The following is a 288,358-nucleotide window of genomic DNA, read 5'->3' as shown; positions in this document are numbered from 1 at the left end:
TCATTTATTCAGGGTGACCTCAAAAGACTGCCTACTGTTTGGTGTGACAGATTATTGTGCAAAAGATTAGAATAAGAGTGTGGTGGAGAGACCGTAATTGATGAATGTTCATAATGTGTCATGTATATTAATAGTATTTGAATACTATGCCCAAGTGAATTTGCTTTAATTGACACCCACCTGTGTATTGCAGTAGGACCAACAGTAGTCGAGTTTTCACCTCTGAGAGAACATAAAAAGCAAAGTCAATCATCAAATAAGTTCATTTAATAAAAGTCAGACTCATTTGCTTAAGATTTGAGATGGTCCTCACTGCAGAACATGAAATCCACGGGGAGGAATCGGATCCAGATCCAACTCCTCCCACCTTGCATATACCTAAACCTACCCAGCTCCACCCCCTGATCCCTAAACCCACCTCAAAACCTACCCAGATCCAACCCCTGATCCATAAACCCACCCCTAAACCTACCCAACTCCACCCCCTGACCCCTAAACCTACTCAACTCCACCCCCTGATCCCTAAACCCACCCCTAAACCTACCCAGCTCCACCCCCTGATCCCTAAACCCACCCCTAAACCTTCTCAACTCCACTCCCTAATCCCTAAACCCACCCCTAAACCTACAAAGCTCCACCCCTGATTCCTAAACCTACCCAGATCAACCCCCTGATCCCTAAACACACACCCAAACCTACCCAACTCCACTCCTGATCCCTAAACCCACACCCAAACCTTCCCAACTCCACCCCCTGATCCCTAAACCCACCCCTAAACCTACCCAGCTCCACCCCCTGATCCCTAAACCTACTCAACTCCACCCCCTGATCCCTAAACCCACCCCTAAACCTACCCAGCTCCACCCCCTGATCCCTAAACCCACCCCTAAACCTACCCAACTCCACTCCCTGATCCCTAAACCCACCCCTAAACCTTCCCAACTCCACCACCTGATCCCTAAACCCACCCCAAAACCTACCCAACTCCACCCCCTGATGCCTAAACCCACCCCTAAACCTACCCAGCTCCACCCCCTGATCCCTAAACCCACCCCTAAACCTACCCAACTCCACTCCCTGATCCCTAAACCCACCCCTAAACCTTCCCAACTCCACCACCTGATCCCTAAACCCACCCCAAAACCTACCCAAACCCACCCCTGATGCCTAAACCCACCCCTAAACCTACCCAACTCCACCCCTGATCCCTAAACTCACACCTAAACCTTCCCAACTCCACCCCGATCCCAAAACTCACCCCTAAACCTACAAAGCTCCACCCCTTGATCCCTAAACCCACCCCTAAACCTACCCAGCTCCACCCCTTGATCCCTAAACCCACCCCTAAACCTACCCAACTCCACCCCCTGATCCCTAAACCCACACCTAAACCGACCCAGCTCCACCCCCGATCCCTAAACCCACCCCTAAACCTTCCCAACTCCACCACCTGATCCTTAAACCCACCCCTAAACCTTCCCAACTCCACCCCCTGATCCCTAAACCCACCGCTAAACCTATGAAGCTCCACCCCCTGATCCCTAAACCCACCCCTGAACCTACCCAACCCCACCCCTCAGATCTGGATCCGACTCCGCCCCCTGGATCTCGTGTACTGCAATGAGGTGCTACTGTCAGATTTAGCACATTTGAGTGAAGTGAAATGAAATAATGATAAAAAAAATAAAATAAAACAATAAAATAAAGTTATGCAAATTAATTGTAGCAATTCTGATTATTTCTAATAAGGAAAATATTTCATTTTCCGCTGTGTATAGTGAAGTGAATAAGAAGGTTTTGCACTGAAATTCAGCACAAAGAATTGGCACAACTCAACTGATAAAATAAATTAAATTAAATTAATGAAATAAAAATAATTACAACAAAATTACCCAATGCTAGTAACATTTCAATTATTACTATTATTAATAAATGAAAGATTTAATTTCCTGCTGTTATAGTCTTAAGCACACCAGATTGGACTGCACACTATAATGTTTATGTGTTGTTTATCCTGCAAATTCATCACATTTAGCACTTCCACACAGACACATACAGCAGCGTAAGGCAGTTAAATTGCAGGAGATTGCTTTTTCAGCCATTGCTGACAACTGACCTATGGGAGTTTATGCCAAATATTCACTCTCACCCCTCAATAAACTCACATTTAGCAGTGTGTGCTTGAAAAATTCCCTTCAACTTCTCCCGCGACTGCATCTGGCCCTATCAAGAGCTGCTTGAGTGGTTGTTTTTGGCCAGGATTTTACGTATATGGTGTGTGTCTGTTTTGAAACCACTGACCTTCCGCAAACTTGGCTATGGTGTGTGTGAGAGCCTGAACACTGCTGGGCAGGTTCCACGGATCTTGCTTGACGTGAAGCCGCAGTTTCTTGGTGCAGTTGAGCTTGGGCTCCATGTCCTGGTGGAACTCTGTCCAAAAACAATCACAGGTTCATTGCAGTCAAATGTGCATGATACACTGACAGACTACTACTGAGGATTACACATTTACGCAACACACAAGACTCTGTGGAGTGGGATCAGCAGAGTCTAGTGCTTTGAAAATCAATGTTACAGTATATAGCTCCAATGACCTTAAAGTAGTTGGCCCTGGTCGTAAAAGGTGTCGACGCTTGTTACCATGCTGATGATAAAAAGCTATGGAGCAGTGACACACTTATACCATTTCACACAAACACACACACACACACCTATCCGCTTCCTGCTCTGTTCGAGGAATAGGAGGTAGGGTGAAATGGTCTTACATCATACAAATAATTTCAGTGATTATATAATAATTTCCTTTGAGATCTCTGTGGTGATGTAAAAATTTCCAAGAATTGGTCTACCACACAAGATCCACAACTGAGACAGTTGTCAGGGCCAGTGTAAAATCATGATAACTTTGAAATAAAACAGAATGATATATGGCAGTGTTTTTTGTGCAAACATTTTTTTTCTGTAGAATTTATGGAAGTAAAATAATGACAAATGTTTTTAAAAACAAAAAAAGCTTATTAAAAGTTATTGAATGAAACATAAACACAGCTTTTGTGTCTATCATCTTTTCAGGATATATATATATTGACCCAGATAATCATCACAAAAACTTAATGTATGCTCATTTGCTGTAAATGTGTTTTTATGAATGAATGGCTTGCTCTAACTGTTGCTCTGGTCTTCATCAGCAACGCGCGTTTTGCACTTCCTGCTGGTGATGTCGACTAACAGCAGATGGAGAATACGCTCGGTAATCTACTCCTTTTCCTCCAGTTCGTGGATGTTGAATTTACTGTCGAATTTGAACCACTGAATTTGTGGAAGCGAATTCGCAAAGCGAAATAAAATGGACCAAAAACTGCCTGTGGAATATTATAGGTTGCATTTTTAAACAGTTTAAATATTTTGGAAGTGAAATATAAAAGGTGAATATGGATTATTGGATTTTTAATAATGAAAAGTGTTTGAAATGTTTTGAATTTAAATATTCACTGCTTAAATATTACAGCCCCCCCAAAAATGCAAGCCCTAAAAATACAATGTATTGATTAATGCAATACCTTTTTTTTTTTCAAGTAGTGCAATTCAACAGGCTTTGTTGTTTCAAAAATATTTGGCATTATATTACTTCCATAAGAATGAATGTTCAATATTATTATAGCACATAATAATATTGAACATATAACCAAAAGTATATAGGTACTGTTATTTAATAATAGTAATTAGTATGGACACAAATGTATTGCATTTAAATAATAATACTTATTATTATTATTATTATTATTATTAATCAAAATAAAATATAAATATGTAGATACAGCAATTTACTGTATTTAAACATCAGGTCTCAAATTTTTATATATATATATATATATATATATTTTTTTTTTTACACACAGAATAATAACTTAGGGGATTTAAAAATGGTTGTCACGTCTTTGGAGTGTTTATGTGGCCATGGTCTAGTCACCAGCCCCATAATAAACAGCTCAATTTCTAACTCGAATCCCATTTCCTCACTTGCATGCATGTGCGAGCTTAAATAAACAAATCACATGCACAGGCACACAAGTTATAATCTACCATTAAACTGTAAGGATTACATAGCAATCTGCTCATCTCCTTATAACAGCAAAGCAGCAACATTTTGTGGAGGTATAAAACTAGATTCAGACCACACACACACACACACACACGCACACACACACACGGATAGTACTCACATTCGCTGACTCATCACTTTGTTTAAGATGTATTTCCCAGCCAAGAGTTCCCTGCTTTCAAATATCACTAAAACAATGCCTTCTCTGTTTATTAACCTACACAATGACCTTGAGCCACATCCTGTGTGAAACTGTGCCTTTGGGAATAAACTTTATTATCACATAAACCAGTGACTCAGGAGTTACTGCAGGCTGCATGAAAGTTAGTTTCTACTGACAACACACTGAACGGTTCATACCTGGAGCTGTTTATCTCCTGTTCAGCTTCAGGCTCCTTAAATTAAACATTTTATTTTAAGAGATTAAATTTAAGAGATTAAAATAAGAGATTAAATCATATGGGTGAAACCCATGGGTGAAGCATCACTACACACACTTCTACTGGAGTGCACTTAAAGTGAGAACTTAGGCAAATAAAACTTAGCGTCAGATATTACTCTGTTTTATGTTGCATATCTTTCCATGTGCTGTCTGTAAAATAAAACAAAACAAAATAAAAAAAGACCCTAAGAGCAGTGTTCCTTTCAAGCGAGCAAAAACGTCACAAAATCTAGAATGAGACAGAGGAAGTGACCCAGACAATCTCTATGAGTCCAATGTCCTAGTGTCCTCGTATCGAGGAAATGTCCTCCACTATCTCTAGCAGTCTGGTGTTCTTTATCTGTCCCAGATAAAATGAATTGTACAGATTTGATTAGGATGATTTGTGGTTAAGGACAAAGCTGAGGTTGTAGCAGTCAATCACTGAGACTCTACTCGAAGGAAACTCCCAACTTTAGCCATACTTCCTTTTGTCAACCACACAGATTTATCACTCCTTTTCCCCCTCTTCCTACTCTCACATAACTGACTTCACAAGGAGAAGTTTAAGGGTGGCAGTTCAAGAAAAAGTTTGAAAATCCATTATTGGAGATCCCAGGAGATCATTTTGAGGACATAATCTCATAAACATGCATAGTTTATGAGTTTTCAGCACAGTCTTTGAGTGAAGTGCTCATAAGTCTGACTTAAGTTATGCGAACCATAACAAAAAGTGCACTGAGCCATGAAAGTCACTTTAATGAATATTGTCTGTGTTGAATAACCCTGTGCCAACAGGAATAAAACACAATTAACATGAGGATCTCTTGATACCTTGAAGTCCTCGTCCCGGAGTGAAACACTTTGTCTGTTCAAAGGCTCGTGTCACGGTTGCCCCTTTCAACAAACTGGTGATGGACTCCACCTGAAAATGAGATCAGTACATCATAGGAAATTCATTTTTAAATATGAACAAACTCGCCATGAGTACTTTGGAGTTTTAAAACTCAGTCCCATTGGTGTTATTAAACATAAAGAGCCCAAGGAGGCAGTTTGCACAAACAAAAGCCCCTTGAACTCCCACCCCGTCGGCCGGAAAACATTTGTGCTGCGTGTGAACTGGGAGTGTTGCTCTCCCGGAAACCTGCGTGCTATAAAGCAAACAGCAGGCAAGAAGGACGTAGTGAGCCGCACATTCTACATTTTACTGGTGATTGAGACATCCTCATTAAAAAGTGTGGAGAGTGAGACAGAACAGATTGATCTCTGGGGGAAAATGACTACATCCGTGGGGCATTATGTGAGGGGCTTTAGCTTGTTTTTAGGTGTCAAAGAGGTCAAAGGTGAAGCTAAGTCTTCATAAGAGCAGATGGGATAAAGCAAAACAGCTCTGTGCATTATTCAATAAAACTACATATTTTTAAAGAATAATTAAACTTTAGTTATTTTTACTTTATTTAGAATAAAGTAAAATTTAGGAGTAGTTCACTTTTATGTCATCCAAGATATCCATGTCATTCTTTCTTCAGTCGAAAAGAAATTAAACATTCCAGGATTTTTCTCCATATAATGGACTTCAATGGGAACCAAACAGTTCAAGGTCCAAAAGACAGTTTCAGTGCAAACGATTCCAAACGATGAATAAGGGTCTTATCAAGCGAAACGATCGCTCATTTAAAAAAAAAAAAAAAAAGTTTAAGTTTTATAAACGCTTTAACCGGGTTATTTTTTCTGTCATCCTTTGATGTTAGGTGTGATTAATTGCAGAAAAATATACAAAACAGAATTACAGAATTCGTTCGTCTTTAATTGATTTAAAACACTAATTTATATACACAAAACTAACACTGTTATTAATAATATAACTATAATAGCTATCATTATTAGTATTATTATTGTTATTTGTAATATATATATACTCATTTTTACATGTACAGTTCACATGAACAAAAGTTCAAATTACATACATACATGAATGTATAAACTTGTTAGACCAGACAGCAAACACACACCTGACTGAAGAGATGCTCCAGGAATCCATGTAGCTTCTTTTGTTTGTCGTGAGATATCCACACACTGGTCGGCATCTCATCACCTGTATGTGATTGATTATGTGTGTGTGTGTGGAGAGAGGGTGAAGCGGTAATCATTAGAGGAAATACACATTTAACATAGAGCCCTTAACACAGTGGTTTCATTAGTGAGCTATTGCCATAACAATGCAAACTCGTCTCTCGACTCTTCAGTCTTTCCTGTCCCTCTCTTCCTCCATCTGTTCAGCAGTTAGCATCAAATGGCCATCAATTTGGCAGACACTGTGTTTTGGCGGGTTCTGTTTGACTAAGTGGAAAATGTGTGCTTGATGTGCAGAGCAAAGAGATAAGAATCAGTCTGAAAGGCATATCAAGGCTCTTGCCAAATGTGAATCATCGAGGAGTAAACTAACAATGGTGTTGTGTTGTCAGATGTGTGCAGGGGGATATCTGGTTGCGTTACCTGAGTCCATCTCATCACTGTGCACGTAAGAGCTGCAGTGACTGCTGCAGATGCTGTTGAAGGACGCGATGGAGTTCCTGTTACTGTTACAATCACTGCAAGCAATCAGATGAACATTCATGTGTTACCAACAAATTCTGACTGATGGTGCTGCCGCCACAAACAACCCACATTAAACAACATTCCTAAATACTTCTGTAGAGTTTTTAATCACAAAGCAAAGTCCTCCTATTAAGCTTTTTTGAATATTACCTTTCATGTAGTGTGAAATATATATAGCTGTTTGTGAAAGTAAAAGTTCTGCCAATTTTCAAAGATCAAAGTGCACAACAAATGGATTTGTTGTCTCACAAAAGAAAGAACCGAACAGATCTGAACTGCCTGAAATGAGTCATCCGTAATTCCAGACCTACGTGGTCTTAATTGAGACTTCATGTCCAGAAGCTCCATTTTGCATACACTTCCAAAAGGATTAGAGCTCGGGCTGGAATTGATGGAATTGATGCATTGAACCAAGAAAATCATTACTGTTCATTTCACTGTGTATCAAGTGCTGAGGAAGCTTCCGAAGCTGAAATTCAGATATGGTAATGTACGTTTTGTTTCTGACAAGCGCTGTAAGCGGTAGACCAATCAGAGCAGAGTAGGCTCTCGGAAAAAAAAACATTTCAGACACAGAGAAAAGAGGTGATGCTGCAAAGAATTTTATGAAAACATTGACGTGTTTTTTGACCTTGGATGCATGTAAACATTGTAGGAGACTTTCAAATTATAGAAACCTTCAAAATAGCATAATAATTAAGATCACCGTAAATTCTTAATTTACTAATTTGTGAGCTCAGTTGAGCCAGAAACATCAGCCTAAAACAACATACTGTGGCAAAAGCAAACAAACATCTTTCTTCATTGACGGCCACTCAAATGGAGCCGTGTAAAAAAAAAAAAAAAAAAAAAAAATTTATTTGCGAAAAAAAAGTATCTGCAGTAATATTATGCAATATTTTTACTAATTAAAATGATTGTTTTCGGTTTATGGTTGATGGTTTTCAAATGTCATTTATTCCTGTGATGTCAAAGCTGAATTTTCAGCATCATTACTCTTTGAAAACATTATTATCAATGTTGAAAACACTTAATATGTTTATGGAAACTGTGATTTTTTTTTTAGCAACCTTTCATAACCATGGAAAAATCTTTAGTCACTTTTAATAAACCCGTTGCATCATAGACCTTATGTAGCCCCGCCCCTTTTCAGTGATGCGCTCGTTGTCTTTTGACTTCCGGTCTGTATTTTCACAGTGATCTTGCATAGGTATGAATGAACTGCTCGTAAAAAAAATTCCTGGTCGACGTTTGCTTTAAAATGCTTATGATTAACATTACAATGCTCATAACTTTTGTTAACTCTACAATAAGCAAATCCACTTCACCGGCTAATTACTCCTCGACAGTGATGCCATAGAGCGACCGCAAAAGCGGAAGTTCAAAGACAATATTCTAAAGATGACGGCGCCCACATGTCTTTAATGCATAAGGTCTATATAAAAGCATTAATTTCTGTAGAAATTGCTGACCCCAACCCTTTGAAAGTTGTGCCTAACAAAAGTTCCTTCTGTTACGACTGTATTCACAATACAGCATTACCTCTTGTACCTCATTGCGTACATAAATTAATCACAATACATAAAGCAATTTATAAATGCAATATTCTATTCTGTATATTGTATGACACCACACCTGTAGGAGTCCCTGTTGCTGATAGTGTCGTGGCCCGAGTCCTCCTGCTCGTCTCCGGTCACATTAAAACACACTTTCTTCCCGTTGCGTTCACTTTTTTCACTCTCGCTCTCAGCTGAAATGTAGCTTTCAGTAGGCTTCCCTTCAGACCCGGTGGGATGTGTGATAGAGGAAAGCAAACTGTGGGAAATACAGAGAGAGAGAGAACCAGAAAGATAAATCACACTGCAATCTATGTGCAGTAAAAGACTCAGAATCTACACCTCCAGAAACATGTTCACGACTCACATAAACACAGGGAAAGACACAATCATCACTTTAAGACAACTCAATAAAAGAGATCATTGAAATAAGATCAAATTATTGAAAATAATAATAATAATTAGATTAAAATAAATAAATACATTTTGATGGACTTGTCCTGCCGTATTGAAATAAAATAAAATAAAATAAAATAAAATAAAATAAAATAAAATAAAATAAAATAAAATAAAATAAAATAAAATAAAAATATAGCTGCGAGCAGCGATGGCGGGCCCAAGCCGGTGGCACCGCAACCCCGGTTCCAATAGTTACCTAAAGGCACCCGGGTAGCGGTGCCGAAGGCTTTGGCCCTTTTATGATTAAATGTTAAAACGGCTTGCCATACTCTGTCATTTCGACTAGTCACAATTATGTTACAGATGTCTTAAATGATAATACAAACTATCCAAAATGTAATTACGAATAGACAGAAAGACGTTGTTGATATCTACAATGTTAATTCCGGACAGGCAAACTTAGCTTTTAAATGTTAAAAGGGCTTGTCATACAGGGACGTAGGCTCAGAGAGAGGCTCACCATATTCAAACCAAAATATCTGACTTCCTCTTGGTCCGAGCTAATGACTATGTATTAGAAAGTTGTCCGGCTTGAGGAGTACAATGTATATACCGATTTTTGTAACTGTAGATAAAACTAACAACCCCACTTTTGTCAAAAGGTGGCGCTATTTAGTCCTTGCACATTGCCCGTTTCTGAAACTTTGCACGTCTACTGGCTAATAAATGTGATGTATCTGTTGAGTTTCAAGCAATTTCAATTTCAATTTGACTGTTGAAAAGAAGTGCGCCGATTAGATACTCAGGATCGGTATCGGCTCTGACACTGCCATCTTTGACGAGGCTGATTCAAATTCTATATTGTGCATATACTATTCTGTTAGGCACAAAGGCACAAAAACTTTCTAAAGTACCATAAAGTTTTTGTGTACTGTATTATTAGTGTTCTGAAGCTATTATGTGATATAGAAATTAATATTTAAGTCATTAAATTCAAGAACACAAACTTTTCCCTCTCTGCGCCTGTCAGTCATTCTCCATTCAGCATTCAAACAGCACGTCACATTCGGTTACAGTCAATGATGAAACGATCTTCAATGATTCAATGTTAATCCTATTATACTGGATCTTTAAGATAAAGGTCTAAAGGTCTATATTTTCGAATGAAGAAACTTTTTCTTGCTGGACTTTATTGCTGTAACTTAATCGTGTTACTTTCTACCGGGTGTCGGACGGGTGCTGTCGGTTAGATCACAACACTAGAGTCAGAGCACTATAATTGTTCTTCACGCACACAGTAACTGAAATTTAAAACCTTTAAAAGAAAAGGCTCAATAAACTATTGCATAGATAGATAATGTATAATACACTGTTCATAAATATGTATTTCCTTTGTGCTTTGAACTTTTCAATACGGACTCAATGCGCTGTAACTTCATGTGGCTTCAAGCACATCATTCTCCGCTCGGGATGCACATAAGTGCTTTGTGCTGCACCGTATTGGAGCCGTAATATCATAATGCAGTGACGTAATGACAGATTATTAATTGCCTTTCAATTATATGTTGCTTTATAGCAGCCATGGCTATATTTTTTTTAATGATTTTTGTTATCTTGTTTTTCATGAATGTATTTTTCAAAAATAAGAGCAATGTGTATTATCTATTATTAATATGGTTTATAATAGCATTTTTGTCATAGATTATGACAAAGTAATCTTATGATCCACCAGCGAGGAACCAGCAGAACAGAGTGAACATTCTTTCTGTTTAGTTCAATCCTACTTAATAGGAATTTATTTAAAATGCTCGCTCTACTCCACACCATTAATGTCTTGTGCGGACATCCGTATTTTGACTTTCGGTTTTAAGTAAGCGATTTAAAAGCTCCCAAGTCCCAGCGGAGTCACACGTTGATTAACCGGTGGGAATATACACAATAGGCCTACCTGATATTGAACACAAGAGGGCAGTATAGCACTACGTATGACTCAGATTATTATTTTTTTATGAATTTTACAACAATTCTGGCTGTTTTTGAACGTAAACACAATTCTTAAATGAAAAAAAGGAAAAATTGGGGAAGTTATAATATTTGTATAATTTAATTTAGAAACAAATGATGTATAATTACATTTTTAGAAGATATGAGGCTTTTAGTGTTTACTTTTTTGACATTACTTTAATCTTTTGCCATAGTTGCACATGTCTATTGGCTAATAAATGTGATGTATCTGTTGAGTTTCAAGCAATTTCAAGCAAGCTAAGAGTCCCAAAAGCATCAAAAAATAATGTTAAAGTTTGTTTCGTTGCCACGGCATTTTGAAAGTGACACACTTCCTGCTGCCAGTTGGTGGCGCTATAACTTTGACTCACAATAGTCACATCCATGTGATCGGTCTCTTACAGCGAAAACACTGCTGAAGTTTCATCAAGATCAGTTAATGTATGCTGAAGTTATAACACACATCCTGTTCCATGTTTCTCGCCATAATTTCGTTTCCTCGCCACGGCCAAACCGTTCGAGATATCAAAAATCCCGTGGCACTTTTTCATCCTTAATGTCTTGACTTCACGCTGATCGAGTTTCGTCGAATTTGGTTCAGTGCTCTAGGAGCAATAATTTAAATTACATTGCATGTGTTTTAAACACAACCCTAAATAGCCAACTTCCTGTTGGGCTGGGGTAAAAAGTAAGAGTGTGAAGTATATATGAAACGATGAGATCTATATGTGTACCAAGTTTCATATTATTACATGCAAGTGTGTTTGATTTATGGACCAAATTTTCAGACCAAGTTTATTGACCAAGTTAATCTGATTAATAAACTAATTATATAAAACTATTGTCAATTCACTACAATTAAACTAGTTATATGCCTTTACTTATAAAAAATAAAAATAAAAACTTATTTAAAAAATACCAGGCTTGAGAAATGTATTTTCTTTATGCAGGTCATACACACAGCAGTGAAATGGTTAAGCCCCCTCCCCCTGCACACACACACACACACACACACACACACACAGACAGCCAGCCAGCCAGCCAAAGGCTCAGAGTGGCCATATTCAAACAAAAATATCTGACTTTCTGTGGGTCCTAGCTAATAAGTGTCAATTAGAAAGTTGTCCGGCTCGAGGAGTACAATATACATACCAATTTTTTTAACTGTAGTTAAAACTAACCACCCCACTTTTGTCAAAAGGTGGCGCTACTGAGCCCTCACCACGCCCGTTTCTGCAACTTTGCACATGTCTACTGGCTAATAAATGTGATGTGTCTGTCGAGTTTCATGCAATTTGAAGCATGCTAAGGGTCTCAAAAGCATCCTAAAAGCATCCTAAAAGAAGGGTAAAGTTTGATGCGTCGCCACGGCAACAGTTTCAAAGATATCAAGAATCCATTCACAGGTCTACATCTGCCGTATGTTTACATTATACATATGAAGTTTGAAGCAAATCGGGTAAAAATAAAAGGGTGATATCTAAGCATTTTGAAAGTGACACACTTCCTGCTGCCAGTTGGTGGCGCTATAACTTTGACTCACAATAGTCACATCCATGTGATCGTCCTCTTACAGCGAACACACTGCTGAAGTTTCATCAAGATCAGTTAATGTATGCTGAAGTTATAACACACTTCCTGTTTCACGTTTCTCGCCATGATTTCGTTTCCTCGCCACGGACAAACCGTTCGAGATATAAAAAATCCCCTCGCAAACTTTCATCCTCAATGTCTTGACTTCACGCTGACCGAGTTTCGTCGAATGTGGATCAAAGCTCTAGGAGGAGTATTTGACATTCCATTGCGAGCGTTTTACAAACAAACCTCAATAGCCAAATTCCTGTTGGGCTGGGGTAAAAAGTAAGAGCGCGAGGTATAGATGAAACGAGGAGATCAACATGTGTACCGAGTTTCATATTATTACATACAAGCGTGTTTGAGTTATGGACCAAGTGTTCGGACCCCGTTCCAGGGGGCGCTGACGAGCTGCCCTGCCACGCCCGGGTACCATCTTCAGCCCGGCTCTGATGGCCGCGGGTTCTGACCCTTGTGCAAAGTTTCAAGAGTTTTCGAGCACGTTAAGGGCCCCAAAAGTGCCCAAAAGGTAGCAAAATAATAATAATACTAAAGAATAAATATAGCTGCGAGCAGCGATGGCGGGCCCAAGCCGGTGGCACCGCAACCCCGGTTCCTTTAGTTACCTAAATGCACCCGGGTGGCGGTGCCGAAGGCTTTGGCCCTTTTATGATTAAATGTTAAAACGGCTTGCCATACTCTGTCATTTCGACTAGTCACAATTATGTTACAGATATCTTAAATGATAATACAAACTATCCAAAATGTAATTACGAATAGACAGAAAGACGTTGTTGATATCTACAATGTTAATTCCGGACAGGCAAACTTAGCTTTTAAAATGTTAAAAGGGCTTGCCATACAGGGACGTAGGCTCAGAGAGAGGCTCACCATATTCAAACCAAAATATCTGACTTCCTCTTGGTCCGAGCTAATGACTATGTATTAGAAAGTTGTCCGGCTTGAGGAGTACAATGTATATAGCGATTTTTGTAACTGTAGATAAAACTAACAACCCCACTTCTGTCAAAAGGTGGCGCTATTTAGTCCTTGCACTATGCCCGTTTCTGAAACTTTGCACATGTCTACTGGCTAATAAATGTGATGTATCTGTTGAGTTTCAAGCAATTTCAATTTCAATTTCAATTTGACTGTTGAAAAGAAGTGCGCCGATTAGATACTCAGGATCGGTATCGGCTCTGACACTGCCATCTTTGACGAGGCTGATTCAAATTCTATATTGTGCATATATACTATTCTATGTTAGGCACAAAGGCACAAAAACTTTCTAAAGTACCATAAAGTTTTTGTGTACTGTATTATTAGTGTTCTGAAGCTATTATGTGATATAGAAATTAATATTTAAGTCATTAAATTCAAGAACACAAACTTTTCCCTCTCTGCGCCTGTCAGTCATTCACCATTCAGCATTTAAACAGCACGTCACATTCGGTTACAGTCAATGATGAAACGATCTTCAAGATGATTCAATGTTAATCCTATTATACTGGATCTTTAAGATAAAGGTCTAAAGGTCTATATTTTCGAATGAAGAAACTTTTTCTTGCTGGACTTTATTGCTGTAACTTAATCGTGTTACTTTCTACCGGGTGTCGGACGGGTGCTGTCGGTTAGATCACAACACTAGAGTCAGAGCACTATAATTGTTCTTCACGCACACAGTAACTGAAATTTAAAACCTTTTAAAGAAAAGGCTCAATAAACTATTGCATAGATAGATAATGTATAATACACTGTTCATAAATATGTATTTCCTTTGTGCTTTGAACTTTTCAATACGGACTCAACGCGCTGTAACTTCATGTGGCTTCAAGCACATCATTCTCCGCTCGGGATGCACATAAGTGCTTTGTGCTGCACCGTATTGGAGCAGTAATATCATAATGAAGTGACGTAATGACAGATTATTAATTGCCTTTCAATTATATGTTGCTGCGTCATTAAACATCTGTCCTATGCATTTCAAACATTTATAGCAGCCATGGCTATATCTTTTTATGATTTTTGTTATCTTGTTTTTCATGAATGTATTTTTCAAAAATAAGAGCAATGTGTATTATCTATTATTAATATAGTTTATAATAGCATTTTTGTCATAGATTATGACAAAGTAATCATATGATCCACCAGCGAGGAACCAGCAGAACAGAGTGAACATTCTTTCTGTTTAGTTCAATCCTACTTAATAGGAATTTATTTAAAATGCTCGCTCTACTCCACACCATTAATGTCTTGTGCGGACATCCATATTTTGACTTTCGGTTTTAAGTTAGCGATTTAAAAGCTCCCAAGTCCCAGCGGAGTCACACGTTGATTAACCGGTGGGAATATACACAATAGGCCTACCTGATATTGAACAGAAGAGGGCAGTATAGCACTACGTATGACTCGGATTATTATTTTTTTTCTGAATTTTACAACAATTCTGGCTGTTTTTGAACGTAAACATAATTCTTAAATGAAAAAAGGGAAAAATTGGGGAAGTTATAATATTTGTATAATTTAATTTAGAAACAAATGATGTATAATTACATTTTTAGAAGATATGAGGCTTTTAGTGTTTACTTTTTTCACATTACTTTAATCTTTTGCCATAGTTGCACATGTCTACTGGCTAATAAATGTGATGTATCTGTTGAGTTTCAAGCAATTTCAAGCATGCTAAGAGTCCCAAAAGCATCAAAAAAGAATATTAAAGTTTGTTTCGTTGCCACGGCAACAGTATCAAAGATATCAAAAATTCATTCACAGGTCTACATCTGCCGTGTATTTACATTATACAGATGAAGTTTGAAGCAAATCGGTTAAAAATAAGAGAGTGATTTCAAAGCATTTTGAAAGTGACACACTTCCTGCTGCCAGTTGGTGGCGCTATAACTTTGACTCACAATAGTCACATCCATGTGATCGGTCTCTTACAGCGAAAACACTGCTGAAGTTTCATCAAGATCAGTTAATGTATGCTGAAGTTATAACACACATCCTGTTTCATGTTTCTCGCCATAATTTTGTTTCCTCGCCACGGCCAAACCGTTCGAGGTATCAAAAATCCCGTGGCACTTTTTCATCCTTAATGTCTTGACTTCACGCTGATCGAGTTTCGTCGAATTTGGTTCAGTGCTCTAGGAGCAATAATTTAAATTCCATTGCATGTGTTTTAAACACAACCCTAAATAGCCGACTTCCTGTTGGGCTGGGGTAAAAAGTAAGAGTGTGAAGTATATATGAAACGATGAGATCTATATGTGTACCAAGTTTCATATTATTACATGCAAGTGTGTTTGATTTATGGACCAAATTTTCAGACCAAGTTTATTGACCAAGTTAATCTGATTAATAAACTAATTATATAAAACTATTGTCAATTCACTACAATTAAACTACACTCTAAAAAATGCTGGGTTGTTTTAACCCAATTTTGGGTCAAATATGGACAAACCCTAAATGTTGGGTTAAAAATGTAATGTAAAAAATTAACCCAACGGCTGGGTTAGTCCATATTTGACCCAAAGTTGGGTTAAAATAACCCAGCATTTTTTAGAGTGTAGTTATATGCCTTTACTTATAAAAAATAAAATAAAAACTTATTTAAAAAATACCAGGCTTGAGAAATGTATTTTCTTTATGCAGGTCATACACACAGCAGTGAAATGGTTAAGCCCCCTCCCCCTGCACACACACACACACACACACAGACAGCCAGCCAGTCAGCCAGCCAGCCAAAGACACAGAGACACAGAGACATGTAGGCTCAGAGTGGCCATATTCAAACAAAAATATCTGACTTTCTGTGGGTCCTAGCTAATAAGTGTCAATTAGAAAGTTGTCCGGCTCGAGGAGTACAATATACATACCAATTTTTGTAACTCTAGTTAAAACTAACAACCCCACTTTTGTCAAAAGGTGGCGCTACTGAGCCCTCACCACGCCCGTTTTTGAAACTTTGCACATGTCTACTGGCTAATAAATGTGATGTGTCTGTCGAGTTTCATGCAATTTGAAGCATGCTAAGGGTCTCAAAAGCATCCAAAAAGCATCCTAAAAGAAGGGTAAAGTTTGATGCGTCGCCACGGCAACAGTTTCAAAGATATCAAGAATCCATTCACAGGTCTACATCTGCCGTATGTTTACATTATACATATGAAGTTTGAAGCAAATCGGGTAAAAATAAAAGGGTGATATCAAAGCATTTTGAAAGTGACACACTTCCTGCTGCCAGTTGGTGGCGCTATAACTTTGACTCACAATAGTCACATCCATGTGATCGTCCTCTTACAGCGAACACACTGCTGAAGTTTCATCAAGATCAGTTAATGTATGCTGAAGTTATAACACAATTCCTGTTTCACGTTTCTCGCCATGATTTCGTTTCCTCGCCACGGACAAACCGTTCGAGATATAAAAAATCCCCTCGCAAACTTTCATCCTCAATGTCTTGACTTCACGCTGACCGAGTTTCGTCGAATTTGGATCAAAGCTCTAGGAGGAGTATATGACATTCCATTGCGAGCGTTTTACAAACAAACCTCAATAGCCGACTTCCTGTTGGGCTGGGGTAAAAAGTAAGAGCGCGAGGTATAGATGAAACGATGAGATCAACATGTGTACCGAGTTTCATATTATTACATACAAGCGTGTTTGATTTATGGACCAAGTGTTCGGACCCCGTTCCAGGGGGCGCTGACGAGCCGCCCTACCACGCCCGGGTACCAGCTTCAGCCCGGCTCTGATGGCCGCGGGTTCTGACCCGTGTGCAAAGTTTCAAGAGTTTTCGAGCACGTTAAGGGCCCCAAAAGTGCCCAAAAGGTAGTAAAATAATAATTATTATAATAATAGTGAAGAAAAATAATCCCAAGGAAAACAATAGGGCCTTCGCCCTTTCAGGGCTTGGGCCCTAATAATCCCAAGGAAAACAATAGGGCCTTCGCCCTTTCAGGGCTTGGGCCCTAATAAAATGCTTCATTCAAGCTCCTGATCGCAGAAATGGACATTACATTAACCACGCAACATCTTGGTTTTATTGACTAGATCTGCTAAAGACACTGTGTGTGATAAATATAGCAACAGAGATTAACAAAGTTTTATTATAACAGGAGTCTTCTATCAAATGAACAAATCTTTTTGCATAACATACAAATTGATGTTAGACAACATAAATTCTGTACAGGCAAAATATATAAACTTTGTTGTATCTTCTGTAAAAATGCAGTGTTCTTAATTTGTTTTATTTTCTGTTAAAGGTGATGCATGTCATTTCTTTTTCTTTTTAACTGAATAAAGCATAATAATATCATATTGCGTTTGCAGATAGGAAACGTGCTAAGTTTGCATACTTGTTTCTCCGAAAAAACAATGCAACAGCCAATTATTCTTCTCTGAAATGTGTGCTCCATGTCGGAATGTCTGTTGTTGTTTTGGACTGTGTGATCCAGTTGGCCGAAACCAGTTTTCCAGTTGGCCTAAAACTCTTTCCAATATTTTGAATTTGGACAAAACCCATTTCAACCACTATCTGTCAATATTATACAACACCTTTCATTATTCTTTGTCTCATTTATTGTCTTATTCCTGTTGTTTGTGGAATAATTCCTATTGTTTGCAGCTTGTTTTATGGTTTATTTCCAATATTTTGTGGGTTTCTCTGTTGCGTTCTATTGCATTTTTGACTTTTATTCACATTTATTGTGATATATATCCCAGGGTCTCGAACTACTGTCACTTCCCAAATGAAAGTGACTTTAAGTTATATTCCAAACATGTTTTGGCACAGTATATCAGAGAGTTGAATGTGTGAGGATGACCAGAGCCAAACAAAATCACAACCTGTTTGTGCTTGGTTTCCGGACAACAACTCAAGGAAGTTAGAGGTCTTCCAAATATGAATAACATCAAAACACGCATATACAGCTGTGATAACAGTCATAACTCCTCTAAGTTAGGATAATGGCGAAGAAAATTTAGACGATGCTGGCAAACTTTATGCTTCTCACACATGGGGACGTTTAAGTTATATTTTCAGTTTGGTTTTGAGGCCCAGGCTCTCCACACATGAACACACTAACATGTCAAGCGTTATTTGAGTTTCAGACAACCACCTCAGGGTTCTTTTAATGAGAAGGGACACATAAACATACATGTTACTTGTGGAATATGTTCCCTTATGAGAGCAAACCATAACTCTAATTCTCCTCCTAACAATAAACAAAACCTCAATGAAATCATTTCCAACCCAAACCAATTCTCCAAGTGAGAAACGCAGGAAACTTTCCAGTGATGCCTCACTCGTGAGAAAGCCTGAAGGCCTCTCAAGCTGCCCTAGTTTTTATGCTTGAATGTAAAAAAAAAAAACATTATTTTTCACATATTTTTACACATATTTTACAGAAAGAATTGATTAATGAATAACTCTATAGAACTGAAATGCTGAGGAGTCTGTTCCATTTGATGAAATCAATTCCAACCTTCAGAATCAATTCTCAATTACCAACACCTCAGAATAAAGGAATCGATTATTTTTGGAATCGACTCCCAGCCCTAACAATGTTCCCTCTTGGTAAAGCAGACTGGTCGCCACTATAGACTACCATTTTGTGGACATAAAAAAAAAGACAACCCACTGCCGTTTTTGTGCTGGGGCTTAATAAGGAAGTGAGCGCAGCATGGGGCCTTGAGGGGCACGGAGCATCAAAGTGTGAAGAAATGGAGGAGGGGAATAATGATGAGACTCTGCAGGGGAGATCTTGGTTCGGGTCCACGTGTCTCTCTGCCTATGGTCCTTTATACATGAGTGCTTTCATGTGACATATGAGGCTCTTTACATTCAGCTAATGTCGTGCAGCTGATTCAGCACTTTCAACTATAATCAGAATGGGACTTCTGGTCAAATCAGACATTCAAACACTAAAGAGATCACTATCTGAAACATCTGACAAGATGGATTGGAAACATCTGCATTGCACTAGATGAACAGTATAGAAATAGAGCAAAGCTAGAGCGAAACAAATTGTGATATTGGATTTATGGTATATGAATATATATATATATATATATATATATATATATATATATATATATATATTCTCTGGCTAAACTGTCCTTTGATTCTTCAGAGAAAAAATTAAGCTGTCTAAAAAAAACCTTAAAGACTTAAAGTCAAGAGTAAAACCCATTTGCAAACCATTTGGAAGAACGTTAACTGATTCATGATTTTTAATAACGCTAGGAACATCTATTTGTAATGGGTGGGAGCAGGAGAAAACAGGCAGACACGTGGATCTAAATGCAGGGTTATTTAATGGAAATATTAAAAACAAATAACAAAAACCACGCAACAAAGGAACAAAACGGCAAGGAAAAAAACAACCATTACATTCAACAACTGACAAAGCAACGAGATACATACAAGTACTATATATATATATATATATATATACAGAGGTAAACAAGCTTAACAAGATAACAAGTTAACAAGACACACCTGGGAAGACAATCAAGGGAAAAATCTACAAAGGACTAAAATATGGCACTCAGGACAGGAAGTAAAATAAAAGTCCAGGGTCAAACAAATAGCTCAAATGACAGATTCCCCCACAACAGAGACCACCATGGTGGAGCTGGAGAACACCACAGTGGAGCCAGTGGAGGTGGAGACCACCATGCTGGAGCTGGACGCCACAGAGGAACCGAATGCCACGGGGAGTCAGGGGTCCATGGCCGTGACAGGGAAAACAAAAAGTTTAAAGTTGGTCTCTGCTGCCGTTACAGTTTAGAAACAAGGAGAGTTAATCAGCCTCCTCTGCTGTAAAAGTTGCCGCCATGGGAGAAACTGTAGCAGACGCCGCCACCTTGGGAGGAGCTGTAGCGGACGTTGTCGCCATGGGAGAAACTGTAGCAGACGTCGCCACCTTGGGAGGAACTGTAGCTGACGTTGACGCCATGGGAGAAACTGTAGCAGACGTTACCACCATGTGAGGAGCTGTAGCGGACGTTGCTGCCATGGGAGAAACTGTAGCGGACGTTGCTGCCTGTAGCGGACGTTGCTGCCATGGGACAAACTGTAGCAGACGTTGCTGCCTTGGGAGGAACTGTAGTGGACGTTGCCACCTTGGGAGGAGCTGTAGCAGACGTCACCGCCTTGAGAGGAGATGTAGCAGACTTTGCCGCCTTGGGAGGAGCTGTAGCTCCAAGATGGATCCAGTAGGCATGATGCTACTGGCCAGTCGTGAACTTGATGGGGCAAGCTCCATGGCTGCCAGAGTTTGAGGAGCTTGAGGAGCCTGAGGAGCCACAACACCACCCAACCAACGAAAAGAAGATTAGTGGGACCTTGAGCGGTCAGAGTGGGCTCCTCCTCAACCACCACTACAAAAAAGGGGGATCAGTTCAACAGAAGAGCATAGTCCAAAAATTCTGTAAGAGACCCTCAAGGACCACTATTGAAGAGTTGTGTTTTTAGTGGTTCATTAAGTCCAGAGCAAAAAAAAGGAAATCAAATTATGGAATGGGGTGTGGTAAGCAAATTCACGAATATGGTGCTCAAGGAAACGCTGGCCTTGGGGGAGAAGGATGAGCCGAACCCCAGCTACATCCATGTGATTTCAGTTGTTCTGTAATAAGCAGGACCAGGAGACAATCAAGGGAAAAAACTACAAAGGAATACAAAATGGCACTCAAGGCAGGAAGTAACATAAAAGTCCAGGGACAAACTCAGAGCACATATGACACTATTAAGAAAGCAAATAGGATACATTTTGAATTTATGTTGAGTTTTAGAGTGACTTTAAGTCAGTGGTTCTCAAGCCACTGTCCACAATTATATTCAAATGCCCACTAGCCCTAGTTTTGTTTTTTAAAACTTTTTTTTAAATTATGGGAAATCCTAGTGTCTGTAAAAAACGTAAAAAAAAAGTGATTAAAATCCTTTCTGATTAAAAGGATTTTGATTTCAGGATTTTTAGGAGCTTTATTTCCTGTTAGTTTCTGTTTCTTTCCCCCCATTCTTTTTAACCAATGAATTAACATGACTCTTCCAGTCATTTGTGATTGAATGGACAAGGATAAAATGTTTTGTCATTCAAATAAATTATTTTAGAGCTTGTAACTAGTAAAATATATATTAATTACAAATATGCCTATTACGTTTTAAGATTTTATTAATTTACATGACCTTTCCAGCTACAGAAATCACATTTCCAGGTACATCACATTCTAATCTAGAGTGTGCCAATCCACTTTCCCGAAATATCTTGATATTTACTTTTAAATTTTAAAGGCCCAATTCACACCAGGGAAAATAGCTGTAAGGAAAAAATCATTCTAAATATAAAAATAGCATTTCAGTCCATTAGAATTGTTAGAATCACTCAAGCATTTAAAGCAGTAGACGACTGTTATAATGAGCACACATTTGCAATGTACACTTAAGAGTAAATAGAACAATATAGTCCGCTGGTGTGGATAATAATATGGTTATTGTTATAGTTATTATCCTTAGTATGAAAGGGCCTTAAATCATTTTGAGGCCCCCTAGTGGGTCCTACCTCAGTTCATCAAATGAAAATTGTCATTTTTTCCTCATCTCCTTGCTGGTCCAAACCTGTATATTTGTATATATACACCAACTGTCCATTTAATGAAAGTCAGTGAGGTCCAAAAAACACAGCTTGCACCCCATTAACTTTCATTTTATGAACAAAAGACCAGAGATAATTTACCAAATTGTTCAAAATTTCTTCTTTTGTGTTTCACAAAAAAAAATAAAGTCATATTAAGGTGGTAAAAAAGATAACAGAATTTTCATGTTTGGGTCAAGATGGTCGTTTAAGATGGTTATATAGTACCAACAAACACCAGGCACCATCCAAAACCATCCACTTTTGACCTCTTCATGTTTTGCGTTTCTAAGCTTTTTCTTCATCCCCTGCAACTGTAGAGATCAATGCACTTCTAAATCAACAGTAGAGTCAGGGGCTTCCAGAAGTGGCTCCATGCTATTTGCCCCATTATTCCTGCATGATAGGGATGACTGTCTGACAACCACCTCCAGGCAGTCATTACTGGACTCTCTCTTGCCCAGGGCTGTGAGGAATGTAATTATCTCCCCACCAGATCAAGGATGGCCTTGCCAATAAGCACACTCACAGACCTTCAGCCAACAATCGGCACAGACAAGCATGACAGCAGCAGAGAAAGGCGACGCCACCCTCCATAGACCAAAATGGCCATCATGTCCACAGAGGATATATGACCATGTGATTTCAACGAAATGATGAAAACTCAAAGGCTGATAGAGATAATAATGGATTTTTTTTTTAATTTATAGGTATGACAAGAATTTGAAAGGAAGGAGGGACCGAGAAAGAAGAGTTTCGTAATGCAGTCTTGTTAGGCACTTGTGCCACTTTACAGATTACTCAGCAAGAGTGACATTTACAGTGTACAGCCTGAATACAATGCTTAGGCATGTTTTTTTTTTTTTTTTTTTTTGCACATTTCCATTTTGAAATATGGCCGACCTCACAGTGTCCCATTTCCTTCAAGGTGTTAATATGCTTACAGAAAATGAAACCATCAACAGCTCAGCTCAGACAGGAAGTATCCCACCCACCCCCTTTCTGCTTAAGTGTATCCAACACTTACACACACACACACACACACACACACACAAAACATGTAGTTGTTAAAGAAAAAAAAAACATAATGCAAACTCCAGATGTTGGGTCATGTGAAATGCACAAAGATTAAATTGTTGCTGGTACAGTAACATCCCATAGAGACTCTAGTCTGTCACATCAGGGAACAATATGCGTAATTTCTGACGTCATTTGATTTTGAATCTCAATAAATCTTGCTAAAATCTTATAATAATTAAAACGATGACATAAGTTTAGTCATATTAAACCCATAGATTGTCATGATTATATCGGTATTGTGCTCGTTAAGTGCTATTCACTTTCATACAGTTGCTAAAATATATTACCTTGCACACTCTTCATATCACAGTCCTGCAAAGATGACAGAAAATTCACTCGCATTTGCAGTCCTGCGGCAAAACATGAGAGCAGTTGCAGACTGACTGCAATCGGCGAATGGGGAGATATTTTGCTAAATAAAATAATCCTGCCAGAAGAACTGCTTGATAACTTGACTATGCCTTGTTCTGTCTATATCATCTTAGTGAGCTTTTGTAAGGGTTTACGTATGCGCTGAGAGATGAATTTAACGTTTTCCAACGTTTCAGTGTGAATGAGAAACTTTTGGAAAACGCTAATGTGGACAGTAAATCTACACGGATTAATGTAGACGTAGCCTTAGGTTTTGATTCACTTAAAAAAAAAGAGTTTATGACAGGTTAAAGGGATAGTTCACCCAAAAATATGTGTGACGTACAATACAGAAGGCCACAGAGAAGGCCCACAGAGAAGGAAATTAATAGTTGAATAAAATTCGTTATTTTTGTTTGTTTTCAGCACACAAAAAGTATTCTCGTCACTTGATAAACATAAGATTGAGCCACTGTAGTCACTTGGTCTATTTTAACAATGTCTTTTAACACATTTTCTGGGCAGGCAAATTTAAATCCCTTAGAGGCCTATGCAGGAGTGATGCAGCTCTGAGATTTAATCAAACATATCTTAATTTATTTCAAATAAAAAAAAACAATCACAAAAAAAATATCTTAATTTGTGTTTCGAAGATGAACGAAAGTCTTACAGGGTTGGGACAACATGAGGGTGAGTAATTACTGACAGAATTTTCATTTTTAGGTGAACTATGGCTATTAATATTGTTTTGTTTTGTTTTATTGTTTGCTTGTTTTTTTTTACAAATGTTGTACAAGGCTAAACCAACACCCCTGATGACGATATATCAGATAGGTCATATATTAAACATGTTCATATGACAAAACAGATATTACCAAATAAAAACGTCATACTCATGAATCTGGGCGGCGTAGCACTCCATCTCTTTGATGACAGTGGTGAGTTTGGTCAGAAGCTTGTGGTAGGCATCCAGAATGAGCAGGTCATCCTCTCGTAGCAGAAATCGCAGACCGTGACCTTCAGCTCTGCTCAGACTGTGTCCGGATGGAGCAGCCATGCTAGTGATGCTATGCTGGACGTAAACCATGGGGTTCAGCTTACCTGAAACCACAAACCAAATCTAATAAACATGAACTCATTGCACCCTAGCAGTCTCTAGTCGTACATTCAATTTAGGAATATATTTTCACTCACCCTGCTCTGAATTCCGCCCTCCTTTCTCCAGAGTATTTTTCCTGTTGTCCAGCTGGACTCCGAAGGCACTTCCAAGGGAAGTAGTGGTCTTGGGATAAGACACCTCCATTACGTTGATGTGACAGTTGGTGGGGCAGAAGTCACTGCTGTGTAGAGGGGAAACCTTAGACTTCGCCTGCTTGAATGTGGGCCAGGCCCGGTTCTTCAAAACCCGTGAAAACTGAGAGCAGAGACGGATTAGTGTAAGATTCAGTTTATGAACAAGAGCTTATTGGTTTTACTCTAAATCATCTAAACCAGTACTGAAGTACTAAAAAAAAATAATAATAATAATAATTCCAACCAGCCAGGCTTCAATTAGGGATATCATTGGATTGAGTCTGGTATACTAAAAAGCAAAGTACAGTATGGCTCAGCACTTTCCCATCATGCCCTGGTCCAGTTTAATCTTCAAATCTATAAAGTGTCTATAAATACACCAGCCCACCAATCACCTACTCATCCTGGCAATGGATGTTCCTGTTTGACAGATAGTATATTAAACTGTGCTGGGAGAAAAAAAACTTAAACCAGTCTAAGGTGGTTCAAGTCAACAGGCAGGTTCTGTAATCATGAACAAAATAAAATAAAAAAATAAAACACAGGCACAGGAGTATGTAATTACATCATCTGACAAGACCTCAATGTTCCCCTTGAGTAGGGTTCTGAACATCGCCTTTTTCCAACAATGACATAACAATTGTATGGCTGTGGTCGGGTAATGGCTGCACTCACGGACTACACTGGATGGGTTACAGCTGCACTGGACACTTAGCCTCCCTTCAGACCTGACTTCCCATCCCACATTCCTGAATAGCTTTGACAAACAGGGAGCTTCCGTGTCCGGGGTCCGTACCCTTCCAGACCTCTCACAGGGCCCTACTGAGAATCCAGCAGAAGGGAAATTATGCAACGGGACGGGATGTTCAGAGCTATTTATAGCCGGTGAAGCAACGGCTAATTAATCCAGTGCTGAGTGGGATGTTGAATCAGATCACAGGGAAAAACAAGGGGAAACAGTCAGATACTTGCAGACATATTTTCCTTTTCTTGCTCCAAATAAAAGCAGCTGATGGAAATTAAAAACGACATTTTGCACAATCCCGTTTCCCTCGGTACTGGTGGACTCGCATATTTCATCAATCAAGGCCAGCTGGTGTTAAAAAGGACAGGGTGGGACGGTTTCCTGTTCTGTAACCTAAATAGAAGTGCTACAAGTCAAATGAAGTTTTCTTAGCTGCAGCCTTTTACAGGCCACCGACCAAAGAAACGGATCAAGACATTCAAAATAAGTTAGATCAAGTCTGCTTAATACGTTTTAGATGTGGGTGTGCAGGTGTCACAACTAGGTTTTTGTATCTGGCAGTTAAAATCGTATTTTTTATTAATATTCAGTTTTAGATTTCATGTATTATTTAGCTTTTTTTCCCTTCATTATTTTATGGTCCATTAAATGTTCATTGGATGGAAAAGAGCACCATAAAGCACAAACCGGTTCAGACCCATTTTAAGAAGTGTTTCAAACAATTGGTGCTGACCTTCCTGTAATTGGTGATTCTTCGATTGATATGCTCCAGTCTCTCTCCGCACATGGCACTGAATCTGGTCTGCAGGTCCTCTGGGATGAGCTCAGTGCTGGAGCTCAGTCGACTGCAGGTCTGCACTAACTGCTCATCGTTCCTGGCCAAGGCCTCTAAAATCTGACAAAGCACACAAAGAAAGACATAGAGCGTGGTTTCGGACAGAAAAAAAAGTGCTTTGGTCATATAACAGATTTGCTTTCCACCATTCATGTGTTAGTAATGAAGATGAAGTAAGCAAATCTGCTGTAGGTCAAGTGAGTTAGAAACACTGCATGCTTTTCCCAAAACAGATACACAAAATTTAGTTGTTCCCATATGGTTATTGCAGAGACATGCTGCATCTAACCCTTATTTCATTAATACTTGTATGACTGTAAAAACTTCACACTAAAACAAGAGTGGATGTCCTGCTGTGACACATTAGTGTTTTTTAAAGGTTAAGACCATTTAACATGGTATGAGAACCCAGTTCATTTTCAAGGAGAAGGAAACAGCTTTTGAGTATATTTATTTCTTTTTTTCAATATTTTTTGTCATGTATCATCGAAAAATCAGGTGTGATTTTATTCACAATCAATCAATTAATCACATCTAATACACAATACAAACTATAAACAAACTCGATTTGACTGCACTAATTATATTATATTATAAATTCTAAAAGTATGTAATTTAATTGGTTTAATTATGAATTAACACTTTTATTATATTGATTAAATAAATAATATATATATACAGTATATATATATATATATATATATATAAATGCAATAAATTATATATATATATATATATATATATATATATATAAAAATGCAATAAATTATATATACACATATATATATATATATATATATATATATATATCCCTCGATACTCCATTACCACTTCTACCGCTGTCTATGCAACTAAGTGTAATAGCATAAAGAGCAATAAAAAATAAAACCAAAGTACAGCACCAATTAGAGTGAACATTTACACATACATCCAGTTCTAGAAGTATTTTCTCACAAGAGAGAGAAGACTCTGCCTGCAAAACTATGGAGGAGACAAGAAATTTAAGAGCAGGCTGAGACCATAACAATTGCATGTAATCTGCCGAACAGCACTGAAATATTAAAATACATCTGAAGAAAGTTTTCCCAGAGGAAGTGCAGGCCTACTCAAGCAGATGTTTGTAATAAGGCAAAAATTGCTGGCAGTTAAGGGGATTAAAAACAAAAAGAGTCTATAATATGTAGAACATGTCAATACATCAGAGTCCCATTAGGTGCGTTTCTGAGACGTCACTGTCAAGCTGTGATGCCCCCACCGCTGAACGTCTTGCCTGACAGCTGTTAGTTCATTAATGCAGATTGGAAATCTCAGAAATCAATTTTTAGGGAAAGGAAATATGACGTTCATTCGTAAACAAGAATGATATTCAGAACAGCTGAGATCACACAGGATGCTGCATGCAATGCTAAACAGCAGATATCACACTTCACATTACAGGATCTCTTTCTCTCGTTCTCCCTTGCTGATGCAAAAACAGAGATGTGCGCATTGCACATGAAACTCTTTCAAACTTGGAGAACAACTGAATACATAAACACCTGACAGTAACAATCAAGATTTCTGCAATAATAAACTGCACAATACTTGTTTGCCAATAGATAAAGAAAAAGATTGGCAAATGTGTATATATAACAGCACAACATCACATATATCGTTCAAAAGTTTAGAATCCTGAAAAATGTATGTATGTATTTGGTTTCCACAAAAATAATTGAATATATGATGCTTCTGAATCGATTCAACATATTAAAATCATTTTTGAAGGATCGTGCGACACTGAAGACTGGAGTAATAGCTTCGCCATCACACACAGAAAGATTGTATGCCGTTATTTTAAATTGTAATAATATGAATATGTATTTTTGGGCTGCATTTATTTGATCAAAAATACATATTCATATTATTCCTACTTTGGGTCAGTAAGATTTTATAATGTTTTTGAAAGTGAATGTATTGTTACAATTAAAAAGAGCTATATTGTGATGTAACATTGGACATTGCATCATTGTTTTCGAGTAAACGTGTTAATGAATTTCTAGATTTCAGAGTTACATTGCAGCTTTTTTTAAGGAAATTTAATTTAATAAAAAAATATATTTTTATTAATAGTTCTGACAATCATAAACATTGCTGAATGAAAATGCCAAAGAAAATGCTGGCAGAGTGAGTAAAAAAATATCAGAAATATCGTTTTGTAAGAACAATAGTTCCATGCGACTCCCTTCCTTAGTTTCCACACAGCGTTAAGCTCTGTGATTTAAAGTGTTTATCCTTTTATTCCGCAGCAGGGGGTCGTAAAGACCGTTTTTTATTTGTCACACACACTTGGTTTAATATACTCTGCTGTCAGCTTCTATCAGTGACTGTGTGTTATGTGTGAACTGTGAAGAGGCCATCACAAATGTACAAGACAATCCCTGTCGTCTCCTCTGATTCTGTATGAATAAATTCACTGGTGCTCTACAGCAGAGATAATGGCTGGTGTGTGTCTGAGGGAACTCTACCTTGGCTGTGAGGCTGAAAAAGCCTTTCGGTTCCACCATTTTCTCCAAGACGTGACACTTCATCCCGGCCGTACTGTCATACTCGTACATGACGCCGTACTCCAGATACACGTTATCCACCGTCAGGCTAACGTGATCTTTTTTTCCATCTATTATGGCGATGGTGTTGAACTTGTCCATGACTTCTGTTGAACACACACACACCAGTTGTTTCAACGTTAGCAGTCTGAGCTATGGAAGCCTGTTAAAAAATTAAAAATGTAAGTGCGACTATCTATCTCACAATTCAGTGTTTTTATTTTTTCGCAATTGCGTGTTATAAGGACAGAATTGATTGATATAAAGTCAGAATATAAACTTTTCTCAGAATTGCATGTTTATATCTCGCAATTCTGACTTCTCAATGGGGAGATATAAAGTCAGAATTGCATGAAAAGTCACAAAAAAAATCTTAATTTTTAGAGAAAGTTAATTTCTCGCAATCTATTTCCTGTTAGGTAACAAAATACAAAATCACAAATACAAATGAGTTGTTTCCATGTCCTGTGAATTCTGCATGAGGCTACTGAAATGAGACTTTTAAAGTTAGTGTCTAAGGCCCCGTCCACACTACTGCGTTTTCGTTTAAAAACGGAGACCTTTTGCTACGTTTGCACCTCCCGTCCACACTAAAACGGGAAAAACGAAGACCTAAAACGGGGAAGTTTAGAAACGCTGCAGCTGCGTTTTGCGTTTTGAATCTCCGGAGTGCGTTGTAGTGTGGACGAGACAAAACCATACAAAACGGAGAACTTTAGAAACGCTGACGCAGAGGCTGACGTTTGGCTCCATGATTGGGTGTTATCAGTCATGACGCATCCTTCCCTGATTCGTCATTCACTGTTTACACCGGCACGCGCATGCCCAGTGTTGGTGAATGGTCACGTAATCTGCGTTTTCAGTCGTTTTAATGTGGACGGAGATCGTTTCTAATACGCAGATAAAACGCTGGTGTGGACGGAGATCGTATTCGTTTTAATTCTCCGTTTTTAAACGAAAACGCAGTAGTGTGGACGGGGCCTAAGAGGACAAAGAAATATACTAATTATCACAGATAGTGTGGGAGGATGAAAGAGTGTGTGTTTATGTGTACAGTAAGTGTTTGCACTGGTGTGTGTAACAGCACCTTCAACTTTACACTCAAACACATCTCCGTTCTCCCCTGCGGCGGGCTTCTGATTGGTTCTCTGGTGGTCTTCTTGTGCGCTCTCGCTGTTGTTATACACCCATTTGATGGAGTCTTGCTGCAATAAGGAACAAAACAACCTTTTCAGACTAGCTTTCAGAACAAGGATTGCAAGTTGATTACACACTCCCATGGGACACAAAAACCCCAAAGCTAAAACTTCTTTTTGTTTTCTCCTAGATATCAATGAGGGTGGATGTAAAACAAATGGAGAAGATTCCTCTAAGAAAAAAACCAAGGTAATCTACCATGTTTCTCTTGGGTTTCACTAAAAATTTTAACAATGTCTCAAACATTTGATACCAATATAATACCAAAGTCTGCAATCGAATATCAGAGATTTAAACATTATTTAGCAAACAAATTATTTTAATAATGTTTTCTAGATTTTATAGTTCTATACACTTACTTTGTCAAAAAACAAATTGCCTACTTATGTCTATTTTTATTTCTCTACACTGTAAAAAAATATTTTCAAGATTTGTTATCACAACATATTTTCTTTTGTCAAATCAACTTTATAATAATTTATTTAGTTGAGATAACTTATTATTTTGAGTTTCTGATGGTTAAATTAATCTACTTCATTGTATTAACTCACTTTTTTCCAGTTCAATCAACTTAAAATTTCAAGGCAACCCAGGTTACTTAGTTTTTTAAGTTAAACCAACAATATTTTTTTACAGTGTAGTAATCACATTTTTTCTTTTGTCAAATCAACTTAAATAATTTATTTAGTTCAGATAACATATAATTTTGAGTTTCTGATGGTTAAATTAATCTCATTCATTGTATTAACTCACTTTTTCCAGTTCAATCAACTTAAAATTTCAAGGCAACCCAGGTTACTTAGTTTTTTAAGTTAAACCAACAATATTTTTTTACAGTGTTGTAATCACATTTTTTCTTTTGTCAAATCAACTTAAATAATTTATTTAGTTCAGATAACATATAATTTTGAGTTTCTGATGGTTAAATTAATCTCATTCATTGTATTAACTCACTTTTTCCAGTTCAATCAACTTAAAATTTCAAGGCAACCCAGGTTACTTAGTTTTTTAAGTTAAACCAACAATATTTTTTTACAGTGTTGTAATCACATTTTTTCTTTTGTCAAATCAACTTAAATAACTTATTTAGTTCAGATAACATATAATTTTGAGTTTCTGATGGTTAAATTAATCTCATTCATTGTATTAACTCACTTTTTCCAGTTCAATCAACTTAAAATTTCAAGGCAACCCAGGTTACTTAGTTTAAGTTAAACCATCAATATTTTTTTTACAGTGTAAAGGAATTTAGGAAAAAAATAATACTTAAATGAAATATAACTGAGAACTGTATTAAGTTATGAAAAAAATTCAGACAAAATCAGGCCAAAATGAAACACGTTTGAAACAAGTTCAAAACAGCCTGCCGAAGCAAACTTTCAAGTTCACTGCTACTGAAAGCACCTTTGAACTACCATTCAATCTAACCTCGAACTACTCAACATTCATTAAAATGTAAATCTTCTCCGTTGTCCGGTTCATTTCTTTCACTGAGGTCAGACATGAGCAAATACATGAACACACTGGAGAGCTGCTTTAGTGGAAACTGAAGTTGTAATTCTAATTTCTAAGTTGAAAGCAACACTGACACTGTTTTTCATGTTTAATACTGAAAAGCTATTTTCTTTAAAGCAATCTATTGTACAAAGTGCTGTATGAATAAATGTGACTTTACTTTACTGGAGTTCTGAATTGCAGAGCTGGTGCAAATATATCCATGTCGCTGTGATCAGATGCATTGTCAACTGCTGTTTTCTCATGGCTGTGACTTTTATTGTGTGGTTACTTTGTTATTGAGAAGAAAGCGAGCAGTGCATTTAGCTTTGTTCTGCAAATATTCGCAGCCGAAATCCAGCCATTTCAATGGGAAAAAGAACTTTGCTGTGAGCATATCACAGCCTTTATACATTTAACAGTCTAAAGCACATCCACCCCACATCCTCTTCTGTCAATGTCTCTCCCCAAAATTTCCCTCTGCTGTTTTAACCAAATGAGACGCAAGACTCCTCTTGATGGTGGGCCACAAATCCCTGCTTAGTAGGAGGGTGGGAAACCCCCCGCTTTCTTCTTCAATGCCTGATGAAAACCAGAGTCCAGCCAGCGTGCCAACCACACCGTTCTACTTGTGCCTGTGCCAAGCCTGTCCTTCAACACAGGCCTGCCCTGCCTGGTCCATTCCTTAACCCATATCCCATACACCCCCATACAGTTTCCTAGCATCCTTCTAGCGCAAAAGGAGCATTACTGCTATTATTGCTGGACAATGACTAGACCGGACCACAAAATTCAACAATTTTGCTATGCACTTTGTTTTGCTTCATAGATATTTACCATTCACAAAGGGTTAGGAATAGTGCACTTAATGAGGGGCTGAGGGATGCTTGAACTCTCACCTGTGTGGGTCGTCGGAACTTCCTGCAGGCAGTGACGTGGGCGATGACACTGGCATGGCTCTCTTTGCTCACATTGATACCATTCACTTTAATGATGCACTGGCCTGGGTGAAGGCCAGCAACTGCCGCAACAGTGCCTTTTGAGAAAGAGGAAGAGAGGTAACAGCTGTTTGAAAAACGTGGACAACTTAATTGTGTTGTTTACTAAAGTCGGGTGCACGCTGTGCGATTTATAATAGTCCTTTACGCGTAAAGGACTTGTTGCTTGTCAGACTGTACGAACATGATCATCGCTGAAAGCCATGTCAAACTGTAGGATCTCAGTTGTCATTAAATGTCAGACTGTACAACATTCAAGATGCGTTAAAAACGGACACACACAAGAACACCTGTCCGAAATTTTACATCTTCAATCAATAACACTTTCGGTGATGTTAGCTGCATTATACGTGGGATTGAAATGGTGTCTACAAAGAAATCCCTCATGACAAGGTCATGGCTTGTCTTAAAAAACAAAGACAATTTGACGGCTGTTGTAGAAGAAGAACCGCATAAGTCAGAAGAAGTCAGGTCTGAGAGTAAAATCTTCTAACAGGAAAAAATCTGATCACAACGGTCATTAATTGGCTGTCGGTGAACATGTCAAACCAAGATCGCACAGTGTGCACCCAGCTAAAGATATCTAATTTGTTCAAATTCTAAAGATACAGTAGAATAGCATAATGCCAGAAGTACTAGGCTATTCTGTTAACGAGAATAGTGTCATTAGCTTAGCAACATGCTAACTACTGATTATCCCCTGCTATTTGTTTACTATTTTACTTAGTGTGTGTGCTATGTATTGTTAACATAGACTATAAAAATTATGGACAAAACGTCTGTGACATCACCCATAGACTCTCTGGAGAACGGGTTTGAAGCTGTTTATGGGGGGTATGGGCGGCGCCATACTGGAAAATATTGGAAAATATTGATTGTTAACTACAGTTTCATGACATTAGTTTAACAACATGCTAACTTAACTGGCAACATGTAGACTAAACCATATTGAGTGTTCAATTTGTTATTTGTGTGTCATTATTTACTTCAAGTACTTCAAGAGCATCAAGCCATTAGCTTAGCAAAATGCTAACTTAGCAACATGCAAACACTATTGACTCCTGTGCGGCGTGTTATTTGTGTGACATTGAGTGGTTGCCTATGTAAAGCATCTCAAATTGATCACTTAATGATAAGGTTGTATGTTTTGGATGGGAAGGGGAAGCAAATCTGATTTTTACAAACAGTCCCATATAGCCACTTAAGCTATGCATACGCAGAGCATAAAAAATGGACAAGATTTTCTCTGTGGTTACTCTTCTTTTAAAGTTCACATCCAAATGCAAGTCAAGCACATCACATTAACAGTTTGACCCCAAGGTTAAGATCCTCAGCCAGAACCACTTGGCAAGGGCGCCACTTTCTGCATTACAGCAGGTGGTACTGTAAACTGAAATGAATGTGACTAGTTAGTTTTCAGAAAAGCAAAACACATCCTTAAAATCAGGGACTGTTTGTCTGTAGATGATGTGTGGTTCCTATTAAAGTCGTCTGAAGGTCAGGCCGACATTTAAAGTTTAACTGGAGAGACTAAATATTCATAGATTGTTTGCATAATCTCCTAAACAAACACAGAGCTTATACTGATATATATCTGTCTATATTAAAAGTGTATACCTCTGTAAAAGGCCCCTGTTTCTCTAATCACATTTCATGGTCTGAAGTCTTTACGCTGCATATTTTTTTTTTTTCTGAGTAAATGCTCTCTCACTCCTGCAGCCAGTGAAACTCGGGAAAAGGCAATTTTGAAGAACAAGCAAGCACATTAGGCAGGGTAATAATTATCATAACTCCCCGCTGAGCTTATGAACAGCAATCACTTGAAGGAGCAGCTGACCTTCTAAATGTGGGAGAACAAACACAAACCCTTGTGGTACTACCCTGCTAAAAAAAAAATAGCTTAGGCTAGCATAAATGTCTACACCTTCTACGATTTATGCTAGTCAGTACTGTTGCCTTTCACAGGAAATCGCACTGCATCTGAGAATTCAATGCTGTGGGAACAACTCTGTATAATTGCGTTGTGAAGCACGTATGAAGTAGTCCAATAGTGTGACGGATGGTCATAGTTTCCTGGTCATGCCAGTGGAGCATATCCAAACTAAACAGTGCTAGCTTCAGTCTTTAACAACATGAACTCTCTGTGAAATCTTGTGTCTTATTTGGTGTTGTCTGTCTCTTTCATATATATATCTACGTTTGTTTGGGAGAGGAGCGGATTGTGTGCATTGTGAACAGCTTCCGTTACAGCTTTCTTTGTGGAGGAAGCCCAGATTCGTGTTCCTCACGGCTCTGGTCCTGCTGCAGCTAAGCCAGAGAGACGATTCAGGTCATTTTGTCCGCAAATGGATGTAGCAGAGGGGTTAGAGACGGGCACTGCCTTTTCACTACCCTCACCTGCTGGATTCAATGCATTATCTCAGGGTCTAGAAGCACAGTTTGCAGTTTCTTCCACCCCGAGTAAGGCATATGGTTGTGACTCTCGCTGTGGCCAGTTTATAGACTGCCAGGAAGCAGGACGTTCATCCCAAAAGCAAGCTGGATGAACGTTTCCTGCTCTCATGATCGCAACCTCCTCGTTCAAGATTGTGAAGGAACCAGTATTTCATTGCGTCTTCAGCTCTCAGACTTCCAACTATTACTCCATCCTGGGACTGAAAGAACATGGTGTAGGGCGATGCCTAAGATGGAAGAGACACTAGCAAGCTATCTCTCCCCTGAGTCAGCGCCATCCCTGAAGGCCCCGACGTTACCAACCAAGTCAATCAGAACAACTTCGGTTTTGGTGGGTTAAGCTTATTCGCACACTATATGTCAATCTTATAGACCATTTTGCAAGATGTAAACATCACTGGTCCAGAAGCACTTCCTGTTTCAGTTTTTTAACACTACATAAAAGCTGGGATAAAATACAACCAACAGAACATATAAAACTGAATCAAAAAGTTAAACAAACATCTTTAAGATGTTTTATTTACATGTGAATTAAAGAAAACAGTTACAAACTGAAACAGGACGTGTTTCTGAACCAGTGTTGTTTACATCTTGCAAAATGGTCTATAGGCATACCAGGCTGACCTTCAAGGAAGGCGGTTAAAAAGGGGAAGTTAACAAGACTTCAAACACATGGCATTTCTCTAAAATCTCACTCTCCGAAGATGTCAGCCATCAAAATAGAATTTCTGGCTAAGCTGGTTTACTAATGACGTCTTGCAGATTAAGCTAGCTAAAACTTGTGGTCAACTGATAGGGGTTGTTTTGATGCTTGATGCTGGTATATATGAGATATAACAAATGCATAATTTCTGTTATTATATGCATATTTAGATAATATTTAGTCTAATTAGGAATCATTTGAAAATGATTCAATTTTAAAAAGTTATTTGAACTTGATTAAAAAATCTTTAGATAGGAACTCTCAAACCAACCATCCAATTAATAATCTGGTAAGTTTGTGCACACTGGGAATCATGTACTTTTTTTGTTTTTTGTTTTTCGAATAAAGAACAAGTTCTCAGCAGCACCGTCAAAGAAACGCCCTGCATACGAGCAGCCAATGCTGATTACATTGACACATTCTGGATGCAAGCAGTTTCGGTTTGCTGTGAAGCGCGGAGTGTTCTTCAATCTCTTGTTCTCTTCAGGAGTGACGGTGTAAGCTGGATTGGCTTTCCTTTTTCATTCATCTCTCACCATGTTTGATAAAAGAGCACCTCAGACACAGTAGGACGTGAGAGTTGAACGGGTCTATCTATTTATATATAGATGTGTGTGTGCGTGAAATGCAGTTTCCAGTCTGGCTCAAGTCCAGTCCTGTACCTACAGCTCCAGCTGTGATCCAGCTGAGGTTCAAAAACACAGAGGGATAAAGGGCATAAGTAACTTCCTGTAGCCCAGCCCAGTTTTCCTTTCTCTCTTTTCACTCTTACCTCTGCCAACCGCATGCACCACAGATGGGCCGAATCCCCGGATCTGAAAGCCCAATCCGTCTGCAGAGTCTAGGATCTTCACTGTTCTGAGGAGCAGATAGACACACAGACATCACTTGGCAGCTAAAACGTCCTATTTTCCAGCCACCGCTCCACTTGTATTGTGTAATCGGAGTTGCAGATAAATATCAAGCTGATATTAATTAATAAAGGATGTTTATCTGTCAGGGTTCTGTCAGACTTTGTAGCCTGTATGGCAACTTAGTTCAGATGTTAAGAAGTCTTTAGATCACAGGTGTCGAGACGTTTTCCACTCACTCTCTGGGTTTGGTGCTGACCAGTACTCTGAGTGGACCTTTGTTGTGGAAGCACTGCTTTAGAAAGTTTTCAACCTCGTGGAAAGGTCTCAAGAAGACCAGGTCCCCATTAATGGCAAATATCTTTTTTCCCACTTCCAGACCAGCCATCTGCAAAAGAGACACACAGGAACATCAAATTATCTCTTAACCTAGATGATTTCACATCTTAGACCTAGATTTCACTTCTTATCACATTGGATGAAGTTGATGCCATGAACAGTATAGCTGTGCTAATCAATGTCATATCAAATACAATAATCCAGACACCAGTTGCTTAACAGAACAAAAAAAAAGTTAAAAAGTAGACTTCTGAGAAATCTGAAAAATACTGTTTCTGAGCATTGTGTCTTTCTTTCATATCTAATTAAATAATCATAATAATTTTTTTAGGTTTCAGGGTTAATCTATATATATCTTCTGTGTGAATGGATGGATGAATACATCGATTTTAATTTCATTTCACAGGTGCGCGGTTCAATCCTTTCATCCATATGTGCAATTTCCTACTCTGAGCTCTCAAGTGGATGTAATCCATTCACTATGTGCTTCACTGAATGAATTGGACACGTCTCTTGACTGCTATAAATATAACCATTCTCTTCCAACAATAAAATGCACAGTCCTCTGTTTCCGGCTCATGTTTTTCCTCTCCATTGAGAAAAAAATGGTTGGGCAGCTTTTCTTTTTTTTTTCGTTGCTTTCTCCTTGCTTTTTTCATTCACTTTTCCTCAATTATACCTCTTCCCCCTCTCTCTTTCTCTCTCTCTGCCACTGTCTCTTAATCAGTTGCAAACCTTTTTTTGCTATTTTTACGAGACAGCTCTTCATCTATGTAAGTAAGTGCACAGCTGGATTTTATTTTATTTTTTTTATTTTTTCACTATGCACTTCATTGGAAAAATACAGAGCAGATCCACATGCAATGTAGCATGGATCCCGTACTATGACGCACAAGTTACTTCAGGTCTGGGTAGTATTACTCTCTCTCTCTGTCAAAACTGAGCTTTTCACTTTCCCACATTTACCAGAGTTTGATCTAACAGATCAAACACACTAAAGCACTAAAAGGGAACCTCAAGAATGGCACGATTTGATGTCTATTTCTGCTTTAAGCCTACAAAGGCACACATCAAAATGCTAATTACCACAAATTAAGTTCAAATAAAGAGTGTTAATTGTGAAGATTTAGGGATTCAATTGATGTTTAAATGCCTAATTGGTCAGATCGAACAATACACTGTTAAAAATAAAGATTCTGTATTGGCAATGATGGTTCAATTGAGAGCCTTTAACATCAATGGAATCTTTCCATTGTACAAAAGGTGCTTTATAGTGGAAAATGATTCTTTAGATTATTCAAATGTTCTTTAAACTAAACAAATTGTTCTTGTAAGAACACTGAAAGGTTTATTAGTGAAGCAAACCTTGTTCTTCAATGGCATCAAAATCATCTTTTGGAACTTTTATTTTTAAGAGTGTAAGATGAGACAACAGGGGTGTACATTTTCCCATTAAAACCCCTCCTCAATATTTTTATGTTTTATTTATTTATTTAATTTTACTCTGCTTAGACTTGATGTGAATATAAAGGCTCGGCTTCTGAAATGTATTTCTGAGTTGAAATGCTGAAGGCAAAACTGGTGAGTCGTGACCTATGGCCCGCAGGTCTTTTGTGATAAGGTTACGGACAGCACAGAAAACCTAATATAAAAAATATGTATAATATAACAAAATGCAAAATAGTAAAAAAAAAAAAATGGTAACACTTTATTTGAAGGGGTGTGCATAAGACTGACATGACACTGTCATAAACATGACATAACACCTGTCATGAACATGAAGGAGTCTTTATGAATGTTTACGACTGTTGTCATTAAGTGTCATTCGGTAAATTATGACACTTTTAATGCAAAGTTGACATTGTTTAAAATGTCTTTGTTATGACAACTTGACATTAACAAAGACAAAAAAATGTCTTTGTTATGACAATTTGAAATTAACCAAGAAAAAAATGTCTTGATTATGACAACTTGACATTTACCAAGACAAAAATGTCTTGATTATGACAACCTGACATTAACAAAGACAGTAACGTCTTTGTTATGACAACTTGACATTAACCAAGAAATCATAACTAGTCCAACGTGTTCCACTTTACTTAAGGTAAGGGAAAATATTAATGACACTGTTGTTAAAGAATTTTACAGTGTAATAATCCTTAATGACATGTTTATAACGAGTGCAATGTGTTCCACTTTACTTGAGGACAAGTCAAATATTCATGACACAGTTATAATGGTGTCATTACGGCCAAAGTCAAAACCAACCACATATGACAGGGCATTGTAATGTTAACACAAAGCTAAATAACTTCTTTAAGTTTGATAATTAAACCTGTTATGACATATTTGTGACAGGTTATGATTTCTTGGTTAATGTCAAGTTGTCATAACAAAGACATTTTAAACAATGTCAACTTTGCATTAAAAGTGTCATAATTTACCGAATGACGCCTAATGTCAACAGTCATAAACATTCATAAAGACTCCTTCATATTCATGACAGGTGTTATGTCATGTTTATGACAGTGTCATGTCAGTCTTATGCACACCCCTTCAAATAAAATGTTACCAAAAAAATGAAATGGTCTCTTTTACCATTCAGCCAGTAGCATATTAAGCATTAACTAAGCATTATGATTAAATAAGCATTCAATTAAATCAATATTGAAATAATGAATTACAAAATGGATTGGTCTGGACCTGAATTAATTGGCATTACTGAATAACTATATTTCTTTGCAAAAATAATAATTATTTGTTATCCAAAAGTTATTAACTGTATAAACAGATATGTTTTGAATGAATGCAGCTGTGGATTACAATGATTTTAGAAAAGCTAACCATGGCTTATTTGGGCTTCATGCATTATTGCATAATTTTCAGAACATTTTCTTTTTATACTTTTGTATGATAAAAAATATTGGGTCACCTCTTATTATCCAAAGTAAAATCTGTCTCTTGAAGAAAACCAATTATGCTTAACAAGTAGACAATGCATGTGACCAGTTTTAGATAATAAACGGCTTAAGAATTAACCAATTGACACAACTAGATTTTTGGCCCGAACCCTGATTTCACCTGGCACGTATAACCTGTGTTCTGTTGTCTTATTGAAGTGTGCATGTGTGATAGCCACACTTACATTGCATATTTAAGTGCTACCATATCGTGGTAGGGGAGGAGGAATTATATTGCCAAATCCAAATCTTTCTTGACCCAAGAAATTAGAAAATGTGTTCTCATCTTGTGTAGCTGAAGTAGAAGTGGTACAGTCAAAATTCTGCTTATTTATTCATCATCAAAACAGATTTTTTATTTATTTTAAAAAGTCTTTAAAGTCATGTCAACTTTAATTGCGTTACAGGGTTATTGGTTAGCATGTAAACTGGGACAAGCTGACTTTGGGAGTTTAAGGCATATCACAGGGGTGTCCAGTCCTGCTCCTGGAGGGCCACTGTCCAGCAGAGTTCAGCTCCAACCCCAATTAAACACACCTGAATCAGCTAATCAAGCTCGTCAAAATGGGCTCAGTGACCTTATGACCCATGTCTGTTTTTTTAAATCACCCATAAAGGTAACACACACACCTCAGCATGGGAACTTTTCTCCACTGATTTGACGATGGGTACTCTGTTTCGATCTTCTAGCGTGAAGCCATAACCTCCTTCACTTGGCTTTATCTGAAATCAGAGTAGACATTTCACAGTTATCATGACTTAAGTACTAGATTTTGTTGTGTCATGCATGCAGTAATATTTTATTACAATCTCATGCTTTGGAGACACTCCTAGAATGTGAGTTTCAGTCTCTCGTGGGCCTTGACTGTCAAACCAGTTGACTTCATGCTTAAATGTAATTAGAGGCTGGTTTAGAACAGTCAAGCATAATTACTGGTGAAGACTCTCGAGTCAGAGCTGGCCCGAGTTCAGACCCCCTGTACGTAGCGAAGCAGAAAAGCCCTATGCGAGTGGATGAAAACCACATGGGCTCACGCCAACATGCGCTTTTGTAAGTGGCATCAGCTGTAGGCGATTACAGACGACATCTCTCACCAGCAGCGACTTGGCGATGATATTCTCCACTATTTTAAGATCGTGTTTTATGGGCTTGTGTTTGGTGTTGGAACCTTCCATCTCCTCATCGGCAAAGAAGCGGAACAGAAGAGGTTCATCCTTAAATTCACTTTTTTCCAAAACTGCAAAAAGACAAAAGCAAGGTGTTTTACAACATTCAATAGTGCTAAATGTAACCTGCATAGATGACATGAAATACTTTTGGGATACTGGCATGTCCTGTGGCATGTCTCCACAACTCTATCATGTTATATGATGTTATGTGGTATAGTATAGTATAGTATAGTATAGTATAGTATAGTATAGTATAGTATAGTATAGTATAGTATAGTATAGTATAGTATAGTATAGTATTATTTTTCGAATAATTCAACTGCCCATTGTCAATTATTCCTTACGTATATGGTATAGTATATGGTATGTTATGTTGCGTGCCATGACGTGATGTTTTATTATATTATGTTATATTATGTTTGCATATCCTTCCATTACTGTTATGTTCAATTCAGCATGTTTTTTTAATGTTGACCTATAACTGATTCAGCAAAAAGTAACATTATAGCAACGTTGTTGTTGTGAGGATCAAATTGATGTGTAAATTGAATTTGTGCACCACACAGGAGAGAGCAACACACAATGTACTAGAATGGCAAGAGTTGTACAGAGAGATTGAGAGGGGAAGCCTTTTCTTTGGAAAGTGGTTCCCGTGAAAAGGAACAGGCCAGGATTTCAATCTGTCACCAGGGCAACATGGGCTCTAAACAATCCCTTCACTTTTGTAGTAAAAATACCCCCAACGAGAAAAATAGGTCTAGTGTTCTCCACACTTCTATGGGTAATTAGATAACTCTGAATTAGCTTTAATGGTCACATAACCAAGCGAACCAGCTTGGATGAATGTCATGATCACATTCAAAGCCAAAAAAATGAAATTGCCAATCTAGTTATTACGTTCCATAAATTTGTTGGTAGTTGGCCACATATGAAACTGAATTGCAGGCTGTAAGGAACAGCCCATGTTAGACTATAAATGAGTCACACGAGCATGATGTGGACTTTGGCATCTAGTGCCCTGAAAATGAGACCCGAATCCTGCAAACAAACAGTTTCCATGACAACAAGCCAGTCAAACACGGATTGTGGAGAAGGTCAAGGCTGTTGTCAAGAGAGAGAATGTGCAGAATCCAGTTAGAGGAAAAGTTTTGCAATGTGAAATAAGCACATACACTACAAAAAAAATACATTTTTCAGCATGTTTTTCATTTTAAACATTCTAAAAACAAAATAAAGAAGCAAAAGTGTGTGATTTGTTAGTTTGTAGTATTTAGTGGACAAATTACTCATTCATTACTTTGTGTAATTGCTTTTTCAGTTGTGAAAGATTGCTATTTTTTATGAAAGACTGAGTTAATGTCTCACTTAAAACACAAAAAGCCAGTACTCACTGCCAAGGCAAGGCAAGTTTGTTTATATAGCACATTTCATACACTATGAATTCAAAGTACTTTACAGAAAGGAATTAAAATAATCACAAAATCAAGGGAAATTAAAACAGTTATAAAAGAAATAGATACACCTTCTAAAGCCACTGACTGAACAATTCACAAAATGAATCAGTGAACATCAATGAATGAATCCATGAACAAATCAGTAAATTAATCTGTATTTATTTATTCACAAACACATATATTTGTGCTCAAATGTTAATATTCTCATATACCTTCGTATAATCACTTTTTTTAAGTATTGAACATGTTTTTTCAATGAATCGCCGAGTTAGTGATTTAATGCCTTACTCATAACACACAAAAAGGCACTTGTCATCACCTAAAGCCACTGAACTAACCAGTGAATGAATCAGTTTTAAAATCAGTTAATAAATGTAAATGAGAAAAATAATATTAATCTTTTTAATCTTTTTAAATTAAAAAAGTAACTGAGATGAATCAATTTTACTTTTACTTGTATAATGAATACTTCATTTTTCCTATCCCATTTAAAAATTGTATTTTTGTCGTTGTTGTTTTTTTAAGTATAAACCGTACTATCTTGTCTTTGATATGTACTTAAAATATAAACAACCAGACAGAAACACAGAGGAAATAAAATAGAGAGACAATGAAACAGCTGTCATACCATGATGCATGAATCCATTGTCACACAGCTCCACCCCCAAGATTAGCGCCTCTTCCCTGCTTCGACAGTCACCCTGCAGAGGAGAAAAAGACAAGTGCCACTCTCTTTATCTACTTACAAGTGGCCACAATGTCACACACCCTAACTTGAGCTCCAAAAAAAACATATTTAATTCACACAAACACTACAACTATCCAATCATTACAGTGCAACAACTCACTTCCCAGCTAACAGGGAATTTTATCAGAACTTTAGCTAATATTGTGGCAAGGTTCTTTCAAAGTTATGAACAAATGTTCTTCTAACAACTTTAAAAAAAACATTTGTTCCAAGTTATATTGTCTTTAATAATGTTCTAAAAAAAGTTATCGCAACATTTTTTATACATTGTTCATGGTTTTGTTGGATGTTCTCTTAATATTTTTAAAACATTTTACTAGTTTCGGAACTTTCCCATTTTGCTTAAAAAAACATATATAATTTGGAATGTTCCCTTAACGGTCACATAACTTGGTTGACCGCCTGGTAATAATTTCACGGTCAAACACAAAACATCATCTTATTTAACAATGGAGTGCATGAATGGAAAAAGTTCCCTCTAAAAATTTGACCGCACTTCAAATTTAATCCAAATCTGCAATCTCATGATTCGTCTGTTGAAGTGGACCGAACTAGACTATGTGGCTAGACGAAGGTTTATTGTTACAGTTCTCTTCCACCTCATTTGAGATTATCCGGCCAGTTTTGGAAACATCTACTACTTTATTCTTTCCCCATGTCTTATTTCCTGTATGGAGGTCACAGTGTTTGCAGTTGGACTATAAAACAATATCAAGTATTACCTGTGCTATCAGCCAGTCGATCAGCTTGTTGGCCATTACCACCGATTTATACGTTCGCAGATGATAATCCTTATCCCTGTGTGGAAAGAAGCAAAGTTTGACTTGACCAGTTCAAAAATGTCTCCTCTTTCCAGTAGCCTCGAGAGACACACATTTCAAGTTAACTGTTAACCTTTGTCTTGACTTGCATCCGCTTGAAAAGCTCTTGAGAGAGCTGTTCTGAGCTTTCACATCATAATAACCCTTTCCCCTCAATTTTTTTAAAGCCCAAACAAGTGCTTTACCTTGAATTTATTTGAAGGTTGCACAGGAGTCACAATGTTTGACCGACTATACATTCTGTTACAAAAAAGTGAAACAAAGTTGATCTGGGACAACTAGAAGCAGACATTTCTGTCTTTGCAGAGTGAAATTATAGGGTTACACCTTATTTTGCACGTATATGTCAACTAACTCCAATTAGAATATTAGTAGACTGTTGGGGGTAAGGTTAGGGTTAGTAGAATAAGGGTTTAGGTTAGTAGGATAAGTTGACGTACATGCAAATGTAACGTTGCTGTGCAAGTAAACCTCACTCCTCTGATCTCAATAGGCGCTCTACCGCTAGAGGCTGTAGTCTTTAGCCTCCTTGTTAGAGGGCCTGACTCTCATGCCGGAGAGCGGGTTCAAGGCCCGCTCGGAGCGGGTCGAGTGGGACCCGGGTGGAGGGGTTAAATTGGTGCCGTGACCCGGATGAGAGTGAGGTTTAGGGGGTGAGTGTAACGGAGGCCAGCTAGTAGTTGCTGTGCAAGTAATCCTCACTCCTCTGATCTCAATAGGCGCTCTAGCGACAGACCCTAGAGGCTGCAGTCTTTAGCCTCCTTGTTAGAGCGCCTGACTCTCATGCTCGAGACCCGGGTTCGAGGCCCGCTCCAAGCGGGTCGAGTGGGACCCGGTTGGAGGGGTTTCACAAAGTTAATTATAGTCAGTACATGTCTCTTGGGGGACCATAGCAAAGTGTTAGCAGATTTTATGCAGACAGTCTACTAAGACTTTAATGAGCATTTATTGACATCTAGGTGTAAAGTTACTTATAGTCAACAGAATGTCTAAAGGGGACCATCAAAATAAAGTGGTACTGAATTTAGTTTTAAGCAAATAATGGGACACGATGTTAAACTAATTGACAAGTTCGTGTTTGGAGTCTACAAGTTTTTCTCCAAACATTTTGTTAGTTTTTAAATTTTTAGTAGTGGTGCTCTGATTGGTATACTGACACCGTGCAAATTACAGTTTACACAATAAAACCCTCAAAGTCCGTCCTTTCGTTTGATAGCTTTTTTTCATTTTTGAACAACTGTTATTTTAATGAATCGTTGAGTTAATGATTCAATGTCTCACTAAAAACACCCATTTTGGGAGGAGTACATCTAATCTTCTAGGGTGAGTTCAGGTTGATTGGGACACTTTTTATCATCTCAATGGCAAAAAGTGTTCGAATCAACCTGAACTCACCCTAAATTACTACCAAGATATAAAATTAGCCTCTTCTTCCTAGCATCAGTTATATCATTATCCCTCCTCCTCCCCCCTAATCCTTTTTGTGTTTCACCAGCTCAAGAGAATATCCTCTCCGAGCCCCTCCATGGCAGACAGCAAGTCAAAACTGTTTACCATGTACATAAATGAATCAGTGAGCAAATAAGTGAAATAAGTAAATTAAATACTATTTTTTGGCTGAACAGAACATTTTGGTTGAAACTTCTGGGATGCGTGAATATATGACGAGTGAGAGACTTGACCATGGTTCCTGGAAAAGTAAATTCAAAATTAGGCCCTTCAAAGGACACTGCTAAAGCCAGAACCATTTAGACAGGCATCTGGCCACTGTGTGCAGCCCAAGAAATTGAGTGCACTGTAACTGGTGTTGCATATTTAAGATGGTGTGTCAAGTTATAAATAGTTTCATTTCAAATGTATATATATATATTTAAAAAACGTGTTTCAAGACGCCTATATTCTCGACATACAACGTGTTTCTCTGCTCCAGTAGAGGTCATCAGGTGTCCCACTGCGGTCCAGATCCAGGGACTGGAACGGGCCAAACTGATGCATTGTGGCTGCTTCCAGACCACGGGAAATGAAATGGAGCAGTGGTTTTCCCATGAAGCCGGGGCTCTCTTGGGGGACACTAACTGTGCTAGGTCAGAGGGCTAGACTAGGGCCCACACCCTACAACTCACACACACTCAAAGCCAAACTTAGCGGTTTACAGTTCTGAGAATTACATCCCCAATCTATTTTTACACAAACACCTCCAGATGACATGAAATGTCCCTTTTCTCTCAGAGGAATCCCAATGCAACTTTCTCAACGTGCACCTCAAGTGTTTGTGATGGGTCCTGTCTGATTATATAACTATTTGTTTTAATCACAGGCCAGAAGTGTGAGGTTGGACAGGCTTTGCCATGATTTAACCGCCACAGATATGGAGCCAGCCCTTTCCTCTGTAGCTGTACCCAGAACTGTCACCATGACAAATGAGGGTAAACAGCGTTACCACAGGCAGTCATATGCCTGGCACAAGAGCACTGAAATTTGTAGGAAAAGTGTATGCAAAGTCAAACAAACCTTTAAAATCCTCTTCAGTCTCAAGATCTTGGCCATTTTTTAAAACTCTAAGATATTTACTTTCTTTTTGTTCTTTTTTTTATTATTATTACATTGGTAAGGCGGGGGCGTAAAGCCCCCAAGAACCCCTCCAACCAGCAGGAAATACCAGATAATTAAACTAGAGCTGGATTCTCCAATTATAGCTCCACAAGGAAGAGATTCTCAGTACACGGTAGAGAAATGTGGGCATGTAGACATTCTTAAGCCCTATTCGGACAGTAATTGTTTCTCATGGGGCCTTCTCTAAAAATCAATTTGCATGGCATTTCAGTGATAAAACTCAAGCATTTGGATGGTGATTTATTTTGGTGGAGGAACAATATCTGTGATCCTACAGTATGTACCCAGGAACACGCTTACTCACATGGTCAGTCACATGATTGTCAGCTGTAAACAAACTTTGTTCTTACTTGGACAATTAATAAATCCATATTTAATCAAATAATAGAAAAGTAACTGTTTATCTTTTGATTATTTTAAATGTCCAATTTCAAAATAGGAAAATTGATGCATATCAAATATTAGACGTAGACACCATTTAGCACAGGTGCACACACAAAGTAAACATTATTTGCTTTGAAAGACTGAAATGAGAGCTGTTTAATGCATTTACCTTCCAGAAAATGGCATGCAACTCAATATTTGTAGTACAACCCAACAGTCCTTCAACAAGCATGGCAAAATTTAGCGGAAAATTGGAAAATGGATTAATCCGAACACCCGGACAAGAAAACGTGCCCTCAGAGTCCATTAGCTTTGTGTTTGCATGCAGAATTGTATGTCCTTAGGCCTGTCAGCTGCCAAAACCTCAATCTGCACCTGTTTCACATTTGTAATGCAGTTCTGACACTGATTACACACATAGGAGTAAGACACAACATTATGCCCAACTCTATGAACTAAGACATTGGTTACAAAATGATCAATCCATAACTGATCTAATTCTGGATAAGACCTCTAGTATAATTATTTCTTATCACTTATCAGCCTCCTGTTTTGTCCTGTAGGTGCTATCTTTAGAGCGGAAGGAGAAACGGCAGGGTCGCGAACGCACCAAGAGCTGGTGTGACTGGAGACAGCTGTAATGAGGTGGAACTAAGATGTACTGGCTCCTTACCTGATCACCGGTGTGAATAAACTATGGAGTCGGCAGAACAGCCTCACACCCTGAGGGAAGAAGCACATTCGTTTTTGTATGTCCAACTTTTCCAAGGGGCAAAAAGAGACAGAGTGAAACCGACCGTTTAGCGGAGCACAGCCGGTTGAGTTACCTTGGAGATGACATCCTGCATGTCACTGCGAGGGTGGTATGTGCCGTCATCATAGCGGAACCTATAGAGCACCGGCTCCGGTTTAAACTGGTGCTTGTCTGTAACTTGAATTTAATATATAGAAGAGTTTAGAATAATAACAGGGTGGAGATTTAATTAAGACTACGACAAAATGCATCGAAATTATGGGTTTTGTCATTCTACATACATTTAAGTTTGCACTTCCATTCAAAAGTGTGTAAAAAAATTAGTTTTATTCAGCCAAAGATGCATTACATGTGTTAAAAAGTGACAGTAAAGACGTTTACAATGTTACAAGATGTTCTTTTGATGTTTCTATGACATCATGGTTTATACAAAAATATTAAGCAAACAACTGTTTTCAATATCGATAATAATAAGATGTTTCTTGAGCACCAAATCAGCATTTTATGATTATTTCTGAAGAATTATTTCTGAAGGATGCAACACTGAAAACTAAGCTTTTAAGATAAGTTTATCAAAGTAGAAAACAGTTGTTTTAAAGGGAAAAAAAATATTATATTTTACAATAGCACTTTTTATTAAACAAATACAGCCTTGTTGAAAAGAAGAGGCTTCTTTCAAAAACGTGAAAACATCTTATTGTACATAAATAAATGCAAATTTTACCAACTATAATAGCAATAATACTTAAAAACTTAATTTACAAGCCATCCCACAAAATAATTAGCAATAGTAGAAGAGGACATTTTTGTGAAAAGATTTTTTAAACCCTTTTTTGCATACAATGTAATTTTAATTTGCTATTCAAATAATTTTTAATTTCAAGCTGTAGTTAATTCCACTATCAAGAGTGTCCAAACAGGCGCTATAAGATATGTAGCATACAGCAGAGAAGCATTTTGGTATATGTGGTGACTAAAGAATAAAGTCTACTGATAAGATTGGACACATATCGTGAATTTAAACGTATTTGCCAACAGTAAAAGTATTGATTTCTTTAGGTGTAAAATTTCTGCATTGTTTATAAGCACTTTTTTTTTCTTCAAATAAATACATCAATCCAATGTAAAGGTTTAAAACGTAAAGCTTATATTCTATTTTGATTAATTTAACGTGCATGTCAATAGAAATACTGTTTACAATGAGGCTGATTAAATATCTTTGTTGGTATTAAAAGGTTTTATAAAAATAACAGGCAACAAAAACCCTTAAGGACATTAATAATCTGAATTTAGAAGCTTTCTGCTCCATGTAAGCACAAATGCAAGTAACACCAACATGCTTATGAAAAGTAATCCAGCTCTTTCTGCCAAATTAATTCATCCTTCTCAGCGAATAGTAAAGGCTTAAAGACCAAAGCCGTAAATGCGAGCGAGTGGATAGAGAGCCCTAATGCTTGAATTTATTTCTCCCTGTTAGGGAGCGATGAAGTGAAAAGTGATTTAGCATGAAGTCCTGGCTCAAACCCAGCCACTCTTCTTTAAAAAAAAAGAAGAAAGAAAACAGTCCCAGAACTAGACCCCACCGCCCCCCAAAAATGACAAAATAAATTAGGTATATGTAAAAGACCAGAAATTTCCCACAGTATTAAACAAACAGCATGGTGTGAAGCAATTAATATTTGTGACTCTTCACATAAACATAGACAAAGTTGTAACAAGCCATCTGCTCTTGGACGCTCCTAGAGTTCCTCAGGGCCTGAAAACAATGATGTCAGGGCTCTTGAAATATTAAGAGGGCTATTTGTCCAATCAGCCATCTGCATTAACGAATGAATAGAGCCCAAATGGTGATGATGAAACTCAACTGACTATTTGAGTTAAGCAGATTATGAAATAAATAAGACAATAGTCATGCTCACTGGTTATAAATGGGGAAAAAAACTCCAATTGCCTTTAGTTCAATATGAAGTAAGCCTACTACATTTTTACACAATGTTACTCTAAACAATTGTGTATTTCAGATGCTGTCACGTATCATAACCTCATCAATGACAATTCTTATTTATTAATCTATCCAGCTAACAAATGTTATTAGAGCACTGGGATAAAATAAAAGTACAAAATAGAAATACATAAACAAGAACATGATGTTTGTTTGTTTTTTTTTTGTTTTGTTTTTTTGCTTTTTATTAATGTAAAACCCAAATAGAGGCAACAAGATATAAGACCAGACAGATAGAAAAACAATATTAATAAATATATTAAAAATAAATTAATATGAATAATATGAAGATAATATACTAATACTAATGAAAATAAATTTAGTTGAAAAGGTTATTTATAACACTTTAAGTTTATATTTTAATAATTTAACAATACATACATTTGCATGTTAATGGTCACACAAGATAGACAAAATTATTGTAGTAAATGTTACTTTGATTGTTTTTATTCCCTCGCGAAGCCCAGTTCCAGCATGCATTTTCAGCCAGCACATGTTGAAAGTCAGGATATGTAGTCAAAGATATAATATGATGGCATACAGTATAGAGTGGAAATGGAACTAACCGTGGTGAATGATGCCATTTTCCAGAAGGGCTTGACCCAAATGAACCCCCTCTTCAGGGTTATTGGTCTCTCCGATCTCCATCAGCCACGACACAAACTCACTAAGAAAAGACAGACAAAGAGGACAAAGAGGGACCCATAAATTATATGAAAACCGTCAACAAAATCCATTAAAACTGAGTGATCACACCACAGAGATGATGAGCACAATAATTAATTGTCTTCCTGTGCAATATGGTCATTTTTCAGTCTATCAGTCTATCAGTCTATCAATCTATCAATCTATCAATCTATCAATCTATCTATCTATCTATCTATCTATCTATCTATCTATCTATCTATCACTGCGTATCATTTCAAACTACAGTAGTACTCGAGTATTCAAACTAAGGCTTATATACTTAAAGTCTTGAAATCCCTTTTTCTTCTAATTTTTAGTCTTTCTCTGGTCTTTTTCTCCTGAAGTTAAACTGACTGCCCTGTATAATTTAGTAATTTTGCTGGGTAAAGCCACTGTCTCAGTGGAGGATATCTGATTCTACTCCCACCACTACCTCCCCGGCTCTCCTTCTTCCCATCCACCTCTCCGCAAAACCAAAAGGAACATGCCAAGTTCCACCAGTGTAATCCTGCGGCTCTTCCCAGAGTTTATGGAACCCATGGTGATACTGCATGAGAAACATCCCAGACTCCAGCAGACCTCTGAGGTTTTACGTGATTGAATAAATGATGGATATGGAGAAATAGAAACAGAAAGCAAAAACGACAGTGAACAAAATGACTAAAGAAAACAGACAGATGGAGACAGAAAGAGACTGTGCGCATAGTATAAAGCGTAAAACCAGTGCAGTGTCCATGACAGAACGAAATTCAACGATTAGAAAAGAAAGATTGAAAAGACAGGAAATAATGCACGGTTATCTGTCCTCCTGACTACATTACTGAGATGAATTCCTCCAGGTTTGGATCACAAAGAATGCTGGTCTATAACATTTTATCAAAAAACTAAAATAAATCTTTGAACGAAGAGAATATATATAATAAAACACTTAAAGACGTCTGTAAAATCTGAAGTTGTATATGCTAAAATGAGAGAATGGACAGAATGGTGGTGGTTGAGGAGATATTCCCTGATATGATTGTAAAGCGCTTTGGGTCTACATATATGAAAGCGCTATATAAATGCCTCATTCGTTCATTTAAAAGTGGGGAAAAAAAATGTTTTGATGACAAAAAATAAATCCTCATTATACAAAAGTAGGATTTAGGGATGGTATTATTATGGGCATGGGATTATGGTTGGATAGTTCATAAAAGCAGGTGAATCTGGTCTCAAACATGATTAACATGCAATATTTGAAATAAGAAGTAATTACATAATTCACATAATAGAGATTTGTGACAAGTCCAAAAAAAAAAAATGCATGTGGAAACGAGTCCATATTTAAATAATTAACATCATCTGGTAAATATCCAATATTTACAAACACTGTAATCAATCAATAAATCAATCGATATCAGCCATGATAAATAATGCATCCAACACATACAGTATATTGATAAATGTGAATGCATTGCAAGTCGCTTTTGATAAAAGCTTCTGCCAAATCCCAGTCCCGAGGCAAAACAAGAACTACATAAAACATTTTTAACTTGTTCAAAACAACAACAACAACAAAAAGGTGTTTAACTAAATATATATTGATGGCTATCATTAAAGCAAGTGTTTGTTAAAGCAAATGAGAGATAACATTTGCAGCAAGTTTACTATATCAAATTTAGCACAAATAGCAAAGAGAGAGACACTTATAGCAAGGGGAGAACTATATGAAAGCAGAGCAGATTGAAATGATATTAATATAGTGGAGACTTAGAGATTGATCAAAAATACTACTGGCTGCGAATCACACATTAAACAAATAACACAAACCGATGGCCCAATCACCACAGTGTTTCAGCACGTTCACCCAGACAGAGATATATTTTCACAGGTTCTGCTGTCATATGTTTCTTCAGTCCATCTGGCTTTCTGAGACGCACAAACCACCCACTCATGAACACTATCTGCTGTCTGTGATCTCTATTCTTAATGAATCCATTCCCGCTCCAGACCTCTCTATCTGTGTGTTGTCAGGAAACCCTAAGGGAAATAAATTGCGCCCCTAATTTCATTTACAATATAATTTGGCCACAAGTACGAGCAGTTGTTCTTTGAGGGTTTATTTTTCTTTAGATCAGACAAATCCCAACCAAGAATGGCATTATAAAAAGTGAGAGTTTTGTAGGGTTTTGAGTGTCTTATGAAGTATAGAGCATGGTGGGGTTGTCGTATTGACATCTCAAAGGGTTTAAATTATGAATGCCAGCTGCAGAAACGTCAGGATTGCCAGACGAGCTCAGTTAATCGGAGTTCACCCCGAGGATTTCCCAACCACACTTAAAACAAAAGAGATCAGAGCAGGAAAAATCCAACACATCTTGGTATAACCGCGTTTATAGTTTCTGGTCTGGATGCTGCACCATAATGCAGACAGCAGATGTTCACACTAGCAACTTCAAAGGCGTCAACATTTCTATCGGATCAAACTTACTGAAATGACGATAACTTAAGTAGAAAACTACCATGTTGAAAGTGTTAAGCCAGTATTTCAAACCTTAGCTTGACATAATCCTGGGTTATCTTGCTCATGTTTCCAGGGTTTAGTCCTTAAAGGGATACTCCACTTTTTTTTTTTTTTTTTTTGGAAATAGGCTTATTTTACCACTCCCCCAGAGTTAAACCGTAGAGTTTTACCGTTTTCGAATGTATTCAGCCGATTTTTTGATATTTAGAAGAAAATCAGTAACCAGACTATATTTTTTACTACTATGGAAGTCAATGAGACCAGAAACTGTCTGGTTACTGATATTCTTCTAAATATCAGAAAAATCGGCTGAATACATTCGAAAATGTCTGATCCACTTTCAACAATGTTTTTAAAGGGTTAGTTCACCCAAAAATGAAAATTCTGTCAGTATTTACTCGCCCTCATGTTGTTCCAACCCCGTAAGACCTTCGTTCATCTTCGGAACTCAAATTAAGATATTTTTGATTAAATCTGAGAGCTGGATCACTCCTCCATACTAGTCCATAGACTTCTTGAGGAATTAAAACTTGCCGGCCTCGAAAAGTTATTAAATACATCGTTAAAATAGTCCAAGAGACTTCAGTGGCTCAATCTTAAGTTTATCAAGCGATGAGAATACTTTTTGTGCGCAAAAACAAACAAAAATAACGACTTTACTTCAACTATTCACGTCCATCTCTATGAGCCTCTAGTCAGTTAACCTAGTGTGATAGCGTAGAGCTACGTCACATGTAGTCTCACTATTCACACACTATGTGTGTGATGCGTGTGACGCACAATAACAGAAGATTACGCTATTAAACTAGTAACCTGACTCGAGGCAGAGAGAGAAGTAAATGAATAGTTGAAATAAACTCATTATTTTTGTTGTTTTTACGCACAAAAAGTGTTCTTGTCGTTTGATAAAGTTAAGATTGAGCCACTGTAGTCACTTGGACTATTTTAACAATGTCTTTAATAACTTTTCGAGGCCGGCAAGTTTCAATTTACTCAAGAAGCCTATGGACTAGTATGCAGGAATGATCCAGCTCTCAGATTTAATCAAAAAATATCTTAATTCGTGTTCCGAAGATGAACAAAGGTCTTACGGGGTTGGAACAACATGAGGGTGAGAAAATACTGACAGAATTTTCATTTTTGGGTGAACTAACCCTTTAAGAAATCGCTAACTGTACATTTAAATGCACAGTATAATTACACTGTAACAAGAAGGCCTATAAATGTTTTTTGACTATTGAAATACTGCCTCAAAATATCTCCACTGTACGCCATAAGTATGAAAAAACAAATAGGTTAATCAGGTCATCATTTGAAAGAGTGACTTCTCCTCCACTGTCTCTTTCAACATGAACAGTACATTATGTCTCGTAATCTGGCCCATACAGTTTGTGGCCCCAGAACTTCTTGCATGTCTGTTTATTAAACAATATGATTAATTTGATTAGGATTTCAGCTGCCAACAACACTATAAAACTGTAATACTCTCAGTTCCCTTTAACTTGTGACCGTTTTTAATTAATTCCTCATCATGTCTCCCAAATCAATCCAGATAATGAAAAAAAAAAAACCCTGCAAGTCTGCAAGTAGTTACCCCTGTGGTGTCTCTAAATAGATTACAAACAAGCAGGGAACTCTGTGTATCATTCAAAACAGACCAGATTTACTGTAGCTACATCGCTAAATAGAAGCGTGTATAAAAACTGTTCTTAAAGCTACACTGTGTAACTATTTTAGTTTATTCTTAGCTAAAAACACTTAGTTCTTTCAAAAATATATGTGCTCATTAATGTATATTTACTTCGTTCAAGGAATAAAGTATTCTCGTGAGTGTATAATATGCCATTGAAAATACATGTTGCCCCTCCATCTTGAAAGTACATTAGCCAAAGAGGGACATACCAAGCTTCAATAATTCAAGCTTCGCCTTTCGCGTTTACGTGTGAGTTAACGCTCATGGACGAGGTTGAACTGGAAGCCATGTTAATCTTGGACTACACTGGCCACCGTAGGACTTAAAACGAAATCGTAATTGAGAGGAACAGAAACTAATATTCCTTGGATGGTCATATACCTTTTCACCGATAGACGGGGGTAAAAATCACACAGTGTTGCTTTAAAGGTGCCATATGGAATAATTGAGGTAAAAATATCCAAAAAATGAGCTACACGCATCAAAAGAATGAGAAGAAATAAGTGCAATGATGTCATTAAAAAACTGACAAGATATAGTGCTGCCGAGATATAACCTAAATTAGCACGCTAAATTACTAGCCCCGGCCCGGCAGGTGTCGTAATACCAGTTTCGGCCATGGGAGGCGGTATGCGGGCGGGCAACATTACCACCAGCCAAACTGCAGTAACACGAGTAAGTCGTGCCGGCTTGTGTGTACTTGAACCTGATGTCATGTCGTGATGTCGTGTGGAAATACAGCCCACTACTAAATTTCAGTTCAGGGATGAGTTAAATAAATGATTGGTCGATATTATGCATGAGGAATACATTTTGGTAAGTTGTAACATATCTTTCAACAGTGTTCGTGTTGCTTTAATTTTCCCATATCGTCGAAATGCACCGGCTTGTTTATGAGACGGCCTTTATAATTTAGTATTGAGGTGTTGTTCATTTAGTCTCTAATCTCTGAAAATCTCCAAATGATCCACGTGAAACTGCGGTCTTCCAACCTTTTACTATCGTGTCAATTGATTTGATTAATATGCGACCAAAAAAGGATACAATTTCTTCATCACATAAGTCAAAAACAAGCGACAGAGTGAATCTACAGGAAAAGAAAGATTTAAAAGCACAGAAATGGACGATTTTGAGATCCATTCATCATGAACAGTATGAGATGCTGCCCATCCGTAGTTCCATTATACAGCACTACTCTGTTATTTATGAGTGACCAAAATAAAATGTGATGTGCTTCTGTCAGTGCAGTCACTCCTACTGCTACACACTCTCGTTATCAGCATGTCGCTCGCTCTCACATGATTTTACAGGCCATGACCGCTATTGTAATCTCTCCTGGAGTCTATCACAGCCATTATCTGCACAGACAGAGCACAGGAAGAGGGTCTCGCTGACCTACCTTCCGAGGAAGCACTTTGGGAAGGTGGTGAGTTTGCGCTTGCGGTCCTTAATGAGGTTGCCCTGTCTACTCATGAGGTTATAAAGCTTCTCGCCTTTCTCAGATATCATCACCCAGGTGTCCTGCTCCATGCCCAGTCTTAATGCTGGAAAAGCAAATAAGAGAGGAAAGATTTCACTTTCTGAACCATTAACTACACAGATTGCTTGTGTGTTGTTTGCATAGTGCAGTGTATATATACAGTACATTGTATGTATATAACATGATGCAGGGCAAAAACTCACTGCGTGATGTAGCCTATAGAATGCTGTTAGAATGCTCCTAAAATTCAAGATATCAGAGCAAAAATGCCGATGTATGAGTTTTGGTCTCATATTTATATCATGTGATAAAGATAGGCAATTTAACTTGAGTAAAGTAAACAATATCACACAAGTGCTGTTTTTGTTCCGAATAGCATGAGTGCAAATGTGACATTGATTTTATACAACAGTTCAAGTTCAAGTTAATATTGTAATTTTAGACACAATGTTGTCTGTTTTTGCTAAGTTTTGCTAATGAAAATATTACCTGTAAAGCCAGAGCAGACCTTTGTGTCTCTAAACACACAGAGGTGTTTCATTTCTGAAGGAATCCACATTTTGAACAAATCAATCAGGTGAATCAACGATTCATTGGATCATTCATAAAGAGAGCCATTTCCTTCATTCCTGAATCAATCAGCAATTTGAACGAATGAATCAATTGAACCAACAAGTCAATGGCCCATTCAAAAAGAGAGCCATTTACTTCATTCCTGAAAGAATCAGCCGTTTGAATTAATCGATTGAATGAATGACTCAATAACGTACTCATTTAGACATTTACCTCCACCTCCTGGAAGTTTTAGTTTCTTCTTTAGAGTATTATTTATTTAAAACATATTGAAAGTTTGGGATAATTTGCCCAAAAATGAATATTCTGTTTATTTCTGTTTACTCACCCTCATGTAGTTTCAGAAATACTTTCTTTCTTTTGCAGAAATTTTGAATAATGTTGGCAACCAAACTGTTTTGGTCTGTAAATATATTTAAATACTAATTCTGATGCAGCTTCTGAAAAAAAAAAACATGACAATTGTAGCCTCTAAGTTCATGTGTAATAAATTCTATGTTGAATCAAATAAAATACTTCTTTCTAAAGGTACTTTTTCTCATTTAACACAATAACTTTTTGAAGTATCTTTTGGAATTCTCAGACGAATTTGATGTGAGATTAAATTGCAATTAATTAATCGACACATTTTTATCTATCTATCTATCTATCTATCTATCTATCTATCTATCTATCTATCTATCTATCTATCTATCTATCTATCTATCTATCTATCTATCTATCTATCTATCTATCTATCTATCTATCTATCTATCTATCTATCTATCTATCTATCTATCTATCTATCTATCTATCTATCTATCTATCTATCTATCTATCTATCTATCTATCTATCTATTTAATTTTATTTATCAGTGACCATGCACAAAATACATTAATCTTACGAAAAAGGTGTTTTGTGCCAGAGTTAGCTGAAGCTAATTTTAATTCACAGTATTTTATCATGTAATACATTAGATTAGAACTATAAACTTGTTATCGTTTTTCATTATAAAATGATAAATTCAATTAAATTGGAAGCTTAAAATTACTAATTTTATCATTTGAAAAGAAAAAAAAGAACATTTAATTCAGGCATTGGTCATACTTACCTTGGTTTTAAAAAAAGATGCCATTACACAAATATTATAGTTTCTTTGTGTTGATGCTGCAATAATTGCATTATTATTGCATTGCATTCTTTATATTTAATTTCTTTATAATATAATATCAAATAATATAATACAATATAATTCTGTACAGCAAAATATGACTATTAAATCTTATATAAAGACTTATTTGTTAACTTACACTTAATGAGCTCTAAGTTTGCACCTCTGCAGGTATAATCACATCACTACTCACTTTTCCGTCTTTCTCTCTCCTTTAAAATGGCCTCCAGCCATTCCTGCTTTTCCTCCGGTGTCTTTGCCATGCAGACGAACCACTTGTTCTTCGCTGTGTTGTGGATCTTCCAGCCGTTGTTCACAATGTTCCCGCTGCTGTGGTAATCCGCTGAGGAAAAACACAAGACAAGTAATCAATGTTTGCCTGTCAGAGATGCCTTTTATAGCTCTCAGGCCACTTCCTTGGATTTTCCAACACACATTTTCCTTTCTTTGTGGCCTGTTTGTCTACATGTGGCACAACCAGCGATGTTCTCCGTTTTGCATTCTTGCCTTCCTTACACATTTGTATGCCAGGCTATCTATCAAAGCGGCCCAGATGACAAAATAGATGTTCTTGGCCATAAACAAAGCAGTGTGAACAACCCAAGAGAGCAGTAAAGTTCAGAGCAAATGAAACATTCCCACATGAAACAGGCAACAAACAAAACAGCCCATGAATGAAATGGATCACAGGCAGACGACGAATCAATTGCTCTAATTACAAGGCCGTGGAGAATCGACACGCTATTTGAACGGTCCTGAAGAACAGGCAGGAATTAAAACCCATCTTGAAGCACTGATTGCATCAATGTCTCGGAGGAACAAGATCCTTTAGAACTTTTTTTTTTTGTTGTTGCAACTTTCAAACAATAGTGTGTGTGTGGCGGTTTCTTGATTATTTTCATGCATTGTTTTGGGGATGAGTTCTTCTCTACATTCTTCAAAATGTAACTCTATGCTTTGCGACCAAGTTGGAATGATCATGAATTTTGAGTTGATGATTCATTATAAATAAATCAGTTATTCAATTTTATTAAAATCTAAAAATACATTCAACATATAATACTTATGCATTTATTGATTAATGTATAATATATATTATATACATTTAAAGTGGTCCGACCTGAAATGCTATCAATGCAAATATGTGCAATTATGCACAATTATACACATTACAATTATCTAAAGTGAGTTCATTTGAATAGTGCACTTAAGACTGAATGCTGCTTCATAAACACCTCAGCAAAAAAAAAAAAAAAAAAAAAAAGCTGAGATGTATTCATCAGTTTCTTTTCTCATGCATTAGAAATAGGCCGTACTTTCGCATCATAATCAGTCAATACGCGCGCCTGCGTTTCCTTCTCCTATGAATGGCTTGTGTGTTACAATGATTACGCCTCTCAGTTCAGCACAGGAACTGGACAAATTACAAGCCTGTACGTCCACTGGTGGTTTAACACACCCACATGCAGGCAGCATCTTCCCTTGATTCAATTGAACCAATTTCCAAATTGCTCTCAATTTTATTTGAAGTCTCATCCATTTAAAAATTCATTAGCCCCATGCAGCTTTTTTAATTCATAACATAATGCTCCAAGCTTTTACCTTGGTGTTCTTTCTTTAACATAAACAATACAAAACCCAAATCAAAGAGAAACACTCCATCTATGACTTTGAGTGCACTTTTACAGCCATGGACAGGACGTCTCCATCAGCATAACAGCTTTCATTACAGGCGAATAATAGTCTATGTCTGGATTTTACACGGAGCCATTGGGGAGAATGGGAAAACACCCACAAGCAAATGCGGCGCTGTTGGCTTTGTTTAGATTCTGTGGACTGAAACCCATCCATCTCCAGAGCAGCCAGATATTAGGTCAGCAAGGGAGAAAATCATTGCTTCTACAAATATAACTGATAATCAGGGCTTCTCCTTCGCCAAGACACACTCCACTCAAGAGTTCATCCAGTCACAGCTCCAAGAGCTTGTCATCCTGCCCAGAAAATGCCACTTTTCTAACCTTGAGCTGTTAAAGTAGTTAAACGCTTACCCCACACACTTTGAAACACAAATTAAAGCTATGTGGCTTGTTAGTTTCCATTTAGTTCCATTTAGTTAGTTTTCCATTTTTGTTCAGTCATTTTTAAAGAAATTGATGTATGTCATATGACTTTTTTGAGCTACTTTTATAGTGTTATTTTGTCACATTTGGGGCTTGATATTCACTTTCCCAATTCACTTTCCTTATATGGAAAAGAGCAGCCAGGACATTTTGCTAAAAACCTTTTTTGTGTTCTACGGTAGAAAAGTCATTATTGTAGTTATGTAAAACTAAAAATAACTACTGAATAATAACAAATATATATATATATATATATATATATATATATATTATATATAAATAATATATAAATATACACATATATATATTCAGATTATATATATATATATATATATATAAAGTATATAATATATTATATATATAAATAATATATTATATATATTATATAATATATATATATATATATATATATATATATATATATATATATATATATATATTCAGATTTATTCAGATTCCTAAGGCAACATTTCCCATTTTCATTCATTTTAACTTGTACTAAAATAACAAAAATTAAAACTGAAATATACAATATATATATATATATATATATATATATATATATATATATATATATACACACATACTAAACATACTGCATATTTAAATTAAACGCCAAAAACACAACACACTAATTAACTAAACCTTTAACTAAAATGAAAATGGAAAATATACAAATAAAACATCATTTAAAATAAGAACAATGAAATAACACTGAATTCGGAATGACATGAGAGTGAGTTACCAACATTCTTCAAAAAAATCTCAATAGTTTGTTACATTTGGAACAACTTAAGGGTTGAGTAAATGATGACAGAATTCATTTCTGAGTGAACTATTCCTTTTTAAGTAAACTATTCCTATAAACTATTCCTATGTATTAGTGATGCAATGACAGATAATGATGTACTGTAAGTGATTTAATTAGTTATTTGACAGAGTAAAACACACCTGTTCCATCATCCACATTCTCCACCTCCATGACCTCAGTGTTGATTCTGCCTCGGAACAGGTATCGAGGAGCCTCAGTGGCCGTCTTACTGTTTTTCAAACGCCTGTAACAGAGCGCAGCGCAGAACCATTACTTTGAGCTTCTCTGTTCTCTCATTAAAACCCAACACAGCTGGCAGCTGACAGGGGATGGTGAAAGCTCACCTGTTCTTCTTCTTACAGTACACTAGCAAGTTGTCAAAGAGGAAGAAGATGCGTTCCTGGATGTTCCCCGCAGAGATCTTCAGCAGAACTCCCTGTATGAGCATCTCTGTACAGCTGTCTGTGATGTTGGAGCCCTGAGTGAGGAAAACTTTGTCATTAAAAAAAAAAAAAAAAAAACTATTGTTTACAATTTTTTTTCCGTCAGAAATAGAATTTTGAAAGATTTTATTTCAATTAAATAAAATATTAAAAAAATTAATAATAATAATAATAATCAGCCCCGCTATCTGTGATGGTAGAGTCAGTATTATTTTAGTATCATTGATATACTATTATATTTTTTTGTAAATATTTTTAATTATTTTATTTTTACATTTCACTTTTATTTCAAAAGTTTAGGTCATTTTATTGTGCGTTTTTGTCATGTCACTTTGTTTTTGTCATTTAATTATGTTTTTGTTTTCTATTAGTTTTTTTTTTTTTAAATATGTATATATAGCTTTTATACATTTTTAGTTATTTAATTATTTCATTTCTGTTTCTGTCAAATCGATTAATCCCAATTATTTGCACCTGACATAAAAATTTGTTTATATAATGTTATGTTTTGTTTAATCTCTTTTCAGCTTTCTGTAATGTTGGAACCCTGAGTAAAGACATTACCGCATTCAAGTAAAAAAAAAATGTTTTTTTTATATATTTTTGGTATTATATTAGCAAAAAATAATTATGCTTCAAAACTATAGTAATGTCTATATATTCTTTAATTTCCTATAGCTGCCAGCTTTCCTTGAGTGTTATAGTTTCTCCCATTATTTCTGGTCCAACCCCTCCCTACTGTCTCAGTCCCACACTTTATCTAATTTCCCAGAGTGCTCCTGGCCAGTAGAGTCTCATGAACACTGCATCATCACTGCTTCACAGGACCTGCTGTGAAGGACACACATCTGTATGCGCGGGAGATCAGAAATAACCAACAATCGGCCACTTCTGGACACTACTGTGGAAACAGCACCCTCTCATCCCATCTCCACCCACAGCCTGTGAGAACAGACACACTCTTCCTCTCCCTCCAATTCCAGAACACATATTAATGCAGTGATGTATTTCACATTTAATAGGAGGTGGTGCAGTTCACGATTCCGAAGCAAATCATAGATTTCTTTGTGCGTGTGCGTCGCATCAAAAACTTTGTTTCCTAGATATGAAGTAACAGGAAGGCAAAAGGCCAGTAATGAAGCACAAAAGGCTAAAACAGATTTGGGAACTGATTCCAAGAGGTCACTGTGTACTTCATAAAAGCGGTTTTGGAAGAGTCACTGCACTCAGAACAGTGTGTACCACTAAATGGTGCACAGAAATTTCCCCATAATAGTCATTGCAATCCTCTGTGAAACTTATGGTGACAGCTCTGGCCACAAAGACCAAATGTATATAATTTCTCGCCTAGAAGAAGGGTGTGACTGCTCAGATATGTGTTGCAGACAGAAACAATCTTGCAAAAATTGCAGATCTTAAAACAAATTTCAGTTTCAAAACCCATGTCTGTCTTTTTAAAACATTCCACTATATTTCCCTCATAAAAATCTGACCGCCTGTTTTTCATTCTGCGGTATGTTTTTACAATGGTTGATGTGGACAGAGAAACCTGGCTAAGATCATTTCAACACGCACCCTGAATGCTAAAACAACATGGTCTTTGTTTTGCAAAATGTCTTCTTATAACACAACTACATATGCAAGGCTGTCGGGATCGAATGCAAAAGTCCACTTATTCGTTTAAAAGCAGTTGCGGTCATTACGGTTTAATCTCTAAACATGTGAGACTTGAACTTATTATAATTGCTTGCAAATACATAACGTGAGTCACTGAGCCGTCACGTATTCAAGAATTCATGGAGCAGATGGGTAAACAGACTCAAAAGGATGTAAGCATAAACACCGTCTTCTGTATCGCCATCTGCAAAATATGCTCAAAAATAGATCTAAAGCATGTTGTGAAGTGTTCATACCGTATCCCTGTGACACAGGAAGTTGTACGTGGGACAGTTTAACCGAACACTCAGCAAAGAGTCCTTTGTGGTTAACACACTGACCACAACCGTTGACTCAGTCTAGTGCCACCATGATAAAATGACTCACATCTACCGCAGCATCACGTCAACACAAAAAAGACATTAGCAACACCACACACACTCACAAAACCCAGACTTTTAGACTCTGTTGAAGTCTTAAAAGTAAATAGGGCGAATTCAGGTTGATTGAGACACTTTTCCCATAATCTCCTCGTGTCAATGGCATAAAGTGTCCATAAAACTTTAAATTACTAATTTTATCATTTCAAAAGAAAAAAAGAACATTTAATTCAGGTATTTGTATTGGCCATACATACCTTAATACTTGGTTTTAAAAAAAGATGCCATTACACAAATATTATAGTTTCTTTGTGTTGATGCTACAATAATTGCATTATTATTGCATTGCATTCTTTATATTTAATTTCTTTATAATATAATATAATATAATATAATATAATATAATATAATATAATATAATATAATATAATATAATATAATATAATATAATATAATATAATATAATATAATATAATATAATATAACATAATATAATATAATGTAATCAAAAAAATGGTTTCTAAGTAAAAAAAATATTCAAGTAAAAAAAAAATTGTTTTTTTTATATATTTTTGTTATAATATTAGCTAAAAAATAGTTATGCTTCAAAACTATCGAAATGTCAATATACTGTTTTCTTTATTTTCCTATAGCTGCCAGCTTTCCCTGAATGTTATAATTTCTCCCATAATTTCTGGTCCAACCCCTCCCTACTGTCTCAGTCCTACACTTTATCTAACTTCCCAGAGTGCTCCAATGGCATAAAGTGTCCCAAACAACCAGAATTCACCCCAAATAGAAAATAAGGGATTGTTCACCCAAAATATTAAAAAAAAATATATATACTGTATATATATATATATATATATATATATATATATATATATAAATTAAGCATAGAAATGAAAGTGAATGGTGCCCTGTCAAGCTCCAAAAATGACAAAGAAAACAAAGTACTGTAAAGTAGTCCATCCGACACTATTGGATATCTATAAGTCTGTTAAAATGCCGCAATTCTCAAATCTCATTCAAATATGTCACCAGGGGCACGTTTCAAGTTCAAAACAACGTTTTGCTAAGGTTTCCAAGTTGAACGTCATGTTTCATGGAAACGGTGTGCACCGGTGTGCGTTTTCTCTTGTTTGGTGGGTGTGTCAGAACTGCAATCCAATCAGCATGTATATAAAGTACGGGGTATTAAAGTGAACTCGCACAATGGGTTCAACGAAAGTCATTTACAAATGTGTTCAATGCAGCTTGCAACAACTGAGTATATTAGAAGATATGTTTGCTGTTTATATTATAAAAATATGGGATATTAACATAATATAAACAACATTGTTGTTTATATTTTTAGCTTCATTGCAAGTGTATGATTCATTTGGTATAGAAAATAATGGTAATTAAATGCTTTTCCTAAAAATGACAAAGAAAATAAAGGGTATTAAAACAAATAAAGTCAGTATGTGAGGCTAAATAGATGTGTTTTAATCTGAAATGTGCGCTTCCATTTCAGTTTCCACAAATCCCTTCACTCGATTGGGATGTTCTCTTGCGTTCTGGGCGGCAAGTGCAGTAACTGTAACATCGGGCATATTTTTTAGGTTTAAACACATATTTATACCGGCTTCATCAGGCTCCGAAAATTCTTACCAAAGAACATAAAGAATGGCCTTCTCAGCTGCCATAGTTGCAACTCTTGCGTCATCAGTTTAAAAAACGTTGTGCAACGTTTTGTCGGAGCTGAAGGCAGCCCAAGTTTGACATCCATGATGCCAAAAGTAAAAATGTCCATGTGTCTCATAACTGATCTCTACATGATACATTTGAATATGTGCATATGCAAAACAGACTAATAAGCAAAAATTCAAAAGTTTTGGGTCAGTTTTTTTAATTTTCTTTAAGAAATATCTCAGGTGTACCCAGGATACAGTACATATATCTGATCAAAAATAATTTAAAACAGTAATACTGAGAAATTTTATAACAATTAAAAATATTAACTGTTTTAATTATATTTAAAATTCAAGCTTTTCACATGATCCTTCAGAAATCATTCTAATATGCAGATTTGGTCCTCAAGAAACTTTACTTATTATCAATGATGAAAACAGTTGCGCTTCTAAATATTTTTGTAGAAACCCTAATACTTTTTTTTTCAGGACACTTTGATTAAAAAGTTCAAAAACCTTTTGTAACAGTGTCAAAATCTTAATTTTTAAGTCTGTCACATCAATTGTATGCATCCTTTCTGAACTAATTGTAGTGTATATTTAAATATAAATTAATAATATTAAATTTTTAATGTAAACATTCTGCTAAACTTCTCATTTTGTCTTCCACGGGAGAGAAAAGTAATACGGGTGTTTTCATTTTATCCCTGTAGTCATTCTATTGTCTGAATTAATTCATGTCCTCGTCAACTTGTACATCCTAATCAGTGTGAGTTTACCATGTTTGTGTCTTTTATTTCACCTTTTTCTATCTTTCTCCAAAAACACCAAGCTCCCCGTTCACTTAAAACCTCACTGGACGGGTCTGTTACATAAAGCCCAAGCACAGAACCCACACTGCACACACAATCACTGCTATTGTTACCCTTGGCCGGCAGCCGCATGCCCAGTCACACGTTATTAAGGGGGAAGTCTGGAGGATAAATGAGTTTCGAACTGCATTCGACGATACCTGCTGGTTATTTGATGGGTCACGTGTTGCATGCAAAATGATGTGATGGGGGGGTAGAACAAGTCCGCATGTTGGCTGTAGTTTGTGGTTATTGTGAAAGTATTTCAGCCATCTGAATATGTATAATGGCAGAGTTAATCTCGTGCCATGGTCAAGCGGCCGCTACCGTATAAAGTGGGTCTAATTAAAGGCATTGATGCAAAGAGACAGAGCTGGCATAGTCTAAAGAGCACTCATCTGAGCTAGTCGGTGGAGGGAGAGGTTTTACAGAGGCTGAAAGAAAAGACGAACAAAAGCATGAAGTTCAATTAGGACTTGAGATTTTAGGGTTTCAATCGTTTACATCAAAAGCACTGACAAGAATGGAGTTTTGGGGGTTAGTGATGGCGCCTCTCACTGGATCTTCTGACGTCAAACTAACTCAGTTGAAGGAGTTTACACTACTGTTTTAAAGTATACAGAGCAAATCAATGGGATTATAGAACATTTCAATGTCCATCAAGGGGAATTTGTAAATTTAAACCACATGTCTCCTCAACAAGCCAGAAGCTGTAAGGTATATTTCTTGTCTGAAACTCAAACCGTGCAGGATGTTACATGCTGAAACCTTACACTTTAGGGTTAAGGGTTTGTTCAAATCCCAAATTTTTCTTAGTAAGCACCAATAGAGTTCAAAGGAAGACCAAATGTCCAAATTACCATTACGTCTATGGAAAGATCCCATAAAACATGGAAACAACAGCGGCTCGTCAGGGGAGGCAAGGGAGACACAACTTGCCCAACATTTTGAGGAGAAAATGGCAGATAATAAAATTACTATAAATTTTATTAATTTTAACTATTAATTTTATGTCTCAGAACGTGTATTTTTTGTTTGTAATTTCACCACTGTGAGTGTAACTACCACTTCCCTGAATGTCCCGAATGAGGGGATAGAGAAAGCCTCCATTGGAAAAAAAAATAAAAAAGAAAAGCCAATCACTATAGAGTATTTAATTTTCAGCGATTAGGAGTGTTGAGAAAAGTAACATGGCAGAGGAGGCTAGCCTCCCTTGGTATATCAATCAATCATCGACGAGACGTAAATAATGAGAAATTAGTTTAGACTGCTACGGCTGATGTAACTATGGAGATTAGAGATATTGAATATTTGATCAAACAAAAAATTACTAAACTACCATTCAAACAACACTACAAATAAAAATGGAGGAAGACCCCATCCCAAAGTTGGATATAGGCTACAGCAATCAGCTTCACTAAACGCCAGAAAGCGCTCTATTAACAAGTACATCAAGTAATAAGCTATATAACTAGGTGTGTGAACTTATATTTGTATTATCTTGATGTGTGTGTCATTTTCCATAAATGTTCTAAGTGAGACAAAAAAAAAACATTTTAAAGTAGTTAAAAAAATCCGACCACTAAAATTTTCTGTGACTCCTTCATTTTAAAACCCACCAGCCGACCACTGCGTGACTGTGTGTGAGTGTGAGTGTGAGTGTGTGTGTACCTCCCAGCCCTCAATATGAGACTGCCACTCTTCCAGCACCTCCAGTTTCTCCATCTGCCTTTTGGCCTCATTGATACTGGAACAAACGGCCTTCATCACCTGCAGCGACTCTTGCACCATCAAGTAGTCATTGTGTTTCTTTGGGGTTCTTTTCAGCAACTCCTAAACATCCACAGAAAACACAAACATTAAGCATTACATAAAATTTAAAGTAGTATAATTACAACAAAACACAACCATATCATGGAACATTATGAAGTGAACTTAACTTTGAGACAAAGCTTTACACTGATGGAATTATCAAAGCTAGTGCTCATGTTTTCTGAAGAATTCTGGCTAAAATTGTGTTTGTGTAGTATGTTTAATAATGTTGCTACTGCAAGACAGGATCTGCTGGGGAAGATGCTAATCTCTAAACCAAGTCTAAACACAAGGGTTCTGCCTCATCAGTTTAATTCTGTCGCTCACATTCACATGTCTAAGATATCGAAGTAACCACAGATGCCAATCGCTGGTATTTAGCGAGAGGGGCCGGGTTGACTCTGACTGTGAGAATCTTAGTGAAGAAATTATGCTAGAAATTACGGTCTTATTATGTGAACTAGCGCTTGTGGGTGTTTACAGTAAACCATTTAAATGTCAGTGTTTTGGGTTCAAAAACAGCTATGAAACATTAGCAATGAGCCTGGCAATAGATGAAACTCAGAGTCTAAATAATGGCTTTTAAAATTGTTGTTGATTTTCCATGAAATTGCACAATACAATTTGTAACACTCCGACATGTGCCATTATTATGCTTTTTCGGATATACCCATTAATGAATGCAGTGTGTTAATACAGCTCTTTGTGATTGTAAAGGTTCTGCAAAGTTTTATAAAAAGATTTATTGTCTGTCTATGGTGACCGGTGTTCATAGTATATCCCTATGAACTGCATGAAATTAGTCGTCAGTAATTCCAGTCCTACTTCCTGGACAAACTTATTTAGATTTGTAACTAATTTGCATAATGCCAGCCTATGGTCTTCACAGACTGATCTCATAAAATGGCGTATATATGGCACGCCAATTCATTTTTTTTTATTTTTGGCGTACTATCAACACGCATAATCGCTTTTCAGTGTGTTTATAAACGCCACTGACTTAACGTTACATTACTGTATAAATATATGACCTACCCCAACCCCGTCCCTAAATCTACCCGTCACTGGGGTTAATAGGATTTATGAGTCTTCCCCTACCATCCTAGGAAAAAAAATATCGCTCCCCAGATGTAGATCTACATTTTGCTTCGTTTCGCACAGACATTTAACGGCGTGTACATACACGCGGAATCACTCGGACATTTAACGGCATAGACATAAATGTATACACGCGGTTACACGTGGATAGCTCAAAACGCGTATAGATAACACAACACTTGACTTGAAAGTGGCGTGTATGTTTACACAAAAGTCATGTTGGGTCTTCATTGGCTATAGTCAACATGAAGTCAAGAAGACACTTGCTGCGTCCCAATTCGCATACTATCCGTCCTAAACAGTATTCGAAAATGGAATTACTACATCCCAAATCGTAGTAAGTTGAAATGAGTGTTTGAAAGATACCCAGATGAATCTGCGACATTTTTTTTTTTTCCAGGATGGACACTTATTTAAAACTGTAATTACTTCTAAAATAAATAAAAAAATCTTTGGAGACTTTTGGGATATTGTAAGTACACAACTGCAGGAAAAATATAACACTGTGCAAGTGATTTTTGGATATTTTATTACAAAATCTTACATATTATACCTTTAATTACTGATTATTTAATGCAAAATGATGAGGTCATGTTACAGTATGGTGTACTAGCGTACATAATTTGTACTCACTCTCAGGAGTAATGGGTATTTACAGATCCTCTGGATGGGTGCAACCAGGTAGCCCTCCAATGCAACCTCTGTGTTCTTCCTGCCGCCCAACAACATGCAGTTCTTAAGAGACAAAAAAGCAAAAGAAGTCAGAAAATAAAAGAAAATCCTCTGTGCAGTCTTTACTAACACTCTAAACTTGAACTTGAGTCTCAGAGGGATGATAGAACGGCACGTTTCCCTCAAGGTCACGGCTATAAAACTGCCATTAAATCAAATTCAATTACGACCGTATAGCTACCACAGCACGAGTTCAAAGACTTAGGAAGCAGTAAATCTAAGAGCGCTCACGGTCCCACCATATATATTACCAACAATATCCTTTACTGCTGAGGTCATCAGTTTATATTTTCTGTTTTTTATCTTAACAGCTTCATTTATGTTATTTTTTCAACATAGAAAACAACCATTTAGAGAATAAAGAACGTTAAATATAATTTAGTTACCTTAATAAAAATGATCCATGTTTACAGTAACAGAAGCCTATAAAGGCCTATCTATTGTACTGGAATAAATGTTAAAATAAAATATACACACGTTTTTACGTTTATTTCTTAAAAAAATCCACAAGATGTAACAAATAGCAAAGCTTCAAAGATTGTCTTTTAATGTATGTATTTTAGTGTTATAGAGGGTCAGTGGTTTCTTGCATTACATTACAAAGAGAGTTGAAGGACAGTGCTGTCAGCTCGGCCAGAGGATATTAATTGTCAGACTCTCCAAGGAGCTCCCATGTATCGCAGGAGGTCATAAGATATAGTATTACACACACATGCCACTGGCCCCTCAGTGTTAGATCTGACCTTGACCCGGTCCTGACCAGTACAAAGACCATTAATGAGCTCACCGTCCTGGGACAGCCATAGGAATGTGTCCAACAAAACCATGATTTTTTTTATCATGCAAATGAAGAAAGGTTTGACAGTGGTTAGGATCATGAGCATTTCTAGTGTGAATGTGTTTGTGTGTGAAAGAGAGAGACTTCTAAACAGGGTTTGCAGACTTGGCAAGCACAGTTATCAACACTCAGGATCAAAAAATTAAACAGTGGTTGTAAAATAAAATTAAATAATATTTTAAACATTCTAAATCAAGTACTGAAAAATAGAGAAATATGGCAACACATTCATACATATTTTGTTACAGAGCCGGCTGCAGAAACAAACCAATGGACGGGCATTTAATATTGTAGGGGGGGCCTAATTATGACATCCAATACATTTTTCTATAGGACAAAAACCAACTATTACGCCGATTTCAAGTACCAGGCGTAATTTGCGGGTGGGATATGTCCCCACCGTCGATATTGTAACCACCACTTTTGAAACATTCCGGCACGAATGTACCAATACAAATAAACAAAACATCTTCAGTTAATAGCAGAGCTAGTTTTTTAAATAAGAGACGATCTAGCGCTGAAATGTGTTTTTAAAATCAACTGTTCAAATTAATGCTCGTTGCCGCTGGCGCGGATAGGCTAATGTGTTTTTTTTTCTGGCTTGCGCACAGTCTTCACTCGGACACGCAATCCGTTGTGGAGAGACTCTATTCATTACTGTGAAATTAAAACACAAAATGTTCTGAAGATGTTTTGTCTGTGCCTGATATACAACCACTGATAAACATAATCAGTTTTGATGGAAAAAAAAATGTTATTAGAACGGATTAGAACCCAGAATCTCTGGCACGCTTGGCAAAAGTTCTACCCCTGGACCATTATTTACATTCACATTTAATACAAATATAAACGCGTAATTGAACGACCACATAAACCTAAATCAATAACTATTTAAATCGATTAAAGGATATTGTAATGTTATTGTACATATCTGTTTTATGATTTAGCATTGTGTCAGGGCTGGTGCAACTTAAGAAGAGTAATAAAAATAACTGGCCCACTCATGTTCTTAATACAGCTGAAGTCGACATTTTTGGGAGTGGAATCTCCGCATGAGTTATTCAATACATTATTTTTATTTTTAAAATAAATTTCTTTTTAAAATTTATTAATTGCAAATTGCATGGAGAGGGGGGCACAGGCGCTCGGTAGGCGGGCCCGGCCCCCTAAGGCCCGCCCATAGCGCCGGGTATGTTTTGTTAACACTTTATTTCAATGGTTAACTTTAGACATCCGACCAACTATGTCAACTAAATGTCATTAGAGTATTAGTAATGAATTATACTGCCTACTTAATATCTGCTAACACTTTATTTTGATGCTCCCCAAACAAACATTCCATATTATTCTAAAATACTTTTATCTGAATCCTAAAAGTCCACTACAGTCTACTAATATTCTAATGAGAGTTAGTTGACAGGTTACTTATAGTTAGAATAATGTCTAAAGTGGACCATCAAAATAAAGTGTTATTGCATTTAGGCTAATATATATATAAACAAGTGTCTTACCAGAAGAAGTGTGCGTACTGTCCTGATCTTATTGAGCTCCAGAAGAAGCCTCTGGGCTTTCTCGTGGTTCCCACAGTACTCGTCGTAAATCTGAAACCTTCCTCTCTGAGGAGATACACAGACACAAAAACACACAAACTAAGAGCTTATTCTGAGATTTCACTCCTCAAGTCCTTCAGAAATCCAGCGTCTCTGAGGTTTTGCCTAGGGCCAGATGGAAGACTGAGGGATCGAATACTAGCGCAACAAATATGTCTCCATCCCAAAACCACAAAACATCATCTCACTCAAACAAATACCCTGCAGTGATCTTCCTACTATAAACCTATAAATACAACTTTTTTAACTCAAATATGCAAGTTATTCTCAATGACACAGGAAGGGCAAAGGTGAAGTTATACTTTTGTTGTTCATAAAAAAGTTATATCTATTTATATATATATATATGAATCGCATCTAAAATAAAAGTTTGTGTTTACATAATATATGTGGGTGCACTGTGTATAATTATTTTATATATAAATACACACACATGCTTGTATATTTAAGAAAAAAATATAAAATATTTATATTTACATATCATATTATATCATATAAATTATATATAAATCTATACAGTATATACATGAAAATATTTCTTAACAGTGCACACAGTGCACCCACATATATTATGTAAACACAAACTTTTATTTTGGATGTGATTATTCACGATTAATCGTTTGACAGCCCTAATATATATATATATATATATATAAGTGTGTATATACTGTCTGTATCTACTATATGATATTAATACACTATATATATATATATATATATATATATATATATATATATATATGTGTGTGTGTGTGTCTGTGTGTGTGTGTGTATAAATAGCGTATTTATATCATATAGTAGATAAACTGAAACTTTTGAAACTTTTATACTTTTACTATATATTTATATGTCTTATTATATATCATATATTTCTTATTATTATCTTATTAGATGTTTATATATATATATATATATATATATAAGATTTTAATATATTTGTGAAGGGGTTTCTTATGCTAGGCTTCTATTGTCTTAATCAAATTATTATTATTTTTTTAGGAATCCTTGCTGAACACAAGTATTAATTTAATTAAAAATAATGAATGACCCCAAACAATATAAACCCCTATGTACAGACAGTATCCTATAGTAGAAAACAATCTCTTTAAGCAGCCTGGCTGGTTTGATTGACTCAGGATGGTCTGTTGGCTGGTTTTAAATGAGTTTTGGCCACTTTCCAGCTGGTCAGGCTTAGAGACCAGCTTTAACCAGCTAAGACAAGCTTAAACCAAGTGGGGGTTTTTTTCTACAGGGATGTGTGTAATGCGGTGAGAAAAAGAGAGAGTGCTAGACAGAGACTCACAAAGTGCAGGAAGCAGCGGCCCACTTCATGATACACGTTGGGGTCAGGCTGCAGAAGCTCTTCGACCATGGACAGGAAGTCCCTGTGCACAGACAGGATCTCTTCCAGGTTTGAAAACAGCACCTGTGGGGTGAAACGCATGGAAACATTGACTTTGACAGAGGGAGTCAAAGGGACATTGTCTGGATCTGGAAAACCAACAATGGACTTCAAAAAAGGGAAGGTCTGGAAGTGGCTATAACAGTGCATGTTATACATATATAAATATCAAACTAATAAATGCAGCACAAAACATTTGTTCTTGATATTTTATACCTAATTATACCTTATCACATTAAGACACCTTTAAATGTCTCTTAAGTATTTATAAACCCCTGTATATGAAGATGAGCCATCAATGTTTTGCTGTATAGTTCATATATTCAATAACTGACCTCTGAATGACCCCTGGTCAGTGAGTATCCCGCACACACATCCTCAAACAGGTACTGTATGTTCAGACATGCTCTAAAACATGCAAACAGCAGTCTGATCCTGTTTACATGACTGAGTATTCAAGCCCTCTCTTTCACTCAGCAGATTTCCCATCAGAGAATGCAGAATGTTTACTGTGGCGCACCACCAACCAGGCTGAAAATGTGTTGTTTAAAGAAATAGTTCAAATTTAGCAAATCATAAATATGCTAATTTTGTCAGTTTGCTCACCCTCATGTCTGGCACATCATGACTCATCACAAAAGATGAGAGAACAATGACGTTTAACACTGATGTCGTACCTCAAGCTACAACTTAAACTATGGTCTGTTCCTCACACAAAACTATCGTATGACTTAGAATATAGTGCAAACGTATTATGCAGTGTCATTATATTATGCGTATACACATATATTGCCACGGTTCGGTCCAGAAGAGAGTTAGAATAGGATCTATTTGCAAGCAGTAATTTTATTAAATAAACAAAGAAGATGATCCAAAAATGAAGAGGAACACCAAACACACATAAAAAGACAATGACCAACAAATGACAACTGAAACACAGGGGTAAGGGACTACAAAGGCACAGGTGAGGGTAATTAGTAACTAGGGTGCAAACAAATTACGTACAATGGCAAAGAATAAACGCAAGAGAAACAATGGAATAGAAATACAGTTCAAAATAAGAATCCAGGAACATAAACAGAGGAGAAAAGGTGACATAATCTAATATTTATAATTTATTTTACTTTCAATTGCCAAAAACGAATTTAGTAAAAATAACAACACTGATTGTTTGTCATTTTTGAAGCTCAATTGCATTCTTGGAATGGAAAAGTGCAGCCTGGGCATATTACTAAATATCTCTTTTTGTATTTCATGGAATTCAAAAAAGTCAACCGGCATGTCATGTCATGGACCATTTTCATTGTTTAGTGAACTATTCCTGTAATAAATATTAATTTGTAAGCTTGGAAGTGCCACTAAAACCCAATCGTGTGTCCAAAAACTCACCTTAACAGTCTCCTCTGTGATATTCTTATCGATTTTAGACACAGCATACTGATTGAGGCGATGGAGAAGTACCTGTTGGAAACACAGGGAAGAGGAGAATGTAAATAGTCAGCAAAGAGGCCAAAATGTCTTTCTCCTTTGCATGCTCATCCATCTGAGAAAGACTGAGTTGAATATCCAATTGCAGCAAGCTGGATTAAGGGAGCCTGACCAAGTCAAACTACAGAAAACCACAGCCAACACTAACGATCCAACATGAAATCCAATTTCTCCTCCGGATCACGGACAGCCGGGAATACAAATGCAATTTACAACCTTTCCAAGGAGAAGGGGAAAGATGCCACAATGCTGGGGGTCTGATAAAACAGGACTTGAGATAAAAACAACAGGAAGGAAGAGTGACTGCCTTTGCCAAGGAGAGAAATAATGAATACAGTAAATATCAGGCACTGAGGTTTGATGAATAGCTCTGTCCACAAGTCATTTTGCATGACGGAAATTTCAGTAAACACAAATAAATCCTATCACACAGTAAGATCTCCATTTGGATTGGAATGCTGTTGGGGAGAATCAATTCAATAAAAACGTCACTTATCTGAATCATATGCACTGACACACTTGATTTATATTTATATACAATTATAAAAACAACCTGAGATTATTGGGCTGTCATGTCTGGATTATAAACATCTCAAAGCAAGCTAAATAAAGCGAGGTATCTTCATGGTTGTACATCTTGTTGATTTGTTAATACGAGGCTTTCAGAAACTCATTCAGAATGTGGTATATTTGGTTACCATATTTGGTTTGTTTAATATGCATGATACATGGTTCGTGTTCAAAGAAAGACTGAAATAACATCTTTCATCATGGATTCAACACTGTTGAATTACTTAGACTCTTAAGGTTTTTGATAATACACTTTTCAATGTTCAGACAATTCAGATATATTGTTAATGATTTTTGTTGGTGATATAAAATGAAGAAACATTGCAAGTGATTTTTCAAAAGAATTTGATTAGATTATTCTTGCAGCATTTCTTAATCTCACAAATTACAAGTATGAGAGCTTTAAGAAAAGTGTGCTGAGTTGGAGAGATTCATTTTGGTGAATCAGTTTAAACCGTTTGATTGATTTGATTTTGAATGATTGAGTCATTACTCAAAAGTGTTCACAAACATCCAGGAGGCAATATTCCTGTGCTTTCCCAAATAAAAATGCAGGTAAAATAGGTAAATATTTCTGTTTATTGAATTGGTACATGTACATTATCAATCAAAAGTTTGAGTTTTCAGTGTTTATAGTAGACTTTTGTGCTCAAAAATACAATAAAAGCAGTAATATTGTGAAATAGTATTTCAATTTAAAATGAGGAAACAGTTATAAGTTGTTGTTTTTTTCAAGAGTCTTTTATGAATAAAGTCAGCATTACAATAAAGAACAGCATTTATTTAAAAAAAGCTATTTTGTAAATAAATATAAAAAACATTTTTGGGGCAGTCGTGGCCCAAGAGTCGAACTTATAACCCAAAGGTCTCAGGTTTGAGTCCAGTATCGGAAGGAAATGTAGGTGGGGGAGTGAATAAACAGACCTCTCTTCCACTCTCTTTACCCACAACTGTAGGTACCCTTGAGCAAGACACCTAACCCCCAATCGCTCCCCGGGCACCACACAAAAAATGGCCCACTGCTCCAGGTGTGTGTTCACTGTTTATAGTGTGTGTTTACTATTCACTACTCCTAATGTGTGTGCACTAACATGGATAGTTAAATGCAGAGGAAAAATTATGAGTCTGGTTACCATAACATGTAATTTTCACTTCTTTCTTTTTACACTTTCATCTTTATGGTCACTTTTGATCAATTTATATGCATCCCTGCTGAATAAAAGTTTAAAATTACTGATTCCAAATGATAGTGGAAATGAAAAAAAAATACATTTCATTCTTTCTTGAGTTCATTTGACGAAAAACTAAATTGCTTTAACCAAATATGTGATATTTCCTTTTTCTTGCATTAAACATTTTGAATACTTTGCACTTTAATATGCAAAAAGCAAAGCAAAAAGATACATAAATAAAAATAAAAATTGTCAAAATGCTATAAAGTACCATGATATTACTGTCTAAGTATAAGTTATGTCTATTTTTTAAGTCTTTAATTTATAAGTTATAATAGCCCTGGTTTCACCTAAGCCGTCTCAGACCAAAATGCTTGTTTGAGCTATTTTAACTGATCTTAAAATATCTCATGTCATTGTTTTGTCTGATGATTAACACAAGTAATGTTTTTTTCCAAGGCATATTTAAAAGCAAATTAATTTAACTCAGGCCTATTCCTGGCTTGATCTAAGCCCTGTCTGTGAAACCAGGCCAAAATATGGATGAAGAGATTTAAGAAGGGCTATTTCACTGAAAATCCTAACTATTAATGACAGTACCGAAAAGTAGGCATTTCCTGTTATGATATCGGTCTAAATGACTGTGCTATAAACAGCTAGTCCACACTGCAGAGTGAGTGAGTCAAACATCCAAAGAGAGGCTCTCAACCGGCATGATAATCACATGCAAAATGAATGTGCTGATTACAAGGCCGAGAAATAACCACTTATATATTTTATCAATTGAAACTAAACAGTTCCAGAACTCTCTCTAAATGAAAATCCAAAGGAATAAGGAAGGAGGTAATCAAACCGGGCTCTTGACTGCGGCTCGCCTGCGCAGATAAAGTCTTGGTGCTGATTATGTTTCTGGAGCTGTGCTCATATGATTAGCAAGTGAAATGAACATACGGGTGGAGTGTCAGCGAACAGCACCTTGCATTGGCTTGGCTGCGCTAATTGCATGTAACTTCAGTTTACATTTGCATACGGTTTTATGTCATCTGAGCTTTGGAACAGAATTTCGCCCCACTGGGATGAGTGCCTGGTATAACTGAGGTTAGGCAGCTTGCACAATTCTTACATTTCAATCAATTTCCACAGCAATTTCTATATACAAACACACATACATACACTGAACAAAATTATAAATGCAACACTTTTGTTTTTCATTGTTCACCCCATTTTTCATGAGCTAAATTCAAAGATCTAAGACTTCTATGTACATAAAAAGCCCTATTTCTCTCAAATATTGTTATGATTTGGCACCATTTGCCTCATACATATATATATATATATATATATATATATATATAATGACAATTCTTGGAGTAGTTTTAGCATGTTGTTGAATATGGCAATGTTAATCTAGGCCTACAAGCCTAAAACTTGTTTTTTCAATATAACTTGTCAAGATCTCAAAGTAGATAGGTGAAATGAAATAAAATGCACATGAAATAAAGGGAATTTAATAAAAAATCGCTTTAAAGTTCTCTGTTTTGTCTACATTCATACAGTGAAAAGTGCCAGATCCAGTTCAGGGTCAGTGAGGAACTTCGAGGTGAAAAGGTGGATGTGATTCAAGGAGACTGCAGGAAAAAACAACTTGCCTTTTAAAGAACAAATATTCAGTCCAAAGCACTTACTCACAAATTCATGGATGTGTACAACACACAGACAAACTCACATACACCTGCTGGCCAATGTCTCGCCATCTTCAGCTTCAGACAGAAGCTTGCTTCTAAATCCTGCCTTTATTAGACAGCCAGGTGACCGAATACGAGAGCGCTCAGAACCTGCACTGAGCCATAAAGTCATTCTCTTAATATCTTAATTACCAGCCCAGTTTATGTTAAGTTCTCATAGAAAAATACTTAGACAGCAATGCAATATGGAAGGAGCTCTGTCCACCCTAATTTGGGGCTTGAAATCTCCTGAAATGATTTAAAACATGTATTTATATCCACAACTGGTGAAAATTGTATGTTTTGAGTCTCTTTTGCTCACAAAGGCAAAAATACATTAAATATGCAGCAATATTGAAAAATATTATTAACCATTTAAAATAACTGTTGTTTTTAATATATTTTAAAATGCAATTTATTCCGGTTTTGAAATTTATTTAGCAGCCATTACTCCAGTCTTCAGTGTCACATTAACCTTCAGAAAATATACATTTTTATCAACGTCTTTTTTAAAAGAATAGAAAGTTCCCAATCATAGAATTAATTTGAAATGGAGATCTTTTTCAACATTAGGCTATTTACTGTCACTTTTGATCAAAAGTAGTAATCTCTTTAAAAACTAAAATCTTACTGACCCCAAACTTTTAAACTGTTGTACATGTATACATTCATGTACAATTCTTGCCATTCCCTACTTACTGCCTCCAGGAAGCAATACGTGTATAAGTGGCATGTCTATGTTTGTAAAGGTTTGAATATGTTTACGCATTTGTCCAGCTAAGGATGCATTCCGCCCCCAAATCCTACACAGTGGCCTGGGCTCATGCTCTGTTTATGGCTCATGTGTATACTGTATACATGCATGTGGTGGAAATTACACAATGCCAGTCTTCGTAACTCTGCAATTACAGTTAGACGCCATTCAGTGGCCTTGCCTGTTTCCTTATGACAGGCCATGGCTTTGTAACACCACTCTGGTTATGTACTATAATCCAAAATTCCAGCATTTATCTCATCCAATCCCTAAATGTTGTGAGTACAGGATATGTAAAATAACTGTCATTCTCCCTGAAAAATCAATGACAGGCAGCCTTGCACAAACAATCTCTGACACAAATCATGTTCTTTCCAATCACAACTTAAGTATGACAGGCTTAGAAAATAGTCATGACGGATAAATATTCGGATAACGCATGACAAATAAAGAAATCGAACACAATCCCATCCAGAGAGAAACTAAATAAACTAGGGATGTACCAAAATTACAATTATAGACATTAAAGATAATCTGAGAATTATTTTCATAAATGAGTAATATATTTTGTCTAAATAAATAAAGGTACATTTTTAAATATTTTATAATTATTATTATTTTATTTCTTAATCATGTATACCTATTGAGCATGTGCATTAAATATCCAACATCTGCCCATATACAGTATATCCTATTGGGTATGAGCATGCACATTAAATATCAAAATAACGTTCTTTTTCTCTCGTTCTGAATTTAGTGTCTTTTTTTTTTACTAATTCTGGAAACCTGAACCAAAATAACCAAAGTTACCCAAAGCTCTATATTACACGGTTCCAGAATGGACGTTTGCGGTCAATCACAGGTAACAATCGCTAATATCCGTGTCTGCTGAAGTGCAGACACTCTCCATTCAAAACATAATTTTATGAATGGCTCCTTTGTTCACTGATGATCCACTGATTCTCAGTTTTGTGGTAATTGGGTCAGGCTTTAGTTCAGTCAGTGAAAGAACACTTTCAGGGTCTGCACCAGGTCTACAGCACAGAATTTAAATGGGTTAGTTCATCCAAAAGTGCAAATTCTGTCATTAATTACTCACCCTCATCTTATTCCAAACCGGTAAGACATTCGTTGTTGGAAAACAAATGAAGATATCTTTGATGAAATCTGAGACTTCTGTCCCTCCATTGACAGATACGCAACTACCCTTTTCAAGCCCCAGAAATAAAGTAAAGGCGTCATTAAATAGTCAACGTGACCAGTGGAACAAATGTCTTACGAGTTTGAACGACATGGGGGTAAGTGATTCATTTTTATTTTTTTTTATTAATTTATCATTTTATTTATTAATCCTCCACAGTTATCTGTATTATCTGTTTCATCAACTGACATTCTGCCATAGTCATTCATTTGTTCTTTTTCCAGGCAGATGATGAACAGTCCAGCCTCCTCCTTCATAAACCAACACCAGGGCGCCTGAGGAAATGGCCTTCCTGTGGAGGAAAAACTCAATTTACCAAGGCCTATTTCTGCACAACATCAACAAAGCCTGCATGCCATGAGAGGCTTTTGCTTTGTGACAGTGTGAGACCTTATACCAAATTTGGAGAAAGACAACACAAGCAACAAAACAGGCTTTTCATGGAGGATCCAAAGAAGAGTATAAAACAAGCCTGTGTTTTATGGTGGCTAATAACACCATCAGGATCCATCCGAGCCTCCGCAGAGCCCAATGGGAAACATCCACAGGAAACACTTACTATAAATACGTGCACTGGTAGCTAACATGCTGGTTTGGGACATGCTAAAACCTCATGTGTGCATGGCCTTGCCTTTGCTTTTATTAACAAAAACAGGGCCATTTTTCAATATATGTTTTTTTCCACAAACGCCCACTTGTTTAAGTGCACGTAACCCGTATTTATCATGCATCTTAAACCTCGGATAGACACCACAAAGCACTACACCCTGCAGAGAAGACTTGCATTCGTTTTTGAGGAAAAGATTGACTGATTCTCTTCTTTTTCCAAAAACAAAAGGTTCATTTTGCCGAAAGAAATTCATATAAAATTAAATTCCCTGCAAATTATACAGCATTTACGGAAGGCAGTTATTATACAATGTTTCAGCCGCATTCAAAACTGGCTTATAAGAGTCTTGTTCATAAATCGGATTCAATTTATTAGCATAAATATGAGTTCAAATTTCAGCTGTTGGTGGCGCTAGATGGTTTGACTTTGAGAGACTCTGGGAGATTTTGAGAGACTGTGAGACACTGAACATTAACCAAATTTGCTGTGGTTAATGTTCAGACTGTCCTCATTGTGCCAAATTTGTATCTGTGTGACAAAAAAAAAAAAAAGGTCATTCTACACTGGCCACGATTTTTGATTCAGTAAAAAGAACCACTTCATTAGAGTGATTAGTTCGTGAACTAAGGCTGTATGTTTCTGATCAATGGGTCAAAATAGTAACACTGTATGACTTTTTTTACTTTTAAATGAAGAACATTATTATTCTGAAAATATCATTTGTAGATCGCTAGTTAATTCCACTAACAAGGCTCAAAATAGCCCCACACTAACACAGTAACATAATGGGGGTCCCTAAATACAAAACGAAGCATTGAGAACTTTGTAAGTGTACAGACCGTTTAATAAGAATATACTTTATAAAGACACTCCATTTCCTGTATACAGGTGGCGCCATCTTTGGAAAACAGTCTCAACAAGTCGAACCACGAACGCCGTTCATACAGTTCAGAAGTTCGCTGAATTTCATACAGTACAGCTCACTTGGCACGTCGTTCGGGGTTTGACTTATCACTTTATCACTTTTTGACTTATGACTTATGTTTTATTAGACTAAAGGTTGATTTTGAACTACCTTAACCAGCTAAACATCTAAATCAATCCAAGACCCACTTGACTATTTTCTCCAGCCAGTTATGCTGGTGAACAGTAAGGCTATACTGGTCCTCCAGCTTACGAGGCACAAAACCAGACTGGAATTGTTATTTTTTTTCTTACGTTTGAGAAGAACTGCCATGTGACGCCAATCATTTTAATCCTGCAGCTCATGAAAACGATATGAGGAGCGATGGCTTGAGGGCCATGATTGTGTTGTATTGTTAACAGTCTCAATGACAAACAAATATGCAGTGTAAATAGCATGTCAAAATGCGTCTGCACATCTCCTATTATTATATTCATAATAGCTAATTCAATGTTACTGTATGTGCATTTCAAAGTCTATTGTTATGTATAAAAGGGCCAAAATCCCATTACAGACTGACGTCTGAAAGCCCATAGTGACGCGCGGAATTTTAAACTGGACGTATCAAGCTCAGTCAGCATGTGTGGCACACACGACTGTGGTATTGATTTGAATTCTGTCTAGGGTTGTCCAATAAAGCCAATTTTTACTGGATCAGATGCTATTGGGGGATCTTACAACCTCAGAATTGGTTGCAATTGGACGCTGTCAGCGGAGGGAAAGAGAGAAAACAACTTTGTCTTCCTTTTGGAAATCCCTAAAGACAGCTTGAATGTCAATGAAAAGGGCCGGCCAAAAGTGCCCCCTCCAAGTGTTCTGGGATCAATGCCATCTTTGTGTATGAATGAACAGTGGCCCTCACTAACCCCTTCAGCATGCCAGTCACTCCGTTGGAGGCCGGGACTAGTTAGCGGAGTACAAGAGACAGGGAAGATGGCACCAGTGGTCTGTCGCCGATCACAGTGGGGCCACAAAGGACAATCCTGCAAAGGTTTGAGGTGAATCAGACTTTGGATGGCATCATGGAGTGTGTCAATGAATAAGAATTGGGGCTTAGCTTTAAAAGCTGCACTTGCGGTTTCCAGTTCCAGGCACTAGCCTTTCACTGACCTGCATGATGAAACAGTGCTCACTCAATTTGTCACCTGGGTTCGATGTTTGATTATGTGTGGATTGAATAACAGATCAGAGATAAAGAAGCACTGCAGCTAAGATTGGCAAAGAATTAACAATATCCTCAAGCTGTTTTAAACATTAGGTCTCTTAATACTGTAAGTCATGATCTTTTACATGCCTCTTTACAGGCCCCAGCAACATGTGCTAAGAAGCGTGTATTTTGAAGCTACCATGCAAAAATTCAGGGTCAATACATTTGGCATTACTTCTGGTATTTGGAATATTTCTCTCATAGATGGATTATACTTTTTGGCACAATTTGCATTATGCTAAAAACAACAGCTGTTACACCTGATGTCTACATCCACACACAAGCTGAAGGAAAAGGAACCGATACTGACTAACTGTTATATCATGGCAGACTTGAAATTATGCTCTCCGACTAATAAAGTGATCAAGGTACGAGTGCTGACTCAGAAAACGAGAATGCAAACATCATGTACGTCACAGAAACACGGCTCTGATTCAATGTGGTTTCACAGGGCATATTTCAAGCAGACAGAATCATGAGCGTGAGCAACAAGAAAGTAGGTGGACTTGGCTAGTTTGTAAAAAAAAAAAAATCGTGCATCTCAAAACATATTATTGTAAATCCAGACTGGCGGCCTGAACAAAAAGCTGTTGAGTCTAGTTAAAATAGAATAATATATATTTTTTTACAGATAATTTTTTTTATTAAACAGATATATCCCACCTTGTTTGTTCAAAAAAATTAAAAAGTTTAGGACAGGCACACCAATAATGTCAGGACACCCAGCAGTAGGAATGCCAAACCAACAGTACATCAACTTGGCGACCTCCAGCGATAAAATCACTGTCAGCATGGGCTTTACTTATGTACATCTGTTATATGTTAACGTTGCTTTGCCACTTCATATTTTATACAAACTTGTCCTTTTCAGCTGTTAACAACTGGGGTCTTTAGCACGAGCTAGACATATATAACCCTGTTGTCCCAGCTGGCATTCGACTGACATTAAACGTTTAAATGTTGTTGGAATAATGTCAGTTTATGAAAAAAAATGAAAAAACGTAGAACACCAAAAAGTTGAAGTGGTGTTGTTATCTCGCTATGGATTCAACATAGAAATATCAAAAACTTTTGAGTTGTGTGTCAAATCAACATTATTTGTAGGCTACAACCTCAAAATTCAACGGTTATCCAACACTGGCACCTGCGTTGACTCGACGTTAAAATGCCAGCTGGGGTAAGACCAGGCTGGACGTAAAATGCATTTTATGTCCTCCGAAGAATTAATACCTGTTGCACCATCTAGGCATTCTGCACGTCTGAGACTAAAGGTCCTTGCACACTGAGTTCGAAATTTTCGTATGTGTTTTTTTTTGCATTCGTCATTCTAAAAATTTGTCACAAACGGAAACCTTGCACACTTGCAACCTGGCCCGCCCTGTGAGTCACTAGTACCCGCCCTCTCCCTTAACCAACTCCACATCAAGTCCCACCAGTCCTTGCTTGTTTGCGCAATTATTTTTTATTTTATTTTTTTTAATTACTGTTATCAAAAGTTAGCGTTTTGCATATACATAACTCCTGAATAAAAATAAAAATGTGTTTGGTCTGATTTTTATTTATTTAAAAATTGTAAACGGATTTGATTGGTTTGTCGATAGTGAGTGCAGAAATGCATGTGATACGCCTTAAGCCTTAAAGGGATACTCCAATTTTTTTGGAAATAGGCTAATTTTACCACTCCTCCAGAGTTAAACAGTTGAGTTTTACCGTTTTCAAATCCATTCAGCCAATTGTTTTTTTTATATTTAGAGGAATATCAGTAGCCAGACAGTTTCTGGTCTCATTGACTTCCATAGTAAATATACTATGGAAGTCAATGAGATCAGAAACTGTCTGGTTACTGATATTCTTCTAAATGTCAGAAAATTGGCTGAATACATTTGAAAACGGTAAAAACAAACTTTTTAACTCTGAGGGAGTGGTAAAATGAGCCTATTTCCAAAAAAAGTGGAGTATCTCTTTAACACATGATAAGATAAGTCTTATTAAGTGAGCTTTATGGCATTCATTCAAACGATTAGTTCAAACAGCAGATTTATCAAGAATGAGGCAGTTGTTTAAGAATGGGTCATTGAATCTTTGACTGAACTGATTAGTTCAAAACGCTGAATCATTCATTGATGAAAACACGATTGTGAGTGTTGCTGTGAGACGTGTATATGGTTCTGCTGTGATCTTTGTTTGGATTGGAACTATTTTCGCTGCTAAAATGAAAAAAAAAAACAGGCAATATGTTATATAAAATGTAAGTGACTTAATATGAATTACTTGTTTATTTAAAGGGGTGGTAAAGTATGATTTCACTTTTCTAACTTTAGTTAGTGTGAAATGCTGTTTGAGCATAAACAACATTATCGAAGTTACAACGCTCCAAGTTCAAAGCAAAGGAAGATATTTGCTTTAAAAGATACAGACTACAACAAATGGCTGGTAGGGACTACACGACATTCCTCCAGGGTTAGTAACATCACCAACCCTAAAATGTACATAAACCCCGCCGCCGGGAACACGCAGTCCATGTTGAGAAGAGGAAGAGTGAAAGAGTACAGTTATGAGTCAGCTCAAACTTTAGCATCCATCTTTTAACATGCAATAAAAAGTCACTCTGTGTGCATCTCATAACAGTTCCTATACAAGTGATTTATAGCTGACAGAATATGCTAATTGAAGATGAGTCTTCAACCTGTGAGGATGATTTTGTTATCCTCTCACTTCTTAAAAAGAGAAAAATAGGAGATATTGGGTCCATCCAATCTTGAAATTGTGTAGAGATGAAGGAGAGTTCCACCTCTATTGTGAATTCTCTCTCGTTTTAAATTGCGCTGCACGTAAATAACGTAGTGTAGCGTTCTCAGTACGCACAGACTCAGTTTAATTGCCTAACTTCAGCTGAGCGATCATATCACGTGAAAACATTTATGTTCAGTGTTTAATTAGCAAGATAAAGTTTGTGACAAAGTTTTCCTTTTATGGTTAATAACACAGACAGTCACACCGTATTCCCAACTGTGCTTCTTTTTTTTTCCCCCTAAATATTTATCTGTGAAGGCTGGATGTAGCTAAGCCCTTACATCTAAATTTTTTACGTCCATCTAGTGCAACCGGCCACGAATGAGAAGGCTTTGTGGGACCGTTACAAGGAAGCACTTTGATATGCTATACAGGATATTGAGGAACTCAGTCACACTACACACTATTTTAACTTTCACACAATGATTGTGAACTGTTTCCACAACAACTAAACAAAATAACAAAGGCCAAAGGGTATCAAGGACACATTTGATTTATAATGGCCGGTCGGTTCCTTCATCACTTCCGCCAGCTCACTGTTTCTAGCCCTTCACGTTCCTCAACTTCCATGTGCACTTTACATTGGATTTTCACATACATTTCTCCTTTGGGATTCAGACATTTTAAGAAATTCCAAGAAATGAGAAGGCTGAGGAAGAATCCAAAATAACATGCCACTAAATTTATAAAAGTCTATAAATATGGGGCCCAATGTGAGTTACTAAGAATCCATTTTCTGTATTGTAAAAACGTATTTTTTTTCCACTTTTTTCTTACAGTGTATATTCAACAAGAGATGTATGTTTACAGTAAAATGTCATTTTTAAAAAAAATAATTAGTAAAAAAATATAATTTTCCAACATTCAGTATTCCCAGAAGTTCTTGTGAATGAAATAGATTGGATTACAAAAAAAAATAATAGTTTAACAGTTTAATACCTTATTTTAGATATTTGTTGTTGTTTATTTACAGTCAATTTCTGTAAAACTCACAATAGAGTTCATTTTGATTTCATGATGACTTACTCATCATATGGTATTGCAACTGCAACTTTCTGTGTTACTGTTTCACATGACCATAGATGCCCCGCATAGATGCTGACACTTGCCCACGTACACTCATTTGAAATCCCACCTGGCCATGCAACGACATTTACCATCTCTTTAACTATCAGCCCACATTAAAAACTCAAAAATAGTATATATTTAATATAGAGGCAAAATATCTCAATGTCACGATGACCCATGATATATTCTTTAAAAAAACAACATCTGACCATTGGTTTCTTATTCAGATGCTGTCTTCCAGACACTGATCTAAGACAGATGCCCTGGCATAGACTCTAGTCGTGTGGAGCGGCCCGTGTGCCTCCACAGCCAGCTCTATGTGCAGGGGAAGCAGAGCACAATGTAAAAGGAGGGGAGGGGCAGGAAGGAAGGAAATCCTGCTCACACTGACACAAAAGCTAAAGGAACTCAACGGCCAGAGCCCCTCATAGTCCCCTGTGCACTCACAAACATGACACACAAGACTGCACACCAACATAAGGAGACACAGATGGATGCAAGTGTAAAACAATTTCAAAAACACACAAGAGGGTAATTATGGGACATGCCTGAACATTGCTATATGTACTATCTTTTTATTGCGCTAGTCCCAGGAGAACCAAATCAATTGCTCCCCAGAAGCATAAAATTGTTAGGTGATGTGAATTGAGAGGAAATCCCAGAGGGACATAACTAAATCACTCCAGCCTTTTTAAAAAGTGTGGGACTCGATGGAGGGCTTTCACAGGTGATTAGACGCTTCCAGCTCAATCACGGAAACAAACAACCTAAAGACCCCAACAGCAGGAAGGGCACAATTCCTCCCCACCAGCGACAACTTCCTTGTTCTTAAGCACCGTCATGTTAATTCAGACTGAACGCCGATATTCACCTCTAAACTCCCCCAGGGGCACAAAAAGCCTCAGTTCTCTTCCATGAATCGGACTGTCACAGGAATAGAAAAATGGCTGTCACATTTTGCGCTCGTGCTGTGCATTTGGAATGAGCCGAGCTGCCCCGATCCTGAGGGAGCTAGTTAAGCACACTGCTTAAAAAGAGCTCAGGATAAGATAAAGGCAAACCTCTGCTGGTTATAACGTCTGTCTGCGGCACATGAGAACTCGTCAGACCATACAGTGGAAAAAGAAAGCCGAACTCATTAGTAAGATTGGAATCTTAATGATCCTCCATGTAGCAAGGGGAAAATACAACTCCCTGTAAACAAAGTATTGGGACATAATGGATGGAACATATGCAGGAGGTAAATCGTAAGTGACAGGGATAAAAAGAGTTAGAGTGAGAAAGTGATACTCTAAAATGGAGATTTGCAAACATTTACTATTTTTTTTTGTTTACTTTAGTGTCTCAAATACTTAAATGATTAATAATTTAAGTATTGTATCTACCTTAACTCTTTCTTGGCAGCATTTTTATTATTATTAATATTTAATAGCCAGCTAAAAAAATATTATGGGGGCCATGAAAGTTTGTGAAAATCATCAAAAATGCTGGTGATTTTTGATAATTTTCACAAACTTTTCATGGCCCCCAGAATATGTTGTTGTACAGTATACTGTATATCTGAATATGCAATATATGTCAAAAAAAAATAACAGAGCCTCTGCTTTTAAACAACAAAAACTTTCATTTTAGCTAAACAGATTTTTTTTTAATCAAAACTTAAAATGTAGGTGAATTTCATTAAATAAAATAAAAAGGAGACGATTGAGTCCATTAACGCCCCCAAAGCTTGCACAGTCCACCTCCTGGGACATTTCATTCTGTAACATTAGGCAGTTTTGATTTATATGATATTTAATGTTAATCATTGCGTTATTTTACATACATCTGCTTACATATACTATCGCTTGATTCTGTTTCTTCTTCACATGTCTTTTGATCTGAAGTTTCTGTACTCTTTCAGAAGATATGTAATAGTGCCCCCTACCATATAACAGTGAAAACACAGAAAGCTGGAAAATTACAAAAAAAATGACAAACAAACTAAGTATCAGTGAAAAATGGGAGAAGAGGGCATGATGATCAAGCCCACAAGTCTCCAGAGCAACAGATGGATAAACCAGGATACCAAAAGGAAGAGGTTGAGGATGGAGAACTGTGACCCCATGGGACGGGGTTGCGAGGTTCACTGCCTGGCTGGGAAAATATACGAAACCCTCCCTTAAGTAGTGCTGGTCATGTGACAGCAACAAATCAACAGGCCTCAAACTGAATGTAAATAAACATGACAAGGGCAAAAAGAAAACAGAGCGATTTTACTATATACCTATATTGTCTTAGGTTAAAATAATAATATAAAAAAAAACATTAATTGTTTTAAGAATGCAATGTTTGCTTCAAGCATAACTTGCCAAGGCATTGCTATGCAATTCTTAAGGTATTACAAATGTTTTAGCATGCTATGTGGAAAATTGTATATTTTTGAAAAGAATAAAGTTTATGTAAGTGCTCTGAACAACTGAACAAGACCCATTTACACTTGGCAGAGACAAATTTGGTGGATCTTAAACCACATTCTGAGTGACTGAATATACTGTATCTCAAAAGTGTCATTTAAACTTAGTCGTGTCCATGTTCTATGGAGTGACCAAACGTAAATACCGCCTTTAGGCATTTGTTTAATTATTTAAGCAAGCACAGCGCTAGGTTTAATTTGTGTGTGTGGGTAAGCTGCACTTCTATTTTCATTCTAATCAGTCAAAGAGTGGAAATCCTTATTGTCAAGTCATTTCAAAAACTGTACCACATCATCTTCAAACAAAATTCTAAATAGACTAAGAAATGTCCACAGGGTCTTTAAAAACTTTTGTTTACCCCAAAAGCAAAATAAAAGTAGTTACATTTTGTGGTGCATAAATGCCTTTTGAAGTTTTATTATTAAGCCTTAAAGAAAAAGTATATTGGGTGGTCAATTCCTCTAAACCCACAGGGTATTGCGAAAGGAAAACGCTGCAGAGGGACCACTTAATCCAGAGCTTAGACTCCAGAGAACACATTATGCAGAGACATGGCTCTGTTTTCCAACTAAAGTAGGACATGAAAGCTTTCCCCCTATTCACTCCTTTTAGATTCGCTCTACAAGTACTCATGCATGCTCGTGCAGGTCAGTTGTCCTTTTTTATTTGCTTGTTCTCATTTCAATTGGGTGACCTATCTCATAAGACCAAATGGCATAATTTATAGTAGAAATAAGCTCTATTTCCCTCAGTGAGGCAGTTCTTATAGATGATCATCATTCTTAGCCTCCAGTTAACAAATATAAACATGATTATCTGAAACCTCCCACTATCAGATCTATATCGAGCTATTACATAAGCCGCATTATGGATATCTCTGAAGATATCTTTTAAGAGACTTCCTCTGTCTCATGTGAATTGCCAGATACTGTTCTTGGCTAATCTGATATCCAGACACAATTGTGTCGCATGCCAAGTAACTGTCAGCTGATGCAGCTGGTATTTTACACTAAATGTCAACCCAACAACAGCTTTTTAAGAACAAATTCTCTCCAAGAACTAATTAACGTTTTAGCAGGCTAAGTTAATCCGAACTAGCCAACCTTCCCCTGGATTCAAACAAGGCAACTTGTCCGCCATTGTTTCCGAATTTCTTCTAACTTCTCCGGAATTCCTCCACCAGGAAGTGTACTTTACAACAGAAGGCAAAGAGCCCGGGCTCTCACGTCACAGTCCCTCCTGGCAATACCTCCAGGCTGGTTTCACCGGGGAGCCACATTGTCTGGAAGCGACCCCCTTCATCTAATTCTCACAAACACAAAATGCCCTCTGTTTAGCATGGCACTGGTCCTCTGGGCCCTCCAGGCCATGAAACACCACCCCAGATATCCACTGTCGTCTACCGTGGACAGTTGTTATCATCTAACTTCACGTCTGCACAAGCTTCCTTTAGCCTCCCGAGCTTAAAACTCTTTTTTTGTCAAGACTTTCAGGAATTCTTCTTTAAGGCACATGTAGAAGATGATCAGTTGAAAGCGATCAGTCACAGACCTGCAACGGCACCCGTGGAGGCTTTGATCCTTGAGAGCATGTGGGTGATATTTCCCAGTGACTTGGATTGATAAAGTTCCCTCCTTGACCTCCTAATCACACTCGGGGGTACCACAGCAAGCTTTCATCTTCAACTCACTTTTTTTCCACTTCTGTTAGAATGAAGACATTATGTTTAACACTGGCAATAGAACAAACTGAAATGTTTGGCCGGAACTTCAACCCAATTGGGAATAATCAAAGTAAACTGGAACTTTTAAAGTGAGTTGTCTGAGGTTGCAAATCTGCTCAAAAACTGTTCAATTATAACATGGCAAGTAGTCTCAGAACACATTCTCATAAACCCATTCCCAAATGGACACAATGAAAAAAACAGTTGTCCTTTGACTACATCCAAATTTGGGATCGTGGATAGTTATAATTCACGAGTTCACACTTAAATAATCAGACCAAACAAGTGGTATGTGTTTTTGGCGTGCTGTCCGAGGGGAGGACTCCGAGCTCGGAATTTTGGCCCAAACTCAGAGTACTCCACCCGTATCTCTGGTTAGGATAGTAACCAGGCAGGTGTGAGGAGACGAGGTGGAGGTGGGATTTGGGAAAAACTGTAAATGAACATAGGTGAGTCGGCTCTGCGTACAGTATAGGCCTCATCTCTTGCAGATTGTTTAGGCAATTTGAACGTGTTCCTCCCGAACTTTGTAAATTAAACGAACTTTGTAAATTATAATTTCTGGAGGTTACCAAATACCAAATATGACATTCTCCACAGGCTAATGATTTATTTAAATGGATAGAAATGGTCTAAACATAGTGTTTGCATTTTGTTTTAATCAAAATGAAATCCTCGATGCAAACATAGGAACCACTTTCACATGTGAGCATGAGCATGGGAATGTGCATGAAAGGTGGGGAAAGGGTCACTACCACACACACGGTGCCTTGAACTGTCACCTAACTCCATAGGTCTTCAGAAGAACCTCAAGATATAGATATCAACCACAACTTTTACAGTATGATCAGGTTGTTAATTTAGACAAATAATTTCAGACTTCAGAAAAGCGCCTTCCATGATCTCTTTGCTCTATTCAATTTTAGATCAATATTTAGCTTCATACTTTATTGAATAAGTGATTAGTCACTTATTTTCTTATTTAAACATGTTTTGCTTATGTGCCTGAAAAATTATGCATTACACAAACAGAAAAATCCTTTCCTTCCTGCCTTCGATTCCCCTGTTAGGCCGAAGAGCTCAGAGTATTCTATTCCTCCAGTAGAGGCAGAAATTATATTAGTTGGTACAGTCCCACAGTTTGCCTTCACTTTCAATCCCCCTACTCTGCCTCAGTTCTTGGCTCAGACTTGAAAGCATTTACCTACCCTACTCACTGAGCCTTAGCAAATCATGGACAGATGCATCCCTCATAGAGACAGTATGGAGATTATAATGAAGATTATCTTATATTTCATATGACGTTTCAGTGTTGATATATCTGTTGTTTCTCCTGCAGCAAACTGAAGCTTTTGCTCAAGCATCTACTTCTCAGATATTTATCCTGAGAAAAAGACCCAATAATCTCTCATGTGCAATCTTAAGAAAAATTTCTCAACAATGTCTGAAATTGTCCCAAGATTAGCCAAAATACCTGCAATCAAAAGCAAAGACTTTATATAGGAAAGGTGGTGCACTCATATTAAGGCTGATTTATACTTCTGCATTGAACCTACGCAGTAGGCTGTGTGTAGCAAGCGTAAATATGGCGTAGCGATAAAATCTATCTCTCCAAATGCTCCTCTCCAAAAATTGATCAGTTCTACGTTGATCACCAGCACTGAGATTGGTCTGCTAGAACCTCATACGCATTTCCGTGAACCTCCAAAAAATTGTAACAACGCGTCGAGGCGACACAGACAGTAAGGGCTGTGATTGGTCAGATTATACATCATTTACAGCGGCATTTTTATTATACATCATATACAGCGGCATTTTTAAAGTGACCTGTTTGTTTCATTGTGTTTCAACACATGCTAGACAGAAGTCTTTCACCATTGGTCCTGGTCTTTTGCAAGGTCCCTAAGGTCAACTTTTAAATAACGTGTATCTAAACCTTTGCGCCTAACAACGCCCTTCAGCCGTTACTTATTCACAACACAGCACATAACAGTCATTTAGCACATTCAAAGCATGGTTCTTTATGGACCCTTATAAAAGGGGTTCTATTTTGGTAGCCTACTGTTTAGAACTATTTTTCTTAAGAGTGTAAGTTTTCTTATGCTCTGGTTCCAATCAGTGTTTTTAAGTCCAGGCAAATTTTTTAAATTTAGTCGAAAGCTTGGTGAATACTTTTGGAGAATTTGATGTTTCCCAATTCAAAGAGATAGGAGATGCACTTGCAAATCCAAGAGGCATTTCAAAGATGGCCGCCGAGGTGAAATGACTTGTCTTAAAGGTACTTTGCCAAAACTCAGAGATGTCAGGAAAACATTTCTCATCAGATTCTTCCAAGAACAAATTATGCAAACTATGCTGTCTACAGTATGCTTACTGTATGCCAACATTTGTGTCTACATATTAGTTTTTAGGAGAAACATCTGGGGCGAAATGGATAGAGTTTTTTAAAAAAAGCAACCGAGTTCTATAGTCTCCTGAGCTACAGTAGGCTATAAAACCTCTAAGCAACAAACTTTTTTTCTCTGTAATCCAAACATTGACTGAGGGTCAACAGCAACTGGAGAGAAGCCTCCAATGTAGAAAAAAACAAAAACAAGAAGCACACATTAAATTGAGACAAATTACTCTGGGCTTCTCTTCTTAGTTAGAGCTTCAAACCAAATCGATGAGCGGGATTGACAGGCATGGCACGGTCTGGGTTTTGAGGTTCACCGCAGCAGACCTCTGTTCATTCACTCCAAGTCCAAGCACACTGCACACACGCGTTCAGTTCAGCCCATCTGCACTGTAAACAAGCGACGCGACAACAAAACAAGAATTTTGCGAATTTTACAGGTGTCCAGAGGGTCTAACCACTCGTCCAAATGATGAACCCCTTAAACGCACATACTTTTGCACATAAGCATATGCTATAAATGTTTCAACAGCGATAAAAGTATTTTCATCTTTAGCCAAAGACGCTAAAACTGATGAGCTATATAACCATAGCAACAGTGCGCTGCTCGCACGCCTTCGTTTCATTATAACAAATGTAGTTCTATGTTTAACAAGTATTTTAAATAACTGACGTGTAGCCTGTTACTATGCTGGTACAGGCTGAGTTGTGCGACACGATTATCACGCAAAACTATTTTATAATCACATAGTCGAGTCGACCACCTGAACATCGCTGGATAATTAGCAATTGCAATTTGTTACGTCTGTAGGCTATAGGCTACACTGCAAGTTTCCATAGTTTAACATCACACCTTTCAACACGAACTCACTGAATGTTCACGCGCAGTTCTGGACTCAGTGATGAATGATGCGCGCGCTTGCAGTAGCCTACGTTTATTTGATTATAACGGGAACATTCAACTTTGTCGCGTGGCAAGCCGTATAGATGGTACAGATCTAAGCTACATATACATCATAATATATTAGCTAATGAACAATTAACCAAGTCGCACTTACCGAGAGAAACTCCAGCGTCCCGACATAATCCCGTTCGGTCTTTAGAAGTTCGTTCAAAACACAAACTCTCAAACGAAGCTGTTTCTCTAAATCTTTCCCACTTTCGGCTCTGTGTTCGGCTTTGCTTTCCTCGGTCATTTCGATGGTATTCTTAAAAAGTCTTCAGAATTGTAGAAGTTTAAACGAACTGACACCGGCTGGAGGAGGTTTGGAACATGATTTGTTTAAAGGAGCGGACAAATTCACCAAAACAAATGAACGCAATTCAAAACCAATCTACGAACCGCGGCTGCATTCAGTAGCAGCATCAAAGTTCAGCACTACTCTGGTCTACACGCCTGAGAAAAAGTGTAGTAATGGCTTTTGGACATCAATCAAAAACTTTGGTCCATGTGACTCCCAAGACCTTCATCCTAAATCCAGCCTCCCTCCAGCATGAAAAGGACAGGAAATAAATGGCTGGGAATTCGTGCCAGCACAGTGGGGAAATGTTGATGACATTGGGGGTAATTACAAATACAAGACTTTCCCAGACTCCAGTATAAGTTACATTACTTTGAAAATGAATGTCACTAAAGAGAAGACTTAGTAATGAGCATAATGTTAAATATTTAAAATATTTTTTTAAAATATTGTTTTTTCAACTGTAATACCAAATAATTATCAGGCTTATTTTTTTATGAATTATTAATAATTGCCACATCTCTATCATAGGCTATATATATATAGATAGATAGATAGATAGATAGATAGATAGATAGATAGATAGATAGATAGATAGATAGATAGATAGATAGATAGATAGATAGATAGATAGATAGGCTATATATATATATATAATTCAGCATTTGCTTCTCTGTTGTTTTCAGTGGACTGTATTGTCTTGACTTGGAAAAAAAAAAGTTATTTTTACCTTAACATAAACCATAAAACTGTCAAATATGGCAACTTTATGAGCAAGATCAGATATGTTCCCACAATTCATGGCATTCCACATTTGCAAAGATTCAAATACCATATTTTTAATGCAACAAACCCCCTTCAAAACTATAAAAGCTGCAAGGATGCCCTGCATGATATTTGACTCTCAAGGAGGGCTCTAAAATGTGACCTGTGCACTTGTATTCTCATGAGCAGGCTGTTTACTTCCCTCTACGGACTGAGTGTTTGCCCTGTGCAGTGTCTGCCAAATTGAAATAGCTCAATAAAATTTGATCAGCCGAGCCACATATTTATTACCGCACAGTTATTGACTCACTGAGCACAGTATCCTCTGGAGGAGAGCTGGAGTGGTCAAATCAGAGGCCATCAACTACCCAGGGATCAAATGTTATAATGTGAACTGATGCATGTTTAGTTTATGAAAACATGGGATCCAGCAGCATCAGAGCTGAGTGAGTAAGAGATGTGACACTTCTTTATGGCTATCAGACACTGCCATCTAGTGTTAGAAAATCGCCTTTACCCCCTTAGTCTCAATTGGAAAAATAAAACATTAATTTGTAAACAATAACATAAATAATTTCAAATGTTATTATGATGCATAGCTGATTATTGTTACAATGTTCATTTTAGTAATACATATTCATATCCCAATTGCTGACAAATTCAGATCCTAAATATATGTAATTATTTCCTATAATTAGCAGAACAATCTTATCTTTCTAAATGAGCATTTAGAGATTCATGCCTGTTGTAAAGAGTCTTCCGGCCACAGGAGGGAAATTTATACAGTGGCTCCAAAATGTATTTGGATATTTTAGGCAACTTGATATATATACTGTTCAAAGTTAAAACAAAGAAGTATTTGGACACATTTTTTGTTCAAATGTGGAACATGATAATATGTAATGAATATTTAGAGCCATTACTAAACAAAATTAAAAAATATATAAAATAAAAAGCTTTTTTTTTTTTTTTTTTTTTTGCAGGAGCCACTTGATTTTTTTTTTTTTTTTTTTTTTAATGAAATTATACATTTTTAAGTGCGGCTTACATTTCCAAATACTTTAGGAACATCTCTAATTATTCATTGTAAATGCAATAATGCTAAACTCATAATGAGTCCTGACCAGTAGATGGCAGCTTTGTCACTTTTGTGGGGTAAAGAAAGGAAGGAGGGACTGAGAACATCAAATCCTTTTACAGATTTCACTGAATTGAACTGACAGCATTCAGCAAATGGTTTCCAAAAAAATAAACACGATAAATAATGTCTATACATGTAAATACCCCCCCCCCCCTCTCTGCCTGCCAATCAGCATTTAATTTCCATTGTGAAATTAGTAGCAGCACATACAGTATTCCCAGTTCTGTTGATTGGCATCTCTTGTGTATTTAAACCTTCAGTTCTCCCAGTGCCCCCAAAAATGATTGCCCTAATGAAATTAGCCTGCAGGTCCTGAAAATATGTGCAGAACAGCTAAGTGAAGTTGTGGCACAGATGTTTAATGTGAGTTTAAAAATGGGGGGGGGGGGGGGGACCTGTTCTCTGAAAGACATCTTTTCTGGTGCCAGTGCCCAAAAAGGGGATCTGTAGGACCTCAATGATTTTAGACCGGTGGCACTGACGTCACACTTGATGAAGACATTAGAGAGGATAGTTCTTCCTTACCTAAGATCTATGGTTGAAAGTATGGATCCGCTGCAGTTTGTGTATCTGTCTCATGTGGGAGTGGAGGATGTCATCATCTATTATTCACACCTGGACAAGGCTGGGAGCATATTGAGATGTATGCGATTTGATTTCTCAAGTTCTTTTAATTGCAGCCAGGCTTAAAGGTGCAGTGTATAATTTTTAGCGACATCTAGCGGTTCGGTTGGGAGTTGCACTAAGGGCTCAGCCCACTGCTTACCCCTCCCTTTCAAAGAAGCTACAGTGGCTAAAATGGGACAAACAGAAGAAGAAGAACCACATGAAACTGTAACTATATATTTTTTTCTAACAGGGTAGTAAAAGTTTAGCTGGCTAAATATGAGCTGTTACTGTGGCTGAGCTATTAAGTGTAAAGCCTTGTTTACGGCATGTAACAGCGCGCGCCTCTGCATCATCTAGACACCATTTATACACACAATAGAAAGAAAATGTTTAAATATTCCATGTGACAACAGTGGCTCAAGTATAAGTTTATCAAGCGACTACTTTTACGAGAGTTCAAGAGATTTCCACGAGAATTGCGATCTCCTTCAACTACTTCAGTTCAGTTCTCGTGCATGCGTCGTGGAAATCTCTTGAACTCTCGTCTCAGGCCTACAAGGAAGAAAAGGAATAGTCGAATAAAGTCGTTATTATTATTTTTTTTTTTTTTGCACAAAAAGTATTCTGGTCGCTTGATAAACTTATATTTGAGCCACTGTAGTCACATGGAATATTTAAAAATTTTCTTCATTGACTTTCTGGGCCGTCAAGTTTCAATCCCTTAGGGTGCCTATGTAGCAGTGATCCACCTCTCAAATTTAATCAAAAATATCTTCATTTGTCTTCCGAAGATGAACAAAGGTCTTACGGGGTTGGTACAGCATGGGGGTGAGTAATTAATGACTTAATTTTAATTTTTGGGTTAACTAACCCTTTAAGTATGATACTGGGGCATGTCATCTGAAATTTTGATGAGGTCATGGGATGTATAATTGAAGGAAAGGAAGAGGAGTAAAGGTGCCTGGTGGACAGTGTTGTGGACAATCTCCAGCTTAACGAACAAAACTAAGGAGATGGTTATGATTTTAGGAGATATAAACATGCAGTGTCTCCCATCAGTATTCTCCCATCAGTGCTGAAGAGATTCAGACAGTCACTTCCTATAAATATCTGGGAGTGCACTTGGACGATAAATTGAGCTGGGCCACTAACATCAAAATGACATACAAAAAAGGACATAGAGTCGTCTCTATTTCTTGAAGAGACTGAGATCTTTTGGAGATCAGGGAGAAATGCTCAGTTCCTTTTATGAGTCTGTTGTGGCGACAGTACTTTTCTATGCTGTTGTATGCTGGGGAAGTGGAATCAGGATCAGCGATGCAAACAGACTGAATAAACTGATAAAGAAAAACAACTCTGTGTTGGGGACTACCCTTGACCCCTGGAGGTGGTGATGGAGAGGAGTATCCAGGCCAAACTCTCTGTCATTTTGTGTGAAACTGCTAACCCTTTAAATAGTATCGTTGATGCACAGGAGAGTACATTTATTAATAGCTTATTTTAAATAATATAGTGAAAGTTTGGCTTGGACTAGGGCTTGAGTGGCATTGTTTGGTATGTGGTTTTTGAGAGTATAGGGAATTGGAGGCGCTTTTGAATTATGTTAAGTCGTTGTATGGTATTTTGTAATTAATAGATATTAAGATTATTGAGATGATTGATTAATTGATTGTTTTGTCTATTTTTGTCATGTGTGTTGTCTTCATTTCTGTTAGTTGCTGTAACACCTTAATTTCCCCTCAGGGAATAATAAAGGTAGTCTAAGTCTATATTCTCTCACTCTTTGGTGTTTTTTTATTTTTCTTAGAATCACAGAGGTTTCATTTCCCTTTGAAATAATGCCCTCATTTTACATCTAACACAACCCCACCTCAAACATCTGCAAACATCTGAAGCAGAATTTATCTCACCCATGACTGTGAAGAAAAACATTTTCAGGCCTATGACAGATAGAGTGCTATATAAATATGGGCATGTTTCTTCAAATTCATATTTCTCTGTCTCAGTTGACTTCACCCCACATATCTTTCCAGTAGACCGGGGGAACGTTTAACACACTAAATCTCTTTAGTCACACGCAAGACTGATGACACTTATTCAGCATCAACCCAATAAAGTTATCTCCCTGCATGACCAAAAAAGTGTGATCTTACCTTTTTGACAATAAACCTGATTTCCAATTGTTTGAATCATTTTGATTACAACTGTATATATACAGTATAATAGGCTAAACACACAAATGTCTCTGGTGGTCTGTAAGTTGAATCTTTGAAGTGCCAGCTCATGGCTCAGGATTACACTCAGAGTCCAGTACAGGTGTCTGAGAAGAATAACAATAATAATAGAATAATAATAATGGTTATTATAGTTACTGTGGGTCCTAACAAATATGGTCACACCTACATACACATTTTCACTCCCTGGAGGAGGCCAAAAACAACAGAAAGCAAGGTCTCAAACAAATATCAGCCTAATGCTTGTGGAATGAAACAAGGTGAAGTTTTCCAGCACACTAGCTGGTTGCTAGGTTGCTCTGGTTTGTTGCTATGTGGTTGCTTACCAGCCCAAGTCAAAAGTACTTTTATAGTCTCTATGATATATGACTTAGGTTCCTCCAACATAAGCAAAAATTATTTACAATGTATTTTTTATTTGCTAGAAATATTTAGATTTTAAAATGTTAAGTTCTTGTAAAGCTATTTTTTTTTTTTAGCGAATGCAACAAAATCTGATCTATGTTAGCCAACTGAAATTATTATCCTTGTAAGAAAAATCAGCAGAATGTGCAACAACAACAACAAGTACTCATTGGGCAGACACTTTTATCGAAAGTGATTTACAAATGAGGGCTTACAAGAAGCGGGCCATCTTAAAGGGATAGTTCACTTTGAAATTAATGTTTTGATATGTTTTAGCTTACCTCAAGGGCATCCAAGACGTAGGTGTCTTTGTTTCCACAGTATTTTCAATTCTGATATATTTAGGTCAAACCGTTCTTGTCTGTCAGTCATATAATGGAGGTTTATGGGGTCCACCTCAAAGAGCATGCACAGAGAAGTCAAAATTAAACATGATTTTATGACTCGTAAATGTAACATTGATGGGCTAAGACACGAAACGAGCGGTTTGTGTGAGAAAACGAACAGTATTAATATCGTTTTTACCTCTTGTAATCACAGTCACGTCCAAGTGATCTGAGGGCGAGAGCGTTTCTATGTGCGCAAGCACGCCGGAAAGCCCCGGAAATGATCTCTCGCTCGTCTACGTCACTCATTGTTTACACAGAGATTTCAGAAGTGTTTTCCTTCACTGGGAAGATCTAAACATATTTAGATAGTACAGGAAATTGCAATGGAAGACGATTTCGATATATCAACAGACAACGTTGATTTTTTTTTTTCGCAACCGCGCAAGAGATCGCGCCCGTGCCGTCAGATCAGTTGGACGTGGCTGTGGTTACAAGAGATAAAAACGATATAAATACTGTTTGTTTTTTTCTCACACAAACCGCTCGTTTCGTGTCTTAGGCCATCAATGTGTACTTACATTTACGAGTCATAAAATCATGTTTAATTTGGACTTCTCTGTGCATGCTCTTTGAGGTGAACTAAGGGTGGACCCCATAAACCTCCATTATATGACTGACAGACAAGAACGATTTGACCTAAAAATATAAAAATTGAAAATACTGTGGAAACATAGACACCTACATCTTCGATGGCCTTGAGGTAAGCTAAAACATATCAAAAATTAATTTCAAAGTGAACTATCCCTTTAAGGAGGCCATAAACCCGAGAAGTACTAATACAAAGTTTCAGACATCGTTCAAAATAGAATAAGGTACAACAGGGAGGGATTAAGGAATAGTGAAAGCATGCTTTTTTTTCAGGCAGGATGCAGTTAAAGGTCCAGTTCACCCAAAAATGAAAATTAGCCTATGACTTACTCATCCTCAAGTCATCCTAGATGTATGACATGTCTACTTTCAGACAAATACAATTGACTAGCTCCGGCAGATGGCTGTATGCATTATGGCGAAAGACTAACCCTTGACCTTGATACACAACGTAATGATGAACGCGGAAACGCAAGTCTAAAACGAACATTTTTAAAGAGAAATGTCGGAGGAGCCCAGCCCTATTTGTTTGAAACGCGAGAGGCGTTGAAGCTTACGCTACTCCTAAATCTACATCATCCATCGTCAAGTGTTACTCATTTTAAATATGGATATTTTTCTTACACAATCGCATCGCTTCACTTCAGAAGGCCTTTATTAAGTGTGGAGCACTTTTATTATGGATGGATGCACTTTGATGGATAAAATATAAAGCCATTCACTGCTATTACAAAGCTTGTAGGAGCCAGGACATTTTTTAATATAAGTCCGATTGTATTCGTCTGAAAGAAGACAGTCATATACTGTTCATTACAACAGGATGACTTGAGGGTGAGTAAATCATGGGCTAATTTTCCTTTTTGGGTGAACTATCCCTTTAAGTGGTCCCAAAATACATTTGGGTCAATTGTGGGCCATACTTTTTGTTCCTTCAATGACAAAAAGAAAAACAATCTGAAACACAACATCAATGCTATAAATCAGGATACGCCCAATGGTGGAATTAAAACAATGTTATATAGGGACCAAACATGTACCTTACCTATAATTATATAGTGTCTGAAATCATGTGTTTTTTTTAACTCTGCTTTCATCTTCTGAGGTTCAGCAGCAGATAATAACAGAAGATCTGTCTCCACTTAAGCGGGGAGATCAGAAGGAGTGGGAGGGATGGTTCTCTAGAAAGAAAATTGTCTATCTCCTCCACAGGTAATTTAATGCTGGTTTTGTCTTTCTGATATATTTTCTCCTTCTTAAATGTCTCTTTCTCTCTCTCAAGTTTAATGGGACACAGACATTGATTGAGAAATGTGCAGCTCTACAACGAAGCCCAATCTCCCAATAAATCATAGACCAGTTCCTCACAACTATGATGTCACCCTATTGTGGCTGTTTGAAGATGATACAAATGTGCTTTCAGTTGGCTCTCGCCCATGGCTTTCACTTTTTCTGAGACAGTGACCTTTTATTGTTTTTAGCACTATAGGGCTTCATTTGCTGGTTTCTATTACATAATTGACTTCACACAAGCTTCACTCTGACTTTGATATATGGCAGGTAATAAAAGAATGAACAGATTTAAGGTCTCACCACATAAATGTCTGTAGAACATGTGTGCTACACAGAGTAAAGGAATACAGACCCCATTTAGTGGGTGAATGAACTGAGTTTGCATGTAGTTGCAACTTAAGCATTTGAGTTGAAGTGTCGCCTTTTTAAATACCGGAAATAAAGTTAGTCCCATTAACATTTCTCACACACCCATTCATATAAAACCAAACTAAAAAATCCTTGACGAATTACTCCTATGAACCATTTTAGTGATTTCGACTTCTGAACAAATAGAGCTGATTCTTTTTAGTGAAAAAAGTTCCCAAGCAAATGATTCATATGAGATCTTTTGAAACGATTCTCTTTAGGGAAATCCAAATGTGACCAGTTAGATTCCCGAACGAATGACTATAACGTGTCGGTTCTTTTTAGTACTAGTACTATTAATCTCAAGACTTTAAACATAATTACTCAAATCAATCACAAGACTTTGATTCCCATGAACTGAACTGAGAACTTTTGAAAATATACCCTTAGAGTCTTCTTGAATGAATGTAAAGTGTCAGTTCTTTTTAGTAAATCAAAAACACAAAGCACTAATAGCTAATAATCATAAGACTTTGATTTGAGCAAATGATTCATATGAGCTGAGATTTTTTTAAATAATTCCTTTTAGACTCTTGAATGATTTTAATTAATAATATAAACTGTTTTAAAAATGTTTATGTATTGATTTATTCTTAAAATTACATAATTTATCAAAATTTCAAAATATTTATTCCAAAATAAAATCATTGGATTTGGAATCATATATTTTATTTATTTATTTATTTTATGCACGACTTGCCATTTCATCTGCAATCCAAAACATACAGTAGGCTAGCTGAATGAACTGCAAGCATGCATGCATGCACTGGAAAAGCAGCAATACAACATCAGTATACCCTGTTCAGAAATACATCCAAGTAATAAGATGTATTACCAAACCTCCAAGCTTGGCTGTCTTTTACTACCACAAAGCTATAAAGGTGTTTCAAACGGCCCCTTAAAGCATCCCAGCAATCAGAGGCCCAAACAAACCACCTTCAGTCTTCACCGCCCACCCTACTTATTTATTTAAACTCCCCTGGTTCTCCACAAACCATGAACACGATCTCCCCCATTTGGGAACCAAGTCTTGAATATGCTACTGTATGTCAACCTGTCCATTTTCCTCAAAAACACTTCAGGGCTATTTTTATTGAGTGCAAAACTCAACCACAGGTCAGAAATATGATTCTGTTGGGCAGCACATGGGGAAGCTGGTAAACGGCTATTTTTATTTTTGCTGAACGCAGGAGTTTAATGATTCTTTTCAGTGTGGTGGGCGATTTATACATGCTACAGGGGACAAAAATGATGGTATACATCAGCAATTAAGACAAGCGTAAAATCTAAGTCGCAGTTAAATGATAATTGTTTTCTTGAAGTTAGTTAGGAGAGGCCAGCTAGTAATTAAATGCCTGAAAATGCAAATGCACAATGCAAGAAAATCGATTTTAAGTTTTATTAAATGTTTTTGCACACCACATTCCCTGGGAATGTCTTCGTTTTCCACTTAGGACCAGCTTTTTTGGGATCAGCTTTCCTGTCAGTGCCTGTCTGGGAGGGTAATTTGTTGCACAGTAATTGGGTGTAAAACAGGTGGCGGAGTGTTAACACAGGGGGAAGCATTTGAAAAATGTGCTGCTACCATGCAATTACAAAGCCTGGCTGGTTCAAGACCTTTAACTGCACTACAGACTGATAAATACATAATCAAACGGAGGAATGCTGTGGCTACAATTAACGGGAGTCGCAAAGCTGGAGGGAGCTATACTCAAAACAAATGCCAGTTGACACTACCTCTTAAAAGGCATCTCATGGATGATAGGATGAATAAGGGAAGAATTAAATGAAATCATAAACATAATCGGTTCTAGGATATTGCATTAAAATATAATGTGCTGTTTAAGTCTATATATAATATTTTTATAATATAATTAGCCTGGCAGATTATAAAACCAGCAGGGGGAAAAACACACAGACATACATTGAAGGAGATAGACCAATTGTCCAGAATTTCATAGAAACTTGGGAGCAACTTGTAAGCATTCACCAAAGTAATTTGCAGTACACGCTAAAACCATTCAGAATGCTCTCTTTCTTTCTCTCTCTCTCTCTCTCTCTCTCTCTCTCTCTCTCTCTCTCTCTCTCTCTCTCTCTCTCTCTCTCTCTCTCTGTTTGTGTGTATGTGTAGGCTATGCGTTTGTGACATTTTTTCGTGCCCATGAGGAAAACAGCTGATAAATCAAGTGATGATTTTTGATGTTAATGTAAAAATTCAGAAAGTTTTGTGATTGGGAAGGTTTAGGAGTAACGAGGGTTAGTGTAAAGGATAGAATATAGAGTTTGTACAGAATGAGACTCATTATGTCTATGGAAAATCCTAATATAACATGCAAACACAACGTGTGTGCGCGTGTGTGTTGAATTAAAAAAAAATCTAGTTAGTTAATTATGTGTAGCCTAGCTTAAAAAGTCAAATAAAAAACACAACATCCATGACATCAACCGTGACCAGGCAGAATTCCGCTCTTAATATAAACTTGAGCACTTCCACTGATCTCCCTCCAAAGCAGGGATTCGGTTGCCAACCCCTCTGACACCCCACGTCACGTGACCACACTTCCAAAAACACTTTAAAAGACTCGGGATACCACCAGAATTCCCACATGATTGATTTCACACCTCTACCTCAAGAAAACGTCCCAGGAGTGGACAAACAGAACCGAAAAGTCTCAGTTCCTTGCCCTGTGATGATTTCCATTCAGCATCCACATGCACAGCTCAGCCTCTGATTAACTGCTGCAGAATCGCCGTTTATTTCTATAACGTTAAATAGCCTAACGTTACCTTAATATGGCATTGCCAATCACAGACTTGTCCAGGACGGTTTTATTCGGATGTGTTATCATTTTCAGCACCGTGCTCTATACTGTTGACTCTTATCTCTACAACAACCGTTATGTCGGGTAAGTGTTTCATTCATTCAAAGTTTTTTAAACTACAGTTGTGAGCACTCGTCCAAATAGCAAGCGCGCGCGAATGAATCTTATTGAACAGTTGAACGTTCGTGAATTTTGTAATTCGCACACGTAGACACAGAAAATAGCCTACATAGCATAATTAAACACCTAGCGATAAATTATAGTTTTTAAATAAATGTGTTTGTGATGATTACATAAAATGACTTTAGGTTGAGTCCGAGTCTGTTGGTTCAAAAAGAATCATCCAAATAATGAACCGATTCGCTAAAATGAATCAGGTTGCATATTATTTAGCGAGAATCCAGGGCGTTGGGAGTTGGGACCAGCCAGGCGGAGTAACAGTTAGGCTAGCAAAATAGTTTTGAATCATCGAAGTGCACTCTGCGCCTCCGCAAATAAAGACTAGAGATCAGTCTGTCTCTTCTTATGTCAACACTGGATTTATAAAAACAAAGCAGTTTCAGCTTGCCAAGTTTTTTTTCTTTGCTGAGGTTGAAAGCACTCTTTAAGTGACAGTTGCTCTCGACAGGTATTTTTACAGTCTATGGTAAGGCTATGCACGAAGTCCAAAGAACTTGATCACAATGGAAGAAAAATGACAATTTAAGAAACATTTTATGTGTGATTTTTTTGTTTATTTTTGGTAGATTACCAGGTGGTTTGATATAATCTGATATCAGAGATAGCCTATTAGAAAGTATTATTTGATCTGTAGGCATAAGTGAACTTTAAATTTAATGTTATGTCAGATACATGCACTTATGCTTATGGTTGACCTCTTATCACCACTGAGACCGTTTTTTCTTTTTTTAGATTTTCATTGTGGAAATGTCACTCTTGAACTGGATCATTTTACATCCAACACTCTATTCTAAAGTCCATCTCATAGTATTCCCAGTGTCATGGAATATCTATATTAAGAATTTTTCTTTTAAAAATGATTTCCAGGCCTTAAAGCTGAAGTCCGTAGCTTTTTTTGGTGTAAAAAATTATCCAAAATACATATTTGAGAAAATACATTACCAGCCAGTGTTCAAGACTTTCTGCTTTCCTTAGCTCGATTTAAAGTGGTAACATTACCAGCCAGTGTTCAAGACTTTCTGCTTTCCTTAGCTCGATTTAAAGTGGTAACATTACCAGCCAGTGTTCAAGACTTTCTGCTTTCCTTAGCTCGATTCAAAGTGGTAAGCTTGTAGTAATGTTTTTAATTCCAGTGGTACTGGTGGTTTTCCACATGGAGATTCGAGCATGTCTTTGAGTCATTACGTAAATAAGTCTCGGCGAGTAGGCTATATTGAGTCATTACGTCACATCTGTACACGTATATAAGGAGTCTCGGCTAGTCGGCTATATTGAGTCATTATGTCACATCTGTACACATAAAGAAGGAGTCTCGGCTAGTAGACTATATTGAGTCATTACATCAAATCTGTACATATAAAGAAGAGTCTCGGCTAGTAGGCTATATTGAATCATTACGTCACATCTGTACATATAAAGAAGGAGTCTCGGCTAGTAGACTATATTGAGTCATTTCGTCGTTGATTCCGTGAATGACTGCAATTGCAGATTTCAAACAGAGATAGCGACAAAGAGGAAAAATGCCGAACTGCAGCTTTTTGCAACACCCAAACTGATTTTGTTAAAATGAATTCAGTTTTAAAGGTGCATTGCACAAGTCTCTGAGTTTTTGTAGAACTATGCCCCCTCTGGCCAAAAGTGAAACTGCAACCAGAAGTATTTGGAATGAGCTACAAGCCGGTCTCTTTGAATCCATCTTCTACTTTTGTCGAAAGCTGACTAAAGTTTTGTCGCTCAAGTTGTCTTCGCTGAAAAGGAGAATGACAGCGAATACACAAACCTGCCAGACATAGGTGAGCGCATGACGTCACACCCGGTGTCAAATTGCGTCCCGAATCCCTCTTTCTTTATTTATTTTACTGGACATGATTATATAGAGGCAATCGCCGTGATTAGAGAAGGGCTCATTCAGCCCATCAGGCAATTGTTTAAGCTTGTATGGGTTTGAAAAAACGGGTATTGTTAACATGAAATGTTGTGCAATGCACCTTTAAAAAGTCATGGAAAAGTAGGCCTTTTAGTGAACAGTTGACAGTTTTGGGGAAAATTCCACCCTAAAAAAGTAACTAATTGTTACTAAAAAAGTAACAAATTGTTACTTTTTATAAAAATACTGAGTATTTCAGTTTTTATTCATTTTGGGGAATACTGAATCTATTTTTGTGCAAGTGACATGAGTAAATGAATGCTCACATTGGGTCTCATTCATACGAGTAAATATGCGTGATTTGCGCGTAAAGAGACCTTCCCGAAAACTCTTCTCCTGATTCACAAATACTTCGTAAACGTCAGATGTGATAGGCTAGTGAAATGTGTGTGTGTGTGTGTGTGTGTGTTTGTGTGTTAATGAATTCCAACCAGTCGTAAATGGGATGCGCGTGCACGTTCATTCTCAATACCATAAATCAGGCCCATTATATCCGACTGACATCTATATGCATATAATAATGCGAATGAAAAAGAAAGATTTCTCGGATGCAGAAATTGAAGTTTTATTATCATAAGTTCATTCAAAATGCCACATTTTATTTTCAAGAGTGGTGTATCAGGTCCTGAAAAAGCTTGGCAGCATATTACAGATGTAGTTAATGGAGTTTCATCTGTTAATCGAACTGTCCCAGAAGTAAGAAAATGGTTCAACATTAAGCTTGAAAGCAAAAAACGATTAGTTCACTTTGGAAAAATCGGACTCAAACTGGAGAAGGACAGCCATCGATCACCAGATCTGCTATTACTGGCTCTCATTATAAAAGTAAAAAGAAAAACCGTATGCAATTACTATATAAAATATTTTTTTTTAATTCTGTTTAAATATGTACCCGATTAAGGTGAATTAAAATGCAGTCTTATTAATGAGCAAATCGTTCGGATGTTAAGCGCAACATTTACGCGTGGCTGGGAGCAGGTGCAGATTTCTTGCGTACCAACTAACATTTGTAAAATACGAACATTTTAATGAATCCGAAAATTTACGCCAGAACCACTTTACACACGATTTACACACAAATTCGTTCTGGTCGTGTTTCATGAATGAGACCCATTGAGTCTAGAACTAACTATAAGCATCATCATGTTTACACACACAACGCCTCTGCACTTACTCACGATTTCTCTCAACATGGGGACAGGAGAGGTGTCAGTGAAAATATAAGTCAACAAAATGTCTTGAGTAACTTCTAAAAGTTGGCTAACTCTGATATAGTTTTTTGTAAATTAAAAGTAACATGTTATAATTGAAAAGGGTAATCTGATTACATAACCTGTAATTATTTGTAATGTGTTACCCCCAACAGTTATTGAATATACCATTTTATAAACTAGCTAGAAATTGCAGAATGCCATCAGAATGAGAATAGCCCATCAGAACATAAAGAGAAACAGAGTAATGAAAAGTACACTTCATGCTGCGGTTATCAGAAATGTAATAGATATGACAATCTCAACCAATGTGATTTTTCGAATGGTTTTGACTGATTTTTTGTGATGTTTTTGTGTGGGATGATCTTATACTTACCAAGGCTGCATTCATTTGATCAGTATAATATTCAAATGCATTCATTTGAATATTATACAAACATATGAATTTTACAATTTAAAATAACTGTTTTAATATATTTAAAATTGAAATTCATCATGTGATGGCAAATATGCAAAAATGGCAGTACTGCAGTGTCACGTGATCCTTCAGAAATCATTCTAATATGCTGATTTGATTATTATTGTGCTTAACCGTTGTTCTGCTTACTATTTTTGTAGAAACCTATGACCTAAACTCAAACTTTTGAACAGTAGTGTAAATAACTAAATAATAAATTAGTTGTCTGATCAGCATAACTAATAAGTATTGCTTACTAATATTTTTTTCCTCCAGGTTAAAATTTTAACGTCTCATCAGTTAGCATTTTTTTTACTGAGTAGGGTGATATAAATTCCTGTCCTGTATATGGTCAGTCATTGTTTTTTTCTCCATTCCATCAGATGGATGCTTTACATTGGGCTATATAATGCACAATCAACACCTCTTCACGTATCTGAGGGTGTGAAGCCAAGAGGAATAACATCATTCCTCACACATTCACACACCAATGTGTGATTGACTCGACAGCTGACATCAGACAGAGAAGGTCTCAGATGTTTCCATATCAGGGGCGAAGTCAGGAAATAGGAACCAAGAAACACTAAAACAGAACGAATTGGAGAAAAAAATGCCACAAGAAGAGCCCTATATAGTCAGCAAAATAAATGAGAGCATGACGAACCTTGTACCCTGCAGCTGAGGAGTTTTTTTTTTATTATTTATTTAAAGCACACGCAGATATTGCATGACACCACACAATAAAGATTCTGAGGGAAATACCATCCAAGACACGAAATACCACACACAAAGACATTACAGGTGTGGCGTCAAGCACAATTTCCTCTGCCCTTACCATTTGTGGGAGATGATGACATCCTTGATGATGAACAGAGACCATTTTTGTGGCTTTCTTGTGTAATGATAGAGCTGGAATGGAGCTGCTTTGTACAATTACACCTCAAAAAAGGAGAATGTAACCTGGAGCGTCAGCGTCACTCAAAGCCTAAAAATAGCAGTAATGTAATGAGCTCATATTTGGTGTTTTTTGAACCGTTTGCGAGAAAATAACCCCCAGAAATGCCTTTATGTGTTAGCTGGCTCAATAAAACTGCTAGCTGTGTCACTCTTGGAAAATTTAACATCAATTACTGGTACTATTACACATAACCTACTTACTTAAAGGGATAGTTCACTTTGAAATTAATTTTTGATATGTTTTAGCTTACCTCAAGGGCATCCAAGGTGTAGGTGTCTTTGTTTCCACAGTATTTTCAATTTTGATATTTTTCGGTCAAACTGTTGTTGTCATAAAATGAAGATTTATAGAGTTCACCTCAAAGAGCATGCACGGAGAAGTCCAAATTAAACATGATTTAATGACTCGTGAATGTTGACAACACATCGATGGCCTAAGACACAAAACAAGCAGTTTGTAACAAATAGAACAGCATTTATATCATTTTTACTTCTTGTAACCACAACCACGTCAAAAATTATTTTCAAAGTGAACTATCCCTTTAAGGATTCAAACGATCCCCAATTTAACTTCAGCATGACATGACAACACCAAATCATGCAGCTTGTTCAGAATAGTTGTGCCAATGTTTATCTCAGACTTACAATTTTCTCTCGGTAGGACAATATAATGGGCGACAAAGTCCCATAGACTCACACTGACTGCAAATTTTCTTTAAAATACAGTGATTTTCAGGGAATTTTTGAGCAATGTTTAAAACAGTTGTGCTGCTTAATATTTTTGTAGAAACTGTTATACATTTTCTTCCGGATATTTGAATAGAAAATTCAAAACAGGTTTTATCGTCGTTTTTGTAAGAACGACGATATAACCTGTTTTGAAAACCTGTTCTTAAGTCAGTGGAGTCGGACAAAACGAGGTGCTAACACAGAAACCTAAAATTCTCAGGACAAAACCATTTGTCCAAATTTCAATCTTAACCGTTCTATTTCATCATAAACTATCTTTAAAAAAGGGCTTTAAGTGTAAAATACCGAACTAACCCTTTAACTGGCAACTGTCTGTTGTCTCAGACGACATCTTTTCCTGTCGGTCACCATAACTTCTGTTGGTTGCAATTCTCAACCTCACCACTAGATGCTGCTAAAAAACACACAGTGCACCTTTTAAGGGATAGTTCACTTTGAAATTAATTTTTGGTATGTTTCAGCTTACCTCAAGATATGGGTGTCTTTGTTTCCGGAGTAGTTTCAATTTTGATATTTTTAGGTCAAACCGTTCTTGTCTGTCAGTCATATAATACAGGTCTATGGTCACCACCTCAAAGAGCATGCACAGAGAAGTCCAAATTAAACATGATTAAATGACTGGTAAATTTAAGTACACATTGATGGCATACGACACAAAACAAGTGGTTTATGTGAGAAAACGAACAGTATTTATATCGTTTTTACCTCTTGTAATCACAGCCACCTCTGAGTGAATCTTCCTCCTGGGTTGTTTTTTTCGATTAGCATTTCTCTCAGAAAAGCGCGCCCGCGCACACGTCAACCAGAAGAGAGTGAGAACGCGCACATCAACGGGAAATCATCGGCAGCGATGGATTTGTTCAAGAATGTCTTTAAATACATTTGTTTAGCTGGCCACTCTAGATTTCTGTTTGTTTATTGTAAAACCAAATCATGTCCTCATAAACCACGAGTAAACACACACACACAAATGTTATCAGTTTAACTCAGGGATGACATGGTGTTCTAAAAACACTGCGCTCAAGTTCAAATCATTTCTTCTTTTAAAAAACTCCCACCTCAGTTGGCATTAAACTACACTTCCCACATGTACACCTTTAAAGAAAAAAGAAATACGATGACATAAATTGAAAATTAGTCATTTACAAAAACCGCTAAGCAAATATAAACAGTTCCAGTACACACCACATAGAGACACTGCTCATCTTCAATTTCAGCCTCGGGATCTGATTCAAAAATGTATGGCTGAATCTGATTGTAAGCCATGGTTTGTTTTGGGATGTCACAGCTTCCAGATGCTTTCAACCATAGACTATAAAAAAAAAAAAAACCTCTAAACGCAAAAGCTTCGCGCGCTCGTGATTATTTAGCTCTGCCCACACGGCACGCCTCCACCCGCTCGTTTTTTTTTCCGGAAAGACTCGGTACAATCTATATTTCTTCAATAAATATAAAACTAAAAACTTTTTGGATATATGAAGGATGCAATACTACTCTATAGGTACTCAAGATTAACATGAGACTGACTGAAACCGAGTGCTTGAGGGATAAAGTTATTGACTACAGGGGGATAAAAAAAATCTTAAACATTTGCATATTGATTAAACAATCATGGTGAAATATAAATTAATTGGGTTTATACAACCATACAATTATTTACTCAGTCAAAAAAGACTGTTTTGTTTCTGTATTTTGATTCCTGTGCCAGTGCATACTTTAAAATAATTGCAATCCATTGTTTCTGCAGTGATCAAGTATTCAGAATAATCCCCAGCAGCAACACAGAGGTTCAAGCAGTCAAACAGCTTTTCCTAAACCTGACGGTGAGTGCCTTATTTCTACAAAACTCTTGTAACATTAAACATGACAAACAAAAGCAAACCATATCCCTGTAAAAAAATATTGTTGGTTTAACTTAAAAAGTTGCCTTAATGTTGAGTTCATTGAAATGTGAGTTAATTCAGTGAACTTTGGTTTAATCAATAGAAATGTAATATTATTACAGTATTATGTTATCCGAACCACACTAATTATTTAAGTTGATTTGACAAAAGATAAAAAGTTGTGATAACTAATAATGAAAATAATTTTGACAATGTATAGAAGATGAGTTGCATGACTTACATGAATCATGGCAAATAATGTCTATTTTTTTTAAATAAAAAACATTGTCTTTTATACTGGGTAAACATTTTTTAGTTTATCAGGGCTACAGTCCTTATCGTTTTTTTTGTTTTGTTTTGCACCACCACCACTCTGACAATCTCATCCTCAGCTTCTTTTAAGAGTCAGACAAGAGTTCCCTTGCCACCATTTCCTTCAGAAATATACTTCTAAACAGGCAGCCATATACTGTACAAACAGCAAACCCAAGCTCCAGTGACAAATATGGTCCACTATATTGAACATCATCAGTAGCCATTCTTTGCTAGGCTTGTTAGCTAGTCTGTCTGTTGACAAGCCATTGAAATTAGCTGTATATTTGGACTAAATGTTTGTGCAAGCAACATACATCACAAATATTTCATTAGTAGGTGTTTTTCTCATGTGACATATTTTTTGGAGGCTCTTACAAAGCATAAAATGGACTTGTTTCACTATACCTTTAATGTCACCACTCAGGATTGTCTCTATAAGCGTTTGAGGAAACTTGGGACATTTCTGCTGTCTGTCTTAAAGTGACATCATCAATATCTGTTGACGAACTTGTTCATCAAATTGAACGAATCTTTTTCCGAGTCAATTCTTTCGTTGAATGAACCAAATGACCCGGAAAAAGATTTGTTCATTTTGATGAACGAGTTCGAACAGGAGAGTCACGAACGCGCATTGCAGTACATACAGAGCTTGATAAGACCCTTATTCATCATCTGGTGTCGTTTAAAGCTTTGAACAGTTTGCAGTTTGTACTGAAAGTGTCTTTTTGACCTTGAACCGTTTGGTTCCCACTGAAGTGCATATATGGAGAAAAACGCTGGAATGTTTTCATCAAAAACCTTCATTTCTTTTCAACTGAAGAAAGAAAGACATGGACATCTTGGATGACATTGGGGTGAGTAAATTATCAGCAAAAGTTTTTTCAAAAGTGAACTACTTCTTTAAAGGAATATGTCAATACAAAGTGTAAAATGATCTCAGAATAACTCAAACTGAGCCATGTTGAACTTTACAGTGCTCATGAATTTGGGGTCACTGCACTAACAGAGAGAAGTTTTCAGGTCTGCACTCACACGAAACTGTCTGTGTTGCGCCCCTGTTAAAAAGGGAAATAGAAAAACATGACACGGACATGATGTGGCTTCAGTCAAGTCCAATGTTGTAATGCATTTACCATGAACAGCATAATACATGTTTACTCAGTATCACAATTAACCATGTAATTTTCTATTTACACGACATAATAATGTCCCACTAAGAATTACACAATTAGGAAAAACATCAGGTGGTCGGTAATAAGTCCATATCACAAAATATCTGAATTAACCTTTAAAGTTAGTTACCCAAAAATGTATCAAGTATTTTTACAGCATCTTAAAACAACACTGGCAAATAACCTTGAAAAAGTACATTAGTAAAAGACTACTTTAAAAAGACTATTTAAACAAAGAGATTGAACTCAACCCTGTGAATTTGCTTGGGAAATATAGACAGCACAATATAGAATAGTATGTAATGCTAAATACTACTGTTTTATAGTCATTCATTCAGAATAAACATTTTAACCTCAGTAGTAGCGTTGCACTTAACACAGAGAGTATATTGCCTCTTCACATTAAACACTATTTTGCATAAACTTTAACAATAACACTTTTACCTTTTTTCTACGATATAAAACAAATACACAAAGAAAATGGCGGCGCTATTACATTATCACCACGCTTTAATCTCGGCCCACGTGACATAGCTAGCATACAGACAACACTGGAGCAACACTTCACGGTTAGCCTGCTAAATGTGCATAATATATAAATACTATAATCACAAAATGTACTCCCTGCATGTTTCTTATGGTATTAAACACATATATAAACGTTCAAACATATTACAGCCCACTTTCTTACCTGTTAAAAAGGAGGAAAGAAAAACATGACACGGACACGATGTGGATTCAGTCAAAAGCCCAAGCCGCACGTAGTACACAGGCTGAACAAGGCATTAGCAATCGTTAACAGATCCTCCGATCACAAATTGGAACTTAAATTTACAGCAAAAAGAAAGTGAAACAACCAAACACTGCATATTGTAAATTAAAGTGCATTACCCAAAAATGTTATAGAAGTTAAATAAGACAGCATTTTAAACACATATCGTCTTTTATCCTATTAAGCTCTTTGGCCTCCTTTACTCACAAAGCAATGGATCACTGATCTACTGATCTTTTTTTTTTCTCTCTTTTTTTTTTTTTTTTTTTTTTTTTTGCATTATGTACAGAACAAGACAGGGAACATACAAAAACTGTAAGACACTTCCATTTAGATCAATACAGAGTATGGATTTAGAAAGAAGAAGAACAAGAAAAAAAAAAGGAGCAAGGGTCAAGGGTCAAAACAATCACATAGCCAGTATACATGAAAGGAATTAAAATACTAAAAAAGTAAATATTTTGATAAAGAGTGACATAAGGTTTCAAACTTTCTATTACGTTTTTTGAAATATTTGAAGCTCTGAAACATTTGAGTAAAATCACATAGAAATATATTAAAGGAGGGCTTACATTTTTTCCATTTACAAGTATGGATATGATATTTACCCATCTGATCTACTGATCATATGTTTTTCTTTATCCTGTTTGTTTTATAAAGAAATTAATGTTTCTTCAAATTAAATATTTCTTAATCAAACAGTGCAGCAATGTAATGACTTAAACATTTTAACTTTTTAACCTTAAGATATAAAATAAAGATTATTAACTTGCCCCTTTTTATGAACAATATTAAGTATCATTTAATTTGCATCAACCCATTCAATGTATCAGTATTACATCAATTTTATCATCCTTACATCTGCAAACTATTATACCAATTTAGTCATTGATAGGCTTGTGTGCTACTTGGCTGGATTTCCTCTTGGCAGAGGTTTTTCAAACAGGTGTCCAGGGGGCCTCAAGAGGGGTTGAGGTCTGCAGAGAAAAAAAGAAAATCTTAAAATAGTCTTTTATTATTATTAATTTATTTGTATTTTTTATTATAGACATTGATTGGAAAAATCTTTGAGAATTAAATGAAGTCTCTCTAGGTTTATATTTTTTAACATTATTCTAATGAAAAAAAGATATACAAAAGTCAAAGTAAAATTTTCTTTTGACTTCAGTACAATAACAATGCAAGCTTGTTTCTGCCATGGAATAAAACAAACGAAAAATAATGGCGACATTTTATTTCTCAGAATTTCGAGTTTATATCTTACAATTCTGATTTTATAACTTGTAATTGCGAGTTTATATCAGAAAGTCAGAATTGTGAGATAAAAAGTTGCAGTTACCTTTTTTATTTATTTTTTTCTGTGGTGGAAGCAGCAAACTTCCATAAATAACAAAAGCCAATTATTTTATACAATTTAATACAATACCATCATATTTGTGTGTTGTCACAGTATAAATGGTTCTTTATCATGCAAAATCTACCTTTCTATAGGCAGTCCCTCACAAAAGAACCTTTAGCATAAAAAAGGCCATCACTCAAGTTCAACATATTCCCATCCCCTGCAGCAGTACTCTCATTTTACCATATTTAAAGGTGCAGTAAGACATTTCTGAGAAACACTTGATATTTTAAATCAGCCCAAACAAACCCCTCCCTTCATTGCTCTGCCCCCAAAATGCACGAACACAGAATGCAAAATGAGATGTCTTTTTTGTCATAGCTGAGGCAAAGCAAAAAAAAAAGATTTCCCTTGAAAAAGAACACAGTGTACGGAACATTCCGTCTCCTTTAACTCGACCAGCAGTAAGGATGATTACCTGTCTGATGGAGCTGATCCGAGCAGTTTTTTACAGTCACAGCTCAAACCAATAATGGACCACTCAAAAGCAAGAGAAAAACAGAGGGAGAAAGAAGACACTTAATCAGCGGCGTCCGAGTACACGCTGTAAAAGTGAACCTGTCATTCCATGAACCGATGATGCTGTACAAGTTTTATCATTTACATTTATTCATTTAGCTGACACTTTTATCCAAAGCGACTTACAATTGCTATATGTCAGAGTTCGCACGCCGCTGGAGCAACTAGCGGTTAAGTGTCTTGCTCAGGGACACATTGGTGTCTCACAGTGGATTTGAACCCGGGTCTCTCACACCAAAGACATGCGTCTTATCCACTGCGCCAACACCACCCCCACTCCCTTATCAAAAGGCCTCTATTTTGCTCCAATGCATAAACGACAGAATTTAAAATCAAAATTGACTTATTCTGTTTCCATTGGAATTTGCAGTTGAGAGCAGAAAAAGGTCAATCATGATGTAGAATGACTTTTTAAGAAGGATGCCAAATCATTCAAAATCATGTGCTGCAAATACACTGGAACGCAACCAAATACAGAAATCCATTCCACAGATATCCCCCCAAAACTACAACAGAAATGGCCTAAAAAGCCATGCGAACAAGCAATACAATCACTAGCATTCCTAATGTTTGTATAGTTAGGTGTTCTTTTTTTTTTTACCACCTGCTTTTTTTAGAGGACATGTTCATCATCTCAATCTCATGCTTTCTTTGTGCAAGTGAAATCTGTTTCAAGATCATACCATGGTACGATCAGCCACAAACCATCAAAACAAATGTGTCGAATCTGTTTCAGCTGCCAGGTTTGTGATCATTTGTTAGGAATGCAGCACGGCGGTGAGGAGTTTTTCTGCCTGCACGTACAGTAACCAGCTCTGAGTGGACCTATTTTATGACGGATATTCTTGCTTTTAACCAAGAGCTATCACTTAAAGGGTTTTATTTAACATGCAAATACATATTGTATGGCACATTTTCAGAACTGTTTTTAGTGCACCAATTTTCAGTCAAGAGCGTATTGACTTGGCAGCCGCACAGAGGAGGCTGATGATCAAAATCTGAGGTTATGCTTCAGGGACTGGTATGGGCTCCTACAAAGGCTCAGGCATATGTTGGCAATCTAAAGTGGTTTTGAGGATCCACACAGAAATAGATAATTTCAATCAAACACTGGGATCATGTTGGCTCGCTGAAGCGCTTGCATGATTCAAACTCTGTGAATGGACTGAATCAGCAAGTCTCTGATCTACAGATCTTCTGTATCACTCATCTCAACTCTGGTTTAAAGATCTAACAACATATGATAAACTGCTTGAATTACAAGAACCTGATTGCTTTGTTTATTTTGGTTTGTTTTTGGATTTAGTTAGTGTCCATGAAAAAAAAAAATGTTTAGCTAAATGGAACATATATAATGTCATGACCATGTTCTTATGTTCACATTGTTCTTATATCGGTTTGTTAAACAAAAACATGTTGAGATCTCTTAAATATCTTAATTTCTTCTGAGATTAAATGGAGAGTAAATTGACCCTTCGCTAAGCCCTGCCCTCCCTAGTTACGGTTGCTAAACCATGATTGGCCAGGTTTTCGGACGTGGTTTAGCGAAGGGTCATGTGAGACGTCTCCAGCTTCTCAGGTGCAAAATGCACCAGTATAATGTCAAATATGCCTCCTAAAGTTTCACAAGCAATCTCAATAATGTCTCTAAGTGTTCACATTTCCCGAAACACCAAATTTGCAATCAAAACCCAAGAGATAGCATTTCTTAAATTCTTACCCGATTAAGCTGTTGTTTGCATTCATTTTACATCTATTGTCAATATTGTTATTTTAGCAGAAACATTGAAGACAGTTACTTAAACTTTAACTTGCCCTCCACCAAAACTCTCAGATTTCATTCGCATTTTCACAAACTGAATGTTTGATGGTTCATGACCAGTTATGAAATGCATGAAAACTAATGTTATTTGATATCAATGCCACCCAATCTTGCAATCTGTAAACCATGTAAACCATTGGGATTGTCATTTGACAATGACAGTGATGTTTGAGAGAGATATTTCCATGGAAGAAAGAAAGTCATGCAGGTTTGGAACAACATGAGGGCGAGTAAATGTTGAAAGATTTGTCACTTAAGCCGCTAGGAACATTCCTGCTTGACTGATCTCAGTGATGTTCTGCAGGTGGACCTTTGGCAGCCCAACAGCGCATCTCTGATTCGAGAAAACAGCCCAGTAGACATTCATGTGGGACGGAACAAGACGCAATGGCTGAGAAGACATCTTTACCAAGCTCACATCAACTATGAGTGAGTTTCCTCCTTCTCCTTTTGGTCATTAGAGTGTGAATTTCTCTCTCATTCTCCTGTGGGACAAACATTGGTTTCTGGGGGAGATGCGTTAGAGTTATCTACTCAAATCCTTCTGACTTTGATTTCCATGTGCTGACGTACCCAGAAACCAAAGCATGATTCAATGTACTCTTTCAACCTTGCCCCATCAATCATCCAGATCAACGGGAACAATTGAGCTTATCTCATGCGCTAGAGCCAGCAACACTTTCATTGTCATCCCTTTCCCCTGGGAGACTTTTTCTTTCATATCTTCTCTCCTTCTCATGCCTGATGTATTTGAGCATATTTACGGGCAGAAGAGATATCTCTGAGGATTCTGGGTGATGGGATAGGTTTTACTCAAATAAAAATAAAAAACTCCATCCATGTTTGCTGTGGTTTGACAGGTCATTAAGATAAATTGTGGCATTCCTATTCTAGCCAAAAATCAAAAGCTGAATCCCGGACATCGACGGCCAGACTTGTCCGGGAAAAAGAGAATGGTAACTCCTGCTACTCAGCTTTTGTTGGTTGGTTGACAACATTGCTGAAGTTGCAGTGAAAAAGGCATTGTACATAAAGCTGTTGACTAGACCCATCATTGACTTCGTCAGCTAAATTCACTGTCAGATATTACACTTGCTAGCTTCACTGTTTAGATGTGCTCTCAACTCCGCTCGTCTTTTGAGGATATCGTGAACCCAAAAGCGCCTGTTTTTCTTTTGTAACCTAAAGCAGCAGCAGGTCATTCATTTCCGCTACTTTGAAACCACAGCGCGGGCGCGCTCGTGCTTAGAAATAAAAAGACTGTTATCGGTCGTTATATCGTTATCTTTATAGTTATCGTGCTCAGTGTGAACGGGACTTTAGAAACAGGGTGAAGTACTTAAACATCAGTGTTATTCACCTACCATTAACCTAGGGTTAGGTTTAGGGGTAGGGATTGGGTAAGAACAAAATCTCAGCTGCGTCTTAAGCTATGCAGTGTTGAGTGAACCTATGAAAGAGAACTCCCATTAAACGGTTTGATACACTTTCAACATCCCCTCCCTGGCACCCCACTGTCTCCACAGGGTGCTCATTTCAAATCTCCAAACTCAAATTGAGAAACAGACCGGATACCGTTCCTCAAGAAAGCGCAGATCGGAATTGCAGTATGACTATGAAGTGTACCATCCTTTGGAAGAGGTGAGTGCATGGTTGGAAGTTAATACACATGGTTATTTTTATGTAGTAAGATAAAGTAGACAGAGATTATTATTAATATTACAATCTGCCACTCTATCTTTCTCAGAAAAGATGCTTGATTTTCACAGGCATTTGATTAACAAGTGCATTTGCAAAAACAGATCTCAGGAGGTTTTCTTCAGTGCCGCCCTTTACTCTCAGGTCTTCTCCTTCAGACCGAGTGCCAACTTCAACTACACTGTAAACTGTGATTTATTATTATGACATGATGATGATTGGAAACCCTTCAGAGCAGACGAGGGCTGAATTACATTCACTTTTAAGGATATAATTCCTCTACTCTTTAAAAAGAATTAATCGATGGACATTTCCTATTCATTAACTCATTAATTCACTAACTCATTCACTCATTCATTCATGTACGAAATAACTCGTTCATTCATTCATTCACGTATGAACGAACTTGTTTATTCATTCATTCATTCATAAATGAGTAAACTCAAATTATTTTGTGTTCCACAGGGGGGAAAACAGGTTTGGGAAACCATGAGTAATTTGTTTCAATACTCTTTAAACATTAAATATATATACATTATTGCCTTAGCAATTAAAATAAGTGTCAACACCTGGATGAGCCACAAATTATTTAGAAATGATTGCAGACACTACGTAATAGAAATAGGCCAGACTTGCAAATTTAAATGTGCACAGAAACCCTAATGTTTGTTTTTTTGCTTACTGCTGCATAGTTTTACATGAACGCAAGCTGCATGTTAATCTTTTCACCCTTTACGACAGATCCAGAGTTGGATGTTTGAGATGAACCGGACCAACCCGCACCTGGTGGACTTGTTCTCTATTGGTCAGTCCTATGAGGGAAGACCCCTCTATGTGCTCCAGGTAAACGGTGAAGGGGAAGATGTCTAAATGTATGGCCATTCTGTTAAAAACACGCACACATTCTGACTTGCTAGCTAGACGGTGTTCTCTGCCCCTCTTCTGTCAGTTAGGAAAGAGAACACGTCCCTTTAAGAAGGCGGTGTGGATAGACTGTGGAGTGCATGCAAGAGAATGGATTGGTCCAGCTTTCTGCCAATGGTTTGTTAAAGAGGTATGTGTGCGTAAAATCATGCTGAGATTAAAATCACTACCAAACAAAAACGAAAAAATGGTTATGCATAGTATACAATTAACAATTGTATTATTTGCTTATTTAAAAATAAGCATGAAGCATTCATTCTTTTTAAGAATTAACATTTCTCAACTCAAGTTTTGTTTCAGGTTTAAATTATGCAGTAATTTCGGTCAAGAATCTGATTTATTTTATTTGTGAGTTGGTGTATTCTGGGTCTGTTTCTTTATAATTAATTATTATTATTATAATTAATCTGTATAATACACCAGAGCCTCCCCTGAGCTCATCTCATAAACTAATATCAAAGAGTGCCTCTGTGCCACACAAATAAACAGCTCTCAGATCAGCAGCTAACACTGAGCGAGACAAATAGAATTGGACAGAGATCAAAAAAAGAGTGAGTTGCTATACCTTCAGTACACCACTATGAGGCAGAACTACTGTATGACAGAGACCTAAAACTGACTGCCCCTGAAGTGAACATTAGGCTATTAAACAGTGGTGGAGGAAGTACTGAATCTCAGTACTTAAGTAAAAGTACAAATACCCAGATAAATATTTACTTTCGTAAAAGTAGAAGTAACACAATGACAACCATACTTAAGTAAAAAGTAAAAAGTACTTTATTTTAAATGTACTTTAAGTATTAAAAGTAAAAGTACTTGCATAACAATTTATTATCTTAATGTCTATTTTCTAATGATTAATAAAACATTTAATTCTAACTCATTCAACCTAATAGCCTACTCCTAGAATGATGTTCAATAATGATGGGAAAAAAATGTCACCATTTCTGAAACAAGCTTGCAATTAGGCAATATCATGCTTATCCTTACTATATGTTAATAACTATGTTTGGCAGTAAACGCGATTAATTTATGGTGTAATTCTGAACCTCTTGGCTTGCCATAATCCTAACCAAACCAAACATATATTACACACGGTGTGTTTCCTATGCACGTAAAAACAAATTTTCGCGTATGAGTTGCATGAAAAACACACTGCGTGTGAGACGCATTTAGTGTGACCGGGTTGATATACTGTATCTATGGCAACCAAACGTCACTGGTGAGACAAACGTGCAACGAACGGACGGTCAGATTACGTTTTGGCAGGGGAAAAACTGATCAGAAAATGTAACGAAAATGTAACAGAAGTTGTAGAAATGTAGTGGAGTAGAAAGTATAATAATTGCTGCAAAATGTAACGAAGTAAAAGTAAAAAGTATGCACTATTTATTGTACTTAAGTAAAGTAAAGATACGTGAAAAATGTACTTAAGTAAAGTAACGAAGTATTTGTACTTCGTTACATTCCACCACTGCTATTAAACCTCTATAGTTCTCTTCAAACCTCTAACATTTGTGTTTTTTCTCTCTCTGCTGTTAGATTTAACACATAGCTTAACACTACATCATTGCCAAATTAAACCAATGTAAGTAACATTAAAAGACCACAGGGAGCTTTTCATTATGAAGTAAGTGAATCATCCTTGTCAGTATAGATTGTACAGACAAAGCAGCTTCTGTATGTTCAAAACTGCATGCTAACTTACTTCTACCATTGCTTTTTACCATCATTTTCAAGAGCCACCATTGCTCCTGACTTCACATGTCACATGATCCTTCAGAAATCAGTCTAATATGCTGATTTTGTGCTCAAGATACATTTAAGTTTTAGTATCAATGTAGTAAAGAGCTGCATAACATTTTTATGGAAACTGTGATGCATTTTATTGAGGATTCTTTGATGAATAAAACAAGTTAAAAAGAACAGCATTTAAACAGCCAACTTTGATCAATATACATAATGCACGCTTGCTGAATATTTTGTTTAAAAAAATACTAACTCAAGCTTCTGAATGATAGTGCACATTTGATAAAATGCAGTATAAAGCAACCTTTTAAATGCTACTTATTTTTATATAATATTAAAATACTGTACCCAAGATGCAATGCGCTCATCTGACCTCCCATGTTCAGCGCGATGAATTAAACAGAAGAAGCATCATGACTTTTGATTGGACTACCAAAAGTTAAGACAATAATTTATGAAAAATAGTTATTTTTATTTTTAAGATGATAAATGTTTGCCACTCATACTTAAAGAAGTAGTTCACTTTTTTTTAAAAAAAACGTTTGCTAATAATTTACTCATCCCCATGTCATCCAAGATATCCATGTCTTTCTTTCTTTTGTCAAAAAGAAATTAAGGTTTTTGATGAAAACATTCCAGGACGTTCTCTATATAATGGACTTCAATGGGAACCAAACGGTTTAAGGTCAAAATGAGAGTTTCAGTGCAGCTTCAAAGGGCTTTAAACAACACCAGACAATGAATAAGGGTCTTATCTAGCAAAACAATCTGTCATTTAAAAAATAAATACAAAAGTTTAAGTTTTATAAGCACAAATGCTCGCTTTGCTCTGTTCTGTGATGAGCGTTCGTGACTCTCCTGTTCAAACTTGTACATCAAAATTAACAAATCTTTTTTCGAGTCATGACTCAAAGGGTCCTAGATAAGACCCTTATTCATCGTCTGGTGTCGTTTAAAGCCCTTTGAAGCTGCACTGAAACTCTCTTTTGGACCTTGAACCGTTTGGTTCCCAATGAAGTCCATTATATGGAGAAAATCCTGGAATGTTTTCATCATAAACCTTAATTTCTTTTCGACTGAAGAAAGAAAAACGTGGACGTCTTGGATGACATGGGGGTGAGTAAATTATCAGCAAAAGTTTTTTTTTTTTTTTAAAGTGAACTGAACTACTCATTTAAAAATGCATGGGGTCTTATCTTATATGACATCATTGAAATAGTAATTATGGAATACTGAAAACAGTATGTATATACAGACACATACACACACTGTATCTCACAGTATTGAAGTTATCTGTTCATGGGGAAAACAAGAAACCCATTTACTGCATCTCTTGAAGTCTGTACATCTGAACGCAGGCACTGAACTCCTATCAACATGACACCAGCATGAGACGACTGATGAATCAGCTCAATTTTTACATCATGCCTGTCTTCAACGTAGACGGTTACCATTACAGCTGGAAGACGGTAACTATCTGTTTGACATATGCCTAGATCTCAACATCTCTTGAGTGATGTATGCTGAGCTTACTGAAAAGAATTGTTGGCAGTTCTGTGCTGTTAAACATGCATCATGTCTTGCCTTTCTATAAAGCTGCCAGACATAATTGAGGAAAATATCCGTGGTTTCTCTCTCTTATAGGATCGCTTTTGGCGGAAAACACGGTCAAAGATTCCAAAGTATCATTGTCGGGGAGTGGATGCCAACCGAAATTGGAAAGTCAAATGGTGTGGTGAGTTATTTTACCTAATATTCAAGAATCAAGAGCTCCAAATTCAAGAGCCCTGGTGTGTTCATATAGGAAATAAATAGGCATTCCAGAGCATGCAGACAGACACCATGAAAAGGTCTGAGACACAGATTAAAAATGTGTCAACAGAATGACATATTTACATCAAACACTATCTTGTACTTGAAATTCCCTAGGCAATACATAAGGAAATGAATTCACTGTTAGATTAATATAATAGCTGACACCAAAATAGAGAATACATAAGTGTAGAATTATCATGAGGCAGCAAAATCACAAGGGAAGGAACTTACGACCGCAACCTTGGGCCAGAAAAGGCAAATAAAGTTACCTGCTATCTTTGCTGTTTCTGATAGACCAGGGTGCATCCCTGCACCCCTGTGATGACACATACTGCGGTCCCTTCCCTGAGTCAGAACCCGAGGTCAAGGCTGTTGCCAAGTTTTTACGCAAACACAGGAAACGGGTCAAGGCCTACATCTCGATTCACGCCTATGCTCAGATGCTCCTCTATCCGTATTCCTACAAATATGCCACTATACCAAACTTCAACTGTGTGGTGAGTGATTTCTGCCTTCAGGTCATCTTGAATGTGTCCATTTGGTTGTGGGATCATACAGTAATAATAATTTCAGAGCAACTAAAATTATAGCAGGTTGCTTTAAACTGCATTTTATCAAATCAACTAAAATACACATGATGAACTAAATGACCTATACTATATAATTATATACTATAAACACTATATAATACCTCCACACTTTTCTATATAAGATTCTGTAGTAATCACTCACTGAAAACCATAATTTGCACCCTGGAGTTGTTAAAGCGATTTAGCCTTTAACAAGATAGAACTCAATATCTTCTACCAGGGGGCAAAACATTAAACTCCTCATTAGAATTTGGAATGGTCGAGATATTATTTTTCGGGTTCGCCTCAGTGCGGTTTCCTCATAAATCGACTGGATGGCTGTTAGCCCACACAATCTTTTGACTACACTTACCAACACCAAACATCATTAATGACTGACTGGATGAATACTTGAACCTCTGCTCTTCTCCCTCAGGAATCAGCAGCACAGAATGCAGTGAGCGCTCTGTACTCAGCTTATGGAGTGAGATACAGATACGGCCCTGCCTCCACCACGCTTTGTAAGTCAGGCATTGGGTCTTTTCTTCAATCAATGACATATAGCTACTGCATATGAGCCATCAGCTCTCTGCATGCCCTCTGAGTTAGACGCCAATGTGTTTTCTGACTCATGACTATTTCTATATCAACAACGGTCAAACCTCCAGATGTGATGTAATGTCTTTCTCTTTCAGATGTGAGTTCTGGAAGCTCAATAGACTGGGCCTATAAGAACGGGATCTCATATGCCTTTGCTTTTGAGTTGCGTGATACGGGCTACTATGGGTTCTTGTTGCCGGAAGCCCTGATTAATCCCACCTGTACAGAGACAATGAGAGCAATAAAGACCATCGCCTCAGGACTACTGAAGAAATGTACCAAATGAAACTTTGTACTTGACTTTCACACTTGTCTCATATCTTCTCTCCATCGATTTCACAGTTTAGTCCATAAGCCACAGCGATGCATTTTACAAAACATTTTATTTATTTTATAAACTACTTTTATAAGCTCTACAATATGGAAGCTTGTTTCCAATGTGGAATTTAAAATAGGTATATTACGACTTATCTCTCAATGGAAAAAACACACAATTGTGAGTTTGTCCAACAAATCCAAGTTTAAAACTCACAATTCTGACCTTCAGTCAACTCAAGTGACTTTCAGAAGTCAGAATTGTGAGATAAAAAGTCGCAATTACCTTTTTTATTCCAAAAATGTATTCCATGGTTGCAAGCTTTCATACTATATTAAACAAAATGGTATAAATGTAAACAGTAAAGAAATACAAGCACTTGAATTGTGAATTAAATAATTTCCTAGAAAGTGGGTTTTACCTAAGAGGCAAGTACAGTGAGCACTTGCTATACAGACAAGCTTCAAAATAACAGTAATGCCCAAAGAATTTAAATAATGCATATTGTACCTTACAATGGGTTTATTTTAGTGTAGATGTTGTGTGCAGCAGCTGCAGGCATGTTTCACTGCAGCTAAAAGACAGCTTTGATTTTGTTTTGAAATGAAACAGTAAAGGAAGGGAATTCAAACTCTCAAATGAGCCAGGCAAGAATACATTAATGTTTTGGAAATTCTTATCAACGTAAATTTACCTTATAATTAACTGTACTTACAGGGGCAATGTTTACATTTTTATTATTAAGTACTATCAAGTTTTGGATTTTGTATTTATTTCAAATATTGAAAATATCCTTATTTAAAGTGTCTTGCAAGTTGGCATTTGAGATTTATTTCCATTTGTACACAGACCTTTGCATCGTATTGTTTGTTTTACCAACAGGTAGATTATTAAAACTGTTTTTATCATGATGTAATTATGTAAAATCATTCCTGCTAAGTCCAACACAATCACCAACAGGCTGCCTCCAACCTCCAAGAATGGATTATATTTTTTTATATGTAAGGCCTAAATTCCAAGCACCGGTAATGATAAATAACTTTACCAATGTGAGAAATAAACACAGTGGGGTCGGCTCTTACCCCATTGGCCCAGTCTATAACTCATCCTTGCAATATCACACAAGAAATATCAGATATTCAGTACCACAGCATAACAGTAATATTTCTTTTATGCAGCTGTATAACTATGAACAAACAGTTGATACAGAGCAAATCTGTCAGATTCTGCTCCTGGAGGCCCGCTGTCCTGCAGAGTGCATACAACCAGCTTCAAAACACCTGTATGGAAGTTTCTAGTAATCCTGAAGACCTTGATTAGCTGGATTAGGTTTGCTTAATTAAAGTTGGAGCTAAACTTTGCTTGTGGCCCTCCAGGAACTGAGTTTGACACCACTGAAATAGACTTACCTTTCTGTCCTGTCATTTAGTAGATATTTCTACTCCACCAAAGAATATAGTTCCAAATAAACTATAAATCTTTGCTTGTTACCAAGCAAAATATCTCAGGCTACATGTAACCATGACTTCACTTTGGGGAACGACTCTGTGTGACTGCCGTCTGAAGCACGTGTGCAACTAGCCCAATCTTGAGACGGCGAACAATGGACCTCTTCTTGTGTGACCTGAAGCATTCCAGTAGCTGCTCAGACTTCCTCCACTGGGAAGATCTGAGTACATGCCTTCAAAGCCCTCTCAGGGTAAAGTAAGTGAAGCCTCTTTAGTCCACCTACAACAAAAGAGAGGAGGAAAGAAGGCCTGAAAAACTGTGTGTGGACCGTGCTACGTACATTAGTTGGCACTTCAGGCACAAACCCAGAAACTTCAGAAGGAACAATAGCACTGAAGAAACTGGGCACCAACTAGTTTTCTCTGCACCATGAAGTGAAAACTCTCCACTTCAAAGCGTTCATATTCCTTGTGGAGGGAACTCTAGGGTTTAAGATAATCTCTGTTGTTACTTTTTTCCAATGACAGGATGCCCCTAACCCCGGGGCCTAACAAGGTACGAAGTACGAAGGCATTATGCACATAACCTTAACCATACTGAATGGGTTACCCCTCAGGGAAAACCCCTGAGCCACCACTGTAATGGTCTTCCCCGGTGCTCCAGATGGCCAGTCCGCCCTTAGGAGGGTCCACGGACATCCGCACAGCCCAATTTTTTGTGCAACATAGTGCATGTCAAGTCAATTCAATTTCAATTTATTTTCAATTGTTTTATTTCAATTTATTTATTTTGTATGCTCACTACATAGTCCATGTAGTGAGCACGCCCTGAACGTGTTTTCCGCCCTCATAGCCGAAAGAGTATACTTTGAAAAGGCTTGCTTGCTCAACTGTGTGTGAGTCGGAACGGAGAGCAGAAAATAAAGAAGCCTATACTCGGGACTTTATCTGACTCATCTATTTCTGGTCTTGGCTTCTCTAATAATGAGCTGAAGAGTTGAATTAGGTGTGTTTGATTGGGAAGATTACAAAAATGCGAAGTATTGGTGTGCCTGCAGGTACAGGGTTGGGAAACACTTGGTCAATCAGATGACCACGGGAACTGAACGTTTCATTTAACCCATAATGATGACAATGATATATATGAACAGAAACAACTTAGTGAAGTAACACAGTTTTGAGGTTAATCGATGTAATGTTGTGTCTCTAGAAAATAGCAATTTTACATTGTGTTATTTTGAATATCATTTGTGTGGCTTGCTCACTTCAGGTTGGTGGAGAAATCCTTCCTCAAGTGGAGGAGTTTAAGTATCTTGGGGTTTTGTTCACGAGTGAGGTAAGGATGGAACGGGAGATTGACAGACGGATCGGTGCAGCTTCTGCAGCAATGCGGTCGATGTACCGGTCTGTTGTGGTGAAGAAGGAGCTGAGCCGTAAGGCAAAGCTCTCGATTTACCGGTCAATCTACGTTCCTACTCTCATCTATGGTCATGAGCTTTGGGTCATGACCGAAAGGACAAGATCCCGGATACATGCAGCCGAAATGAGCTTTCTCCGCAGGGTGGCTGGGCGATCCCTTAGAGATAGGGTGAGAAGCTCAGTCACTCGGGAGGAGCTCAGAGTAGAGCCGCTGCTCCTCCACATCGAGAGGGGTCAGCTGAGGTGGCTCGGGCATCTGTTCCGGACGCCTCCTGGACGCCTCCCTGGGGAGGTGTTCCGGGCACGTCCCACTGGGCGGAGGCCCCGGGGAAGACCTAGGACACGCTGGAAAGACTATGTCTCCCGGCTGACCTGGGAACGCCTCGGTGTCCCCCCAGAAGAGCTGGAGGAAGTGTCTAGGGAGAGGGAAGTCTGGGCATCTCTGCTTAGACTGCTGCCCCCGCGACCCGGCCCCGGATGAAGCGGAAGAAGATGGATGGATGGATGGATCATTTGTGTGATAAACCAGCATTTGTGGACACATTGTTTTTACTTTGAAGTGAAAAGTCCAAAATGATAACTTTGGGGTAATGCTATAGTGTTAGTGTTATATATTTTGTAATTATAGCCTATTGTAATATCATTATCAGAATAAAGTTTAGATAATTTAAAACATAATGGTCTGCAGTAGACAGCAATAAAAAACACTGCAATCAATTACATTTTATTAAAATGTGCAAAAATGTTATATAAATATAAATGCAAACAATTTTAAGGTCCTAATGGCTTTTTATTAGCTGAATCATGTCTGCAACAAACTCATATGGGACACATATAATTACATTAAAACTCACTTATTGATTAGCCTAAATTCTATAGAAATAAAAGGTAGCCTAGTAGTCTAAAACAGAAGGAAAGTTTTTTAAGTGGGTTTTGATTTATAAGTATAGGCTAAATACCTCAAACCAAACGTGAATGTAGAAGCTGTGTGTCAAAACATAAATTGCTAATAACAAGTTGCTTCATAACTAATGGACAACATAACCACAGATATTGACCACAAGCACAAGGAAGTTTGCAAAAGTTCCTAAAAAACTCAGTTTTTACTCTTTTATTTAGAAATGTAATTATGATTAATTTGTCATTTTATTGTAAAAAAGATCTGTTTTAATTATTGTTAGTTATATTTCTTTTCTTTTATTTCAATAGACTACTCTCTCACTCTGCCTCACTGCGGCCGTTTCTACGTGCGTGACGTCATTTCCTTCCAACATGGCGCAGGCAGCAGGTCGCTGATGGAAAACTGAGGGATTTACCCCACCTTCTGGCTTTATTTATGTTTCTCTATTGAGGGCACCATCCGCTGGAGAAAAACTGAATCATACGGGAATATCTAAAAATCGCGGATACAGCCTCCGTTGGGACAGGTCCTCCTCCACCCGTCGCAGCGCGTCATGTATGAAGGCAAAAAGACGAAAAACATGTTTTTAACCAGAGCTCTAGAAAAGATCTTGGCCGACAAGGAGGTGAAAAAGGCTCATCACTCGCAGCTGCGCAAAGCCTGTGAGGTGGCACTAGGTCAGTATGATTTCGATGCCTTCATTGCAGTGTTTTAGATGTTTTAGAAATGCATGTGTGGCTAAGTGGCTTTAATCCAGCCGGTAAAGAAACGGAGCAGCTTCAGAAGAGCTGCATGAATCCAGCAGCATTGCGGAAGTTATTCTCATTCTACCTGTAAAACGCCTCGATTTAAACCTGTATTTGTACATTTAGCATGAAATGTCGATGTTTATGCTCTCATTGCTTGAATAAATCATATTTAGTTCATGCACGAATGAGGAAATAGGTAAAGGAAAGCAGGAACTGACAGGGCGAGTTATTCCTCGTTGACAGGAGCTTTAGAAAAGCCCCTTCATCATTCGGGCGGTGCATAGAATAAAAACTATAATTATTAAATTACAGGATACTTTCATGTGCTTTAAAAGCATTCAAAATGAGCCCTTCAAATCAATTTAAGTGCCATTGACGCTGTTTTTATATAATTAAATATAAAGACCCACCTGTCATATATTACAAAAACATTCTAGTTTTTCGTACAGTCTGATTCTTGTTCGACACCGCAACATACAAACTAAGCTGTCATCGTTTAAATTCGCGCAAATCTGTTTGCACTATCCCACATTTCCCCCAATCACAACAATGACTGGGCAAGATGGAGAGAAACGCAGGTGGAGATTCTTGTTTGCATTTGTGTTGTCGCAGAATGACTTAATTTGCTTGTAAATAAGACGAGTATATATGCTTATGGAAATTAAACTATATAAAAATGTGTAGAAACGATGCGCAATCATTGTGCCTTGCAGTCACATCCTCCGCCGAATTGTTCATTTGTAAAACGGCTCTTTTGAACAAATCATCTGAACCGATTGTAAAGCGTTAGTAAATCACTCGGCTACAATCTAACTCATTTGGCTCAAACCTAATAGTTTATTCGACAGTCCATTGATAAGCGGCTGTATTTTTTGACTAAGTATCTATTTCCCAATGGTTAAACTGGCGTTGTCGCTTTGTGAACACTTTTGTTTTCTGATGACTCAAACGACTTGATGAATCGGTTCATTTGAACGAACTTTCTGAAATAACCGATTCGCTGAAATGAGTCAGACTAGTTTGCGATGGGCGTAACGGAAGTGCTGTGTGGAGGATAGGGGCTGTGCCAGTCTGCAAGGGTTTGTTTGGGATAAGGTGAATGTCTCTGCCTCTGTCGTGCGTTTCTCGTTATTATCAGTGGTCAATAATGCATACACGGTGGATGTTGAATTACAGTGCATTATTAAAGAGGGTAGAAAGCAATGGCTTCCAGGCTCCTGGAATCACATGTTCCATGCATTGTGCATGCAGTGTTATTGGTTCATTTGCTTCTTTTTTACTCTAAAGTGTTAGTCTGGAAAACATTAAGCACAGTGATTTTAATTGGACTGGGATACTTTGATTTCTTTGATGCATAAGAGCATCTTTCATTTTCAGAGAAAGTTACAAGGAGAAATGAAGATCTAAAGGACAGCCACAGTCAAATGTAAGGGTGGAAAGTTGAATCTATTTCATGCCGCTTGGCAAACATAGAGTAAAAACTGTGAACCATTTCTCTCTTTGCTGGTTAGTGAATAATTTAGATCATATCTAGTGAACTGTGTTACACCCCTTACTAAGTTCCCAGATCATGCTGTAAATCTGGGCCTGTATTCATAAAGAATATTAATGCAAAGAGTTGCTCCTAGTGACCAAATTCTTAAAAATGTTGGCGTTTACTCTTAAAATTGAAGAAAAAAATTCTAGTAAAGAAAAAAGTAATTCAGAAAGTATCTTAACCCTTAAAAGAGGTCTTAAGGTCAAAATTGTTAAAAGTACGGATGAGGACTTTTAAAAGGCTTAAGAGTTTCTTTAGCAGAGGAGAAAATGGCAGAAAGACGAAGAGTGAGAAGAAATGTGTTGCAGACAATGGATGACTGAGTTAATAAGATGCTTGCTGATTGACACCCGGCCCGAATGTTCCTTTAAAGGTCCTTGTCCTGACATGGGATTATTTTATTAATTTTATAATGTTTCCTGGGTTGCCCTTATAATTTTTGTATGTTTTTCAGATCAAAAATAGTCATAATTTAGAAATAAAAGGCATTTTTCCTAGCCTGATTTTAGCCTCTGATTTGAACACCTCTGTTTGAAGGGGCGTGTCTGCAGTGGGATTCAGTGTAACCAGCCACTGCTGTGATTGGCTGACATGCTTGCATATGAAATAGCTACGTATTACATGCTAAACTCTCTCGAATACTTTTACTACAGCTATTATACGTTTTTACTATTACATCTCAGCTATTGAGACTAACGATTCGTGAGAAGTTTTTGAAGAATTTAGATCTATTCCGATCACATAAAATGTTGTCTTGATGAGCATTGAGCAAGCAGAGGACAGTCTGTTGATCGGGAGAATGAAGATATTGTCATTGCAACAGTTTCTGCACTCTCTCTAATGCTTTCACCAATGCAAACACGACTGATTTGATTTCATAACGAGTTGTCCAGAATAAACTCAGGCTGAGTGGAAAAATTGTTCTTTGATCGCTTTCTGTATATTTTGTTCACAATTTAAATAAGATTAATTTCATCCTACTAAAGAAACAATAATTATTGGTATTAAACAATTTTGAGAGAAACATTACCTGTCTAAACTTGAGCAATGAGGCTACACATCAGTAATTGTTGCTTGGTTGCTCGATCGATTTATTTTCAGACGTTCATCGAGGCCAGCTCTGTATTGGGCCAAGTTGAGGAAACAGTCGTCGGTGAAATTTTCGAACAAATAAAATTTTGGGAAGTTGTGTTGGCGCATTTCCAGAGAATATAAAATGAACCCATTGTTTCTTCAGAGGCTCGGATGAAGGAACTAAAAAATACTTCTGTGTTCATTTGTACATCCGAACACTGATCAACTGCCATGCTGCTCATTTGCCAGCCTTGATATCTCTTGAGGAAAAACTCAAATCGCGCTCGCGTGTTCATACTTCCTAGCTCATTTTCTCATTGGCGAGCCAAATTCTCTGGGCGGGCAAAGCAGAGAAAAGGGAGGTAACCTTTCCTCCATATGACATCGTACGGAGGAGATTTAAGATCAGCCCATCTGAGCTTTCACCTCAAAAAGTGAAAGTTTCATGTCAGGGGACCTTTAAGGATGAAATCCGAATGGTGATGTATTCATGCGATTTTGCTTCTAAAATATTATTTTTGAACATCTCATAACTGAATCTCTTTGCAACAGGCTCAGCCACTACTTTTAAAGCATGTGCTATCACAAATAGGCTAATTGTTGATTCAGTAGACTTTGAATATTCTATATTCACATTGTTTTCCAGAGACCTGTGAAGAAACTGAGAGTAAGTAGTTGGGTCAGGTGGCCACATTTATTATTTAGCTTTCAGACTTTCCGTATATTGCTCACGCCTTCTAACACATCATGCAGTTTCGAGTCCTTTCGGCACCTGCTCTATTCATCATAAAAAAGTTTCTTAATGGTCCAAAACAAAGAGCAAACTTGTTAAAATGAAGTTCAGTTCATCTTTCAAAATCTTTTTTTTTCCTGAGTTGCTTTTAGATGCATATAGCATACTGGTATTTACATTTAAGACTAAGGGTAATGCATTAAACTAGCTGCCACACTGTGTTCTTGTGGATTTTTGGTGTGTTTATGCGCCTGTCTGTTTCTCCCCACTAATGCCCTCAGATTTTTATCCTTTTGGTTCCTTCAAAGAACATGGATGAATTATTTTTCTTCGATTGTTCTTTTGAACTTTTTAGTGCTGTAGGACACATGACCGCACAATGCGTGTTCATTCGCATAATAAAGAGGGTGGAATTAAATGTATGAGGGCTGGCTCTGCTGGTGAGTATTGTTGCTTTGTGGACACATGGTGAAAGAGGTGAATGAATTCAATTTTTGTGACCCTGGGTTTACTGTTAAGATGGCGGGTGGATCTTTGCACAGATGTCTGAAGAGGCTCAAAAGATATAGAGCTTCTGTTATTAAGATGCTATCTTAACAGGTTGAAGACTGCTAGAGTACTTCGTTCTTGTTCCTGAAACCTGTGCCATAATTAACCACTAAGTCTGAGGATTGACACAAATTTCACAACGCGATTCTGTTTTGATGGAAGCTTAAGATTCGGTTCGATTATGATTAAATTCGACAGATTATTTTGAATAAATATCAGGTACAGTACATGGCAAAAAAATTGCTATATTGAAGAATACTCAAATATATAATGAATATGTAATATAATGCATGTATTTGCTAGCTACTCTCTTCAGTTAATTTTTCTAGTTGACTAATGAGTTTATGGTCACTGAATGGCTATTTTGATGTAAATGTGACCTTACATGGTATCCAGTTTACAAGCTGTTTTATTGACATCTTTCTGCAGTTGAAACCGTGATTGATCGATTACATGAAACATGATTACAGACTTCTGCAAGTTGTACTGTATCTTTTAACATACCTTCTGATGTTCATTCATGTTTTTGTACTGCTGAAACTAATAAAGAGGAAGAGATGATCATTTCAGGTGCGCTGCTGCCAGAGATTGTCTAATATTGGGGAGATGAGAGGTTCTGGGGTTTTAAAATTGGGTAAGCCTAATGGAAAATAGGATAGACTAAGACAGAAAATAGGATAGACTAAGATTGATTCTTAAGATTTAAGAATCAATGTCAGTTTATAAAAATGAGAATCGATTAAAATCAAGAAATTAATATTTTTTACCCAGCCCTAACTCCACCCATAAAAAGGTTGATGCTGTGCATTCAAATGAAATTGGCCGTTTATATAAAAGATCAGTTTTGGGATGAAAGTTTAGCATCTTTTAGATCTCTTACCACACTTTCATTACTGGGCTTTGTAAATAATGCATCATCTTTCAGTATCAGTATCTCATTCAGCCTTTGACAGTTGCTGAATTAATCATATTTCTGCCTCAAGCTAGTGAGAGACAATACTATTTGACCCCCTATTTCTCTCCAGAATCTTTTAGTGTGTTTGAGAACATTCTGCAGTTACATTGAGGAGTAGTTCTCACCCTCTAGGGTGATATCTTAACCTAGGATGTGCTTTTTGGTCTTTTTAATGATTTGAGTTTTTAATTGTTGGCTTTTGTGACAGACAACCTCAGATTGCAAAATTCCACTGTAACAAATCACATTTTGTAGAAAGAAAATAAATGATGTGTTTTGGGTGTGTATGATCATGACGATTCTGGCCAACACGATAACCTGGTAATTAGTCAAAATGCAGAAACCAAAATGAAAGTTTTCATAAAGTTTTGCTAATTCATTTTAGATAATTGGGTAATTGAACTCTTTATGCTGTTCAGGGCGCTAATGTGAGTGCACACTGGCGCGTAAAAACTGTCGCGCTGTTAATGTTCTCAAATGATGGCGGCTCCTGGGCATGCTAAAAGTCACGTAAGTTCTGTAAAACTGAAATGGCAAAGGTTACATTTATAAGACATTCATGTTCATGTCAGTTTTGGTTTCTGATTTTGATTTGAAATATGTTGCTCAGTTCTGAGTTCGGCAAGCAGTTTTTGAGATTTTAGGATTTCCCCATTCAAATAGTTCAGACTTGGATGCCTGAAATATTGTTACTATTTACTATATATTGTTCCTATATTGTATCACTATTGTTAATTTACATGTGGCCGATAACAATAAATGGTGAATTTGAAAATTCGATTTCTGTCTCAATCATCATTTTAAATGTTCCAAATGCAAGAGCGCATCTTATCTAAACACCTTCTTAAAATGTCTTTGGTGAATGAATTTCATTGTTTTGAAGCAGAAACCACATGCTCTTTTTGCCTCAGGAATCAAGCCTGTGGAATGAATCCATGTGGTTACACACACGCATGCACTTGTTTTCAGTGTTGGTGTGATTAGTTGAGAGGGCTGCACCAGGTCTACCTCACGCCCCACATGTTGCGTTGTCCGGACAACCTCCCTTAGCAGTTCCTGTGCAGAGCTTAAATTTAATTACAGCTGGGTATTTTCTCTTTCTCCAATACAATGCAACTGTCAATGGGTCAGTGCTCCCTCAAGCACAGAGGACCTGAGCCGGGTGTTTATCTCTGCGGGTGAAAGGAGAATACTGTCTCCCCCTTCCATTGGGGCTCTGCCTTTTGGAAGAGTTTGTTTTTATGTTTTGGAGATGATTTGTGTGTGTTTAGAGGGCAGATGCTTGATACTTGAACTGTGGGCTAAATAGATGCATTATGCAAATTTGTCTCTGATGTAGTTTACCATCCATACTGACAGAAGGCCTTCATGACACTATCATCAAGGAACCAGTGCCAAATTAAACAGTTTAAGGTCTCTAAGGCTACCTGGTCTTGTTTGAGTATATGCCTTCTAATAATGTTTTCTGTCAGATTCAAGTGACAAATTTCATTGGTTTGGAAGCAGAAACCACATTCAGTGTTTTTTTTTTTATTTATTTTTTTATCTCAGAAACCATGGCTGGTTAACTAGCTGTTTATTTTCAAAACTACAGCGTTTTGGCTACAATATGCGGACATAAAATTGCTATGCATTGTAAGAATGCAGTCCAATAGGCATACTGGAGGAAGACCGATATTTTATAAATATAACTACATTCATGTCCTTGTAGCGTATGTTTAAACAGCATTATTCTAATGACAAAGGCCATCTAATCTTTAAATGCTCACTCAAATAGTTCTCAGGCATTCCATTTAGCAGGCCCAGTACCTTTTATGGTTAATACTTACACCTTCACTGACAGGTGGAGTACAGCCCAGGAGAGAAAATCTCTCAGGCTTGTTACTCAGATCGATTAAGATTCAGGCCCTATTTTAAGATACAGAATCATTCAACAAAAACAAGTTTGGCTACGTGGTTGTGTTCACACAAAGCCTCACCTAATAATTAACATTACTTGGCCCTAAAGGGCATACTGTTACCTTAAAGTTTCTTTTTGATTGTCTAATCTGTTAGACTAGATAAGGTACAGATATGTACACTCTAAGGGCCCTATCCTGCAACCGGCGCAAATGACTTTGTACACTGATGTATTTATCACTCCTTCCTATTTTGCACCCGCGCAAAGCGGGCTTTTCCCTCCACAGACACATGTCGGTAAACTAGGAAATGAACTTGCGCTTCCTGGGTGGGTCGGCGCAAAAAGGAGGTGTTTCGCAAACATTCCCTAGTGCTATTTTGCAGTTCCATAAAACAATTCTGTGTCTTTTTATAATGCTATTTAGCGTGCATGCTTGGCCATAATAGCGGGTGCACAACGCATACACTTTGATTCTCTCATCAACACAGATGCAGCAGTTTTAATTTTTGTAAAACATGCATTATAATAAGGAAACATATTAACACATGAGGGAAATCATTGTGGTGTCCATGAAGATGTAAAATGTAGGCCTAAATCTAGCTTTCACATTTACCCAAATTTTTCAGGCTAATTGTAGTAATGACGGATCAGACCTGTTTGCCCAATAGTGGCAAGACACATGTATAATGTTTAACCGACGCTGATTTGGGTGGGTTTCTCCCATCCCCATACAATGTCACTTCAGTTTTTCACTGCCCTGACAAAAACGTCTGTCTCCTCGGCTATGAACCGCTCCTTGTGTGCGCCTGGTAAATCCGCTATAATAATAACAATCCACCATGCAACATGTACACCTGCTCTTAAAGGGTATGTTGGATAACGCTCTCATTGGTTTATTTCACGCAACGCCCAACCACACCTATGAATAATGAAGCTATTTCAGACCAACCCCTTTTAAACTTGCGTCGGGCGCAAGAGTCATCCCACCGGTAAAATAGCAACAGCGCCCAAGACGAGCCCACAAAGTTACTTGATACTTGCGTTTCGGATTGTTAAAATAGGGCCCCCAACGTTTTTATTTAATGACAATTTTAAAGTTTTAAAAAATATTAATTTTACAAGGTCACATGCTGAACAAACAAACACAAAGCTCCGCAATTTGCCATGCTGTTAGTTCTGCAACACATTCAGGTGTTGTTAATGCCGACCAACCAATAAATAGTAGTGCATTCTGATTCCTAAACTTCTCTGCCACGTCTCCATGCACAGAAGCTTCCCAATCCTAACTAGGGGTATACAACAAAAATACTAGGTTTGTAAGGCAGGAGTTCATTGAAATATTTTTTCTGGTTGTAGAGCTTTGAAATGGTAATGCATCTGTAGGAGTGAAGGAGAAATCACATTACTGCTCTCAGGTATCAGCAGTCACCGTTGGGAATGGGATTGGGGTTGGTTGGGAAGCTTGGTTTTGGTAAATGTCACCTCTTTTAAACATATTTATGACTGACTATTTGTGCTTCTAATCTGGCACAAAAACTAGGTAAGGATCAGTCCCGACAAGCCTCTGTCTTTCTGAACTGTATTTGAGAATGTGTAAAATCCACCCTGCTCTTTAACTGGGGGAGATCAAGTAGGCAAAGTTTTCTAAGAGCCAGAGGGACATGAAAGTCCTAGACATATTGTGAAAGAAGCTCTGCTTGGAATCAGGAATGATTCCACTTGAGAAAGAATGAAAAAGGAGCAACGCTTCAACGAGACCCCAACTTACGGTGTCTTCTTGGGACTACATTCACACACCCTCTGGCTATATAAACGGTTTCTGATTGATTTGTCTTGTAGATTGCAGTTGTTGCGTTAGTGTTCATGTGTTGCCTTGGTGTTGATCACATGGTGTACTGCAGAACTCCCGAAGGACCCCTACTGTTTATCTTTTCCCAGCGATGGAGCTGCAGTGTGTGTGTACCGCAAAACACTACACCATCCTTTCTGCTTTTTGCTTAATTGATGGAACAAACCTCTCCCGGCAGCTGGAGACTGAATTCTCTCAGAGGGTTGTTTGCCCAGGTGAGGGTGTCTCAAAGCAGTCATCTCATTCCCACCATGCTGTTAACACCAAACACCAAAGCAGGATACCATTAAGCAAGTATACATATTTGACTTTTGCAATCGAGATTGAGAGCAAAACAGATATGCAATTACAGAGCTCCACTGCAATTATTGGCAGTGTGAAGTAGAGAGACTGTCAACGGGACTTTCTGCTGTCTTGCCGAGTGAAGCTCCCCATGGTATAGCTGTACGGAGTGACATGTCACGGCATGCTTTCAGCCCACCATTTGCACCATGAGTGAAAGTAAAGCTATGTCTGCTTCATTAGAGTTGCGACTGACACCTTCGGAGCTGATAATCTTTTTCTTTTTTTTTTTTTTCAGGTAGAACAATGTCGTCTTTCCCAACATTCCTGACCAAACAGTCTGTCCCCCGGTTTCTGTTTAAGCAAAGATTACCTTTAATGTTAGATCCATAGCCTAACGGTTGACACTTGACACACGTGCCCCAACAAGTTGAGCCTTGATGCTCAAGGTGGCGATGTGAGTTTGAGGCCTATCATTTTCTGTTCCAAATCATTTTGATCTCTCTAATTGTACCATCAATAATATACTTAGGATAATATATTACTAGGGCTGTTATTGTAAACTAAAACTAAAAGTAGTTTTCTGTAATTAAAATAAAGCTAAAATAAAATAAATAGATGAAAAATGTTATGAAAATTAGAAATAAGTTTAAGTATTAACATTTCTTAAAATAAAATAAAACTATACAGAATGACAAGCACATCAAATTAAAACTTCAACTAAAAGTATTTTTATGAAAATGGAAAATATAAAAATAAAAGCTAATCCAAAATATAAATAAACTCTAAAATAGTACATAATAAATACTAAAATAACCCTGACTGTGCTATATTGGTTCAGCAGAAATGTATTTATTTATCAGTATTTATAGCCAGGCAGGGCATGACATTAACACCTGCCAAATGCGAGTGGATTTCAGCACTTTGGTAAGTTGAATTGTGTGTATAATATATCCATTTTTCAATTGGAGTCTTTTAAAAAGGCTACAAAAATGATAAACTAAGTGCAATGTTGTTAGGTCAAATATATTTTTTGATGCATATCAATATCTGAAACAATACCAGCTGCGCTTTTTCACTCCCTCATCTCTCCGACAGTGAGTTGAAACACAAACCCGCCTCCCTCCCCTCATTCACTCATTTCGTTTGCTCTGGATAAATATTATGGGTGTTACAGGGCTTGAATTCCGGTATGGGATTGTGCGTATTGCTTATAATTGACTCATTCTTACTAATTTTACTCGCAGCCAAAGTGCGAACATAAAGCCGCCTCTCAGTACTAAATTGAGTTCTTTTACACTGCTTATTGTGCTTAAACAGTCAAAAACACACAAAATAAGGTAAAATGGCGAGTATTCATGTAAACAAAGTCAGTTATTATGTTGAACATAAACAATTGAGATGTGTAATAGTGTGTAAAATTATAATGGATCCATGTGTCAGGGCATAAAGTGACAGCAGCATAATACCTCCTGCCGAATATACTATTAAATACTAAAGATACTATTAAAAATATCTATATGGCACTTTTTCCCCATGGTATTGGTGTCAAAAATTATGGCCAGTGAAAATGCTAAGTGAGTAGTAACTTTTGAAAACCACTTGCTACAGTTACTGGTGAGCAAAAAGGTAATGTCAAGCTATGTTTATAGGATGTTAAATATTTAATTCTTCATGCTCATTTCCTCTATTGATATTTAGATTACCTTTACCATCATTTAATATGATCACTAATTTAATAACACTGTTAAATGTAATTTTTATCAAATCTTAAATTAAATATGTATTTTTCATAAATGATTGGTTTTAGTTTTTTCAGTGATTTATTTCTCATTTATTTGGATAAAACAGTATTTTTTCCCCTTGGAGATTGTAATTGTAGCGACTCAATCACTTGGTAACCACCCAGAGTGAACAAATGCAGTCATCCTACAGCCCTGCTACATCAATTATTTTGTTACAGGTTTGGTTTAGATTCATTATGCTAGTGTCATTGCCTGGACTGGAGTGAATCACAGCTCTGTGTAGCTCTGTCCAAATAAATTTTTGTTCATCCTTCAAGCACAATTGACCTATGGCTAAGCCACGCTCTCAAACGCGATGAGCCAATCACAGTGCGTAGCTAACCCAATACACTCGAACATTCTCTGCTTCCACGTCCGTTGAAATGCATTGCAGTTAAGTCAGTTTTCATTCATTCTTGTCATTTTAAGTTTAAAATGGTCAAACGTTGTCCATGGGGTACATGCAACTCCGACACTAGGTTCCCTGAGAGGCTGCATGACGGTGTGTATGTTTTTTTTTTTTAACCCTTTTTTTGTTTAAAGCACAACTACAGCCATGAAAATCCAAAAAGATGTCTATAGCCATTTTGTCACATCTCACACTTTTTGCAATCATGTGAGACTAATTAGTTGACTAGTCATTCAAGGGACTAGTTAATTTTGAAGATATGTAGTTTTACACATCCCAATATATGACATTTGGCATAATCTTATTGTCTGTTGTGTTACACACTCTCGTTCTCATTCTTTGGCAACTGAATACAGTAGGCCTGCTTGAGTCTATTTTTTTCCCCATGGCTATGTGGAATGCCATGTGTTCCAGTCCAGGGATTCACAGAAGGTCTGGAGGACCTGCTAAAGTCGACAGGGGTACAGAATCAGCATTGAAATCCTCAAGATCCAGAACTTTATGAACTCTATTAAGTTAACAGATGGTTTATTTATTTATCACACTTTTTTGGAAATTGTGAGTGCTGTGTGGCATTCAGATTTCATAATTCCTTTAAAGCTGATTGTAACTGAAAGAAACTTAATTATGCAGTGTCATAATATGTTGTCCCAACTGTCGGCTCAGAAAGCGTGGGCGCTGGCAGCGTTTCAAGAACATAGTGGTGCCAACTGTCTGAATGCACCAGTATGGCATACAGTAAGGCTGTGTTTTGTGCCACTCATCAGATTTTAAAGATGTATAGGATGTTTGTAGCCTCAGACGCAGGCAAGTTGAATTCCTGTTTACTTATTTTTAGTCCATTATCGAACATTTAATAATGATCACAAATGCATGATAGTGCCTGTGTTGAAAAGGCATAAATGTAAAATACAGCAGGACAGTGTTAAGCTCTATGCAGTTGGTCACATTATTTACTGTTTGAAGATATGCACTAATCTGTTTTAGATAAATATCTGAAGGATCATGTGACACTGGAGTAGTCATCACAGGAATACATAACATTTTGAAATGTATTCAAATAGAAGTCAGTTGTTTTAAATTGTAACACTATTGTTACTGCTTTTACTGTATTTTTGATCAAATAAATTGGTGCACAATAAGAGACTGCCAGTGCCAAACTATCAAGACTTTAGCTGTTGTATCAACAACATTTAAAAATATGGATTATGGTTGACTAGATTCCTGTTTATTCAATGATACACAAGATTTATGAAAATTGGATTTATGCGGTTTAATTAATGCATAATGAGTCACTGCATTCCCGTATATTCAATGTCACAATACAATCCACTTTTGAAATGTGATTCATATAATTATTTGATTATATAATTAAAATGATGTACATGAAGCAGTTCATACTTTTGCTGCAAACCCAAAAAGCCTTGAATTTCGGTGGGACCTCTACAAAGTAGATGGGATGCTTTTCTGTTTTCCTTTACAATTCAGCTGTAAAGTGGAGGTCATGATTTGTTTTCCTTGATTTGTTTTCTCAAGCCCAAAGCCTTTCTCAAGGTCAGTTCACCTGCTTTCTCTGATGATTAGAAAAATAAATGCATTGAATGGACCTAATGCAATAGATTGAAAGGATAAATTTAGACCAAGGGTGTTTGAAATTTCAGGTAACACATTACATGTTGTGACTCCCTGCTAAATGATCATGTTGCTATGGTTTCCATGTTTTATCAGGGACAGTCTACCACTAAAACTGATTAAACAATTTACATCCTGCACTGCAGTGAACCCATTGACTACAGCTACTTTAGTTTAATCAATCCCGTCAGAGACCTAAACTACACAGTAAACCAAGCTCATATGCAACCTTTTAGGCCCAAAACCACCATTGAGTTTTTTTCCGCAAATTTGTGAAAATAATTGCATAATTGCTCTACTTTGGTGCTGCATGAATATTGCACAACGCCGCCAGGATAACTGACCTTCTCATCTGAGCTCCCTCAGCTGTATAACACTGCTCGTCAATGTAAAAATTTTCGTGATGACCAATCAAACTAAAGTTGGTGGGCTTTATGTTCAGTAAACGGTCATAAAATTCAAAATAAGATGTAGCCTAACAAAACATTTAGTATTGACAGCTGCCTACAATAGAAATGTCCCACAGAAATAATCAGGGATGTAAACTAATAAACTGCTGTCTCATTATGCCATTTTTAATAGAAATTATAGCTATGATTTGCGTGATTCATGTAATGTATTCGTAACTGTCAATGTGATGAGACAAGGAGAATTAAGGAAGCCGTTTTCATCATATTAGGCATAGGATTAATAATGAATGTGCACATATTGTGAATTAATTTAAAGGGTTCCTAATATGCCCTTTTGTCTTGATTTTGATAATAGTTGTGCAAAACACAAAATGAAAGACATTTTATGTTATTATGAGTTTAAATATATTTTCGGGATGCCACCGTCTACACTGAAGTTAATTTGTGGTGGTCAGTGTTGGCGTGAAATTGTGGCATGGCGGACACAAATAAATCAATGTATGGGAAACACTGTCTCCCGCTTTGTAACCTTGCAGATCTGTTTTTTTTTTTTATGCTCAAACAGCAACATTGAAAACGGCAAAGTTTAAAAAGTGAAAAAGCGCAGAACTACGCTTTTAATAAACTTATTTACCTAGCTTTCCTAGTATAGCCTTCAGTAAATTCACTTAATTGTCTAAGAAAATGATTTATAAAACATAAATATCAGTTGACACTATACTTTCTTCACGGACACTGATGAACATGTATCAATCAAAGCTCAGTTTTGGGAAGGAAAGAGATAAAGGGCAAGAGAAGGAGACAGAGGAGAAAAAGAAAGGGAGAAGATGGAGATAAGGAGGAAGAATTATGAAGAGTTCAGATACAAAATCCTCTAAGTGCCATCTGAAATTTTCTTCTAGAATGAGTATTTTTATCAATCTTGTATATTTAAGTTCAGTAATTTCACTTCAATGACATTCTAGAAGAAAATTTCAGACGCCAATTTGAGGCTTTTGCATCTGTACTCTTCATATATTGACATAATTTGTGCTACTGCCTACAGCTATTGTATCCATTTTTTGGCCTTTAAAAAGCACATAAGGAAATAAAAATGTTCAAGGAAGCACATCCGAAAACCCCTAGCAAGATCAATTTTGGGACCTTGGTCATTTTAAAACCCTGCGTACGGCCTTGGTAAAACTATCAAAATAAGAAATAAGTAATGCATTTATAAAGTAGCCGGCGTCAATAATCAGCTAGTTGGGCAAACTTCAACTAGTAGTCCAATGTGAGCCATCTCGATTTTGAACCTGGCAGTGTGTAAATTAGGGAAAAGTTACTGATGTTAGCTCTTTGCTTTCAAAGTTTAATTAGACCACTATTGCTAAATGAATATAAAATGCTAAATATAGCTAATATTGCAGTATGGTTACTTCCCCTAATATTTTTGGAAACACATGCAGTGATGGAGAATGATCGGAGTGTAAGCAGACACCAGTGCTCAATATTCTCTCCATGTTCATAGGCAGTTTAGTGTGTTGGAGGGTTGTCTGTCAGCAGAGCGTGTAGATGTCATTATGCTGCTATACTCGTTATTGTTTACTGCCGAGAGGAGGAAGGAGAGTGCTCTTTCTACAGTATTACATTGTTCCCGTGCCGAGCACTTAGTCATTCATGACTGCAGCTGCTCGCTGAGACCAGAGGCGCTTGTTCAAAATAAACATGTTCAATCCAAAGTACTTTCTAGACACCAGCACAAATTGAAGTAGTCAGGTTTTCTGACCTTTGAGTAGTAGCACTACTGACGTGTGTCGCCACAAAGTGCTTGTGCGCTAATGAATCCAGGTGTTTAATATGATTTGATGCCTAATTTGTGTAATGTTGAACCTTTCAGAAGTTTGCTAAGAGAACCTCTGACTCTGGGCCTCTCGTTAGTACATTTTTGCAACACTCTGAAAGCAGTTCTGATGCAGTTAATGACTGGTTTCAGAGGAAGAGGTGTTAAAGAGTCCATGCGTAATTCAATTCTTTAGTGTTAGCTGGGAAAATGTCTCTGTCTCGACAGAAGGATGTTCTGGTAGTCATGTAAATGAAGGAAGCTGTCTTTGTGTTTGGTGTCCTTGATTGAGCCCTTGCATCTTGGATTATTACTTTTTATGGATGGATGGAATGATGGATGGATGGATGGATGGATGGATTGAATGGATGGTTTGGATGGGTAGGTGAGTGGATGGACTGGATGGATGGATGGATTGGGTGGATGGATTGATGGATTTGGTGGGTGGGTGGATGATTGGTTGGATGGATGGATTGATGAATGGATGGATTAAATATTACTTTAAAATAACAAATTAACTCAAGGAATGTCGGATTTAAAACCATTACATTGTAACATTTTCAGAAAAATATAAATATATAATTATATAAAATAGTGTATTGTTCTTTATATTTTAATTTAATTATTATTTTAAGACCACATGTATTTACATAATGCTATTTTGAACTTCAAACTAAACAAGTCAACCGTAAACAAGTCAACCGTCTGATTAAGTCTGTATTTATAGCTGCTTTCAATTCAACCGTATTAGTCCCTATGGGGTGCTAGTTTGTTCATTTATTTATTCATTGTTTACTACACCAGGGGTGATAGTAGAAAAAAATCCTGAGCCTGAACTTTTTTCCCTGGGAGGTAAGCGGCCCCTAAGCCAAGAGATATATGCCCTGATCAACATTTGTCAAGCGGGATCCAGAAGTGTGCTCCCCTGGGAGAACATTTTGATAAATACAGGTAGTCCCTTAAATGATTCTGGTGACTTTTGTAGATATAAATGGACATCATTCAGACATGAAATGAACAAACCCAATACAAAGCCTATATTACAGTAGCATATTTGTGTAGAGCACCAGAGCTCCTGGGACCCTGGGTCTGTTTATTAATCCATCCCTGCTTTTAACTAGTCATTTACCTGCGTACTTATTGCTTGTATAGTGTACTAAGACTATACAACATCCATAACAAGAAAGGTCAGAGCGTGGCAATTATAATTCTCCAAAGTAAACTAGGAATTCATATAGCCTAACCATAGAAAATAAGGACGCATGAACAAGGAGATATTTATTTTAATGCAAAATATGCACCATTTATTTTAAATATATTTTTTAAACAGTTACAGTGCAACAAAACCCTATGTAATGTAACACTCAATTTGAAGAGCTCTTTTCCAAAACGCGATAAACGCCATTTAAAAAAAAAAAAACGAGTTTGTCGTGTCATTCTGCTGTGCAGAACCCTTTCGCTGCTCCATCAACGTTTCATGCCAAATCGCTATATTTCATTGTTTAAAATGTACTGCAAGATACAGTTTCTTTCCAAACCACGATAAGCGCCAGCCCTGTTTTTAGCCTAAACACGATAAATCCTCAAATTCAATGAGCGCTCTACACAATCCAGCACGGCGGCACTCTGAACAGAGGTTTATTATGTTCATTTATTCCTCAAAATGAGTCCTAGTTTTCTAGTCGACTAGTAGTAGATCATTTAAGCCATTTGTATTATCAGTAATCACATTTATTGATTTAAATAAATGGGAGAGAAACATGAGCGTTTTTAATTGCCTATTCCGCATTTCAACGTATGCATAAAGCTTGCCACAAAGAACCGGCAAAAGTAATGATTATGCATGAAACATTTGAATTGTTTATTAATAAACTAGTGTTTTCTGTCAGTGTCAGCAACAAAGATAAAGTTGATGATGCTTACTCGCCATCTTCGCAGTGAACGCGCATAGGCCTATAGAAACGCATACTTCGAATTAGCCTATATACGCAGAGAGTTGCCAATTTATTTTAGTTTTTAATTGTTTTGTTTAAAAGTAGATATTTAAAGCTTTCTGTAGCCTTGTTCTCAGGCCTGTGTGAGGCAAGCATCGGGGTGTTTCGGTTCATATTATGAGACGCGCTCCGGTTCACCTGCGCGCCTCTGTGTCCTGATTATATTGTCTGATATTTACTTCTAATGTATTAATCCAGTCAATTTGTCGATGAAACATTTATTAAAATGAAGATACAATTTATATGAAACGAAATTTACAAGCTTTCTACAAAACAAAACTTAATAAGTGGTCAAAATCATGTCTGACGCACTCCAAATATTTTCCGATATTGGGCAGCTTTTGAATTTTGATCCTATCTTACTAATCTCATGCGGTTCCCTTTTCATAGCCTACTCAACATATATGAAATAATAAAAATAAGTAATGTAATATTATTAAAAACAAATGTGAAACGTATATTTTATGTTTATTTTTTATTTTTATTTTTTTACTTATATTTAAGCGTCATGCTGCTCCTCTTTGCTCACATGTTATGTAGCCTGTGTGTTTGTGTGTGCATGTGCTGGAGGGGTGCCCATCCCTTTTTTGAATATCGTTATCATATATTGATCATTTTTAATAATTCGTTTTTTTCATGCATATGTTGAAATTGTTACTATTTGTTTGAGGTTGCTGCCTCGAAACAGACAGATGCGTTAGGGCGAGTTTATCCTCCGCTAATTTCTGACACAGAGTGACGAGTGGATGAGCGATTGTAAATGACAGATCGAACTCGGCAATGAAGGAGCACAAGCGAATTTTTAAATCAGCCACACGATCGGTCATTGAGGGTCGGATATCTGCTGTGGCTGTTGCCCCCGGCCCCGGCAAACGTGAGGTGTGTTGAATCGCTCGGACAGCTGCTTGATGACTAGGGTCTAACTCGTGCCGTGCCAGCACTTTTTTCCCGCTAGTTCCATATAATATTTTCCTTGCACACAAAGTGCAGAAACATGCTCCTGGTTGCCGGAGTTTTTGACACCAGCTTCCAAAGGGCTTTTCGTCTCTACCCACCTCTTCTATCCAAGACCAGCGCCATTTATTCTTTATGCCTTTATCGACAAGTTTGGTGTCTTCCCCCGGCTTCATAAACTTGCGCTCCATGACTTCGGCTATATTTCGCGCTGCCAGTGTGGAAAACGCACAAAAAACTGATCGCACGTGAAGTGACTACTGATTCAATTTGATTGGCCAAAACCCAAGACCAGCCCCTACCCTATTGCCGATTGGCTGAAGTAAGGTTACATATGTGGTTTAATGCATAGACATAATATATACATGTCTATGGTTTAGTGCGCAAACCTGTTTTTTTTTTTTTTTTTTTTTTTCCCCAGACACGTATGAACGCCGGAAATCCGGCGTGGCGCCGGAGCGCTATCAGGCATGCTACACTCATGTGACTGTTTTCTTTTTTTCTTTTGCAGAGGAAATCAAGGCGGAATCTGAGAAATTAAGGTAAGTCGATATCTTATGCCCCACCCCAGCTCTTGAGATATTGAACACGTGTTAGTTTCAAATCTTCCTTCATTGTTGTCAGGTTCAATGCTTGTAATGCAAGGTTGACACTTTCCAGAGAGTAACCACACACGCGGCCTCTTTGTGTTTTGGCTGCTGCCCTGCCCTCATTGTGATTTGTGAGTGTGTGCTCAGTGCCAGTGAAAAACACCCCCTCACAGCCTGTGTTGTTGCACTGTGCTTGGAGACCTTGCTGTGTGACTAGGAAACAGGAATGAGACGTTCCGTGCTCAGGGCTTTCTGCAGGGCCAGGGTAGCCCATTCTGAGGTCGTACCTCACCCCCCTCAGCCTTTGATCTCAAACAGATCTTAGGACGGACAGCATGCATTCACCCTCTACATCCATTTATTCACAGCTCACCTGTTTCACCCCATCTGTCTCGCTTTTACTTCCATCTCCTTGACTTTTGGTATTTCTCCCCTTTGTTGCTTATGAATTTCTGTTTTGAAGCAAGGACTCACTCATTCCAAACAGTGGTTCTATTTTGAGTACTATTAAAAAAAAAATTGAAATACCATTTATCACAACAAAACTCTTTTGTGAATATGAATCTTTGGTTGGTTTAATTACTGAAGTGATGGATTCATTTTGTTATTTGTACCGAGTGTACAAAGTGTTTTGTATATATACAAAGTATATATATATATATATATATATATATATATATATATATACACGCACAAAGACACTGACAGGTTATGATGTTATGGTTTATGTCATAATATATATATTATATAATAATATATATATATATATATATATATTATTTTAAAATATTGCAATTGCTAATAATTGTTTTTAGCAGCCATTACTTCTGAATTGGAAATTTAAGATCAGGAATTTGATCAAATTAAATCTGTTATCACTTATCGGTTCTATGAGCGTGTTTTAATGTGATTAAAATTTTTTTTTTTTAAAAAAACGTTTTCAATTGTAAGATTAAGTGAAAGAGAACCCAATTATTTATTCATGTTTGAAATTTCTATTAGTTATTCCAGTTGTTTTTTTCTGTGTAATGTTTGTTAAAATTATAGTAAAATCTTAGTGTTCTTTAGGCTGCTGTTTTTTTTGTTTTTTTTTTTTCATGGAAATTAGTTGCGACAAAACGTTTTGCCGGAATCAATCAGAATCTGAATCAGGGTTGCTAAAATTCAAGCGATACCCAACCCTTGTCTTTAGGGTCTCCTTCTGCAACATGAAATCTAATAGGCTGATTTGGTGCTCACTGCTTAAGAAACATTTATTTATTTTTGCCGAGTACAATGTCAGCACACATTTGTGGTTTTATTTTTTGGTTTTAGGTTTTATTTTTGGGGGACATTTAAGATTTAGACAATTTCAAATTCTTGCTGTTCGTGATATTCATCAGGAACATTGCTGTTCAATGCAGGTTAAGCTCTATCAACTGCATCTGTAGCATAATGTCGATTACCACAGAAAATAAATTTCTCTGGGCCCTTGAAATTCAAGGCTTTGAAAGTTAAAGAATAAACATTTAAAGGGTTAGTTCACCCAAAAATGAAAATTCTGTCACATTTCTTGTGGAAGCTCAAACGTGCTGTGTAACACACCAGAATTAATCTCATTGGTTATCATACATCAAGCGAATATGAGCTTCTGTTTAACTGATGTGAGAGTTGATTAATGTTTATATGTGACTACAAGCTGAAATTAAATCTGTTTGTCATATGACGTGATTTTGTCTTTTAGAAAATTTGGACTAAACCGCTCAAGTCATATCTTTTTATGAACTTTTGAGAGTTGCTATAATTGAGTAATACATTTTTACAATGCAACAAACCCGTTAAACACACACTGTTAGACTTTTACATATTAACATATAAGCTACATTCAATAACAAAACAATTCAATCACCATGCATCATTAAACAGTAAAAAGTATGAGCTGGAAAACTTTTTTTCTCTCTCTCTCTCTTAGGCTACCTCATAGTCCTTTGTTAAATGCATTACGTTTTTTACAAATTGGAGCACATTCAAAATATATTTTCTGGGGAAATCAGAATGCCACAAATGCTCTCATAAGATCTTAACTTGTTATCTTTTAAAAGAGCATTAGATGATTCTCTCTTCCCCAGAAGTCTCGTCGCTGCACAATGCTTACAGGCTATTTGTGCTCAGCCTGATTACCAACTTGGTTTAACTCTATAGCAATAAGAATCCTCTAGAGGGTTTGTTTCAGTGAGGGCAGAGAGAGAAACAGGCTAAATGAGAGTTGTGTGAGGTAATCTCTAGACCCAGTGGAACTCTAGTCGTTTCCCTTGTAGCCTGGCTACAGCTCAATTTATGACAATTACAAATATGAGCTGGCTAATCCCTCCACAGACAGATTAATGAGATTGAATGAAAGAGAAGTGAAGAGAGGAGGGGAATAGAGCTGAGCCAATGGGAAGAGGTTTATTATACTGTAGCAGCCTCCCGCTGACTCGGCCTGAGTTGGGCTATGCTAACTACGACCTCATAGCCACAGCAACGCAACCCGGATAATGGGAATGTGTGTACTTTTGAGTTGGGTATTAGTTTGGGATCTAGTACACTCTTAAAAATAAAGGTTGTTTGGCATCATTGGTTCCATGAAGAACCTTTAAAGGGATAGTTCACCCAAAAATGAAAGTTCTGTCATTTACTCACCCTCAAGTTGTTCCAAACCTGCATGAATTTCTGTCTTCTGCTGAACACAAAAGAAAATATTTTGATGAATGTCAGTAACCAATCTGTTGTGGGGCACCATTGACTTCCTTAGTATTGGGACCCCACAAATGTTCAACATTCATGGGAAACTTTCCATTGCACAAGTTTCTTACAATTATTCAAATGTTCAAAGGTTTCAAAATGGTTCTCCTATGTTATCTCTACAAAACCTCCTTTTGGTTTCGTAGCGATAACATTTTTGTTTTCGCAGTGACGGATTCAGTCTATGATTCAGACTGATGATTCCTGTGTTTGAATTAGAATGGTCAATCTGCACCAGTCGAGTTTGTATAGACATCATTTTTGTACTATCTGTCCGTTTTGCGTATGAAACAAGCTGCACATTTGAAATAAATGTGACTCATAAACAAATGATTCTTAAGAGCCAGGGGCCAGATTTACAAAAATCTAAATACTGTAAGAAAGGAGATCAATATTTTTGTTTTATTATCTGACGGTTATGGCGGTTCTTGCCGAAAACTCACTGATCCCTAGTAGTATTAGGATATATTATATGTGGCTAGTAGGGATGTCAATTTTCACAAATTCCCATGATCGATCGTCGTTCAAATTAAGGATCAATTAATAATCGTTATAGCCTTAAAACTGCAATATGCGTCTGCTCAGTGTCATATTCCAACAGCAGGAAAGGGTCTACAAATGCTGCTCAAAACGCTATGTTCCTCTCCAAATTAAAGAGAATGTTTTTTTAATCTAAATAATGGGCTAGTAGGATTGTAAAATAGTTCGATGTGATTGATAAAATAATTAATTAATAATCAAATGAAACGACAATACGTGTCACCAACCGCCTCAGATGCACTTGTCAGAATGTGTGACTGTTGTGGACATGTTTTTCCTGGAACAACGCACTGAAAACGGCAACTAAACCCATTGAATTCACAACGAATTATTAAAATAGTGTTATCGTGTTATGTGATATGACTTAATCATAGTTATTATTAGTCGTGCATTCTGCTTGAACGGCGCGCGCTGAATGAATAACCGTCGAGCACTTTGCTAGTGCGTTTATACTCAAAGAAACGCATCCTATGAGATTAATCAGATATATACGAAATAAACATAGCCTAATATAACAATTTATATCTGCAAAAAATGACGTGAATGCACAAGTGAACTTGAACTAGGTCTACGTGCCATTCAGAATGACTCATGTTGTCGACGCGCTTTTCCAGGAACAACGCGACACGGCAACTAAACCCAAAATTAAGTGTTTTATTACAATATTGTTTTTTTTTATAATGTTATGTAATATGACCATTGTCGTTTGAGCCATATGAACATTGCCATTGAGCAGCGCGCGCGAAAAATCACGCTTTAGCGTCAATTCATAACCAAACATCCAATATGAGATAAAGCAGATACAGATAGGTGTAACTTACACAAAAATAAACTATTACAACTTACATTTGCACAAAACAAAAGGCTGCGAATGCACACGCCAACTTATTCTCACCATGAAGGTGTAGTCCCAAACATAACTCCTGTGCGCTCGCTAACATGTTCCCGCCTATGGTTTCCCGGTGGAGCAGCACGCGCGCATGAACCATGAACACGCGCAAGCATGGTTAATCGATGATCGATGTCTAATCGACAATTAATCGATCGTAGATTAATCGTTGACATCCCTAGTGGCTAGTGTTTTAGTGCTTAATAGCAACCCAATAAATTAATTAAACATGTCTGGATTTATGACAAGTTGGGGTTTTTCCTAATTATTTATTTACAGGAAATCAAATTCGTCATAAGTTTTGTTTTGTTTTAGAAAGACAAGAACATTAAGTGATTTTCCTAAGAATACATTTTCTTACATTTATTCTTAAGTTATTATCTTGCAAATCCAGCAGTTCTTTTTAATGAGTCAAAAAGATCAGTAAAAGAGCCCTGAACTTGTTTGTGAGTTTTAATTAGACTCACTTAGTCAGTGAATCATTCAAATTTGTTACCGAGTTCACAACTGATTTTCTAAACCACAAATTAGTTTTGGGTTCTGTCCAATCCTGAACTCTTTTCTGTTATTTATACTTTTAAGTTTGTGAAACTTCATTCTATTTTAAGAGTTATATGACCACTTGTAATTAAAGATACATACAACAGAGTTTTGATGTAATAAATGGCATGTTGGATGCTGCCATAATCAACCATGCAAAACACTAATCTGGTATGCCACATAGTACACATAGCATGCAAATGCATCCCTTCCACTCCTTTTCTCTCTGTCACTCTCTCTTCTATCATGTCCCTTTAGTGCTCCATTTTACTCTTCATCACCCACTGTTTCTCTACTCAACTCTATTCTTTTTATCTCCCCATCCTCCACCCCATGTCCCACTGCTCTCATCAACTCGTCTTGCTGAAGGAAATCGTAATGCTCCGTCCTAGCTAAAACACAGCAGTCCCAGCTTAGCCTGAAACCTCTGATTCAGTGGCTGGACATAACGCGAGAGTTTGCACTCTATACAGTACATGCCATAATACAATGTAGTATCTTAAGTTATGTTAACTTGAGAGCTTTTGTCAGCTAACATAGATGTGCATTTAATTGCAATATTTTCAATTATGTTATCAGCAGCATATCGCAGTTAATTTGGTTAAAATGATTGTCAGCCCCTGTTCAGTTAAACTGATTAACGTCTTTATTTTTGTTTTGTAGCCCACCGGCTGGGGACAACAAGTCAAGTTCCAGTACTCTGCCGCCAATCAAATCCAAGACCAACTTCATTGAAGCAGATAAATACTTCCTGCCGTTTGAGTTGGCCTGTCAGTCCAAATGTCCGCGCATCGTCATCACCTCTCTAGACTGTTTACAGGTCAGCGCCTTACAACAAACTCATGACAGGATGCTTCTTATGATGGGGGTGTTTCATCTCATACGCTGTGTTCATGATTTTTCAGAAACTCATAGCATATGGTCACCTGACGGGGAGTGCTCCAGACAACACAACCCCAGGAAAAAAGCTCATCGACAGGATCATAGAGACTATATGTGGCTGTTTCCAAGGACCACAGACGGATGAAGGCGTCCAGTTGCAAATTATAAAGGTCAAACATTTTTTGGGTTGATTGCTCATAAACATGTGGAGAAAATAATGTCATGTTGTTTTTTTAAAATTCAGAAATGCTCAGGGAAACAATGTTAGCTATACGGAATTTTGGTGATGTTCATACAGAAAAATCAATATTGTACATCTAGAAGGTATATAGGAAGTAGCTTTAGTACAATAATTATTAAAAATGTATTATTATTCCATAAACAAATATTTTATTTTAAAATTAACCAGAAGTAGTGTGATGAAAATAAAAAAATACTGCAACCAGTGCACTAGAACACTTTCACATTTCACATCTCATCCTAAGGTGAACATTACAATTAAAAACAGCAAAGTTTCAGCAAAAAGTAAATAATTGAAATACGAAGGATCAAAACATAAGAATAAACTTGTATTTAGAGCAAATAAGCATGTCTTTTATATTTGAGTATGTGGTAGAGCTGCACGATTCTGGATAAATTGAGAATTGCAGTTGTTTTGTTTCAAACAGAGATTCAGATTCTCCCACGACTCAGACCATAGACATATACTCTAGACCTCACCTTGGCTACGGCAGTTCATTGGAACGAATGCGTCAATAGAGCCGCCATCTTGAAACAGGGGAGCCCCTCCACTTTAATGCATCAGCGTCAATGTAGACACAGGTCTAATGGAAATAAAATCACCATAAATCATCATGAATGCAATTTTTCTTGTTTTTTTGGTTTGTTCCAACGGTCAGACATGTATTTATCATTGATTCCAGAAAGAATTTTTTTTTTTTTTTTTTAAACATTCTTCCTAGTTCAGATTTCATCCGTGAACATCATACGCTGCACAACATACGCTGCCACCATCAATGAATTCGACGTAAAGGCAAAGATAGCAGCGTTACCTAGCTACGTCCTATGACAAGACCCCTGTTCCAAGATGGCGGCGGTTTTAACGCATGCTTAGAGCCACAAGATGAGGTCTAGTGTATATGTCTATGGACTCAGACAACAGACAAATAAACAAAACAACATGTCTTTTACTTAAGGTTCTGACGACATGTTAAAGACTATTTAAAATTTGAATGAATAAATGATTCAATGATTTGTTCATCAATACTTCATTTGTTTCATTACTAGATTATTAGAGTTATCAAGAAGTACCGACTTCGGTACCAAGCCGGTACTGAAATTTTAAAATTGTGACGCTTTGAGCGCTATTGAACACCTCTGATTGGCCACTGTGTTCACGCGCTCATCAGATATGTCTGTGATTGGCTACAATGATCTACGCACGGGAGCGTTTGAGAGCACACGGAAGTGTTTGAAAGTGTTTTAAAAAAAAAAACGGTAGCGGGAGCATTTGAAAAAAGTCAAAGTTGAGTTGTCAAAAAGTGCAGACTTCGTTACCAAGTACTAATCAAGTGTTTTTGAACAAATGTCTTAAATTAATAATTCAATGACAAATACATTTTTTAACAGTCACTTGTCGCCACCTGCTGGTGCCATGTTACGTTCTAAACGTGATTTACTCACTATTATTACCAGTTCTTCTGTGATAATATGAACACCGAAATAATGATACAGTTGCTGAAAAGACTGTTTGTGAACTGATTTCATAGCTACACATGACATCTGCTCTCTCTGGCTCAGCGGCAGCACAAAGCGCGGATTTGAATGTTCGGGTGTGATTTTGTCAAAGGTTTAATAGACACAGGCGAATCGTTGTCGTTCAGAAATGAGATTGCATGGGTGTTTGAATCAAGATCGTGATCTTTTAGCGGTTAATCATGTAGCTCTGGTTTGTAGGTACATCTCTCTGATTCTTTGTGTAGAACTGGCCTAACCTGTAGCGCTCCGATTTCCATAGCGTCATTTGCCTAAGCTATTGTTTAACAAATCTCATTGTGGAATGTAGAGGGGCAGGACAAGCAAGGCTCCTGAAAGCCGCTGAACTCCTTTATACGGCCACATGTCAAGCCTAATCTGTTTGAACTTTTACTGAGCTTCCTGCAGCTAAAGTAATAATAACACTCCCCATATGGTCTGCTGGATACATTCCTAGGATTTATCACTACAGTTGTGGCTTAACTTTCTCTGCGGTGACATTTGTGTTTGTTTGTTTGTTTGTTTGGCCCCTACAGGCCTTGCTTACAGCCGTGACCTCCCAGCAAATAGAGATCCACGAAGGTACGGTGCTGCAGGCCGTAAGAACGTGCTACAACATCTATCTGGCCAGTAAGAACCTCATCAACCAGACCACGGCCAAAGCAACCCTCACGCAGATGCTGAATGTGATATTCGCCCGCATGGAGAACCAAGCAGTGAGTGCATTTGACACTTCTCCTGTGGTAATACGGGGAAATGACATCCTGATCTAACTACTCTTCTTTCTTTTTGGTTGATGCCTCTCCTCCTCCTCCTCCCTCAAAATATAGCTTACAAATCACAAGATCAATTGGTCTTTGGCATCAAGAAAGCGAGATCGTCAGGTAAAGAGTGACAGGACTGCCTTGAAATGTGCTTGATCTGAAGTTTTTTCTGGTTTGTGTACATCAGCTTCATCTGTCACTCTCGCACTCTGTTTCTCTCTGAGACGTCTAGCTCCAGTCTGCTTGCCTTGGCTTCATTGCGTTTTTTTGCCTGCTGTCGTCCCCTCCATGACAACATGAGTTCCTTTCACCTGTCTTACCATGTTTATGTGTTGTGTAAGAGCTTTCTCTCGTACGTTAGGCCCCGTTTACACCTGGTAGTAACATCCGTCTCAGATGATTTGTTTACAAGTGGTCAGTGAAGACAGCTGGTGACATCTCGTAGTAACATACGTCTTTTTGTGAGCACGTTCTGCATTTGAGGACAGATCTCTGATTTGTGATGACATATGGTGCTCTTTTGGACTGGGATGTTTTTTCTTCAAGTGGTTTTGACAATATTCAGTATACACTACCATTTAAAAGTTTGGGATCATTGAGATTTGTTCAAATGTTTTTTTTTTATGTTCACCAAGGCTGCAGTTATTTGATCAAAAATACAGTCAAAATGGTAATTGTGGAATATTATTACAAGTTTCCTTTTGTATATTGGAAAGCTTTGATTTCAGCATCATTACTCCAATCTCAGAGTCACATGGTCCTTCGGAAATCATTCTAATATACTGATTCGGTGCTAAAGAAGTTTTTCTTATTATCAATGTTGAAAACAGTTCTGAAGCTTAATATGTTTGTGAAGATTATTTGAAATAGAATCTTTTGTACAATTATAAATACTGCCACTTTTTGTCAATGTAATGCATCCTTGCTGAATTTAATTGTTAATTTGTTTTTAAATGTACCGACCCTAAACTTTTAAACAGAAGTGTAAAAAAACAATAAATTATATAAATGAAATATAAATGATAAATGATGTGTAAATTATATTTTACCCCTTTTTTTTACTATACAAATAAAAATTAAATGATTTTAGTTATTTTAATTTGAATGCATAATCCATTTTCATAAACCACATACGCATGTTTATTGTAATACATAAATAATATTTCTCAGTGGAGAAATGTTTGGAATCTTTTCAGTAGTGTTTAGGAAACTTAATGGCTAAATAAAAAAGCATGTTAAATGAGATATACACAATGGTGCTTAATTTTATATACGGCTACAAAATCATTGCTAATATATTATCAAGAAGGAATTGTTTTTCCGAAATACACTTATTCTTGCTATAAACATGTTTTTTGATCGTCAGATTTATTTTATTAAAACGGTATTGTATTGAAATGGTTGTGTCACATGATTGGGGTGTTCGAGGACGCGTTTTAGTGATCAGATAAAAACGTTTTAGACCTGGTTTACAAGTGTATTGAGGTCTGTCATTTGTGATTAGATCATCCGAGATGGATGTTGAGACCAGGAGCAAACGTGATCTGTCTCTATCTTTGTGGTTTAGATGGCTGCATGTGGATGAGAACAGTGAGGTGTAGTTTAGATGTTTCACGGTCGCTGCGCTTATCGAAAGGATGCCTCTTTGAAAGTAAGGCTTGCGGTTTTGGCACAGTCAAAACACACTGTCACACAGTTTTAGCAGTCCGGACAGAGCGTGACACAGCCAGACACATCATGCATAACTAATCAGCTATACAATATTGAAGATGCATTTGTTTTGCCAACACAGACTAGACCATATCAGACCACCTGAATTCAACTGAAAGCTCTGGAGAAGGGACATCTTTGTCCCTGATATTTTATTAATAAAAATGTTACATTGACGGTCCTTCTGGGTTTATGGATGCACACAGTACAGTCTGTTTACTAACTAGGGTTCCATGGTATATTGGTACATGAAAAGTAAAAAATATAACATTTCATTCTGTCATTTATTTATAAATACAAATCCAGGTGGTATGTTTAACAACAGTATTTTCACTCTTTGTAATGCATAATTTAATAACTGTGTTGGGATTTATTTATGTAGTTGTTATTTTTAGTATTGTTTTATGTATTATAACTGTAATTTATGACTTGTTAAAGGATATTATGTGAATTGAAAATAATTACTGAATCTATTAACACTATTAGTTTTATTAGATCAATTGCTAAGCCCGAAGGTATTTATTTATTTGCACATTATTTTTACTAAATCTTTTAACAGTTTCATTTTATGTGTTGCTAAGCCCTAAGATATCGATTTACTATCATTACCAAGGGATCGCAGGCTGGTGTTGTACCAAAGCCAAAATAATTGTTAATGATCCAGACTTATTGATATTTATACCCTAGAAATGTTCAGTTTGAAGAATAATTTGCCAGTCAGTTGGTCTGAAGTTGTATTAGCTACCAGCTCCAGTCAAATTCAGTTGTTGACTATTTGCACCTTGTGCAGTTCTGTTTATTAATTTATATTAATGATATTTGTCTCCTGAGACACACTGTGAAATGTTTTTTTTTTTTTTTTTGACCTATGGTAAAATCATCAGTTTTAGATTGCATAATTTGGCATGCTTTACGTCACTGATGGCTGATTTATTTTGTTCCACAAACAAGTCATACAGGTTTGAAACAACATGAGGGTATATGATGGCACAATTTTCATTTTACACTTATCGCATGTGCGTACTTCAGATTTTCATTCCAGGTGCATGTAATCAAACCACCATCTGTCTCTATGAACACAGACATTGTCTTCACATACAGTAAGATGCTATAAAGATCCTGGTCTTGTGTTTTTGTTTTTTTAGTTTTTTAAATGATGAAAACAACCTGTATTCCTAAACACTATTTGCCTCCTGTTCAGAGAAATGGATGTACATCAGCGTGGCTTTGGGCTCCTGGTCGCCCAGGAGGGAACATGAGTTTATAAACTCCCTGAAACGTGTTTAAAATGACTTGACCTTTGGTGTATGTGTGTTCCAGCTGCAGGAAGCTAAGCAGATGGAGCGAGAGAGGCACAGGCAGCATTCTCCAGTCAGCCAGCAAGAACCAGAGTCTCCTGGACAGCGGCACACCGATACCCCTGGCAAAAGCCTCCCCGCCGAGGCCAACGGTGGACCGGGACACCAGGGCAGCAAGGCCGAGCAGGGATCCCCACCCTACGAGAGTCCCGAGCCAGAGAACGGCACCGACTTCTGCCCTGTGGAGAATGAGCAGACCGAGGCCGACCAGGCCACAGCAGCTGCGCAAAGTAAAGAGATGCATGTGAACATGCAGAGATTCATTTAGCTTTAGGGTTACATGTTTATGTAAATTATTATGCTAATTTCTCTAAATGATTCTGGACACCAGTGGAATATTCTATGAGAGTGCTTTCATTATTGCCTATTCTCATAAACGTGACTAAACATGTTGGGTTTAATAGGATGTATTCAAAAAGACGTTTTATCAAAAACTCATTTAATAAGTATTACATAGGTTTTAATTTTCTGTTTGAAGATTTTTGGCTCTCTTTTTAACTATGTTTTTGTATTTGGTTACTGATGTGCCATTAAAACCATAGTTTGTTCAAAAATGAAAATTCATCTGTCATCACTCGTGTTGTACCCTCATATCCCCCAATCCTGTAAAACTTCAATAGTCAGTCGAAGCTCAAACTAATTTATATTTAACCTAAGATGTGAATTAGTGCCTAAATTAAATCTGTTTGTCATGTAAAGTGATTGCACCTCTTCATAAGACTTGGCTCACCCAATTCATATTATGGATTTGATTAATGACACCTTTATTACTATTTTGAATTTTCTCAATTTTAGTTACCTGGACTTTTCAACCTCTCAGGTTTCATTAAATGTATCTTCATTTTTGTTTCAAAGGTTAACCAAAGATTTTAAATGATATAAGGGTACGGCACGAGTAAATGATGGCATAATTTTCATTCCTCTGCGTACTATCCCTTTAAGTTAGTCGCATTACTATTTTTAGTTTGTTTCTTTCCTCCTCTCAACACTAGTAGACACACAAGAGCATCTCTGATTCCTAGTCATTATAAGTTAATCATGTATTCAGGCTTGACATCAGAACAGATGAGACCCCCTCTAATGATGTGACACTGTTGGAAAACTGTGTCAGTGTCTCTCAGTCTTACGTAAGATTAAATGCTCCGCTTTCCATCCGAAGATCACCCAGTTACAGGCAGTGTGGAGTTCCCTCCTAACAGCACTTATTAAAGTTAAATTTGGAAACTGCTAACGTGGATTTACTGTGACAACACAACACTCTGTGCTTGGAGGGGAAGTCCTCCTATAGCACAATGAACGACTGACTTGACAGAATTCAAAGCTTAACCGTGCTCTGCTCTCTTTTAGGTGCGGCAGAGCATGGCACAGAAGCCACCGTGGAAGAAGAAAACCAGAACTATGAAGAGAAGGCACAGGAGATTGTACAGAGCATATTGCAAGAAGTCATAAACACAGTTGCTGGAGGCGAGTTGTATTCTTCTTGCTGTGAGGAGCTTAAGAGGACAATTGGACAGTTCAACCAAAAATGTGTGTTGTTCAACCAAAAACACAACAACACTAGAATTCCTGACCAATGAACACATACACCAGACAAGAACACATGAGGGAATGAACACTGTGCCCTCACAACAAAAGACAAAACATAGAGCATGTTGCATTTCTGGGTGAACTGTCCGTAAAGGAAGCAAATCTTATGTTGTTGGATTGGATAGCTTGAATTTAGAAGTGGTACACTTTTAACCGTCCCATTGAACACAGCTTGAAATCTGTTTTACCCCGTACAGATCTTAAGGAAAGCCGTGAGGCTGAGGCTGAGCCACCTGAGAGCATCCCAAACTCTCTGGAAGAGGAGGGAGGCTTGGGGAGCGACAACGAAAATGTTCACGCCAATGGCATCCCTGGCACGCCCATTTCTGCGAGCTTCACTCCGTCCCTGCCCGAGGACAGACTGTCTGTCTCCTCCAATGACACTCAGGTACTCTTGCAAATGTAATTGTTGTTTGACTGCATCGTGCCTCCAGAACTTTAATTACATTGATTTAACAGTTTAAAGATTGAAATTTCAATTTTAGACTTTCTTTGCAATATCACAAAGTATGATACCATCTAGAAAGAACCTAATCTTTTTGTCAAGTGTTTTGTCAACTGCTTATTAAATGTTTTGTTAAAAATGCTGCATCTTTTTGAATGAGCAACTGGAAGTGGTAAAGCATAGACACTTTTGGGAATAAGGGTTCTGTGGTGTATTTCGGCTTTTCTTCGAATTAAAAGTCCCATGTTATACATAAAATCTGAATATTATTGGTATTTTGATGACAGTTATTCCACAATAACTCTTGTAATGTCTCTCTGGGCTGCCCGATCACAGGAAGGAAAGATTAAGAACATTATTTAACATATTTAATAAAAGTTTTTTCTCGTATCAGCAGAATCCAATATATTTTGACCTCGAATTCATAAAGTACATAAACCAATTTCAAGAGATTTGTATATATTGACCAAAGCATATCTTGTTTTAGTCTTGCAGTTACCCTGTTTTGTAGTTGAATGCAGTAATTCATTACAATTTTAATGCAAGTAAAATAATCTGAAACACATGATTTATTTTGATTTTTAGGTCTTAAAAAAATACACTAATGTATTTGCGTTTAAAACCAAATTACAGACTTTTTAAGTGTCATAATTGTCCAAATATTTGTAGGAGCTATTGTATGTGGTTAATAGACCATAATACCAATTTTATGTTCTGTAGCATTTTTTATGGTTGTGGCATGTTATGTGCTATAGATGATGATTGATTTTCGCGGCAGTTAAATGTGATTGCCGTGAGAGGCTAACATGAGCATTTCTCCCACAGGATTCTGTAGCTACAACTGGTCCAGCACCAGGTGCAAAATTTTCCCACATTCTCCAGAAGGATGCATTCTTGGTATTCCGTTCTCTCTGCAAGCTCTCCATGAAGCCCCTTTCAGACGGTCCTCCTGATCCCAAGTAAGCCTGGTTTTCTAAATAAAACATCTGACTGTATGCAAATGGAATTGTTTGTTTGTTGTGACAAATGTTGTGCCAAAAATGAAATCTCCAGTCAGGGTTCAATTGAATTATGGTTTTGAGGTCTCTTTTCACATTCTAATATTAGATCTGTAATTGTTTGGAGACATTTTAGAGCAAGAGTGTTAAGGAATCAGCCATTATACTTTAGAATAGGGCTGTCAGAGGGCAAGAGATATACCTCCCCGTCAGTTGAAGAGAAAGGGAGCCATTAATCCCGGTGTGTCTTCAGAGGCAGTGAGGCAGGAAGCTTGTTTCAGTGCTATTGATCACTCTTTGTCAAATGGGACTGAGACCTGTTGACCTGTCTTGATTTACATCAGGGCATGACTTCGACTTTATGTATTTATAGTGGTGCAAACTGAGGCAAATATCACTATTATTATTGTAGCTACATACTTTATATTAAGGAAGGACAATAAAAGGGGGTTAAAAAGGACCATAGCAATGCCCTGACAACCACCCAGAACACAATAGAATTGACTAAAATTGATTGTTGTTCCAGTGCACCTTTGCAACCATTGTGGAAGTCAATCTTAACCGTTTTATTTCTTCTTAAAACAGGGCTTTAAGTGTAAAATACTGAACCGGTCCTTTAAAACTCATCTTTGATCACCAAAACATTTTTTTTTTCATTGGAAAAATTTTTTATTCATGCCTTAAAGTAGCTTGAATGTAAAGGCTATACCATTGTCTCATTTAGTATATGCATATGAATATGCAAATTAGCCCCACCTCCACTCACTCACACCAGCTCAGAGATCAACTCGTTGACCATCACACGCTTACTAGGTGATTTGTGACGTCAGAAACACCAGTGATTTTAAACCGCGATTTTGAGACTGTCTTTTGTTCACTGCCGTTTTAAAGAGAAAATGCTCAGCAATGGTGATGACTTATGAATTTGCTCATGGTTTGTCTTAAAACATTGTAAAAGAACACATAGACCTATAAATAACATTTAAAAGCTTGATTTTCACCACAGGAGGACTTTAAGATTTGTCTTTACCAAGTTAAGTTTGGCCTTGGCACAAGTATTTTAAATGGAATGCAGAATAATTTATTAACTCCCTGCAGATCCCACGAGCTTCGGTCCAAGGTCCTCTCGCTGCAGCTCCTCCTCTCCATCCTGCAGAATGCTGGGCCCATCTTCAAAACCAATGAGATGTTCATCAACGCCATCAAGCAGTACCTGTGCGTAGCGCTGTCTAAAAATGGTGTCTCCTCCGTCCCCGAAGTGTTCGAGCTGTCGCTGTCCATCTTCCTCACCCTCCTGTCCAACTTCAAGACACATCTCAAGATGCAAATTGAGGTGCCTGAACACAGTTCCCCTCGAATTGTAATATGTTTGTGTGTCTTGCCCTGATGGCGTCAGACTGTGGAGCGTCTAGCTGACAGTGGGGATTTATTTGAGCTGTGGTTTAAGATGAAAGCTTGCAATTCTGCCTCAGTCTCTCTGTTTGTGTGCCTCATTTCAGACAAGTGTGTTGGAATTTATTGTTTGCAGTGTTGTGTGTAGTAATATTTCTCACTTCGAACAAGTTATGCAAGAGTCTTGACAACACCATCTGTTACTGATTTAGTTATGATTTTTTTTAGGTTTTTAAGTGAAAAACTGTATTTTTCACCAATTTTATGACCAATTTTAAAGACTGTATTTTTTTTTCTCCTTAGGTGTTTTTCAAAGAGATTTTCCTTTATATTCTGGAAACGTCCACAAGCTCATATGACCACAAGTGGATGGTAATTCAAACCCTAACTAGAATATGTGCAGGTATGAAAGGCTTTTCTTAATGTCACTTTCAAAGATATTTTAGAGGTTTTCTATGAGTAATTCGATGATATTTCTTCCCTCACAGATGCCCAGAGTGTGGTAGATATCTATGTTAATTATGATTGTGACCTGAATGCTGCTAATATTTTCGAGAGGCTGGTGAATGACCTCTCAAAGATTGCACAAGGACGAGGAGGCCATGAACTGGGTACAAACCCACTTCAGGTAAACAAACGGATTGGTTCACACTAAAAATCTTTACTACATTCGCCCTTCGCTCCCTCATTTAGTTCATGAGCTCACAAAAAGACATTTTGTATGTAAGTATGCAGTATATGCACTTTGTATAGAAGTATATCACTTTTATGATTTTTTTTAAAGTTTAATAGTCCCTGTTCTACTTTTATTTATTTTTTAACAAAAGAAAAAAATCATGCTGATTTGGAAAGGGTTAATTACTAGAACTGCTCATTTCCCTCAGGAGCTGACTCTAAGGAAGAAAGGACTGGAGTGTTTGGTGTCCATTCTCAAGTGTATGGTGGAGTGGAGCAAAGACCAATATGTCAACCCCAATTCCCAGACAAGTCTCGGTAAGGCAAACCATCAGCCTCTGTGGAACAAAACATCAATACTGGCTCCTCAACCAGAATTTTGTTTAGCCCCTCTATATCCTGATATGCTTTGGATCCAAGCGGGCGCATTACATATTCCAGGTTACGGCTCTGGCTCTCCTAAATTAGTCTTCTCTGAGTGAATTTTCGCTGCTTTTCAGAGGCTTCAGGCTTGTGCAGAACCAAATGGATAAACAGTTGCTTTTGAGGACAGTGCACTAGGAGTCCTGTGCCTCAAAGAGAGGCAGGAAATGCTATTGGCCGTGATGGCAACAAAGGCCTTTCATCTTAATCAATCAGGCTTGAGGCTATTATTCCTCACCAAGGCATTCCCTGCCATCAGGGGAGGTAGGCTGCAAGCTCCCTGAACACTGCAAAGCAGAGCTTCTCGTATGAGCTGGGAACGTGCGCCAGGCTAAGGACCCTATCTCTTCGAAGCGATTCGGGTTTAATCAAGCTTGGCTTTATTGGGTTTGAGGAGGAGATGATCTGATGGACCCTGTAGCTATTTCCCTGTAGCCTCATGCCCACTTTAGGCTTTCAGATATCAGCCAATCAGAAACCAGAGTCGTACTACTTCAAAATGACCACTGAAAATCCATCCTTGAAACCACTAACAACCACTCAGAACACTGAACTCTTCTTAGTAACCACTTAGCAACACCCTAGAAACTACACAAAAAAACCTCTTGGAACCACATAGCAATACGTAAACAACCACTCAATATGCCTTAGCAACCATCTGGAAACACCCTAGAAACCACCCAAAACACTTTTGGAACCCCACAGCAATGCCAACTACTCAAAACACCTTAGTAACCAGCAACACCATTGGAACTATAGAAAACTCTTGGACCATGTAGCAATGCACTAACAACCACTCAATACGCCTTAGCAACCACCTAGAAACCACCCGAAACACCCTTGGAACCACATAGCAATGCCCTTGAAACTACACAAAAAACTCTTGAAACCACACATGTTCACAACCACTCAATACGCCTTAGCCACAACGTGGCAACGCCCTAGAAACGCACACAAAAAAAACAACAACTTTTGGAACCATTTGCCAACAACCACTCAATATGCCTTACCAACAACCTGGCAACGCCCTAGAAACCACCCAAAACACTTTTGAAACTTCACAGCAATGCCTTATAACTACTTAGAACTAGCAAACACCCAGGAAAACACTGAGGGAAAAAAACAGGCGTGGAACCACATTAAATTGCAAACAAATAGTCACAATAGAAACCACCTAAAATAGTGGTTTTAGTGGTTAACATGGATTTTTTGTTTTAGAAATGTAGTAGCCATGGTATTTTAGTGATAACAATGTTTACAATGGCAAATCAAATAAAAAAAATTGTCTAACCTTTCATCTTGACCAAATTGCCAATCTTAAATATACAGGCCTTATGTCCTAATCGACCAGTCCGACTGTAGCATACTTATCTGAGTAACCCTTCAGATGCATTATGTTTGTTTTGTAACACTAATTAAGACTTTCTGGTTCTTGTGTTCTCATCATGGTGGCCAATCAATCTTTGTTCTTTTCTCTTAACGGACGCACATCAAAAGGGAGAGCAGGTAATGGCAGTTTGTAGTGACATTTAGTATTGATTGCATTAGCTTTTGTTGCGTAGACTAGACGGTGGTCCCTTAATAGTTCTTTGTGTTGTGGCTGTATTAGCTTTTGTATATCATTGTATACTATTCTTTGAAGTTTAAGATGAACGGGCAAGTATTTCCCAGCTGCTACTGGCTCCTCTTAATCTCTTAGAGCTATGAGAAATGAGGAAGTGACCTGACGGCTCATGTTACAGTGATCGGTACCCGCTAAATCTTTTACAGTGTTTCCAGTGTGTAATTAGACCCTGCAAACTGCAACCATGGCTTCCACATACCCAAACCGTCTGTTTATCTTGCTTGCACCAACTTCAGATCTGATTCTTTGTGTATTCAGGTCACACTGCTCTTCCTCCAGTCCCTATCGTGCCGTTTTTGGGATACGAGTCAGTCGAGGCCAAAGACTTTATTAGAGAAGTGTTGTGTTGGGAAACTCATATAGGGAGCGGAGTCAGAAAAGAGACACATTTCAGCCAACCAAGACTCCAATGAATCATGTTGTCTCTAGTCCCTAGGCTCCAGGGGCTCATGGTGTTTCACAAACTGGGCTCATCTTTTTTTTTTTTTTCAGCTTTCTCTGAAATTGCATCTGAATTTCATTTCTCTTCTCTCTCGATCAGGCCAAGAAAAGCCTTTAGAACAGGAAACCAATGAGTCAAAGCATCCAGAAACGATTAACCGCTACGGCAGCATAAACTCGTTGGACTCCACCGCCTCGTCAGGCATCGGGAGCTACAGCACACAGATGTCTGGGACGGACAACCCTGAGCAGTTTGAGGTCCTCAAACAACAGAAGGAGATCATAGAGCAAGGCATTGACCTGTAAGCCATTAAGTTGGATGCAAAAGCATAAAATCTATCTATGCACTATTCATGCGGTTAACAAAATCACTATCAATAGAAATTTGAATGGAAATTGCTTAGTTTACCTATTTATGTCCAGTCCTGCTCCTGGAGGGCCACTGTCATGCAATTTTTCCATAGTATGGAAAACATGCAGCTGTCATGCAGAGTATAGCTTCAACCCCAATTAAACTCACCTGAACCAGCTGATTAAGGTCTTCAGGCATACTAGAAACTTCAAGCAGGTGAACTAATGTCTGCAGGATATCGGCCCTCCAAGAGCAAGTTCTGTAGCACTATCAGAGCCAATTGGAATTGTAAAAATAATTGCTTTCGATAAAAAAGCAGGTTTCATAAAACAATACCTCGAACAGTTGAAATGTTCGGCTCAAACAAACAGCTATCTTAAAGGGTTCATCCAATTTCACTTGATATTTTGATATAAAAGGTCTACTATAAAATTCTACTGTATCTTTCTGGACTTTTTCCACTGAAAAAAGAGACGAAAACTCCTCGTTCTGAACTTCTGCAATTTTCACGTTTTGGACACGTGAACTGCCCACATTTACACGTCATTGACACCTATTCAGTGTTCAGAAACTAAAGAATAAAATGTATGAAAGTGTCAGGGTTTTTGTTGTTTCTGGAAGTGTGTAGCACCTACTGCTCTGTACTTTCTTCTGAAGAAACTGTTTCAGTCCATCTATAACATTTTATAAATCTGTCTTAATGTATTTCAATGTTTGAGTCGTAGCAAAAAACAAAACGCCTATTACGCCTGTTATCTTGTTTTCAAAGGCGGGAGTCATGCAAGACAGTTCTGGAAGGAATTATTTTTAAACCACTTTGACGACTCGGACATTTAAGAATTAGCAAAATAGCAAAATAATTACCAAAAAATGCTTTGTAATGAGTTTGGTCCGCTGGTTAATCCATGTCGTTACATTGCAAAGTCACGTCTTTTTTGATGGGCATTGAGGAATTTATTCTGTAAATGTGTTTCCATCGTAGTTTATACGCATGTTTTCTAATCGGAAGAAACGTTTATCCGACTCAATTGAGTACATACGTTGTTTTTTTTGCACATTTTTTAGAATTTATGCGCATCTTGGCGTTTCCATCCAGCATGTGTGTTTTTTTTTTTTTATGCGATATTCTCAAATGAAAATAGGTGGATGGAAACAACACAACTAAACTCTTTTTAGTGCAAATACCTTTACTAACATCATAACACACCCTTTCACAGACAAAAACACACTTCACACTTGACCTTCAGAACATCCTCACAAAATGCCAAATGTTAATCTGTTGATCACATGTTACTGTTTTATTTATCACAATCCACAGGTTCAACAAAAAACCAAAGAGGGGTATTCAGTACCTGCAGGAACAAGGCATGCTGGGAACCACGCCTGAAGATATCGCCCAGTTTTTACACCAAGAGGAAAGACTTGACTCTGTAAGACACGGTTTATCTACAATATTTTCCCTTACCTTTGGCCTAGGTCCAATACATTTTTACATTACAGCAGTATACTGTAATAAAACAGGGCTTTTCTGAAAAAAAAAAACCAAGGTAAATAAAAATATTAGGATGCTCCAGACAAGTGTTGCCAAACTCCCACTTAGAGATGATTTGATCCTTCAGTGTGATGAATCGGCAACTCATTTCCTCGATCATCCGGCCTCAAAAGACAAGAGATCTCCTTTTATCTGCCCTAAAATTAGGGCACTTCAGCCCGAACAGCCCTCAGCCTCCTGAATGACATGAGATATGCGTAGATATCTCAAACTGATATCTTCTCCAGTCTGCAGTGTATGCCAGTGTTGCTTTAGAATATAGCATTGAGCATGTGTTTTTGAGTTATAAAACATGATTTTTCTGCTCTACCTACACAAATCAATATGTGACTCATTACCCCCTTCTATTTCCAACCTGACAGATCCAGGTAGGAGAGTTTCTCGGAGACAACGATCGCATCAATAAAGAGGTTATGTATGCCTACGTCGACCAAATGGACTTCCAGGGCAAAGATTTCGTGCCAGCCTTGCGCATGTTCCTCGAGGGTTTCCGACTGCCCGGAGAGGCCCAGAAAATCGATCGACTGATGGAGAAATTTGCTGCTAGGTATTTAGAATGCAACCAAGGGTGAGTGCAGCGGTCTCCTTCTGTTTCAACAGATTAACCTACGTTGCTAATTATGTTGCAAACACTGCACTCAGTCGCTGTTTGTCTCTTTTGTCTCTCTCCTTAGGCAAACACTGTTCGCTAGCGCAGACACCGCATACGTCCTCGCGTATTCAATCATCATGTTGACTACAGATCTACACAGTCCGCAGGTTAGTGCACCTAGTGCTGATTGTTCACTGAAATCTGCAGCGAATAGAGAATGCATTTTCTTTTTTTATTCCCGAGTCTATGAATGTTAATGTGAGCGTCTGAGCTGGAAATGGCGTTTTGACATTCAATCTTGATATGTGAGCGGAATAGTTAAATCTAGGGTGATGGATGTTTCTAAAACGCAACTGATCTGTTGTTTCCTTTATCGTGGCACAGGTGAAGAATAAAATGACGAAAGAGCAATACATCAAGATGAACCGAGGTATCAATGACAGTAAAGATTTACCGGAGGAGTATCTCTCAGCCATTTATGATGAAATTGCAGGGAAAAAAATATCTATGAAGGAGACGAAGGAAATACATATCAAGTCAAATAAGCAAAGTGAGTATTTGGCATACCAATTTGAATCATGTGCATATAAAAAAGCTATGATTGGTCAAATGCCTTTTAATTATCGCAATAATGAGTTTGAGATGGTACATAAGTGGTTTTCAACAGGGGGACCAGGACCCACTAGGTGTCCAGATAACTTAAAATAATTTAAAACAACTAAAAATCTGGATATTTCTTTGTTTTTGGCAATTTTTTTTAACGATTATAGATATTTTTTATAATTATTAAATTAGTTATCATAATTTTTATTATGTTTATTTGTTATAGTAATAATAATATGATATATTGGCTACCATTTGGGTATTGGCTGATATATGTTCATTTTTAATGTTAATTTTAATTTGACCGATATATATTAAAGCTGATGAATAATAGAATTTTCCTTCAGCTGAGATACTTCAGATGCGTGCTGTTTGCCATGATGGTTTTGAATTGCTTAAAATATGATTGGAATCACTTCAAAAAAGGAAAATACAGTTAAGTGCAACACGTGCAGCTCAAATCTGTCATATCAGCTACTTAAACTTATAATGAGAAAATTATAATTGTGTGCTTGGAACGTGGCTTTTAATGGCGAGGCTTTTTTTTATTTTTTATCAGGCTCTCAAAAATGATACAAAAATGTGGATTTAGATTAATCGGCCGATATATCGGTTATCGGCTTTTAAATATAAGTAATTATCGGTCATCGATTTTCATATCGGTGCATCTCTATAAAAAATATATAATTATTATTATTAAAATACAAGCTATTGGACTTCAGAGAGAACAAATGAACATTTTTGTTCTGCTGTCTCTGTAGGGGTATAAGGAGTATTCTGATATTTAGAGGTGAGGTTTGTGTTAACCTATGGTCCTTTTGCTGTTGTCTCTGGATCAGGTGTGGCCAGTGAGAAGCAGAGGAGGCTTCTGTATAATGTTGAGATGGAGCAAATGGCAAAGACAGCCAAGGCTTTGATGGAGGCTGTGAGCCACGTTCAGGCGCCCTTCACCAGCGCCACCCACCTCGAGCACGTCAGACCAATGTTTAAGGTAGTCTGTCCATGCATATACATATAAGGTATTCTGTGCATGTACTTTCATACACATTCTGTTTGGATGCAAACACCCATCCCATATTATCCTGTTCTCTCATAGCTGGCCTGGACACCCTTTCTGGCTGCGTTCAGCGTGGGTCTGCAAGACTGTGATGACACTGAGGTGGCTTCTTTGTGTCTTGAAGGGATCCGCTGTGCTATCAGGATAGCGTGCATCTTCAGCATTCAGGTAATTTCACACATTGCCTTAACCGTGGAGAGGTCATTTAGATGGATAGATTTAAATTTACCGAAGCCTAGAAAGGCCTAGCGTTTGCTTGAAATGCTATTCAGTCTCTGTCTGAATAAGTGATTTTTTAAAAACTTCAGTCATCTTTGGCTGGAATGATCGACTGCTTAAAGGAATAGTTGACCCAAAAATGAAAAAATTGATCCATACATGTGGAATATACAAAAAAATATATATTTTGAGGAATGCGCATATTGCTCTTTTCCATACAATTACAATGAATGAGGATTGGAGCTGTAAAGTTTCAAAAAGGATGCAGCAGATCATATGACTACATTCGGTTGCTTTCAGTAAGAAACAGACCAAACAGAAACCCTCCGAAAGGTTTTTGTTCTCTGTTGATTTATTCCAGTTGGAGCGAGACGCGTACGTTCAGGCTCTGGCCCGCTTCACGTTGCTGACAGCTAGCTCGGGCATCACTGAGATGAAGCAGAAGAACATCGACACCATCAAGACCCTCATTACAGTGGCACACACAGATGGGAATTACCTAGGAAACTCTTGGCATGAGGTGACCACTGCCAAACCCTTCTCTTTGATTGGCCCGCCTGTTTCCTATGTGATGTGATGTGATTGGCAGATTTTGTTAGGTAGGCTATTATCATATTCTCTGTGCGCTGCAGATCCTGAAGTGCATTAGTCAGTTGGAGTTGGCCCAGCTCATCGGGACAGGAGTGAAGGCTCGGTACATATCGGGAACCGTACGGGGGAAGGAAGGCTTCATCACCAGCACCAAGGAACAGACTTCTGACGAGTATCTGGGCTTGGGTCAGTCAGTCACACTCCACACAAGAAGCAAATATATCATTATTATAAATGTTTGTTGAAAAAGACTTTTGTATAAAGTAAGGGGGTAAAAAGCATAGTATAATGAGTGATTTTAAGTTATATATATATAAGATATATGTAATGCATATTTAAATTAATAGCTAAATGTTAAGAAATGAAAAAATGTTTTCATTTTATTTCGAATTTTGGTCTGAAAGTGAATTTTTTTCCTTTTTTTCAGATATTGACATAAATTACATATTAAATGTTTTTTTTAGAAAAAAAATCTTCATTAAAAACTTGATTTTCACCACATGGCGACTTTATTAACAAGTGGTCAAATTAATAGCTAAATGTTTTGTCATTTGTCAGATTGTTTTAAATTGAGTTAATGTTTAGACTGTAAAGTAAAGCGAGTGTGATGTTGAATATGATTTGACAAAATATTGCCTGAATTTAAAGGGCATTTTTGTCAAAACACAAAAACCATGACATTGAAAACAAGCACCATCAGCATTGCAGCTTTTCCATTTGCAATTACATCATCAAAAACGTTTTATCCAAAGATAAAATGTGATCCATTAAGATTGCTATATCATAATCCAGCATAATTATCCAGCAGTGTGGAATTAAGTAGGCACTTGTATAAATAATCCAACTGTGGTTTTTCTCACAATAGGAGGGAACGTTGATCGCAAACAGATCGCAAGCATTCAGGAGTCTATCGGGGAGACCAGCTCGCAAAGTGTGGTAGTCGCTGTGGACCGGTATGATGGTTATCGTTAATTCTAATGAACCTCATAATGTTACAAACACTAATATGTTCCTGGAATGCTGTTAACGCTCATATTCTTCTCTGCAGGATATTCACAGGCTCTACCAGACTTGATGGAAATGCCATCGGTTAGTACAGGACTTCACATTTACAGTTATGCATTTGACATACGTGCTTATTTAAAAACTTACACTACCGTTCAAAAGTTTGTGAGTGGTAAGATTTTTAAAATGTTTTTGAAAGAAGCATCTCCTATGCTCACCAAGACTGCATTTATTTGATCTAAAATACAGTAAAAACAGTAATATTATGCAATGTTATTATCATTTAAAAGAACCGTTTTCTATTTTAATATAAATTAAAATATAATTTATTCATGTGATGGCAAAGCTGAATTTTCAGCAATCTTCAGTGTCACATGATCCTTCAAAAATCATTCTAATATGCTGATTTTAATGCTTCAAAAAGCATTTCTTATTATCAGTTTTGCACTTTTTTTGGATTTTATTTTTATGAATATAATGTTTAAAAGAACAGCATTTATTTGAAATAGAATTCTTTAAAATTTAAAGAATTCTATTTCAAATAAATTAAATTGATACATTAGATACATTAAATTGACCAGAAGTGACAGTAAAAACATTTAATGTTTTTACTGTCACTTCTGGTCAATTTAATGTATCCTTTAAAAAATATTTATCTTACTGATCCCACACTTTTGATTATTTGTGTCGGGGATTTGAACTCATGACCTTAGTGTTGCAAGCGCCATACTACCTTCAGTTCTGAGAAGATTAAAGTGTTGTGTACCTTGCTGTGTCTTGCAGTGGACTTTGTCCGATGGCTGTGCGCTGTATCAATGGATGAATTGGCCTCCCCTACACACCCTCGAATGTTCAGTCTGCAGAAGATCGTGGAGATTTCGTACTACAACATGGGTCGTATCAGGCTGCAGTGGTCCAGGATATGGGAGGTTATAGGGGATCATTTCAATAAGGTGAGTTCAAAGCAGCCACCAAATCAACGCTGGAAGGAAATCGGTCCATGAAGAGTGTGTCTCGGTGGCTTTGTACGATATCAGAGAAATCTAATGACGCTTTTAAATTTCCCTCTGCCTGTGGGAGGGCATATCTAATAGATTGAAGAAGAGACGAAAATGAAAACGGCACTCTCGTTGCTTTAACATTTCCCGTCTATTTCGCTCTCTGTTTTGACACAGGTCGGCTGTAATCCCAATGAGGATGTTGCTATTTTCGCTGTGGACTCTTTGAGGCAGCTATCCATGAAATTTTTGGAGAAGGGAGAGTTGGCCAATTTCAGATTCCAGAAGGATTTCCTCAGGCCGTTTGAGCACATAATGAAAAAGAACAGGTGAGCGTTTCAATTTACACTGCAGTTAAGACCTTCATCATACAGCATATGGAGAGTGTCAGTTGAATAACCAAACAAATTAATGAATGAAGTGTATGGTTTGTCGTACAACTGTGCAAGTCTTCCCTTAAGATGGGTTCAAGGCTTGCTGGTTTTTCTCTCCGGCGGATGTACTGCTTCTAAATGTCATCTTCTGAAGGGCTCTGTTCTAGATTCAGGAGACTAGAGCGCCTGCCTCCAAGTGTTTTTAAATGTTCATCATCTCATTTTCAGTGCCTTGTTTACGTATATAAAATGTTCTCCTTTTAAGGAAAACATTTTTGATGTTTCAGGAAATGTATTTTAGACATAAACAGAAGATTTTGTTTATTAATCATGTCACATTCGTAGTGTATTGAACTATTGAGAATAACTAAAAGGTAAAATGCCTACATTTTTCAATCAAGTGACTTTAGCTCCATAGTGTAACATTTTCAAAGACAAACTATTTTTTTCTGGAAACTTGCCACTGCTTTAAGTCATGGATTTTTTTTATATTATTTGTAAAAAATCCCCTCATTTTTTTTTATTAATTTTAATTTATATGTAATACAAATTTAAAGTAATATAAAAAATTTTGGTAATGCTCAAGTCTAAAATATTCAGAAATATTGGAAAATACTTATACTTATATTGGAATATAAAATGATTTTATATTCAGCAATACTCACTCACTCACTCCACTGCATACTGTGACCCCTTTTGCCTCGATCTGGAGGATATCGCTGAGGTATTACTCCAAAAAAGGTCACTGACACGCATGGGTATACCTCTTCCCATCATGGCAATCTGTCATGCTGGTCGTGTTTGACCATTTGTTTGACGGGCGTAGTAACAATAACTAGGGGGCGTGGCTTTTGCGAACGGTCAATTCCTCATTGCGCCAAAGCCTTTGGCTTGCTCAGTTGGGGATATTCAAATTAAATGACCCATCATACCATTGATCTGCTCTACCAAACTTGGATGTCTTTTTTCCAGTAATAAACAAACATTGTCAAGTTGTTTTGATTGATACTGTGAGGAAGCTTTGATACAATCTGTATTGTGAAGCGCTATATAAATATAGGCTATTTGACTTGACTAACCAACTACTCAAAGTTAGCTAGACGGCAGCCTGACTACTTTAAATTATAAGCTGCCCGGCAATGTTCACTTTCAAAGTAGCTTCTCCATCAGTGGAAAGATATATTAGCTCATATGGACCCTGCAGTACTCATTAAGCTTTGTGAGTGAACACACACACATATACACAGTGTCAGAAGCCATCATGACTAAACTCCATGACTGATGGAGATAAATGAACTTGTCTACACACGTTTGCCCCTGCAGAATGAGATGAAGAGGCAGAGCGTGAGCATATATTCCTGCTTTATTTACCCTCTTCTTCTCTATCCACAGATCTCCTACCATTAGAGACATGGTAGTTCGCTGCATAGCCCAGATGGTCAACTCTCAGGCTGGGAATATTAGATCAGGGTGGAAGAACATTTTCTCCGTGTTTCATCTCGCTGCCTCCGATCAGGATGAGAGCATAGTGGAGCTGGCCTTCCAGACAACTGGACACATCGTCAGTAAGTGCATCTGTGGAGATCAAGGATACTCTCATAGATAGGAATAAATAATTAAGAGCCTTTTTAATACACTGGGGTTCAATAGTCTGAGACCACAATTCCTCTTTTGTTTTTTGTTTTTGTAAACCTGGAAATAAGCAGAAAAGTTTTACCGCTTAAAGATTGAACACAAAAAATTGGCATAAAATTGATAAAGAAAATTCATATCACGTGTGATCACAACATTGTTTACTTTATTATGAAAATGTTTGTATGAAATTAGAAAAATGCTAAATAGAATTTTTTTCACTCTTGGATTTTTCTTGCAACTTTTAGATCCTACTTTATATTACTGCAGTATATAGTTCAAGTATTTATTTTATTTTAAATTATTTATTTTTTAAATTTAATTCTGCCTTTTTTTTTCTGTGCACGATATTATATATTTTTTTGTACCAGAAAGTAATTTTAGTTTTATACTGTATGAATACAGTTATTTAGATTTTATATATGTTGTATATACTTATAATTAACTACATTTTTGCGTCTGTTGCTTATTTTTTTAATGCAAATAACGTACCATGCATGTAAAATGAGCAACAAACCCCTGCCGAGCTGCTAAATAAACCGAATTAGTCAGTGATATACTACACATGGGTGGTCATATGTTAATGTAATCATGGTTGTCACCATTGCCATGACGATTAGCTTTGATGGATTGAAAAGGAAGATTTGCATTGTGAACATTTACTTTTAATTCATTTCTTTTTGTATAAAAATGCTGTTTGTAAAAGGCCTCTGTCGTCTCTTTTCACCTCGCAGCGAATGTATTTGAGAAGCATTTCCCAGCAACCATTGACTCCTTCCAGGACGCTGTCAAATGTCTGTCTGAGTTCGCCTGCAACGCCTCATTCCCCGACACCAGCATGGAGGCCATCCGTCTCATCCGCCACTGCGCTAAATACGTCTCCGACCGACCTCAGGTCAGTGATAACGAGTGCGCCCTCCATAACTCTGAATTATAACCTGACCCCGGGTCAGGCTTTCCGCAGACATCCTCTAAATAGATTACACTTAAGGAGACCACAAGGCACTTTTAATGAGGAAACTCTCATTACCAGATGCCTTAATGAGCAAAACCTAAGGCCTTTAGGAAGTAGATGGAAATTGTAAGCAATATGTTTTCTGCTCTTCATGAAGGGTGATTGTGTTATGAGCTGTGTGTGTGCCTTTTAGTCTTGTGGTGTTTCTAAAGTGAAGATTAGTGAAGGCAGCCCACAAGGAGACCTCCACCTCATCTCAGCAAGGGTTGCCAGATTGGGGCAAAACTCTTTTGATCTGTAAATACAGCTTATAGTCAAGCGGCATGTGTGTTCAGGCGTGTGCTTGAGTGTGTGATATCAAAGCAAATGTGGCTCTGCGAGTAAACTGCTTATGCTTGTGTCGGCAGGCATTTAAAGACTGCACCAGTGATGATATGAACGTCGCTCCGGAGGACCGTGTCTGGGTGAGAGGCTGGTTCCCAATCCTCTTTGAGCTGTCATGCATCATCAACAGGTGTAAGCTGGACGTCCGGACCAGGTCAGTGCCAGATCCACAATACAGCCAACAGATTTTTTTCAGGATTCTTTCTTTGATTAATATATAAAGTTCAAAAGAATATTACAGTTTCCACAAAAAAATTAAGCAGCACTGTTTTTTTTTTTACATTGATAATAATAAGAAATATTTATTGAGAAGCAAATCACCATATAAGAATGATTTCTGAAGGATCATGTGACACTAAAGGCTGGAACTTCAGCTATCACAGGAATATATTAATTTTTAAAATATATTAAAACTGTGTCTGTTTTGAAATGTTTTTATTAGGACATGTACAGTATTGCCAATCCCCCTCCCTCCTGAGAGTATATTTTTGTTTTGTTTGTCAGGGGTCTGACAGTGATGTTTGAGGTGATGAAGACGTACGGTCACACCTACGAGAAACACTGGTGGCAGGATCTGTTCCGCATTGTGTTCAGGATCTTTGACAACATGAAGCTTCCCGAGCAACAGACTGAGGCAAGTCAACGTCAGCAATGAAGTCTGTCTTGGAAGAAAATGCGATTTTTCGGACAACCAGCACAGATATTGCTTAGACAGGCACTCTCTCTGGCATTAATATGATCAGATGGTACCACTGCATTATCTTTATATCAGCAGAAACCAGCATGGCTAATGTTCTGTTTTGTGTTCTGTTTTTAGAAAGCGGAGTGGATGACCACCACCTGTAACCATGCACTTTATGCTATCTGTGACGTTTTCACACAGTACTTTGAATCTCTGAGTGATGTTCTGTTAGATGATATCCTCTCTCAGCTCTACTGGTGTGTGCAACAAGGTCAGTTTACAGTACCAGCAAGAGACAAGATACAATTGCAGTACAAAAACACACATTATGCAAAATACCGTTGACTAGAAGATTCATAAAATCTCACTTCAGGTCATGATTTCACTTGCATATCTCTCCTTACAGATAATGAGCAATTGGCGAGATCAGGCACTAATTGCCTTGAAAACGTGGTCATCCTCAACGGTGAGAAGTTTAACCCTGAGACCTGGGACAAGACATGCAACTGTATGCTAGACATCTTCCAAACCACCATCCCACACATGTAAGTGTTTCAGAAACTGGAAAAACAAATGCCATTTATGTCCCTTGTATGAATGTGTAAAGACTTTTAACAAGGAATAACTTTTAATGGTAATCCTAATATCCAATATATCATCATATTTTCACTTTAAGTAATGAACTAATCCATAAATAAAAATTAAAAATAAACTTTCTCCTAATGGCATCCTCGTTTCAAGAATTTGAACTCTTTCATGACGAGTTTCATTAGCATGTTTTATGTTTATCAGTAATGATTGTCTTGAAACATCAACCCTGTTATTAGGATTTTGTACAGTGATTAACTGATTTTTAAATACTCAATATTTGTACAAATATCGACATTAAACATCTTGAAGCTAAATGAATTGTAAAACTTTCTACCCTGTTTGGTTTACAACTATGAATTTGGACAGTAAACAACTGATTATTATACTTCTAATAAACATTTTGTTGCTAAAATAGCTGTACAAAAGTCACTGTTACTATGATTTTATATTGTAACTACTGATTATTAAATACTTGATACTTGTAAAAATAAAAAAATACTGTAAGAGTTAACCCTGTTAGTATGATTTTGAATTCTAAACTACTGATTTCTAAATAAATATACTTTAGAAATATCTGCAATAAATTCTAATAAATGTATTTTACTACCTTACATGCACAGATAGCATTTTTAATGTCAAAATGAAACCGTAAAACTTTCCGCCCTGTTACCATAAGTATATAAAACATTTTTAAATGTATTTTAGCTTGACATGGCAAGCCTAGGCGTTATTATATCCTAACATAAATTAAAATATATTCATTTAGCTTGAGATGGCACAATGCAATTTATTAGCGCTTCAAAACACTATATTTGTCTGACAGAATACCTGTTGTACAGCATGACCCTTTTACTCATCTATTTGTTGTTTACAGGCTGTTGACGTGGAGACCGGCTGGTACAGAGGGAGATCACGTGACTCAGCTGGAATCTGATAAACAGCTGGTATGCAAATAAGTTTTCCAGACTGTGCTAAATGTGGAAGTGTTCTACGCTCATCACACCCAGATGCTCTTTTATAGCACTGTGCTGTATTAGTTCCTTTAATGTTGTAATATTAATAAGTGCTTATCTGGTGCTTACAGGACTCCATTTCCCAGAAGTCAGTGGATATTCAGACTCGGGCAGATGACCAGCAGTCTGTGAACAGTATGGAGAAGGCTTTGTTTGACAACCGCAGACAGAGTCAGTTCAGTGTTGCTTTAGGCACGTATCATGGTGGCCAACCATATTGATTTTTTTGCTTCATTACTTTGTATCTTTTACTTATATTTCATAAGTAAAAGATTTGAAACTCAACAATGAAATTTTAGCACTCATAATACAACAGTAAAGCCACATATGACCAGTTAAAATCAAGTAATCCAGAGATCCATGTAATCATTTTTTCATGAATTGAATTTAACAGTGTTGTTTTTAGTGCTAATTTCATAATATGCCCAAAACACATTGAAACATATCAGCTGGTCAGCTTTTAATTTTGTTCTTCCATATGTGACCTCCCCAGAAGCCCAGGAACAGAGGCTGTTTGCGGCTCTGCTCATAAAGTGTGTGGTCCAGCTGGAGCTCATTCAGACCATAGACAACATTGTGTTCTTTCCTGCAACCAGTAAAAAGGAGGATGCTGAAAACTTGGCAGCAGCACAGGTACCAGCTCAGGATCTTTACAAACTCTTATTACGAACAAATCTGCCTTTTATTTATATATATATATATATATATATATATATATATATATATAAAATGTACTTTTGGCTACTTTTTTTGACAGTTTCGTATAGTATTAATTCATATTTTTACATTTTTGTTTTATTTTTATATTTTAAAGTTTTTTTATTGAATTTAAGTTTTAGTAATTTATGTGCTTTTGTCATTTTTTTTAAATCTATTTCTATGCAGTTTTCATTCATATTTGTTTCATTTTTAGTTTGTCATTGAAGTACTTCTAATTATTTCAGTTAGTTGCTAAACTAACATTTCTAATTTTCATTTATAGTGTCTGAGTTATATATAATATAATATATAAATTCCAGCTCTATTTTAATGATGACAAAAAACAACAGTGGCCCATGCTTTGTGTGTGTGTTTGTGGAAAATAATTTAGCTATATTAGTAATAATATATTACTTAAAAGTATTGTTTTATTAATAATAAAAGAATAATTGTTTGGAAAAGCCCTTTGCAAGGCCAGAACTGTTCATTGACTTGATCTTATTATCTGATTTATGATTTACTTACATGATGAAGTTCTAGTCAGTTCCACGGTGTAAATGAAGTGTTTTTTCCTGCAGAGAGATGCTTTGGACACCGATGTACATGTAGATACTCAGGACCAGGGAATGTATCGCTACCTGACCTCAAAACAGCTCTTTAAACTGCTCGACTGTCTGCTGGAGTCTCATCGCTTTGCCAAGGCCTTTAACTCCAATAATGAACAGAGAACCGCACTGTGGAAGGCCGGTCAGTACTAACTGATTTCCTTGAGATGCAATAAATATATCCAGTGTTATGTGTTGATTTCTGTACATCTACAAAAGCCACCACGTCGCTTACAGGCCACGTCGTATCAAGTCCTCCGTTATCAGATAGAGCTACCCGTGTGGCCTAATGGAAAGTCTTTGTCACGTCTGGCTTGATTTCTTCTCCCGTCCCACATTAAAAGAGCTCATTGTGTCTCCGTGTGTGTGGTCAGGTTTCAAAGGGAAGTCGAAGCCCAATCTGCTGAAACAGGAGACCAGCAGCCTGGCGTGTGGCCTGCGTATCCTCTTCCGCATGTACATGGACCAGAGCAGGCAGGACGCCTGGGAGGAGGTGCAGAGGAGGCTGCTCAAGTAAGACATCACTGTCACAATCGTGACTGGAACCGCTGTGCTCTCAGGCCCTGTGGTCATGTGAATATTATTCGGCTAATTATATGCTCATAGCTTCTACTGTCTTTCGTGCATGGTACAGTTCACATCTTCCCTGTCTCCATTATAGCTTAGGGACGCCGTTTGATATTTTAATAATAGACTGCCACTATAACATAGAAATGTTTTCAGTGTATGCATCAGTTCTTTTTGAACATTTTCATCTCAAAACCGTGATGATATTGAAAATCGTGAACATTTCGATGAAATTGTCATACCGTTTCATCCCTAACGAAATGCACCCATTATTCTGAGTGAAATGATACTATTCCAATACAAGTAAACTTTTCTTAAAGATATATCCAATAGGATCCTTCTGGATAAACTAGTAAAAGGTTTGATGATATGATCCAGAGATTGTCCTACATGAACCCAGCATAAATAAGACTTTAAATGTGCAGCAGATGATTTCTGACACTGTTGTAAGTGGATTGGACTGATTGGCTACACAACAAATGTGTAGCCAATCAAAAGCAAGAGAGAGATTTAGAAAAATGACTGTAGAAAGAGAGATCGCTGAGAGACATTACAATCTCACTGGGAAAAAAATAGGGTTATGATCAGGCAAGAGCTTTCGTAACCACGTTAATATTAGAAAAGGTTTCCAGCGCTGAAGAGACCGACGCGGGAAGGCCTGAAAACATGTCGAAATTGTTTCTGTTTCATATAGTAACATGGTTTTAAGAGTGCTGCTGGCAACTAACAAGAAACTCTTGCTTACATACACGTGTACTGTATGTTCATGTTTTTTTTTGTTTGTTTTTTGTGCATCATTGTCGTTCGTTAGTCATCTTTGTTATATTTTTTATATTTCAATTTGGGGGCGGAGCAATGAAAGTGAGGGGTTAGTTTAAGTTGATATCAAATATTAGCAGTCTTCAACAACGATTTTCACTTACTGCACCTTTAATTGTAGAGTCCTCCAATGTTCAATCTGCAAACACTTGGAGTTCAGAAGGGCAGTGCATTAAAAGCCATGTTGGTTCTTCATTCTAATTTGTTCATTTTTATGATGGACAAAGGCCATTCTGCCTTATATTTCCTGAAGTGAGTGTGTGGGATTGCTTCATTGAATTGGGATTGGTTCTATGGCTTGAATCCAACAGAGAGATACCATTTCATGCACCATTAGGGCAGTGTTTTGTTAGATTAGTTGGGTAAGAAACATTAGTGGTTGCGAATTAAGCTTTAAATTGAAACGCACTTCACTGAGCTCTAATTTGACTCGGAGTCTCAGACCCGTGTCCTCCCATTTAGTATGACTCTCAGACTACACTGCTAATAGGGTTCAGTCAGTCATGAGGAAGAGGACAGGTCAGACTCTGACTTCCATGTCTGCAGGAAGACTCTAATCATTCGCGAGGCTCACCGAACCCAGTGAGAGAGCGTGAAGACGCGCATAACCAGGCCAAAGGGGATTTAGGTGAGATTAGGTCATGATGATTGAAGGAAGCTGCAGGGCTGATGAGGGGTTATATAAGACAATGAAGGGGAGGAGCCTATCAGAGGTCACCAAGCCTACACTCAAGACATTTGTGGTTGATATGGAATATTTCTCTTTCAGCGTGTGCAGTGACGCTGTGGCTTACTTCCTGACGCTGACGTCTGAGAGCCACCGTGAGGCCTGGACTAACCTACTGCTGCTCTTCCTTACCAAAGTGCTCAAGATCAGCGACGACAGGGTGAGTGTCGGGTTCATTGCAGATAGACCTTTAGTCCAGCTTTTTCCAATTGGGACTGGGAGTTTACAGTCCTCTAGTGGGGCATGATGGAACTGCAGTCTGTGATATTTGAAATGAATCAAACAAATGCAACATTTCAACTTTTATTTTTTAACATGAATATTTCCAGTCCTAGTTTTTGGTCGATACAGCATTCAAGTATACTTAATAGCATTAAATAGAAAGTTTTGGTTACAGTTTTATATTAGTGATGTGAAATAAGTAGTGAGTAATATTAATCAACTATATGTATTTACTATAGGGTTAGGTAATTATACTTTACTATAGTGATTTATAGTAAATTAAGCATGTGCAACTTTCTCCTAAAATAAAGTGGTACCAAAGTTTTTAATAAATATTTTGCTTTTATATATTTATTTATTAGTGCTGTCAAACGATTAAAATATTTAATCGCGATTAATCACATTAATGTCATAGTTATCTCGCGTTTAATCGCGCATTTTTATCTATTCTAAATGTCACTTGATTTCTTTTTTTTCTTTCTCATTTTAAGAAACTTCTCGGACCAGCAGCATGTGTCCAAATTTCAATCCTAACCGTTCAATTTCATCAGAAACGATCTTATAACAGGGCTTTAAGTGTAAAATACCGAACTTGTCCTTTTAAAATAAACTTCTTACAATAACTTACCAACATACTTAATTCAATTATTTAGGAAATATAAATTGGTAGTCCATATCACAGGAGCTGGATCTGATTCATATTCACATCATTAATGCTCAGTCATTTTTAATGTCGCTCAATCAGAATACTAATGTCAATACTGCAGGTTTATGTTGTTATAACCAATTATAAGAGAACACCTGGCGCTAATCCTCAACGATTACACCAGGGAAAAGTAATGTAATTAAACTATTCTTGTTCTCTTTTCAGTTCAAGGCCCACGTGTCCCGATATTACCCTCTGCTTTGTGAGATCATGCAGTTTGACCTGATCCCGGAGCTGAGGGCCGTCCTGCGCAAGTTCTTCCTGCGCATCGGATTGGTGTTCCAGATCACCCAGAGTTTGGAAACAGATCAGCCTCCCAACGACGCCTAGAAGCAGCAGCAGTGCCTGTCCCTGAACGCCACAGACGTCTGAAACACTGCAGGACACGATCATATGATCTCCTCTAACCATGTCAGATATGACGGTACTAAAATCAACCCCCCCGCCTACCCTTTCAGGATCGGCTCTGGACAAACAGCTAATAGCAGAACAGGAACAGTCTCCCACCCACCGGACAACTGACCAGGCCTTGTACAATAGGATCAAATTATGTAGAACATCATGAAGATGCTGAATATCGCTACTACTATACAATTTGCTTGACCTTTGAGATCCTCAAAAGGTCCGGATATAATTCAAAACGGTGTCTTGGCATTATATTAAAAGCTGTTTGAAGAATGGCAGAAGGGTTGCATATCAAGCAATGTGATGTGATGTTTCTCAAGTGATTCAGATTTTTTTTTCTTTTTGTTGCATTTGCACCGCTAATGGCTAACATTAGCATAAATAACTCAGAAGAAACTAGTTGTACAGAATTCCAGCTTTGTAATATAATCTCACAACACTAGATTTTGTTTTCTGTATCTTTTTTTTTTTGTTTGTTTGTTTTGTTTGTTCGTTGGTTTGTTTCTCGGAAATTTTGCTGCACTTGTTTTCTTGATCAAAAATGCACTGGAGATTTTTACTTTTGTGATAAATTATTGAACTATGCCATCTTTCCCTCCATAACTGTCCAGCTAGAGATTTCTAATACGATACAAAATGATTAGTTCAATTTACTCCATTTTATATACGCTGACACTTTTTTAATTAAACACAGAGGGCAACTGAGATCCTTTTAAAAGGAAAAAAACTGGAACTTGAAAATTGAGGGTGACTTACGTGTGAGCTGCATCTGAATCACTGGTTTGTATCCCTATTTGAAGTTTGGCTTCACTCTACGTGTACAAATTTTTAAAAAAAAGTTAATATATTTAAAATCTTCTCTTTGGTTTTGGGGGTGGGATGTATTGTATAGAAATTAATGATAGCTGCGCTTTAAAACTTGATGGAATAAGGATCTGAAGCATTCCTGACTAGTGGGGGTAAACTGTAATGGTACAGCCCTGTAAAGTTTTCTATATGGAATAAAATGATCTGTACAACTCTACGACACTGGTCTTCATCGCACATTCTAATCAGGTCATGGGTCAAGAAAGATTTGGAACTGGGAGCATTTGCCCTAATGAATTTTGAATCATTTTAGGGTTAGGGGTTTTTTATAACCTTTGAAGGCCCACCAGCGACTACCAATATAAAAAGCTAGAGCTTTACATACAATTGAAATAATCTCAGGGAAAAAAAAAATGAAAATACACACTATCATTCAAAATTTGGTCACATTAAGACTTTTTTTTTTGTTCTCAAAAAAAAAAAGAAGTAAATGCTACTTGTATTCAGGATCGAAACACATGGTTGAAGACAAACCTTTTTCTACATTGAAAACAAATGTTACTTAAGCATCAAACCAGCATAGAATGATTTCTGAAAGATCATGCGACACTGAAGACTGTAGTAATGATGCTGAAAATGTTTTACCATTATAGTTGTAAATTACATTTTAAAACACATTAAAATAGAAAATAGTTGTGTAATAGAATATTGATTGAATAAATGCAGCATTGGTGAGAATAAGACTTAAAAAAAAAAACAATTTTTTTAAAAATCTTACCAAACTTTTGAACAGTATTGTGTTAACAGTATATATATTTTAAAGTAAATAAATACACGATTTAACGACGTGCTGCAAATTTATAAAATCCACGGACATTGAATGACTTTCCTAATGTAACGTCAGTGCGAGTGTTGTTCACTAACTCTTTTATTTACGTCTTTCTGCAGTTGAAACACTGAGCGATTGCATATAAAGAGATATTTTGCGTTTTTGTAAGTTGTACAGTTTCTCTCGCCATTCCATTTCGAGCTCAAATGAGTTATTAAACGAAAGATGATCGGTTCGCGCTCGCTTTGGAAAGCGTAAAGGGCCTCTCTCGATAGGCTGCTGCAGGTGCCGCAGGACAGCCAATAGGAACGCGAGCCGTCTTGCCTACTGTATGTCTATGTCGCGTTTTACATTAATTCAATATTAAGGATAACTTTTGGCTTCAATATCTTGTGGAAAAGAGGTTTTCCCCTAGCGTAAGATATTACGCAGCACGAGAGAACCTCTCTTAAGAGAACCCTAGTTTAACCCTAGCTACAGAGGTCACTTGGAATAAGTGCATTACAGAATAAAGTGTTTAAAAATTCTTAAAATATTTTCTTTATTAAGAGTCAATAGATTACATTACCTTCAGGTATACTGTTTGCATATGCTTGCATAACCTCATATACCAACAATTCATCTTCTGTAAAGTATTCATTAAAAATGAAACACAAATTGCAACATTGGAAGTACCGATCTCTTACCTGACAAACGAACAGAATTCATGCCGTTTACACATTCATACACTGTCACAGTAAAAGTTCATTTTGCCCAGACTGTACTCTCTGGCTGGAGGGAACAGACTTGATTAATGATTAAAAACAGACTCTTAATGCTACAGGAAGTGTTCCAAAACCTCCTAAGTGCAATATTTTCATTTCACAACAATTTACAAAAACTTAGGAAAGCAACTTGACTGATAAATTGTAAACATTCATCTTTAGCATCATGTGCACACGTTTGAATAAACGTATAAAATAGCTATACAACCTTACAAAACCTGTTAAGAATTCAGAATGAGATTTAACCATGATAAGTGGACGGCCCTTCCCAATCCTGGCCTGCATGGTTTCGGCTGGATGGCCTGCGACCGCCAATGAATCTCTTCAGCGTATCTGAGGAACTAGGACGTAACCAGGGCTCCGTGGCAATGGTGTCAATGGAAACACGCCGATTGGTTGAAGGAGTCTGAGGCCATAGCTCCTCCCCTTCCTCAGCTGACACTTCCCCTAGACAGCACAAAATGTACACCTCTCAATGCTTCTGACCTACTAGTTTGTGTTTAGCAGAGCAATAAATATTCAACTCTTTCGCCGCCAGCATTATTTAAACAAACAAAAAAAGTTGCCAGCCACCGTTTTAACACCGTTTTTTTTTTTCACTTTACAAAAAAGCTACATTTATAAATAGTCTGGCTGGGCGAGAATTCAGATTCAGAGTTCCTGACCTGATCTCCAATCGTGTTCTCTCATGTTGTTCAGTGCTGTCATCTTGTTCTTTGTGCGCTCCCTCAACCACTCTATTTCTGCGCTGGTTAGCGAGTGCAGGGACTGGCTGTCAGGACCACCGTCAGGTCGGATGTACCTGTTTACCACATCCTATCGACAAAACAAAAGTACTGTCATTCAGCGCAGAGTCTTTGTGGATGCATTCAATAAAAACAAAATACTAGCTCCGTTCCAAAACCTGATGGAAGGCTCCTAAAGAGTAGGCAGGCTTCAAAGATACCTTGTTTTGACCAAATTCTAAGGCAGACTGCACATATTCTTTAGCAGAGAAGACAATCGCTATTAGTAGAGATTTACAAAACTAGCTTGTGTAAACCGTATTAAAAGAAATTAATATTAAATTAAATAGGACCTGCATAATTCTGCTGTGGCCAGTGTGACCCACACAAAGTACCTACTGTGAGAGTACTGAGCGATTTCAGACGTAGCCAAAGACAACGTTGGGCGTACGTATGTTTCCAGACCCATTTTGTGTGTACGCACGCTTTATAAATGAGACCCCAGATCAGTTAGTTACAAAATTCCACAGAAGTCTTTATACATTTGTTTTTCACCTACTATAGTAAGGATGTGTATGATACCTCACATGTTTCCCCATATTCTACAGCAATGTGTTCTGCTTGAATATCCCCTTGGAAGGAAGCTGCTCATGTACGAAATTTTGGACGTTTTGGAACAGAGCGAATGACTTTGCCTTGGTCAAGTGAGGATGTAATTGTGTACAACAAGGGTCTCTTACACCAGAGATGTCTGCCGTCCTAACTGCCGGTCTCGCTCTCTGGTCACGCCTGGATTGGAGATGGAATGAATCTCCACTGGGGTCTGTGTAGAAACAACTGATTGGTTATTTACAGCCGACAAACGTTCAGCAACAGCACGCTCTGCAGGCCTTCCTCTCTCTCGAGCTCAAACATGCACGATTCAAGCAATCAAAGCTTGGTAATTGAAACGGAGCAAATGAAAAGGCATTTAATGAATGAGACCGAGACTGTTTTGGGAACTCATTTACAAGGTGACTGCTGATCTCTCTGGGGCGCTGCTGTGAGGACAGGCATTATCCTCACCCCATAGTCAATCCCTCTCTCTCTCTCTCTCTCTCTCTCTCTGTCTGGTGTTCATAGCTGTCACACTAGCGGTCCTCCGTCCCTGCTGGCAGTGACAGCAGCTGTCTGACAGTGGTGTCACGCATTGTCTGCTGCTCATACTGACACACACACCCCTATACTTCCCATTGTTTCTAAATTATGTTGATCGATATGCCCCAACTCTAATGTACTCCTTAAGTGTTTTTTTAATGACATATCAGATTATATTACTAAAGCTAAATGGTCAAATAAAAAATGATCTAAAGAACTAAGTAAATATCACAATAATGTGATTTCTAACATTGAGCAGGGGAATAGAATCTTCCATATCACTGACACTATGTTGCAGACAAGCAATGTAACTCAACTTATGTGTTAAAGCCCTGGTGAGATTTCATATCAGTTTCTGAAGACCTTTTTGGAAGTATGGGCTTTACAAATATGTCAAAATAATTAATGGCAAAATATGTTACACTCTAAAAAATGCTGGGTTGTTTTGACCCAATTTTGGGTAAAATATGGACAAACCCAGCCATTGGGTTAGATTTTTGAATTACATTTTTAACCCAATGGCTGGGTTTGTCCATATTTTACCCAAAATTGGGTTAAAACAACCCAGCACTTTTTAGAGTGTAGTATACTTAACTATGACGTCCTTTCTTCTGTTTAACACAAAAGAGATTTTGAAGAATGTTGGTAACCAAGCAGTTTTGGTTACCATGGACTTCCATTCTTTCAAAACTATTTCTTTTATATTCAAAAAGGAAAGAGTCATGCAGGTTTGGAACCACAGTATTCAGGGTCAGTATTTTGGGGGTAATTTACCCATTTGTTTGTATATATGCTGGTGGATGTCATTTAAATTTAATCTAGAAGTCTAAACTTTTCAGGTGAAAAAGCAATTGTGTCACATTGATTGATGAATAAAACGCTTCCCTCCGTTTTTCATTTTAGGGCAACTTACCAATAAAGGCGCTCTCTGAGTCTAACGGCAAACGTCTGCCTGGATCCTCTGCAGAATTCAGCCTCTGGGGTGATAAACACATCAATAAAGACATCAAGTCAATAGCCAGAACCATCAGACAGTGTTAACAGAGTGCAGATACTCTTTTAAGGGCTCCAAAAAAATGGGTCACAAAAAAAAAAATAGACCTTTTGTAGACATACCTGCTTATGATGCTGCTGTCCTGAAGACACGACATCAAAGTAATCTGCCCAGGGGGAATACAGGTATGAGTTCACATTTTTTTTAGATTTAATTTGTAATTTTATGTTCATATATTCAATAAATGCTAAAAACATACATGTAGACATACATGTATATATATATACATATATATATATATATATACACATTTTTTTTAAATCAATTTAATACATTCTTGCTGAATAAAAGTGTTAATATAATTCTTTCTTATAATTCTCGATAATTCTTTATATTTGAAAGCCGATAACCGATATTTTGGCCGATAAATCTAAATCCAAATTTTTAGGCAATTTTTGATTTTCCTCATTAAAAGCCAAAATGCAAACACAATTATGATGTTCTTATTTTAATGTTGTGTAGCCGATATGACAGACTTGCGCAGCACATTTTGCACTTTAACTGGATTTTCCTTTTTTAAAGTGACTTCAATCATATTTCAAGCAATTTAAAAGCATCATGTTGAACAGTGCACATCTAAAGTGCCTCAGCTGAAGGACATTATTTATCGGCTTTTAGATATCGGCTAAATGTTCTTGTTGGGCCGATAACGATAACATTAAAAATGATCATATATCGGCCGATACCGATAATGTGGCCGATATATCGTGCATCCCTATATTATATACAAAAATAGACATCAAAACAGCCCATCCCTCAAAAACAGACTGACCAGTAGCTTTTCCCCTCCTCAGGCTGTTGATGGTTCGTTGCTGTTGTCGTAACAGAGCCTGTTGTTGGATATCTAGACTGTGATCATCACTGGGGGGGTCTGGATATGCCTGCCGCACCTCCTCACGGGATGCACCTTCTGATAACACAAACACACACAGATAAGAGTCAACCTCTCCTGCAGGACTACAGCATCACTGACAGATAATGCAGGGATGTTGAATACAGATATGGACACATATAATCCAATCACAGAAAACACACACTCATTGCAAATCAGTGTTGTCCATCATACATGACAGGAGAACAGCAGCTCTGCCATGGCCAAACCAGGGAATCAGAGCTGAAAATAGAGCATGACAAAGCAAGGGCATGGAGCCAGTCGCTGAGTCACGGCTCACAGAGATGCTACTCATTTCTCTCCTGCTGAGGGGTTTGATGACTGATATGACCATTCAACCCCATGGGGTGAGAAGATGAGGGAGAGAGCTGATGAATCCATCTTCTGAGCAGAGGAGAAGGTTAAAAGACTTCCAAAGGGACATGAAACACAGATATTCTTCTGAAAACACATTAGCATCGGGACATTGGATGTAAAATAATGCAGCTTTCACTCAACCACATCCAGGTTTTTGCTCTTGGGATCCAAGTGTAATTAATTTGAAGCCTCAAATTTAAATCCCAACAATAATTCACACTAGCTACAATGATATTCTCCCATTTAATCTTGTACTTCTCTATTCGAGTCTACGCCAATAACCACGTCAAAATGTCTATAGAGTGCCGAATTTATGACGTCACTTTGTAGGCCAAAACGCGGAAGTGAGTTAGCATTTTAGCACTTCCGGTTCGCTCTCTCTAAACTCTATGGGATTTCTGAATGGGGTTTTGCTAAATCGCCTGAAATAAGGTTTGTGGTTAACAAAGCCTCTAAATATTTTCACGTTTTGATCTACGACATAACACACCAGTTATAACCTGCTTGTGGTTTTTTAAACTTTATCGTGTCTGCTTGTGTGTTTTTTTTTAAATTTATATAGGCTTCAAAATGTTACATTTTGGATCAACTTATACAGATTATCTTGATAGACAAAACGTTCAAGGGTCACAACTCTTTGTTAAACACAGATCTTGTTTTTTTTTTTCAATTTTCCAAAAGTCTATGGGGAAAATGCGTAGCTTTTCGATCGAGGAAACCCATGTGCCGCTAACTTCTGAGTTGTCACTTCGGCACTCTATTGCCATGTCTAAACTATTATAGTATTTATTAATATTTTGAATTGGCTTTTATTTGTAACTTTTTATTATTTAACTTTTTTATATTTCAAGGTTTAGTCATTTTGTTATGTTTGTTGTTTTTCGTTTTTTTTATAGACCCCTTTTCAGTTGGTAAACATGGTGACTTTTAAGCTTAGGTGGAGGCAGAACAACCCTCTGGCCGCTTAACTAACGCTAGTTAGCAAGTTTTGTTAGCTTGTTTTTTAACAATGACTGGAGAAAATCAGATTTTATCTTAATGTGTAAGGTCACAGTCCAGGACCATGCATGTTATTTTCAAACGTTAATTTTAATGGACGGAACCAGATTGGCCAACCCGTAGCCTATTACACGCTCACTTAATGCATGGACGATCTGACAACATTAACGTTAACGTTACCTCGGTTGACCCTATCCGATAGAGAAAATGAGTGTAAAGAAAAACGGAGGGCATATAAATCTTTAGATGCGTATTTATTATAATAACTATGAATGGTCAAGTACAAGACTTAACGTTACACTCCGCAGTAACGCTACTGCTAGCCAGCCAGTCCTTCCAGAAAAACATGTTTAATTTCCAGAAAAACACGTTTAATTTTCCTTTTTTAAAATCTAATATTTAAATTTTATTTTCTGCTTTATTTCAAATAACAAAAACAATTATTAGTAGTTTTAATTATCTAACAACACAGAGTGATTACCAAAGGATACTTTTTAATAACTTCATCCATCCATCCATCCATAAGATCCATCCTTTTAAAGATAAAAGTTTAACTTGAAAGGCTAAAATCTAAAATCCATTTGAAGGCAAATCAGTCAACATATATGTGAAGGTAATAAAGGCTGGTGAATGAGATTTCAGGAGCCATCACGCCTATGATGAGTCTTTTTGAGTGAAATTACATGTCCATTGCAGAGTTCTGCAAACATTTTCCAAGCAAAAGCCAAGAAACTCGGTGTGACATTTACCTCTGTACTTCAGATGATTAAAATCTTGTAGGTTGTGCATGTTGGTTGCTGCAGTGGTGTGGGAAGCCGGCCTCCTGCTGGGTACTTGTCTGCGTAGTCTTGCCACTTCAAAACCATCCTCCTGGAGAAGTTCTCTTGGCCTTTTCAAAATGTAAGGCATAATGTACAGTCAGAGGGTCATGATTTATTTCGAAATATTGACTAGTTGACTACATTATCCCATTACTACAGTGCATGGCTACTAAATAGGAACACCACTGCAATATACATAAATATTTTTGTGGATGGAAATGAATTTCATTTCAATTACACATGTTCTCTGAATGTGTCTGTGCAGTATGTTTGTTTACCGTACCTGCCATGAACGGGAAGGATGTGGTCATTTTCGTTAGACTGCATTAACTGTCCCTCCAGACGTCTCTGTTCGCTCCGCAGCTGCCTACGCAAGGCTGATAACTCCCTGATCACCGTCTGCTTTTCTTCTGAAATAAAAAAAGACAGTATAAAGTTCAGGGACTTTGTCCTTTATAGCTCTGATGGCTAGAGTACAAGCGGTGGTATGAGTTACCTGTGGCCCTGATTTCGTTCTTGCGGGCAGGCACCGGGGGAGAATGTGGTGCTGACATCGAGCGCATCTAATTGAACACAGACAGAGAGGGGAAAAAAAATGTGATTAGACGTTAGTAAAACTGTCATTTCCACCACAGAAGGCATTTAAACACGATATTGCCAATTGAGATGTAGCGGAAATGACAATGAGGTGGAAATTTCAGACTCAGAGAGAGAAAAAAAAGACAATACACCTGTAATGGTTATGCATGTACATACATACGGTTGAACATTCTTAGAGGACAAATTAAACTAGTGAGTGTGTGAAAAGTGTTTATTTTGTGGTGTGCCCATAATTGAAAAAAATCACCCAAGCATTGCCATCTAAATGGCAAGTAAAGCATGATGTAATTGTGGGCATGTGTGTCACTCACAGACACAGTTGCAGAAGAGCGGTGGCTCTCAGCCGATGGAGGTCTAGGAATCTGCTTACGTAGTATCTTCTGCAAGGCCGGTATGGGCGGTGATGGTGCCCTGTGGACCTTTTGGTATTTGAGAATGATATGTCAGCACAGAAAAGGATGTTTGGCTTGAAGTAAAAGCCTTATGTACAAATGTAGCAGACAAGATAATGTGCACCCTTCACCTCCTTCAGATGTGTCTGCTTCTCTCTATCGTGTTTCTTCCTCAGGGCTTCGTTCTCTTTCTCCTCCTCTTCTTTCTTCAGTTTTTCAGCCTCTTTACGGCGCTCTTCGGCTTGCCTGATCAACTCCTCATTTTTGGCAATATGCTGAAAAATAGATGACAGAAAAGAAGCATATCCTGCTGTGAGACTGTAAAATGAATACATCTTCCTTTCAGCAAGCGCTTTTTTAGGATTCATATAATATGACAGCAAAGAACCTCTTTCTCTTTCTGACGCTTCCTCTCTTGCTCTTCCTTATACTCTTTTTCGATCCGAGCTCGCTGTTCGGCAAGCCGCCTCTCTTCTTTCTCGTCCTCGAGGCGGCTCCGCTCCCTCTCTTCTGCCTCCTTTCTCCTCTTTTCCTCGATCTGTTTATCCCAAAGATGATGACAAAGTGAAATGGCAGGCCAAAAGCACAGACAACATTATACAAAGGAGACTGAATGAGGCAAGTGGGTCCGTACCTGTTGTTTCAAACAAGCCTTGTACAATTCCTGGTCATGGAGCTGCTGTGGAGTGGGCAGTTCGTTGAAAAGTTTACCCCGTGCTTGTACAGGTGGCTGAGAAGAGGAAAGACCTGCAGGCTCTACAGAGGTAGAAAGGATTTAGATGGAGTGCTCGCAAAGGCCTTTTCTAAAAGGCTTGATGATAATATCCACAATCAAAGTCAGAAGCTTTAACTTTTAATTTAAAAATATGACTTAATTTCTATATATTTTATTTAGAAGTGCACTGACCCAATGCAGTACCTTCATTGACCACTAGCTGAAAACCTACTCTATGTGCATGTCATTACAAATATTAAAAGATATAACTGTTTTATTGCACTTTTCAGATTGTAAAAAAACAAATTGTAATTCAGTGGCTACAGTTACTTGATGCATGAGGTGAAGTTTCTGTCTTAGAAGCCATTGGAATCTGGGCAACTCTGCCTCCGCAATCATAAGCGTCCACATTTGATTTATGCATTTGTTTCAAATCACCTGAAACACAGAAACATGACTGAATTACTGTAATCATAAAAAAAAAAATCACTATGATTTATACCACAAAATGTCAGTATCAGTATGACTGTAAAATATATGAATAAAAAAATCATCTTTTGGAAATTGATCTTAATGCCTTAGTTAAAAAAATTAAGGAAAAAATCCAACCTTTAAGGACACAAATTTTCTTTGTGAATGAATAATGTATCATAAATAAATACATGTTCTTCTTTAAAATTCAGGGTGCACAAGTCAGGGTTAAATTCCCAGTCAGGCAGATTTTTAATTTTAAAGGCCAGTTATTTCATGGATCCAGGATATGTGATGATGTGGGTCTATTTTAATTCCAAAGGCCAAGGGAACTTTTTCAGGATGCATATTATCCTGGATCCATGAAATAACTGGCCTTTAAAAATAAAATCTGCCTGACTCCATGAGAATTTAACCCTGACTTTTGGACCCTGTATTTTAAGGAAGACAATTTACATTATTAATAGACAAAGAACATTTCTAGTTGATGACGAGACAGTTGTGATGGAACAAAGCTAGAAAAAGAAAATCAACATTCACTATAGGGATACTCATGATTATTCCTCGATTTTCTTGATTTCCATGACATACATTTAAATATCTTTGTCAAATAATTTTAGAGCAGTTCTAAATAAAACAATAAAAAATGCATTAGTATTTGATTAATATCTTGGAGATTCACAACAAAGCATATGTAAACAATTAAAAAAAGGTTTTGTAAAACTCCCACCATTTGTGGATTGCACTAATTAAAGCTTATAAATTGTCTGCAGTGATTGCAGATGACTGGACTGAGTGAAGTGTGAATTTGGCATGCGTACTGATGAGATTTCCATGAACGTCTCTAAGAGGGGCTCCTCCTCCTGCTCGTCCCCAGGGCTCGTAGGCCTTCATCTCGGCCTCAATTTTAGCGTCATACAGCTCTTTTTCCACCTTCTCCTGATACCGTCTCTGCTGTCGTTCTTGAATCTGTGCTCCATAAAATGTAAACAATTAGGCTTTGTTCACAGTGCATCATCTGGTTTGTTTTTCAGATAAGAAAAAAAGTAAAAAATCTTAAATGAAATATAATTTTTTGTTTGTTTTGCTCTTCAAACAAAAAATGAACTAAATGGCTCGAACTAAAAATTGCTGCCTACCTGAATGAAGCCTCATTGTCAAATAGTGTAATTGCAACATCAATGTAGTATTACTCAACATTTAATCAGATTTTAAAAGTAACCTCTGAGAAGAAAACCACTTCTGATCGCAACCAGAGATGTATAGTAATGAAGTAGAACTACTTAAGTACTGTACTTAAGTACTAAAATGCTGTATCTGTACTCTAGAGTATTGTTTTTTTTCTCATACTTCTACTTTTACTTCAGTAGATATTTTCGATGAATTTAATACTTTTACTTCAATATTTTTTTAACGTTCTGCTAGTTACTCGTTACAATTATAAAAATTGTACAAATCATTCGTTGCAAGTTGGCTTTCATGCTGCTTAAATCACACACCAGTTTTATAGGGTAATGATATTGATTGACACACACATTGACAACTAATGCAGGGGTTGTCCTGCAATGACATTTTTTTGGCGGCTGTCAAAACAAATTTGTATCCCACCAAAGCGCCTCATTTGATTGCTAGTTCAAACTTTTGACTGCTTTCTTTCATAATTACATGACACAATACTTGTACTTTTAGTACTTAAGTAGTGAATTTTAAAATAAACTACTTGCAATACTTAAGTACAAAAAATGTTGAATACTTTAGTACTTCTACTTAAGTGTGGTGCTTAAAGAGTACTTCAACTTCAACTCAAGTCACTTTTTTGATAGAGCACTTGTACTTTTACTCAAGTCCGGGTTTCTAGTACTTTATACATCTGATCGCAACCCTGATCTGCCTCTAGATTCCCTTTAGCTCTGGAAATAGTGTATTCTGCTGTCAGCCTGTCAGACTGCTGAAGTTCTTGGGTAACTCACTAGCATTCAAGGCCATCCATCTTCAAACCCTTCACTGCACTATTTCAGACTCAATGATCTTACAACCAGGCAGTTTAACAAACATCTTTCCAGCTATCTGATATATCTTTCAGTATAAAGTTCCCCTGAGGAACTTAATAACTGCCTCAGATTTTATTAAAAATATATTCATTTGTGTTCCGAAGATGAACAAAAGTCTTACAGGTTTTGAAAGACATGAGGGTGAGTAATTAATGACAGAAATGTTATTTTTTTAGTGAACTAACCCTTTAAATTACTCAATGCTTTTGGCTTGTTCCATGTTGGAGTTTTTGACTCTCTAAACTTTATATAACAATTAATTTGGACCCTTTCTATAGCATAGCATAAAATATTGTGAAAGTACCTGCTGCTTAAGGGCTTCCTGATAGCTCCCCGCACTTTCCTTGGGCTGCTGCAGCCTCTTGGCAGAAAAGAACGCTGGTTCTGAGGGAACAAATCCAGCATGGCCGATCGGTCTATGGAGAGACAGAGATGAGCATTATGTTATTCAATATATTCTGGTATATCTGAATAAATGTAACCCCAACTGATACCTCAACTAAACTTGTCATTAAAAAAGCAAATCAAACATTATAAATCTATTTAGAAAATTCATATTTTCACAGTATTTATTTTGTTTTGGCATTTCAAAATGGAAGTTAAGTATGAAAACATGTGTCTACTGTGTCAGGCCTCCAGAGGGATGCTGCAGAACGGGCCAATGTGCTTCTGGAGGGATGTGTGACTGTCGTCCCCCTGCTGGTCCATTTAACACACACACAAAAACATCATATTAAACAGGGACTCAGCAGCTATATTTAATCACGAAATAGTCAGGGAATCCAAGCTAGAATGCTAAAGCAAAGATAGGCCACTCACAGTAGGCCAGATTGGGGTCTAGGGGATTTCTGGCTCCATAATAGTAATATGCATTATCATAAGGCGTTTGATAGGAGTCGGGGATGGAGGGACCCAAAGGAGGATGCACACCTGCAATTCTGAAATCAGAGAACAGAAATATTTCATTAAATATGCAACAAAACTGTGTATATAGTATTATTGAGTCATTATATTAAATAATTTCACTTTTGTTTTTGCTTTATGTTGTTAATTCAGCACAATTGTCGTTTCAGTGCAAAATCTAACACAAACCTTGGGCCAACTATCTCCCCCAGGGTTCTTGAGAGGCTTCTGTGTTTGTCTTCAGTAACAATGGTTGCACCTGATGTGTTAGCCAGTTGGCTTAAGACAGTGCTGTGGTCCAGAGACGGGGACTGGAAAGCAACGCGAGGTCTCTCGGGAGGTGCGCTCTCTCTTGGTGCTTGTGGAAGTTTCTCTTCTTTGAGCCGCCTGGCAGAGTCAGCACCGAAGACCCCAAGACCCAGCCCTGGTTGGTAAGGCACATCCCTTCTCCTGTCCTCGTATTCCTGGGTCACGGCACCAAATTGTCTGATTCGGTCTGCCTGTGGGAAACAAGGTAATATGACTGTAAATAGGAGCACAGCAGTTGTTGCATAGCTAGTGAAAATTTGTATCAAAGCCAAATGTCAAATTCTGTCAAGTTCCAAAAAAGAAGTTGAATGCTATATTACAAGTCTTCTAAAGCCATACAATAGCTCTGTGTGAGAATTTGGACAAAATGATTCATTGATAAAAATTTAGATTATGTAAAACAAAATCTGCAGAAAGCTTCTTTAAATATTTCTACTTCCCAGAAAAATAACAGCAAATGGGTTTAAAACAACATGAGGCAGAGTAAATAATGATTATGGAGGCATATTTTAAACAATTAATTTGTATGACAATTCAAAGGATTTGAAGACAAAATAAAAAAAATATACCATATAATAAATATTTAGCATAAAATGGGCTTAATTTTCTTTTTCGTACAATATGTATGCTAAATGTATTCTTACTCTTTAATGTCATGAAATCTTCATTACATTAAAATTCATTAAAACATTTCTAGATGTTTCTAAAATGTACATCCAAAATGTCACGTATTTGTACAAAAAAATAAAGTATAAAAACGTAAAACAATGACTTATCAAAGACTGAAAATCTGATGACCTTCACCTTTTTTTCAGGATCAACAGCGCCTGTTGCAGCCACTCTCAACTCAAGCTCCTTTTCCCTGTATAATTTGAATTTAGATGGTCAAGTGAATATTTGTGCCCAGAAAGATTTTAATTCAAACACCCAAAATCATCAAATCATATCTCACTTTCTTTTGTTCTTCTCTTTCTCGGCTATTTGCTGCAGCAGCTCAAGTTTGTAGCGTTGCTTCCTCCTCTTAGAGGCCTCATCCCCTTCAGCAGCACCTATACGACCCAGTCACAGGTTACACATCACATACACATTTGTATATATTCTGTAAATAAAGTTTGATTTGACCTTACCAATCATGAGTCCTGTAGCAAACTCAGTCATGTTCTGCTCGCTTACAGATCTGTTTTGCGCCCGAGTCGGTGCTTGTAGACTACATTAAAATCACACAAAGCAAAACAAAAATCTATAAAACTCCATCCAGTGTCTTACACTAAAAACACACCCTGATCTCTACAGCTCCAGCCAAACCATTACGTCACACACACACACACACACACACACAGGATTAAAGAGCCTGGCTGCAGATCCATAAGATGCTTTGAGCCTCCCCATCAACACCAATCAATACAATCCCACTGATAGAATGGACAATAAATCCAGTCGATACAACCTTTCCAACACAGCAAACTCAGCGTTTCCTGTCTCTGCAATGTTAGAAACCCTCAGACTTAATAGTTAATTTCTCATTGAAGTTAAATCTACTGAATTAAGGCTGAAAACCATCACATCGATTTTTTTTTTTCCAGCACAGGCAGACTCAAAAGCCAGAAAATTGAAAGGAGGGTTTATATAATACAGACTCCTGCTAGAGTAATTACCACTTTGGCTACTTGATTCACTGCAGTTTTATTTTCACCGAAAGTAAGGTGAAATAAGTTACTTTCACTGAAAGTAAAGCTGGCTTTATACCCTAATTGCAGATCAGTACTTGAGTTGATGTGCTGTCAGGGTCTTTCTCTTCTTCTGGTGACAGCTGGATTAACTGTAGATGTCAAATTGAACATAGGCTATCTAAAACTGTGCAAACCTTCTACTTTCTACATTGGTTTATATTTGGCTCTTCATCTGTTTAAGCTATTTTTATTCGTATGTTGCTATGGTGATGACGTTATTTTTCACAGATATAGTCGGACTGTTAATTTCATGTCTTCTACAAGTTGTGAAAAACACCATCTGCAAATGGTCTTTTTATGTATTAATGTAAAAACAAATGTAAGCTTTTTTTTCCTGCTTAAACCATCTTGTTCCCATGTATGCATTATATTTGCACTACCTTTGAAAAAATTCAGGTCAGAAAAATTCAGCAATTAAGCATTAAATTTATCAAAAGTGACATTAAAGAATGATTTCTGAAGGATCATGTGACACTCTGGTGGCTCATGTGACACTCTGGACACACAGGTGGCTGAAAACTCAAGTGATGGCTTCTGGAAATTAAGGGAATACATTACATTTTAAAATATATTTAAAAAAAGTTATTTTAAATTATAATAATATTTCACAATATTGCTGTTTGTACTGTATTTTTGCAAATGTTTTCAGCGTGTGCCGTCATGAACTTTATCTCCCAAGCTGCTTTGAGAGTCACTTCACAAGCTTTTCACCTTTTCATTATTCGGTTTAACTTCAAGAAATGGTGACAGAAATATATCATTACGTTATAATACAAAATTGTACTTCTCAAAGGAATACTAAAATTATTATTATTATTTCTAAAGAATATCATACAACCAAAATATTTTTTAATCCATAGTTCTGTTGTGCAGCATCTTATTCTCAATTCTCAATGTTTTGATGTAAAAAATGCAATGTTTTGATGTAAATTAATTGTTATATTTTCATTTGATTACATTTTAAAGGCTTGATAAAACTGTTAAAGTTTATACACATTTGCATTAAATCATAAAACACAGAATCCCTCTAAAAATTAACATCCATTAATATAACTAAATTGATCCTCTCTAAATCAAATAAAAATGGATTGCATGGGCCCCTAAAGTAAAAGGTTGCTACTCTATGGAGTTTAGCCTAATTGTGAACAAAAAATGTACATGTTTACATTCATTTTGAAGGTCTAACAGACATGTGAAAAGCATTTTCTTCCCCATTAATATTAAATTGCTATCATGATAAATATTTATGAAAAGAATATATTGTGCAAATATTTTTGGCCATATCACCCAGTCCTAATTTTGTGCCAATCCATGGAGCTTTTGTCGGAGTCCCACATGGGCCTAATTATAACCTATATTAACTTGAGATGGAAGTCCCTCAAGAATATTATTCTTATAATGCTTCCTAAAAAATAACCAGATCAACTTCTGAGTGCCACACCAGAAGAAACAGAAAGTGGAAGAGAGAACTTGTAAGATGCACCTGTGTGAGCTGTCTTTTCCTCCTCTCCTGTTTGCGCCAGTGTTTTCCTGTATGTTTCTAAGCCTTTCCTTCTCTAGGAGTTCTATCTCCTCATCAGAACTGGTGTGATCTCGGTGAGGGCCTTCCCAGCGATCTGGCGTGTCTACCCACTGTCTCCGTGGCCTTGATACCTTAGGCACTCCGGAAGTGGGCTCAGTTAGAGTGGCAACATCCCTCCTTGAGAACACAATGTCCTCTGGGACCTGAATGCCCCTTTGCACTCGTACCTCTGGAGAACCAGCTGGGTATTTTGGAGTAATAGAGCCAAAACCATCTCTCTCCAGGGCCTGGCAGAAACAATCAACATATGCGGAGAATCAGAGAATTCAAGGCAAGTTTCAAGTCTACAGAGTTTAAAAAAAAGCTTAAATTGTGGTTCAATAAGACATTTGTGAAGTTGATTTATTCCTCGTGTTGCTGTATAGAACATATCACAACCATAAAGAGTTAATTCATTCAAACCTGTGGAGTACTTGAAGTTTTCCCTATTTTCTGTGCTCCCTCTTGCCCTCGGAGAAACAGATTATACTCCTTGTTTCTCTCATCTTGCAGCTTTTCCTGGGTAGATTCACAAAAGACAAAACCGTTACATTAAAGAAGACCTATTATGCTTTTTAATCTGTAGTGTACACAATCTGTAGTTGCTGTTCGAGAATAAAAAATAACAAAGTCCACTTTAAATTAGGGACAGTAGCTTTCTTCCAGATATGTACACGTCACAAAATTCCTCATTTAAATAATTCCCACCCATGGCATAAACAAAAAAGGAGCGGGGCCTGGTTGAGTTGCATTAGTAGCATGTTGAAACTTAGGGTTATGGAAACATTTCCAAAACAAGTTCAAAGTGATTGAAGAATTACAACACACTGGTCCAGTCCAGCTGAAATATTAGAGCACCTTGTGCTTTCCGGATGGAGGGGCTTATTAGAGACAGGAACCAAACAGAGGCTGCATCCGAAATCAGATATAGTAGGCGAAAAACAGTATGTGACAAAAGTAGTAGGCCTATGTCCGAAATGACCTGCTTCTCAAGGGTGCGTAGGATGGACACTACTGCATAATATCCCATGAGACCACAGGAGAGGATTTGTGAATGGCAGTGAAGCGACATTTATAACTGATGCTGGTAGGTCACATTATAATCACCGCATAGCGAATGTACTATGTCCGTATTACATTCATAACATACTATATAATAATAATAATTTGAATTTAGTGGTTGTGAATTAATTACTTTTTTGAAAAGAAGCACCTACTCAAGAGTGTATGTATCTGATTTTAAATGCAGCCAGAGTGTTACTGACAGACTGGGAAGAGAGGTGCTGCAATAATGTAAAATATGTGAAAACAAAATCAAAACTTTGTGAAAGGTCATAATGGGTCCCCTTTAATAGAACAACACATTTCTATGGTAATAATAACAAGTATCGAATAAGACTTTTATGTTTGTACAAATTTCAAATGTTTACACAAAACAAATCTGCAGTCCCGCTATATACTGGTTGCCACAAGATAGCTTATCCACTAAGTGTAAGCACATAATTTGTCATGTCACTGAAGGCTTGCCAAACAGAAAGGGTGGGTCTTTGTGCAATGGACTGAAATGGGTCAAGGAATGCAGAATTTGCTTTAGTGAGTCCATTTACAGATGGACAACAAACACAGGTTTACCTTCGCTGATCTCCGTTCTTTTATGGGGAGTGACAGCATTTGGGACTGTGGAAGTGGATCAGCAATCATTTGATTTTTTTTCTAAGAAAGAAATTACTTTATTAAAAAAAATATGATTAAAAACAGCAACGCAAACTACTAAAAACTGTAATTTAAAAGAAACACGTGTGCAAGTATTATATATATATATATATATATAAAGAGGAGCATACTGCACCTCAGACACAAAGCGTCGGTAATCAAGTCGTAGCTCTTGCTTTAACTTCTGCTTTTTTCGCTCATATTCCTCTCCCAGAGGTAAACTGAGTCCAAAACTCTCTTCTGGAAATAAAGAGGCAAAATTAAACATTTCCAATGGCATTTTTAAAGAAAATCAAAAGTATATTTGTTTTTTTGTTTTGTTTTTACAATATATCAAACACTGAACATGCCTTTGGTCTGTTTGGGTTGTGTTTTGTTAGCAGGTTTGATGTTCTCCTTGTTACCAAAACTTGTCTATGAAAGATGAACAATAAAGCAATGACCTTTCTTGAAATATAAATATATAGACATAACAATGTACGTGTTTAATTTTAAAACACCCAAGCAGCACCATTGTTTTTAGAAATTAAGCTTACCTTCATCTCCATGTACGGTGCTTCCTCTTCTGTGTTCGCCCTTCTCTCCTCCATAAAGTTGCTGATGTTGACATTCATATTTTCCCAAACCAGAATCAGCAGTTGATGAACATCTCTTGGCAGGAAAGAAGCAGTTGTCAGATGAAGCTCTTATCAATAACACAAGACTGACTATCCTGCTCTCTGGACATGGGAATTGAGAAAGACTTTGTTTAGAGGAGATGTGGAGAGCAGGCGCTGTAAACGCAGATGTTGTTAGGCAACAACACAACACACGCGCCTCCTCAACCTCCCTCCGGCTCCCACACTTCAGACAATGGCTTCCTCAACCTCCCTCCGGCTCGTACACTTCAGACAATGGTTATGTCTAAAAAACAAACTAAATAAAAGACCCAGTGATTAGCTCATCTACGCATGTATGAGTGGTATTCCGTATCGTGAAAAGTCAAAGGAAAAAATATACGGGTGTGACCGGTACCAACCATTTGCCTGTAACGTTAACGTTACTTGCTAAAACTCTTGTTGATGGTTTGATCCGTATATCTGAAACTTTTGCGAGACCGTCTTAATAGTGAGCAAAATATCAGACATACGAGATGACTATTAATAGTATGTTGTTGTGACTTAAGTGGAACTGCAGCTACTATCTAACATTCACCATTCAAAAGTTATTCTCACAGCTGACTATGATATGATTTCAAAATAAAAGTCCTACTTTTACTGAGTGCCCTTCCCTTACACAAATAACCATGGTAACTATAGCTTCCGCTACTATTTTACAGAGAAAATATTAAAATAATATGGAAAACAGAACAATATAACTAGATTGATCCTCTCTAAATAATAAATTATTAAACTTAATTAAAATAATTACAAGTGAACGGCAGAGAGCAGCAAAGAAACAAAAAAAATATATGTTGGTGTTTATTTGATTAAAAATATATAATTACATGTGTGCAACTGTATAGTAATGTTACGTTACATGCAAATTGGAAATGTATGTAGAGAGCGCCTGCACTGAAAACATGCTATGCTTGGTTCAGTCCAGCAGATGGCACAGACAAATGCCTTATTGTTTACAAATACCACGTGAACTTCTATTGATGGGCAAGCAGACGGACGGACGGACGGACGGACGGATGGATGGATGGACGGATGGATGGACGGACGGATGGATGGATGGATGGATGGATGGATGGATGGATGGATGGATGGATGGATGGATGGATGGATAGATAGATAGATAGATAGATAGATAGATAGATAGATAGATAGATAGATAGATAGATAGATAGATAGATAGATAGATAGATAGATAGATAGATAGATAGATAGATAGTAGGGCTGTGCAAAGATTACTGTAATTGCGATTAATCACATCCAAAATAAAAGTTTGTGTTTACATAATATATTTGTGTGTACTGTGTATAATTATTTTGTATATATAAATACACACACATGCATGTTTATTTAAGAAAATTTGTTATTCATATATAAAATATTTATATATAATATAGATTATATTATGTGTGTGTGTGTGTGTGTGTGTGTGTGTGTGTGTGTATATATACTGTATACACACACACCTATATATATAGAACACCTATATATATATATATATATATATATATATACAGTATTTATGTGCAAATAATTCGTAAATATGCATTCATATATATTTAACTTTTATTTTGGATGCGATAATTGGATGGATGGATGGATGGATGGATGGATGGGTGGGTGGATGGATGGATGGATGGATGGATGGATGGATGGATGGATGGATGGATGGATGGATAGATAGATAGATAGATAGATAGATAGATAGATAGATAGATAGATAGATAGATAGATAGATAGATAGATAGATAGATAGATAGATAGATAGATAGATAGATAGATAGATAGATAGATAGATAGATAGATAGATAGAAACACAATAATAGATATAATACATTAAAAAACTTTTTTTGAGCTTGCAGAAGAAGTTGAAAAACACTGCATTGCCAGAGATTACGGCTGCCTGCTGTATTGTTTTGCATTGGATAAATAAACGTTGATTTATTATCTTTTACATTCAATGAATGGAACACGTCAAAGTCGGATCCCGGTTAGGGTGGATTACGTCATTTCCGCTCAGGTCTTGCAGGGAGGAGGCGGGGTGCTGAAATGACATTCGGCCCCACCAACCAAAGCATATTTCCAAGACCCGCTGATTAGGAGCAATAAAGCGCTCTTGACATCCGTCCAGGAAGACGGAGACACAAATTAGTCATATAGCTGGCTGAACACCTTACGGCAAAATGGCGGCGGGTAATGTCAACCCGTTTAACGTGAGTGATTCGGAGGAGGAAGCCGAGCACAGGCAGGATGGCGCGGACTCCGAGCGCAGCCCGAGTGATGAAGCGCAAGGCCACAGCCTCGGTCCCTTCTCTCCCCCGGCATACTCCGAGCCAGCCGTTTTGCTGTCCAGCAACCGAACCAGCCCGAGTGTGGACGGTATACCAGCGTCGGCCGCTGCGGTGGCTGGAATCGGAGTAGGAAGCGCAGAGACACGGGTGTCGCTGGATGCGATCGCCGCGCAGCTGCTCCGGGATCAGTACATCCTCACGGCCCTGGAGCTACACACCGAGCTCCTGGAAGCCGGACGCGAGCTGCCTCGCCTGCGGGATTATTTCTCAAATCCAGGGAACTTTGAAAGGCAAAGCGGAACTCCACCCGCATGCAAAGAGCAAGGTGTCGGTCCAGGAGGTCCGCTTAGTAAGTATTCAGATAATATGTTCATTGTGTAGCTCCAATAACCCAGTAAAGTGCGGTCATCCTATTTGAGGTAACGTTAAATGGACTTGTTTCAAAACCTATTGAACTACCTTCTGCTCAATAACAACATCCTAGACCAGTCTAAGATGATTAGCTGGTTTCCTAGCCTGGTTTGGTTTGAGGGTTTTGGACACTTGTCAGCTGGTCGACGAGGTAAACCAGCTGAACTCAACTTGACCAGCTTAGAAGACCAGCTAGACTAGATAAACCAGGCTGGGAGCCCATTTTAGGCTGGTTTAAGATGAGTTTTTTTCCCCCAAAATTAATGCCCAAAAGATGCTGTCTACGTAATCAGATTTTGGCTCATTGGCCTACCTTTTTGTTTCACTTTTGAAACAGCAACAGTACCTGTTCAATACCTGTTCATTTCATATTGCGTTTTAGCCTTACGCATACAATCACACAGGCTTCATTGGGAGGCATTTGTTTTAGGGCTGGATTGTGTCTTTGTTGTGTGATGTGATGTGAAGTCTTCCCACTGACCCCAGCTGCGCAGGTGCAGGATAGAAAGAGGAGAAAAAGAGATGCTCAAACGAGGGGTATGTAAAACCTGACTGTTTGCAGTGACAGATGGGATTGATACACTTTGTTTGGCGTAATCAGGAATACTTTCTGTGATCATTCTTTCTCGTACCTTTATTCCTGAATGAAGTTTCTTATCTGAAAGTGTCCTTGTCTCCCTCTTACTATTTGCCTTTCAAAGCATGATGTTTGGATTTGTTTTTCTTTATAACCAGGCTGCATGTAGTTGAAGTGTGGATTGACAATGACAACATCCTATCCAGTGTAGATCATTTCTAAAAAAATAAAAAAATGTTTACATTAATCAAAGATTTACAATTGTGAGAAATTTGAGCCATTTCTTCTTAAAAACAGTTAGCAAAGATCAATAAATTAGGGGATAGTTCACTCCAAAATAAAAAAAAAATCAGTTATCATTTGCTGCCCTCACCTTCAGACTTTCTTTTTTCTGTGGAACAAAAAATAATAATATTGAAAATCAAACTGTTTTGTATGGAAGCTTGTTTCCGCCATAGAATGAAAAATATAAAAGGTAATTGCGACCTTTTTATCTCACAATTCTGACTTTTTTTCTCACAATTGCAAGTTTACTTCTCACAATTCTGACGTTATTTCTCAGAATTGCGAGATATAAAGTCAGAATTGCGTGGTATAAAGTCGCAATTGATATACAGTCAGAATTGCGAGATATAAATTTAGAATTGCGTGATATAAAGTTGCAATTGTGTGTTATAAAGTCAGAATTGTGAGATATAAACTATTCTGTGGGGGCAAAAAGTTAGTCTTTTTTTCCCCTTAGAATTGGCCTGATAAGTCGCAATTGCGAGTTTATATCTCACAATTCTGAGAAAAGATGTCAGAATTTTGACATATAAACTCGCAATTATGTGTTATAAAATCAGAATTGCGAGATGTAAACTTGCAATTGTGAGAAAAAAAGTCAGAATTGCGAGATAAAAAGTCACAATTATTTATTTTATTTTTATATCTAGTGGCGGAAACAAGCTTCCATAGTTTTGCTTACCATAACAGTTCTCAAAATAGCTTGTTTTATGTTCCAAAAAAGAAAGAATCTCATACAGCAACAACACCACCAGGGTGAGTAAATGATGACAGCATTTTCTTTTTTGGGGGTGAATCCCCACTTTACAAATGTTGTTGATCAATCCTAACTTGGCAACTGTTGCTATATGATTAAGCAAGCTTCTGCTGTTCTTTACTAATACAAGTCTGGTGTGATTGGACAGTTTTAAATTGAATATTGCATAAAAAATGGGAATGGGGAAAAAAAATATTGCCTAGTAAGTTACACAGTGTACCTGGGAGGGAGGTATTTTCTTCCCACTGTTTTAACCCTTTAAAAGAGCATTTTGTATAATATCAGTAAGTAAATAATAAATTCAAATAATTAAAAATAAAATTCTATATTCCTATAAGATGTTTTGTAAAACCTTTTTGGTTACCAGCAATTCTAAATTAATCTCCCATGTGATTGTACGAAGATGATGAAGGTACACACAATGGACGGAGCTTGTGGTCTGCACAGTTTGATAGAATAAGGAAATGCTGATCAAACATTTGTCCTAATTCTTTCAGGTCTTTCCTGGTTGTCTGCAATCATTTTTGTGTGATTGCCTGGCATAAGTGCACATCAACCGCACATTTTCTCAGCCTGCTGACTAAATATGTGGGTGGGCAATGTTGAAACCACTTTCATGCAGGCTTATTCACGCTTTGAAACAATCATTAATCCATCTAATCAGCTTCCTATTCCATTTGAATTTTTGACAACCATCATTCCTTTATCGAAGAGGCTTAGTTCTGATATCTGTAATATTGTATGTAGGCTACTCATTCTACCTTCCCAGTACAGGAAAACTTAATTTGTTATATAAAATGAATGGATGTCATCTTGATTTGGTGAATAATTATCATTAGGGCTGCACAATATATCGAAATATCGCAAATGTGTATATCGCAATATGCATATCGCAACAGCTTGCAACAATTGGGTTCATGAACAAAAGACAAAGAGAAAATCACTCACTGCTCTTGGCTGAATAACTTTTGTAGCTTTAATACGAATCAGTTTTACATTTAATTATTCAGTTTTTGTTGTTAAATAAACCTCCTGAAACCCTAAACCCAGAGGTTTACACTGATGTAAAAAAACACTTACTACTTATGCTACAGTAAAACACTTCTGTTCACTTTTAGCAGTTGTACACTAAAAAAGAATATTTTCAAGATTTGTTATCACAACATCTTTTGTCAAATCAACTTAAATAATTAATTTAGTTCAGATAACTTATTATTTTGAGTTTCTGATGATTAAATCAATCTCACTTGTATTAACTCACTTTTTCCTGTTCAGTCAACTCAAAATTTTAGGTTACTTAACCAGGTTACTTAATTTTTAAATTTAAACAAACAATATATTTTTTTTTTACAGTTTAGGGATGCTTTTTTGTCACAAAGAATGTGAAATACATATGTAGGTTATATAATTTAAAATATATATATATATTTTAAGATAATTTAAGTTTATTTTACACACTTTAAGCATTGTCATATCGAATATCGCATTATTTAATGAGTTTTCGCATATCACATTTTTCTTCAATACCGTGCAGCCCTAATTAAACAGTAATTCTAAGACCTCTAATGCTCTCTAGGACCGAAAGACAGGATGTGACCTCAGCTGAGTGCAGTGTCTGTGACACCACTCTCCAGGGAGAAGGGGGATGCTATCGAAATTAGAGGCCTAGACCTGCTGCCTGTTCGTATTAGCCAATCCCTCTTTTTTAAACACCTTTTTTCAACTGGATTTCCTGTTACTGCTTTCATGGCACCTAAATACATGCTAAATTGCAGCTTATGGCTGTGTATTGACCTGACTCTAAGAACACAGAGGTTTCAGGAACCGCATGGTTTTATTAGCATTATGTTGCAAACCCACTCCTGAAAAGGAGGATCTGGCAACCAGCTGAGAGGGAGCAGATGGCTCTCTACTGTGCTTCTGTCACATCAGTGCAGGAAGAGGCATTATCAACACCTCACAGTCTCGCTTATATTTCGCTAGTGAGATGCAACAGCCACTTGAGAAGCGTTTAAGGGATGAAAAGGTGTCTGTGTTTAGGATGTGAGAGGATTTGAAGCTCCGCTGAATAAATATTGTAAACTGTATGATGCAGATTTAATCAGTTTTTATGGAGCAGCTGTCGGGTTGTCATCAAAGTCTCATTCCGCCCAACCTCCCCCTAGCCCTTTCATTTAGATACGCATCACACACCAAACAGATCATGCAGGCCTATAAATTAAATTTTTTTTTTCTTACTTGTATGACATTCTGGAAATCGGCATTATATATGCAGTTAAATTAAACTATAAATAAACATCTAAAATTAAAATGAAATTAAAAAAAAAAGCTTGCAGTGGACTAGAGGCATAGTCGAATTGAAACTGTCAGTAAATAATATAGACTATTGTTTAAAACTTTAGGGTAAAAAATAATTTTTTTAACACTTTAAATCGGTAAAGATGCATTTGGATACACTGTCTATTCAGAAATTATTAAAGGGATAGTGCACTTTGAAATTAATTTTTGGTATGTTTTAGCTTACCGCAAGGGCATCCAAGATGCAGGTGTCTCTGTTTTGGCAGTAGTTTCAATTTAGATATTTTTAGGTCAAACCGTTTGTTTCTATCAGTCATATAATGGAGGTCGATGGTCACCACCTCAAAGAGCATGCACAGAGAAGTCCAAATTAAACATGATTTAATGACCCGTAAATGCAAGTACACATTGATGGCCTAAGACACGAAACAAGCGGTTTGTGTGAGAAAACGAACAGTATTTATATCGTTTTTACCTCTTGTAACAAAGACAGCCACAAAGCGCCCGCGCCCTCAGATCACTTGGACGTGGCTGTGGTTACAGAAGGTAAAAACTATATAAATACTGTTCGTTTTCTCACACAAACCTCTCGTTCCGTGTCTTAGGCCATCAGTGAGTCATTAAATCATGTTTAAATTGGACTTCTCTGTCCATGCTCTTTGAGATGGTGACCATAGACCTCCATTATATGGCTCGCAGACAAGAACGGTTTGACCTAAAAATATCAAAATGGAAACTACTGCCGAAACAGAGACACCTGCATCTTGGATGCCCTTGAGGTAAGTTAAAACATACCAAAAATTAATTTCAAAGTGAACTATCCCTTTAAGCAGTATAGCATTCTTTTAATATTGATAATAATAAGCAACAAATCAGCATATTAGAATGATTTCTGAAATATCATGTGACACTGAAGTCTGTTGTTGAAAATTCAGCTTTCAGATCACAAGAATAAATTACATTTTAAAATATATTTAGGATAAAAAAAAAACTGTTATAATATTTCATAGTATTACTGCTATTATTTACTATAGCCTATACTTTTGAACAGTAGTGTATGTAGTCTGGTGGTCACATGTTATTGTGTGTATATTTTTGGTGAAAAATGGTGAAAAGGCTCATTTCATGGGAAGAGGAGCTGTTTGGGTGAAGTTGTGGAGTGTGGGCACAATCCAATGAAAAAACTTTGTCAACAACACATTGTAAATTGCATTGTTGAATTTTAATTGACATGCTTGTCTCCACAGTGCCACTGTTGGCCTAAGCCTCTGGCCCTTAGGGAGTGGCTTTGATTTTTTTGTTATCAGGGCAGTTTGCTTTGTAGTTAATGTATAATTAAAATGCTTTTGTTAACCTGGGTGAATTTTGTATAAACCATGTCTTCCCAGCCCTAGAGTAAGTTTGTATCACTCCCTCAGATTCCTGAGCTGCTAGAATAACCTATTATTGCTAAAGCAAAACACTTAGTAGTTAAAGGCTGATAGATGTGATATTTTCGGTGTTCACTGATAGCAAGCCAAGAAAAACTCCTTGTTATCATATTCATGTCTAAATAACATAAAGCAGGATATTTCTTTAGATGTGGTAGCTCTACATAACTTGGTAGCTGACGTTGAAGCTGAAACCTAGCTGTTAGCCAACATGTAGTTCAGCCTCAGTCATCACTCCCACAGACCGTTGGATATGTCACACAAAATAGGAAAAACTTTGGGAGTCGTCAACTAAGTGGTTATTTAACGTTACGCCTTGAAACAAAGCCATTGTGATGCCAAAACCAAGCCGACGATATCATTAAAATGTTGATCATTTATCGGTTATCAGCTATAACGTGTAGAATTATCTGTATCGTCCAGCATTTTGATAACAATGCATCCTCTGTGTACAGTATACTTTTTACTTCTACTTCAGTTTACTTCTACTTCAGTTCAATATGCAGAAACTAGAAACTATAAGAAAGTATTTTGACATCAAACTAATTTCTATTTTTAATATTGTGTTGATTATGTGAACATGAACACATGAGCAAGTAGGTGTGCACATTTATCGCTTACTCATGACATGAGTCACGTGTTCCATGACTCGTGAGCCTTTCAGTATCATTCCTTGCAGGAAGCATTTTACACATGATGGTTCAAGCTCACATATTGCCTTTACAGAACTGCCAACCCCTCCCGGTCAACCAGTTTGACAAGACGTTTATTCAGCACAGCTCCAGGGCACTCTGACAAGTCGGATATCAGCATTGACATTCAAGTCACGCCCAGAGAAAGTTGCAAAATTGAGACGTGTCAGTCCCCTCATCAATACTTCTCTGTCCAAGGCTGGGATGGGAAGATTCACTAATTTAACTACCAGAGTGTCATTTGACATTTAGCCAACTGCATTTCTACAGAGCACAGGCTCACATTTGGCATTTAAAAACAAAAAAGAACCTGCATACTCTATTTTAAGGCCAGTGATGGTTTGGTGGTCTTGTTCCTCCTCTACATAGACCGCTTTGTGGTCACAGGACTCTGTGCATGAGCTTTACTGCCATCATGTGATAGACATATTCAAGTCACTGTGATATTTAGCGAACTTGAGTAACAGAAAATAGGGTGCCATTGCCATATAGGCAAAGTGAAAGCACAGTAATTTAAAGAGGCTGTATTATTTTTTATTATTTTACTTTATTGGTTTAGTTTTATTTTTTTCCTGGAGATCCACTTTTTCCAAAATAATGCCAAAATCCTGTAGGTGACTCTAAATTGAATTGAGAGCATGGCAATGTAAAGGGGACATTTCTTTTATTTTAATGTTTAAAAAAAACAACAAATCCCAGATTCTTGATTTTATTGCATTTGACAAAATGTTCCAACTTTTCTGAAAGTGGCGTTGTAGAATGTATGTCAAATTCAATGTGATGAAAAAAGCTGTTTATGAACCCAAAATAGATGTTGCTGATGTGTAATGATGTCTTAATGAGTTGTCAAATTTTAGAACACACTTTCATTAAGCTTTCTTTTTGGTACTGGAGGACGTTTTGATTTCTAAAAGTTAAAGTATGTTTTTGTGGTTGCACACAACTTCAAATTCAAATTTTGGCTCTTTTCAAAAGTTCAAGAATTTTTTGTTTTTTAATGAAATGGCCCTTTAAAAAAAAAAAAATGCAAATATTATGGATGTGGAATCCGTAATACAAATAGTTCAGTAACTGAACGCCATTATAATATTCTCTTAATTCATCTAAAATGGCAAAATAAATAAATGTGGTTTGCTTCAGAATAATATGTTACCATGCCAGTGTACACAACACACTACAATCAGTGACATGCACAAATAGAGGAGTCCACGTGGGGGCTTGACATTGGCACTACTTTTGTATCTTCCCTCCAGCAGTGCTGACAGACAAAGAGAGAGCGGTGTTTCTGAAAAGTTTTGGCCTGCATATAGCCTATTCTCTATAACTGCTGACTGCTTAAGTTTGCTGAAACCAATCAAAATGTAACCCCTTTACTTTCTGTAAATGATAGTTTAGTGTTCTGTCTAATAAGGGTGTGTTTTGTTGTGGGTAGAAGATGAAACCCTTTAGTTGGGTGGGAGCCACTGAATTTAACATGCAATTTGTGTTTGTTTGTTCCCAGATCGAGCTGGCAGCATCAGTACGTTGGACTCCTTGGATTTCGCACGTTATTCAGATGATGGGAACAGGGAATCGGACGAAAGAGTGGCAGGTAAGGATACTATAATGGGGGTCAGAATGATGAAAATAACAGTGGTTATTCTTGCTTGTGCACCTTAAAGGGATACTCCACCGTTTTTTCATATTAAACTATGTTATTCCCTTAACTAAGACGAGTCGTTATATATCTCGGTCGTCCCAGTGCGTGCACTCAATCGCTCTGGTGAGCGAGACACTTCGATCGCACTTAACTAGCCAAGCAGAGAAGCGACCAAACAAAAGTGAAGTGTTAAGTGGATAACTATATTGAATGGCGGAATACCACCGCAAGTGCTTGGGAGCACTTCGACTCTGCGCATATTTATCTATGGACTCGGAGCAGTAATATCATCACTATCATCACATATCACATTACTGCGCCGAGTTGAAGTGCTCCCAAGCACTTGCTGTGGTATTCCGCCACCATACAATATAGTTATCCACTTTACATGCTTTATTTTGTGTCACCATCCTAGGTCAAGTTACACTGCTCGAGTAACTGTATTTAAATAGGGAAAACGTGGAGGTGTTTCAAATCGTGCCAGTGCGATTGAGTGCACGCACTGAGACGACAGAGGTATGTAGCAACTCGTCTTAGTTAAGGGAATAACATAGTTTAATATGAAAAACGGTGAAGTATTCCTTTAACCAATGCAGATACTTAGTTACTTAAAGGAGAACTCCGGTGCAAAATGAACCTTTGGTCTAATAAAACATCGGCACCTAGTCAACCGTTATGCCCCCATTACTAGCGTTATACGCTAAACAGTTTTTAGAGATAAAACTCTTTACATTCGATTATCATGAAAACAAATCTCAGAGAATGGTGGACTAGGTACCAATGTTTTATTAGACCAAAAGTTCATTTTGCGCCGGAGTTCTCCTTTAAGCTTTGTTCAGACTGGCAATATTTTTTTTTTTTTTTTTGGAGGGGGCCGAGTGTACAAGGTTATGGGTTTTATTCCCAGCTTTGTTCTGACAGGCATACATTTTAATTTTGAAACATTTTAATAGTGTTGTCGAATTCCAACTGTCACACAAGTCTTTAGTCAATTTAATTTGAACCATTTCGCATGCACTGATCGACATATTAGACCACAATTGACTGTAGCCAAATTGTCTGTTTGCCAATGCCCTGAATTTCCCAAAACACAATTTAGCAGTTGGCCATCATATGGCCTTTTTTGGGGGGCAAAATGAGAAGGAATTGGCTTCACTGGCCATTTTTCTGGAAACTATTAGTGGTTCAGTGGCTTCTGTAAAGCTCTTTTACGAGAGGCGATTTGGTCAGTGTTACCGTATATGACACAAGATTCTTGGCATTCATGATTGATGTGAATTCACATGGGACAAACAGTAAGGTTCACTGAGCGCTTTCATCAGCGGTCTCATAGATGAGCGGTTTCCATAGACGAGTAGGAGGGTTAACGAATAGCCATGAACGCTAAACTTTTCTTTCTAATTGGGCTGTATTGACAATGACTATCTTGCTTTCCAATTTCTTTCCAAGCAAAAGGTTTTCTGACTCTCAAGTTTCCTCTCCTGCCATTTCCCTGTTTTAATACTTGCTTGACTAGGTTGCCATACTGTTCCTTTAGCTTTTTTCCTGCATTAGCTTGAATCCCTCCCAAGCTTCAGATTCCTACATTATCTTGGCATATACTGTATAAAAAAAAATTCCAGCTGGAAATGTTTTGTTACTATTAATTCCTTTGCAAATGAATATCCCCTTTACAAAAATAGTATAGAGTTGTATGCAGATATTTGTTGACTATTGGTTAAATAGTGAAGTCAATTAATTGTATACAAAATATAAGGGTTGCTATTATCCAGCAATGTATTTTGTGGTCTTTTTAAAATGTTAACTCTTTCTGATAATGTTAAGGTCTACTCGCACCAAGGCTCTATTTTTATTTGTTAAATTAAAACATTTTTATTTTATGTTTCATACTTTTTTTTTAATTGAGTAGTTCAACATTATTTCACATTGGTCAATATTATTAAGTAAATAATAATAAAAAATAGAAATTTATTTAATTTATTTTAGTTGTATGTCCATATACTAAATCCAGCGATTTTACGTTAAAATGACATTCAAAGGTTTTATGCGCTTATTATGAATGTGATTTTATTAAATGATAATTATGGGTAAGTAGAAAGCCTAAGGAACCGTGCAGCAGAATAAGATTGCTTTGTACAAATTGGGCATCTCCTTCCAAATCTTGACCCCTTCGGCGATGAGCACAGACATGGCTGTCTGACCTGGGGTTTATTGGTTGTCTGATGGGTCTCTATTCCAGTATTTCTCTTTCCAATACTGGACCACAAACCATCCAGGCAAGCACACCTTTGCCACTTCTTTTTTTGCTTGTTTTCCATTTTTTTTTCCATTTGTTAAACTTGCATCCTGTGCTCTGATGATCAGCAGCAATTTTCTTAGCTTTTCCTCTCTCTTCCTTATTTGTTGGTCTATTCTTCTTCCATCTTTTTTCGTTCCTTCTTTCTATGTCTGGCCTTGTTCAGGACGATTGGTGGAAGACCCACTTGCTGATCATCTGCACACAGTCATGCAAATTGTCCTGTGCTCTCCATGCTTCTGTTTTCAAGTGTCTCTGGGTGTGTCTCAATCCGTTCTCAGTTACTGTACACTGCCCAAAGATACCTTGGGCTGTCTCATGATCATAATCTTTCCAGTAAACTGAAATGTTCGCTCTTTAGAAATTCCCAGAATACATCATAAAAATCAGAGACGGCTGATTCTAGAAATGTTGCCATGTCGTACCAGAAGAACATCGTTCATTGTATGTTACTGTATAGTGCAGTGTACTACAGCAGTTTTAATGCACGATATTGTAATCTTGTCACAGGTTTTTGAGTCATCAGTCAATAACTGTAATCAAGGCTCTTGCTAATCGCAAATTTCGTCTTCACAATACACTGATTCCTGTTTTAGGGAACTAGGGAGTGGAATGTGACACAGCCTCCGTTTGAAAACTCGTCTAGCAGGTCCACAGTAGCAGGATTGCTGTGGGGTTTTGCATACACTAGGAAATTCCTTTCCAAACGAAGTATTCTGTTTTACAACAAAGATCACATGTAAACAGCAGATGGATTTCGACTTTTGTGTGTTTACGATTTACGTCTGTATAGGGTTGGATTTTTGATCTGCATTCGTACAGAATCCTGTGGGGTGCAAGGATTCCTTTAGTCTGTCTTCATAAGGAAAGCATCATTTATTTTTGAAAGATTTATTTACAGATTTAAAAATATTTCTATTTAAACCGAAGTGTGTACATTTTTTTTCTTTGTTAAAATAGTGGGTCCCATTTTATATTAAGTGTCTTTAACTATTGTACTAACATTTAAATTAATAATTTAATACACATGCTTTGATACACACTTATTCTGTACATACATGTTTTTACATTGTACTTCTATTTTAAACAAACCTGGGTAACGCTTCCTTTTACAGTCCAGTTACCCATGTAAATACTATGTACTTATTATAGTAACTACAATTACTGTGTAATAACTAGTATTAACCCTGAACCTACCCCTAAACCTACCACTGTTCCATGTACTTGCCTTATATTAGCCAGTACTTTCAACGTAAGTACACTGTAAGTGCACTATAAGTACTGTACTGTACTGTAAAAGGAAGCATTACCCAAACCTGCATGTGATTATATACCAAATTTGGCGTTTTCATAAGCTGTAAGCCATTATTATCAAAATTATCAAACAAAACAAATTAACTGGATTATTGAAATTAACTTTTGGATGATATTAAAATGTTTCGAGTTTCACCTGTATAATCACACTGGTTGGCCCTTCCCTTACACCTTAACCCATCCTTAAACCTACATATACCACCAAACCTCTCCCTAACCTTATCCGTATACCAGCTCAATAGCAGCAAAAGTGTTTTGCAATACAACATGGACACAATAAGTACATTTGTAGTAGTTAAAGACACCTAATATAAAGTGTGACCAAATGCTGTCTCTTATTTGAGCAGAGACTCTGTTCATTAAGATATTCAAAGGTTGATTCCCCTGAAAAGTGTGATCCCTGTGTCTCTGTGGTGGCAACATTGTGGCCTGTTTGTTTCAATCAATCATGGTACATTCACCACATGGTACAGTTTACACGTTATTGTCCTAAAGAAGAAAAGAGTTGGGGTGTAACCTTATCATCCTGGCCAAATTTGCCCATTGGCCTCTGTCCCTCATCATGGCCTCCTGAATCATGATGCCCCACCTTGGTTGTGGTTGAGGCGATTCCTCCCTTCCATATGTAAAGCGCTTGGGGTAATAATCCGGGGTGAAGTCCGTACCAGTATAGACTTGAAGCGGGTGACAAATAGGACTCCCTGTCCAACGAATGGGACTTCCTGTGGTCATGTGAGCTTTAATCATTACATGCAAGCAAATGCCACTATATGGCAAATGCACTTTGGGACAGGACCATATTTTTTTTTAAAATTTCTCTTTGATGAAGCTAGTGCAACAGAAATGACACACTTCAGCTGTAAACGTCAACTTAGGATGTGGAAGTCTGAAAAATTTACCTATGGATTTTTTTTTTTTACCTTTCATTTAAAACAAACAAATAAGCCCTGTTTACAGCAAGTATTAAGATACGATTTGGTCGATCTGATCACAAGTAGATGATGAGGGACACATTACCGTTTACACCTGGTGTTTTAATCTGTCTCTTTTGTCGACTTTCAACCACTTATGTCCTGATTACACTGAGGGAAGGATCTCTGGGTGGGTAAATCTATGGGCTTTCAATGAATTGGATGAAATAACCTTGCACAATCTACATATGAATGCAATCGGAGATAAGTTTTCGTTTCTGCTCTGATTAAAAACAAGTTAATCACACCTAATGCAGTGAGTTTGTGTTAGTAATCAGTAATGAAAGGTGAAAGAACATTGAGCTTGAGCTTGGTACTTTTTTCATCTTCAAGCCAAACTTGGGTCTTCAGCAAACAGTTTAAATCCCTTCTGGCTATCACGCTTCCCATAATGGTTACGTGTTAGGTCAGTAGGCGAAGAGTAGACGGTCTTTTGTGGCCGTTCAAACGCATTCGACCACATGAGCGTTTACGCTACGAAAGAAATCAAAATGTGTTTTTGGACTACCTCTGGAAGTGGTTGAAAGTGGACAAGCTCAAAACATTTTAGACCCTGTTTACACCTGTGTTTTGCGTCGTCGTCATTTGCGATCCAATCGACCAAAATGCTTCCTAATACCAGGTGTAAACAGGCCCAAAGACTTTGCTTTGCTCTAAATCCCTGGTCGGACAGCAGTGAAATTTTCAAACAAAATAAAACCCGAAGGGAAATAAATAAATGTGTGAATACTTTCATTATCTGGCAGCTCCTTCAGCAACCTCTGCTGCATGTGTTCATTAGATCCATAGTGTGCATGTCCCTGTTTTGGTTCTGCCACAGCTTCTTATAAAAGTTGTCGTTTTTTTCTTTTTATTTCTTTTTTTGATTTTGTTTTTTCATGGCCATCCTTTGTTCTTTTTTTCCCCTTTTGTTTTGTTTCTTTGTTCCCTTCTCTTGGTTGGATGCCTGTTTGTGTGTGACCCACTTCCCCCTGGTCCAGTTCTGGAGTTTGAACTGCGGAAAGCCAAGGAGACCATTCAGGCTCTTCGTGCCAACTTGACTCAGGCTGCAGGTGGCGTACTTTCAACTTTTACACTCTTCAGTCCTTTCTGCTATAGGAGCTGCTCTCATTCCTAAAGGCAGTTTGTAATGTCCACCATAAATCAAATTCCAGCTCACTCTTTTCTCTTTCTCTCTGTTTCTTTCTTCTCTGTAGAATGCGAGATTCCCTCTCAAGAGAGAAAAAACTACAAATCCAGTCCTGAAATTCAGGTTACCTTCATTTTCTTTTTGTTATGATGGTATCTAAACATTCGATTTTTCTAATAAGCTCATTATGAACAACTGGCCTAGTTGGAATCACATTGAATTAACCTTTTTTTTCTTCTTTTTTCCAGGAACCTATTCGCCCTCTTGAAAAGAGAGCCTTAAATTTTTTAGTTAATGAATATTTATTGAAAAATGAATACAAGTTAACGTCCATCACATTTTCAGATGAAAATGATGATCAGGTAAACATCCTTTTTAGACATATAGAAGTGTTTATTCGACTATTTTAATACTTCCTGTTATTCATGATATTTCATTTCTGCAGGATTTTGAGTTGTGGGATGATGTGGGTCTAAACATTCCCAAACCTCCAGACCTGCTGCATGTCTACAGGAACTGTGGGAACAGCCTGCCGTTGAATATGAATACCGTGGATGTGGCGGTCAGTGTGGACCCAAGTGACTTGCCTGGAGACTATTTTACCCAGGAACCTGTGCAGCAAACTAAGGTATTGAGGAATAGCAAGAAATGTTGGTATTGTATTCTTGTGTTTACATGAACAATTTCCAATTAAGGTGCATATTCTGGTTAAGCCTTTATTCTGAAATCAAATTCTGAATACTGACAAATGATGATCAAATCTCCTGAAAATGTTTTTTTTTTTTTTTCAAAAGAAAAAAAGATTCTGAAATCGGATTAGATCACGTAATCCATAATCAAACCATCAGTATGTTAGTACAACTTTGTACAATTTGACCAATTTTAAAGTTTCATTACATATTGATCATGTAGTTTACATATTTATACATTTTTTTAACTCAATTTTTGTTTAACCGTTACAGTGAAAAGTAGATAAAGTAACCTAATACGTAAAAACAAAACAAAAAAACATTAGTCTCCATTAAATAATGACTCAAACATCTGCCAATATCAAACTAAATTAATATATCACAATGGCACAATCATCAGAGATGAGCCAGTCAAAATTAGTTTCTAAATATCGCATCCCTTTATATTTGTTTGTTTCGTATTTATTTGTTGAGGGTCAGATGAGGATCTAAAGGGATGGAGATGGGAGGAACAATTATCTTTCAATGCTTTTGTGTTCTCTTACAAATGGGCTCCGTAGGGGGTCTGACTGTTTAAAGTAAATTGAGAATGAAAGTTGATATTTGCATAATTTAATTCTGATGCTTTCTTTCTCTTTAAATAAAAACACTTAAAATGACTCCACATTGGGATATGTGATCCCATTTAGAGCACTGGTAATCTGAAAAAATGTATATCTGAATCAGGGTGATCCAGTTTTGCTTTGAAACGCTAGCACAAAAGTAAGAATGGTTACCTGATCCTGGATTGCAAAACCTAGGATTTCCAATTCCAGACCATTCTGATCCAGATTAAACTTTTTGAATGAGTGGGCCCTGGAGTATTGACTTAAGTGGATTAAGGCAATCAGGTTACATTTACATGACACTTACATAATCAGAATAAGACTCTGTAATCCCATGTCAAATATCTATTCAAAAGGGATTTGTGGTTAAACATGCTGCTCTATTGTCTGGAGTGCGATTTAAAGTAGTATTGGGTTTCACTGGTGTAAAATATGCTAACTTTATGTCATTTCGTTGTCATCCACAGCAGCAGCAGGAAGTGGTTCAGGAGCTGGAATATCAGATCAGCCTGCTGAACACTGAGAAACAGAGTCTGGCTGAACAGATTAAGAAACTCCAGAGGTAAGTGTCATCGCCTGCTGCCTGAGGGACCAATTCAATCAGAAACTGTCTGAAGCCTGCCTGAGCGCATATAATCAGATCTCAGAGCAGCAACCTGCGATTATAGCCATACTTATTAACTGCTCTCGGCACAGCGTCTTATCTCGTCAGCTGATGTTTACAAAAATCAAATTTCTTTGTGGAAAATTACTAAGATGGGGTTTTTCACTGTCATGCATTCCTAATGATTTCGTGTTTATCAGTTATTCTGCTAAACTAGCACGTCCCATTGACCTCATAACAATATGATTATATGTACATAATATGCTCTACCATATTTATATTTTAATTGTCAAATCATATGAATCGTATTATTAAATGTAAAATAGGTAACACTTTATTTTACAGTGTCATTGTTACATGTTACATGCAGAGAGTATGCGGTTATTTAGTAATAACTAAAAATTATGCATAATTACATGTACTACTAACCCTCTACCCTAACACTAGAGTAAGTACATGTAGTTACTTAATATTAATAAGATTAATAATAAATATTAAAATAAAGTGCAACCTTATTTTATTGTTTTATTATCTGTAATTTAATACAAAATGAACCACATAAACTACACTACTGTTCAAAAGTTTAGGGTAAGTAAGATTTGTTAAATGTTTTTGAAAGAAGTCTCAGCAAGGGTGCATTTTTTTTGATACCGTAATATTGTTAAATTGTATTTCAAACTGTTTTATTATATTTTAAAATGTTATTTGTTCACGTGATGGCAAAGCTGAAATCTCAGCAGCAATTACTCTTAGTTTTTACTGTCACATGAGCATTTAGAAAAAAAATTAATATGCTGATTTGGTGCTCAAGAAAAACAAAAATATCACAGTTAATAACGTTGTGCGGCTCAGTATTTTTATGGAAACTGACAAATGTTTTTTTTTAATTCTTTGATGAATAGAAATAAAAAACAGCATTTATTTGAAATAGAATACTATGCCTCTTTACTATACCTGAATAAAATAAAAACTTGCTGAATAAAATAAAAACTCTTTCAAAGGGAAAAACTTCCCCTAAACTTTTGAATGTATAATTAAATATAAAAAATAAATGAGTCCAGTATCCCAATGTTTTTCTGGAGAAAGTACCCCCCCTCCTTTTCCAGCTCAATAAACTCTCGTCATCTGACCTTTGGGTCTCTGACATTTTTCAGCCTGGCATTTGCGTTTCCTAGCAAGAGATGAGCTTTACACAAACTAGATTTGCCTCCACTCCATAATTTGTCTTCTCAGTCTCTTCTGTCCTGCCTGTTTGCCACAACACTATTCATTCCTATATTTTAGTGCACTTTGCATAAGTTTTGCACATCGCTATTTCTAATACATGCATTTGTTTGTGTGTGTGTGTGTGCAGTGATATCCAGGCGCTTCAGAGGAACGTTTCATCAGAAACCACGACTGTAATGAAGTCGACTCCGTCCAAACAAGACCCTCTATGTGATAAACCCCCCCTAGACAATGGACAGTATTTGGACATACGCGGGGTCACAGAAACAGACAGCCCTCTAGATGTCAACGCTACAAAGACCTCAACCACTACAACTATTACTACTACTGACTGCACTGAAAGCATCACTACTGCTACACAACCTCACAGCAAACTAAAGTCTCAGAGTCAGCAGAGTAAAACCGCTGTGCTATTTGACCAGCCCAACAGGTGAGACTTGCACTTCCTCGTGGATTGCCCTATGAGACACAAGGGCAAATAAAGAAAGTACGTAAACAAGTTTCAACTAAATTTTATTGGAAGTGAGATCTGTGACAAAACTTAGTGAGCTTCCTACCTACAGTAGGCCACATTTTTTTTTTTTGGCATCATAGCCAACGCTTTTCTAAACATTGTGCAGAAAACTTGCGGTCATAATACTAGGTTTTTCCATAAAAATATTAAGCAGCTTTACAAAAAGCATTTCATGTCAGTTACTTAAAAGTCAGTAGCTCATTCAGTTTGGATGCTGGCTTAGTAGTTAGCCTTTGTCACTTTGAGGTAGGTTACTATGTTTTGGAACAAGGCTGTTTTAACCACTAGATGGCAGCACTGCATTGAGCACCTTTGTAGTTCTCGCCCGGCTTTTACTGCAGAGTGCTAACTGGCACCATATATTCCATTCATCATCATTTTGCACATCTGCTCCGGATGGACTTTTACCCCACTAGGCTGATTCAGACAAATTATGCTGTCCTTGTTTTGACTGTTCCTATATCAGCGTTTTGCTCTGTGCTGTGGAAAGCTGGGCTAATATGTGGAGTTATTGGTAACCGGAGGTGGAGGTGGCTTGTTAAATCATGTTTTGTTTGCTTGTGCAGAAATCTGTCTCCGGTCTTCCACCAAGCACTTTTGTCCTTCTGTCGAATGTCTGCTGACAGTAGGCTGGGCTCAGAGGTGAGTGGGATCAGGTAGCATACAGGTATAAATGCACAAGCATATGTAGAGACACTTAAAGGCATGGTTCACCTAAAAATTAGAAGTTTGTTATTATTAGCTTGCCCTCATATTATTTCAAACCAGTATAATTTTTTTTCTTCACTGGAACATTTGAATTGGTTTTTAGTCCGGTTACAGTGAATAGGGTGTGCTGCTTTTAAAAAGCTCTATATCACTCACGCATTGTGTTCCTACTGTAAGTCCTCTAAAGCTTTGTGTGATGAACAGACCAAATATAAATAGTTCACTGAAAATCCTGAGATCTGAACCCTGTCCATGAAGTTTAATTTCATGAACGAGTCATTCTTTCAATTTTTTATCTTTCGAAAGTCAAATCTTTTAAATTTTTCCATTGAACCAGCTCGCAAAACCAAGTCTGAACGATTTGTTCATGAACCAAAGTGATTTGTTTCAGTGTTGTTAGTGTTAATTAAAACTATTAAAAAAAAATTCAGTAATTCAAATTGAACTGAAATTAAATAACATGTAAATATTAGCTGAAAATTTCAAATTGGTGCGGTGATATGCAACTAATACAGTCAAAACCAGCCTGGAACTACTTTAGCTCTACAATGTACACCTTAGAACGTTCAACAACCAACCAGAATCAAACATTCAACAGCCCTAAAAAAACAGGGCTTCAAACTAACTTTTTGCTACACCTGCCATTGGCCAAATTTAGAGGCCAAATTAAAAATGTAAAAGTAAAAATGTCAAATAACACTGCATATTCTTATAAATGTATATAACAGTGTATAAATGAAACATACTTATTAAAGTTACAAAACTTATTCAGTCATGAGCAGTGAGGGATTTTTTTGTCCTTGGTTTTTTGAAAAAACAGACATCAGCATGAAATATTAGGTTGCTGTCACTTTAAGAGCGAATGCACACATCTAATATACTGATACTATAAAATTGCGTTTACTTTCTCAACTGACTGTTTACTAGGATACTAGCTATTATTTTTTTTTTTACATAAATTTGTCAAGTTCAAGAAGACGTGAGAGCTCAGTGTAGTATTTGTGCGCTGTCTGAGACGCTTTCTGGGTGCTCGTCGGAAAAAAACGGATAATGAAATGAGCTCCCTTTCACATCTTCTTGCGCTTGAATATTTAAATTGTCAAAGCTTAAACATTCGTGATGATGCAGCACTGGCCCATCAACTGTCCAGAGCATCCTTCACTTTTGTTTACATTCATGCATTGTTAGAATACTTAATGTTACTCGCCAACTGGCCCTTGACACAGTTTCATATACTTTTCATAAATGCGCCAACTGATTTTTACTCTCATTTGGTAAGGAAATGAAGACAATTATCATTTTATGAGTAAACTTTTCCAGTAAATTATTATAATCGCTCTTTGGCACAGAAAGAATTGCACTGGATAGCGGTTCAGTTGTCTTTGCTTTCGAAATCACCAGGAATGCATTAATAGGCACATTTGAGAGGTCACAGAGTTCACATTGTTTTCTACGTCCAGAATACAAAAGCACGAATGGTTCTCAGGTTGCAGCTATGTAGTCATTTTAAGGCACATGTGATTATATGAAATGCCTCTGCTTCTTTAGATGGTGACATTCTTGAGTCTAATTCCCATGTCCTCGTTTCTCAGGTGTCTCGGATTGCTGACAGTGAGCAGAGTGTCATGCTCATGCTGGGCCGCTGTCTGCCACACATCGTACCCAACGTCCTGCTGGCCAAGCGAGAGGTAACCAATGACCTTTCGACCCAACCGCCCCATCTATTTTCCATCAGCCAATTACATATCCACTGCGGCTGGCTTCTCCCTCTCATTCAAATCTTAATTCAGTGTTGACTCAACTTATATTTTTCCATTGCAATTGTATGTGTGTGTGTGTGTCTCTCTCTCTTTATGCCTCCCCCCACCCAGTCCACCTCTCTTCTCTTTTGTTCTGTTCACTCATTTCTTCTCTTGCTTTTGTGCATGCGTCTCACTGCTCCGATAGAGAATGGTTGTGCACCTCTGTCAGGTGAGTGGAAACACATCGGCACGTTCTCACATCAGCCCTCCTTCCTTCATCATGCGTGTGACATTTGACCTTTCAGTTGGCTTGGCTTTTCATCGGCTTATTTTGTTGACAGGGACTCTTAAATGCATTTCTTTTTTGTAAATTTCTTATTTTATTGATGACTGAAGCTTTGGATTTATTATTGATTGGCTTTTAATATTGGCTTATTATTGAACTTCTACACTGACGAAGCTCTAAATGTTTTTTATTTTATTATTATTTTTAGGCACAAGTTTTTTTCAAACACTAATTCACAGCAATAATCTGTAATAAGAACAGCATTTTTGCAATGGTTCTCAACCCAATGGGGCCTCAAGATATAAATTTGTTTTCAATATAATGCCTGTCCGAAGTTGGTATATACTTTTTTTTTTTAATCATTTGAACCTTTGTTGTCATATTTATGGTATCTTATAATGTAATGTATTCTATATTGCTTTTCAAAATATTATCATAAATATCAAAAAAATATAATTTAGGCAAACCAAACTATTCATAGATGAGAGAACATGGAACAAGTTTATTATTGACTCCTATTAACTTTCACTTTTAGAATGGTTACTTTCAGCTTTGACAGCTTTCTTCCAGGAAAACATAACTAAAATTATTGATGGCTAATCTCCGGCCATTGGAATGTTTGATGTAAACTAAGAGCTATCGACAAAAGAAAAAGGGAAAAACCCTTTGATATGTCCCGCCTCAATTTCCTTTTTCAAATATGTCGGAAAATATGTTTATAGGCTGCGTGTTGCTGGGATTTTACTATAGTTGAAGTCACTAGGAATCAAAATTGACAACGTTGACAATGTTAAATGACGTGTTTACTAGGCTAGCATGAGGGTAGGATCAACTGGTCACTCGCATGACATCACAGCAATAGCAAACAACAACCCAACGATCAGTTCCCGATGGACAAAATCAAGTCCCTCCCTACTTTTTTTTTCCTGTTCATGAAGCCGTTTCACTCGGATATCAGTCACAATAGGGAAGAAAAGACTATCGCCACTTCCATTTCATACTTTAAAATTATATTCATATTCATGGAACCCCTTAACTGTGTTAAAACTGTTGTAACACACAGCCCTAAGGGTGGCCGTCACACTTCGTTCCACTGACTTCCATTCATACACATGGTAATGTCGGAGACCGGAAATGTAAGCTCATGTGCCAGTTATATTTTTACAGCATTTACTAACCTTTGTTAATGTTAATTAATTAATTAAAAGCGTTCATGTTAGTTCACAGTGCATTAACTAATTTCAACATACAAATTTTGATTTGAACATTAACTCAGATTCATAAATGCAGTAAAAGTATCGTTCACTGTTAGTTCATGATAACTAATAGAGCTAACTAATATTAACAAATGAAACCCTCACTGTAAAAAAATACTTTCAAGATTTGTTATCACAACATTTTTTCTTTTGTCAAATCAACTTAAATCATTTATTTAGTTCAGATAACTTATTATTTTAAGTTTCTGATGATTAAATCAATCTCCTTCATTGTATTAACTCACTTTTTCCAGTTCAATCAACTTAAAATTTTAAGGCAACCAGGTTACTTATTTTTTTAAGCTAAACCAACAATATTTTTTTACCGTGTATTGTAAAATGTTCTAATAATAGTCAAAATATGCAATATTTCTGCAAATAATTAGCCCAACTGTTAGCCGTTTACAGTTTCTCTCACAGGTGTTTGAATATATATTTTGCAAGGGTGTCAAATGCGGCTCATCCAATCTGAATTGGTTTCATAAATAGTACTAAATAGCGATTTCAAATGAACTTTGACAGCCAAAGCAATGGAACGTTTCTGAGATTTTCCTGTGCTTCAGGCTGCAGTAATAACTAAAAAGTTTAAATAGTTTTCTTTGCCTCCCTGTTACAGAGCTGATTTGGTTTAAATGACTAAACTTTAGAGGAAAAACCCCCCACCAGCGACATGCACACATTTCACATCTGCTGTGAAAGAGCAGACGCAAAGGTGTGTACCGTTCCATAGGATTTTCCCCTTCGGGCCCTTCTGATTTGCATAGGGCAGTTCTGTTTTACGGATGCCAGATGACAGTTTAAGACAAATTGGATGTTTTCCAGGCTGAAGTCGAGTGAAAACAAACATAACACGAGGAGCAGAGATCTCCTTGTTCTCGCCTATAAATTGGACTTTGAGCTTTGCCTGTTAATTCTGTTGGCTTCATAACTTTCTTCCTTGTATTCAGGCGCACTTGCACTCCTACACACCTTCAGTTATCCCCCCTCATCTGGTGCAGAACAATTACTAAACGGGAGCTGCTGGAACACCTGCCTTGCAATATAATTCTGGTCATCTGTACACCTACAAAAGCTTTATTGTAAAGATAAAGTCTTTCGGAATTAAAGGCTATTCGAGTTATTGATTACCATGTGAAAAAGATAAGATATCAGGTACACCAGCCTTTACATTGTTTGTTTGCAACAGTCCAAAACTCTTCTTGCAGGACTATGCCTGGTGTGTGTTTTCATATGTGGGTGTATTTCGGATTAGACCTTTTTGCTGGCAATTATCTTGATATGTAGCAGTTGATTTCTTTTGTATTCAAGAAATGAGTCGATGCAGGTTGATGGTAGAGCTGCAGATTTGCATATATAAATACAAGTTTTTATGGGAAACAATGATAAGGAATCCAAACAAACGTGCGAGTTCTTGTTAAGGTTTTTTTTTTTTTTTCTGTGTTCAGAACAGATTTAATGTTCACATTTTTTGAAGCAATAGTGACCCAAAAAGTATTTGGACCCTTCAGTCATATGTTTAAATGCCATTGCTTTAGATTAAAAAAAATATAAAATTATTTTTAAAAATGACAAAAGAATGAAAAGTCAGGGAAAATTAATGGAAATTCATTGGTCAAAGTGTGGGCACCCTCTAGAATCTTTGTGTGTGTGTGTGTGTGTGTGCGTGTTATTTATTTATCTATAATATTATTATTAATAAATTATTATATATATATATATAATATTAATATATTAATAATAATAATAATTAATATATATATGTGTGTGTGTAATTAATATATTTATAAAGAAATATATATCTATAAAAATATATCTATAAAATTATTTTTTTTTAATTATTAATTAAAAAAAAAATAGTTTACCAATATAATGACAATCTATAATTTAATTAAAAAAAAATAAAAGTCAGTGAAAATGAATATAAATGAATTTTTCAGGGTCAAAACCCTCTAGAATCCAAAATTTGCGTGTGCATTTATCTATTGGTCGAAATAGCAAAGCTCTTCCCATTCTTGATGCTTGCTTTTTGTTGTACTGACTGTAAGTTTTCATCTTTTTCCAGTAGCTCTTCCACAGCTTCCACTCTCACATTTACATGCTTTCGCTTTGGGCCAGAGCCAAATAAAATACTTCATAAATGTACTTCTGTTGAAAGCTCTCCACCAGGTGCTGAGACGCTGCACATGGTTTCCTCAGAATCCTACATCTTACACAGTCACTACTCATGAAACGGCTCCAACAGACCAGTTTCATAACATCCGATTAAAATGATGGTTTTAACTCTTGGCAGGTGACAGAATGGGTGTATTAAAAACAAACAAGCAGGGCGTCAAACAGCATGTAGTCTTGCTGCACATTTGCTTAACTATCTTTGACTTTAAAGTGTCCGTTTGAGACTGTGGTCTACCCACAGTCACGTCTCAAGGTGAGATAAATCTAGAGAAAATAAACGCTTCTGTGAATTCATGTGAATTCTAAAATCTGTTGTTTCTATTTTGATCAACGTTGAAAACAGGGCTAGTAACCGCTTTTTGACCATGAGACGTGTTCCAAGGGCACACTGTAATGCGATATCTGTTGTGTTGGTGAGGTTTCCTTTTTGTTACCGTCTTGCTATTACAGTAAACAACCATAGGTCAACATGGCGGAGTGGCTAACACTTGTATACATCACATCACACATGATGACACCACCGACATGCTCTTGGATTGGTGCTAGAAGTATGACTGTGCAAAAATATGTCCTTTATTTAATGCCTTTTGACTATTCGTTTTTTTTTTTTTCTTTCTGTTAATTAATTTTCTCTGAAATGGTTCAAAATGTTTTTAGAGAATCTTTATTTAATCTAAACTGTCTTTATACAGCAAATTAAGTTAAAAATAATCAAGCCATTTTGGGGAATTATTTTGCATTAAATGAACACAGAGAATAATTCTATTGTAAATTTAATCTATATGCACTGATAAACATGGTTTCTATGGAACTGGAAATATGCTATTTCAAATCAGAGTTGATTTCCGAGCCTAAAAAAAAATCTCATGCAAATTAGTAAAATCTTAAAAGATTTTAAAAACGTTAAAAGAAACGTCAAGCAAATTTATAGTCAATATTATTATTATTATTATTATTATTTATTTATTTATTTATTTTCCTCCGTATGAGGAGATTATTTATTTATTTGTTATATTTATTTGGCTTGAATGTACTTTTTGTGCGTGTTATCTTTATAGGATAACTTTTAGATATCTCTATCTAGATGGAAATATATAAAATCCAACAGAAAATGAAGGGAATACAATCATATTTATTTTGTATATTATATATTTTTTTAACTTAATGTATTGTAAATGCATTTTTGTAAACGCGTTTATAAATGTATTTTTTGCAAAGTGTTTTCATTTCAGTAGACAGACATAGTGTTTCTTAATATTGTATCACCAACAAAATCGTTGCAAATGTGGTGAATATCCAACATGCATCGCCCAGCCTTAGTTGGTGCTGTGATTTAGTGTCTTGTAGACTCTCTCTTTGGTGGTGAAGGCGTTTCTTCAGTAGAGTAGCTTCCCCTGTATCCTCAAATACCTGCTTGCTGAAATTGCCTCTCCGAGCCCTTTAGGACATGTCTCAGTGGGTGCATGAATGTGTTTATTTCTGTGTACAGTGCATATTATTTGACCTACTTTCATTTATGTGTCCACAGGAGTTGATTCCTCTCATTCTGTGTACGGCCTGCCTTCATCCCGAGCCCAAAGAAAGAGACCAGCTACTGCACATCCTCTTTAATCTTATCAAGAGACCTGACGATGAGCAAAGGTGTGTGCGCATTTGGGCATCTGCGCATGTGTAAACTGACCAATGTCGGTTTTGTTTTCGAGTCTGATAACATTCTGCTGTAATGTTCCTCTTCAGGCAGATGATTCTGACCGGGTGTGTCGCATTCGCTCGCCATGTGGGTCCCACTCGGGTTGAAGCCGAACTTCTGCCGCAGTGCTGGGAACAGGTTAGTTCTGAACTCGTATATACACTCATCGCGTAACAACTTCCCACCTGTTAAAGGAATAATTTTAATTATTATTTTAATATGTTGCATATAATGTTCACTTCTGTTAATAAATCAAATAAATATGTGGAAAAACAATTTTGTCCCTCTAAAATTATCATGGTTTTAAGTGGCGACTCCTTTTAAGGCTTATCAGAAAACAGCCGCTGTTATGATTGGCTATCGTGACTGCATAGGAAACTGTATCTAAGCCCACTCACTATTCCATGCGAGTTAGTGTTTTGAAAACATTATCCATATAAATTGTCTAGCCATGTAGAAATAGTTTACAGAACAAGCATTGCGAAATCATTTACTTACTGTTTTTTATGTAGTTGTCAGATTCAATACAGGTAGCTGCTTCATATTTAAACAGAAGTTTCTTTGCGAACTCTCCATTAAACTGCCTCGTTTACTAAATAAAATGCACTGAACAAACATATAATCCTCCGACGTGATCCGGGATAGACTTGGACTGGGAAGTCTGTACAAAGATGTAAACAAGCGGTTTAAACTGGACACGTCTTGCGCTCCTCTTCCATTTGTACTGTTGTCAACAGACTCAAGTGTAGACAGCGAGTCATTACAATTGGTTCCAATCTATTTGCTTTGAGTGTGTCGTCACAGATCCTGCATTATCATAATGAGCAGTTTTTGGAGCTTGATTAGATAAATGCTTTGTTTATAATGAGGAGAACGTTCTAAGCTATGAAACTTACATTTTATGGTGCAAATGCCTCTTATATGTCAAAAGCTCAAGACAAATTGGATTTCTCGTTTCATGATCCCCTTAAGGAAGACAAGCAGGATTGTCTATTCAATTCTGTTGGAATACTTTGTGTTGCTTTTACATATTAATTAATACCTAATCACTTGTAACTTGGCCAAACTAATGAAAGACTGTTTGGACAATGGTAATAGTTTTCACATGTGAGGTTAGCTAATACTAGCAGACCTCATTTGCATATAGAAGGTGCAGTGGCACCTTCAGAGGGTCAGAAAACTACATTTATGTCCATTTTTGGGCAAAAATAATCATTTACCAGCACTAAAAATAGTATTACAGAAGTTTAATATATGGTCCATTTAAAGTTTAAAATGCATATAGTGGTCTCAAACGTCTTTTGGCAATTATGTCGCACTTAAATATTTTAGCAATTTTAGCTTTTACTCGAAGACTTTATGGATCTTTTTAGACTAGATTATTTGAATATTTTTAGAATGGAATCTTTGAATCTATTTAAAAATACAGTCTTTATAATAGAATATTTTTACAATGGAATCTTTGAGGCGAAGTTCCTCCTTTATGTCTCTCGTGTTACGTTCCTTTGACTGTTAAACATATTCTCATGGACTGTCATTTTAAAGATACTGCCAGAATGTATGTCAAGTCGAAATGTTTTATATAATAATTGAAAGTTTATGGATTGTAATATTGACTGTGTTTGCCATGTAAACAGCCCCGATGCTACAGTAACATGGTGTAAAAAAAAGCTTAATAAACTAACAATGGAATCTTTGAATCCCTTTTAGAATCGCATCTTTGAATCTGTTTTGAATGTAATATTTATAATGGATTATTTGAACCTTTTTAGAATGAAATCATTTAAACTTTGGAAATAAATTAGTAATTTTTTTACAAATCTTTTTTTTTTTATCTTATATAAATCTGTATTAGACTTTAGCTGTTTCTGTAGGGGGAAATGTAGCAATCGGATATTTATAGAATTTTTAAATATTTCAACATTCCATGGCTTACTACACATGTTTACTGTTAGTTTTAAGTAAACTCTCTCATAAGTACAGTGCGTTCATACAACTCCCCACATGGAAACCTATTTCCGCTCAGGAAAGAACCGAAACCATTTCAGAGTTTAACACAGAAAAATATGAGCTAATGTGGTTTACAGAGGGTACGGGTGGGTATGCAGTCCTGCGGTCAGAGCTGGAACTGATGCTGCCGTGTTGTGTCTTCCGCTGTCTGTGTATTGTCTTGGTTGCATGTGTGTTTCTCTCTCTCTCAGATCAACCACAAGTATCCAGAGAGAAGACTTCTGGTGGCGGAAGCATGTGGAGCCCTGGCCCCTTATTTACCCGTAAGAGACTCATTTCTCTAAAAATAAAAGCGGTCTAATTGGGACACATTAATCAAGTCCACCTTTCAAAAATGTCACAGTTAGTGATCACTAAACTCTAGATGTAGTCAAGCGAGAGCATGTTGATATAATCAAATGCTAATTATCAAATAATCAAACTGTCGAATATCAGCACAGTGCAAACTCTGTTTACATTTATTTTCACTTTGAACACGTGTGTGTTGCTATGGAGGAATGCTGCTTGTTTACTGTGGCCGTACAACAGAGTTGCGGTTGGAACGCTCTCAGGCTGTATGAATATATTGAGACTGTTTTGGCTCAAACTGTGCTCTGATTGTTGGCGTTGTGCCTTTTTTGCCTTTGAATTCAGCTGTCTATAATGGAATGTCTGATGTTTACTCACTAACTCATGGGTAGAAACACTTAATGATTTAAACAAACATAGCAGTACACAGAAAAGATGCTGTGCTGGGATTTAGAACTAGCATGGCAATACAAATATGTGTGTTTGCAGAAGGAGATCCGAAGCTCCTTGGTTCTGTCCATGCTTCAGCAAATGTTGGCTGAAGATAAAGCAGATATGGTCCGAGAAGCCGTGGTGAAAAGTTTAGCTATTATAATGGCCTACATCGATGATCCAGACAAATACTCCCAGGTGTGTGCTGCTTTTTCATACAAGCATTGTTTGTTTTTTAAAGATTTCACAGTAATTTTAAGTTGTATTTTCTTATATATGTGCTTTTTTTTGTATATGGCTGTGTAACAGGGCTTTGAGCTGATGCTGTTGTCTCTGGCCGACCCGTCAGAGAGGGTGGTCAGTGCCACCCACCAAGTATTCATTCCTGCCTTCGCTGCCTGGTGCACAGAACTGGGCAACTTACAGTCCCAGCTCATGCCCTCCCTCCTCACGCGCATCGAGAAACTGCTCAAGGTGAAAAAAAAAACACACACAGACACGCGGACTGCCGTTCAACATGTTTGTTTTGCGTGTTTACACTTGGCCTATTTTGAATGTTTTAAAAATCTTTTTAAATTTTTTAATTTTTTTTTTATGAAATCTTTCAATTCTAAAAAGATTGAATATTTAGAATGGAACCATTAGAATCGATGCATTTTAATAGTATAATAAATTTTTAGAATTCAATATTTAGATTCAATTCATTTTAACTTTACCTTAGAATGTTTTTTTTTAATGAATATTTAAACTTTTTTTTTTTAATTTGACTCTTTTAAATGGAATTTTATCTTTTTTTAATTATTATTATTATTTAGAATAGATTCATCTGAACATTTTATAATTTAATATTTAGAGTCTGATTTTCCATTCTGTTATATTTCAGTCTTTTCCGAATTCCGAATTAAAATTTGTTTCGAATATAATTTTTTTTTACTATTCAAAAGTTGGGGGTTAGAAAGCTAGGATGTTAAATTGATCAAAAGTGACCGTAAAGACTTTTAGTTTCTTACAAATAGTTTCTGTTTAAAGTAAATGCTGTTCTTTTGAACTTTATTCCTCAAAGAATCCTGAAAAAGATAAATACTGTATCATGTTTTCCACAAAAATACTAAGCAGCACAACCGTTTTCAACATTGATATTAATAGGAAATATTTCTTGAGCAACAAATCAGTATATTAGAATGATTTCTGAAGGATCATGTGACACTGAAGACTGGGGTAATAATGCTGAAAAGACTTTGACATTCTGGAATATTTTACAATGTGAAATATACTAAAATAGAAATAGTTATTTTGAATTTGTAATATTTCACAACATTACTGTTTTTACAATAAATTCAGCCATAGTGATCATAAAAGACAACCTTACTGACCCCGGGAAAAAAAACGTTTGTCTTACACATTATGGTATTGTACATTTGAATCTTTAGAATGGAATCTGATTCTAACAATTCAACTCCAAATGTCTGTTTCTGTCTTCTCAAGCAGGGTGAATATGGTCTAGATGAACACAAGCTGCATATGTATCTGTCAGCGCTTCAGTCCCTCATCCCAGCTCTGTTTGCGGTGCTGCTTCAGAACGCCCCCTTCACCAGCCGAGCCAACCTACAGGGCGACGTGCCTCCTATCGAGGGTGAGGGTCGGCCAACGTCAACATGTGCACGCACGAGTTTTTCGCTAACATTCTCAGTCAGGCCACGTTTAGCGATTCAGACCTGGCGCCTGACTCAGTGTAACTGTAGGGTTCCTGCCATGTTGAGGTTGCGCTCTGGTTTTGGGCTCACTATCAAAGTGCCCTTTCATTTACGCACTGCGGCCGTGTACAATGATTTGCGCAGTTATGCTTTTTTGGTGTATTCCTGGTTTTAAAGTCTGCTTCTGTGTGTGTGTGTGCGCATTCATCTGACCCTGCAGTGACCCGATTCCCGCGGCCAGCCTCCCCGTTGCAGGACGTGGCCACCATCGTGGGTAGCCGAGAGCAGTTGGCGGTTCTGCTGCAGTTATATGATCATCAACTCCAGCATGAAGGAACTACAGGATGGGACAGTTTGCTCTGGGTGGTCAACCAGTTGTGAGTGAATATCTCATGCACACTCTTACCCCTTTTGACCCCTGGTTTTTGGCCTCTTTTGACATTTTTATTGAAGGTGGAGACAGGAACTTGGGTCACCCACTCATGTTGGAGCATGTGCACTACCATCAGGCCACACCTTAGACCTTCTAGAGAGTTAAATGGCATTTATATGTGTTCATAAAAAGAGTTTTCCTTGATCTTTTGCTGTACTTTTAGTGTTTATCATTCAAAGCTTATTCTTCATGCCAACTAGATCATTTATAAGTGAAAACTAAGGGTCAGAAATTGTCAAATGACTCCCAGACTCGTACGTTTATGTAAATGGCTGAAGATCATATGTCAGAGCCCAAGATCTCTGAAGCATATTTTTATGGACTGTAATGCTTTTAACTCCTACTTTTCCCTTTTAACTTTATAACAGAGGTTATTCACATATTGAAATTCTAAAGGTATAGCAAAACAGCATGTTTAATCTATTAATTTAAACTATTAAGTTTTAATTTCATATTTAAAACTAATTTTTTAGCATTTTTGGCTGTAAAAAATAAAATGCTACTGAAGTGCATAATATTGTCACTTTCAATGTATTTGAAATCCTTCTAATTTTTGGGAACACTACAGTAAGGTTTTATTTGTTTACATCAGTTAACTACATTTAATCACCTTACGATAAACAATACTTCTACAGCATTTATTATTCTTAGTTAATGTTAATCTTAACATTTACTTATACATGATTAAAATCAAATGTTGTATCAGTTAACATTTAAAGGAGTAGTTCACTTTTGAAAAAACATTTGATGATAATTTTCTCACCCCCATGTCATCCAAGATATCCATGTCTTTCTTTCTTCAGTTGAAAAGAAATGAAGATTTTTGATGAAAACATTCCAGCATTTTTCTCCATAAATGGACTTCAGTGGGAACCAAACGGTTCAAGGTCCAAAAGACACTTTCAGTACAAACTGCAAATTGTTCAAAGGGCTTTAAACGATTCCAGACTATCGAAACGATCGCTCATTTAATAAATAAATAACGCACGTTTGTGACTACTGTTCGAACTCGTTCATAAAAATGAACGAATCTTTTTCTGAGTCAATTTGTTCGTTTCATTCATTGAATGAACCAAATGATTTAGAAAAAGATTCGTTCATTTTGAATGTTTTCTTCAAAAACCTTAATTTCTTTTCGACTGAAGAAAGAATGACATGGACATCTTGGATGACATGGGGGTGAGTAAATTATCAGCAGAAGTTTTTTCAAAAGTGAACTACTCCTTTAATGCACTGTGAACTGACATGTTGCATATAAATGGCCTTTAGGCAAGGCAAGGCAAGGCAAGTTTATTTATATAGCACATTTCATACACGATGGCAATTCAAAGTGCTTTACATAGAAGAAATTAAAATAATCAAAAGAAATCAGAATAATTAAAACAGTTTAGAATAAAAAATAAGAAATAATGAAAAATAAAAATTATGATAAAAATAAAATACAGTAAATTAAACCTTTACCTACATTTTAACTGGACCTAATTCTGATTTCTCTCCACAGTTTACCACAGATAATAGAGATTGTAGGACGCATCAACGTCACCTCATCCACCTGTGTGCACGAGTTCTCCAGGTTCTTCTGGAGGTTATGTCGAACATTTGGGAAAATCTTTACCAACACCAAGGTAGGACAGGCCATGCTTTCCATACAGCAATCTCTGTCTCTCTCTGTATACATTTTTTTTTTTTATTCATTTGGAAAAGTGAAGTAGCTAAATAGAGTTTGTGCTGCAAATAGTCTGGCTCAGTTACACAGTTCAGCACTTCCAGTTTAATTTAGGTGTTGTTTTCCCCTCCTTTTCAAAGGTAAAACCTCAATTCCAAGAAATCTTGCGGCTATCTGAGGAAAATGTGGGTGAGTGAATGTTCAGTTAACCAAGAATAACACCCCTGTTTTCAGAGGAGGAGCTGGGAAGAGAACACACACTCTTAGTCTCTATATCTCTTTCCCTAGCTGGAGACTTGTGTGTCAAATATGTGTTTTTACTCTTCATGGGATTTGAAAATGGAGCTCTTTCTTTCATTCTTTGAATGTTTGCTGAGTTAAAAAGTATCTGCCAACAAAACTAGGCATGTGGTATAATTTTAATGGTTTGAGTCTTCCTGAATTATTACCAGATGAATTCAATTAACTCTTATGTCCAGTCTAACTGAATATAGAACTGAGTGTTCTGTTATATACGTTTCGTGATTGTAACAAGAGTTGTCTCCTGCAGACGCCACTGCTGGGAACGGCATCCTTACCAAGGCTACGGTGCCGATCTATGCAACCGGAGTCCTGACATGCTACAATCAGGTGGGATGGTCACTGTACGCATGATATAAGATGTCATAATTCAGTAAATGCCTTTCTCTGATGAAGTCACTTGTTTCAGGAGGAGGACCGTAAACTCTTAGTGGGCTTTCTTGAGGATGTCATGACCACCCTATCTCTCTCCCATGCTCCTCTTGACAGTCTGAAGGCTTCATTTGTTGAGCTGGGGTGAGTGTCCGTCAGCCAAGATGTCTTTCTGCATGAGCTCATCTGAAGCTGTAATTCCTTTAAGATGATGTAAACTGACTTGCTCACAAGATCCCACTATTGAAATAACCTGTCAGTTTTTGTGCACAAAAACTGTCTTAATACATCCATTTTAATGGTTTGAGGGCTGTCAAACGATTAATCGTGATTAATCGCATCCAAAATAAAAGTTTGTGTTTACATAATATAGATGGGTGCACTGTGTATAATTATTATTTATATATATATATATATATATATATATATATATATATATATATATAAATATACACACTTGCTTGTATATATTTAAGAAATATTTTCATGTATATACTGTATATAGATTTATATATAATTTATATTGTGTGTATATATATATATATATATATATATAATTATACACAGTGCACATTTTAGTTTGGATGCAATTAATCGCTTGACAGCCCACATTTACATTAGTAATTATATTTTATTGTTTTTATAATTCAAATTATTATTAGATGTATAATTGTATTTTACTATTTCACAAATTATAATAATTAATTATACAAGAAATTCCCAAGTGCTTTTACTGGATATTGATTTTATACATTGTCAAACATTTACTGTTTTGACTAGCTTAGTAATAATAAAAAAATTTATGTATTATTATTTTATATTATTTTATTTGTGATTTCATTGTTTTAACATTTATTTGAACATTTATTTATATATAATTTTTTACACATTTGCATTAATAATTATACTTTATGGTTTCATAGTTTTAAATTATTTAAAAGATTTAATTCAACAATTTTTTCCCTACCTAAGCACAAGTCATTCTTGCAACAGCTAGCTAGTTAGATAATATTAAATATTTAAGTAATAATCAAAACTTAATACGGCTTGACAAGCTGTTCTAAATGTTATATAAAATGTTTAAATTTACAAGGCATGAAGACACGAAACACCTCACACACTGGATCCAGGTCAGTGGGCCGTCCTTGATGTTGGGCCCTTATAAACCGCCTAAGCAGTATTGCACAATAAAAACATGTCCCAATGTGTTGTACTCCCATATCCTTTCCACTGTCACTAGATGATCTAATGCATCAGACATTTCATGCTAATGGCTATCTAACTGTCTTGAAGATCAGGTTTAGCAGGATCTAGTGATTGCCTACTGAAACAGTTACTTGTCTTGTCTCCAGGGCAAACCCAGCGTATCATGAGCTTCTTCTAACGGTGCTTTGGTATGGAGTGGTCCATACATCTGCACTGGTGCGCTGCACAGCTGCACGCATGTTCGAGGTAAGCCCTCCCTCCAATTCAATTCATAATGTTTATTTAGCTATATAGTAAATTAAGTTTATGTTTAAAGACATTTACCTTCCTCCAGGCCAGTAAAATGATTATTTGTATCACTTAATGCTTTGTTTTTGATTTAGATTTGCTGTAATATCATAATGTATTTAAAATGTTGATGGTTGGTGTGAGGTGGTATATATGTACTTTCAGACCTCTCCACACTCCCTCTAGGGCCCCCTTGTGCCTTGTCATCCCTGTTATCTGTCAGATCACTGGATGTGTTTTTGAAGTCGTTGCCGCTTTAAAGCATCCTTATTTCTTTTGCACCACAGCACGCTTGCTATTGCCATACTGAAATTACGTAACAAACACCCACATTTCATCCCCCCCCACACACACACACACACACACGCCCCATGTAAGTCCATAATGAAGGTTTGAGGAGTGTTAATAAACTCTTCCATCTGAGAAACCCCCTTCTCCTCATCTGTGGTCGTAGCTTTAGTTAAATTTGCCTGGCCTTTTTAGCCCTTGTTTTTATTTAATTCATCTGTGTAGCGCCTCTTTGGGCTTCTGTCATGTTTTTCGTTGTATGTCTGCGCTGTTTTTTTTAGTTTGTGTTCTTTTTTTTCTCTCTCTCTCTCTCTCTCTTTCTCTCTGCGGTGTTCCATGACACTGTGCTCGCTCTTTCCATGCATCCTGTGTGACATCACCCCTGCTCTGACCAATCAGCTGTTGGTGAAGGGGGTGAATGAAACTCTAGTAGCTCAGAGAGTTGTTCCAGCACTTATCACTCTCTCCAGTGATCCTGAAATGTAAGTCTCCTGCCTCCTTCATCCATGCACCTCCCTCTGCCTTGGTTCTCTCAGGAGACCAAACCTCTATTAGCCTCTCTCCTACCTGTGCCACGAGATGGGCGGAGCCAAGATTTATGGGTTTCAAATAAAAATTGAATCCAATTAACTTTTAATTAAAGTTCATATAAATGAAAGTCAGGATGATAGCACATAGAAATTATTTAATGAAATGTTGTGGGTCATATTTCACACTAAAATTCCACACGCATTTTCCCTCACAAATTCTTATTTAAGTAATCTCATTCTCTTTATAATGACTTTAATAAACACAAACTGCAGTATAAAAAAAATAAATAAAAAGGCTTCATTATTTATAGAAAATAAAATGTCTTCTTTGTTATCTTTTTTAATGATTTTATTCTAATGTTGGAATATGGCCCAGACATAAATATTTATTCAAGAAATTAAAAATTATGCCAATTTATTTTTTTTCACATATTAAAATTAATTGTCTGTGTATTTTATTTATTGCTGTCAAATTGTAATATATGTGTGTGCGCGTATATATTATTAATTTATATATATATATAAATATATATGTGTGTATATATCTGTGTGTGTGTGTGTGTGTGTGTTTGTGTATGTTTCCATATATATATATATGAAGAGTTCAGATGCAAAAGCCTCTAAGTGCCATTTGAAATTTTCTTCTAGAATGATCATTTTTATCAAGCTTGTATATTTAAGTTCAGTGATTTCACTTAAATGGAAATGATAATTACCTATTAATTGTTATTTAAGTGAAATTGCTGAACTTAAATATACAAGTTTGATAAAAATCATCATTAAAGAAGAAAATTTCAAATGGCATTTAGAGGCTTTTGCATCTGAACTCTTCATATATATATATATATAAATGTATTAATATATATGGACACGTATATTATGTAAACAAACCTTTAGATGTGATTAATCGATTTGACAGAACTAGTATTTTTTTCCTCATAATAATAATAATTGATTTGCATTATAATAGGCTACTAACCAACAGAAGGATAAAATGTGTAATTGCTATGAAAATAATGTCATAATGCAAATAAATCTAAAAATTAAATTAATTAATGCTTTATTTTGAGGTAGAAATATGGCACAGACATGTTTGTTTATTCTTGAAATCAACCATTGTTAATTCCAGCTAATATAATTATTGATTGTATGCACCATTTGTAATTGATGCTGATCGTTATGTCAGTGTGAAGGTGTATATCTGGCTCTCCTGATGAAACCATGGCTTGAGAGACAGTGCTTATTTTGTTTATGTATTAACATCCTTCATTCAGGCTTCACTAACCACCACACGCTAGGAGAAGCTACTTGCTTTCGGCAATCCATCCATTCATTCTTTCAGTCAACCCATCTGTCCATCCATGTAGCCTGTGGCATGTTTGACTGCCAGTCACTTTCTCCCAAGGCCCCCAGTACTACAGTCTTCTCTACCACCCCCTCCCTGATAGGTTCTTGGCCATTTGTGTTTGACCCCCCCGTCTCTCTTTTGCATCTGACTGGTTTGCAGCTGATTCTTCGAGGCATGAGCGAAGCCTTAATTGACAAGCGAGTAGCTCCGGCCCTTATTACCTTGTGCAGTGGTCCTGAATTGTGAGTTAACCCTAGCTATGAGACATTTTAAAAACCTCCTCTCCGCATTCTCTTAGTTGGATATTTTTTATTTTTGTATTTTATTTTCTGGGGGGTTTCAGTGGGTTTGGATATTTGTTGTCTGTTTGTTTCTGTTTTGGTTTTCATACTGATATGGGAATGATCATGTGACATTAATCACCTTGCTTACCACATATTCCATCAAGTGATTGGCATCTCATGGTTCTGTTCCATTCATGCATCTTTTATCATTTTATTTGGGAAATGAGTGGTTTCTTCTGGATGTGTAGTGACGGATCTTCTATTTTCAGCTCAGTGAGGATATCAACAATACCTGCCTTCGGAACAATTATGGAAACTGTAACTCAAAAAGAGGTACTAGTCTTTCATATTATGGACAAAGCACATATATTTGTCAATTTTAAAATATTTAAGTCACTAAATTATCGAAAAATAGATATATTTTGTTATTGCTATATAATATTTTATGGGTAAAACTTTACAATAAGTTTTTTTAACACAAGTTAAAGTGAACTAACAATGAAAAATACTTCTAAGACATTTTTTAATCTTAGTTGTTAGATTTTAATAATGTATTACTAAATGTTGCAATTAACATTAACAATGAAAAGTTGTATTTTTGTGTTACTATGTTAAAAGGAAGTGTTAATAAAAAAATAATGTGTATATATATATATATATATATATATAATATGAAATACAATTTATACAAATAAAATGAAAAAAGTAAATAAATAAATATTAATTAGCACTGCAGCTTACAAAGGGAATTGAGAAGTTCTTATTTACAGCAAATATATAAAATGATCAAATACATATGAATTGTGAAGAAAAGCTATAGAGGTGAATTTAATGTTTTGTGTGTGTGTTCATTAGCTGCTAGAGAGAGTGAAAATGCAGCTGGCCTCTTTTCTGGAAGACCCCCAGTATCAGGACCAGCATTCTTTGCACATGGAAATTATCAAAACATTTGGAAGAGTCGGACCCAACGCAGAGCCGCGCTTCAGAGATGATTGTGAGTGTCATCTCTATATACACTAAAGAAAGAGTTACATGCTTATGCAAAGGTTTTGACTATTTGCACAGAGAAAAACACAACAGTTTTCCCCAACAGTTGTTCTTCCTCATTTGCACAAACTGGCTCTGTGCAACAACCAGCAGACGGCGGAGAGTAAAAGAATTGACATTGCCACTCAACTGTTTGAGGCGTACAGCGCCTTGTCCTGCTGTTGTATCCTTTATTGTCACATTAAGGAGAGGTCTTTTCTAAGTTAGACACTGTTCTGTCTGTTTAGAACTACTTTTGACTGCTAATAACATTTCAGTTTGTCTCACATACATGGTTTTGACTAGTAGCATGAAGTCTGGTCCACTTTGCAGGTAATTCTTGTCTCAAAATGTGCTGTGCTGACACAAACATACATTAATATATTGTGATGATTTTTCACACAAAATCGATTCTTCAGATCATTATAAACTTTTTTTTATTCAAATTTTTATGCAAATTTGGGGTTATCATGTAAAAAAACGCTGGATGGAAACACCAAAAAGCGCATAAATTCTAAAAAAGAGCATAAAAAACTGTTCAATTGAGGCAGATAGTTTTTTTTTTTTTTTTTTATCAGATAAAAAGACTTGTGCATAAACTATAGACCATTTTGCAAGATGTAAACAAAACTGGTCCAGAAGCACTTCCTGTTTCAGTTTTATAACACTACATAAAAGCTGGGATAAAATACAACCAACAGAACATGTAAAACTGAATCAAAAAGTTAAACAAACATCTTTAAGATTTTTTTCTTTACATGTGAAATAAAGAAAACAGTTACTAACTGAAACAGGAAGTGTTTGTGGACTAGTGTTGTTCACATCTTGCAAAATGGTCTATAATGAAAGAAAGCATATTTGCAGAATAAATACCTCGATCTGCAACGAAAAAAAATGTGACTTTGCTTGTGATTGGACAACTGGACTGACCAGCAGACCAACACAGCAGATCAAATGTCTTCAATCAAAGTTGTTGGTTGTAATTACCTCTATCACGATTGCGTTCCCAAAAAACAGACATCCAAGTGCAAGGTAACATGAAAGCATTAATTGCATTTCGCTCAATGTATTAATGATCCACAGTGGTTTCCCTGATTGCAGAAACTTCCATTATTATTACCAGTTTGTGCGCATATTTCCCAGAAAGTGACGATTTGGTTTTCCTGAACACATGGAATAGAAACGCTGCTCTATTCGCAAAAGATTTATGCAATATAACAATTATGCGCACGTGTTTAATTTTAACTTTAGATAGAGACATACTGAAACTAATGAGGTAAGACTCAAGCTGCTTCTTTGTGGAGATGTTTTAAATCCAGTGTCTGGTTATTCCTCAAAAGCACTTATTATTTATATGTTTTTTAGTGTCTTGTAAACACTGCTTTATGTTCTCACATAGCTGGATATTTGAGTAAAACCCAGCCAATCAAATTGTAGCTTGCCATTTTGCCAAACCCTTGCTATATTGGGGGAAAGTATCCATTAGACAGTCCATGAAAGTCTGTGGGCCATTGTTTGGCTGACTATTTCAGGCTTCTTCTTTTTTTCAATAAATCAATCAAGCTTTTTCTTAGCCTAGCGGTTTGCATTTCTAAAATTTCCTGAAGCTGATTTTTCTTTAAGAGCGGCCATTTTGATTACAAATTGAAAACAGATAGACAGCGGAATGGGACAGTACACCTCCAGTGCTGATGTTTGGGAGCAGAAGCCATTTTTCACTGGTTTCTCTACTGATTTTGTGGCGTTTGGCAGCTTGCACAGTATAACCACAGTTTTACCTCCAGTTTCAACTCAATAACAGATACTGAACACTCAATCTGTGTGGCCACTTTTTCTGTGTTTTTTTTTTTTTTTAGCAATGATCAACTATTTAAGCTGGACTTGAGTCTCCTGCATAGCTGGATTTGCATTCTTACTCTTTTTTTTTCTTCTGAGAGCTTCAACATTGTGAAAATGTTTGCATATCCCGCTGGCAGGGAAAGAAAGAAAAAAAACCTCAGCCATATTTGTACACTTAATTGCAGGGTGGATGGCAGAATTTGTCGTTAAATGCTCTGTGATGATGTTCGTTTGAGTGAAGAGAGTCTAGTCCAGCCCTATGGTCAGGATTCCCAGCATACATGCCTTCGCAGATGCTCCTTTGTCTTGCCCCTCACCCCCCCTTCTTTCTAAGTTTGACTTTATTTTTGTCCGCTGTGTCACGGTTGAGACCCCCCTGTTGCAGTGGCTTGCCCCCCAGGCAGTTTTCTAAAACCTCGTCCTGTCTGTGTTTTGAGGTTTTGCAACATGATCAATATGAGGTTGAGTCTGAATCAGTGGACTGTATACTGGTGTGTACGCACTGTAAAAGTGCAAGTCATTATGGGTAGTTGTTAGGGGTTTAGCAGTGCAGATTTCTCACGGTTCAGTTTATATCAAGTTTTGTGGTGGTCATCGTTTCGGTTTGGTCTCTATATTCAATCTGATGCTGATAACTGAGATAGACTGTTGTTTAATTCATGGTTTGGGTTACCTGTTACACTTAAAAATGAAGATTCATACACATTTTGTTAAATTTACATTTTCAGGGAGATTGTGCGGAACTGTCAATTACATTTAATTTATTAAAAAATATATTTTTCTGCATTAAGGATATAATTTATTGGTATATTTGCTATGAAAATGACATACATTTAATACATTAATTTGTATGTAATTTAATTAAACTTTGATAGATTAACAGCCCTAATTGCAGGTTTATTATGGTTTAATTTTTTTCACATTTGCTATTGAAGTATAAAAATATATCTTTTCACATCAAATCTTGCTATATGTGATTTTAATTGTCATGTATTTAAAATAACTAATTGGTATATCATTTAATTAATTAAACTTTCCGAGTATAACAGCCTTAATTGCAGGTTTACTGCAGGTTTAAAATGGTTTTTATTTAGTTTTTTACTGGTTTCACTTTTGTTTTGACTTTTTTTTTAGTGTAGTTTTTTATTTTTTTATTTAGTCATGAATATTTATTTTATTTTCATGTCCATTTTTTTCTTGTCCATATTGTATTATATTACATTTATATTAAGGAGTTTAAGTATGCAGACTGAACCATGGAAGGGCAAGACGTGTATGTTTTCTTAACTCTGAGGCTTCAGTTATTTCTGAAGAACTTATGGTGAATCATTTCCTCCCCGGACTGAGATGTTTGAGGACAGATATGGAGCAGCTCTCTCCTGAGCATGAGGTATTAAATTAAACATTTCAAAAATGTCCTAAATGGTTTCATTTTCAAGTCTACATGACTACTACTATAATTCCTATTTAAATTCATACCATTAACATTCCCTTAGCCTGGTTCAGTCTTGTCGTCTTAACATTTTTTTTATCTACTCTGCATGTCATATATAACCCAATTTCTATTTATTTAATTTCCTTTGCCTAGTAATGTCCAGCTGATGTGCGTGTGTGTCTGCGTGTATGTCAGACTTCCCAGCAGTGCTCTAAGAATACATCCTCCTTTTCCCGTTTGTCCTTCAGGTTATTCTCAGTTCCATGATAAAGGAGTGTGAAATAAAGGTGGAGAACAAAGGCATTGGAGAAGCACAAGGGTGAGAAGACACTCATTCATTCATAGTTGTCTCACCATGATTTGTCATCTTATTTACTGTAAATGGAGCCTCAAATCAATACATTTAAGTTGAAAATCTAATAAATACAGTGTCTACTTCAGTTTCAGTATAAATAACCCCAGCCACAAAACGTAACAAGTGAACAAGTGCTCATTCTGTAGCAGAGTAAAAACAAACTCTTCTCAAGTACACCTACTCAATCGTATGGGACTCAGGAAGGCTTTTCGCATGCTAATTTCCTTAATAGCTTGGGTTTGACTCAGTCTCTCCACTGCTAGGATAGTTCCCATCAGGCTTAGCCACATGATTATTGCAAACCCGCTCCATGCATGGAGGCTTGTGCGTACTGTAGGCTGCTTCGTATTACATTTTGCCACTGCAATTTCGCCTTTTTTCTTATATAAAAGGTCAAGCAATACGCAGAGAATGGATTTTTATTTGCTTAAGTGTGCAAGTCTGAAGAGTTGAATGACTCTAGATGTAGTGAAGACGTGAGATGGTACATGCAGTCAGATTTTTGCTTGCTAAGAACTCTTTTTAACTGTGGGTTTCCAAAACGAAGCTTGCAAACACGTGTGGCAGTCTTTAAAACCTTGGACTTAAAGATGTGGCTTGATCATAAACAGCACTTGTCGTCTTAATTTCACAGTGGTGTCTTAGCAACCCTTCCAGTGGTTTTGTCCCATGCCTCTGTGAGATATTTATAAACGTTTGAACTTTATAAATGGAGCGAAGTCTTTCATTGCAACTGTCACGACAAGTCATGATACATCAGTTGAATCTGTCTCTCACAAATGGTGTAGGTTGTTCTTCCAGGAGTTGTCCACGATCTTTTATATTTAGTTCGTTGGGTGAGAGAAATATATTTAGTATGTTTTCAAGAACAAAACTGGTTATATTGCAGTGATTGATTTATTGAATTTGTGGTTTTTTAATCCATGTTTAGAGTATGATCAAACTAAGATGGTGTTAGTATATTCTATTTATCAACAATATTTGTGTCATCTTGAAATTGCATGACCTTGAACATTTTTATTCACACCTGATCGGCCAAAGGTTGTAACGGATACATCACAAATAAAAAAAGCAAAAGAAATTCATCAAATAATCTTGAAAAGCAAATGCACAAAAATATTAAGCAGCACAACAAACCGTTTTCAACATTGATAATAATAAGTAATGTTTCATGAGCACCAAAATCTGCATATTAGAATGATTTCTTTAGGATCATGTGACACTGAAGACTGGAGTAATGATGCTTTGATGGTAGGAATAAATTGCATTTAAAATTGAAAATAGTTGTTTTAAATTTAATATTCCGATTACTGTATTTGTAATAGAATAAATGCAGCTTCGATGTACATGAGAGCTTTCTTTCAAAAACATTCAACAACAAGTCAAGTTTTGCAATAAAAAATTACAAGTTAGATTGATATTTTTTTTATTTTTGTTATACTTTACATGTTGTTCCAGCCGCAAAGTCAAAGAAATAGAAAACATTTTTACAATATAATTCCCTGTTGCTCGTTGCATTTGCCGTCGTGGCTGGTTAGGACAAAAACTCTGATTAACATAGAAAAGAGACATTTTATTGTACACAGTATACACAGTATAACACTCAAATGCTGGGTTGCCAGTGTGTCCGAGTATCATCCATGCCCAGTTTGTCACTCTCAGCACCCGGTAGGAAGTTCTAACCCTTGAATGCTGTGCTGTCTCATTTCAGGTCCATCTCAATTGCAGCGAGTCTGGTGGGCGAAGATGCGAAGACCAAGTTTCTTAGTAAGATGGGTCAGCTGACCACCTCCGGTGCCATGCTGGCTAATGTTTTCCAGAGAAAGAAATGAGAGCTGCTTGGGTGTTTCCCATGATCCTCCATTTTCTGGGATCTCCTACTTGAAGTCAATCGTCTGCCTTTTTTTTTTTTTTTTCGTCTTTAATTTGATATGCTATATTTTTAACATATTTATGTCTTAAATTTATTCCAGCCTCCAAAGAAATTTGCACTCATGTTTCAATGTTTTCCATTTTTTTATTTCGATTTTATTTCAGAGGCTTATTTACATCACTACATTTGTTTTTTGTTTTTTTTTTGTTTTTGTTTTTTCTGACAATGTGAACTTTATGAAATCAAAACAATGATTCCTTCCTTGTCTCGACTTTTATGTGTTGCTGTGTCTCTGGAGAAAATTTTCTATAAGTGTGTAAAATTGTCTGGGGATTTGTTTCTCTTATTTTGGATATGCTCCAACAGTAAATAACTGTAAAATACAGTGATTTGGGAGAACAGTACCCAATATCATGTATATTTGAACATTCGTGTCATAAAATAAATAAAAAGCGAAGACCACTTGTGTACTTATGTACTTCTGATTCTGGGTGTTGTCTATTGAACTCTTTAAGATTGTCTTTTAGATGATTCTTTGCTTTCTCAGACATCTGGCTTGACAACAATCATAATAAATCTGCACTTAAGTTCTTCTGATGCAGTAAATCAGTTGCACATTGTTTGTTCCTCATGTTATCTGACTCCGAGGTTCATATCAGTTTATACACAGCATGTCCCTAATGCAACTGAATTGTGACGCATATTTTAAACTTCGACAGGTGTTACTTCAATAAACGCATGGCCTTGAAAACCAAAAAAAAAAAAAACTTAAATTACTAAGACAAGGGCTTGTTTTCCTCCACATTTGGATTAAAGGTTCCAAAGTTCAAGGGCGTCTTGATAACCTGGTCAGCAGTTGGTGGGAGAAAATACTGGGATGATTCTACTCAAGCCTTTGTTTTGCAATCATTTACTGACTGAAGGAAAACGAAATTTGCATATTCATTTTAATCTTTAACTTGTGTTTACCCTTAACCTTATCACAAGCATAACATTACTTCTTTCTTTCAATTCAAAGTAAAAAGAAAACAAAGCTGGTATTTGCATAAAATATTTTAGTTAGCACGGGGTGGCCGCATGATTTGGAGCTAATGTACAGTAGTAGCTATATGGAAATTTCATCAGCGGGGAGGATAAGTTACTCATGAGAGAGCAGGGCAAGAGTTGAAGAGGATTGTGAGTCAGGCGTCAGGAACATTTCCAAACCCGAAGAGAGTGGCTGCCTAAAACCACGGGAACGTTCCGCCTCTCCGTGTTTTTATTCCTGTTGTGCTGTTGACTGAGTGCATAACAAGACAGCAAACGGTCGGGAACTAAAAAGCTTGAGTTCTGGGTTGGCCAATATGCGACCACTTTGATGGCAAACTATAAGGGTTTTGGAAAGTGCCAGGTTCAGCCTGGGCCTGGGTGAATCAAAAAATATATATTTTACAGGTGGGGGGATGAATTTTTTATTTATTTTCTGGTAGATATGGCAGACTGGCCTGGATCTGGTTTAACCAGACAATATGGCTCAATGACAAATATAGCTTATCGAAACCCATTTCTGCCACATAAGGAAAATAGTAATGCATTGGTAAATCATAATTATGGCATAAAAGGTGGAATTTATAAAACAAGTCATTCTGAGATTAAAAAAGACGTCATGATCATCAGATGGAGTGCCCTTGAGCGCCACTAGGTGGCACTGCATCCCCGACTTAATTTGCCCGGCCTCATCTTCCATTATTGTTTTCAGCTGTTTCTCATTAGTCTCATTAGCTCATCCTATATAAAGCCTGGTCTATCAGGTGCTGCTAGATTTTGTATGTCTTTGTCTTTTTGTATGTTTTGAGCCAAGGATTCTGATTTCCCATGTCTTGTTTTATATATATATATATATATATATATATATATATATATATAATTAATTCTCAGCCTGGCCTTTTGGATTACAAAGTTTATCTTTGCCCTTATCTTAGTCATTGTTTGGTTTGTTTATTTGTGTGACCTTTGCATGCATGTGGATTAACCTTTTAATAAATACTTCTGCCTGCCAGCTTCGTGGTTTCCTCACAAGATGGCTGCCCCGTTTGAGTTCCAGATTGTAATGAACGTCGCATTTGAAACCATTAAGGTGTTCCCTGTTCCCGAACAAGCTTTTGCCCAAAGACTTCATTTCCCATCAACCTTTGCCTGCATGGATTCATCTTCCATTATTGTTTTCAGCTGTGTCTCATTAGCTCACCGAAAGCCCGGTAGTCACTGCTGCATGGATCTTGCATGTTTGTTGTTGTTCTGAGCCTTGTATTCTGGTTTTCCCATGTCTTGTTTTTTTGTAATTCTCTGCCTGGCCTTTTGGATTTCCCACTTTACATCTGGCCTTATCTCAGTCATAGATTGGATTGTTTATTTGTGTACGACCTTTGCATGGATGTGGATTACCCTTTTAATAAATACTGCTTTTGGATCCTGTTGTATCTCGGAGCAGTTCCATAACATTTGCATTATGAGACAACTAAAGATCAGTTAATGAAAGTACAATTATATGAAGACTTTATTATATAGTGTAAGTTGAACTTTTTCTGAAAAGTCAAAATCAGAAGACATAATTAAGACAAAGTTGTAATTACTTGTCATAATTGACTTGTTTCAAAACATCTCGTTTTCGACATCTCATAATTTCAATTCATTTGTCTTATACTTTCTACTTTTGTCATATATATTTTTTTTCTCATAATTTTGACTTGGTGTCTAATTTTGTTCTTTTACATCAACTATGACAACTATTCCATTTGTAAATTTTCACTTATCTCTTAATTAAGACATGTCATAGTTTGACATTTTATGTAATAATTGTTAAGTTTGTCATAATTATGATTAACCAAAATATGAAGTTTGTCCAAATGTTGTGGAAATCTCTTCCATATTTTGATTTTAAGAGACTTACTGACCTTGACAGTCATAAGCTATTGTCATAAGGGTCTGGAGACTCCCTCTCAGTGATGTCATTTCCTGTTCTATACATTTATATTGGTTGCACCACAGAACCAGAACCAGTATTTTTTTTTTTTTTTTTTACAAATGATGGAAAATTAGTGCTTTTTACGGTTTTATTTCAAAGTAGCTATTTCATTTTTTAAAAGAGACTTTTTATATATAAAAAAATATATCAGGATATCATCCATCACCCTGACTTTTCTTGAGTATGCCCCCTCCAAAATATCCGAAATGAATTTGAATAAAAAAATCATAACATATTCACAGCAGGTTGGGTTGGTTTTGTGTTGTTTTTGTTTTCATGCTAGAACAGTCGGTCTATTATGACTGCCTGACAGCAGCTTTGAAAGGTCTCCAGGAATTGAGGACACCAAGTACACCTGATTTGCATGCAGGGTGCTGCGGTGACTGCGCGGAGGAGAGTGCACGGGTGCTGAAACATGCCCTTGAGCTTTACTGATGACTGTTATTCAAAGCAGGCACTGAGGGCTTAAAGGAACAGACAAGGCAACTTTGTGCTTGAAAGCGAGAGGATGGTGATTTAGTGAAACTTCTGGCAATGTTTCAAACACCCCACCTATGCCCCGATAGCATTGCTATACGTGTATCTGTCCCATTTACCCTCCAAGACAGATGCCAAGTGAGCAATTACGAGTTGACAGTTAAGCAAGATAAGAATACAGGGAAACATTAAATAGAGTGACATTCTGTTCAGAGAGACCACACACTTGTGGACCATCAGTTTAATCTGAAACATGTATTATTTGGATGTTATTCCTCTAAGAATTGTAGAACTCTCTGGTCCGGGACCATAAAACCAATCTGGAGAAACAGTGCATGCACAGTTTCCTTATCAGTTCTACACGGGTGTCAGAAACAGGATTTATACTCTTGAATATTAGCAAGTTAGTTTGAGGGAAATTATAAGGTTTATTTCCTGACATTAATGGAAAAAGCAGGAGCCTACAAAATATGGAGTTTCTCTTAAACACAGTAAATGACAAATTTCTTGTTTGCACTACAAACAGTGTATTTATGATTGTGATAATAAATTACAATAATAAATACCAGTATGCACTTTGCAGTATCAAGCAGCATATATACAGTAACTGTTTGTACAACTCAAATAACGACACATGAAAATCGGGGGATGAGTGCTTTTTTATTTGTTTACCTTAAAGGAGTAGTTCACTTTAAAAAAAAACAAACTTTTGCTGATAATTCACTCACACCCATGTCATCCAAGATGTCCATATCATTCTTTCTTCAGTCGAAAAGAAATGAAGGTTTTTGATGAAAACATTTCAAGATTTTCTCCACATAATGGACTTCATTGGGAACCAAACAGTTCAAGGTCCAAATGAGAGTTTCAGTACAGCTTCAAAGGGCTTTAAATGACACCAGACGATGAAGGGTCTTATCTAGCGAAACGAGCGGTCATTTAAAAAATAAATAACAAACTTCAAGTTTTATAAGCATGCTCGCCTTGCTCTGTTCTGTGATGCGAGTTTGTGACTCTCCCGTTCGAACTCGTTCACCAAAATGAACGAATCTTTTTCCGAGTCAATTCGTTCATTTTGTTCGTTGAATCAACCAAATGAATCAACCAAAAAAAGTAATTGTCAACTTAAATTACATTAAACCAACTTCAAAATTAGTTGAATCTTGAATAACACACAAAAAAATTGAAAATTGCGTGCAATAAAAACCTACAATGTCATAACTTGATCGTGTCATTTTTAGTGTGTTCAAAATGGAATACTTGCTCATGCACAGTATATACTCCCATATTTTCAAACAGCAAGTTACTAGATTGTATGTTTTATTTGTAATCCTATTTTGCATAACACGTTTTAATATTTAGAAATAGATGTCGGAAATCATGGCTGATTTTATTTTAGGTTCACTCACCCCACTGGAAATGGATGGCAAGTCAAGTGAGCATTCCAGCACTGAGCTGTAGCAACCCGGTATCACGACAAGACGTGAAATACTTGTATTTAAAAGGTTATGGTTAACACGATTAAAGTGGTTTAACGTCGATGTATGTTGTTTTAGCGTACTTTTTGCTTAAACGAGGAGCTGGGGGACGCCGGACATTTTACTCATTAGGCTACTTCATTTATAAAAACGTGACATTTAGACGTTTTTTGGCGTGGATCAAGGCAAATGAATCATTTTCACCTTGAAAATAATATGTTTTTTTGCATTTTAAATAATAGAACATTTCTCAGTGATCGTCAATAAAACAAAATTCCATTTTTCTCGGTTAATGAAAACCAATAGGTCGTAATGGCAGAGGCGAGTCAACATCTGGGTACCTCCACTGGAACGTATTAACGCAAACAGGGGCTCAATCTTAAGTTTATCAAACGACGAGAACACTTTTGTGCGCAAAAAAACAACAAAAATAACGACTTTATTTCAACTATTCACTTCCTTCTCCATGAGCCTGTAAGTCAGTTAACGTAGTGTGATTGCGTAGAGCTACATCACACGTAGGCTCACTATTGGCCGACGCTGGTCATGTGTGTGTGATGCGTGTGACGTACAATAACAGAAGCTTACGCTATTAAACTAGTAACCTGACTCGCGCAGAGGGAGAAATAAACGAATAGTTGAAATAAAGTCGTTATTTTTGTTGTTTTTTTGCGCACAAAAGTGTTCTCGTCGTTTGATAAACTTAAGATTGAGCCCCTGTAGTCACTTGGACTATTTTAACGATGTCTTTAATGACTTTTCGAGGACAGCAAGAGCCAGTCCCTCAAGAAGCCTATGGACTGTATGCAGGAGCGATCTTAATATCTTAAATATCTTAATTTGTGTTCCGAAGATGAACGAAGGTCTTACGGGGTTGGAACAACATGAGGGTGAGTAAATACTGACAGAATTTTCATTTTTGGGTGAACTAACCCTTTAAACCGTGACATCACGTTTTCCAAAGTGGACCAACGTGATTATTTCAATAGCTTTCACTAAATAGATATCTTATGGGGTTTTCACGCTACCTTACGACTTCAAAAGTAATTTATTTCATCTTCACTGCACCAAAGTGCTGAATTGAAAAATAATGACAGATTATTGTCATATTGATTGTGGCAGCACTTTATTTTACAGTAGCTACCATTGGCTATTACAGGCCTAGTCTAGTGGAATCCCAACCTACCCCTAAACTAACCTTATGTAGTTATCTTATATTGCCCAGTAGGCTACGTCTACACTGGGCACATACACAGTATGTCTACACTGTAAGTGGACGTACTGTGAAATAAAGTGCAGTCGTGATTGTCTGGCTGTTATGAACGTCACCCCGTTTATATGTGGAGTACTTTGATTACGAGAACTGGGAGGAGCGTGAAACTGAGCAGCTTCCACATGACAGTTGTGCAGTGGAAACACAAGGAGAGCAGCAGTCGAGGCGTGTGTGAGTGAGTGAGTGAGTGAGTGAACATCATGGGACATGCTCTCTGGGAATGACCTACAGCAGTCTGGAGCTTCATCCCTTTATCCAGGAGCGCACAGACGTCTGCTGCTGATCCTCACTGGACAATACCACAATAGTGAAGCTGAGATTACAGAGTTCTGTTTTAAAGTTTAGAATAATGAGAGTCAATTTTTCAGCTAGTTGGATATTTCAGGGATGGATCACACACTTCGTCCTCGCTCTATGCACGCAGGTATGTTTTTGCGGATGATTCCTGTAAACCAAACTTTATTTTTCAATTGCACGGGATTAGGCTGTTATAGGCGAAACCGAGATTTTTTTAATGACCGGGAAAGTATTATTTTTCACTCTTTTACTGGAAAATTCTTGGTGTAGTCCATCCTCATCGTCACAATACCAAATTGTCTTATTAAACTAATTCAGCACTTTGTTGGGAAAATGGTTTGTGTAACGTTACATTTGGTGATTCGTGAACGAGTTGTTCTTTTGAGTCGGACCTTTGCAGTGAATCTTTAGAACCGGTCTAATCGCTTCGTTCGATCTGACTGAATCGATCCAAGCGGTTCTTGTGTAAACAACTCAAAGCTGCTCGTTGAACAGAGAACAAAACATTCTCTGCCTTTCGAAAATGCCTAACGTTAGTTTGTATTAATGAGCCGAGATTCGGTAATGTAAGAGCACTGGGATGGGACGAACAGTATGCTAAGTTTTTTGGAGGGGGCTTTTTTGGTTATGTTTAATTTTCAAAATTATGGCTGCAACAAATTTAGCACACATAAGTGAAGCCCAAATGATGTCAAGATAATTAATGAATCGTTTTGTTTTTAACCGGTTCATGAACTGTTTGAAAGAACCGTTTCGCTGAGTTGAATATCCCATCACTTTTTATTTATTTATGTATTTATTTATTTTTATCCAACATTACTAAGTATTAAAGCAATACAGATAACCATGGGAAAAGGGACAAAAAGATTCAGACACAAAAACACAGTTGCAAAAAACAAGAGCAATGCATTTACCTAGGGACAAAAGGGATGGATATAGAGATACAGTTTTCAATGCTTTGGGATTACCAGAGCTTTGGATATTTTTCATGTATTTGTCTAAATAATCTTTGAATAGAGAAAAGAGAGGTTCAGAACCAGTACATTTTTGCTTATGTGAAATTTAGCTAGAAGGAAACACATATTTGATGTAATATTTTGTCCTGTTTTCTCTCAAACAAACCAAAGAAAACATCTTTAAAACTGAAAGAAAAGTCACTTACAAAATAAGATCAGACCAAAATTTCTTTGTGTGAGTACATTGCCAACACAAGTGAATGAACTTTTTCCTCAGGAGAGTGTCAAAAACAGCAATTCACTTCAATGTCTGACTTATTTCCTAAAGGCTTTGGTTGGGTAACATTTGTGAGTTAATTTAAATGTTATTTCTTTTACTTTATTAGTAAGCAGATGAGACAAAGACCATATTTTCCCATGGTAAATTATCTACTATATTATTCCAGTGTGTTATTACTAGGGAATTAGTCATTATCTCTTTCTGGAAGAGAGCTCTGATTTTATATGCAACAGGAAAGACTCTCCAGAGGGAATTGCATTGAAAACAATAGCAGTTATAGGAATTTTATATTTCTGTAAAAAATAGTTATAAAGTCTGCCCTGTGAAGGTTGTTTTTGAGCCAGTTGTCAAAAAAGTGATTTATTCTTGTTGAGAATATCCTTATTGTTCCATAAGTAATATCTGTAATATCTGGGGAACAGTTTTGTTTGTATATTAGGTACCATGCCAAGAGCATCTGCTTACAAAAATTAGAGTTTGACAGGGATCTTAGTTACATTAAAGTTTACAAAGTAGGAGAAAATTCAGGTAACCTACTTAAAGAAAATATAATTAGGGATAATATTCCAAAGTAAAGAGGGGTTATTAAGGGAATTTTTAAGCCAGTTAATTTTAAAAGTGAGAGTAGAATTCATCCTCTTATCGACAAGTCTCTCTGCAGCCAATAATTGAGTTTCCTTTGGGTTTTCATTATTAGAGGATCGAAATTTAGTTTACATCTTGTTTTTTGGGATATCCCATCGCTGAGCAGTCTGTGTCTCAAAATTGAATAGACATGGCTCACTTGGCTCACACTGCCTAAAAATGTACCCTACTATCCGCTCACTGGGTTTTGAGATGCATCCAAACTCTTTCCTTCCCTGTCATGAGCAGATTTCAGTCAGATATTAGATTTCCATGAATCGTTGCACACTTTGAGGGGAACTCCATGTAAATATTTCTGCTTTTTTTCATTGTTTTGGATGGTCTTCTTAACCATAAGTGCAAATGTGTGCGTTTTTTGTTTATAAGGAATCATTGGATTTTTCAGCCAAATGTTGATGCTTATCAAATGTAAATTATCATTCCCAGGAATTGTGTAAAACTCCAAACTGCATTTACATATAACCTTTTTGATTTAATTAGCCTGCAGGATGCAGTGAAATGTTTTTTCCCCATGTAAACCTTAAGAAAATCCCTTATAGGATTTTGTTTATACATATTTCTGGTTTGTGAAATGAGCAAAGTTTACTGATACATATTATTTTGTCAAAGCCCATTTTCATTCATTCATTCATTCATTCATTCATTCATTCATTCATTCATTCATTCATTCATTCATTCATTCAAATGTCTTTCTTAGTTGTCTAATGTCCTGTCAGGTCAAAAGTTTTAACATGTTTTCTGTTGCATCACTCGCAGGCCTGAACTTGTGTTTACCAGGTTGTTGAGTTGTCAAAGAAAATGATCTTGAAACGGTGCTTCCTCTTTCAACCTTCCATAGGGAGAATAATTTTTTTCAGATTCAGCGTTTTTGACTTGATTTGATTTATTTATTTTATTTGTTACCTCATCGTCATCTTTTCCATTCACAAACAGAATGAATGCAAAGGAAAGCAACTGAATCAATAGAACTGTAGTGAACTCTATAGCGCTTTTGCCATATGAAGCTCAAAATGGTGAGACCTTGTGAGAAAAGATTTCTCCATGTCCGGTGTATATTTTCTAACATGTAATTTTTCAGGGCGTCACTGACCATGGTCTTATATATTTAGTCAATGAAAATATGTTGTGTTGCCTGAGTATAGCCTTACATTCAAATGTAGGTTCAGAAATGAACTGTAAACATTCCTTTGGTTTCCTGTGTTTTTTCACATTCATCCATCAAAAGGCCTTTAGGTTTTTCAGCAGTGGTAGAAAAACCCTCAGAATAACATCTCTAACTACGATCAACGTCTTAACAAAAACAAAAAGGAGATTATTTTCAAGTATACATGTTTCATTTAATGATTTTCATTAGACACACAGCAAACATCATTGTTTCATGTAAAAGGACAACCTGTTTCATCATTTGAATACATTTGGGTTTTCCTTCCTGATTTTTTGTTATATATTTTGTGAACTGCACTAGTCACTTGTTTTGACAAACGCTTTGTTGTCATCAAAAAATCTGATAAGGATTATTTCCCCATGAATTTCCATGATATCCATGGATTTTTTTTTAATGATGGATAAATCCATTGATCCTGGTCACATATGAAAATTAGAGAGAAAAAAGAAAGCATTCATATTTCATAAATCATCTTCTATAGTCCCAAAAAAAAATACTCTTCCATTTCTCGCATTTTAAAATATATATTGTATATGTTAGCTAGAAAACAGAAAACAAAGACTTTGCCAATGGTGCTGATTTGAAAGCATTTACAGTGCTGTGCAAAATAGTTGAATTTGAGCATTATTTCTATACTTCAGCCAAGTCCTTTCCACCTTCGCCGAGACCCCAGCATGCTGAGCTTGCCACTATTTTCTTTTTTATTGTCTTTTATATGAGTTACGGACGGTTTTTCTCAGATTTACGCTGAATTAAAGGATTGCATTTAATTCTGCCCTGCTGTTAAACCGTGGAATGCTTTTGTGGTATCTGGAGGGATGTGGGTGTTTTTTTTTTTGTTTTTTCTTGTTTTTTTCCTTCCTCTGAATTGGGCAATACACCCCCTCCACACATACACTTACACACAGATACACATACACACACTCCCCCACACTGTTTCATTCCCTGATGCTTTTACCACTCAAATGATCATTATGCCTTGAAGATTTTCATTCTGAGAGCCAATGTTTCAACATGCCAAACTTTGTGTAGTTTTTGTAAATCACCCAACGGACCAGAGATACAATGACCCTAAAAAAGTATTTGAATGCTTAAGACACAAGACAAAATGCCTGAATTCCATTGCATCAATTATTATTATTTTTTTTTTTCCAAGAAGGCCCATTTCACAATAGTACAATAATAAACAGACTGTTCAAAATTAAAATCAAACTTGACGGGAAATTACTTTATGTTGAAGTTACTTTATGTAAAATTGAAGATTGCTTTTTGTTTAAAATCAGCAAAAAAAATACACTACCATTCTTAAAAAATTGTTTTTGAAAGACATCCCTTATGCTGAAGTATTAATTTATTTCTAAAAAAAATAATAATTCATTTATTTTGACAGGTAGTGTAAATGTAATATAAAATAGACAGATTTTGATTATTGCATTATTAATATTTTAACAAATTATTCTTTAAGTTGTTGCGATGACACCAGATCTGATCTTTTGACAAAATTTACTCATATTTTGACTACCTCTCCTTCATGGTAAACATAAAAAATATATATAAAAACCTCCTATGGGTGACCTTATCGTATTAATATCTTACTATGATATTGTAGTCATCTTTGTTGCTGTTGATGTGACTTCATTCAGCAAATGCTTTTATGCAAACTGACTTACAAATTATGAACATCACAAGAATTTTATAATACAAGAGCAATCATTTCATTTCAGGCAGGACTGGCCATAATCTGCCAACCGAACGAGTACGAGCACAATGGGGGATGCTGCCAAAAATGTGAACCAGGTGAGTAGTAATACAGACTAGTTAATTATACTATCAAGAACACTTCAAAAACAACCCATCCGTTTAGTCATTCGTTCATTTTATGGTGTGAGTGAAGCTGGTTGTCTGGGAAAAACAAGATCAGGTCAAAACTGACTGGTTTTTCCCATTTGAAAAGCAGAAGGATGAGAGAAAGAGGAAGATGCCTTCACACACCCACAATAACTATAACCTACCATGACTTCCTTCTACCAAAAAAATATAGGATAGCAATATGTTTTAACTGACCTTTTGCAAATTCAGTAAGATTTTCCATTGCATGCAGGAAAATACCTTTTTTCCCATTGTGACGGGAGTCCGACAAAGTGCCGTGATTGTGCCCATGATCAGTACCAGCCGGACTGGAACAGTGACACTAAGTGTATTCCTCAGAAGTTCTGCGATGAGGGTCAGTGTCACATAATGCGTGTAAAGAAAGAGTAGCTATAATGTTTGATTTGGCATTATTTCTTAACACCTGCCATCGCTCTTCCTCTGCAGGTAAAGGATTTAACCGCACCCTTCCACCCAACCTCACCGCGGCAGAACCGTGTCAGTGCAAGCAGGGCTTCCACTGCTCTCTGATCAACTGCGAGTACTGTGAGTCCATCAAAAACTGTCCCGCGGGAGAAGGAGTCGTGATGGGTGGTAAGAGCTTGTGGGCACTCTACACAAAGTTCATCAGGAACATGTTTATGGGCAAATGAGAATGATTCTTATTCAGGCGAATCATAAAGGGATAGTTCATGACATGAAAAACATGGAAGGTGTGAAAATTATGACAGAAATTTCATTTTATGGTGAACTATACTTTAGTAAGTTCATTCCGAAGTTTAAAGTGGGAGACAGATAGATGAAGTATACCCGTAATTGAGAGTGCAGTAAATCAATGGTTGTTCCAGTTCTGTGGTTTGGAGCACAAGGTTTAGTGCCAAATGGAAAGGAACATCATAATACAGTTCTCAGAAATGAATGTGGACACACTGTACTTTACATTTCATCATTAGTATCTTGACATTTACACTATTTACTCTATTTACTATATCTATCTATCTAGCTAGCTAGCTAGCTAGCTAGCTAGCTAGGAGCTGTCTATTTATCTATTCATCCATCCATTCATCCATCTGTCTATTTATGTATCTGCTTATAGAACAAAATTGAACAGGACATTGGACAATGCAATATTATACAAAACTATACAACAGGAAGTAAATAAGATGCTAAAAACAGAAATACAAATGAGAAGAAAATGAGTTTGAAAAATAAAAAGGAAATAAAGCTACAGTTTTTTTTCGGCTTTGGTACTATTTTCACAAGTGAGCTGTACATTTTCAAAACTCTTTGTACAAAAATCTCACTTTTACTGTAACACAGATAGTACTTATTTCAAAACCTGATTGTGGTGAGCAGGGCTTGGCAGAAGGCCGTGAGAGAGCGGCGCGAGGCCGGTGGCGTGATTAATGACGAACGACACCTGTGAGACGCACCTGCCTCTCGGTCTTAACTGTCGTCGCTCCTCCCTGCGACGGTGCGAGATATGAGACACCGGCCTCGCGCCGTTCTCTAACGGCCCTCGAGCTCGTCCTGCTCGCCACACTGATCCTATGCTTTCATTACTGTTATACACATTTCAGTTCATTATTGTAATATGTAAGGAGAACATTTGGTTTAAACACCCAAAACACAACAGTGATCTTTAAATTTAATTGTTTTAACAATAACTTCATTCAACAGTGGACAACTCAAGATACAGTACATGTTTCAAATCACCCTTGTTGGTGAAATAATTACTGTAATATAGATTACAGAAGCCACATTCGAAAATCCACTTACATTACCTAACTTATGTAATTGAATCCATAATATTTGTAATAGTATCTATCTAGTGTGTTATCAAATGGTGCGTTGAAGTTATTAAACCGCCATGAAGTTTTGTGCTAGAACAGAGTTTGCTGGCAGTACAGTAAATGCTCTCAATGTCCCATATGACTGAATCTATACTGTAGTTGACCTTAATAGGGGAGAGTTACTGTAATGTGGCAATCTCTACCATGATAATCTGTTTACAGTATTACATGGCATACATACTGTAATTTAAAATGCTGTCTCCCTTGATGCATCTCTGATCAATCTGAATGAATCAATCAATCTCTCTTCTATAGAAACTGTCTATAGAATCAATATCTATAGATTAGAAATACACTCACCTAAAAGATTATTAGGAACACCATACTAATACTGTGTTTGACCCCCTTTCGCCTTCAGAAGTGCCTTAATTCTACGTGGCATTGACTCAACAAGGTACTGAAAGCATTCTTTAGAAATGTTGGCCCATATTGATAGGGATCACATCTTGCAGTTGATGGAGATTTGTGGGATGCACATCCAGGGCACGAAGCTCCCGTTCCACCAAATCCCAAAGATGCTCTATTGGCTTGAGATCTGGTGACTGTGGGAGCCATTTTAGTACAGTGAACTCATTGTCATGTTCAAAAAACCAATTTGAAATGATTCGAGCTTTGTAACATGGTGCATTATCCTGCTGGAAGTAGCCATCAGAGGATGGGTACATGGTGGCCATAAAGGGATGGAAATGGTCAGAAACAATGCTCAGGTAGGCCGTGGCATATAAACGATGCCCAATTGGCACTAAGGGGCCTAAAGTGTGCCAAGAAAACATCCCCACACCATTACACCACCACCACTAGCCTGCACAGTGGTAACAAGGCATGATGGATCCATGATCTCATTCTGTTTACACCAAATTCTGACTCTACCATCTGAATGTCTCAAGAGAAATCGAGACTCATCAGACCAGTCTTCAACTGTCCAGTTTTGGTGAGCTCTTGCAAATTGTAGCCTCTTTTTCCTATTTGGAGAGGGGGTGAATGGTACCCGGTGGGGTCTTCTGCTGTTGTAGCCCATCCGCCTCAAGGTTGTGCGTGTTGTGGCTTCACAAATGCTTTGCTCCATACCTCGGTTGTAAGGAGTGGTTATTTCAGTCAAAGTTGCTCTTCTATCAGCTTGAATCAGTCGGTCCATTCAACTCTGACCTCTAGCATCAACAAGGCATTTTCGCCCACAGGACTGCCGCATACTGGATATTTTTCCCTTTTCACACCATTCTTTGTAAACAAAATGGTCGTCTGTGAAAATCCCAGTGACTGAGCAGATTGTGAAATACTCAGACCGGCCCGTCTGGCACCAACAACCATGCCACGCTCAAAATTGCTTAAATCATCTTTCTTTCCCATTCTGACATTCAGTTTGGAGTTCAGGAGATTGCCTTGACCAGCACCACACCGCTAAATGCATTGAAGCAACTGCCACGTGATTGGTTGATTTCCCAACCCTGTTTCTGGCGGCACACCAACAGTGCGCGTATTCTTTGTCTCCCTTATCAAACACACCTGATTCAACTCATCAGCTCATAATCAGATGGGTTAATGAGCTGATGAGTTGAATCAGGTATGTTTGATTAGGGAGACAAAGAATACGCGCAGTGTTGATGTGCCACCAGGAACAGGGTTGGGAAACACTGGATTAGATAATTGCATTAATGAGAAATTGAACAGGTGTTCTTAATAATCCTTTAGGTGAGTGTATATAGATGGTACCAAATGATTCATTGATCAACCATTAGGTTCAGTTGGATTAAATAATAGACAGATGTATTGAACTGACCGAGAATAGATGCAAATCAAAAGTTTGAAAGTAAGAGCTTTTTGAAAGGCAGTTGCGAAAAGGATATTTTTATGTTTTTGTGTATTGTACTACAAACACACAAATTAATTTAGGTGAAAGTATGTCTATAATCCTATATCATTCTCTCTTCATTTTAGAGACTGGCAGAGCTTCCTGTGTGACTTGCCTACCTGGATTTTTCTCAGACTCTATATCAATAGAATCCTGCAAGAAATGGACAGAGTGAGTATGCCTCTACATCTAAGCTTAAAAAGCCAAATAACAGCTATTATTAAAAAGAGACAATAACAGCTCAAATGGTTTGACAACAGTTGGGAGTGTATGCCACAAAGATGCCTGTCCTCTGAGTCACACATGCAGATCTATGCTTTAACAGGCCTCATTTGCAAAGTCACAGTTCTCATTCTCACAGGCGTTGTTTGTCTGGGGAAGGTCTCAGGCATGCTCTGTCATTTTTTAAAGCCCCCGCAGTCTTACCGCACTCTTGTATTATGATTAATTCCTCCACCACTTCCCCTAGAAAGAGCCCCTTTTCTTCCTTTCATTTGTGGTTCCTCTTAGAGGAGAAAATTGAGACAGATCAAACCAGAAGTGACCAGGCCATTGGGCTGTCTTGTATTGATATGTCTGATTCTCTTCCAGTTGTAAAGCTATTGGCAAGACTGAAAAACAGCCAGGAAGCACTAAGACAGATGTAGTGTGTGGACTCCATTCTCCCGGTAGGTTATAACCCGACCTCTCCCCCATTCCTTAAAATCTGGCAATGTTACATTACTATAAAAGTCAATGTAATTGGTTAAAAATAGCTAAAAATGTCTAGGAACCTGATATCTGTAATGTCTGGTAGGATTAGTCTGGATGTGTTTCTTTGTTGCTCAAGCAGTTTCGCCTCTCATCCAAGAGCAATAAATGTGATTAAGCAACAGAGGCAAACTTTACTAAGCCCTCTATGTAACGAATAAATCCTCAGGTATGACACCCTGGGTGCTTGTGGCCATCCTCTTAGTCATCATCGTGGTATCTCTGGTCGTTCTCTTCTTGTTTTGCTGCAAAGATAAGCTGAACTTCCTCTCAGGTAAATGTTGTTCAGGAGGATCATGTTTGTTTGCTACAATTTGTGGTAGATTCCTGTCTATCTTGTTAATTAAAGCGTATTCTCTGACTCCACAGTAAATCTACGCACCTGCGTTCAAAACCTAAAAGGAAGTAGGAATCGACAGGTAAGTAATAATATCTCAAAACTTGTTTCAAAACCTAGCGATGCATACAGACTTACCAATCCTGCTTGCTTGTAGGAAACTGTGACAACTTCATATCACATTAGAAACGGTCTACAAACCCACCCTTTAATCTGCCAAGAAAGAAGCCTCCCGGAGTCCCTGATCATGTGTCCCAGCACCAAACTAACCATCTTAGAAATGTCAGATTGCACGGACCAGGAGCAGGACCGAGCCGAAACCTCGTCGGGGAGCTCCAGCGTGGACTCCGGATGCGGGCCGTCGTCCCCCCTGTCAGGCAGCTCCTGCAGCTGTGTGCTTTCCATGAAGGAGCCCATCGAGGTCGGAGAGAACGAGGACTGCAGTCAGCTGGTAGCCACGGGCCTGGCGTCGTGCTCCTCCTGCAGGACAGGGGACGGCATAGGACACGTGCAGGTTATCGGCCTTAAAGAGCATCTGCTGTGTGAGAGCTGCTCGCTGGACGGCCTGCCCGCATGCGATTATGTGGATCTGCAGCGCTCGCAGGAACTCTATCTGGACTACAGCAGCCCTGCTGGCAAGGAAGCCATGTCGGAGATCAGAGGCGTCTACGGGGACCGAGGTTTGGCCGAGGGGCTGTACAGACAGAACGAACCTTGTTGCTGCAGCATAGACTCCACCACCGTTCCTCCTTTGCCGTCCATCAGCGCTAATGACCAGGGCCTTTCACTGATCCACAGCGACGACCACAAACTGTCGGACCCTGACGTGGAGTACCAGAACCAGTGCTCAGATGCCGCCCTCACATCTGGTAAGACATTAACACGTTCAAAATAAATGAGAAGTTGTCTGTGCATCTGAGGTATTCGAAGCTGTTGCTAGTCATATCCAGTACACAGGATTCTGTTGAACTCGTTTGGCACGTCTATGCCAGATTTACAAGCACTGTCGTGCGATTCTATTCCAATTGGGCAAAAACAGTATGATATGATGAAAGATTGGTAAGTCATGACCTCTCAGTAGTGCATTTTATTGTATTTCTAGATCACTGGATCCGTATGTGAAACCTTTAAAAGTGCTTTGAGAGAGAGAGAGAGATCCTAAAAGGAGAACTCAGCTGCAAAATGAACCTGGTCTAATAAAGCCTTCACACTACATGATTTTAAAACTTCGGGCTGAACTGTGCGGTTCACACTACATGACTTGCTCTCAGTGAAATCAGAAGTGTTCAAGTTGTTTAGCTGTTCACACCACACTACACAACGTGATTGATCCACAACAGGAGGTAACTGACTACACAAGTTGACAACGCACTACATAGAGATACAACCACGATCGGATGATAAGAGCAAATCATTTTTGACTCTAATGAGAGCTGTTTCAGTACTATGGTATGGTCTAAATCCTGAAAATAATCAAATAAATAACGAGTTGACAACAACTCTGTCACCCAACGATTCTATCTGGTCTACAAACCATGTTTTGTAACGAAAAACCAAGCAAGGAAACGAACCAGAAATGACGCGAAACTGCACGTGCGCCTATACCCAGCGAAGAGAACACAACATGCGAATATGGACGTCAGACAGAAACTAGTGTACACACTGTTTGCGCAACGATCTGCTCTGAGAAAAAAAATGCAAAAAAAGAAAAGAAAAACTAAGATTTACCTGGTGTTCTCAACCCATGCGTTGCTATGATTGGCTGTACTCATGACATCACTGAGGTTGAGTAGCGCGACGGCTCTGGATAGCAGGCTAGATATTTTTCTGGGCTCGGCGAGGCGTCTGCGAGCGTTTTGGCTGCGTTGTTGGCTCTTTCATACTAACAGATTGGCAGGCGTTCATCGCCCGCTAGTCCCCCGCGATTTGCACGCGCTAACACCCTGACCTGTCGGTGAGTTTAACGATTTGCAAATCTGGCATAAATCGGGCTTAAAATCCTGTAGCGTGAACTTGGCTTAAAACATAGGTACCTAGTAAACTGTTCTCTGAGATTTGTTTTCATAATAATCGAATGTAAAGAGTTGTATCTCTAAAAACTGTTTAGCGTATAATGCTAGTACTGGGGGCATTTACTAAGTAAAAAGAAATCGCTAGTTAATACCACTAACCAGGCTCAAAATAGCCCCACACTAACACAGTGACATAATGAGGGTTCATACATGCAAAACGAAGCATTGAGAACTTTGTAAGTGTACAGACCGTTTAATAAGAAGATATTTTATAAAAACAGTCTACTTCGTGTATACAGACAGGAGCCATCTTAGAAAATAGTCTCGATAAGTCGATCCCCGAACAGGATTATTCCACAGGAATAAATAACATTTTTAAATCTATTTATTAAAAAAAAGTTCAGTTATTTTAAATTGTGATATATTTCACAGTATTACTGTTTTTATTGTTTGTTTGTTTTTTATTTTAAAAAACTGCAGCCTTGGTGAACATAAGACCAACCCCCCCCCCAATAAAAACTGTTTACATTTTATGTAATTTATTATTTAGATTTATAATCATAAGTACTGGCAAAATGAATGTTTACATTTTAATAATGTTATTTCAAAGTGTCTGTTTTACTCGTATTCCATCCTATTGTTATTAATTATATCTCTGCAAAGGAAGTACACTATGTAAACGTGTAGCTCATTAGTATTATTCAGTAATTCCTTATGTAAATACACAGTAACCTGAACACTATAAAATAAAGCATTACATCTTGTATTAATAATTAGAGCAAGCACATTCAGGTCATGTGCATTCCAGTAAGTCGTGTTTGTGAAAACATGGCAGGCAGCCACAGCAAAGAGTGGGAGTAGGGCCCATTATGGAATAGCAGCAAATGACTAAAAGATGTGTGAAATGTGAGTCAGTGATAGTCTGTGTGTATATTCAGAGAAAAAAAAAGGAACCATATAATCTGCTCATGTTGAAGTTTTAAGTGGAAGGAAGCTGGTTCGTTGCTCAAAAGGGATTGACACAAAACCAGCTTTTTTTTGCCATGTCAGTGCTTATGTGGCATTATTAGCTTCCAGTTTATAATGTAGACTATTTATGGAGACCACTAAACATCTAAAGTCGAAGTGCAGCGTATTCACACGCAAGACATCAGCAAGACTGCAAAGCCGTTTCCTTGTATCTCTAAATAATATGGTTACATTAATGATTAGCCTTGAAAATATTCCTCTTCAACTATATATATATATATATATATATATATATATAAATGAAACCAAATAAAAATGAGAAATTTGGTGAAATAAAATAAGTTTTGTTTAAGTACTTAAATTACAACAAAAAAAAAAATGAATTCAGTAAATATAAAAATAAAATCCAATTCAAAATATGAACAAAAACTATAATAGCATATCAGTGGTACTTGTCTCCAGGAAACGGATGAATATTTGGTTCATGGAAATATTGCATACTATTCTGCCATCTTCCGCTAACACCAGTTCTGATGCATTGCCTATTTTTGTCAGGTCAGGTGACAGGAAACAACAACACTACTTTTATCTCCAGCGGGCAGGTGATGAACTTCAGCGGTGAGGTCATCGTGGTCTACGTCAGTCAGACATCACTGGGCAGCAGCGGGGAGACAGACGAACCCTTCAGCTGCCCGGTTCAGGAACAATCTAATGAGGACAGATTTCCAAGTGAGCCCAAATCTAACACAAGCACAACACCGCAGGCCAAGAGCACAAACGGACACATGGAAAAACACCTGCCTGTACAGGAAATGACTAACGACTGGTCCTGGCAGAAATAAAAAAAGGTGCAAACATTTCCTACTGGACAGGAATGGACTTTTTTAAATGATTATTATTGATTAATGTTCTCCGTATGAGTGCTGTTTCATGAAAAAAAAATGCTATGCATTTGTTGACCTATGTATTTATATAGTATAAATTAGGTACTTGTCAGCTTTGGGAGGATTTCTATGGTGCGGATGCTAATGATCTGATGACATTAAAAGTCCAGAACATTGATTTCAGAATAAAAGCCCAGCAAACACAGAACGTTTCCCTAACGTTACCGAATGGTCCCATGAGGTTATTTTTTTGGGAACCAAACAAGAACTTTATAGGAACAATCCATGAAGGTTATTTTTAGGTTCCATTTTTATAACGTAAGGAGAATGTTCCGGGAACGTTCCCTTAACCTTAAGGGAAAGTTCTAGGAACATTTTGGGAACCAAAAACTAACATTCCCAGAACGTTCCCAGAACTTAAATTTGTTTGTTGGGAGGTGGCTTGGTGCGACATGAAGCCAAACTCAGGCCAATGTAGCCACCACAACAAAAGCTTGATGTTTTTCGTTGTCCCTTTCTCTTCTCTGAAACTGAGCTATCGTCCTGTACCTCATGGCAAAATCCATTTTATGGTGTTGTTAAATCTCAGACTAGTTAGTAACATGGAAATGACAAATGGGGATGTTGATTTGTGGTGTTTATATTTTTTTTTAAAAACTATTTGTTAATCTTTTTTTTTTTGTTATTTATCGTGCCTTTTTGTGCCGAGTCAGTCTGACTGGAGCAGAACATTTCACAAACATAATGTAAGTGATTGAAAAATCAATGTTCTGATACACGAATAGTGATTTTCTCCAACCATTACTGTAAATAAAGCTTGTTTGTATGAAACAATTTATTTCCCTTAAATGAGTGTGATGGTATGAGAAAGCTATTTGGTTTAGTGATAAGCTGTGTTTATTGCTTGTGCATCACTAACCACGGTAACGCATGTGCGGTAAAACTTTAGAATTTGAGCAAAACCAATGTTGACACAATGCCTATATAAATAGCTGTGAATCGCTAGCAGCTGTCGCGAGCTCAATGCAAACACAAGTAGTGTTTAGCCTCATGAGGTGAGAATCCACCGAAGGCTGCTGGACGTTCAGCTGTGATTGGGATAATCACGACTCTGGGATGGCAACAGAAACAAACAATGAAAATTGTTGAGGAGTTCTGTCTGCCAAAACAGGAAGTTATGGCTGGGTTTTAATGTGGTTCTGCTCAAGGAAGGAGCCTTCAGGCACATTTTGGTGACTCGTGACAAACAATGAACGTTGATTTGAATTGTCCTGCCATCTAGTGGGAAGCTAATGTAATAAGCGTAGGAATTTGTCGAAATGGATCCACTATAGTGAGCGACCCACTTAAAAAAAGACTGAGGGACCCCCTTAAGCCAGGCATATTTATAGAAAAATAATGGGGAAAAAAACATAACATTTTTAAAACATTTTGGTTACACTTTATTTGGTTACACTTTTCCTTGTTACGTTATGTAGCCTACTTTAGTAATAACTACAAATTATGCATAATTGCATGTTATTAACCCTAAACCAATCCCCAATATGTAGTTAATTATTATTAGGGGAGACCAGGGACAGTTGTAACAAGGGACGGTTGTAACACTTTGAATTCCTCCAATCAGAAACAACCTAGAGTGATGAGACTCACTCTGCTCATGCTCAGGTAGTTTCCCGCCATTTTTTTTCAAAAAGGGAGCTACAGTTGAAACTTTCTGGCAGAGTTATCAACAAAAGGTTGTTTTTGAGGTAAAAAAAATACTTTTCTTTCTGATGTACTTTTTTGGATGCTGTTATAAGATACAAATTTTATTAATTCAAACAAGTATTATTAGAATCGCTGTTTTTTCAGCTAAAAATAGAAATGGCTAACAAGTGTCAAAAGGCAGTCAAGCTAGCTAGCTCATATGAGATGAAAACATGGTTGGTGATACTGGGACGGTTGTAACGCCCCGTTACAACTGTCCCAGTTCCAACCAAGTTTCGTTTATATTTTAAAAACTAATTAAGTTTTTAAAAAAACTGCATAGTTTCCATTTAATGTGCAAATTAAAAGTAAAATGTTCACTGTGCATAGCAAATTAAATGTAAAATGTCATCATATGGCATTTGCCATGTGACCCTGCACCGATTCCACAAGAAGAGGAGTCAGGGATCAAAGACACTTCCCAGAGTTGGATATTGGATAAATTAATAGTCACAATAACATGACTGATACATAATATTTTCCATTTTGAGTCGGTTATATCATTAATTCATTATGTAGCCTATATTTTAGACATGTTACAACCGTCCCTGACATACGTTACAACCGGTTGTAACAGTGGAGATACTATATTGAAATTAATTTTGCAACCTATACATATTTCATAAAACCACTTTAATACATTGTTTCAGCAGTAGACAGAATGAAGTTTATAATATAACAAATTGGATATTCCAGTATAAATGTTGTTTGATGTATTGCTAAAAATTGCAAAAAGTGTTACAACTGTCCCTGGTCTCCCCTACTCAGTACTTAAATAATTACACTGTAACATGGACAGTGGACACCTTAAAATAAAAGTGTAACCCTTTATTTTAAGGTGACGTAGTTACATTGTAGCCGTCTTACTTGTACTTATAGAGTTACGGTACGTTTTTGGTTAAGTTACTTGTAGTAATACATCATTTACTGTTATTAAGAAAATGTAGTAGACTAATGTGTATGACACATTTAAAATAAAGTGTAACCAATATTTTTGTTAATAATAATTGAATTTGAGTGCTCTTATCTGCAGAGAATTGGGAATGTAGGGGAAGCCCACTGAAAAAGAGATCTGGATCATTCTATCTCCCGTTGGTCACTGTCAAGGGTGTCACTGTCAGTGATCCTCAAATGTTCCAGTCATGTCCTAGCAGATCATGTGCTATCAGGTGATGGGAGAACCCCAGGTTTGGACACAGGTGCTCCTCCGGCTTGGCTGGAAACTACCTGATTTTTTAAAAAAATGAAAAATTGAAGAGTTTCCCATCATTAAAGATCGAACAGGCATTTTGGCCATTTAATGGTTCACTCAAATCTACTGTGGTTACCAAAGGATGTTTATGTGAAATAAAACAGCAGTGCCTAAGAAATAGCGCTATTGATTTAGTGTTATAAGGATGGAAAGTTTTTTAAAATCAAGTGAAACATTTTGCTGGTGGGGATCATTTTGTGTAAGAGTTTCCTGGAATATGTTCAGTGAGTGTAGCCAGTATAGGTCACACACACCGCTTTATTTAGCAGCATGGCCTTTCAGATATATGCGGGGTATAAAGCGGATCAATTTATTTTGCATGCTAAACATGATCAATTCGTTCTGACCGCAGAAAAAAGAAAGGGGATTTTCTGTCCTCCTAATTCGAGTACAAATGACACTCGAGCATTTATTATGACACTCTGTATCGTGAGAAGCTGGGAAAAAGATCCTTCTAGCTGGTTCACATGTAATGAAACTTTTGAGAAAATGAATGTGTTAAGGTAAGGTGCTTTTTATTTAATCACTATGTTAAACTTGATTGAGAGAGATTGAAATTTATATTATTTTTTATTATTAATACAAATGTATTTATTTTTCATTTTAAATAATCTGTAATAAACTTATGTTGAAATATAAAACATTTTCATAATTTGTAATTACAACATTTTTTCTTTTGTCAAATCAACTTAGATAATTTATGTAGTTCAAATAACATGATATTTTGAGTTTCTGATGATTAAATTAATCTCCTTCATTGTACTAACTCAATTTTTCAATTTCAATGAACTTAAAATTTTAAGGCAACCGGGTTACTTATTTTTCTAAGTTAAACCAACAATATGTTTTTACAGTGCAAATATATTTTTTTTTATTTTAAATAATCAGTAAAATGAACTTGAGTAATAGAAATTAAAATGTATTTTGTCATTTATTATTACTATTATTAATAATAACAAAATATTCATTTAAATTTTAAACAATCAGTGTTATTAAATTAGGAGAATTTATTGTACTTGTTTTAAATAATCTGTATACTTAACTTGATTAATAGATATTGAAACGTATATTACTTTTAATCATAAATAATTTATTTTAATAATAATAAGTTGTTTATTTTATTTTAAACCATCAGTATAATTAACTCAAGGGATTTTGGAATATTAGCAAATTATTATAATATTTTTAATAACAATGTTATTATTATTAGTAATAGTAGTAGTAGTGGTATAAATTAAATTGTTATAAATACGAGTAGGCCTATAACATTAAATTAAATATAAAAACATATTAAAATTTTCCTGGTTGCATCTGACATCTGTCTTTGAAGGGTAGCTGCCTATCATTTTTTTGTTATTATTATTTTCAGAGGGCTTTTCATCAAAAGCTGGTCATCTGATATCCGGTTAGATGGAAAAACGGCTATAGTGACTGGAGCAAACACTGGGATTGGGAAAGAAACGGCGAAGGACCTGGCAAAGCGGGGTGGGTACTGTGGCCAAAAATACATCGAGCCTTCCTTTCATTTTAGAGGGACAGATTAAATAGAATAGATCTGACAGCATAGCCATTTGATCTGATGTTTAGGCCTATCCAGACTTTTTTCCCCCCTTGAAATTGCTCAAAAGAATGTACGAGTTGTTTTCAAATAATGGAACAAAGTGTGTTATGAATCCCGAGGCGCGCGGGTGATCCTGGCCTGCAGAGACATGGAGAAGGCCGAGCAGGCCGCCAGTGACATCAGCAGAGACGTGGACGACGCCATCGTGGTGGTGCGGAAACTTGACCTGGCCGACACTAAATCCATCTGTGATTTTGCTGAACTGATCTACAACAGTAAGTTATGGTTGAAGAATTGTTTTCAAAAATGATGGTATGTAAATATTGAACTCTTAACTGGCGTTTAAAATCGTTATTCTCTTTTATTTTAGCTGAAAAGTCTCTTCATTTGCTGATTAATAACGCTGGAGTGGCACTCTGCCCATATTCCACAACAGCAGACGGCTTTGAGACACAGTTTGGAGTCAATCATTTAGGTATGATGAAGTGCACTAGTCGTTCTCATTCTTTCAAACAATATCAAAGAATCCTTATTTGTTGTTCAGCAGCTATAGAGTTTGTTCACACTTGACATGTGATGTATGACTCCTTTTCTTCTTCAGGACATTTCTTTCTCACATTCCTCCTAATGGATCTGTTGAAGCATTCAGCTCCTTCTAGAGTGATTAATGTCTCCTCAATGGTTCACCCCATGGGAAAGATCCACTTCGAGGACCTGAACAGTGAGAAAGGCTATCATCCCGTGAAGGCCTACGTACAGAGCAAACTGGCCAACGTACTTTTCACACGAGAGCTGGCCACGAGAGTGGAAGGTAAGAGCCAGCATGTAATCGTGCATAACCATAGGTCCGAAAATTGGATTCCACATCAAATCTAGGATTTATTTCGAATGGTTTGGGAAACTGGAGAAAAAAAGTAAGCCTCCTTTGAAAAAACGTTTACACAGAAAAACGTTTACATAGAAAGTTTTAAAGGTGCAGTAAGCGATTTTTCTGAGAATCATTGTTAAACACTGTTGTCATCAGGATCAATCTGTTATTTCCTTAATTGCACGGGAAACAAAGGATTTGTTGGCCGCATTTGAAGAAGGATGCAGCCTCTGAATTAGGACGCAGCTTTAAACTTGCTATTGCAACTCACATCTGCAATATTAATACTTTTTGTTGTTAAAAACGTGAGATGCATGTCAGTGAACAAACAAAAAACGCAAGAGACATGTTCTTTAAAAGTTGAACTTCTTTTGGTGTTGTGCACGAGACAATGGAAAACAGTGGAATGCAAAAACGCATTGTGTGAATGGCCCCTAAACAGACACCCCTATATGGACATGCTTAACCCATTGCAGCTTCTCATGCATGATACAGCATTCAAAAAATCGAGTGTTTAAGCTAAAAGTTCAACTTTGAAAAAAATTACCCATAGACATTTAATATTTTTTCCATTCCACTGCCCTGCATGTCACATTTTAAGCACAAAAATGGGTTCTGCATGAATGGCGCATGAGTGTCCAAGATGTCAACCCTTTTATTTTCAGGGTATGTGACTAAATGGTGACTGAAAGTGAATCTAGCTGAACTATCCCTTAAAGGAGATCAAAAGTTTCACAGGGAGATGGGCAAACCTTCCAAATAATGTGTTGCTAATTGATCAGTATGCTATCCTAACATGACTGTCCCATGTTTTACCCACAAACATTCTTCATTAAGGCAATAAGAGCGTTCTTGCACACTTTTCATTCTTCTAACTGGAACTCATGTAGAGTGATGTTTATGTGGCAGCACTGGGAGTGAGTGTTTATGCTGTGGATCCAGGCCTAGTGAAGACAGAGATCACCAGGCATCTGAAGAAGACTCTGCAGGTCTGTGTGAAGACATTTGGTTTCCTGATAAAAACCCCTGCAGAAGGCGCATATACCACTCTGTACTGTGCCGTTACTCCTGACCTGCCCACTGGAACCTACTACAGGTTTGTCAGAACTAGAATACAGTATAGCTGATGCTAGCTGTTGTTGCACTCATGAAATAATAACCTCAATTATCATCTTCCCCATAAGCAAGCACTATTGTTCACAACATGGCTTTTATTTTGCGTTAGGAAGGCTAAATTTGGCAGTAACCAAATTAACTGAGTTTCCTCACGCTGTTTAGTAAAATATTTTGTCTTATGATCTCTCACAGTGACTGTGCCGTGACCCCGTGCTCCAGGGCTGCGGATGACTTGAACACTGCGGGCAGACTGTGGACTGTCAGCTGCAATCTGCTGGGGATTCGTTGGAAATGAGAAGATATGACTTCCTCCTCAGCCTTATTTCATACTAATGCCCTTTTATGAGTTATTGCAACCCATTTTCAACTGCAGTCCAATTGAGCCCTCTCTTTATTCATGTTATACTAATGTAGTGATATTTTGGATGTTATTAATTCAGACAAACAACGAGTAGGCCTATTGACATTTGAAAGCTGAAAAATGACCCTGCTGAAAAATCAAGCTGACTATGTTTTGCATGCTGGGACCAGCATAGGATGCTGATTTCTGGTTCGGCAAGCAGGAATGTTGATGGACCAGCTATGCCTACACCAGCTCAGATTTGCTTGAGAACAGGATGATGCTGGTCCACCAGCTATAGGCCAAAAACTTGCCCTTTAGACTAGTCAATCATCTATTTTTTTTCTTCAAGACTGGTCTTAAATTTTTTGTTACATAAAAAGGTAGATTTGTCTAGTTTGAATTTGATAAGTGAGACTGATAACCTGATTACCTGTCTAATCTAAAATTGGCTATTCTGTGCAACCGGCCCCAGCACTAGCACTATTCCAGCTCAATCCAATATAAACCAACTTGGACCTACATTGCTGGTTTATGCTGTATTTTTCAGCAAGGTAGGCTATGTGTTTATTGCGTAACTTGCTTATTAAAAGCAGCTAATGGCTAAAGTGAGTTTATTGTCATTTGACATTAGACAAATAGACATAGGTATAGGCTGGCCATGCCTGGTAGAAAATAAACGGAAGTCAAAAAATTTACAGTAGAAAATTAAACGAAAGCTAATTAATAGCCTACTGTGTTAATGGAATATAAATGTCTTGGCTATACCTAGGCTAGGTTGGATCGAAAATGTCAAGTAATCTAATATTAAGTGACATTAGTAAGGATAGTTGCAAACGAGAGCAGATAAAAAAAAAAAAATACAAAAATGTTCATATTCATTTAGGCTAACGATTTACCGTCACTAATAAAGTATCTTATTCTTAAATGTAATTACATTGCTTCTCTGAGGTACAGTGAGACAATGTTCAGACAGTGTGTTGTGAAGAAACATCAGGCTGACACAACAAGGACATCTAGTGGATACACGCGGTCACTGCTTTTGCACATTTTGACTCATTTTTAAGTGGGTGACGTGATTTTACTGTGTACTGGTGACGTTAGCGTAATGTCCAACCTTGCAAAAAAAGATTCAATTCAACTAAGCTGAGTTCAAGGCCATCACTGCGAGCGGCGGGAACCTGAACGGTCTCCACATTGATCCCAGTCGCGTTTCATTGGCCAGAGGACAGAGACCTGGACGGGAGGGGCTTGGATTCGGACCGCATAGTAATATCTCATTCATAAATTACACAGGACTCTAGAGTAGAGCACTACTGCCTGCTGAGGGGAACCAGACAATATTGGAACAATGCACTCAATAAGGTAAGCAACGCGGTGTCTGAAAAACTGTATTGATACACATTTTCTTTTCGCCAAAGTGTTCATAACTAGATAAATGGGACCCAACGGTGTTCTTAAACAGTATTTTTTTTAAACAATATAATTATTTAAATGCCAATTGCCTGTGCTGAATTAGCTATACCAGCTGATTTCATTTAGAGAATGGGGCTAGTTGTCACGCGAGAAAATTGTCATGAGGGCTGCATCTCATTCAGCAAAAGCGTCTTAAAAGTGAGTTAAATTAAAGTTATATTTTAAGAGTATGAAGTAGCTACACTATTTATAGGTCAAAACAGCGGTCTGATATTTCCGAAAGTTAGGTTTTTACATGATAAGTTATATTTTACATTTTCAAGTAGGCTACCTTAAACTTTTTATCTGCCTTAAATTTAAGTACAATCAACATGGATGTTTAAGTCATCATTAGTGCATTAAACTCACTTAAAAAAATAATTAACATAAAAAAAGTTGAAAATTGCTAATTTAAAACAATGTAAAAAAGTTGTCATAACATATTGATCAATCATAATGTTTTACAGTGTGCATTTACTAGTAATAACAATGATACAACTAGCCCCACTCTCACCTACTACTTCACTTTAGGTATTCACTATGATATATAAACATTTGCTCTGTAATCAATTCCAGAAATTTCTTCTGTGGTCAGTGGAGCTCTTCTGTACGTCTTGATAATAAAACAGTCATAATCACTGGAGCTAATACAGGCATAGGCAAAGAGACAGCGAGAGACCTTGCCAGAAGAGGTAAGGTACTAACAGACCTCATTTTAGTTTTCAGGACATACATCTCAACTCAATCTTGACCTTAAAAGGAAAACCTTAAAAATGCCCTGAATGATTTGATTTGTTCTGTTCGAAGCACATACTGTGAACAGCATCGACTGCCAACGGGAAACAAAACCATGCCATGTGTGATGCCACTCTAATTAGAAGTGGGGTATATGGGGAGGTTAGCTGGATTAATTACAATCTATCCCACTGTATTTGCACTATTATTGCCATTGACAAAACCATTTTGGATCAGTATTTCTCTTTAAGATATTGTCTAAAATCATCATGATCTGGGATTATTATAACAACTGCGAGGGAAAATCATTCTCAGTGTCCTAATGTCAAATGGGATGCAATTAAAATGGCAAAACTTCATCTTGTAATAAATGGCAGGCTCTTGGAAGCTTTGAACGTATGCTGATATAAATAAACATCAGGATTGCAATACTATCTGCCAAAGAGATGTAAAACTGTACACTTTCCCACATGGACCCTCTGAATTCCAACAAAGAAACTCTGATGCTCGCCAGCCAAATTGCTCTGAATAGAATAATAAGCGTTCTGAACAGTATTACCAGGCAAACAGCTATTGTGTTAGCTCATCAGCCTTACATCCCTGTTTAACACCGAATGAATTATTATGCAAGGACATTCCACAGCAAGGACGTTTGCTGGAATATATAAACAGAGTGATTTCAGATCCGTGAAGGATAGCTACTCTGTTTTGTGGCTTTTTGCACTGGAAAGCACATTTCTGTCAGCTTCTTTATGATGTCCTCAGGGGCTCGGGTCATCATGGCCTGTCGAGACCTGGAAAAAGCAGAGTCTGCCAGAGGAGAATTAATGGAAGATTCTGGAAACCAAAACATTGTGGTGAAAAAACTTGATTTATCCGATACCAAATCCATCAGAGCATTTGCCGAACTCATAAACAAGGGTGCGTAAGACATCTAACTATTACTTTAAATGCATTATGTATTTCCTTGGAGAGAGGGACATTAATATAATTATTGTATTTATATCAAGATTACACATTTATATGAATAGTATTAATATATTAATATAATATTTATGCAATTTAATGGGTCTTTATTCATTTATATATATATATATTTTTTTTTTTTTTGTATTTTAGAGGAGAAGCAAGTTAACATCCTGATCAACAATGCTGGAATCATGATGTGCCCATATTCAAAAACTGCAGATGGCTTCGAGATGCAGTTTGGTGTAAACCATTTAGGTGAAGACTTTGCTATCTTTATGTACATGCATACACTCTCTACATGGTAGCCTACAGTGTTATTGTCACAAATTGAGGGTTGCAGCAGGTGAGATAAGAGATGGATTTAAGCACAGCAGTGCAGATTTAATAACACAATTCAAAGATAGTAAAATACTCAGGATTTCTCAAAAATAACTTATGAACAGAACTAGTATCAAACACATGGACGTGAACGGTCCAAGAACTGAACAAAAGAGAGTTTAAATAGACCAAGTAAATCAAACATCCTGAAGCCAAGGAGACAAACCAAAAGCAGGAACAAGGACACAGAAAAGGCAATTTTACAAATATCTGCAGCAGTTTCAACAACACAGTCTCATGAAGATGCGTATCTATACCACGAGTGTCATTTCTCGTGGCATTTATACGCCAAAAGTGTTTTTTTTCGTGTATATGGTACGCACTAAAAAACCCTGGGTTAGGTTTAGGGGGGAGGGGGGTGGGGAGTTCGTGCGTATTATACGCAAAAAAGTGCGTATCATATGTACGCGAAAATCGCGTGCCAAATACACGCAAAAACTGTTTTTGGCGTATAAATGCCACGAGAAATGACATTCGTGCCATAGACACGAACTTTCATGAGATCAGGCTGGTTTCAAATAGCCTAATTATCAACACGTGTTTTGTAGATGTAAAACGCTCATTGTGACTCAGGAAAAAATAAGACTATTAGTAAAATTAGATTTCCTGTCTCTAATCCATAATGTTACTCTTTCTGACCAGTAAACCAAGTAGTCAATAAAAGCGACTTCTTTTAAATTAAGCACAAATTGTATTTGGTTATAGACTACCCCTATGTAAAAGGCAACATTGTTTCACAGAGGAAGTCTCAGACTTAATACTAGTGTGGAGTAGTGACCCTGTAAATTGACAGTGTGTGCTGTTTAGTCGTTCATCAGCCCAAGCTGGCTTCCTGTAGGAACCTAAATACTCACATACAGTACACATCCTTTCCATATACATCCACTTCCATGCATTTATTGAGTAATAGACAAATGACGCATCAACAGGACAAGGGGGACAATGAAAGGTATAACCCCAGACTATTTTTATCTTCAAACTGCCAACAGGTCATTTTCTACTCACCTACCTTCTGCTGGACCTCCTCAAGAAATCAACCCCCTCCAGGATTATAAACGTGGCTTCTGTGGCCCATACGTGGGGCAGCATCCGTCTGGATGACATAAACAGTGAGAAGGGTTACTCTCCGCGGAGGGCTTACGGCCAGAGCAAGCTAGCTAACATCCTCTGCACACGCTCCTTGGCTAAAAGACTGCAAGGTATGTGACCTTCATAGCAAGGCTATATCAATGCTAGACTAAACATGATTCAAACATTTTAGTGAAACAAAAACAGGTTGTGAAAGAACAAAGTGTCATGAAAAAATACCATGGTATCGCCATGTTTTTTTTTCGGATACCATGGTTTTCTAGATTATGTACTGTGGCAATAATCACGTTTTTGAACATGTGTCAGTCAGATGGTTAGAGTATCATGAAAATGTCACTCTACAGAAACGTTTTTTCCTGTGCGTTTTTTTTTTTTTTGCGTAGAAACGTCAACAAATTCGAAATGATCCCCGTTCACATGGATCCATGAAAACGAATAAAAACGCTGTATTATGCTGGCCATACCAGTAGATGACAAAATGTTTTACAAATTTGCGTGTTTGTAGTTTACATCAAGGGGGTTATCCATCAACCATTGTAGCAAGCCTTCACCTGCTGTTAGAATTCCATCGACTCCACCGTTCATTTTGGCGTCACTTTGACTGAGCGAATAACTTTACATCCGAGGCGTTCAAAGACTCCATTTGTCCATTATTTATTTCTAAAGAAACACGACAATGTATAAAGGGCTCCATTACTTTGTATTATTACTATATATACTATTATATACTCCATTACGTTACAAACGTTTGCGTCATAACCACGCGACTCTCTGTCACACAGTAGAGAAATTACCGTATAGATGTAGGAGTAGAAGCTCGCAGGCAATCTTTTACTGTTTATGAGTAGCCTGGCCTACCCTATCTCACGACCAATTCGTACGAATTCGTACGAGTGATTCAAAAGTGGCTAATTCGTACTAATTCATACGACCTCACTCGTACGAATTTGTACGATTTGTCTAAACCCACGTGACGGTTATGTTTAGGGGCGGGGTCAGGGGTAGGTCATTCGTACGAATTCATACGAATTGGCTAATTCGTAAAATATGTACGATTTAGCAAAATCGTACTAATTCGTACGAGTGAGGTCGTACGAATTGTTACGATAAAGCCACCTCGTAAAATTCGTACGAATTCCCGTGAGATCGGGTTGGCCTGGCTAACGCCAGACCCAATTCTCATTGAGACTTGGGTCTGGGAACCACATGCACATTTTCTCGTATTTGAGGCGTGGTTTACGAATGCCCGGCGCCGTTTATTGGGTGCTAAGAATGTCTATCAAATGCGCTTGTTGCCAATTGTTTCAATTAGAAAAAGTATTATTAAGTACAGTTTAACATAGAAGTTGAAGTTGTTGTTTGCATTGGAAATTGTTTGCACTTGTACTTCACAAGTTAAAAAAAAAATAAAAATTTAATTTAATGACTAAAGTCAACAACTTTAATCGGGTACGTGTGGCACTGTGACAACCACAGTAGGTAGTCTACACAGGCATAATGACAATATGATATTAATAAATATCACTTACCACTTATAAGTTAAAGGACTTCGTCGAAGACGATGCCTAGCAGGTACTATACAACTCCGTGGCTAACATGTCTTGCCACTTTGCTCTCATCCAGGCCTCGGGACTGCCGAACAGAAGTTGGTATCGACAATTCTTTATCGCATTTTCTTTCTCGGGACACAGCTGAGCGGCAGATATTCCAAGGTTGACCGCCTCCTGTACTGGTCCTCCATTAGGGCGATTAATTGGCTTTATGCCCAGCTGAACTACTTCCTGAACTTCAGCCAGCTCCTTGTTTCCTGTCTGCCATTATTGGCCAAATTGATTAATTCAGGTGTGTCTGATTATTGTTGCCATGACTACTGAAGTCAGGTACACCTGAATTAATCAATTTGGCCAATAACTGCAGACAGGAAACAAGGAGCTGGCTGAAGTTCAGGAAGTAGTTCAGCTGGGCATAAAGCCCATTTGCGAGACAACAATAACGACTGGGGTCTCGCGAAGTTTAACGCCAAAAACGGCTCTTTTTTCAAAATAAACTTGCATTCTAAACTAGTACTTAAAACACAGCCCATTCTCACCCCCAAGGCGTCACCTAACTGACGCCATGGGAAGCATTTGACCATGCTTCAATATCTGACGCTTTAGGCGCCCTTTAGCGTCAGTTAGATGACGCCCTAGGATCGCGTGTACCCTACCCCCACCCCACACCTAAACCTAACCGCGTCCTCTAACAGACGCTTTCCTTTAGCGTCAGTTAGATGATGCCGTAGGATCGCGTCATGTAAGTGACGCCTAAAGGGCGCCTAAAACGTCAAATATTGAAGCATGGTCAAGTGACGCCTTGGGGTGAGAATGCGTTGTAAAACAATATCTAATGCTGCATCAAAAGGTAGCTTCGCGTCTGCTACCATGTTGAATCCATAGATATATACAAACTGCGTCGGTTTGAGGGATAGATCGTCATCGTCTTGCTGCTCCCTCCCCGTTCTGTGATTGGTTCCCTAAATGAGGCGAAAAATCTGGCCATGGTATCCAGACTTTCAGCGTGAATTGAATCGCGCTGCGTTAAGGCAGTATGGGAAAACCCAGACTAGTTTATGAGGCAATTGGGGGGACATGGAGGAATAAAATCAAGGGAGAAACCCATAGAGAGTCATACAGTTGATCCTGCTGCTAGCTCATGGACACCTCCTGTCTCTGCAAGATTTGGAAGGGAATGATTCAGATTCCTCTTGGCACAGCTACTAAGACTTTTTGAGAAGAACACAAACACAGAACACAGGCCTCAAACTGTCTCAAAAAGACTGTGCATTACGCTCAGCCATCAGGAAGTGTATGCTTCTAATTGGCTTCACTTTTCTCCATTGAAATCTATGGGGTCGCTGTGTCCATTTCTTTTGGTTTACATGCAGGCAATAAAAATATAATTTTCAAGTAGGCTATCCAAGGATTTAATCCTAGACCTATTTCTATTAAAACAATTCTGTTCATAGCAGTACCAAAAAAGAAAGCCCAACTGTATTTATCAATGAAATACCATTGAACTCTTATAATGAAATACGGTCATGTTCCTAGGCAGTGGTGTGAATGTGTACTCACTCCATCCTGGTGTGGTGCAGTCGGAGCTGTTTAGGAACCTCGGCAAGCCTGTGCAGATCGCAGTCAAGGTCTTCAGCCCCTTCACCAAGACCACTGTTCAGGGGGCGCAGACCACCATCTACTGTGCTGTGGAGCCAGACCTGGACAATGAGTGTGGAAGATATTACAGGTACATCATATTCATTTGCATTAGGTTTGTAAGATAATAAAATGTGTTTAGGTTAAACATGAAATAGATATTATTATAGCTGTATTAATGTTCACTAAACCCGAGGAACTTTGTTTTCCAGTGACTGCGCCCCAGCACTGTGTTCGAGAGAAGCTTCAGATGATGAAATGGCTCAGAAACTCTGGGAACTCAGCTGTCAGATGCTCAGCATTACATGGGACTGATCGAGCGCTCCTCGCAGTGACACTCTAATACAAGCGGAAATGAAAGCTTTTGTACTAATGTCATAGATAATGGAAACTGTAGTATTCATACAATGCATGACTGAATCAGCACTGTTTGATATTGTACATTGTAATCTCTTTTTATAATGCCATTGGCTGTGCTGTTATAATGTCAATAGTACATTAAATGTATTTTGGTCTATTAAATCCTTTTATTTTATGAATTTGCTTTTGGTTTAGTTTGTTTGTTTTGCTAAAGAGCTATTGTAATATCCACAGTTCTGTCATGACATCTCGGTTACGGCTATAGAGATTGGCATGGTAATGGATATGACAATGACAATGTTAATGTATTTGGTCATGGCGGAATAGATCTGCTGCTGCACATGTAGAATACATGATTTAACCCCCGTAGCAGATCTATACAGGTGGAGCTGGGGAAGGTGGACGATGCTGCATACTCCTACCAGCAACGCCCTGGTATTTGTTTGGAAGTGTGAGCTGCAGCTTATTGGCCACTGATGCAACAGCAACCAATCAGCTGTGCCATAAAGATAATGATGTGATCGCAACAAAATGAGTAAAAGACTTATCAGCTTATGCCATTTTCTATATAGTATGAGTGTGTAGTTAGTCTGGGTGTAGCTACTACAATTACCATGCTGTCATTATCAACAGATCTCAATCCCCATTGACTACCATAGTATGTATTTTTTTCTACTATGGAAGTCAATGGGGATTGAGATCTGTTTGATTAAAACATTCTTCCAAATATCTTCCTTTGTGTTCAGCAGAACAGATAAACACATAGAGGTTTGGAACATGAGGGTGAGTAAATGATGATAGAATTTTCATTTTTTGGGTGAACTAAACCAGTCTCTTCACTGCCATTCCAGCCCATTCTCACCCCAAGGCGTCACCTTTGACCATGCTTCAATATTTGACGTTTTAGGCGCCCTTTAGCGTCACTTACATGACGCGATCCTACGGCGTCATCTAACTGACGCTAAAGGAAAGCGTCAGTTAGAGGACGCGGCTAGGTATGGGTGGGGGTAGGGTACACGCGATCCTAGGGCGTCATCTAACTGACGCTAAAGGGCGCCTAAAGCGTCAGATATTGAAGCATGGTCAAATGCTTCCCAAGGCGTCAGTTAGGTGACGCCTTGGGAGTGAGAATGTGTTGGCCATTCATAAATCATGAGATATGTATTCATATGCACACTTCAGAATCTCGCTGGAAGTTTTAGGTCATTTGCATACTTGTAGAGAGTACTGTATCTTCGGGCATAGGCTACATATTTTGTCACACACTGTTTTTCGGCTTTATAGGCAATAGCCTATACTATTTCGGATACAACCATAATATTTTTTCCACCAACATATCCTCTTTAGGGCTCTGTTGAACTCAAAAGGTTTGCGCGGGAACGCAAATGCTGCTCCCAATTCGCATTGACTATTGAGGCTGCTTCATTAAAAATGTGACATTTAGACGTTTTTGTCAGCGTGGATCGAGGCAAATGAATCCTGTTCACCTTGAAAATAATAAATGTTTTTTGCATTTTAAATATTAGACCATTTCTCAGTGATCGTCAATAAAAGAAAATTCCATTTTTCTCGGTTTAATGAAAACCAATAGGTCGTGATGGTAAGTTTTAAGTGTAAGTTTCACGTTTGAGGGGGTTTAAACCGTGACATCTACACGTTTTCAAAAGTGGACCAACGTGATTATTTCACGTCATGATACCGGGTTGAAGAAATATTGTTTAGGCCACTTTGTTTGATATAATCACAACAATTTAACGCAAGTATGGGAATTGAATCAGGTCTTCTTGATTAAAGCCCAACGCTTTATCAACTGAGCCACTGCATCTGTTGAGTTCAAGGGTATTTTGGACGGGGTTTTATTGCAGGTTTGGCTTTATTTGTTGGAAAAATAAATATAGAAATATAATTTGACACAAGAGGGCAGTATAGCCCTATTTGTGGTTTTGAGTTTAAACTAAACCGTGACATCTACACGTTTTCCAAAGTGGACCAACGTGATTATTTCACGCCTTGTCGTGATACGGGTTGGGCACTGAAGTTACAAGAGTTTCTTCCCGTTGCTAAGCAATGGAACTAGGTAAAATAGAAAAAAAAACCCGGAAAAATAGACATTTTACACATTCGGCTGCTTCATTAAAAACGTGACAATACGTTTTCTTCGGCGTGGATCCATGCAAATGAATCATTTTCACCTTGAAAATAAAAGGTTTTTTTTTTTTTTTTTTTTTTTTGCATTTTAAATAATAGAACATTTCTCAGTGATCGTAAATGAAACAAAATTCCATTTTCACGGTTTAATGAAAACAATGAGCAATAGCCCACATGTTTTACATTATTTATACATTTTTGTTAATGTTAATATAAATTAAACTGTTGTTCTTATTATAGCTCAGGACCATTGTGCCTAAATTATTTGAACAGATAGGCCTAATTGATTTTTAATAATGTATTAGGAATTAAAAAAAACAAACATCAACAGCAATGAAAATGTAAATTGTTTACATAAACTGTTTGCAAATTCCAGGAACAATCCTCACAGACAGACCGATGGCTAGATGACAACGTCTACAGTACACAATGCTTGTTTGTCTTCTCTGCAATAATGATGATGTGGACGAGTCTCTGCGATCTAAACTCCAGTCGCTAGATGGCAGTGAGAACGT

General features: G+C 37.1%; 9 protein-coding genes across 28 annotated transcripts in view; 7 read left to right on the top strand and 2 right to left on the bottom strand.

Moving 5' to 3' along the window:
* Positions 1-95,255, bottom strand: part of prex2 (phosphatidylinositol-3,4,5-trisphosphate-dependent Rac exchange factor 2) — a 134,077-nt gene extending 38,822 nt beyond the window's left edge. Inside the window, exons 1-31 of the mRNA XM_039666829.2 lie at positions 94,812-95,255; positions 75,018-75,089; positions 73,530-73,652; positions 72,128-72,232; positions 69,680-69,781; positions 67,808-67,969; positions 61,478-61,611; positions 61,274-61,377; positions 58,396-58,545; positions 56,398-56,542; positions 50,682-50,782; positions 48,187-48,290; positions 48,033-48,082; positions 44,264-44,339; positions 43,422-43,494; positions 41,265-41,407; positions 40,800-40,892; positions 37,110-37,258; positions 36,792-36,877; positions 32,764-32,900; positions 30,261-30,378; positions 29,096-29,280; positions 26,490-26,651; positions 24,913-25,132; positions 24,612-24,819; positions 8,757-8,936; positions 7,020-7,114; positions 6,536-6,618; positions 5,358-5,448; positions 2,302-2,430; positions 181-222 (exon numbers count right to left, since the gene is read on the bottom strand). Coding sequence (XP_039522763.2) covers positions 181-222; positions 2,302-2,430; positions 5,358-5,448; positions 6,536-6,618; positions 7,020-7,114; positions 8,757-8,936; positions 24,612-24,819; positions 24,913-25,132; positions 26,490-26,651; positions 29,096-29,280; positions 30,261-30,378; positions 32,764-32,900; positions 36,792-36,877; positions 37,110-37,258; positions 40,800-40,892; positions 41,265-41,407; positions 43,422-43,494; positions 44,264-44,339; positions 48,033-48,082; positions 48,187-48,290; positions 50,682-50,782; positions 56,398-56,542; positions 58,396-58,545; positions 61,274-61,377; positions 61,478-61,611; positions 67,808-67,969; positions 69,680-69,781; positions 72,128-72,232; positions 73,530-73,652; positions 75,018-75,089; positions 94,812-94,949 — 3,760 coding nt within the window. The 5' untranslated portion in view covers positions 94,950-95,255. The remainder of the gene's footprint in view (positions 1-180; positions 223-2,301; positions 2,431-5,357; positions 5,449-6,535; positions 6,619-7,019; positions 7,115-8,756; positions 8,937-24,611; positions 24,820-24,912; positions 25,133-26,489; positions 26,652-29,095; positions 29,281-30,260; positions 30,379-32,763; positions 32,901-36,791; positions 36,878-37,109; positions 37,259-40,799; positions 40,893-41,264; positions 41,408-43,421; positions 43,495-44,263; positions 44,340-48,032; positions 48,083-48,186; positions 48,291-50,681; positions 50,783-56,397; positions 56,543-58,395; positions 58,546-61,273; positions 61,378-61,477; positions 61,612-67,807; positions 67,970-69,679; positions 69,782-72,127; positions 72,233-73,529; positions 73,653-75,017; positions 75,090-94,811) is intronic.
* A 10,115-nt stretch (positions 95,256-105,370) lies between these two features.
* On the top strand, positions 105,371-127,591 carry cpa6 (carboxypeptidase A6). 2 transcript variants are annotated; one of them, XM_089125655.1, is made up of 11 exons: positions 105,371-105,729; positions 112,875-112,950; positions 119,314-119,438; positions 120,536-120,650; positions 121,449-121,550; positions 121,657-121,767; positions 124,739-124,849; positions 125,025-125,115; positions 125,490-125,692; positions 126,201-126,285; positions 126,460-127,591. In XM_089125655.1, the coding sequence occupies exons 1-11, from the start codon at positions 105,617-105,619 to the stop codon at positions 126,648-126,650; spliced, it is 1,323 nt and encodes a 440-aa protein (XP_088981781.1). In that variant the 5' UTR covers positions 105,371-105,616; the 3' UTR covers positions 126,651-127,591. The 2 variants fall into 2 exon arrangements, with proteins under 2 accessions (XP_088981781.1, XP_039522762.2); XM_039666828.2 differs by having other exon boundaries at positions 105,373-105,729; positions 121,657-121,761.
* A 3,212-nt stretch (positions 127,592-130,803) lies between these two features.
* arfgef1 (ARF guanine nucleotide exchange factor 1) lies at positions 130,804-186,828 on the top strand. 3 transcript variants are annotated; one of them, XM_039666826.2, is made up of 40 exons: positions 130,804-131,125; positions 149,590-149,620; positions 155,064-155,220; positions 155,306-155,452; positions 157,574-157,753; positions 157,868-157,921; positions 160,832-161,099; positions 162,217-162,333; positions 162,654-162,844; positions 163,727-163,860; positions 164,998-165,232; positions 165,595-165,694; positions 165,780-165,919; positions 166,176-166,284; positions 168,555-168,756; positions 170,125-170,236; positions 170,721-170,926; positions 171,033-171,117; positions 171,335-171,500; positions 172,393-172,544; positions 172,650-172,778; positions 173,191-173,349; positions 173,462-173,606; positions 174,286-174,373; positions 174,469-174,509; positions 175,209-175,378; positions 175,601-175,752; positions 177,190-177,362; positions 178,164-178,324; positions 178,792-178,922; positions 179,273-179,402; positions 179,586-179,721; positions 179,857-179,995; positions 180,916-180,985; positions 181,126-181,246; positions 181,551-181,687; positions 182,332-182,500; positions 182,733-182,871; positions 184,514-184,631; positions 185,565-186,828. In XM_039666826.2, the coding sequence occupies exons 1-40, from the start codon at positions 131,002-131,004 to the stop codon at positions 185,727-185,729; spliced, it is 5,583 nt and encodes a 1,860-aa protein (XP_039522760.2). In that variant the 5' UTR covers positions 130,804-131,001; the 3' UTR covers positions 185,730-186,828. The 3 variants fall into 3 exon arrangements, with proteins under 3 accessions (XP_039522760.2, XP_039522759.2, XP_039522761.2); XM_039666825.2 differs by having other exon boundaries at positions 181,548-181,687; XM_039666827.2 differs by lacking the exon at positions 157,868-157,921 and having other exon boundaries at positions 181,548-181,687.
* Positions 186,829-187,954: 1,126 nt separating this feature from the next.
* On the bottom strand, positions 187,955-205,952 carry cspp1a (centrosome and spindle pole associated protein 1a). Of its 3 annotated transcripts, none has more exons than XM_039666823.2 (29): positions 205,653-205,952; positions 205,171-205,549; positions 204,985-205,048; positions 204,771-204,874; positions 204,554-204,634; positions 203,345-203,440; positions 202,844-203,169; positions 200,758-200,837; positions 200,583-200,679; positions 200,435-200,492; positions 199,511-199,821; positions 199,238-199,356; positions 199,042-199,114; positions 198,723-198,834; positions 197,189-197,336; positions 196,227-196,334; positions 195,816-195,937; positions 195,570-195,719; positions 195,313-195,456; positions 195,101-195,208; positions 194,686-194,752; positions 194,473-194,599; positions 194,118-194,257; positions 191,893-192,030; positions 191,183-191,226; positions 190,980-191,043; positions 189,670-189,752; positions 188,870-189,020; positions 187,955-188,651 (listed from the first exon to the last, which is right to left on the bottom strand). In XM_039666823.2, the coding sequence occupies exons 2-29, from the start codon at positions 205,246-205,248 to the stop codon at positions 188,446-188,448; spliced, it is 3,399 nt and encodes a 1,132-aa protein (XP_039522757.2). In that variant the 5' UTR covers positions 205,249-205,549; positions 205,653-205,952; the 3' UTR covers positions 187,955-188,445. The 3 variants fall into 3 exon arrangements, with proteins under 3 accessions (XP_039522757.2, XP_039522756.2, XP_088981810.1); XM_039666822.2 differs by having other exon boundaries at positions 199,042-199,117; positions 205,653-205,950; XM_089125684.1 differs by having other exon boundaries at positions 199,042-199,117; positions 205,171-205,950.
* Positions 205,953-207,298: 1,346 nt separating this feature from the next.
* On the top strand, positions 207,299-251,018 carry relch (RAB11 binding and LisH domain, coiled-coil and HEAT repeat containing). 12 transcript variants are annotated; one of them, XM_089125441.1, is made up of 31 exons: positions 207,301-207,930; positions 208,479-208,529; positions 215,533-215,622; positions 221,232-221,303; positions 221,448-221,503; positions 221,629-221,742; positions 221,826-222,008; positions 223,142-223,236; positions 224,633-224,935; positions 225,586-225,661; positions 227,320-227,415; positions 227,675-227,698; positions 232,712-232,824; positions 232,921-233,011; positions 235,075-235,146; positions 235,661-235,801; positions 235,913-236,077; positions 237,089-237,236; positions 237,518-237,674; positions 239,232-239,355; positions 239,537-239,585; positions 239,947-240,026; positions 240,106-240,212; positions 241,421-241,520; positions 243,888-243,970; positions 244,282-244,345; positions 244,868-245,006; positions 245,106-245,222; positions 248,179-248,267; positions 248,561-248,631; positions 250,379-251,018. In XM_089125441.1, exons 1-31 carry the CDS (start codon positions 207,474-207,476, stop codon positions 250,497-250,499), a joined length of 3,648 nt encoding a protein of 1,215 aa, XP_088981567.1. In that variant the 5' UTR covers positions 207,301-207,473; the 3' UTR covers positions 250,500-251,018. The 12 variants fall into 12 exon arrangements, 10 of the variants coding, with proteins under 10 accessions (XP_088981567.1, XP_088981570.1, XP_088981568.1 ...); XM_089125442.1 differs by lacking the exon at positions 243,888-243,970 and adding an exon at positions 242,250-242,332 and having other exon boundaries at positions 207,302-207,930; positions 237,092-237,236; XM_089125440.1 differs by lacking the exon at positions 243,888-243,970 and adding an exon at positions 242,250-242,332 and having other exon boundaries at positions 207,302-207,930.
* A 5,910-nt stretch (positions 251,019-256,928) lies between these two features.
* On the top strand, positions 256,929-272,023 carry tnfrsf11a (tumor necrosis factor receptor superfamily, member 11a, NFKB activator). 2 transcript variants are annotated; one of them, XM_039666816.2, is made up of 10 exons: positions 256,929-257,196; positions 261,840-261,912; positions 262,217-262,339; positions 262,432-262,578; positions 265,773-265,857; positions 266,278-266,354; positions 266,606-266,710; positions 266,806-266,855; positions 266,931-267,642; positions 270,310-272,023. In XM_039666816.2, the coding sequence occupies exons 1-10, from the start codon at positions 257,122-257,124 to the stop codon at positions 270,594-270,596; spliced, it is 1,734 nt and encodes a 577-aa protein (XP_039522750.2). In that variant the 5' UTR covers positions 256,929-257,121; the 3' UTR covers positions 270,597-272,023. The 2 variants fall into 2 exon arrangements, with proteins under 2 accessions (XP_039522750.2, XP_039522751.2); XM_039666817.2 differs by having other exon boundaries at positions 270,315-270,522.
* Positions 272,024-273,724: 1,701 nt separating this feature from the next.
* Positions 273,725-278,129, top strand: LOC120475955 (retinol dehydrogenase 12). The gene is made up of 7 exons (XM_039666810.2): positions 273,725-274,139; positions 275,006-275,121; positions 275,317-275,472; positions 275,568-275,672; positions 275,799-276,008; positions 276,975-277,161; positions 277,374-278,129. The coding sequence occupies exons 1-7, from the start codon at positions 273,907-273,909 to the stop codon at positions 277,474-277,476; spliced, it is 1,110 nt and encodes a 369-aa protein (XP_039522744.2). The 5' UTR covers positions 273,725-273,906; the 3' UTR covers positions 277,477-278,129.
* A 417-nt stretch (positions 278,130-278,546) lies between these two features.
* Positions 278,547-285,874, top strand: LOC120475956 (retinol dehydrogenase 12). Of its 2 annotated transcripts, none has more exons than XM_039666812.2 (7): positions 278,547-278,886; positions 279,553-279,668; positions 280,477-280,632; positions 280,831-280,935; positions 282,048-282,257; positions 285,234-285,426; positions 285,548-285,874. In XM_039666812.2, exons 1-7 carry the CDS (start codon positions 278,873-278,875, stop codon positions 285,648-285,650), a joined length of 897 nt encoding a protein of 298 aa, XP_039522746.2. In that variant the 5' UTR covers positions 278,547-278,872; the 3' UTR covers positions 285,651-285,874. The 2 variants fall into 2 exon arrangements, with proteins under 2 accessions (XP_039522746.2, XP_088982065.1); XM_089125939.1 differs by lacking the exon at positions 278,547-278,886 and adding an exon at positions 279,021-279,135.
* Positions 285,875-288,353: 2,479 nt separating this feature from the next.
* The window catches only part of sec61g (SEC61 translocon subunit gamma), a 1,980-nt gene continuing 1,975 nt past the window's right edge, over positions 288,354-288,358 (top strand). For both annotated transcript variants that reach the window (XM_039666815.2, XM_089125940.1), the window contains exon 1: positions 288,354-288,358. This exon is cut by the window's right edge and continues 154 nt beyond it. The gene's annotated coding sequence lies outside the window, so the exon portion shown is untranslated.

This window comes from Pimephales promelas, chromosome 22, assembly GCF_988280905.1.
Source record: "Pimephales promelas chromosome 22, fPimPro1.hap1.1, whole genome shotgun sequence".
Lineage (NCBI taxonomy): Eukaryota > Metazoa > Chordata > Actinopteri > Cypriniformes > Leuciscidae > Pimephales > Pimephales promelas.
This window is presented reverse-complemented; position numbering and strand designations above follow the sequence as displayed.

Coding starts and splice junctions, on each gene's coding strand:
- tnfrsf11a (XM_039666816.2), top strand. CDS start 257,122: ATGAGAGTCAATTTTTCAGCTAGTTGGATATTTCAGGGATGGATCACA. Junction 257,197..261,839: donor TCCTCGCTCTATGCACGCAG/GTATGTTTTTGC, acceptor ATTTCATTTCAG/GCAGGACTGGCCATAATCTG. Junction 267,643..270,309: donor AGATGCCGCCCTCACATCTG/GTAAGACATTAA, acceptor TATTTTTGTCAG/GTCAGGTGACAGGAAACAAC.
- LOC120475956 (XM_039666812.2), top strand. Junction 280,633..280,830: donor TGCCGAACTCATAAACAAGG/GTGCGTAAGACA, acceptor TTTGTATTTTAG/AGGAGAAGCAAGTTAACATC. Junction 285,427..285,547: donor GAGTGTGGAAGATATTACAG/GTACATCATATT, acceptor TTTGTTTTCCAG/TGACTGCGCCCCAGCACTGT.
- cspp1a (XM_089125684.1), bottom strand. CDS start 205,248: ATGAATGTCAACATCAGCAACTTTATGGAGGAGAGAAGGGCGAACACA. Junction 203,441..204,553: donor AAGAACGGAGATCAGCGAAG/GTAAACCTGTGT, acceptor GAATCTACCCAG/GAAAAGCTGCAAGATGAGAG. Junction 197,337..198,722: donor AGGAAGCCCTTAAGCAGCAG/GTACTTTCACAA, acceptor TATGGAGCACAG/ATTCAAGAACGACAGCAGAG.
- arfgef1 (XM_039666825.2), top strand. CDS start 131,002: ATGTATGAAGGCAAAAAGACGAAAAACATGTTTTTAACCAGAGCTCTA. Junction 181,247..181,547: donor TCAGTTCAGTGTTGCTTTAG/GCACGTATCATG, acceptor TGACCTCCCCAG/AAGCCCAGGAACAGAGGCTG. Junction 181,688..182,331: donor AAAACTTGGCAGCAGCACAG/GTACCAGCTCAG, acceptor TTTTTCCTGCAG/AGAGATGCTTTGGACACCGA.
- relch (XM_089125441.1), top strand. CDS start 207,474: ATGGCGGCGGGTAATGTCAACCCGTTTAACGTGAGTGATTCGGAGGAG. Junction 224,936..225,585: donor CTATTTGACCAGCCCAACAG/GTGAGACTTGCA, acceptor TTGCTTGTGCAG/AAATCTGTCTCCGGTCTTCC. Junction 240,027..240,105: donor TCCTGACATGCTACAATCAG/GTGGGATGGTCA, acceptor CACTTGTTTCAG/GAGGAGGACCGTAAACTCTT.
- cpa6 (XM_089125655.1), top strand. CDS start 105,617: ATGGCATTGCCAATCACAGACTTGTCCAGGACGGTTTTATTCGGATGT. Junction 120,651..121,448: donor TGTACCATCCTTTGGAAGAG/GTGAGTGCATGG, acceptor CCTTTACGACAG/ATCCAGAGTTGGATGTTTGA. Junction 126,286..126,459: donor CCCTGCCTCCACCACGCTTT/GTAAGTCAGGCA, acceptor TTTCTCTTTCAG/ATGTGAGTTCTGGAAGCTCA.
- LOC120475955 (XM_039666810.2), top strand. CDS start 273,907: ATGGCCTTTCAGATATATGCGGGGTATAAAGCGGATCAATTTATTTTG. Junction 274,140..275,005: donor GAGAAAATGAATGTGTTAAG/GTAAGGTGCTTT, acceptor TATTATTTTCAG/AGGGCTTTTCATCAAAAGCT. Junction 275,673..275,798: donor GTTTGGAGTCAATCATTTAG/GTATGATGAAGT, acceptor TTTCTTCTTCAG/GACATTTCTTTCTCACATTC.